The sequence below is a fragment of the Oryctolagus cuniculus genome, chromosome 5, assembly GCF_964237555.1.
Source record: "Oryctolagus cuniculus chromosome 5, mOryCun1.1, whole genome shotgun sequence".
In the NCBI taxonomy this organism is placed as follows: domain Eukaryota; kingdom Metazoa; phylum Chordata; class Mammalia; order Lagomorpha; family Leporidae; genus Oryctolagus; species Oryctolagus cuniculus.
The window spans coordinates 59302913-59591270 of record NC_091436.1 but is presented as its reverse complement, the minus strand read 5'-3'; the positions used below and the strand labels follow the sequence as shown (position 1 = coordinate 59591270).

At 42.9% G+C, this 288358-nt stretch overlaps 4 protein-coding genes, 2 long non-coding RNA genes and 1 pseudogene across 15 annotated transcripts; 3 read left to right on the top strand and 4 right to left on the bottom strand.

Moving 5' to 3' along the window:
• Positions 1-9500: 9500 nt before the first annotated feature.
• LOC127492990 (uncharacterized) lies at positions 9501-25973 on the bottom strand. Its single transcript, XR_007922868.2, has 3 exons — positions 25745-25973; positions 25352-25650; positions 9501-22889 (listed from the first exon to the last, which is right to left on the bottom strand). It is a non-coding gene; the product is annotated as an uncharacterized lncRNA (long non-coding RNA).
• A 30203-nt stretch (positions 25974-56176) lies between these two features.
• CCN6 (cellular communication network factor 6) lies at positions 56177-72554 on the top strand. The gene is made up of 5 exons (XM_008263390.4): positions 56177-56482; positions 62922-63219; positions 65933-66175; positions 70007-70200; positions 72146-72554. Exons 1-5 carry the CDS (start codon positions 56435-56437, stop codon positions 72425-72427), a joined length of 1065 nt encoding a protein of 354 aa, XP_008261612.2. The 5' UTR covers positions 56177-56434; the 3' UTR covers positions 72428-72554.
• Positions 72555-73310: 756 nt separating this feature from the next.
• TUBE1 (tubulin epsilon 1) lies at positions 73311-95090 on the bottom strand. 5 transcript variants are annotated; one of them, XM_008263388.4, is made up of 13 exons: positions 94777-94914; positions 94196-94248; positions 91817-91874; positions 90191-90236; positions 89578-89654; positions 88871-88986; positions 85411-85532; positions 81465-81652; positions 81068-81243; positions 79948-80088; positions 75685-75825; positions 74572-74746; positions 73311-74260 (listed from the first exon to the last, which is right to left on the bottom strand). In XM_008263388.4, the coding sequence occupies exons 6-13, from the start codon at positions 88969-88971 to the stop codon at positions 74102-74104; spliced, it is 1203 nt and encodes a 400-aa protein (XP_008261610.1). In that variant the 5' UTR covers positions 88972-88986; positions 89578-89654; positions 90191-90236; positions 91817-91874; positions 94196-94248; positions 94777-94914; the 3' UTR covers positions 73311-74101. The 5 variants fall into 5 exon arrangements, with proteins under 5 accessions (XP_008261610.1, XP_002714975.2, XP_069929794.1 ...); XM_002714929.5 differs by lacking the exons at positions 89578-89654; positions 90191-90236 and adding an exon at positions 94942-95089 and having other exon boundaries at positions 94777-94850; XM_070073693.1 differs by lacking the exon at positions 89578-89654.
• A 50-nt stretch (positions 95091-95140) lies between these two features.
• LOC138849614 (uncharacterized) lies at positions 95141-102543 on the top strand. Its single transcript, XR_011388580.1, has 2 exons — positions 95141-95259; positions 102506-102543. It is a non-coding gene; the product is annotated as an uncharacterized lncRNA (long non-coding RNA).
• Positions 102544-102563: 20 nt separating this feature from the next.
• On the top strand, positions 102564-106967 carry FAM229B (family with sequence similarity 229 member B). The gene is made up of 3 exons (XM_070073695.1): positions 102564-102702; positions 104594-104732; positions 106743-106967. Exons 2-3 carry the CDS (start codon positions 104608-104610, stop codon positions 106858-106860), a joined length of 243 nt encoding a protein of 80 aa, XP_069929796.1. The 5' UTR covers positions 102564-102702; positions 104594-104607; the 3' UTR covers positions 106861-106967.
• A 20346-nt stretch (positions 106968-127313) lies between these two features.
• Positions 127314-277757, bottom strand: LAMA4 (laminin subunit alpha 4). 6 transcript variants are annotated; one of them, XM_070073690.1, is made up of 39 exons: positions 277545-277757; positions 277041-277376; positions 236476-236577; positions 228475-228599; positions 222011-222091; positions 212371-212585; positions 209953-210027; positions 208210-208361; positions 206520-206630; positions 200853-200964; positions 197044-197211; positions 193182-193375; positions 183882-183998; positions 181963-182111; positions 178356-178497; positions 177658-177754; positions 172613-172729; positions 169887-170066; positions 166547-166686; positions 162665-162838; positions 161873-162018; positions 161281-161443; positions 158847-158980; positions 157922-158093; positions 155031-155162; positions 153440-153582; positions 151405-151543; positions 150800-150937; positions 148165-148298; positions 146454-146618; positions 145626-145779; positions 140168-140355; positions 138705-138894; positions 137607-137762; positions 135344-135503; positions 133471-133601; positions 132336-132429; positions 131750-131869; positions 127314-127761 (listed from the first exon to the last, which is right to left on the bottom strand). In XM_070073690.1, the coding sequence occupies exons 2-39, from the start codon at positions 277233-277235 to the stop codon at positions 127616-127618; spliced, it is 5451 nt and encodes a 1816-aa protein (XP_069929791.1). In that variant the 5' UTR covers positions 277236-277376; positions 277545-277757; the 3' UTR covers positions 127314-127615. The 6 variants fall into 6 exon arrangements, with proteins under 6 accessions (XP_069929791.1, XP_069929793.1, XP_069929788.1 ...); XM_070073692.1 differs by having other exon boundaries at positions 209920-210027; positions 277545-277687; XM_070073687.1 differs by having other exon boundaries at positions 209932-210027; positions 277545-277679.
• On the bottom strand, positions 139145-139238 carry LOC127493287 (U2 spliceosomal RNA; annotated as a pseudogene).
• Positions 277758-288358: the final 10601 nt, after the last annotated feature.

The following is a 288358-nucleotide window of genomic DNA, read 5'->3' as shown; positions in this document are numbered from 1 at the left end:
TTCTGAGCTGTTTTATATTCTGGGCGTAGGACCAGCGGCGAAAGTGGCAGTGGCCCAGCTGCAGGCGTGGGCGTGTCCGTGTTCAAGCCTTGGCTTTTATTCCAGTCCCTCTTGTTGTGCGTTCCTGAAATTGCTTCGTGGGTCACTTGAGAAGAAGGGATACAGTCGCAGAGGGGTAGGCACAGGAATGAGGTACAAAGGTCATAAATTATGCAGCATTTAAACAACGTTCTAAGCAATTGGAAGGACCATCGATGGATGATTTGCTTTCTCCTCCTTGTATGCCCCCGTGTAATGCAAAGCCCCGTCCTTGCACGCGGCCCGCACTGTACCTGGCCTGGGTGTGATTTCCTTCCACCCAAGCCTGCAGTGAAGAAGGGCGGCGGTCAGTTCTCCCTCGCGCTTCTGCAGAGGTGAGGTTTGCTTGTAATGAACAGCGACCTCTAGTGTATGAATCAGGATTTGCAGTTGGTGAAGAGCACAGAAGGAAAACTGCAGAGGTGGGAATTCTGTTCATTTCCCAAGAACAAAGGGGAGAGAGCCATTCCTCTTTGTTTTCGCTGGAAGAGAAGCTCAGCGTGGATGGCCCAAGATTTCCTGTCCTGTGCGCCACGGCCTCCCGTCAATGCTGCAGATATTATTCAAAACGTTCCCTTTCTTTTTTTTCCCTCCAGCTGACTTCATGCAAACCAGCCCCTGAGATTGGTTTTAGAAAAGACTTCTTGCTTGCTTTGGGGTGTTAAACCGGGAAGTTCCCCCAGATAGATCAACTACTCTTACTGCAGGGTGTGTGTGCCCGTGGCTATGTGAGGATGTGAGGATGCGAGAGGGGCACAGCCCACCCTGGGGGGCTTGGAGAAGGCCAGGGATTCCTGCGGCTCCTGAGAGGGGTCAGCTCCTCACTTCTGCAGGGGCTGCCTGCCTCCGAAGACTTCCTCCCCGGGACCCTGGTTCTCAGAGCAGTCATCAGCTCCAGAAAGTTCCGGACCATCTCTGTTTGCTTTCTGCCTTCAGTCCCTCCCACTCTGCTGGAGCCAGACTCCGAGCCTCAGGGGTGACGTGCAGGCCAAGTGAGCTCAGGCTGCTGGTGTTCGTTTCCAGAGAAGAGTGGGGCGAAAGGGTAACCCCTCTGCTCCATCACGAGCCAGAAGGAGATTCTTAGGAGAAAGGCTAAACTCACAGTTCCTGGCCCTTGACTTTGCTGTTTTGTGATGGGAATAGGGACTCGGGGATTGGGGAATGAGGGAATACATTTTCCTGTAACTTCAACCACGTTAGGGCAATGGAGTCACGGTGCATATTGGCTGTGTTAAAGGGTTCGGCTCGCTGCCGCCCTTAGGAGTGCTGCGTGTTTTGCTGCTGTCTTTCAGGCTGTGGGCACACAGTTGTGCTTGGGGCTTTCCCGATTTCCTCTGTGCTGCCTCCTCCCTACACTATTAGATCAAGGCCTTCACAGTCAGGGCCTGCCCCTCTTGCTCCATCAGTGAACAAAAGTACAGAGACAGTCTCAAAGAATTTTGAAAAGCTGCTTTCAGAAACAAACATATTACATGTGAATGCCTTTTGTCCAGTTTCTATTAGATTTGTCCTGGTTTCTCTTGGCAATAATCGTGGTCCTAACAAAGATTCTCTCCTGGGCCAAACTCTCTCCAGGCCCCTCTGAACCCTCTTGTATAGGCTTCAACCTTGACCTATGAAGACTTGAACAAATAACACGGTTTCCAACAGCTCAGGGATGGGGAAAGGGCAAGGATACTTAGGACAAGGTGGTGGACAGATGTGGGAATGCAGCCAACAATAAATAAATGCTCATGACTTGCCTTGAAATGACAGTGCCACTGGCTTTTATGTCAACTCTGGCATCTATGTCACCTTTAGAACTGGTCTGTGTTGCATCTCTCAGATGACCCTTAGCCCCTGCTGAAATTCCTTGTCGAGAATGTTCTAGGCTACTACCAAAATAATTTTCTGTTTGTTGCTGTCAACACCTGAAGACAGGACCCCTGTGGGTCTCTGTGGTTAGGTAGGCTTCATGTAGATCAGCTCTTTCCTGCTTTTTGTCATTTGTCACTTGCCTAGGGCTGGCATTGTAGGGTGCTAGTTTTACTAACATGCCATATGAGTGCTGATTTGAGGCCCAGCTGCTCTACTTCTGAATGAGCTTCCTGCCACTGCACCTGGGAAAGCAGTGGAAGATGGCCCATGTATCTAGCTCCCTGCCATCCATGTGGGACACCCAAGTGGAGTTCCAGGATCATGGCTTCAGCCTGGCCTGGCCCTAGCTGTAGTGGGCATTTGGGGAGTGAATCAGGAAATGGAAGATCTCTCTCTCTCTCTCATTCTCTTTCTCTCTTGGTCTCTCCCTCTCTTTATAACTATTCCTTTCACACACATGACATAAATCTTAAAAGGTTTTTTTTTTTTTTTCAATTTCCTGACCCTCCTGAGCTTCTGCTCATTTCCCCCTTCTACTCCCTCATTCTGCATTTAAAATTCCCAGTCACCTGTAGAAATCGAGTTTGATTCCAATTCATGCTGGATTCTTTCCCCTAGGGCAATAGCTATTAATGGTTAAAATATGATCTTACCACTGTAGTGTCCAGCTTTGTGTGCTTTTGGTAGTCCATTCAATAAATGGCCAACATTGGTTGGACACATTCTGGGTGCTGTTCACTACAATCAGTGCTGGAGGTAGAAAGGAGACATCCTCAAGGAGCCAGCTATAAACTCACCATCAGAAAACTTTAAGCTCCCAACATGGGTGCCCTATTGGGCCCCTGTGTATAGAAAATCATGACACAATTCTTATCCCATTTGTGGAACTGCCAGTGGTGGACAGAGCGCACTGCAAGAGCTGCCAAACCAAAAACGTAGACTTACACTGTGCTTAGCCACGAGCGCTCATCATGTTGCGTTTATATTCCCAAAGTGGGGACTGACTGGTGAGGGTGCTCTCACAAACAGTGGCAAGAGGCATGACTAGATAGCAACAGGGAGGCCTATAGTCCCTACTGGGTTCAGCAAGCTATCCCAGGTGACTTGGCTGAGCGTGGCACAGCTGGGGAACAGGTCAGGGGACACAGACAAGGGCAAGTTCAGCAGATTAATGGGCAAGATACAAGGAAGAGACTAATTGACAGAACTCCCTCATCTTTGAAAGCAAGAACTGACGTCTTAGGCTTAATCTTTAGTGATGTGGAAAGTTTTTAGACTCCAAGCCTAAAAAGGTTAAGAAAATTAAAACAAAAGTGATGGCTCAGGGGTGGCGGTGGGTACATTTGGTATAGTGGTTAAGACACTACTTGAGATGCTAGAATCCTCTATCTGAGTCCTGGATTCAAGTTGTGGCTCTGTTTCTGATTGAGCTTCCTGCTAATGTGCACCCCGGGAGGCAAGAGGCAATAGGTCAAGTAGGCTCCTGTCACCTGCGTGGGTGACCTGGATAGAATTCCCTGCTCCTGGTTTTGGCCTGGCCCAGCCCCAGCTGTCACTGGGCATTTGGGGAGATATCCAGTGGATGGAAGACCTCTGTGTCTGTCTGTCTCTCTGCCTTCCAAATAAAATAAATAAACATATTTTTATATGGCAGCTTTAAAAGAATACCAGCACGGGAAGACTTCTGCTGAGGAGGTAAGGTCAGGGGAGGAGGTCGTGTGGGATTGGAGGGAAGAAGTCTGAGCAGGAAGAAGGGTCCCCTGGGAAATACCAGTGTCTGTGAGGCTGTGACAGTAAAAGAAAAAGGCGAGTCTGAAAGGCGGATATGAGACAGGAAAGGGAATGCAGGACTGGCCCAGAATATACCAGAGTAAGAAAGACCAACAGTGAACTACCATCACCAGACATGATCTATATGGGTGTCGGCAAAGCGGTGGCTTTGACAAGTCACACACTGCAGGCAGGCAGCCTTCCCGGAGGCAGAGGGGACCCAGGGAGACTGTTTGCCAGGTCAGAGTCCCTGCTGGGGAAACACAGCTCACTGCTGCTTCCCGCTGCCCGTGCCCCCTCTCCAGCAGCTCCGCCGGCTCCGCCTGCCCATTCCTCGTCCCACACTCGCACCTGCTGTATCCTCGTTGTGAGTCTTCCCCTCCGCTCGCTCTACTCTCTCTCTATGGTTGTCCGCTCTTCCCCACTGCACCGCAACTCTGCAGGGACTCTACTGTTCCAGCCCAGTCAGCAGTGCTGGGCGCACAGTAGGTGGTCAGCGCACATTCGTGTGGTGAGTGACTGACGGATGTCCCTGGGTGGCACATTGCTGACCCCTCTGTTTGGAAATAGCGTCCTCTTCACGATTTTACTTCCTGTCTCTCATTCTCTGGCTGTAGTTTATTTGCTTTCTGCTGTAGGGTTCAAGTCTCAGGCTCCTCGTATGCATTTCTCTCTTTTCCACTTCTCTCTGGGGATCATTCTCCTCTGGGCTTTGTCTCTCACCCCCATATTCCCTTTCAGTGCCATATTTACAGCTGCCTGCTGGCCGATCCATTTTGATGTCTTGCTTTCTTTCACCCGAACGCACAAATCGCCATCAAACATCAGTGTCTTCAACGCTCTCAATGTCATGATATTTTTCTCCCACTCAGCTAAGCCTGAAACTGTTGAAGGGCTTTTTAGTCTTCTCTTAAAAAGCACTTACCTGGCTGAGAGCTGGTTAAGTCTCCAGTTAGGTTGCTCACATTTCAGCTCAGAGTGCCCGAGCGCGGGTCCTGGCTCTGCTCCTAACTCTAGCTTCCTGTTACCATGCACCCTGGGAGGCAGTAGGTTATGCTCAAGTAGTTGGGAGCGTCTGGGGAGTGAACCAGTGGATGGGAGCTCTGTCTGACTGGATCTGCTTCTCCCTCTCTCTCCCTCTCTGTCTCTCCCTCTGTCTCTTTTATCTCTCCTCTCTCTATATATATATGTGTGTGTGTGTGTGTGTGTCTCCCCCTCTGTCTCTCAAATAAGTAAAAATAATTTTTAAAAACAAACAATAAAACACTAGCCAAAATTATTTTCCCAATCTTTAGCAAGTCCTCCAGCTTCTTCCCTAAGGTCCTACCAATGAAGGAAATAGTTACTGTTACCTAACACATGTGTCACATGGCGCTAAGTGCTTCGCAGGGACAAGGATACAGATTCCTACTTCCTCAAGGGCTTGTAATCTAGCAAGTCATGAGTCACACATCGGGGTTTATGAGAATGCACAGGGGGAAAATTTACTTCCATTTTGATCAGCCACGCCTTTAAGGAAGAGGGGACGTTTGTGAATGGCCTTGGAAGGCAGGTGGTTGTTGGACTTGCACATGCTCAGGGAGCAGCCTGGTCAGAACATCAGAAGCAAGACAGCCATGGTGGGGAAAGGATGAGTCAGGAGTGGGTTTCGATGGAGCCCGGATCTGCACGAGGCAGCAGCGTGGGAAGCAAGGTGGAGAAGAGAGGCTGGGGAATGCTCACTGCACTTTGAAGGCACTGGAAAGAGACTCAAGAATCCTGAGCAGATCAATTACGGGTCAGGGCTGGGTTTCAGGAATGTTAATCTAGTCATGGCCTCTGATGCAGGTTGGAGATGAGAAACGCAAAGCAGGGGTGTAGCCTCTGGGCTCAGTGACATGGCGGCCCAAACGAGGGCAGTGGAAGCAGAAGTAGAAACGCAGGCACAGGGAGACAGAGATGTGGGCAGAACAGGATGGGGTCGATCAAGCCGGGAGAACAGAGTCAGTGTGAACAAATGGGGTGCTCAGGTGTTGGGCCCTGGCCCCTGTCCCTAAGGGAGAAATAGGGAAGAGCAGAGGATCAGATTTGGGGAGGAATCTAATGAGGCTAGCTTCAGTCCTAGTGAGTCAGAGGTGTCAGTGGGATATGCAGCCCAATTGTTAACAGCTCAGCTCCAGTAGATAGCCTGAAACTCATGGCCAAGGTCAGATCTAGATAGAGCAAGTTTGGGACCATTTATCTCAACCAAGGTGAGTATTTAAGGCCAGAAGGTCAATAGCAATTATCAGAATATTGTTAAAAAGAGAGAGAAGATTGTCAAAGATGGTTTCTTGGGGCAGGAATTAGGCATAGTGGCTAAGATGCCACCTGAGATGCCACATCCCCTACTGGAGTGTGTGTGTTCGAGTCCTGGCTCCAGCTTCCTGCTGATGCATACCTGGGAGGCAGCAAGTGACGCTTCAACTAGCTGGGTCCTTGCTACCCACATGGGAGACCTGGATCGAGCTCCTGGCTCCCAGCTTTAGCTGGCCCAGTTGTTGCAGGCATTTGGGGATTGAACCAGTGTACGGGAACTTGCTTGCTCTCTTCCTGTCTCGTTCTTTCTCTGCCCCTCAAATAATAATAGTTAATGGATTAAAATGATAATTCTTTGTGAAACACCTACACTGATGCAGCAGGAGGAGGCAGATCCAAAGAAGGGCTGTGTGTGTGTAGGGTGTGTGAGGGTGAGGTGAGGAGTCGTGTCAGAGAAGACGAGAACAATGGCCATTCAGCAAGCAGTTGCTGCCACTGTCAAGTGCTCCTAAGACCCAGAAAAGGGAGAAAGTAGAGAAGAAGCACTTGGACGTAGGTGCTGTCACGCCTTCCCTTCATCCTGCTCTCAGCTTTGTGGCGCTCACAGCGGTCCGTATTTCACAACCCTGGCTTCTTAATGGGACCAAATGCATCTTTATTTTCCTTTTCCTATTCGGACGAACAAAAGCAAACTACCGGAGCTGGGACTGACTAATATGTCTGTTCAAGTAGATGAATAATGCTTGCTTAAGGATTCCAGAAACTGGCCTTGAGAAAGCCTGCTGGAGTTACAAAGTAATCTGGCTCTCCCTGGACGGCTTGACTGGAGGTTTGAGTTTATCGTAAAGGAATGAAAGGGGAACAAACAATGAAGGGCACAGTAAGCCGAGCCCTAGGCTGAGTGGGCTTCATCCTGAATAATGAAACACTGAAGTCTCCCAACACCTTACTTTGCTTGTTACAGATTTCAGCCAAAGAATGTTGTATAGCTGCTTAGTTTTGGAGCACGTTTTGCTGCTCCCTCATCATGAGCAAGTCAGACCATCGAGCGAGCTGCTCAAGGAACTGCACTGATGAGATACTGTGTTATCAGGCTTGCAAGTGGCTTCCGCTTGACTCAGCAGCCCAGCCTCCTCTGCAGCCTCTTGGAGAGTCTCAGACCATCCTCATTAAGCGAGGCGGTAGTCCTGGAGATCCGGAAGTCTGCCACCCCTCATCTATCAATTGATTAAATTTGCTCCTAGAGTTCACCAGCAATCTGTCACTTCATTTTCATGATATCATCTCTGTTCTTTTTTTTTTTTTAAGACATTTATTTGAAAGGCAGAGAGAGAGAGAAAGAGAGGGAGAGAGAGCTCTTCCATTGGCTGGTTCACTCCCCAGATGGCTGCAACAGCTGGAGTTGTACCTATCCAAAGCCAGGAACTTCCTCTGGGTCTCCCATGTGGATGCCCAAGCATTTGGGCACTTGGGTCATCTTCTACTGCTTTCTCAGGCCATAGCAGAAAGCTGGATTGGAAACGGAGCAGCTAGGTCTAGAACCGGCGTCCCTATGTTATGCTGGCACTGCAAGCGGTGGCTTTACCTGCTACGCCACAGCACTGGCCCCATCATCTCTGTTCTATGCAGAGACTGTATCATGTCATGGGAACAAGGTTAGAGGAGGGTCAAGAAATCCGTTTCTCTAGGTGTGCCCTCAGCTTGCCATGGGTGCTTGAGCAAGGTACCTGAACGTCAGTCACCCCCCGTCTTCTCTTTCTCTTCAAAATCTAGGGTCTCTTTCTTTCTCTTTAAGCTCGAACAATCCTCCCAGTATTCCTTGGGGCTCTCCAATATCCATTCTCAGTCTGCCTCTCCAACCTGGCATTCTGGGGTCTCCAAATGTCCCATGCCCTAGTCAGACTGGTCGCCTCCCTGTCCTAGCCTGTGTCCATTCCCACTTTTGAGCTTCCATCTCTTTGCCTTTTCTTGCCTGCAGCCTTCTGAACTGTGCTGTGCATGTGCAGATCCACAAAAGATGAAAGGATCCGAGCCGGCGCCGTGGCTCAATAGGCTAATCCTCCACCTTGCGGCGCCGGCACACCGGGTTCTAGTCCCGGTCGGGGCGCCGGATTCTGTCCCGGTTGCCCCTCTTCCAGGCCAGCTCTCTGCTATGGCCAGGGAGTGCAGTGGAGGATGGCCCAGGTGCTTGGGCCCTGCACCCCATGGGAGACCAGGAAAAGCACCTGGATCCTGGCTCCTGCCATCGGATCAGCGCGGTGCGCCGGCTGCAGCGGCGGCCATTGGAGGGTGAACCAACGGCAAAGGAAGACCTTTCTCTCTCTGTCTGTCTCTCTCACTGTCCACTCTGCCTATCAAAAATTAAAAAAAAAAAAAAAGATGAAAGGATCCCTGACCCCTCGAGCCTTCGCTGATCTTTCTTTCTGTGAATCCCTGAGCATCAAAACCCCATTATTATTATTTTTAACAAGTTGTTATTTTGGGTACAGTTATTCTGGGTTCCTCCATAAGTCATAAGCTCTTTGGGGGAATGCACACATCATATGTGTCTTTGTATGATCCACGCCATACTGACATTGTGTTCAGTGTTTCATTGAACACGCAGGGTGTTTCTTACATGTGTGTGCCATTCAGAGTTTTGAGAAAAATGCCACACACACACACACACACACACAATTTATTGTAATGAATCAGCTGATGTGACTGTGGGAGTCATGCAGGTCCTAAGTATGTAGTGTACGTGATGAGCTGGAAATTCAGGTAGGAGCTGATGTCTCATTATTAAGGCATGGTTTCTTCTTTGGGGAATCTCAATTTTTGCTCTTTAGGCCTTCAAATAATTAAATGGGGCTCTTCTTTCACGTTTTGGCTAAATAGCTGGGTGCTGCATTCTCCCCATGTTAACACATCAATGTGACCAGTACAGTACACTTCCTGGTGGTATCAGCCTGAGGAGTAACTTATTGTACAGGATTCAGCAATGTGGACTAAGAGTGGAGAAGGATCACGGAGAGAACTTGGTAAGAGACGGTGAGTTTCCCTGGGTGCAGAGCTGAAGCTGCGTGGCACTCCTGGGTGAGGCAATGGCCAAGAAATTTATGAATCAACGGGAACTGGAAGATTCTGGAAATTTGAGTGTTAAAAGGCAGAGAACATTGGGAGAAGGTACTGGAAATATCTGTACCTAAATACAGGGGTGGGATGAGCGAGAGAAAAAAAACTTGAGTTTTAACATCCTAAGTTGTTTATTGTTAAACCAAACTGGGGTGAATTTAAGTGCCTTCAAAATTAGGAAAGTCTTTTGCTTTCTTCTCAGGCAATAGACAGAAGCTAATGAGACATTACTGGAAATATGAGAATAAAGTCAATAGGAATCTAAGTAAAGCAAAACAGATGCTTCTAGTGAGGAAAGGGGTTTTGACAGATTTTCAAATGACAGAAGCTTAATTTTTGTCTGGAAACTGATTTATTTCAAATACATTTGTGGAGATACAACCTTGAGGGAGTAAACACACATACACCAACACACATACAACTCAAACAGAAAAAAAAAAAGAACAAAACTGCCTACAACAGAAATCCATATATTTGCTGCAAAACCATTAGTATTAGCATTGCTAAAGCTTCCAGGAATAGATGAACTTCACCATTAGTCTTCTGTGAATTCAAGCAAGGAGGCATCATTACACAAATTACATGCCTGGAGAACGGGTTTTTGCACTGGGATGAACTTGTGAGAAGAGCATTTAAACCAAAAGCAATTTTGCCTGTCTGTAATTTGCTCTATTCCCTTCGCTATCATCGAAGATATTTATGCTTGAGCAGAATTCTCATTCCCAATCCGATTTCTCCTTCTTCTCAATCCAGCCATGAAGTCACGAAGTCCCCTGTTTGGGACAATATGATTTGCTGCCATGGAAACAATTATGATATCATAAATTTATCATAGCCCGTGAGATCAAAGAGGAAAAGCAATAATACTAATATCTGGCAGTTCAATAGTGCCATTCATCTAGCAGTCACTAACGAGTAAATATCATCGATTTGCACACAGGGAAAAGTGAAGCAGCAAGCTCCCAGGCCTTGGTCTAAAGCTCCTGAAATTTAGACCACGGCAAGAATGTCCAGATCCTTCTAACAGAGCCAGACTGTTGGTTTCCAGTGCTGTTTTGGGCCAAAGACAAGGAGTCAGATCCCCTCCCAGTGCCTGCATTTCACAAACTGTTCCTAATTACAAGAGTATTTGATAGAACCTAGTTTGATAAAATAACCAAACAAAAAAGCCTTTGGCAATTTCCACAGGGTGAAAACATTCATAGAGGAATAGAAAAGAGGTTCTGAATAGTGCAATATCACTTAAGTACTCCTGTCCAGCTCCTTCCCTGGTCCCATCTACATTCCTATTCTCTTGGCAGGCAGCCATGGGTGAATTGACCTAGAAACTTATGCTACTTAAGCCCCAGGGTCCCTCATTTGTACATATCTCTCCCAAGAACCGGGGAGGGGCCCTTGCAATGTGTTCATTTGGAGAGATTTTGAAAATAAGTTTGTACTCTAGCTCACTCTTGTATTGGATGGTGTTGGGGTCCTGGTGAGGGAAAGTGCATTGCGGATGCATTTGGGTTGGGTGCCTTGTGGCCATTCCTGCTTAGTATAAGCCATTTCTGAGTAGCAATGGTTCTCAGGAATATTCTTAATGCACCCACTTGACTATACCCACAGCCAATGAATCAACGTAGGTAGAGATACATCCAATATATGTTTTTGGGACTGTGAAAATGACCATAGCATGGTTCCATGGATTCAGTGGGCCTGCCTATGAGCCAGAAATAGGCCTGATCACCTCCATTTATCACTTGAGTACTTCAGCCTTCATTCTAACAGGACGTCATGATCAGATTTTGGGTCTCCTGGTGTCAATGTCAAGTATTCAACAGACTTCAAAATGTTTGGCTATCCCACCATTCCTCATTGTGCCTATGGCAAGTGGCCACACATCTCTGTGGCAGAGCTGGATGAATCATTACTGATTACATTTCTTATGATGTTGCAAGTCCTTCCTCCTAAGATTCCAACCTCTTTCAATAAATAGATTCCAGGTCCACAAACTGGCTCACCTCTGGAACTGGGCGAGGGATTGTGATTGACTTGGGAGGAGCCCTCTGTCTCTTGGGCTTCATTCTTGGTTTCTTTTGATTTTGTAGTGTGATGGTCCTGCAGTCTCAGAGGGTTCTGGACAATTTGTAAAATCAAGATTCTTGAAGGCATTAGTTCAGCTGGCTGTGTTCCAGGTATCACTTGGCTGGATGACCTCCAAGGTGCATTTTAACCCTGAGGAATCTTGGAAAGATTGGCCTGTTAGGTGTAATTCTAACCAAGCTTCCCTTGGGAGGCAGCAGGGCGCACTCTGGAGGTAGATCACAAGTGGTTGATTTGTAGCTCTGCTGCTTACTAGCTGTGAGACCTTGAGCAAGTTATTTAAAGTCTCTGAGCCTCAGTTCTTTTCTCTGTAAAATGGGGAAAAAACAGTGCCTTCCTCAGAGGATGAAAGGAGCCGATGCAGGTGAAGTGTTTATCACAAAGCCTGGTGCACATCAGTCACATTATGTGAGTGCTTGCTGTCCTGGCTCCGTTGCCCAAAGAACTCACACTTCTTTTCCAGTGTGAGTGGGGGTTGCTGATGTCTCTGGGTTCCCCCGCACGCTGGGTTTATCTCTAGCACAACCCTTAGCACGTTCACCAGGGAGCTGGCTGCCTGTTTCTATTACTTGAGTTTGAGCTCCTGCAGGGCTCAGGAACATGCTTGGTTATCCCTCAGCTTCTGACACAGCACAGCTCTTTAGTACATACCCGTTAGGAGGAATAAGTGAACTCACTGTCCTGACTGGTACTTTTAAACCCAGATTTTCTCAAGCAGCTGCAGCTGGGCCCTCTCTCAGGTGTGCACATCTGATCTCTTGGTTCGAGACTGCTTGTTGCCTGGCTCTTCCGCCCAATAAACCACCCTCCAGGCACCCACAAATGATGACAGTTATTGCTTTGAGCGTTCCCTACTTGGGTGCTGGACCCACGTGTGTTTGGGCTCTGCAGAACCATTGTTTGCTACCTCTTCTCTGGTTTCTAGATTATTGGTTAACTCCTGTAAAGCACTGTCTTGGATTCTCTCACCTCTGCTTTGGCCCTCAGGTTCCTAAGCTTCAGTTTTGCTCACCAGGTAGATGACATCATCTCTTTTGTTTCTATTGTAGATTCCTGGTTGTCAGATCTTGGCAGCCAGAGAAGTCCCATGATTCCTGTTTAACCCCCACACTGGTCCAGCTTGACCATCTCGCCACCCATGTATCAGCTTCCTGATGTCAGGAGCTACCAGGCTCCTGCTTTCTCAAGCTGCCTCCCTATTCAGCTAGAACTGACTCCATCCACAGTCTCTGGTCTGCCCATACTCCAACACAAGCCTAGGTCTTTGATTAGCACTGCCTGGCTTCCTAGGTCAAGGCTGGTCTCCGTGTCTGTGTCCCAACGTGTGCCTCACAAGGAGGCAGTGCTGATCGATCACAGCACTTTCTTCACTACCCATGAGGTGGCAGATTGGTCTCAGGATGATGCTCCCAGGAGCCTCTGTCAGCAAGAGCCGCTAAGTGGGTGGAACCCTGTTGGCCAGGCCTGCACTAGGTGGTGACCTCTGCCTGTGTGCCTCATGTTGCCATTCTCCCTTCCAGACTTGGCTTGTGTCCTGCCCGTTGGACAAATGTAAGCAGCGTACTGTGCCTCTTAGCTCCTGACAGCCCTGGGGGGCCTGCTGGACTTTAGCTACCGGGCTCCATGGGACCGCGCACCATCATGCGTGTTATGGCTCCAGGGTGGCTCCAGGGCCCACAGTCCTTCCACAGCACCATACTGCACCTGAGTCCCAAGAAGTCACGTCTTGGGGCCGGCGCTGTGGTGCAGCGGGTAAAGCCGCCACCTGCAGTGCCTGCGTCCCATATGGGCGCTGGTTTGAGTCCAGCTGCTCCACTTCCAATGCAGCTCTCTGCTATGGCCTGGGAAAGCAGTAGAGGGTGGCTCAAGCTCTTGGGCCCCTGCACCTGCGTGGGAGACCCAGAGGAAGCTCCTGGCTCCTGGCTTCAGATTGGCGTGGCTCTGGCCGTTGCTGCCAACTGGGGAGTGAACCAGTGGATGGAAGACCTCTCTCTCTCTCTCTCACTCTTCTCTCTCTCTCTCTGTCCTCTTTCTCTGTGTAACTCTTTCAAGTAAATAAATAAATCTTTAAAAAAAAAAGTCATGTCTTTTCTGAAATATGTATCTTTCTTTCAGTTCTCTTTATACGTATGTCTCTGTGATGGAGCAGGCCACATAGATTCTATGTGTTTTTTAGGGCATCACCCAGAACTGGGCTTTCCGACTAGACTATTCCTTGTACTGTCAGTACATCTCCGCCCCCTCCAAAGAAAACCTTGCTTCATCCTGTACCCCTGAGGATGGACAGTGCTGATGTGGGTCATTGACATTATTAGGGCTGGTGCTAGGGGGAAGAAAGGTGAAAACGTTTAAACATTCTGACTTTACATAGTGGTTTGTTCAGTCACCTTTTCCTCTTTAGGCTACTGATAACCTGGTGCCATCTCCTGCCCTGGGAAGGCCAACCAGGTTCAAGGAGGCCTGGGGCAGGATGCTGCATCCCAGAACCTAGGCTTTAGGGAGAAAGGTACTCTTTCCTTTGCTGTTGCTTCTTCAGGTTGGCCTTCCCTGGATCCTGCTCATCATGGAGGTCAAAGTCCACATGTTCCTGGGAGAAGGAGCCAGGAGGCTGGCCAGCCTGCCTTTGGGATCGACTGTCCAGACTGCCTGATCTCAGGACTCTCAAGTGGTCACCCTCACTGCAAGTTCAACTGGGAACCATATGTCCAATGGCAGAGACACGCACTAGCTGCCAAGTGTGTCTAACTGTAGCCCATGTGGTATTTTTTTTTTTTTTGGGAATTGATAATTTCTTTCTTTTTTTTTTTTTACAGAAGATCAGTTTAGTGTACATTAAGTAAAGATTTCAATCGTTCGCACCCCCATAGAAACACAAAGTGAAATATGCTGTTTGAGTACTCGTTATAGCATTAAGCCTCAGTGTACAGCACATTAAGGACAGAGATCCTACATGAGGAGTAAGTGCACAGTGACTCCTGTTGTTGACTTTACAAATTGACACTCCTGTTTATGGCATCAGTAATCTCCCTATGCACCAGTCATGAGTTTCCAAGGCTATGGAAGCCCCTTGAGTTCTCCGACTCTTATCTTGTTTAGACACGGTCATAGTCAAAGTGGAGGTTCTCTCAAAAGAGTCATTAGTTGGCCAAGTCAAAAAAAAAAAAAAAAAAATGGAGGCTGTCCTGTGAGGTTCCAGATTTCTGCTTTCTCCTGACAAAGAAGATGCTCTGTCAGCGCTGGGCTGGTGCACCCAGGCTCTTTCTGCAGGTGAGGTGGGGGCCTGAATTGTCTCCCCAAATCCAGCAGGCGAAGCCCTCACCCGCAGTCCTTCGGAGGGCGGCTGCCTTGTTTTTCTCTTCAAAGAGGTTAAAATGTTAAATGAGGTCCTGTAAGTGGGCTCCACCTAATCCAACTTGATTGGCACCTTGACAGGAAGAGGAGGCTAGAACACAGACACACATAGAGGGAAGACCCCATGAAGACACTAGAAGACAGACATTACACAGCCAGGAGAGGGATGCTCAGAAGGAAATTTAACTTCAGAGTTTGCATATGGCTGACACTGCTGGTCTGTGCTACATTGTTGTGGCAGTCCCAGCAAACTGAGACGGATGGGTGTGCTCTCCAGTTTGTCACAGTTCCCACCGCTCCTCCTCCAGGCCCACTTTGCCATTTCTGTCACCTGTCTCACTCCTGGAGTGACCTGTCACCTGTCTTCCCCTGCTTGTGCCCCTGCCTAATTCTCAGCTGTATTGTTTTCATCTTTCTTCACTGGGTCTCATTTTATATATTGGACCCCAGTCTCTATAGAATAAACTTCCTTAGGGTGAGAGAAGAGCTGGCCAGAGACGCCAAAGAAAAGCTGTCAGGTCTTTTGTAGAAGGTGTGCTCCTTTGTCCCGGGATGGGTGGAAGCAAGAAAAGGGTCAGGAGGAAGCCACGTTGCCCTGCATGCTTCTCACTCCCACTTACATAGGTTACAGACCTGCACTGGGGATGTGTGCATCAGTTACAGTGTACACAATTCATGGAGGACAGACACCCCCACTCACCCCAGCACCCCGAGACCTTGCCAATTCACAGGCACAGGAGTAACAGGGATCCGAGAGAGTGCTCACGGCTTACACCCCCACCTCACTCTAGTGCTTTGTCCTACAACCCATTATTTCTATTTTGATTCCTTCTGCGTGAGAGGTCAGGGTGCTGTTTCCTGTTTCCAAGGCTTCTGTGGGGGTAGTTCTTGTTTATTCTAGTAGGGGAAAAACAGGGTTTTTGAAAAACACCTTGAACAAAGGCCAGCCTTGGCCCAAAGTGGAGCAGAATCTGCCTGTGGTGGTCTTCCTTGCCTACTTTATGGATTTATCAGCACTCACAAAGCAATGTGGGCACCACGCCTTTATTATTTTAACTGTCCACTAGATGTGGAGGTAGTAAAACAATGTTGCTCTCTCTGCAGCACGACTTTGTACCCGTAAAGACGTATGGCTCCCTTTAGTCTCTTCCATTACAAAGAAAACATGGCCCAGCTCAGCCACATCTCCTCATAAGACTTAGTTTTCAAAAATTTAATCACTCATTTTTTTGCTCTGGAACTTCTTGATTAGTCTGTGTCGTGATTTTGAAATGCGGAACTTGGAAGGAGAATTTGCTTAGTGTTCCTACTAGCTCTGTACTTGGTGAAGTGCAAAGCAAGAGTAATAAACAGGCCTGTTTGACCTGCAAAGATCTCTGCATGCCCAGCCCGACTTAACCAGGACTGCTGCTGCTGGGGGCCTGCTCTGGATTTGCAAACAGCTGTGACTCCTCGTGCTCGGCCCGACCAACAGCCATCCTCAACGCGCTGCCTACGTGCTGGTGCTTCTTCACTGGTTCTCCTTTCATGACTGGAGCCTGTTCTCTACTGTTGACAACGCACGTATTTGGTTATCCTCCCTCACAGCATAGGCCACTGTTTGCAGCACCCTGATCCTTCATCATGGATGTTTAGGTCTAGCAAGAATCACAGGGTTTATTATTATTAGATATTAGTTTGGCTAATGAGAACTTTGCACCTGTTTATGTACACTGCCTGGAGAGACTGAGATACCATTATGTGCAAGGCTATGGGGAATGAAACACAGAGTGAGACATGAACCGCCTTGGCATCAAGGAGCAGCTTCCTCCTCTCAGTTGTCTGCAAATGGCAATAAGGACCAAGTCTGTTTTCATACTTTCTTGGGTATAGTTAAATTCAGAGCGAGTACTCAACAAAGGCTTATTCTGTAACGGAGCATAGGGGGCTGTTTCTAATAAATAACCCCTTCTCCAACCTCTCCCCTATGAAGAGTATTTCAAAAAGTTTGTGGGAAGGGCAGGCATTTGGCCCCTGGGTGAAGAAAGTGGTTAAGACACCTGTGCCCCCTCTCAGAGTGTCTAGGTTCAAGTCTTGACTCCAACATTCTTGCTAGTGCAGACCCTGGGAGGCAGCAAGTGATATCTCTAGTAATCGAGTCCCTGCCAACTTCATGAGAGACCTGGGTTGGATTCCCAGCTTCGGGCTCTGGCCCAGCCCAACTTGGGCTGCTGTGGACATTTGGAGGAATAAACCAGTAGAGGCAGCTCTGTTCGCCTGTCTCTTTCTCTCTGTTTCTCAAATAAATTTTGCCAAATTTTTTTAAAAGTTCATGGAGAAATAGAGTTAAAGATAAGTTTATTTTTAGTGCAAAAATTTTTGAAATACTTGCATAGTTTTTTCATAATACACATTTTCCACAAGCATTTTGAAGTTCCCTCGAACACACACCATTACGTTGTTTGTCTCTAATCCAATGCATGTGAAATTTTTTTTAAAGATCTATTTATTTATTTGGAAGTCAGAGTTACACACAGAGAGAAGGAAAGGCAGAGAGAGAGAGAGGTCTTCCATCCACTGGTTCACTCCCCAATCAGCTGCAACAGCTGGAGCTGCCTTGATCTGAAGCCAGGAGCCAGGAGCCAGGAGCTTCTTCCAGGCCTCACACATGGGTGCAGGGGCCCAAGGATTTGGGCCATCTTCTGTTTTCCCAGGCCAAAGCAGAGAGCTGGATCGGAAGTGGAGCAGCCAGGATTGGAAGCAGCGCCCATATGGGATGCTGGCACAGCAGGTGGCCACTTAACCTGCTACACCACAGTGCTGGGTCCCCCTTTTTTTTTCTTTAAAGATTTATTTATCTGCATGTGAATTTTTATTCTGTGACTGGGAGCAGGAAAAGAGGAAATAATGTTGTACCTGCCCCCCGCCAGCCACTAGGAACCTGTGAATCCTGTGGTTAGGGGTAGAGGATGTATGTCAGGAGGTACGTGATCTGAGTTCACACTGTGGATATGAACTCAGGCCACAAAGCATGGCCCAGAGTTGAGCGAGAAGGGCCGAGCTCCCAGCCACACGAGGAATCCCCCATTGTTCTGGAACCCCGAAGACTGAACATGTGGGGACACTAGAAGATAACACCTTCTTTGGGGAGGGGGTGGCTTTAATGTAACCATTTGGAGTGCTTGGCAGAGGCTGATTATTGCCAAGTCAACTCTCCTTCTGAGAATTTCTGGCAAATGCAAGAAATGGGGGTGTGGCAACCAGCTTGGAGGCTGAATGGGTAGTAGTAGAGCTCAATCATTGAAGAGCCTGGCTGTAGAGAGCAATGTGGATAGAGAGGAGAGGGGAATAGGAATAAAAAGGGAAATTAAGGTTGCATTGAATTATATTACATATCAGTGCTATATTGGCTACTTGGTATATTTTTTCCTTGCCTTATCCACCATAACCCTATGAAATAGTTATCCCTGTTTTTAGATAAGTGGGAAGTTAAGTAACTTGACCAAGCCAGGATTTGACTGGAAGTCAGCTTGGCTCAGAGACTATATACTTTCCGTGATATCACTGGATTGTTGACTATGAATGGGATTCCCTTTACACTCTCCTGTTGTCTTATCATATGACCCAATCATGGGAACGGGGTCTACTTTGGGGAGGAGGCCTCGTTCTCTTACTTTTAGGGTGAAAATAAGACTCACCGTTGCTCTCCCTTTATAGGACACCTTCAAGCGAATGGTGAGAGAGTGTCTAAGGCACCTCTCTCCTGTAATAGAAAAATTATCTCACATCTGGTATCTGACCGAATTTTTCTGTGTGATGAAAATCCATTACCTCCTTCTGAAAAGAAAAAAGGTGTTTATGCAAGTTCCCACTGAATTTTAATGAAATGAAGATTTGTTCTAGGAAATGAGTTACCCACTCAGTTGACTCTCAGCTGATCTTCAGAAAAGAGTTCAGGGGCTTCTAACCTGGCATTCCTTTCATTTTTGATTGAATATTCTCCCTCCTACAAAGTGTCTCTGAGTTGGCCTACTGGGGCCTTTTTCCCTGCATGCATGATTGTAAGAATGTGCTGATACTTGTTCACAACAAAATTGTCCGGATTTTTTTCTTTAACACTCACAGAACAACTAACAATCAATAGTTAACATTTATTGAGCTCCTATACTAGGCAAGGTTATAAACATATCAAATATAATATTTTATCCTGGTAACTGATAAAATAGACTCTCAGAGGTGAGGAAACTGAGACCTAGAGAAAAGAACTAGCCTGACCTCCTAGCTAGTTAAGTGGTGGAGCTGGACTATGAACCCAGATAGTCTTTATTCCAGCCGCACGCTAACCATTGTACCTTACTTCTTCTAGAATGTGCAAGCCTGCTCTCCTTTGTTTTTAAGGTTTGATTGCTTTTGCCTTCATGCTAATTTGAATGCTGATGTGTCTCTGTTGGGGTGTTCATTGGTCTTTCAAGTCAACGGAAGAGGCAGCGATGTTACTCCCTGAATCCGTTTCCCGTCTGGTTGAAGTGTCACAATCATTCCACGTTTTGTGTTCTGAGCCTCAGTCCCTGCCCATGGCTGGAGAGGACACGGTCACATCCAGACTGGTCAGTCGGGAAAACTCCGGGAAAGGCCAGAGGAAAGCAAAAGCACTTGAGCGGCTCTCTTGTGTCTAATAAAACACCGGGGAGGGGAGCAGCAATGACTGTTTTCAATCCAGGGGTTCAAAAGAATCAGATTTCCAGAACAAACGATGTGGATGGTTGGGCAGTCTAAAACGAGCAAGCCAAAGGCGAAATTCAAAACGCTGCTCATTTCTCCTGACTCAACTTCATACACCCATAGCTTTGGTCCAAGATCAGACCGAACAATAGGCAACTGCCTGTAAACAAGACTTTACAAAGCTTTTCAGTGATAATTAAGTTCAGGACAACTCCTGACCACTGAGGCATCGCACATGCAAAGGCGAGCTCTGGAGAGATTGAAAGACAACACCCTTGTTTGCTATGTGGTAGCATTTAAAAACATGTAGGAAACATTTATTTATGTGAGAGGCAGAGATAGCTAGCTAGCTGGAGAGACAGAGTGCCCCCATCTGCCAGGCATCTCCAGATGTCTCCAGTAGTCCCTGCCTGGGGCTGAAGCAGGGAACGGAGAACCCCAATCAGTTCAGTTCCAATTACTTGAGCCATGACCATGGCCTCACTGGTTCTGTACCAGCAGGCAGCTGAAGTCAGGAACAAGAGGTAGGTGCCAAATTGAGGCACTCCAATATGGGACATGGATATCTTTTTTTTAATAAAAGACTTATTTGTTTGAAAGGCAGACTTGCAGAGAGAAAAAGAGAGAAGAGACAGAGAGGAGGGTCTTCCATATACTGGTTCACTCCCCAAATGGCCACAACAGCCAGGCCTGGACTGTGCAGAAGCCAGGAACCAGGAGCTTCTTCTGGGTCTCCCACATGTGTGCAGGGGTCTAAGCACTTGGACCATATTCTACTGCTTTCCCTGGCATATTAGCAGGGAGCTGGATTGGAAGTGGAGTGGCAGGGGACTCGAACTGGTGCCCATATGGGATGGCAGCATTACAGGCTACACTGACCCGGTGACGTGGTTCATCTTAACCTCTAGGCTAAATGCTTACCCTTGGTAACATTTCTAAACACTAAGCAAATCATTCACTCAATTGTGTGTATTTTTCAGTACCTTCTATGAGTTAGGCACTAGCTAGGTGCTGAGTGCATAACAGTGAACAAACACAAAAATCCCTGCTTCATGGAGCTTGCCTTTATTAAAAATGAAGAAAGAAATAAGTAAAATATATGAGGAAAAGATAAAAGTATTCCTTACTTGGAAATAAATGTAAACAATGATTGCTTCCTTTTATGGACTATAGAGCATTTTATAATTAGCTGCCAGACTATTCTCTCTCAGGAATATATAACTAAATGTAACTAACAAGTTCGTATCCTGGCTGCTCCTCTTCTGATCCAGCTCTCTGCTATGGCCTGGGAAAACAGAACATGACTCAAGTGTTTGGGCCCCTGCACCCCTGTGGGAGACCTGGAGTAAGCTCCTGGCTCCCAGCTCCCAGCTTCCCATCAGCGCAGCTCTGGCCATTGCAGGCATTGGGGGAGTGAACCAACGGGTGGAAAACTGCTCTCTCTCTCTCTCTCTCTCTCTTCCTCTGCTTCTCTGTAACTCTGCCTTTCAAATAAATAAATCAATCTTTAAAAAAAAATCATTCTGCCTTTCAAATAAATAAATCTTTTTAAAAATACCATCTTCAAGTCAGTGTTGTGGGTAAAGCTGCTGCCTGCAATGCTGGCATCCCATATGGATGTTGGTTAGAGTTCCAGCTGCTCAATTTTCTGATCCAGCTCTCTGCTAATGCACTTAGGAAAGCAGCGGAGGGTGGCTGAAGTCCTTAGGCTCTGCAGCCATGTGGAAGACCTGAAGGAAGCTCCTGGCTTTGGATCAGCTCAGCTCTGGCCGGCTGTTGCGGTCATTTGGGAAGTGAACTAGCAGATGGAAGATCTCTCTCTCTCTCTCTCTCTCTCTCTCTGTCTTTCCCTCTCCTTCTCTGTAACTCTGCCTTTCAAATAAATAAATCTTTAAAAATTGCTATTATACTGAACATGTACAAACTTTTCCCCATGCCATTATTCCTTTAAAAAACACAGTGTATCAGCTGCTTATATTTTTGTTGTATTAAGTGCTGTAAGTAATCTAGAGATAACGTAAAGTATACAGAAAGTTGCGTGCGGGTTATATGCAAATACCATGCCATTGGGACTCAAGCATCCTCAGATTTTGGTATGTGTAGGGCATCTGAGAACCCACGCCCTGTGGATTTGGGATGGGGTAGTGGGGAATCTCTGTATGTAGTTTGAAGGTACAACCTAAAGGACTAGGTGGATTGGCTGAGGGGTAAGGAGTCAAAGACAGCCCGACTGGCGGCTGTGTTTGTGGACAGAAGTGGAGAGAGCGGCTCATCGACCAAGCGTGGTTCTGGGCCAGCTGCATGGAGATTGGAGCCACAGAGAAGCATTTCTGCAAGCCCTCACCTCCACCCTCTGGGAGTTCACGGTTCTCATGGGATTCTCACTTGTGTTTTCATGGGCGTCTTTACAATTGCCTTTCTGACCTTGTGGTAACCATCTTCTGAGGTTTCTTCGGGGCCATAAAAGTCTCTTTCTAGGAATCGTTTCTCCTATCTCGGGTGAGGCATGCCTGCCTGCCTGCCTGCCTTCCTTTCTTAAGATTTTTTCATATATTTGAAAGTCAGGGTGACAAAGAGAGGAGGAGAGACAGAAACAGAGATCTTCCATTCACTGATTCACTCTCCAAATGGCCCAGGCCAAAGCTAGGAGCCAAGAACTCCATCCTGGTCTCCCACATGGGTGTCAGGGACTCAGGCACCTGGGCCATCTTCCACTGCCTTTCCAAGTGGATCAGCAGGGAGCTGGATCAGAAGCAGAGCAGCTGGGACTTGAATAGGCACTCTGATGAGGGATGCCAGCATTGCAAGTGGTGGCTAACTTGCTGTGCCTCAACTCTGGCTCCGGCATTTTATTCTTTGTAGATAGTCTGTATAATCCTTAACAAATAATTATTGCCTAATTTATCAATTGATAAGACCTGGATTCCTCCTCCATAGGTTTTTGCCTGTGGTGGGATAAATCTTCTTTCTAATATCCATGGACGATTACCTTCCTATTAGTAACTGATTGGCACATAGGCACCCATGTGTATTTATGTATAGTACACGTCCTGATGCACATTTACCTGTTGAAGTTGTCCAGTAAATCTCTTAGGGTCTCCACATCCTCACTCCAGTCCCCTTGGGAACTTTATCCTCATAAGGTGAAGCTGGAATCACACCAGAGAGATGAGGCCCAGGTGCTTGGCCGTGGCCTCTGCTGGGCTGTCTGACACCCCTCCCCTTAGGTGCAAGGTGACAAGCTCCCCCTAGTCTCCCTTCATGAATCCTAAGTCAGGGCCAATTCCACTGCACAGTGACACCACCCTGGTATGTGAGTGGAGCCACAGGCCCGCCTTGCTGAGTGCTGACTGACAGAAAGTCCATTGAAACAGATTTAGGCATGGAGTGAATTCATTGGCTCTCGGAACCGAAATGTCCAGGGCAGTGCAGCTTCAGGGGCGGCTGAGTCCAGGAGCGCACACTACGTGGGTAGGAATCTGTGGCTCTCCCTTTCTCATCTCAGTTTTCCTGTGTCCTTGGCAGGCTCTCCCAAGACTCCTGAGCCATTGGTATTCCGTGTATTCTCCCGTTGGCTCCCAGCTTCCACAGAAGGAGCGCAGAGTCCAGCGAGCGACTCTTAGGACTTGGTTCCTAGTCCCAGTGCTCTCCCATGGCTGTGGAAGACAGGACAGTGGGACAGTTAGTGTAGCAATATAGAGCAAGGGTGTCAAGAGGACAGTGCCTCAGTAGAAGATCACCAGCAGAAGGGGAGAGATCGCCGGCTCCCTGTCCATCAGGCGTTCTTAGATTGAAGTTGGGTTTCTGCGGTCTATCCTCCATGGACAGGCGTCTCCCACTGGGGCCTGGGTTCCTAGTGCCCACTGCATTCCCAACTCCAGAGAGAAAGTGTCGTTTCTGAGAGGGAAACAATGAGGTTGTTTCTTATGAAGCTTTAAAATATACTTCCTCCCCCACTCCCTGCTTGAATTTAATCTTTTATATTTCCATCAGAAATAATTTCTAGTGTTCTTTCATCTGCAAATAAGTGCGGGTGTTGTCTTTGTCTGCATGTATTATTTATCATGCAATTCATGGTGAGGCTCTGTCGATCAGCCTGTGGGTGTATGTGCCTGAATGTAAATGAGAATGTATCTGCATGGTCAAAGAAGTCTTTAGGGAATCAGCTCCCAGGAGGAGGCTGGGAGGGTGGTGGCGTGGCCTTGTCCCTACGGGGAAGCAGGGAGTTTGCCTCGGAGCAGTTGGGTCCATGCAGTCGGGGGTATGAAGGCCCTGCCAGCTCTAAGATCCCCAGGGAAGTGGATCTGGGTGCACCGAGGGCATTTCACAAATCTCACGCAGCTCTCCCCCAGCTGCCATTCAACCCAGTGGAGAGTTTCTGGATTCCATGCTGGCAGTGATGCAGAGGAGATAAGTTGGCTTACATCTCGAACTGAGAACTCGCTTTCCTGATTTATAATTTCCCTCAAAAGGGAAAACTACAAAGGAAATTCTAAGGGAAAAGGAGCTGAAATGCAGCTCATTCATTCCTTTCTGCTCTTAAATGATTACAGATATTCAGAGTTTGTTGTTAGAAATTACAGTCGCGATTTGAGAAAAAGAATGCTTCCCGGCACCTTGTCAGTCATGCAGAACAATAGTTCTCTCCCTGGCAGGACTTCTGTCCCCATGGTAACAGGCAAGACTCACAAATATAAACTGGAGGGACAGGAACTCAGAGACCTTTGGCTCACGCCGTGGACCCTGGGTTTGGTTTTGTTCACCCTGGCTGGGGATGGGGGACCAGGTCAGCAGCTAATGGCCCCAGCCTTTGTTCTTGCATGCAGCCTGCACTTTATCTTGGTAAACCCCGGAGCGAGATCTCAGGGTTCACTGCCCTTCTGCTGCAGTTTACGGAGAGTTTATTAAGAGACCAGATGCTTTGTAAAAGAATCACACGTTGGGAAATTTTCTTTAAAGTTACTGAAATAAAACAAAACAAAACAAAAAAACAAACCAACAAAAACAAAACACTGGGCAAATCTCCACAAAGCATTGCCTCTTTCCTCCCCAAGTTTAAATGACTGAATTAAGTACAAGGCACAGTAGCTGTGAAGACTCACAAATGAATACATGCGGCTCATGGCTGTGGTCAAGGCTAGCGCAGCCCCACGCACAGTGACTCACACGTCATTGTGGCCTCAGGAACTCGAAGGAATGCCAAACGACAATAATTCCTTTTGTGAATCTCATTCAAGAAAACATTTCGACATCAAACAAATCCTTGGAGTATTGTGTATTGTGTATGTTTTCGGACAAGCTGTCTCTATAAACTTGGCCAGACCCTGGGCTGCATTATCCTATCCCCTTCTTCCTTTTCTTTGGGTTGGGGTAGAAAAAGCAAACTTTTCAGAGTGTCCTGCTTGTCTTATTGTTCCTCACTGGGGCCTGGGTAACTAATTCCCATTCAACAGTTACTAGATCTGTGAAGATGACTTATAAGTGGATTCCCTCCCCGAGTGCTTGGTTAGCACCCACTTGTCAGGGGGTCACTGGATCATACATAGACTGGAGGTACATGGGAGGGGCCCTGTCTGTGCAAGAGCCTGGTGGCTGAGATTACTTGAGAACAGCAGGCACCCGGGGTTGTCTGGGAATTCCCAGATGAAGAAGGTGTCAATAAAAAGAACCATAAGAAAGCCTTTACAACCTTGCTTTGCTCTGGCTGTGGACAGCCTATTAAGGTTCTGGAGAACTACAGCTCTTGCCTTCATATGCCAATCTTAGCCTCACACGAACCATTTCTTTGGAGTACTTAGTAGCAGCACCGTGTTAAATTTCAGCTCATTAAAAACACCACCATAAGAAAGAAATCCCACTGGGCACGTGGGCTGTGGGGACAGGGAGGTGCCCTTTGTTCTTCCTTCTCTAGCATGCATAGTCTAGCTGAGCTCAGAACCCAACCCAGCCTCCTTCAACAAGTGCACGGAACTGCTCTGTCCAGAAATGAATGTCTGTGTATTTACAAGGTTTCTTTTATTTAAAAAAAAGAAGAAGAAGAAGAAGAAGAAGAAGAAGAAGAAGAAGAAGAAGAAGAAGAAGAAGAAGAAAGAAAGAAAAACACCCCTTTGCCCCATACCTTCTATGCCTTTTGTGATTCTGGGTTTCATCCACGAAGCATTTCAGTTGCTTTTTTTCAGTTGAGAATTTTAAAGGGCACTGGCTGTTGCCAAGGCATTTTCAAATGCAGGGCCATGAAGCAGCCTGATTTCAGCCTGCCAGACCTCTTCCCAAGGCCCCGGATCCATTTCTCGTGTTGAGCTGCAGGCAGCTCTCCTCGATAGACACTGCTCTGTTGCCCGTGCCCCTGCCATTACGTACAATTCCCATGACAAAGGCATTAACCTTTGCAGCTTCACTGAGTCTCATTTTTCCCACCTGTAAAAAAAGGCTAATGGTAGCAAGCACTTCCCAGGATTCTTGAGAGGATTAAATAATAATGCACGCAAAGTGTCGGGGGCGCTCTACTTACCACAGAGTAAGCACTCGACCACCTCTGGGATCCTCGTCCCTCGTCCCTCATCCCTCCTGTCTGGTTGGAGGACCATCTGGTGTCCTAGTAAATGTCACCATTATGACAAGGTAAGTAGACTGCTCTATCCTCTAGAAATCCAGGAGAGAACCTTAGGATTCTCTTAAACTAACTCCTGGCAAGCTGGTGCTAATCCACTCATGCCTCTTCTCATTAGCATGAAAGTAATGCCTTGCACTTTCTCAACCCTGGAATTAAAATCAGAAGCTGCAGTCATCGCCCTGAGTTACGCTGAGCATAAATAAACCTTTCTGAAAGAATTGGAAACTTGCCTAGTTTGAGGTTAATTAGCTCTACATCTGCAGAGTATGTATATAAAAGCGCATTGACTCCCACCAGCTTAGCAGTCTTGCGATTTAAAGAACTTCCAGGGGAGGGGAGGGGCCTGTATGGGGCATTTGTGAGGGTCAAGCCATCCTCACTGGTATCAAGGGCTTGTGTGAGCGCGTGGTCCATCTGACTGTGGGGATTAAGGGTTTCGACTTCAGGGACAAGCCTTCTGTCGGGAGTTTTCAGAGTGTAGTCAGTGTTGGTGTTTGGAAGAAGGACTCACAAGGTAGACTTCAGGCAAAACAACCAAGGAGGCAAAATTTTGAATCCATCTTGTGTCTACTGGATCCTAGAAGTCCGGTTAGAGCAGTTCCAATGGCCGTTGTCTCTACGGCTCTAGAAGTTGGGGCAGGAAAAGGGATTCTGTTGAGTAATTATTGCCTTGAAAAATTGAGAGAGCTTTCTGTCTCCAGTTCCTGCTCTTATTCTCTCCCAAGAACCTCTGCAAACAGACTTTTGTCCCCATCTCTGCATTCCAACTGAGAGAAAAAGAGGTCTTCTATCCACTGGTTCACTCCCCAAATGGCTGTAATGGTCAGAGGTAGGCTAATCCGAAGCCAGGAGCCAGGAGCTTCTTCCAGGTCTCCCACACGGGTACAGGGGCCCAAAGACTTGACTTGGGCCATCTTCTACTGCTTTCCCAGGCCATTGCAGAGAGCTGGATCAGAAGTGGAGCAGCTGGGACTTGAACTGGCACCTATATGGGATGCCGGCACCGCAGGCGGCAGCTTTACCTGCTACACCACAGCACCGGCCCTTCCAACTGCTATTGTCAACATCAATAGTGACTTCTGTATTCCTCTATCTGGTGCTCAGATCTCTTTCTGCTTGACCCATTAGAAGCATTTGATGCAGTAGATCTCTCTCTGATGTGTCAGAAACGTTCTTAGCTCAGCTCTCAGAAACCTCCTGGTTTTCCTCCCACTCCTCCAGCTCTTCTCAGTTTTGTCTGCTGATTTCTCCAGATATTCCAGACCTTTGAACATTGCAGGACCCCAGACCTAATTTTGGGACATCTTCTTTTGTTCTTTCCTTTTTTTTAAACTGTTTAATGAGATATGATTGACATGCCAAAAGCTGTAGAGAATTAAATATATTCATGTGTTTGGCCATAAGTATGTCACTTGTGAAACCGCCAAACCCCATCATTACTATCAAGGCCCTACACTTATCCATCACCTCCAGAAGCTTCCTCCTACCCCTCTGGTTGTTATTGTTTTTTTTTTTTTTTTTTTTTTGAGATTTATTTATTTATTTTGAAAGTCAGAGTTACACAGAGTAAAGGTGAGCCAGAGAGAGAGAGAGAGGTTCTCCATCCAATAGTTCACTCCCCAATTGGCCGCAACAGCCGGAGGTATGCTGATGCAAAGCCAGGAGTCAGGAGCTTCTTCCAGGTCTCCCACATGGGTGCAGGGGCCCAAGCACTTGGGCCATCTTCTACTGCTTTCCCAGGCCGTAACAGAGAGCTGGATGAGAAGTGGAGCAGCCGGGTCTTGAACTGGAGCCCATATTAGATGCCAGCGCTTCAGGCCAGGGTGTTAACCTGCTGTGCCACAGCGCCAGCCCCTGTTATTGTTTTCTTTATGTTCTACATAAGATCTACCCTCTTAGCACGTTTTTAAGTACACAATATTGTTAGGAGTAGGCCCTTTGTTATATAATATATATCCAGAGCTTATTTTGCACAACTGAAATGTTGCATGCTTTCACCTACACCTCCATCTATCTCCGATACTGCCTGACCTCCAGCTTCTGCCAGAAGGTGGAAGAAACAAGCAGGAAATTCTTCCAGAGAGCCCCCTAGAGGGAGCATGGCCAAACCAGCGCCAGTGAAACAGCTGTGAGAATGTGAGAGAATAAGTTCTTGTTGTTTCACATAATTTGTTAGGGCACCCACAGAAAATGAGTATAATATCTGAGAGTTGGCTCAAGTCTTACAATTCCAGAAGTGAGCTCCCTGCAAACCTGTGCCTCTCATATTTCTTGTCTCAGAAAAATGAAAATTTGGGCCGGTGCCGCGGCTCACTAGGCTAATCCACCGCCTTGCGGCACCGGCACACCTGGTTCTAGTCCCGGTCGGGGCACCGAATTCTGTCCCGGTTGCCCCTCTTTCAGGCCAGCTCTCTGCTGTGGCCAGGGAGTGCAGTGGAGGATGGCCCAAGTGCTTGGGCCCTGCACCCCATGGGAGACCAGGAGAAGCACCTGGCTCCTGCCATCGGATCAGCGCAGTGCACCGGCCGCAGCGCGCTGGCCGCAGCGGCCATTGGAGGGTGAACCAACGGCAAAGGAAGACCTTTCTCTCTGTCTCTCTCTCTCACTGTCCACTCTGCCTGTCAAAAAATAAAAAAAAAAAATTAAAAAAAAAAGAAAAGTGAAAATTCTAAACCAGTTGCTCAGGCCAAACCCCTAGGTCACCTGTAATTCTTAGTATTTGCTTTACGTCCCACTTAGGGACTCCTGTTTGCTCTATCTTCAAAATACATCCAGATTCACCAGCGTCCTGGCCAGGACAGGGTCACCTCTTGTTTGAGCTACAGCGACAGCCCCCCAGTGTGTCCCTCTGCCTATTCCTTGGCCTCTGGCCAAGTCTGGAAGAGGCCACACATCTATCACAGGTCTTTCTTAGGGATCCTTGCTGGCCCCTCGGCAGAAGCCACAGTTCTTACTATGACTTCAAGGCCCCCTGTGACTCATCTGCTCCTGCCCTCCCTCCATTTCCACCTGTCCTCCCAATGCTCTCCCATGCACTCCACCCACAAGGACTGCTTCCTGTTCTTTGAGTGCTTGAGACACAGTCCTGCCTCCAGCCTTTACACTTGCTGTCCCCTCTGTCGGGAGCACTGCCCTTCCAGACACCTGGTGCCTCATTCTCTCAGCTCTTTCAGGTCTTTAGTCAAGTGTCACCTGTCCCTGAGGGATCCCTGGCTACACTATCTAAAATTGCATCCCCATCTATCCCTCCCAGCCCCAGACATCCCCGCTTTGATTGTTTTTTTTTTTTTTTTTTTTTTTACAATACAGCTTATCTGACTTGCTGTAGACTCCATTTATTCTATTGGTTATCTTCTTCACCAGAATATGAATTCTAAGATTGCATGGATTTTCATTAGTTTTATCTATTACCATAACCCCAAGACTTACAACACATAGTAGGAGCCCAATAAATATAGCTGAATGATTGAGTGAATGAATTCCCTAGTCTGTTTGGCCAGGAAAATAGAGATATTTAGACTCCTTTCCCCAAACACTTGTACATCCATATACACTGTAATTAATTAAGATTCACTTCTGGGGGCCGGCATTGTGGTACAGTGGGTTAAGCTGTCACCTGTAATGCCGGTGTCCCATATGAGCACTGGTTCAAGTCCCTGCTGCTCCTCTTCCAATCCAGCTCCCTGCTAATGCACTGGGAAAGGAGTGGGAGATGGCTGCCCCCTCTCAGTTACTCTGCCTTTGAAATTAAATAAGTAAATAAATCAATCTTTAATTTTCTTTTTAAAAATTCACTGCTGGAGTGTTTGTGGGTGGTTTTTTTTTTTTTTTTTTTTTTTTTTTTTTTTAAATTTCTTTACTGGGGGGCTGGTGTAGTGAGTAAAGCTGCTGCCTGCATTGTCAGTATCCATATGGGTGTTGATTCAAATCCCGGCTGCTCCTCTTCCAATCCAGTTCTCTGCTATGGCCTGGGGAAGCAGTAGAAGATGGACCAAGTGCTTGGGCCCCTGCACCCACGTGGCAGACCCAGAGGAAACTCCTGGCTCCTGGCTTTGGATCAGTGCAGCTTCAGCCATTGCAGCCATCTGGAGAGTGGACCAGCAGATGGAAGACCTCTCTCTCTCTCTCTCTCTCTCTCTCTGCCTCTCTCTCACTCTGCCTTTCAAATAAATAAATAAATCTTTTCAAAAAAATTTCTTTATTTTATTTATTTGGAAGGCAGAGTTTGAGAGAGAGAAATGGATATCTTCCATCCACTGGTTCACTCTCAAAATGGCCCCAACAGCCAGGGCTGGGCCAGGCTGAAGCCAGGGGCCTGGAACTCCATCAAGGTCTCCCACATGGATGGCAGGGTACAAATATTTGAGCCATCTTCTGCTGCTTTTCCCAAGGAGCATGAGCAGGGAGCTGGGTTGGAAGTGGAGCAGCCAAGACCTGTATCAGTGCTCATATGGGATGCCAGCGTCACATGCAGCTGCTTGACCCACTGCTTCACAATGCTGGCTTCTGGTATAGTGCTCAAGACACTGCTTGGGATGCCCATACACCATACTGGACTGCCTGGGTTCAAGTTTTGGCTCTGCTACCAATTTAAGCTTCCTGCTGATGCAGACTCTGGGAGGAAGCAGGTGATAGCTCAAGTAGTTGGGTTCCCACCCACATGAGAGACCAGGGTTGAGCCCTAGCTCCTGTCTTCAGCCAGATCCAGCACTGGTTGTTGTGGGCGCTTGAGGGGTGCAGCAGCAGATGGGAGATCTTGCTCTCTCTCCCTTTCACAAAAATAAATGAAAATCAATCAACTAATTTTTAATGTGAAAGCAAAACAAAGTTCACTGTTGACCTGCAATGAAGAGAGGACCATGCTGGTTATACAGAGAGTCCTTTGTTTTAAATGAATAAAGAATGATAATTCCTGAATTTTCTTTGGCCTGAGCCACTCCTCCCATTAGCTGTTTCAATCCTTCATTCAGATATATTTTTCTCTTAAATTTCTACTTTTTTGAGTTTCTGGGTTGTACAAATTATGAGGAAGCTAGATATACACAGATGAAATTGACAAAAATCGAGGGTCATTTTGTATTTAAAGTTTCAGTATTAAAAAACAATAAACTGTAAGACATTTTTCTGTGTGGGTCCCACCTGCTCTGTGCCATGCACAAGCAAATTGCTTAGTCAGCATCTGCAACTAAGAACACTGGTAGTTGCAAACAGCCCCATGCCCTTTGCTGTCTCACTGACCTCCTGAGTTTTTTCTGCATGCAGGCTCCATGCTGAAGCTAAATTATGAAATGTCCCAATGCAACAATGAGTCATAACTGTGCCATAATTTGTGACATCTTTTCCCATTACTGCACATGGAATAGAAGGGAATTTTGACCATCATAAGACCTCATTGGTCTTCTATGTCAGGTACCATTTTTTTTTTTTGACAGAGTTAGACAGTGAGAGAGAGAGACAGAGAGAAAAGTCTTCCTTCTGTTGGTTCACCTCCCAAATGGCCTCTACGGCTGGAGCTATGCTGATCCGAAGCCAGGAGCCAGGTGCTTCCTCCTGGTCTCCCATGGGGTGCAGGGCCCAACCACTTGGGCCATCCTCCACTGCCTTCCTGGGCCACAGCAGAACTGGACTGGAAGAGGAACAACTGGGACAGAATCCGGCATCCCAACCGGGACTAGAAACCGGTGTGCCAGGCCGCAGGCGGAGGATTAACCAAGTGAGCCATGGCACTGTTCCCAGGTACCATTCTAAGCACAAAGCAAATAGCAACTAACTTAATCTTGACAACTACTCTATGAGACAGGGATCACTTGTGACTTTTTTATTTTTTATTTTTTTTGACAGGCAGAGTGGACAGAGAGAGAGAGAGGTAGAAAGGTCTTCCTTTTCCGTTGGTTCACTCCTCAATGGCCGCTGTGTCTGGCGCGCTGCAGCTGGTGCACTGCACTGATCCGAAGCCAGGAGCCAGGTGCTTCCCCCTGGCCTCCCATGCGGGTGCAGGGCCCAAGCACTTGGGCCATCCTCCACTGCACTCCTGGGCCACAGCAGAGAGCTGGACTGGAAGAGGAGCAACTGGGACAGAATCCGGTGTCCCAACCGGGACTAGAACCTGGGGTGCTGGCGCCGCAGGCAAAGGATTAGCCTATTGAGCCATGGCACCGGCCTGTGACTTCATTTTTTAAAAAATAAAACTGAAGCCCAAATTTTAATTTGCTGAAAGTGACCGTGTTAGTTGCTAGGGCCGCTATGACAAAGTACTGCCAATTGAGTGGTTAAGAGACAGACCCCTCCTGTCCCACAGTTCTGAAGGCCTGAAGCCTGAAGTCAGGGTGTCAGCAGGGCCATGCTGCTTCCGAAGTTGCTGGGGAAAGATCCGTGCCAGGCCTCTCGCCCAGCTCTGGTACTTCTGCGGGCTGGGCGGCGTAACTCCAGTCTTCACAGGCATTGTGTCTGTTTGCAGATCTCTGTCCAGTGTTCTCAGGACATCAACCATATTGGATTAGGGGCCTACCCACTCCAGTATGAACTCATGTCAACAAATTACACTTGTAACAGCCTGATTTCCAAAAATGACACTTCCCAAGAGAAGACATTCCACTAGTAACAAACACCTACCAATAGTAAGTGGCAGAGTCAGGACTTGAACCCAGCGCTGTTCTGTCGACACACAATGTACCGTGTCCTAAGTATGGACAGACTATAATACAAAGGTGGCAGTGCAGGGTGGAGCGTGGCTATGGTAGCTGCAGATGGCACCATCATATGGTACACAGGACATTTATCTGCTTTCATTTTCTTTCTTCATAAGAAAAAAATATGAGTCATGTAGAACAGAACTGTGGCAGCTGTAACAGATTTTATGACAGCTGGAATAGGGTTTCCTCTTGGATTTTAGGATTGACACAGAGACACTATGGAGTAAAGTGATTGCCTCCACCCTGGGACTGACTGGAAAGCTAATGGTTTACCTTGCATTCATTAGTCAGTAAACAATTATGCAGCCCTCCCCATGCTGTCTGTCAGTGTGTTGGGTACGGAAATAGCCTGTGACCATGTCACACACAGGCCTGCCCTTGTGGAGCCCACAGTCTCACAGAAAATGGACAATTATGGCAGAGTGTGGCAGACACCCGCGGGGGCAGCACGGTAGCCCACTGGGGTCCACAATCAAAACTGCACAAGGGAGGAGGTGGTGAAGAATCGACTTTTAGTACCAGTGAGTATCAGTTGTAATGCATGAAAAGCTCTGAATATAACTTCACATCTTAAAAGTAACAGCACTGTGGAGTCATTTGCATGGCATTTAGATTACTTCTTAGTGCTGAGGATGAAAAGAATTGAAGGCAAGTAGAATGAGATGGAAACAAAATGGCCGCTTTCTGTGGGGAGCAACTTGGACTAGACTAAGTTACTGGAATTAAGACTTATTCTATGCATCTGCTCTCCCACAATATGGTGCTGGGAGAGGAGTAAACAACTTCTACACAGCTGCCTCCAGTTCGACCAGTAACCTGCAGGAGCTGATCCTGCTCCTGATTGGAGGAGAGCAGCGTACTCGGCGTGTGGGTAGCAGAGTTGGGATTGGTGGAAGAGGACTATAAAGGAGGAGAGAGACAACATGCACTAGGAACATCTAAGAGGAACATCTGAGCAGCCCCCGAGAGAGCCGGCCGGCAGTGTGCCGCTCCCCCGTGGAAGTGGGGAAAGTGGCAGGGGGAACCGCCCCTCCACGGAGGTGAAGGATCGGTAGCCAACCCGGGAAGAACCAGCAGTAAACCCGGGAAGGGCCGAGCAGACAAAAGAACAACGCAGGGTTTAGTGTCGTTCCTCCACGAAGAGGGGGAGCGACAGCTTTCCTGTGTCTCCTCGGTTGTGAATTTTCTTTCTTTTTTTTAAATTTTTTAAATTTATTTGAAAGAGTTACAGAGAGAGGTACACACACACACACACACACACAATTCCTCCATCCTCTGGTTCACTCCCCAAATGTCCACAATGACAGAGGTTGGGCCAGGCTGAAGCCAGGAGCCAGGAGTTTCCTCTGGGTCTCCTACATGAGTGCAAGGGCCCAAGCACTTGGGCCATCCTTCGCTGCTTTCCCAGGGAGCTGGATTGGAAGTGGGGCAGCTGGGACTCGAAATGGCACCCATATGGCATGCTGGTGCTGTAGGCTGGGGCTTTAACCCTCTGTATCACAGTGCTAGCCCGCTGTTGTGAATTTTCTATGGCATCCCTGGTTTTTTTTTTTAAAGATTTTATTTATTTACTTGAGAGGTAGAGTTACAGACAGTGAGAGGGAGAGACAGAGAAAGGTCTTCTGTTTGCTGGTTTACTCCCCAAATGGCAGCAACGCCCTGAGCTGCACTGAACCGAAGCCAGGAGTCAGGAGCTTCTTCCAGGTCTCCCATATGGGTGCAGGAGCCCAAGGACTTGGGCCATCTTCAACTGCTATCCCAGCCCACAGCAGAGAGCTGGATCGGAAGAGGAGTAGCTGGGACTTGAACTGGCACCCATATGGGATGCTGGCACTGCAGGCTGGGGATTTAACCCTCTGTGCCACAGCGCCAGCCCCCTGTTATGAATTTTCTATGTCATCCCTTTCATGCCTTGCCTTACTCAACCTATGTGATAGTTGGTGTCAAAGGTCAAGGGGGAAAACATTTCACAGTTCACATGGGGAGTACCTGGAGTGCGTTTCTTCTCAAGGCAGGATCAATTTTTCTCTCAGTCCCAACTACTGAACACGTCTTGTGTCACACTCCGCCCTTCCATCATTTTACTAAAGGCACAGAGGACTTGGAGCTCAGAACACCGTGGGCCAGGCAACGCACTCAGGACATTTCTCATTGGTGAGGGAAGTTGGGCCCCAGATGAGAGGGGGAGACCTGGGAGGCATCAGCATGGTGCAGTGTGGGGCAGGCAAAAGGCAGTCTCTCAGCCTGGAGAGAGACAAGAACAGGGCTGACAGTCAGAGGAGGGGCAGCCGGGCCTGGCCAACACGAGGAGACAAGACATCTGAACACATCATAACTCAAACCAGTAGGTCACGAACAGGTTTTCCCTGGTTCCTGAATGCCAAGGAAGTGGAATTACCTCTCAGGCCCCAGTGCACACCATCTGAAGTTGTGTGTTTTGGAATTTTGGCGTGAGCTGCTTGGTAACACACATGCAGTGCTCATTCCCATGTGTTGGTCCAGTCTTTTCCCAATGAATGCTTTGAGTACATTCTTGACATCCTTACTACAATAATTCTCCCAGGCATTACTTTACATGATCACCTGTGTGAAGTTGACCTTATCTAATAATTAAAATCCATTCAGTGGCCAGAGCAAGAAAATCATACTCTTCCAGAATGGAGACTAAGCTAGATTTATTTCAGTCTGAGTCTGTTATATATTGCACTTCCCATTTCAACCAGGGGACTGTGTCTTGATAAACTTTACTTGCCATAGCACTTGCATATGCCAGGCATTAAAGAAATACACGTTGAATTAAACTACCTGTTCTAACGCTGTCAACAAACCCTGCATGTTTTTGGTTGGTGTAGGCAGACAACACGTTATATCTTGCCCCAAAAGGCTATCAACATCTATGCAGTCTCTCTAGCCACATCCTGTTGTGCATAAGTACTGCAGCCAAGGGCTTGCAAAAGTGGTTGACTCTACCAAAGTCTAAAGTGATAAAAGATTACCCATGATGACGTTCCATAATTGCCTTCAGAGCATGAGAGCTGCCGCCGCAGAGTAGGGTAGGAGAGTGCTCAGAAAAAGGTTCAGCGTTCTGTGAACAAGACCTCTCATCTCGAAAGGAAAGATATTTGAAACAAGGAGTAAATACCCCCAGGTAAAGGGCACAGCCAGAGGGTGAGGAATAGATTTTAATTCTCTGTCAAAAGGTCGGAGAATTCCCACCCTCCTAGTGGGAGCTATTCATGCCACGCATCTGGGTCGTGAAATCTCAGGTGGAGGGAGTTTTTCTGCCCTCCAAGAGGCAAAACTGGGAGAACTTGACTTAGTCTGCATTTGGTCCCTCCCTCCTTCCTCTTCAACCCAACTTCCAGTCTGCCTGGCCTTCAGAACTCACTTGAAGAAAGTGTGAGCTTGTGAGACTGGTGGCCTCTGGGATGCGCACCTAGGCACAAAGTCAGCGAAACTTTTGGATTTTGGGGGGTCAGATTTATTTAGTTTTATTTGAAAGGCAGAGTTACAAAGAAGGGATGGGGGGAGAGACAGAGAGGTTCTCCATCTGCTGGTGTCCTCCCCAAATGGCCACATCTGCTGCGGCTGGGCCTGGCTGCCGCCAGGAGTCAAGAGCTTCATTTGATCTCCCACACGGCTGCAGGGGCCCAAGCATGTGCTCTCCCAGGCACATTACAGGGAGAATGGTGCTGCAGGCAGTGGCTTAACCTGCTGCATCACAGCACCGGCCCCATCATTTTTGGATTTTAGCAAGAATATTTGAAAGTATCTCCTAGTAACTTTCCTTTATATGAGCCAAAACAAAAAATGCAAAACTAACTGGTACAGGTAAGAAGTGTGGAATCCAGAGAAGCCCCAATATTAACCAGTGTTTCAATCAAGTGGCACAAAATGCAGATACAAGCACGGGGTCTTCATACAAAGCCCGACTTCCTCCTGCTGGACTCTCACAGTGTGGGAAAGGGGAGGACTATGGAAGAAATGCCCTACCATCCTTGACTGCTCTGGGGTTAAAAGCAATGCAGACAGATTTCATGGAAAGCAATGTAAAATCATCTAAAAACAATGATTCTACCCATTGTGTGCAGCCTGCTCCATTCACCACTTCCCTTTTGGACGGCTCCCCCTGCTGGTACTCATTGCACACTACCTGGACGTGAAGACAATGCCCTGGGCTCAAGTAAGATTTTTCTAGTTACTATGTTTGTGTGATTAAGGTTGGATTTATAACAAAGGGGCAACTGCTTTAGCATTAGTGTAAGGGTCCAGTAAATGTGTCATGGTCTGGTTACGGCCAGAGGCAGGAGGAGTAACAGGAGAGAGACACAAGATGCTGGCAGTTCTCCCCATGAAGGTTTCTCTAACAGACTTCCCAAGCCAGAGGCAGACAGTGTCCTCCAGGGACCAGTGGCAGCTGAAAGAACATACTATTTAGGATGCAGAAACCAGTGACTTCGCTGGTTACTGTGCACATGTTCTGCACAATACATCTTTGACAAAAACACAAGATACACTAGAAAGCACTTCTGGGTTAGTAAGGTGCAAGGAAGCTTGTTTTTTTAAGACTTAGAGGCTGGTCTCCATGGTCCTTTATGGGAGAAGCCCGCTAGCAGGGACTTGAGTGACGTCAGTGACTCTTTCCCCTTCTCTTATCATCCGCTCTTAAGCAGTTAGCATGGCACGTCCTTTATGTCCTCAGCTCTGTTCTCTTTCAGCTTCCTCTCCTTTGTCCAAGGGACCAGATGAATTTCAGGAGTCTAAAAGTCACTGTTGGGGCCAGCATTGGGGCGCAGCAGCTTAAGTCGCTGCCTGCGACACTGGCATCCCAGCTGGGTGCCAGTTCCAGTCCTGATTATTCTGCTTCCTATCCAGCTCCCTGCTAATGCACCCGGGAAAGCAGCGGAAGATGGTCCAAGTGCTTGGGGTTCTGCCACCCATGTGGGAGACTCAGATGAAGCTCCTGGCATTGGCCTGGTCTCATTGCAGCCTGTGTGGCCATCTGGGGAATGAATCACCAGGTGGAAGATCTCTCTCTGTCTCTGTAACTATGACTTTCAAATAAACAAATAAATCATTTTTTTAAAAAAGTCATTGTCCTCATGAAAAGAGTAGACCTCTATCTATGTGTAGTTTCAGAACAATTCCACATAGATGTGGTTGTCCTGGTGGTGTTTCGTCACGCTGTGACACCAGGACCTTGTGATTTAGAGAAGAAGGTGCATTCCTGGGTCTGGGGCTATCCTCTCCTTTTAAGTAATGCACTTATGTATGCTTTCAGCAAATAGTTTTTGGACACCTACTGTGTGCTGGGACTTACATGGAAGGCTTCTGACCTAACTTCCTCCCTCCTAGGGCTTTTCTTGTGATATGCCCCCTCCCCCATCCTGACCCAGCTACTCTCACCTCCCATAACTTGGTTTTCCTGGGTGTTGCCCAGGGGTGCATGGAAAATGTGCTGCTGCCCACCATCCCGCAGTGTTGTTGCCAGCCAGGCCTCCTGCTTGTGACGTCGTGGTCCCTCCGGTCACAGCAGTCCTCACAGTGGCGTGCAAACGTCACATCTCCAACAGATGCTTGGCTCGCTGGCAGGCTGACGCGTGAAGCCATCTTTGGACACCTGCAGGATCATCAGTCAGGAATATCTTGAGCTGCCTGGCGCAACAAAGGACAATGGGAGACACGGAGGAATCTGGGGCAATTTCTGCTTTCAATTTAGGGCTGAAGCTAATTTGAAAAGCTGCCAGAAATCTGGAAACATTTTGCTGGCTGGAAGTTGTTAGCGAAAGCATGAAGCAGCATGTTTCCTCTTCTGGAGGCCAGCTCAGAACATCCTGGAGCCTGCCCTTGGATCCTAAGCCCCTGTCATCTGCCCTCGGAGGCCTCCCTCTAACTCCTCCGCCTCCTCCCTGCTGGTCCGTCCTCTTGTCCAGACTCAAAAAAACCTCATTCCTTTCCTCTAAGTCTCTGGGCTTCTGCTTTCTCCTGCTTCCTGGAATTCATTATCATAGTTTCTCGCTTTCCTAGCGATGGTCTGAGTTCACAACATCAAAATGATCTCCATCCAAAGTATTTGCTAAGTGGCTCTCTGCATGCAGGCCTGGGGTGGGCACACACCAGTGAGTTTGCGGAACAAGGGCCCTGGCGTTCGGGCACGCCGTCTTCTGCACACACTGATGGGGAAGCGATGTTCTGGATTTCAGGAAGGAATCAAAAGCTTCATTCTCTTTCCCTCGCTCCCTCTTTTTCATTAGCCCCTCCCCCCTTTTTCTGGTCTATAAAGTGGAAATAAGATCACCTGCCTTGCACAGCTGTTTAGAGGAATCAATGAGGTAATTGACCCAAAAGCACGCCGACAACTCTGCAGTGCAGGCACGCGCCTTTGGTATTATTTCCATGATCTGGCACGGTGCCTGGAATCCTGGGCGCTTGGGAACTCTTTGTCGGGAGAATGAGTACATTAAACGAGAAAACGTAGTTTCTGCTCGCTGTGTGGAGTGAGGCTGGGCACACTCACGACAAGCCGTGAGAAGGGGGTACAGCAGCCCCATACTTGGGCTTTTTGGATAAGGGCAGTTGTCTGGAACACAGGTCCCCAGAGCAGTCAGCAGAAAATGACTCCAAACGCGTACGCCGAAGTGCTTGCCTTTTGTTCATTAAGAATTCATTACTAGAATCTATTCATCCTTAGGATTGTATTCATTCTTTTAACAAGTCTGCTGCTCAGGGCCCCCAGTCCCACAGCAACCCTGTGGAGCCAAATGGAAGGTGGACGTTAAAGGGAATTGGTGTGGGTCCCAGAGGTGTGGCGGCAATTCAGCCTTGTATACACATGGACGGTTGCAGATTTAGTATATTCTGACGTCACCTATGCTAGCTAATACATTTTTAAACATATATAAAAAAAATTTTTGCATGCTTTAAATGTTAACTCAAGAAGTAGACATCTAGCCTAGGGGTTAGAATGCCCATGTCCCACCTGGGCTCCATACCCAGTTCTCTCCTAACTCCAGCTTCCTGCCAATGCAGACCCAGGGAGCCTCAAGTAATTACATCCCTGGCCCCCACTTAGGAGACCTAGACTGAGATCTTGACTCCTGGCTTTGTCCTGGCCCTGGCCAGCCCTGGCCATTGCAGGTATATTAAGGGCAGTCACCAGCAGATGGGAGCTCTTGGTCTGTACATTTCTCACTCTGTCTCTCTTAAATAAATAAATGCCCCTGACAAGATGGTCCCCAGCTGGGAGAGGATGCTGTCCAGCTTCAATGGCCAAGTGTTGTGAACATCAGGCAGAGGGCTGTCCAGGGGGCCTCCTCCTGCAGGAGGAAGGAACTGGAGCAGCAGCAGCGATCATGCTAGCAGGTCCGTCCTCCATGCTGCGCAATGGTCTCCGTGCTTTATCTACATTAATACATTAAGTCCTCACAGCCACCCCATCCAGGATTCTTATTACCAACACCCATTTACAGATAAGGAAACTAAGGAAACTGACCCAGAGAGGCCAAGGAACTTATCCCAGCTCACACAGGTGGAGGTGAGTCTGTGCAGCTCAACCTTGTGCCAACTGCATCCACAGATTTTGCAAGACAAGAATAAAACGCTTGGGCTAAGGAGGATAGCGGGAGCAATGCATTGGAGGGGAAGGATGAAGGAAAAAGCAAGCAGTAAAGGTGCTTTGCGATGTTGTGAGATCAGAGAAAATTTGCCTGATCTTTCTGCTAGACCCAGAAAACTCCACAACAAAACATGTGGTTTAGAGAATTATCTGAATGATGAATTTGAAGAGACTGTCGTTTGAGAAGCAGGGGGATTATGATTGTGTGTGTGTGTGTGTGCATGTGCGTGACCGCATGGCAGGGGGTGTGATATAAAGTTTCTTCTCCCTGACAGCCCCCGTCACCAAGCTTTGAATCTCCTTGCCCTGTGGAGTTCAGCACCCCACCAGGGCAGAGCTGGGGAAGGGGCGGGGTTTGGTCTTTCATTCATCTGTGGTCTCCATCTGCTTCGGTGACATCTGCCGACCTCATAGGCCTGTGGCAATGCTCCTGTTTCCAAAAGGATGGACTCTGTGAGCCTTGCCTAGGACATGTCCAGGTGTGGATCTGTTCACAAATGCAACCTTGCCGCATGTCGGATCAATGCACACAAGACTGCTCACGCTGTAACCAAGCATTGCTGGGGGCCGGCTATGTTAGGGCCCTGTGTTGGGGATCTGGTGTTTGGAGTGTAACAGATATATGATATAAAACTTAAAAAATGGCAGCAAGAATTTGTCTGGAAAGGAGAGAAAGAGAAGTCCTTCCCTGTAAGCCTGCAGCTTGACAAGCTTCGGTTAAGGGTTGGCTCTCGCTCTGTTTTCATCTCCAGTGGGTATGCTTGGAGCTGGCACACAAACTCAATGTGTGAATGGTGTGGGAGTTGAAAAAGTTGCACTGCTATTTCTCTTCTTAAAATTAACAGTGGAATCCTTATGAGAGCAGTGTAGGCTCTGGAATGCGCCACACACAGTCCTCTAACTGCATAATTAGGGAGTTCTTCGCAATAAAATAGCCCTCATTCTTGCCAACATCCGTGCCCCTCCCCCACAGCCTCCTCGGAGAGGGAGCTGACTGGCAGCTGCTTTGCTGGCTTCCTCCACTCCTGTAATTTTGCTGTCAATGTAACATCCACACCTCTGGCCATAGGGCCTCTCAGGTGAAGCTTACACATCTTGTCTACCTGCTCTGAGGTCCATGTCGCCATCAGCTTCCAGGCTTTTCTGAATTCACGATGAATACATCTCCCTGATCTATATAATCTGTGCATCCACACTCCCTGGCAAGGTCGGTCCACTGGTACCCTTTATAGGGTAGCAGCATCAACACAGCGGGCGCTTACTACAAATGTGAATGCGGACTCTAAGGATCAGGATCTGCATGCTAACAAGATCCTCCAGGTGACTCCCGTGCACAATAAAGCCCGAGGAGCTCTGGAACGTGCACTTGACAGCGGCTCAGCAGGCAGCTTAGATTTCTTACATATTATTTTCTATTTTCACCTACTTGAAAGGCAGTATGAGAGTGAAAGAGTGAGAGACAAAAAGAAAAAGAGAGAGCTTTCTTTTCTTTCAGTCCCCAAATGCCCACAACAGCCAGGGCTTGGCCAGGACAAAGCCAGGGGCCCAGAACTCCACAGGTCTCCCATGCGGGTGGCAGGGGCCCAATCACGTGAGTCATCATCTGCTGCCTCCCAGGATGTACTAGCAGGAGGCTGCAGTAGCCAGCGTTTGAACCTGCCGGCCATAGTGCCTGCCCTGGCAGCCTAGGTTTCTATATTCAACTTCAGTCAGCCCAGCAACTAGCTAACCCTCCAGTCAAGACCTACAGCCCTGTGGAACACCTGCAAAGCACTACACGTGGAAATCAGAGTCATAGGAAGTGCCATCCTTGGGGTTCCCAGGTAAACCTTTTCTCATCAGGGTCGTGAGATCAAGGACAGTAATAAGGCCCAGACGGATAGTAGCATGATGGGCATCTGATCATTCTGTGGCTCCCGCAAGTACAGAGGTTGAAGGGCATTCAGGTGCCTGCAGTGTCTTACTGTGTATATATCACATTGAGCAGTCAGTGCTGACCATACAGAACCAAAATCTGATTTGGTTTCTGACAAAAAGCCACTATTGTGATGAGTGAGTGGCATGGAGTTAGGTACACTGGGTGTAGCTTTTTGCATTGGTGACTCAAATCCTAGTCAAGAAATCCATCAACTAGAAGTTCATAGTTAAATAAAATCTTTCCTACAATATCTTCCTCCTGGGATGAGTACAATGGCCTGGGAAAGGGTTTGAGAAATCCTCTAGTAGGCAAATCTCATTGACTGGTTTAACCCAAACTGTTTACACTTTTAAAGACAGTCTCATGTATTTCCCTTTTTCTGGTAGCATCTACATTCCCAGCCTTGTGGAATTTGTGCCATGCAGAACATGATCTGGGAGGTGTGCCCCAGCAGAGAGCAGAGTTGGCATCAGCTTGGAGTCACAGGTGGGTGTAGGTGCCCAAAGAGGGGGACAAACGGGTTCTCCACATCCAAGGGGGTGGGGCATGGCTGCAGCAGGCACAGGGGGCCAGGAGGAGCCCAGGCAGGTAGAGCTGGCAGGTGATACCATTGACCCAGGTGCAAAGGGTTGCTTGAGAACAGCCAGTCTCCGCCCTGGTGCCCTGGAATTGCCTAAGAGAACTGTGGAACCTCTTAAGCCCTGGGTCTCACCCTGAAGATGCTGATGTCTTGGCTGGAAGGGGGTCTAGGCACTGGGATGTTTAAAACTCATCACAGGATTCTCATTGCAGTGGAAGTTGAGAGCACTGCTTTAGAGGGGTGGGGAGGCTCATGTTTGGAGATGCGTTTCTTCTGCCTCCTAGGTTCCCTTTATTGAGTGGGTCTGCTGGACCAGCCATTGCTCTGGGAAGCTGTCCACCACACTTGGGTAAATAATCCCCTATGTTGGTGCCCCCCAAGGAGCCTGTGCTTCCTACTCCAAGTGGGGTCTGAGTTCCACCAGAACTGACACCGTGGAGAGTGGGTAGAGGTGCAGGATCTCTGATGCCCAGGTGTGCTATGGCAGGTGCAGAAGCACTGAGCTAGATGAGCCCTGCTTTGCAGAAAGCCAACCCACTCACCATCTGTGATCTGAGTACCTGCCTGTGTGGCTGCTCCTTAATTCATCTCCATACAAAAGGCACCTCTGTCCTGGCCAGCAGTCACCCTGGCCTCTCTATCCGACTTATGCCTCCCTGCAGGGTGGCCACCTGCCTCTTGAGGGAGCCTCCAGGATCCCCCAGATGGAATGTATTTTATTTTTATTTTTTAAAGAGTTATTTATTTTTATTTGAAAATAAAGAGGAGAGGCAGAGAGAGAGAGAGAGAGAGAGAGAGGAAGAAAGTCTTCCATCCACTGTTTCACTCCCCAAATGGCTGCAATGGCCAGAGATGGGTTGATCCAAAGCCAGGAGCCAGGAGCTTCTTCCGGGCCTCCCACACAGGTACAGGAGCCCGAGCACTTAGGCCATCCTTCACTGCTCTCCCAGGCCATTAGCTGAATCAGAAGTGGAGCAGCCGGGACTCAAACAGGCACCCATATGGGATGCCAGTGCTGCAGGCAGAAGCTTAACCTACTACACCACAGTGCCAACCTCCCAAATGGACTCTTTAAAAGACCAGTTAGTCAATCCTGAATGGGTGAAAATATGCCTTGCTCTGTCCTCCTGGTGCAGGAAGAAGTAGAAGAGAAAAAGCCCAACACGGGAACGTGATTTTATTTACATGGGTAACAAATGGTGTCAGAAATGCCTCTTGTCCCTCTTTTGGATTAAATCAACAACTGGGGGTGGGGAGACAGAAATGGAGGCTCTGGGAGATTAGCACTGTCGGCCAAGGTCTATGCACCAGGTATACATGCGTTTGCTAAGCCAGGTGTCCCTGAGGGCTGAGCTGGGTGACTGGGGACAGTCAGAGCCCAGCAAATGCGGGAGAAGGGGGATGCTCTTGTGGAGGCACCTGTTAGTGCCACCATCCGGCAGGACCACAGCCTGCCCGTTTGTATCCCAGGCTGTGTGCTTCTGACCTTAACAGAAGATTTCATCAGAAGTGTTCCTCGCCATGAGAAACAGAGCCCACAGCCTTGTGTTTCTGTGACGAGCGCATGGACTGGGTCAGCAGCTCTGCTCTTTCTGCAATGCCAAGCTCCTGGGAGGGCTGTGATTCCAGGGCAAACACCTGCCCTCTCACGGCAATTCATTGACCATTGCCTTGTTCATTTGCTCACATTTGGTATCTCCTGTTTTCCAGGAACAGAATGTATGTCACGGTCTTGTCTAGCTAAAATACAGACAAGGACACGGAGTGGGTAGATTGTTGAACAAAGAGTATCCGGGAGGAGCTTTGTATTTATAGATGAAACTGGGATCGAGTTTGGCCTAGTGGTTAAGTCAGGGAGACAGAGGCACAGAGAGAAAGAAAGAGAGAACTCCTAATTGTTGTTTTCAATCACAAATGCCTGCAACAACGTAGAGGTAGGCTAGGGCCGTAGCCAGGAAGTAGGGTTTGAGCTGGGCGCTGGGAAGTGAGTCCAGGTCTCCTGTGTGGGTGGCAGGAACCAAATCATTGTTGCTTCCGGGGTCTGCATTAGCGGGAAGGTGGAGTTGGGAGCTGGAGTTAGATGTAGAACCCAGGCATTCTGATATGGAATGTGGGCTTAAGCCACATCTTAACTGCTAGACCAAATGCCTACCCTATTTTTTGTCTCTTCACTACTCAAAGGAGTGAAAGAAAAAGGCAGGTTCTTGGTTGCAAACCAAAGATCCTGACTGGTTTATGGCAACATACTGAGAAGCTCATGGAATCAACAGGAAGGTTGCAGAACCAGGCACGGGAATGGGCAGGCAGGGCAGGGAAGGCTGGGAGTCCCACGTCACAGGAGCAATCGGCCATCGCATTGTACGGGTGCTGCCCTCCAGTGCCCACCAGCATCGCCACCACAAGTCATGTCCGTGTCACGCCTTCCAAAGTCCCTATCGGAGGATCCAATAAGCCCAGCCCCGATCCAATTTCCTGCCACAGCTGCCCAGGGGTGGAGAACACCATTGGATCCTGTAGCAGGAAACGGGGTCCTACCTTCCACCAGGACACATTTGCTGGAAGGTTTACTCCTAACTAAGAGGATGTGGGTGCAGCATAGCACATGTCCCAGGGACAGAGACCTTGAAAGATGTGTCTGTCTGGGGGGTCTCCTGTTCCACACCCCCTGCTGGTGACATGAGTCGGTGGCAGTTAGGTGTTTCTACAGCTTACACAGAGAAGACAAGTTGGCTACCACAGAAAATGATGTATAAGTTAGCACTCGGTTGGGTGCAATTAACAGAAACCCAGTGCAGGTTAATTTGAGAAAAACAGAAATCTTATATTATGAATATGGGAGATATCTGTCAATTATAGTCCAATAAAATTATAGTCCAGAGAAAAAGAATATGAGGGAGAAGTGTGTCTCATGGAATCCAATGGAATCCATGCTTAGATGCTGGGAATGATGTGAATCCAGAAACTTGAATGCTGTCAGGATTCTGCTTGTATTATTATTATAAGTAATAATATCCGTATCATTACTACAACCAATGATAATATTTGCAGAGCCCTTGTTAGATTCCAGTCTGTTTTTTTTTTTTTTGCTTGAGTCTACTTAACTTTTTTTTCCTACCACAACTCTATGAAATCTGAACTACAGTTATTCCATCTCTCAGAGGAGGGAGCCTGGAGGAGTTAAGGCACGTGGCAAAACATCACAAGCGAGGAAGGAAGGAGCAGGCGTGAGTCCCTGGGACCCTTGCCTGCTCGCGTTCTCACACCTTTCTCGGTCTCTGATCCCACAGCCCCCAAGTTTCACACCTGCCATTCACCAGCCAGGGAGAGCTCACACGTCTCTGTGTCCTGAGTCCAGCTTCTCAGAGAAAGGACTGTGGCTGGCCACCCAGAGTGGCTCTGCCATACCAAGCAGATGAGTGGCTGAGGGTTTGGGGCTTCAGGGGAGGACAACTGAGGGGTACTGGGCAAATAATTGTTAAGTATACTTTTCAACTTTGCCTTCATTGCTGCCTTACTTTCCAGTAATTCAGCAATAAATTAATTTCCAAAGGCTATGACTAATTCATTCCATGTGCCTGGGAGCATCTAATTCTTGGCTCTCTTTTCCAGAACTTTCTTCTTTGGCTATTTTTTTTAAAATCATTAGAAAAATCTTTCAATTTTCTTGTTCCCTGCTACGCTTAATTTTGTTCTGTCTTACAACATGGATTGCAGTCAGTAAAGTATAAATCATAGATTCAAAGGAAAAAAGAATGCAGATTTTAGCTGTCCAACATGGTAGTCATTAGCCATGTACGAATATTTATATTGAAATGAGTTAAAATTAAATGAACTTAAAAAATCAGTTTCTCATTCACGCTAGCTATATTTTAAGTGCTCCATATCCCAGTAGAGTTCTACATTATAGAATTTTTTCATCATTGCAGAAAATCCCCTTGGTCCATGCTGTTACAGAGGCTTCCCCCAACGCCATGGCCCGTCTCTGACATAATGAGCTCCCTAAGGGAAGCGGCTGATGGCCGGGGACGGCCCTCCGGCTCCCAGGCGCCGGGACGCCTGCCTTTCTGTCCCAGCACTGTGCTTCCTGTTGGTTTCTTCCTGATTTGCTTCCAAAGTCATTTTCTCAGAGCCACTACTTGCCTCCCGTAAATTTGAGTTCTTTCTTTTCTATGGTAGAACAGGTATACAACTGTCATAGAAACATCCTGGGTTTACAGGGCCATTCATGGCTGATACTGAAATTTTAATGCACTTGCTTAATTAGAGGTGGCACTGAAGGGGTGTGAGAACTGGAGGTTCTGGCTAGGGAGATGGAATGTTCAGATGTGGCAATGCTTCAAGGACCCGAAACCAGAGTTCTCATGGTCTCCATGGTGGGGAAGCGTCCATCCCTTCTCTTTCTAGAACTGTCCAGAAAAGATGGACTATTATTGTTCAAAGCTGCTTTGAATCTTTACTATGACTTTGTTCCCATTAGAACAGAAATATTCCCATACAGTGCCAATCCACAAATTTAGTTTCCGCAACTTCTTAGGTTCTGTTGGAGAGGGGAGGGATCATGTTTCTTTTTGAAAAGGTTTACAGCTGTTTCTGCTTACAGGAAATTCTGGTCCAGAGTGGGGCAGGAAAGAGGCATGCTTTCAGAGTGGAGAGGTGGTGAGGGCGATGGCTGTCCCTTCCTCCGTACTGGTTGGAGGTTTCGTGAGTAGGAGCTGCTCACCACTCTTCGGCAGTGAGTGGGGAGGTGGGGAGCTAGCCCAGGGGACAGCCTTAATCAAGGAGATTCGACCGGAGGTGAGGGCCCGTCTGCTTCACACCTCCAGATGGGGCACAACCAGCAGGGTCTTTAGATGGGAAAAAGCCCTGTGGGCTAGGATAATGTGGCCCAGGGGCTGCAGGAGCCTGGAACCCTGACTCAAACCAGGACAAAGGAGGTACTGGATACTGACAACCCCACTGCCCAACAGCTCAATGGAAGGGGGACTTGGACTCACTTCATTTACAGATTCTAAAAATGCACGGTATTTCCTAAGGCCCTGAGCATAAGGGCTGAAGTTCTGGCTTGCCACAGCTGGAGATACTAAGTCAGGCCAGCAAAGCTGAGGGGCAGGAGAGGGTCGTGTCCCTGTGAACGGTACAGGACAGGTGGCCAGAGAGCTGCTTTCCCACTCTGCAATTCTGTTGTGAGCCTCATTTCAGGAAGTATTTTTTTGCAGGAGCCTCATCAATGGACAATCTCACTGGGAATTAGGCTGAGCTGTTTTTGTTCCGTGAAGTCTTTCCTAAGCATTGCATTTGATTTAGCTATTGATTCAATGATATTGCATGTGGGTTTGGCAAAGTGGTATATATAAATATATATTTAAAGCAATGATAATTTTCTGAATTTGGGTAGAATCTCTTTTGATTGACTTCCACGTAACTGATGGAACTGAAAGACTCACTCTCCATTCCCTTTGTGAACCAGGTAGTAACAGACACCCAGAGCCCGCTGAGTCCATGGCAGGGCCGCTGGCCACTCTTCATAGCATTAAGCTGATATTACTTCTTTCCTAACCTGCTCATTCCATTTGATTACCTTCCAGTAACCACACATTTTGAGCAAGAAGCACTAAAAGCTGTGACAGACAAGCACACAAAGAAAAAGGGTTGTGATTCCAAGGAAAACAAACATCGTGCTTTGGAGGAACTTCACAAAGGAAAATCTTGGAGACGCGCAGCTGAGTTCGATTTGATGGCTGCAGGTGGAGCCGAGGACGCTCGTTTCACTAAGGTGATCCGAACCGGGTCAGCCCAAGAGGACTCACTGCGTGCACGGTTTGCCAAGACAGGAAACAAGGCAGCACTCGGTCCAGTAACTCCATTTGCAAAGACAAAGCCTCGGCGAATCAAAGGGCCGGGGTGCACACCCACTTCTGTTCTCTTTTGCCATCCGAGGCTGGCACGTGGGTCCTCGGTGGGCGAGATACCCGCGGACGGGGAGGACGCGCGCCCTCTGCTGGTCGCCGGGGAGCGGCGCCGCGGCGTGGGGCACGTGGAGGCCCCACCCATGGTTTCGTTTCACATCAGCTTATTTTTCACTTTGAACGTGCACATTTCGGGCTGAAAACATAAAGCCCACGTGCGGGGTACGCGCCTCTTTGTGAAAACGTTAAGTGAGAAACCCGAGGGAGGCCGTGAAACCCAGCCCGCCCACCCCCACCACCGGGCTGCCTTTCCGTTACGCTCCGGAGTATTTTAAAAACAAGTGCCGATGGAAAGGCGCTCGCTTTCCCGCAGCGCGGCTGCCATATTCCCAGTGACTGTGACAGAAAAGCGACACAGACGACGGAAAGCTCGGGTCTAGCCGTGAGCGAAGGCCCCACGGTGTGCCACAGAGCTTTCCTCTGACCCATCGAGGGCCGTGGGTGGCGGAACCGGCATCGGGAGGCGGGCGCCAGGCCCGGTGCCGCAGCGGCCCCGGCACCATGGCGCCCGGCGCCTCCCAGCTCTGCCGCAGCGTCGCCATCAACAATGCAGGGCGCTGCGGCACAGGAAGCGCCCGCTCGCTTCCGGCAGGGCGCGCGGCGCCGGGACCCGCGAGGCTGGGACGTGGGCGCGTCGCGCCACCCAGCGTCCGCCGGGCGTCAGTGCAGGCCGGAGCGCCGCCGATGCGGGCAAGGATGGCGACCCCTTCCAGAGGAGGCTCAGAGAAAAGCGAATGGCGCGTTTATTCTTGCCTGCCAGAGTAATCGTTTGCAGGCTTGAAACTCGCAGTTTCCATCTCCTAGAGTGAATCAGCGGCTCAGCATGCGTCTGCTCCGTGTCAGTCATTTTTGTGGGTGCCAGGGCTAGGAAGATGGGTGTCAGTCCAACCCTCACGTGACCCAGTCTAGGAAGAGAAATCCGAAGACGCACGTGCCCAGTTAAACTAGAATCGCAGGTTACCAAGGAGCCGTTTTTTAGTATCAGTGTGGTCCGGGCCACGTATTCAGGCATTCTGGGGTGACGGTGGTCATTTTTGTCAGCTAAATCCCGCATCCCTACATTTAAACGCAAGATTGCAAAATACAGGTTTTACCGGGGTCAGGATTAGGGCCCCAACTGCTTGAGGGACTTTGCTCTGGGTGCTGACGAGGCCCTCCCAGGAGCGGACAGGGCTGTCTTGGTGAGAGGGCTGACCCAGAGGCGAGAGAGGCTGGCCGCTGTGCTGCTGGAGCTCGCGGTGCGCGCGTGCGCAGGCTGCACCCTCCAGGCCTTCTGCTGTGCTGCGTGGGGGGCTGGACTTTTGCCATATGCCCGAGGGAGGAGGGGTGGAGAGAAGTTTTGAGGAAGAGAGTGGCAAGGACAACCACGTGGGCTGGAGCTGTGGCATAGCAGGTAAAGCCACTGCCTGCGACACTGGCATCCCATATGGGTGCCGGTTCAAGTCCCGGCTGCTCCACTTCGAGCCAGCTCCCTGCTAATGCACTTGAGAAAGCAGCAGCAGATGGCCCAAGTCCTTGGGCCCCTGCACCCACGTGGGAGACCTGGAAGAGGCTCCTGGCTCCTGGCTTCAGCCTGGCCCAGCCCAGGTGTTGCGGCCATTTGGGGAGTGAACCAGCAGATGGAAGCTCTGTCTCCCTCTCTCTGAAGCTCTGACTTTCAGATAAAGAAGGTGACTCAAGTACAGGACAAGTGCAGTGGTTGCCCTCTGCCAGGGGGCCTCCTGGTCTACCTGGGCTGGGACTCAGTGAGTCACACTGGTTCACACGTGCAAGCAGGTCGGCTGAGTGCGGCCGCCCGCCTTGTGCTTGCCCCTCTTGCCCTGGAAGGTTCGCTGCACCTGCACTCGGAAACACGTGGACTCTCTTTGCTCTCCTTGGCTGCTTCTGTGGCTATCCCTGGGGACTGCCTCTCACTAACTGAGCTCCCTTCCCCCCTCCGTGGTCTCCCTGTGAAACAGACTCACAGGGTCAAGTGATGAAGGGAACTGCATCCCTCTGTGGCATTTTCCTTGGGTCACACAGCCTGGCTTTTCTTCTGCCCTTGGAACTGAGGGTACCTGCACCGTTTCGGGGTGTGTCTGAATGTAGGTCCATGCAAACTGCAGGGCATGGCGTGCTGTGATGGTCAGAGACTGCTCATTCATGGACCACATTCACCAAAAGCTGGGTGGGAGGCAGAGCAGAGCCAGGCAGGGCTTTGCTCCTCCCCCCAGGTGGGAGCACTGGCGGCACCTTAGCGTGCACACCTGTCGGCAGCAGAGGAAGAAGCGAGACCACAGCTGCGGTCTCAGCAGTTTCACTAGAATCCGGGTGGGGGTGGGGCATCTTGAGGCTCCAGCTTTGTGAACAACTTGGGGTGCATTTGCAGGAGGAGCATATGGGAGAGAGGTCAGTGGGACGTGCAGCCTTGGGTGACAGTGAGGAAGCAGGTGCCCGAGGGTGCGGTGGGCGACTGTGTGCACGGTCCAGATGTGCTGAGCTGAGGGAGTTAGGTGGCCACTTAAAAAGGCATCCTTCAAATCACCAACACGTTTCTCTGCAGCAGCTGCTGCGTGAGTGTCCTGCAGCCCCACTGGACCTGCAGGTGCAACCTGGCTGGAAGAGGCGCTCCGTTAGCAGCGGCCTGCTGCCCTTCCCGGCGGGTGCACAGAGAGACAGAGGAGATGGTGCTGATGCTCCAGCACTGGTCCTTGTTCTGGGGCCTCTGCATTTCCAGGGCACAGGTACGCACTCACAGAGAGTGGTGACTTTGTGAGCCTTTGTTTTTTTTTAAAAAATAATTTATTTTAAAAACAGAGTGACAAAGAGAAAGAGAGAGAGAAGCTCTTCCATCCACTGGTTCACTCCACAAATGGCTGCAATGACAAGGGATGGACCAAACCAAAGCCCAGAGCTCCATCTGGGTCTCCCATGTGGGTGCAGGGGCCCAAGTACTCGGGCCATCCTCTGCTGCTTTCCCAGGCATACTGGCAGGGAGTTGGATCAGAAGTGGAGCAGCCAGGACTTGAGCCGCTGCCCTTATGGGAGGCTGGTGTTGCAGGTGGCAGCTTAAACTGCTGTGCCACAATGCAGGCCCTGCGTTTGTGAGTCTTAATGGTATTTGTTGCAGGTATACATATGACCTCACAAATTCATTTTCTTTAATTCAGATTAATCCGGCTCCAAACCCTCCTCTCCCACCTCCATGGGCCGATGGGTTTATTCTAAGTTATCATGGCTACATTCCTCCCTGCCTCCAGCAGCACAGGAGGGAGGCTGAGCGACAATCCAGGGGGCCCAGATAGTGCCTCCATAAGTTGCCAGGCCTCCCTCTGCCTGCAGTGCTGGCCTCCCATATGGGTGCTTGTTCGTGTCCCAGCTGTTCCACTTCGGATCCAGCTCCCAGCTCATGCGCCTGGGAAAGCAGTAGAGGATGGCCCAAGTGTTTGGGTCCCTGTACCCATGTGGGAGACCCGGATGAAGCTCCTATCTCCTGGCTTTGGCTTGGCCCAGCCTTGGCCGTTGCGGCCATGTGGGGAGTGAACCAGCAGATGGAAGACCTCTCTCTACCCTTCCCTGCTTCTTACTGTCTCTAACTTGGTCTTTCAAATACATAAATAAATCTTAAAAAAAAAAAAAAAAAAAAAAAAGATACCAGGCCTCCGACCTCCAGGCCAGTACCACCTGGCCCGCACCCACACAAACACTTGAACTTTTGCATTCTCCCCAGGTGCTTTTTGGAACTGTGTGGATGCCAAGACGATGGCACTGGGCCAGTCTCCTGGAACGTGTTCCTCTGTGTTCCAGCCACCCCCTGGGCTGCACAAGAGTGGGGCTGACTCCCTGGTTCTTACCCAGCCCACTGCTTTTGCTCCTCTACATTCCCTTCCTCTCTCCCAGCACCCGCTCATCACCAGGGTCAAGACAGGATCTCAAAAGGCAGGAGAGAGCTCCCGCGGCTCCCTCTTTTGGCCGGGAGGATGGACGGACGGAAGACAGCTCAGAGGGGAATATAAGGGGCTTGCCCAACTTCTTGCACTCTGGGAGGGAAGCTGGAGGAGGAAAAGAGTGACAACTCAGTGCCGGTTAGCAGCTCAATAAATCCCCGGTGACAGCTGGTTGTGTGATTTAGAGGCCAGGAGAGAGGCGGCAGAGCACAGCGGCGGGGCTTGGAGTCGCGCTTCTCCCTCTTGCTACCCACGTGACCCTGCCCCCAGGCTCTTTGTCAATGAAACAAAGCTGGTAATAACAGCACCGGGCACCGTCGCTGTGAGCACCGAGCCGGTGAATTGATAATAACACGGCCCGCGCTGCGGTGTTAAGACTGCGTGAGTACTCCTTACATGGGAGCTGTGGTTACCGTTCCAGCTCTCGCTTGTCCCGTGTCGCTGCACCAACAGCGGCTGGCTCTTCTCTCCGGGCTGATAAACACCTCCCTCTCCACAACCAATCAGATGCGAAGAGAAGGAAGAAGGGAGGATGTAGGGGAAGCCACGCACAGCGCTATACCAAAGTCACCAATCAGAGAAAGGAGATTTGACTGCGGCTGGTCCGGCCATCTGGTCTACCTGGGAGAAAGGCATAGTCTAGCTGTGATGGTGTTCCTACTGGGATGGTTTTAGGGGGCTGTGTCCTTTGCAAATGGAGCTTGCTACCATCCAAGGTATGCATCTTGCCGGAGGAATAGCACTGGACGAGGAGTCTGCTCAGGCTCTTCATCTGGCCTCGTCACCACCTCTTCAGATCTCATATCTTTGGAGATGTCCTGGCTGGCCACCGCCTAGATGAGCTCCCACCTGCCTCTCTCGCTCCAGGGTCCTGTTCTCTGTTGTTAGTCTTTGTGCGCCATCTCATGGCGGGCGTTTGCGTGTTGGTTGGCTACATGTCCTCTCTCCGGGTGGATTATACAGCTCTGGAGGGCGGGGATTCAGGACGTTTTATTGCCTTAGTTTTCACTTTTTAATCTGTTAAATGAGGACGGTATCTTTGCATTTGCCCATCTCACTGAGCTGTGAAATTGAAAAATGGTAATACACGGGAAGCTTCCTTGTAGATCATGCAGTGTGGTGCAAAGATGAGTTAGGATTAGCGCCATGCCATGCCTTTTTGAACGGACACCTCAAGCTGAACACTAGTGGGAGGAGCGTTTTGTGAAGTGAGCTCAGTGAGAGGGAGCTGTGATGGTGCTTAGCGTGCGGGGTCAAAGTCAGCAGCCCTGGATTCTAGAAAGATGCTCCCCGTGGAGTCCACCCTGGCTAAAGTTACCCAGGAGCACCTGGGGCTGGAGGTGTCCAAAGACGTGTGATGGGTCTGGTGCTGTGGCACAGAAGGTTAAACCTCTGTGTGCAATGCTGGCATCCCATACAGGTGCCGGTTTGAGTCCCGGCTGCTCCACTTCCCATCCAGCTCTCTGCTAATGCGCCTGGGAAATCAGTGAAAGGTGGCCCAAGTCCAAGAAGCTCCTGGCCCAGCCCTGGCAGTTATGGCCATTTGGGAAGTGAACCCACGGATGGAAGATCTCTCTGTCTCTCTCCTATTTCTGTGTCTCTGCCTTTCAAGTACATAAATAAATGTTTCTTAGAAAAAGCCAAAGATGTGTGATGCAGAATGTAGTAGTTAGGATGCTACAGAGCCAGAACCCATAGGAGATGTACATGGAGTTAGGAAGGGGAACCTCCCAGGGGAGGTGCTGATGGCAGTGTGCTGATGGCAGCGGAGATGTCCCATGGCAGGCTGGAGACCCTGAGATGCCCACAGCGTGGCTGGGTCCAAGCTCTAGGGCCTCAGAACCAAGGCATATGGAGGTCAACTCTCAGCTCAACACTGGAAGGCTGGGTGCCAGCAAGGGCCCTGGAGTCCAAATCAGGAGTCGAGCCTGTCCCAGTTCTCAGAGCCGGAGACATTTATCCTCCATTTTATCCTCTCCAGAGCGCCAACCAAATGGCAGCGCCACCTGACATGGAGTCCGTGCCTTCCCACAGGGTCCACCCAGACCTACGTGCTACTTGTGCTTGGAAACACGCTCACAGACACCCAGAACAACACTATTCCAGATTCCTAGGGATTCCTGAGTTGAGTCAAGTTCGCACTCACCATTCACCATCACAGTGAGTGACCCAGAGCGGGCTGATTCTGTACACTGGGCGAGCTGTTGCAGGTTAGTTCCCGGGCAAGATCCCCTTCCTGCCAGAGGCCATGGTTGTCAGCCTGGCCTCGGCTCTGTCCTGCAGCAGTGAGACTGCAGAAGGCAGGAATGCATTTCCAGGAGAACTGCTGCCGCCGGCATTCGGCAGAGCGCTGATGTGAGGAGCCTGGATGCGAGTGAGCTCTCTGATCACTGTGCTGCACGGACATGTGCAGCATCACATCAGGATCAGGATGAGCTGGGGCCAGAGGGACGCGGTGGATGAGGTCAGCAGTACTGGGGTGCCATGCATCTGCCTCTGCATGGCCAGTGTGGGACAGGAAACACTGGGGTTGGGAACCAATGGTGCCAAACCCAGAGAATAAAGAGAAAGGTCACGTTGGCTGACGCCAGACCCGTTTTTCTTCACTAAGTCCTATTTCTTACTAAGGCAGAGTAATGTGTTGACTCCACGTGGTATTCCTTCTTCCATAGGCAGACAACTTTGGTTTAACGGACTACTTAGTCAGCTTCCTAAAGTTCCTTTGGCGTGTGTTACGGCATCCCCGTCTCTCCAACGACACCAACGTCCCTGTGGTTGGAGAATATCACTTTCCCCAGGACTCAGCTCAGGCCTGAATGAGGCTTCACTTGCTGTCTTTATACAGCTGTGACTGCCTTGGACAGAAAGAAAGGAGAGCAGCGAGTCCAGGCTAGGTGACTGGTCGGAGGGAGCAGAACCAGGCTCTGGGATGGGGGCTGGAAGGTGGCCAGGCCACTGGCGGCCCAGGAACACAGAGCTCCACTGCAGACAGGAGTTAAAATAAATCAGCCAAGACCAAGGTCCAAACAGCGGGATAAGCAAAGGTCACACATGATTGGACACGGGAGAGGATGGTGGCTACACATCAGGGAGCTGAGAAAGAGAAAGAAAGGAGGTACAAACCTGTGGTCAGCTTGTTTTATTTAGTTATATTTATTTATTTTGAAATCTTAATTCCTTAACTGAATGACGGCTACCAGCATAAGGGTGTGGTCTTAGAAGATTGGGGCTAACTTTGATGTCACTTGGAATTGTGGCTGATCTCAGGCCAGGGCCTGGAGGAGTCCACTCAGGGTCCATGTGGATTTTGCCCACTCACAGCCCAGCTGGCCTGACACACGTGGGCACCGGGGAGCCTCAGAGAGTGTGGGAAGCTGGCCAGAGTCAGGGCACCCTATGGCTGCCTGTTGCTGAGAGGGGCAGGGAACCAGGGCCAGGCTGTGATGGGGGCTGTGGGGGGAGGACTGGCCAGCTCGCGGATCAATCGTTAAAGAGGGGGAAAAAAGGACCTGGAGCAGAGCCAACGGAGCAGAGGCGAAGGCCCGGGCCGGAGGTCCGCAGCTCCGCTGTCCTGGGACAGGCGCTGGCTGGAGGTGCCCTCTGGGTCCCTCGCGCACAGCCGGCACCTTCTGATGCACAACTCGCTCCTGGGAACATGAGGATTTCCAGAAGAGTCTCAGGAAAGTCAACAGGGTATTAAGACAGATCCACAGAAAACGAAAGCTCAGTGTGAAGGCTCGGGCTGCCGAGGTGGAGGCGTGTGTCCTGCGGGGGAGGAGGCGTGGGGGGTGGCCAGGAGACAGCGGCAGCTTTGTGCACCCGGGGCCCGGCGGGCACCGCTGCTGCTGCTGCTGCTACATCTCCAGGGGCTGCTCCAGGGTCCCGGCCACGATGCAGGGGCTGCTCTGCGCCTCTCTGCTCCTCTCTGGACTGGCACGGGTAAGTCCTGTCTCCTTACTCCGGAGACTTCAGCCGTTCTTAGCGCTTCTGGCTAAAAATGTAACCGAAGAGGATGGGGCAGGCGGCGGCGGGGGCGTTACTTGTGCAAACACTTGGTGAGAAGTATGGAGCCATTTTTCTCTCCAGATCAAATTCTGTTTGAGTTCACGAGCCTCAGGAAAGAAATGTGAGGCTGCGGTGCAGAGGCCGACTTGCCGTGTGTGTGAAGTCCCCGAACTTGGCTGTGTAGTTTTGTCATCGGAGTCTAACGCGCGGCGCGGTGCTGCGTGGTGTGGTGGCCAAGACAGCGGATCTCTCGCGCGGGGTCCAGGCTTCGTTATTTGCAGGGGCCCCGGGAGAAGTGGGCTTTGACACTTTGTGCAGTTGTGCCTGTCCTGCTGGGAAGGAAGTTTTCAGAACATTCACATTTCTTAAGCATTCTGTTATTGAACATTCTGGTTTGAGAGGTGGTGGGGGTGGGAGGGTGGAGAGAGAGAGAAAGAGAAAGAGAGCTCCCATCTCCTAGTTTATTCCCTTAACCCGTTGTCTCTTCTCAATCCATGCATCCCCCCCCCCCCAAAAAAAAAAAGGGAATCAGTCCTTGGGACCTTTGAATAGCTCATGCGGCAGACCAAAGGGAAGTTTGATTTCGTATGAGTGATTTATGGCTTCGTGTTTTCAATAAAAGATTACAACAGGGTGCCTTCTTTTTTATTTTTATTTATTTATTTTTAAAAGATTTATTTATTTATTTGAAAGGCAGAGTTACACAGAGAGGAGAGGCAGAGACAGAAAGAGAGAGAGGACTTCTGTCCACTGGGTCACTCCCCAAATGGCCGCAACGGCTGGAGCTGGGCCAATCTGAATCTATATGCCAGGAGCTTTTTCCAGGTCTCCTACATGGTGCACGGGTCCAAGGACTTGGGCCATCTTCTACTGCTTTCCCAGGCCATAGCAGAGAGCTGGATCGGAAGTGGAGCAACCGGGACTAGAACCAGCGCCCATGTGGGATGACAGCACTGCAGGCAGAGGCTTTACCCGCTTTGCCACAGCACCGTCCCTGCAGGGTGCCTTCTTTATTGATTTATTTACATGGTGGAGATGATGGCTGGCCTGGGAGACAGAACTTCTGAGGCCTTCCCAACATTTCAAGACTATGGAACCACCTCCGAGTTCCTAGCTGATTCAGGCAGTAAGCTGTGGCTGTATCTCAGGAAGCAAGGGACTGGAAACGCTACCCTGCGGGTAGATTTAATCTTTCAGAAGGATCAGAGGAAGTCAGGGGTCTGGGTCCTTCCTGTCGTGGCCAAGACTCCCCAGGGGAAGTGGAACTGGGCCTCGGCCCTGCTAGCCACCTTCCTGAGAAAAAGCCTGCCACTGATTGGGCTGCGTGTTCTTCGAACAGCCAGTGCTGCAAAGGAGAGAAGTGCTAAATGAAACAACACACAGACAGAGGTGCTCTGCGTGGAGCAGTGAGAAAGCACTGGTTTGGGCTTAGCTTCCTTTTGTGGCTGAGCTGAAGGAGACCTTCCATTTAGAACGCCCGCTGCGTGCCAAGCGCCTTAGTTGTCCTTTCAGCCCTCAGAGTAGCCTTACAAGGTGTGCATTACTCACCCCATTTGAAAATTTCTGTTTATTTATTTTCATTTTATTTGAAAGGGAAAGGGACAAAGAGAGACAGAGAGATCTTCCATCTGCTTAGTCACTCCCCAAATGTCTACAACAGCCAGTGTTGGACCAGGCCAAAGCTAGGAACCTAGAATTCTATCTCTGAAAGTATTTTGGTGAAAAAATTGTGAAATCCATGAGCTTTTTTTTTTCATAAAACACATTTTCCATGAACTTTTGGACAACCCTTTATATGTCTGAAGAAAGAACAGAGACTTCCTTGTTTTTACCCACACACCTGTTATTTCTGGGCCCTTCTGTCTTCCTGCACCCTGAGTTCCTGTCTGCAGTACTGTCCCTTCAGACAGATCTACCATAGTGTTGCATGTGAAACTGTCCACTGGCAATAAGTTTCTAAAGTTTTTGTTTGTCTAGAGAGCTATTTCACCTTCATTCTTAAAAGATCCTTTCACTGTTTATAGAATTCTAGATTGACGAGTTTTTGCTATTTTTTCTTTTCTTTTTTTTTCTTTTTTTTCTTTTTGACAGGCAGAGTGGACAGTGAGAGAGAGAGAGAGACAGAGAGAAAGGTCTTCCTTTTTTTGCTGTTGGTTCACCCTCCAATGGCCCCCGCGGCCGGCGCACCGCACTGATCCGATGGCAGGAGCCAGGTACTTATCCTGGTCTCCCATGGGGTGCAGGGCCCAAGGACTTGGGCCATCCTCCACTGCACTCCCTGGCCACAGCAGAGAGCTGGCCTGGAAGAGGGGCAACCGGGACAGAATCCGGTGCCCCGACCGGGACTAGAACCCGGTGTGCCAGCGCCGCAAGGCGGAGGATTAGCCTAGTGAGCTGCGACGCCGGCTGCTATTTTTTCTTTCTTTTAGCATTCTCTCAGGGCCTCTCTCCTCCCCTCCTCTCTTGCCTCCTCCTTTTAGCAGGAAGTCAGATCTCATTCCTATTCTCCTGTACCTAACACTTCCCTCCTCTCAGGCTGTTGCCCTGTTGCGTTTCAACAGTGTTGCCTTTTGACCTCAGAGATGCAAGACCAGGACACTCAGGTGTCGCCAGGGGGGCAGTCTGGGGAGTGGGCTCTTCCTCAGGAAATGATGATGAAGAAACCCAGCATGGGGTGTCCCACAAACGGCCAGGCGTGGAAGGAGCACCTGCAGGGAGGCAGCATGAGCCAGAACAGAGACAGCTTAAGGTACCACGCTCAGAAGTTCAGACAACACACTGCAGACAATAGGGGGCACTGATGGGCTTTAAGGAGAGGAGTAATACAATCAGATGAATTGTTTTATTATTTGGAAGTGATAATCATTTTATTTATTTGAATGTGAAAGGAGAGAGAGAGAGAGAGAGAGAGAGAGAATCTTCCATCTGCTAGTCCGTTCCCCAAATGCCCACAACAGTCAGGCTGAAGCCAGGAGCCTGGAACTTAAATCTGGTTCTCCCATGAGGGTGGTAGGAACCCAAGTACTTGTGCCATCATCTGTTGCTTCCCAGGGTTTGCATTAGCTGGAAGCTGGAATTGGAGGCAGCTCTAGGACTTGAATCCAGCTACTCCAATACAGGATGTGGGTGTCCCAAGCCATGTCTTAACTAGTGTGCCAAACGCCTGCCCCTGGCTGTGTTCTTTGAGACCCCAGCAGTGGCCATGTGGTAGAGGGAGTTGAGAAGTCATTCTCGAGAGGGGGAAGGCCAGGCAGGAAATCATCACAATTGTACTTAGCAGCAGTGCAATGGGGACGAGAGACTAGAGCTAGGGATAGGAGGATGGCAGAGTCGGCAGGATGAGTTACAGAGTGTGTGTGCAAGGAGAGGGAGAGGGAAGATGACCTGAGTGACTCCCAGCTTCCTGGCTCCAACCTTGGGACAAGCTGTTGGGGCTGAATGATGATGAGTTTTGGACCTGAGTTTTTCCTGTGAGACATTTGGGCGCAGAGGTACAGGAGGCAGGCAGCTCTAGGGGTCTAGGGCTCAGTGGAGAAGTCCCAGTTGGAAATTTAGTTTGAGATTACATAGCATAGAAACCGAAGGCAGAGTGGTTGTAGACATTGCCATGAGATGGTGTAGAGAGCAATTCACCAAGGTCGGGGAACACCGATAAGCCTAAATCTAAGTTGAATGCAGTGTTAACGGGAGTGTGCAGTGTGAGTATGTTGAGGGGTAGGAGGATTAGGAGGGTCAGGTGTAAACCAGGCCAGGACAGCGGAGAGGAGCCACAAGGGTCAAACGCCCTAGAGAGGTGGCAGACGACCAGGACTGATGAGACTCTGTGAACAGGAGACCGGCTCTGAGCCACAGAACCTGAGACTCAGCAGTTTGTTTGGTGTCAAAGCGGGTTTGCAGAGCACCTGTGCTAGGAGAAGGAGGAGAGGAAGGGTTGAGAGCTCAAGCTCTGGAATCTGCCAGCCTTACTTAAGCTTTGCCTCTACCACGTAAAGGTGGATGACCCAGGATGGTTTAAACAATCTGCACTTCAGGGTTCTTATTTCCAGAGTGGGCCAGTTTCCCATTGCTACTGTGACAAATCAATGCAAGACAATGCAAGTTCATTATCTTAGAGTTCTGGACATTTGAAGTCCAAACACGGAGCTGACACAGCTGACATCAGGCATCCCCAGGACTGCGTTCCTTCTGGGAGCTCCACAGAGAGACCTCATTCTTGACCTTTCCTGGCGTTTCAAGGCTCTCTGCCTTCTCTGGCCCATGATTCCCTTTCAGCAGTGGCATTGCTCCCACTTTGGGCATCATGTTTCCCATGATGCGCCTCCTCCTCCCAGGTGGACCCAATGTACTTGATCACCTGGATAGTCCAGGATGCTAATCTGCACATCCTTGACTTGACTGCATCTGCAGAGCCCCATGGAAGGCAACGTCTTAAGATGCTTGGGAAACAAGGCATGGACATCTTTGAGAGGACCACTATTCTGCCTGTGGGCTAACTCTTGCAGTAACTCTTGCAGTAGTGTTGCTATGAAGGTTAAATGACAAAGCCATGTAAAGTCCCTGGCACATAGGCAGCACCATGCTCTTGCATTTTATGAGTATTGCAGTGAGCAGGACACAAATCTTGTTCTCGATCTCACATACATGATGTGGGAATCATAAACAAGTCAATGAAATATATAAACAATAAGGTCTGTGGGGAAGGGGTTGGGTGAGGTCCTATTTTATAAAGTGCAAAGAAGGCTTTGCTGAAAAATGAGAGCACAGCTCTAAACAGGGTAGAGGAGTGAGCCGGGAAGGTATCTCAGGGCAGAGCAAATGTTGATTACTCAAAGAGCTGGGAGACAGGGGTGGCTGGAGTGAAGTGAGCAAGGGGGTGTGAGAGACAGTGTAAAGTTAGGAAGGGATGCACAGCCCTGGGGGCAGTTTGGATTTCCTACTGACATGGGAGTCACGAGGAAGCCCTCAGGAGCAAGGAGTGCCATGAACTGACATATTTTAAAAGACTCCTCTGGATGCTCAATGGACAAAGAGGAAGACATGAAGAATCTTCTGGAAACTATGGTAGTCATCGAGGTAAAAAACAATGGTGGCATGGATCACAATAGTAGCGAAGGGGGTATAAAGAATGATCAGGGTAAGTATAATGTGAAGATGCAACCAAGGGGCTGGTGCTGTAGTACAGCAGGTTAAGCCTCTGCCTGTGATGCCAGCATCCCATATGGGCACTGGTTCAAGTCCTGGCTGCTCCACTTCCTATCCAGCTGTCTGCTAATGGCCTAGGAAAGCAGCAGAGGATGGCCCAAGTTCTTGGGCCCCTGCACCCATGTGGGAGACCCAGAAGAAGCTCCTGGCTCCTAGCTTTGGCCAGGCCCAGCCCTGGCCACGGGGGCTATTTGGGAAGTGAACCAGCGGATGAAAGATCTCTCTCTGTCCCTCCCTCCCCCCCCCCCCGACACCGACCCCATCTTATAACTCTTTCAAATAAAGAAATAAATCTTTAAAAACAAAAAGTTTAATTCAAATAAAAAGGTGTAAGCAACAGGCATTACTAATGGGATTGGCTACAAAAAGTACAAAAGAATTGAGAATGATCTGATCCCAGGATATTTTGGAAAATGAAATTGCATTTGCTCAAACAGGGAAGTGCACAGGAGAGCAGGTTGGAGGGGGAGATTGGGAGTTTGATCTTGGTCATGCTACGTTTGCCTTGCCTGTTAAACCTCCAAGTGGGGATATGAAGTAGGAGAGGAATCTGGGTTTAGGGGAGTGGTCTGATTTGGAGTGGTGGAGATTTGAGATGTAGTGAGTGAGGGCTTAACCACAGGGGTCCAATATTTACAGTCAGGAGGGTGAGAAGAAAGTAATCCGTGGGGAAGAAGAGTGATGTTTTAGAAGACAAGTGAAGAAGCTGATGGCAGACTTGAGTTTTTTTAAAAAAATTATTTATTTGAAAGTCAGAGTTACACAGAGAGAGGGGAGGTAGAGACAGAGAGAGAGGTCTTCCATCTGCTGGTTCAGTACTCAGATGGCTGCAGTGGCTGGAGCTGCGCTGATCCGAAGCCAGGAGCCAGGAGCTCCTTCTGGATCTCCGATGTGGGTGCAGAGGCTTGGGGCCATCTTCTACTGCTTTCCCAGGCTATAGCAGAGAGCTGGATCAGAAGTGGAGCAGCTGGGACTTGAAACAGCGCCCACATGGGATGCCGGCACTGCAGGCAGTGGCTTTACCCGCTATGCCACAGTGCCGGCCCTGCTGAGAGATTTATTACAATTCACCACACAGTATTCTATCTAGTTAGGGGAATCCTCGTCTTATAAGACCTCTGAATTTCACATGAGGACCCTTTTCTAACCTTGCTTTTATCATCAAATGCAGTTCTGCTGCAGGGCACAGGGCGCTGGGCCAGCAGACACAGCGCCAGACGGCAGGCCTGGAAAAGCATCAGAGGAGTATCAGCGGAAAGAGTTCTGTCACTGGCCATGCAAATGTCCGTCTCAGAAGCCCAGCTGCCCTCTTGGAGTGAGCTTGGTGAGGGATGGCTGTGGGTGCTGCCACATCTGTGCCAAGCAGCCGGGGGCCCTCTGCAACGAAGCTGACCTGTGCGACCCGCACAAGGGGCTGTACTGTGACTACTCAGCAGACAGGCCTAGGTACGAGACCGGAGTGTGTGCATGTAAGTGTCTTCTTCTGGACCTGCTGGGAGGTTTTTCCCTGCAGTTGGGAGCTTGCAGGGGTTTAGCTTGGCTGAATAGGAAGCGGGTTGAACTCTCCTGCACCAGTGGGGATTGGCTCCCTCGTATTGGACCCCATGTGCAATCAGCAGACGTTCATCCTTGTTCAGAAACCCATCATTTTCATTGAAGTGATCTTGTAACGCTTTTAATGATAGGAAATAAATTATGTAAACAGAGTCCGACTTCTTAAAGTGCCACACCATGACAGCTTTTGTTAATCCTGTCAAAAGCAAAGTGAATTCAGCCTTTTGTGTAGTGAAGAAATAATCTTGCCTATAAGAGGTATATCCTATATTCAGACATAGTCTTTTAGCCTCAGCCTTCTAAACTATGCATTGAGCTCATGTGCTTTTTAATGCAGCAGATTTGTAAAAAGGAGGTGGGGGTCACCCAAACCACAACCTGACCCTAGGCTTCATGGGGTTCTAACTTCTGGTGATTGATTCAGATGTTTAAAGCTATGCAGTCGACAATAATTCAGGATGCAAAATTGTTTCAGATAAAAAGCAACATGTCTAAGGGAAAAGGAGTGCCTGTATTAGCTGGGCAATTTAACCACTCTATAGAAAAGTCTAGGTGGGAAGGCAATTTTCCGCTGGAAGTTTGCTGTGAGCATGGGACAGGAGCAAATATTTGTGGCAGGACTGCGTGTGGACATCTCTTCAAGTGTGGCAGCCTGCTCCCCTGTCAGCACCATACTGTCCTGGGCTCAGTTCCAAACCTGGTTGCTCAGCTGAGCAAACTTCATCAAGTTGTTTAATCCCTCTAAGCCTCAGTCACATCAAACGGACTTCCTAACTTAGAGAGTTGCTCCGATCAAGGAAAGTAATGACATAAAGATCTACAACATCTGGGATGCCCCAAGTCCTCAGAAGTGGTTACTACTTCGGGAATTCAATGGGGGAAATATGTCCTACCAATGACTTAACACCAGGACACCCTTTGCTCCCAAACTGGGCAGGTTATTTCATTAACTTAACAAATACTTGGCCAGGCACTGTGGCTGGCAATAGACGTACACAATGTATGTGTGTGTGGGTGGGGGGGGAGGTATTGGCCTTGCCCTCCCAACATCCAAGTTCACTGTGCCAGACAGACCTTTCCAGAAGTAACTTCACACAAATGCGATGAGACTTCGAATGGGACCTATGCACGAGGATGGGGACAGGGCTAATCTGTAACTGGGGTCATAAGCTGTGGCCTGGAGGCCAAATCTAGCTCACAGCCTTTTATAAATAATGATTTATTGGAGCACAACCCATTCGCTTACATAGCCCGTAGCTCCTTTTCAGGGGCAGTTATAGTTTCAGCAGACACCGAATGCCTGCAAAGGCGAAGATATTTTCTATTAGGCTCTTTACAGAAAAGTTGCTGATCCCTGAGCTAGAAAAATATATTTTCTTTCTTTTTTTAGATCTTCCATATGGGGGTTTACTCCTTAAACACCTGCCACAGACAGGGCTGGGTCAGGCTGACGCCAGGATCCAGGTAGATCACCCATGTGCGTGGCAGGGGCCCGTGAACTTGGGCCTCCTCCACTGCCTTTGCAGGCACACTAGCAGGAAACTGGATTGGAAGTAGAGAAGCACACGAGTTTCCCAGAACTCTTTTTTTTTTTTTCTTGCAAGCTTGAATTCTGTAATTGGTGACACATATTGTTGGTTGTTTTCTGTGAAGTGATGGTCTCACTTTGTGTCAGGAAAATGTCTTCCAAAGGTCCATATCTGAATAACCATAGTTTATCTTTTTTTTTTTTTTTAAAGTAAAATACACACTTACAGTGTGGCTAGTTTGGCTCACAGTTTGAATGACAGCACTGGTGCTTTTCCTCAAGGCAGCCTTTGTACTCAGAACGTTCTATGTCTACTTCCTGTTTTGTCATATAGAGTATTAAGAGGGCATGTTATTGATGTCTGATTTAATAAAATGATTTTTCTTGTGTCATCCAGGACAATTCTTAGGTAAAACTAGCTTTCAGAACTTTTCTTAAACGTACAACTGCATGGCAAGGAAAAATGCAACGACTACTTGTCCAGGTCGTTTCAGGCTAAGGCACCTGCAGTTTTGACCACTGTTGTTTTTGTGCTGCCAGTGCAAATATGTATGTAGTAGATATTTGTATTTTGAAAGGAATTCTGAGTGTGCAGATGCCTTGAAAGCATCTCAAGATACTGCCAAGCAGTGGATGGACCACCCTTGGAGACCCCAGATTTTCCCCTGGAGGAAGTGAAAGTCTCCTCTAAAGCCTCTTGGCAACAGTAACAAAAGAATTCCCTTACCTTGCAGGACTGTGGCTAAATAATTCATGGTTTCTTCAGACATTCACTTACCGCGTCTTCCTAACCTACTGCCAGACACCTCGGGAGACCTGTCTCATCAGCACCAACTCAGCTGTTAGATGTGTAATCGCCATCTCATGGCCACATTTATGGTGATTTAAAACAAAGGACTTTACTCCAGAACAGGGTCTTTATGTGATCTTAATTAGGAGTGACCACAGATGTTCACTGATTCCAAATGGGGTCTAAGGAATTGAGAACTGTATTTCATAAAAAAAGATTTAGCTATTTCTTCTATGGTTTATTATGGGAGGTGTAGACCATCATCCCAACTCATGAGCTCTTTGGTGATTGTGCTCTTTCTCCTTTTCAGACCTTGTAGCTGTGGGATGTGAGTTTAACAGGGTCCATTATCATAATGGCCAAGTGTTTCAGCCCAACCCCCTGTTTAGCTGCCTCTGTGTGAGCGGGGCCATCGGGTGTACACCGCTGTTCATCCCACGGCTGGCTGACCGTCTCTGCTCTGGAGCCACGGGTCGAAAGAAGTCTGATCAACTCAACTGTGGCCTGGGACCGTTACAACAGCAGCTGTCAGCAAGCTACAAAACCATGTCAGGTGCTCTAAGTGCATCTACTTTTTATGTATGACTTTTGGTGGTTTGCTTCCGTTTTTTGTTTTTTTTTTTTTTTTTTAAATACACCACAGCTACTCTGTAAGTACTTATTGATTGGTGCTCAGAGACTCAGAGTGTGTACCACTGTTTTCCGTCTGCTTCAGACACGCACAGTCTAAGTATCTGAAAAGGAAATTTAGATTTTTTCCAATACAATAATTCAGTTTTTCAAAACTTCAGTAGATCAGGAAACTCTGCTAGCATCGTATACCTCAGCTTATTCCCAATCTCTTCTTGGGAAAAATAAACTAAATATTGTTCATGTGTACCCTGGAAAAACTTTTATTTGTATTGTTCTATTATGGGCAAGAAATGTGGTCATCCAGTTCCCTGAATTTTCAAAGGCACATTATCTATATGGCACAAGCAGAAATGGAAGACTGTTGATGAAAAATATTTGAGGACTAACATGTTTTGAACTTGTATTAGTTCTGAAACTAGAAAACTGATGGACAGTACTTTCATTCACTGTAAAACTGAAGTTCAACATTTACCAATCCTGTTCTCTAACACACCATGCCATGTACACGAACAAACATACAGGCATTGGTAAGCAGGCTACTCATGTATGTGTGTAGTCAGCAAAATGAAACAGGATTCTTTATTTCTGATCTTGAGCACCTGGCCTCTCGCAGTTAGCTTAAATCTATTCATACGCCTTGTATTCTGGTCTGCTCTAAGCATCTTATTTCAGTGCCAGGGTATTCTGATGACATGGGTTTCAAAAACACCAGCAAGTGAAACATAGGAGAAGATGGACTCAGAAGGGACAATACATTGTTCCCATCTGTGGTCTAAAGCAGAAATCAGGAACGCCTTTTTTCTTGAAATTTACAGCTTAGTTAAAATGTCATGGAAATACAAAATATCTCTATGTGTTAAAAACTCCCAAGTTTACTTTCATTATGGGGATCTTTAATTAAAGCAACTATGAACAGAGACATGAGTTTTTACAGATCTAAAAACTCTAGGACAGAAACATTTTCAAGGCCTCCAGTACGCCACTTGATTTGAAAACAAATTTTTAACAGGATATGATGAATTTGCATTTATTATACATATTCAGCTAACAGCATGATATCCTTAATGCTCTGAAACCTCTGAAATTAGAAGCCAAATTGTTCCTTTTTCAAAACATAAAGGAACAATTGGTTTTCTGCACTGGATCTTAGGGACTCAATATAAGGCTCTTTTTGGAACCCATGTGTGACCTCTCTTGGAGAGACTGCCCAACAGCAACAGTTTTCCCTGGTAAAGCTCCTTGGATCAAGTTCAAGGGGAGGCATCTAATGGTCATTCTTCATGTTTTTTTTGCTTCAGTCAATCAATCATTCAATCAATCCTCCCAAGTGCTCTCCGGGACTTAAGACTTACACCTAGTTTTTTTTTTTTTTTTTTTTTGACAGGCAGAGTGGACAGTGAGAGAGAGAAACAGAGAGAAAGGTCTTCCTTTCACCCTCCAATGGCCGCCGCGGCTGGTGCACCGCGCTGATCCGAAGCCAGGAGCCAGGTGCTTCTCCTGGTCTCCCATGGGGTGCAGGGCCCAAGCACTTAGGCCATCCTCCACTGCACTCCCGGGCCATAGCAGAGAGCTGGCCTGGAAGAGGGGCAACTGGGACAGAACCCGGCGCCCCGACCGGGACTAGAACCCGGTGTGCCGGCGCCGCTAGGTGGAGGATTAGCCTAGTGAGCCGCGGCGCTGGTCCCTAGGTTTGTTTTAAAGGAAGTATATGCTCAGTCTAATGTCTCTTCTCTGTTTAACTGTGACACTGTATTTATGACCCATAAAGGAATTTGGCTTTTCAATGAACCACAATGACAAAAACACACACTTTTAAGATTTACTTGGGATAATAATTTATATGGTCTACGGCTGGGTCAGTATGAAGCACGCAATGACATAATGCCCTTATGCTCTTCCTAATGCTCACCAAACCCTAAGCTTTACTTTAAAATTCTCCTCTAGTTTTCTTGCTTTTTAATGAATATTGAACAAATTACACTGAACTGCAGCTCTTGGTTTAACTTTGAGGGTAGTTACTGGTAATGCGATAATCTAACCTACCTTTATTTATTGCAGATGTGTGCCAGGTTTCTAATCTGCTCCCTGCATTGAGATCTTTAAACTGTTGTCTGCCTTCCAGGTATCTTCATTGTTTCTGCTTCTTTTCTCTCAGTTCTCTGTGCAAGTGCAAGATCCTCCTGTAGGAACACTGAAAGTAGTATCAGACTATCATTTTCCTTCTAAGACAGCATATACTTCAAAAATGATTGATTTTTCCTGTCAAGAAGGTATTTTCCGGGTCTTTTGGAGTTTAAAATCAATACTTTGAAGTGATATAGCCAGAATTTTGTTATGCACAAGTGCAGATTCAAATTACCTTTCTCCTAACACATCAAGATTCACAAAAATTTTAGGGAATGCCTGGAGAAATAAACCAACATGTAGTTTGCTTAAAATGAACCCCAGGGCTTGATTTAGTCATGACTATAGCAGGAATCTCCCAATGGATTTACATGGAGCTGGAAGAATTATTTATTCTTTTCCTTTCCCATTTCTTCTAAGCAATAAATATGGGAGTGGCTCCATTTATCCACCCACTCACTGACCCATCTATAGATACATTCATTATTGCTGTGTCTTTCCATAATGATTTGAAATAGCTAGCCAATTAAGAGAATATTGTGGACTCAATTACATAGAGGACTGAATGAATGAGATTACACATTTGCAATGACTTACTATATAATGATTAGATATTTGAATTCAGTGTAACATTACTTCAATTTATTAGGAAATTTTCGAAGACTTTTTTTTTATATAAAGGAAAGCTGTTCATTGATAGCCTAATTCTCAAATACAATTTTTTGTGTTTTAGATTTTAACCAATCATAACATTTAATATTAAGATCACACTGTTCTGATATATATCTCAGATTTCCTAATCCTGTTAATGATGCTCATTTCACTGTCTGGTGGGAATATCAGGCATGAAACAGAACCAGAGAGAAGTCAGACATTAATCAGAAAATAAGATCAGGTTTAATACTGAGAGGATGGGATAAGCAGAAAGATGCAAATGGAGAAATCTACTCAGTTTTTCAAAGATAAGTTAGTTTTTAAAAAAATTATTTATTTGAAAGGCAGAGTTACAGAGAAGAGATGGGGTGGGCGGGAGGGAAGAAAGGGGGGAGAGAGGGAGAAAGGGGTTGGGGGGGGGAGAGGGAGAGGGGGAGGGGGGAGGGAGAGAGAGAGAGAGAGAGAGAGAGAGAGAGAGACACTTATTTGCTGGTTTTCCCAAATGGCTGCAATGGCCGGGGCTGGGCCAGGTAGAAGCCAGGAGTGAGAAGTTTCTTCCAGTTCTCCTATGTGGGTGCAGGGGCCCAGACACTTGGGCCACTTCTAGTGCCCTCCCAGGCCATCAGCAGGGAGCTGGGTCAGAAGAGGAGCAGCCAGGTCTTGAACTGGCACCCACATGGGATGCCAGCATCACAGGTGGTGGCTTAACTGACTACAACACAGCGCTAGCCCCCAAGACGATATTTTTATTCCTGCTAAGAAACTGGACTGTAACACTTGATTAAAAAGTAATTTAGGGACTGAATAAAGGGAGATAGAATGATGAATTAGACCACAAGGTTCTCTTATTTCAAGTTGCATTATATAAAAACGAAGACTCAGGTCTTTTAAAAATTAGCATAAAATGATTAAAAATTATCTATGTAAGTACATTTCTATGTATATACAAATATACTTTCCCCTTGCATTTTAGCTTATAGGAACCTCCCACTTATTTGGAAAAGAAAATGTCTTGTGCAAGCAACAAAGTGGACTCCTTGCTCCAGAACATGTGGGATGGGAATATCTAATAGAGTAACCAACGAAAACAGCAATTGTGAAATGAGAAAAGAGAGAAGATTGTGCTATATTCAGCCTTGTGACAGAAACATATCACAAACAGTAAAGGTAATGTAAGGTTTAATTATATTTCACTTAATTATAATTCATTGTTAAGAGACTCCTGAAGTGTGTGTGCACATGCTGTTTTGGAGGGAGGGATGATGTTTTGTTCTAGGAAAAAAATTACTTCCTTGGGGCTGGTGTTAGGGAGCAGGTAGACCTCTGCTGCCGGCTGCTCCCATTTCTGATCCAGCTTCCTGATAATGGCCTGGGAAAAGCAGTGGGAGATGGCCCAAGTGTTTGGGCTCCTGCATCTATGTGGGAGACCTGGATGAAGCTCCTGTAACCACTGTTGCCAAATGGGGAGTAAACCAGCAGATGGAAGATCCATCTCAAACAACAACAACAACAAAATCAACTCTCTTTTAACTCTGAAAGTTACACTATCTCAGAGGAAAATATTAACTTAACATTGTAGGGAAAATTCTACCAGAATTTTACCAGAGTGATAATGTTAACCTGCTGATTCTAAAGCATCTGCTTAATGTGGGTCTAGATCAGCCTGATTTGCTGTGCTCTTCCTCCACGTATATTAAGACTAGAACCTTGGCTGGCGCCTCGTCTCACTAGGCTAATCCTCTGCCTACAGCGCCGGCACCCTGGGTTCTAGTCCCGGTTGGGGTGCCGGATTCTGTCCCAGTTGCTCCTCTTCCAGTCCAGCTCTCTGCCGTGGCCCGGCAAGGCAGTGGAGGATGGCCCAAGTGCTTGGGCCCTGCACCCACATGGGAGACCAGGAGGAAGCACCTGGCTCCTGGTTTCGGATCGGCGCAGTGCACCTGCTGTAGCGGCCATTTGGGGGGTGAACCAATGGAAGGAAGACCTTTCTCTTTGTCTAACTCTGCCTGTCCAGAAAAAAGAAAAAAAAAAAAAAAAGAGTAGAACCTTTTCAGATTTTTTTCTCCTCCATTAATTGTATGAAGTGAAGCCAATGAATGAGGATTTGGGCTGCATTCCATAATTATGAAAACAGATACTTACATCAGAGTAGGTAAGTTCTGATCTTAGTTATGCATCTCCAACTTGGAGGGGGACCACATCATTTCCAAAACGCTGTCCTTGGAAAGTCCATCTGCCAAATGACCATGATAAAATATTTACCCTAAGATGACTTGATATTATGAGAGCTGATCTTTTTTTTTTTGGACAGGTAGAGTTATAGACAGTGAGAGAGAGAGAGAGAGAGAGAAAGGTCCTCTCTCTGTTGGTCCACTCCCCAAATGGCCGCTATGGCCGGTGCTATGCTGATCCGAAGCCAGGAGGCAGGTGCCTCTTCCTGGTCTCCCATGAGGGTACAGGGCCCAAGCACTTGGGCCATCCTCCACTGCCTTCCCGGGCCACAGCAGAGAGCTGGACTGGAAGAGGAGCAACTGGGACTAGAACCCAGCGCCCATAATGGCACCGCAGGTAGAGGATTAACCAAGTGAGCCATGGCACTGGCCCCCGAGAGCTGATACTTACACCAGGCAAAGTGACTGTCTCAAAGAAGTAACTTTTAGAAGTACGACAAAAATCCTCATTCCCACGTTATTCTGTATTGTATAAGCAATCTGACAGCTCAATTTTAAAGGGATAAAGATATGCATCTATCCATCCATCCAAAATTCTCTGAGCTGTGTTTGAGAATTTGCTCAGTCTTAGGTAAGTAATCAGTTACTAAGACATGGCCCTTGAAATTAAACAAAGTAGGGAAGCGTCCATTAATTATGGAATTGGGTAGAGGAGGGACAGCAAGAGCCCTGAGGAGCTGGTCCTCTGCTGTTGCAGCAGAAACAGGGAGGCCAGCTCTCTGGTGACATGGGATTTGAGAGGGCAATGCATGTCACTAAATAGCAACTATGATTAATGCCCAGAAAGTATTTCATCTGTATGTTTGTACTATAAAATGTTCTACTTCATTTTTCTAAACTATTGTAATCAAATGTAAAAAATCACTTCCTATGTATTCTTTCAGATTCCCAAAGGAAAAACATGTCAACCTACATTCCAACTCTCCAAAGCTGAAAAATTTGTTTTTTCTGGATGCTCTAGCACAAAGAGTTACAAACCTATTTTTTGTGGGATATGCGTGGATAAGAGGTGCTGTATCCCTAATAAGTCTAAAATGATTACAATTCAATTTGAGTGCCCAAATGAAGGGTCATTTAAGTGGAAGATGCTGTGGATTACATCTTGTGTGTGTCAGAGGAACTGCAGAGAACCTGGGGATGTATTTTCTGAGCTCAAGATTCTGTAGAAGTATAAAAGGAGGAAAACTTAGGCTAGTCAATCATGTCATACAGTAAAAGAATTAGAATTGTTATAAAAGGATAGCTGACCTATAGTATTGGTTTAAAACAGTAACAGTGCCCACCTATTGTCAGATCACTGTGCTTAAGGAACTAGAAGCTTTTAAGAAGGTTCTCCTAAAAATATATATAGAATTTGAAACTTAATATTTAAGCCTTATTTCTAAAATATATCCTATAATTATTTAATACAAAGACACTGGGTACCATTTAAGTACCCCTCATATAATGAAAAAAATTATATAATTTATGAGAACATTTTATAAGATAATCTAGAATACACTGTTATAAATAAAAAGCACGCTGAATTTTTAAAATTCTATCCATACTTGACAATGTAGTAAAGGCTCCCATCAGGTGACAATCATCATAGGGTAAGATGCTGGATTAATTCTTAAATAGAAATAAGATTCAACTGTAAATATTTACATTTCATTGCTCTATTCTGAATCAGTTAAGATTTCTTTTGAGAATGAGAAAATGGAACTTTTATAATTACAGTTAACAGTTGTAATCTAAAAGTTTTTATACCAAATACTGTAGAAAATTAAATTTCCAAGATAAACACAGTATCATTGCTTTGTGAAAGAAAAAACAAAACACTAACAAAAAACACAAAAATTACCTCCTTCAATGATAAATCAACCTATGGATCTGAAATATAAATTATTAAAAATAAGCTGATGACTACAACTAGAAATTATCATAACTGGAACAATGTCACTACGCTATTACAGCCATTTACTGTGAAATTTGGAAGAATACATCAAGCTTAGTACTGTTTTGTTCACTTGTATAGAGGGTGACATGCAAGACAATGAAACAAGCAGCACTGTTTAAAATATGGATATTTATTATAAACAAATTGATTAAAATATTAAAAAATTAATACAAATGTGTGTTAAATATAAATTATTCTTTTTTTGAGTGCAAGCATGTTTTTATCCAAAGAACAAAGCCTCCTTAAAAGCTGTAAGAATGCCTATCCCTGAGGTTAGTGGATACCACATGGAAATATTTACTTGTGTCCTTCCACCAGGGGTAGGGAACCTTTTTTCTGCCAAAAGCCATTGGATATTTATAACATCATTTGTGGGCTGCACAAAACTTAAAAATTAGCCTGCTATGGATTGACTGAACTTTGAGTCCCACCTCAGGTTGCCTTGGCAGGGCCAAGCCAAATGACTGCACGGCCTCACACGTCTCTCGCTGGACCTGCCCCACCCCTGTGTCCCAGCACTAAGTTCAAAGAACTAGGAGAATTTAAACAGAATAACAAAAAATTATACACAGAGAAATACAAATAAATACAAAGTCGTATCTTTACAAGATTTGTATTAAAGACATGATTATCAGTATATAAATGCCCAAATTTGAGCTATAAATAAGAGAACGTTGAAGAATTCTGCTCTGTTTCAGAAAGGGGGACTTTTCTGAAGACAGCTGTCTGAAGATAAGGTAACAGGACCTAATTCTACACACTGGTATCATTAGTCTTTTAAACAAAAACACTCTGATACTATGGAAAACAAACTGGGCTTTCTGAGTCACAAAAATGCTACAATAGAAAGGCAACAGACAACAATGTGAAATTCAGAAACAGTTGTTTTTCGGGTTCCTTTTCAGACAGCTATGCTAAGTCTAGGCAAATTTTGCACAGGCATGCCTTTTGTGGCATCCAGTCTGTCATACTCCTCTATGAGTGCTGATAAGGACGATACAGCCTCTGTGAAACAGCCTTCCTCCATCCCATCGACTTGTAGATAGTGATGAAGGTGAGCCTACAAATGAAAATGGGTATCATTTACCATTTCAGGAGCTTTAGGACACATAACTGTCTTATAAGGTAAATACATACGAGCCGAATAAAGCTTTACAGTGGAAAAGAGAACTTGTGTCAAATTGAATTTTTTGCCTAAATCCTACAAATCCATGAGATTTCTCATTTAGGGTCAAAATAACACAAGTAAACTTCTCCTCTCTAGTTATAATCAGTACAACAAATATAGTAGACAATGTCACCCTGATTTGTAATTATCTACATCTTAAATCGCCAAAATAAACACCTACCATTACAAAGGTAGATGATTACCTTTTTCTTGTAGAGCCTCGTGAACCTCTCTCTCAGTTCTAGGAAGGTAGGCTTCACACATGTGTTATTTGCTAAAGCTAATAATGAATGAGAATGGCCCACAGGAGGCACTGAACACAGGCTGGTCTTCCAACCTTCTTGATTCCAGGAGACAAACTGCAGAGAAGGCTTTAATCTGAAATACAAAAATGTAAAGGTAAGAATGAGGTAAGGTACTACCAACATTGACCTGATTATGGCAGAACACATTATAACTAAACTAGGATATTCCTGATGGTCTCATTCTAATTGCTTATTAGCAGTTATTATGGTATAAACTGATAGTGCAGAGATATTTGCTAAGAGGTCATTAAATTGGCTGAAAGCTAGAAACACATGTATTCTTACAGATTAGAAACTGAAGGGACCGGTGCTGTGGTAAAGCTGCTGCCTGCAGTGCTGGCATCCCACGTGGGCACCATTTTGAGTCCCGGCTGCTCCACTTCTGATCCAACTCTGCTATGGCCTGGGAAAGCAGTAGAAGATGGCCCAAGTCCTTGGGCCCCTGCACCCATGCGGGAGATCTGGAAGAAGCTCCTGGCTCCTGGCTTCAGATTGGCACAGCTCTGGCCATTGCGGCCAAATGGGGAGTGAACCAGCAGATGGAAGACCTCTCTCTCTGCCTCTCCTTCTCTCCCCGTGTAACTCTGACTTTCAAATAAATAAATCTTTGAAAAAAAATGAGGATACAAACTGACAGTATTATAATGGTTACTCTGTAATTCAACAGAGCATGTTTCCTAAAAATAGACTGTGGGTAAACAATACCAAGGGAAACACAGAAGCAGTGTAGCAATAGTAGTGGTTAAAAACACAGTAACAACATCAGCTACAATTTTCTGAACACTTTCAGAAAACAAAACATTCTATTTATTATTAAATAATAACAACTTCATAGTGTTATTTTTCTTATTTTATAACTGAAGAAAACAAGGCCCAGAAAGGCTAAGTGGCTTGCTCCAGATCACACTGTAGTAAGTGACACTGCTAGAATTGGAAGAGAAGCAGCTTTAACTACCATGCTACACTATTGCAAGCAGTATACATAAGTTGTCTTGAAAAAATACAGCAGACCTTTCAATATTTCTGCGAAGATCTGAAATCTGCACATCTCCTCTGACCATCAGTGCACAGGCGAGGTAGAGACTATGCCTAGGATTTGCCCGTATTAGTTGGTGATCTTTACTAAAGGCATCTGAAAACATCTGGTCCAATCTAGAACAATGAAAGAGTTACTATTAATAAAAATGTTACTTATTTCCTAGATACTATAAATTAAAAGGATAGTCATCCATAGGTAAATAGAATTTACACTAAATACACTAGTATTAGAATGAATATATTATATAATGTTTATAATATACAACATATAACATTTTTATTAAAAAAATAAACATACTGGGGCTGGCAATGTGGTGCAGCAGGTTAAAGCCCCGGCCTGCAGCACCGACATCCCATGTGGGCACCAGTTCGAGTCCCAGCTGCTCCACATCTGATCCAGCTCCCTGCTAATGTGCCTGGGAAGGCAATGGAGGATGGCCCAAGTCCTTGGGTCCTGCACCCACATGAGAGACTCAAAAAAAGCTCCTGGCTCCTGGTTTCAGATCGGATTCAGTTCTAGCTGTTGCGGCCATTTGGGGAGTGATTCAGTGATGGAAGACCTCTTTGTCTGTTGCTACCCCTCTCTGTAACTGTTTTTCAAGTAAATAAAATAAATCTGGAAAAAAAATACACATACTAAATAGTAACCTATCATTTTCTTGAAGCAATCTTGATAATAAATACAGGGGTAAATCATGAAATATCTGTTTTGGAAAAAAGCTACTACAGCATATTAGGGATTTCAGTGGTTACAAAATGTTGACAACAGCATTAGTAAGGTTTTATATAGTTCTGATTTCTGAAACTGGTATCTTTATTTCTTAGTTCAGTATGCTTACCTACTTCACAGAACTATCAAAACTTAATTAGGCCGGCGCCGTGGCTCAATAGGCTAATCCTCCGCCTGCGGCGCCGGCACACTGGGTTCTAGTCCCTGTCGGGGCACTGGATTCTGTCCCGATTGCCCCTCTTCCAGGCCAGCTCTCTGCTGTGGCCTGGGAGTGCAGTGGAGGGTGGCCCGGGAGTGCAGTGGAGGATGGCCCAAGTCCTTGGGCCCTGCACCCCATGGGAGACCAGGAGAAGCACCTGGCTCCTGCCTTTGGTGCGCCAGCCGCAGCGCGCAGGCCGCGGCGGCAATTGGAGGGTGAATCAATGGCAAAGGAAGACCTTTCTCTCTGTCTCTCTCTCTCACTGTCCACTCTGCCTGTCAAAAAAAAAAAAAAAAAAAAAAAAAAAAAAAAAAAAAACCCACTTAATTAGCAGGGCCGACGCTCTAGCAAAGTGGGAAAGGCTGCCACCTGCAGTGCCAGCATCCCATGTGGGTGCCGGTCTCAGTGTCAGCTGCTCTACTTCCAATCCAATTCTCTGCTATGGCCCGGGAAAGCAGTAGAAGATGGCCCAAGTCCTTGGGCCCCTGCACCCACGTGGGAGACCTGGAAGAAGCTCCTGGCTCCTGGCTTTGGATTGGTGCAGCTCTGGCCGTTGGGGCTAATTGGGGAGTGAACCAGCGGATGGAAGACCTCTCTTTCTCTCTGCCTCTCCTTGTCTCTGTAACTCTTTCAAATAAATAAATAAATCTTTTTAAAAAAAGCTCAATTAGTAAAACTCTGCATCATTAGGACTATTACATTATCTCCATAAAATGTGTAACAAATTGGGAATAATTAGGAGGAAACTTTTAGGCTCTCCTAATGGAAGATGAAAGTCTGTGGCAGTGTTCCTGAAAGGGGAGACTTTTAACAAAAGCTTTTAAACTGAAAGGCAAAAATCAGAAGATTATCCTTTCTCCTTCAAAGACAGGAAGATAAGGTGACTGATAAAGTTTATATCTAATAATACACAATCTCCTGGGTCCTTAGAGTGGCTCCAACTTTAGTTCTTAAATCTCACTTGACACAAAATATGATTATAGTTTCCTTAGACAATTCAAGCAAGAATTTTAGGAGCTGAGTCTGCAGAATGTCTGAGAAGAGAACAGAGATCGGTGCTATTTATTAGCAATTTATGACATTTCCACTAAGTGATTCGGCAGGGGAGCTGCTATCCTGACTGTCCTACAGACGGAGGACAGAGGACCTCCAGAAGGAAACATGCACTCGGGATGACTCAGGAGTCCTGCTGTTACCATTTTAAAAATTTGGGGGTTATGTGTTCCGGGTATTTTTATGGATTTAGGGTATAGACATTTCAAGATGGAAACCTAGAAAAGATTAAGAACCACTTGACAATCAGCAGGAACACTCATTATTGATTTAATCATTTTCTGGTCTCATAAAATATAAAAACTGGTAAAAGGAAACATATTATTGGAATACTTATTATTCAATATGTGCTTATTACCTACTTTCTTTTGATAAAGTGGACTTGGTATAGAACTGACGTTTATGAATATAATCTTCAACTGAAACCATTCTCATTTGTTTAGAAACTATAACAAATTAAAGCCTTAAAGCCATGCCTTTTAATATTACAATTTAAAAACAATTTATTTACTCAAGGACAAATGACTGTGTGCATCCAGATATGGCAAGCCTTTGAAATATCTATAATAGAGCATAAGCAAAAAACAAAACCACTGTTAAGACCATTTTGACAAACTCCTTAAGAGCCTTAACATTTTAAAGCTCCCAACAGATTTTTACTAATACATTCTAATTAAAAATAAAACTTCACCATAAATTAAGATGTTGATGTATACATTATTTTTATTAAAATAGACTAAGCAGGATTATATAATATTCAATTGACTTTGGCACATTCAAGTCAAAGGACCAAGTCAAAATAGTTTTTCTTATGCTGAACTTAATTAGAAATTCCATATCTTTATTTTTAAGAACTAGGTTAAAATATAAAAATGAATGACATTATCATGTCATAAATAATTTGGTGCCAATTTACATTTTATGTGTCCTCATTAAAGATATACATTCTATGTAAATACACTAAAATTTAATACGCTGGGCTGACACCACTGAACATTTAACAATCTCTGTGTTCCATACAGAGTGTATGTTGTTGGGGCCACTAGCTTGCATGCAGAAAAGGAGTCATATCTGCTAGTTGGCATAACTTGTCATTTGCCACTGGCTGAAATCAAAGTTTATCGGTCTCACTTGTGACATTCCTGAAGTATAAAACTGTTATCTTGCCAACACTTTAACTACAAAAAGCAATCTTTATGTTGCACTTCCTTATTTACATACTCTGCCCTTACAAAGTTTGGCAGAATCTTTTCCTGCAGCCAACTGTGAATGCTAGAGTGAACTTTCCAAGCTCTTCATCACTGATTATATGCTAAGAGTTTCTTTCAACATTACATCATTTAAGTAAATTGAAGTAAACTTTATGCTTCAAAATGACACCTAGACAGTTAAAAATAAGGTTTTCTGGAAATATACAATAGGGATCATATAGAGTAACTTGTAAGCCTTCTATGGTCAGGTTGTGTGTGATAAGAACTCTAAAACATTGAATGTGCCCAACAAGTATAGGAGTAGGTAGTCTTTTATTTTTACAGATGAGAAAAATGTAAATCCTGTTGCTAGTTAAGTGAAGGAATTAGGATTCAGCCTTAGCCTGTCAGACTTCAAAGTACTTAATCATTTTTTAATAAAATTACAACTGTATTAAGTTTCACAAGCCTAAAAATTTAATTCCTAGATTGAATTTCAAAAAGTTTAATAATGACATTTTTAAACAACTATTTCCTTTTTTTTTTCTTTCTTTTTTTTTTTTTTTTGACAGGCAGAGTGGACAGTGAGAGAGAGAGACAGAGAGAAAGGTCTTCCTTTGCCGTTGGTTCACCCTCCAATGGCCGCTGCGGCCGGCGCGCTGCGGCTGGCACACCGCGCTGATCCGATGGCAGGAGCCAGGAGCCAGGTGCTTTTCCTGGTCTCCCATGGGGTGCAGGGCCCAAGCACCTGGGCCATCCTCCACTGCACTCCCTGGCCACAGCAGAGGGCTGGCCTGGAAGAGGGGCAACCGGGACAGAATCCGGCGCCCCGACCGGGACTAGAACCCGGTGTGCCGGTGCCGCTAGGCGGAGGATTAGCCTAGTGAGCCGCGGTGCCGGCCTTAAACAACTATTTCCAGGAAGCCTTCACCTCATTGAAAGGAACTGTAGTTTACTGACTTCTCACAAGTAAAACAAATAACTAGAGTCATTGTAAGCATTCTCTCTTAATTTTTTTAGAATAATTCAAGTTCTCAAGAAATTGGAATTAAGTTATATCTTACCTTCGAGGGGGAATGTTAACATCTGCCAGTGTATACAGAGGCGTTAGGCTTGATACAAGATAATGAAGTTGAGGAAAAGGAACTAAGTTCATACTGATTTCATTAAGGTCCATATTAAGGGATCCTTCAAACCGTGCAGAGCTAAACATTACAATAATGAGAAAAATTTTAATCTTGAAATTACACACTTTGAATGCAGCTTAATTTTTTTCAGTAAGCATTTTCTCAAATTTTTTTGTACACTGTTCTTCAGTGCAGAATATATGCTTGCTCTTCTGCATTAGTGAAATTTAGTATAATAAACAATCATGCATAAAGATAATTAAAATACAACACAACATTTATAGCAACTAGTTCTGGTTATTTTAAGTATAACTAAACACTATTATGGTTGCTCATTACACACTTGCACATTATTCCACTTTTCTGATCCAGCTCCCTGCTAATGGCTTGGGAAAGCAGCAGGAGATGGTCCATGCACTTGGGGCCCTGCCACCCACGTGGGAGACCTGGAAGAAGCTCTTGGCTCCTGGCTGTGGCCTGGCCCAGCCCTGGCCATCGCAGAATGAACAAATGGATGGAAGATCTCTCTCTCTATCTCCCTTTCTCCGTGTAACTCTAACTTTCAAACACATAAATAATAAATCTTAAAAAAAAAAAACTGAATAAAGATTTTCTATTGATTTAAACACATATAAATGAGTAACTTTACTTATTCTAGGAGCTTTGCTGAATTTCCCAAGGATATCCTTAATACACTTTGAAATAGTCATGGATATATTTCAAAACAGCTAATGAGGAGATACAGTTTAGCTGGCTTAAAAGATGAAGAAAAAACATTTGTTTCATTTTCTGTAATCAAGTGTTTCTTAAGTGTGACTTTCTCAAGACTTGTTATCATTTAACACCCATTAATACTCCACAGAATGTACTTAGGGAAATGCTGCTTTGGAGTCATAGAAATCCAAATTCTAATTGATTACTACAAGAGGTAAAAATATAAGACAAACTAGAATACAAACAAAAGAAGCTCCCGCAACTTCCACCAACAAAAATGCTACTACAAAAATTCAAGTCATCAACAGAGTGAAGGTTTTCAAGTGTCCTGAGACAGGATTACCTTGTCAGGCTAAGCAGCACATTTGCCACAATGTTGTTCATTGCGTCAAAGGGCTTCTTGTGCCGTTTCCTTAAAGCCTCCGCACTTGCAGTAACCAGACTCCTTGGCTTCACAGCTGCACCCAACTTTCCAGAATTCACCATGAGGTCAATTTTGCTAATGATGTCAAATAAGGACTTTTGAAGGAAAAATATTGAGAGAGAAGCTATTAAGAAGAGTTGACACAGATGATATTCCATTTGGAAAAAAAGAGAGAAAATGATTTAAAAATTACTTTCTCTCTTAGGTGACAAGGCTGAAAAGTGAAGAGAACGTTTCATGTTGGATAAATACATAAACCTAACGCAGGATTGAATGTATGTAAAATTTGGCCATGAGATCCCATGTCATCTCGTACCTGATTGTCAATGGGCAACACACAATCTGCATGCTCGCTGAGCTCCTTCATTGCCAAGATGCTATTATAAGGTGAGGTTATGACATCATCCTCACTAGAAGGATAAACTGAAGTCACAAATCTGTATACTTCTGGGAACTCGTCTTCAAGCACCTTCAGAAGAAATGTGCCAAGTCCGGATCCTGTCCCTAAGGATTACAATTTATAAAAAACAAAAACAAAAAACTGTGAGGAACTTAGAATTTTATGTTTTGCATGTAGAACAGAACAATTTTCACCTTATTCTTATGATTATATATTAATTAATCTAACTTCAAATAAAGAAAGGAAGGCAACATTAGGCTTAAGGTCTTGAATTTCATAACTGGTTCTATGAGTTTAGGCAGGCTTTCTGTATTTCACTTTTTCTTTTTTTAAATATTTTTTATTTATTTGAAAGAGAGAGGGAGAGAGGGAGAGAGGGAGAAGGAGGGAGGGAGGGAGGGGGGGGAGAGAGGGAGGGAGGGAGGGAGAGAGAAATTTCTTCCATCTGCTGGTTCACTTCCCAAAAGGCTGCAATGGCTGGGGCTGGGGCAGGCCAAAGCCAGGAGCCCGGAGCTTCTTTCGGGTCTCCCATGTCGGTGTAGGGGCCCAAGCACTTGGGCCATCCTCCATTACTTTTCTAGGTGCATGAACAGGGAGCTAGATCAGAAGTGGAGCAGCTGGGTCTCAAACTGGCGACCATATGGGATGCTGCTGTTGCAGGCAGAGGCTTAACCTGCTAAGCCACAATACCAGCCCCAAGTCCTTTTTCACATTTAAGCTATCCCTACATGATGTTAAAATAATTGGTTGAATGGTGAAAAATCCAGCTAAGACAATATTCAATCTATAATTGATCTTAAGCAACTTTAAAAAAAACTATCCTGACAGATTTGGTGTAGTGTATATACCGTCTTAATGATGAAGAAAATTACCTTGTCATTAAGTAACTTAAATAATGAGTCAAAAATCTTAACATTAAGCATGCCAACTCTACATATTTAAAAAGTCACTACATATTTAAAAACAGAAAATCTAGGAATCTCATTAAAATTATTTTTTAGACATTTGAGAGAGTGCTCCCATCTGCTGGAACACTTTGCAAATGCCCACAGCTGCAGGGGCTGGGCTGAGACTGAAGCTGGGAGACAGGAACTCAATCCAGATCTCCCACACGGACGGCTGGAGCCTAATCACTAGAGTCGTCACTACTCCCTCCCAAGGTGTGCACTAGCCAGAAGCTGGAGTCAGGACTGAAGCCAAGTACTGCATTTAGGCATACAGTTAAGGCACACGGGTATCCTAACTGGTGTCCTAACTTCTAGGGCCAAATGCCTGCCACAACAATAACTTATTGGTGCACATTCATATCATCTATATAGATTTAAAACTTTTTAAGAACTTAGAAAGCTAGAATCCTTGAACTTGGTGTTTTCAAACTGGTTGTGAACTACGAGTAGGCTACAGAATTAATTATTAAATTACTAGCAGTATTTGCTTTCCTTCTATGAAACAGTAGAAAATATCAACATGTCTCATGTAGTATGGGTAAATGTTTTCCAAATCTTTATGTGTGTGTGTGTGTGTGTATGCATGCAGATGTACTGGGCTGTAACATAAAATATTTTCTCACTATTCTGGTTTAAAAATGGCTTAAAAACCAACATTTTAATCCATGTAAACATTAAAAGGATATATTGCTAAAAATACTAGATGAAAGTGGGAGTTTTTTGGGTAATCTTTAATGGGAAGAACTTTCTAAGCATTATAAAAAATCAGGGTCTTTATAAAAAGATTTGATTTCATGAAAAATAAGCAAAATTTATATATCTCTATAAAATATATATAGATATAAAAACCTCATAAAGACAAAGAAAAAAATCAACACATATGATGGAGTAAATTTCTGTATTAAAGGGTTGCCACTCTTAAAAGGGCTTATAAAAATGGTAATAATGAGACAATTTCACAAAATTTTAAGGTAAAAAGCTATTATGTACATGCATTGTAATATACCTACATCAAAAAATGGGGAAAGGATATAAGCAGGAAACTTACAATAAAAAAAGGAGAAACGGGAAACAGAAGTAAAGGTGCTGACCCTCTCTTTTAATTAAGGAAATAAAAATTAAAACTAAATATAATTTTGAACATATTAGACTCACATTTCATAATAGTATTGTTGATAGCAGAGGGAAATGGAAACCACTTCCATACTGTTGTTACTATGAATTGGTGCAATACTATAGGAAGGTATATTAATATTATACATATTGATATATTATATATGAATATTAATAAAATAATATCCACCAAAATGGAAAGTGTATGTTTTCTGGTTTCTATTCTTCCCTTCTAGGATTACTGCTTATAGTTACAGTGACACAAATGCACAAAAACACATGAGACTACTTCAAGAATTCATGGAAAACTAGACATAAATGTTCATCTTGGTGTAAAAAATCCACACATAATCTTTTAATCATATGCATTTTCCAAAAACTTTGTGAAGGCCTCCTTAATACCAGATGTTCACTGGGGATGGTGTGCAACAAGCAGACACCATAAATAATTTACCATCCATTAATAAGGAAGGAACTTCAGAAATTATTACATATTAAAATTTTTATTACTTATTAAATATTATATCAAATTGAATTATGTGGGATATAGTTGATATGGGAAGGTGCTCAAGAAAGATATAAAGTGGAAAAATTACAGAATAATATGTACTGTATGATCTTTTATATAAAAATATATAAACACATTATAACAGGCATATAAGGTATCTGAAAAGACAGGCACAAAAATCCCTTTGAACTTGGTTACTTGTGAGGAGAGGGAATAGAGATTAGATATGGGAAATGAGAAGTTTACTTTTAACCTTCAGTACTATTTAAATTATTGCCATATTCAGTGAATTATGAATGAAAATATTTTCTTTTGAAGTGTTGGATAATGGAGGAATTAAGAAAGGCACCATAATAAGTGTAAGTCAAAGCATTTTCTTTTTGAAAACTAGCTTAAACTTGTAGGTTATTTATACTAGCACAAAGACAATTTGTTTCTTAATTTAATGATTATGATGGTCTTCCCAAGGCATGGTTACACAGCAACTAAAGCTCTAATTTTAAAATACTATGATGGTGAATAGATCTATTAATTACAATGATAGTGAATGATATATGCATAAAATTCAATTGTATATAACTTAGTGAATACAGAATCGTAATCTGAGTTTAAAGAAGAAAACTGCAGGAATTTTTTCTTTTAAAATGTGCTAATCCTATTTTAAAATTAGTAAATTATATTGTTTGTACTTCATGCAACAAACGAGTTAAATATTTCAATCCAAAAGTGCAGGCTTCCCTAGGAAAAGTAAATAATGCAAGACATTTATTTCTAGTTCAAGTCAATTATCATGTTAGAAATAACTTAAAGAAACTGAAAGAATTTCTTCTACTCTTCTGTTTCCTTATTGGAGATGAGAAAGGACTGATGGTTAAAGAAAGGCTTCTGAGATTCTTTGGCAAGCACACATGTGATCATGCCAGGAATGCTTTCCTCTAGTTAGGATGAGGGACCACACAAGCCAACTCTGTGGAGAAAGTAAGCATTACTCAAAAGCTCATGTATGCCAAAATGCGGCTGAAAATTTTGTAAAGAAACCAAAGGTAGAAAAAAAAAATCCCAACATATTTTTTTGGACTCTTAAACAGGCTTAAATAAAAAATTTTAAAAAAGGTATGTGACCCTGTATCACAAAACTTTAAGATACAGCTGTTCTGTACATTATTTCAAATGCACATACACTGAACAATTCTATCTTTATCAAGCATAGGTCTGAAAGTAACACTTATGTTTGCCAAAAGGAATTCCCACTTGCACTCTGGCGTTGTTATAGGCAATGAATGAGGAACTTTACCTCCGCCCATGGAATGTATTATAAAGAAGCACTGTAAGCAATCACAGTGCTCTGCCGACTTTCTGAGTTTCTCTAAAATCTGTTCTTGGTAAGCACTGCCAAAAACTTTGTGACCCACAGCCCTGAAAATAAAATACAGATTAGAAAAATTCTTGCACTTGTTTTTGATTTAACTGAAAAAATTACAGAACAATTTAGTTAAATCTATGCTTGCTTCATGTAAACAAATCATAATATTCTAAAAATACTATAGAAAATTATACACACACACACACACATACACACAATGGTACTTCAAAAAGCTCATGGCAAAATGATGTAAAAATTTTTTGAAATATGATATTTTCCATGATTAGCATTTTCCAAGAATTTCCTGAAGACCCTTCATATTTATAAAACCTTCAGTTGTCCTGATAACTCATTAACAATGGGTATTATCCTACTTTTTTTCTTTTTTTTAGATTTAATTGAAAGCCAGAGTTACAGAGAGGAAGGGAGAGACAGAGACCTTCCATCCAATGGTTCACTCCCCAAATGACCACAATGGAATGGGTTGGGCCAGGCTGAAGCCAGGAGCCAGGAGCTTCTTTAGGGTCTCCAACGTGGGTGCAGGGGCCCAAGGATTGGGCCATCTTCCACTGTTTCCCAGGTGCATAAGCAGGGAGCTGGATGCAAAGTAGAGGCTGGTTCTTGAAAACTGGCACCCATATGGGATGTTGGCATCACAGGCGGCTGCTTTACCCACTATGCCAGCCCCTGAAACTATGTTTTTCTAAATTCATTTTTGCAATCTCTCAAAGGTGCAATTACAAAACAAGTTTTCAGTTACGCAGTTTTTTCTCATATCCATTTAAAGTTAACTCTGAACTAGAGTGGATTTTATGTATTAAAGAGCAGAATGTGGGGCAGGCATTTGGCCTGGTGGTTCAGCTGTTTCGGATGCCCACATGCCATTCCGAGTCCCAGCTCCAACCCAGCTCTGCTACTGACCGATTCTAGCCTCCAGCTAATCTGCACCTGTGGGAAGCAGCAGGTGATGGCTCAAGTAGTTCAGTCCCTGCGATCAACATGGGACACCTCAAGTGGGTTCCCATTTCCCAGTTTCAGCTTGGCCCAGCTCTGGCCATTGTGGGCATTTAGGGAGAGAACCAGTTCTTTGTCTCCGCCTCTCAAAAAGAAAAATAAAAAGCAGAATACTGTCAACTAGAAAGGCATTGAAATGGAAAAAAAAGAAACTAACATCGAAATTGTTTAAACTAAAAGAAAAGGGGTGGGGGAGGGCGCTGTGGTGCAGTGGATTAATGCCCTGGCCTGACGCACTGCCATCCCATATGGGTGCCGGTTCTAGTCCCGGCTGCTCCTCTTCTGATCCAGCTCTCTGCTATGGCCTGGGATAGCAGCAGCAGATGGCCCAAGTCCATGGGCCCCTGCACCCACATGGGAGACCGGGAAGAAGCTCCTGGCTCCTGGCTTCAGATCGGTGCAGCTCCGGCCGTTGCGGCCATCTGGGGAGTGAACCAGCGGATGGAAGACCTCTCTCTCTGTCTCTACCTCTCTCTGTAACTCTTTCAAATAAATAAAAATAATTCTTAAAAAAAAAGAAAAGGGGTGGGCATTCAGCCTAGTGGTTAAGATGCTGTTAGGACAAATCATGTCCTATATTGGAGTCTCTGGGTTCCATATACACTCTAATGCAGATCCCAGGAGGCAGTCATGAGAGCTCAAGTAACTAGGTTCCTACCACCCATGCAAGAGACTTGGACTGAGTTCCTCACTTCTGGCATTGACCCTAGCTGAGCCCTGGCTGTTGCAAGCATTTGCGGAAGTGAACCAGTAGATGAGAGCTGTCTCTCAAATAAGTAAACAAAAACTTAAAAACAAAATAAGGAAAAAAAAATGGTCGCAACATTATGAGATTGAAATGGCATGTGGTAGAAAACTGATATCCTTAGGCTCTGCAAGTCTTTTTTGGCTGTCTAAATTTGCAAGAATTATTATGATCAGTTAACAAATAAGAATGATTTTCCTATAACACTGTAGTCAGGCTTAACTCAAAAGTCATATAATAAGCTATCTAACAAGGCCAGAAAAGCAGCTGGGTAGTAAGGTGGCTAGGCTTACCTATTAACTCATTTAGTGTTCTCTCCAAATTAGTCTCCTTGAACACAAGATTAAAATTCATGCTCTAGTAAAATCATACATCACTTCTCATTAGGAACCTGAGGTATTGGCTGCAAATACTTAAAATAAATAAAGAGACTTGCAAATAAGGGAATACTTAATTTTTACAAAACAGGAAAAAACAGTGCCAATATGAAACAGTTTATAATTATAATTATATAATATTATATACAATATATATATTATAGTATTAATATTACTTTATAATTATAATTATGTAATGTAATTATATATAATACATATATAACATAATATAAAATCATATTATATATTCCATAATATATGATACATAATATAACCATATTATATAATATACATCATATAGCATATATCATATAATGCATACAATATACCATATATTATAATTATATAATTGTATATATAATATATTATAATACATAATATATAATTATATTATATATCATAACTATAAATATATAATAATCATATACATTATATAATGCAATTATATAATTGTTATAATCATTATATATCATACACTATAATTATGCATTACATATAATATATAATTATATATAGTATAATGCATAATTATATTATAATTATATAATATATACATATTATATAATATACATATTATATAATATGTATATATAATTATAATATATAATTATATATAACTATATATAGTACAATTATAAACTGTTTCATATAATTATAATATATAATATTATATGTAGTGTAATATATTATACTATTATATTATATTATACTATATATACTATATATATATATAAAGAGTCCCAGGTGCATAAGCAGGGAGCTGAATTCAAAGTAGAGGGCTGGTGTATATATATATATTTATATATATATATTATATATAATTATATATAAAAATATATATAATATTATATATATAATAATATATAATAATAATTATATATATTATATATAATTATATATAGTATATAATTATAAACTGTTTCATATAATTATAATTTGAACTGTTCATAAATGTACTTAAAACTTGTGTGATGCAAGAGTCAATTTACAAATAGGAGCTTAGCAAATAAACTTTCCGTGATTCATCTTTTTCTTAAAAAATATTGGAAGGAAACAGGAGTATGAGCAAATACAAGAACAGGTGGCTTCCAAGCACTGTGAAATACCACGTATTAAGGAATAGATGATGGGCTGAAAGGCCCAGCTTCTGGTGTGCAATCACATCTTGCTTTGAGGTCAGCAGGACCTATCAGAATGAAGGAGCTGGCTCACTGTTTCAGATGACATTTAACTCTCATGTTGAGCATATTCTCACCAGTTATTTCCTGAGCCAGATACATTAGTAATGAGCTGCTTGCTATCAAACACATCTCTCAAGGGTCCCTGCAGAATTTCATTCACTACTCCTTCTTCCATGTCTATCAAAATAGCCTGAGAAAGAAAAATAAAATTTAGTTATCATATTTTCCTTTAGAATTATTCACTCTGCAAATGAATTTGAGTCAAAAGTTGCATTGTTCTCTTATATTTAAGCCTAAAATCTTTATGTAGAATCTGTTGAGATAATTAAAAAACAATTTCATCCAGCTAGAAAGGCAGAACCCAATTAAACCACCTTTCATCTGACTATAAAATGCCAACTAAGGAAAAAAAGAAACTGACAAATCTCCCCAGCTGAATTTCTAAGGTCTCAGAAATCTAGACAGTAAACTTAACCTGAAAAAGTTCTCAATAAATGAAGGGTGAACTCGTGCACATGCTTACCAGGAACAACTACGCGGCTCTTTATTAATCCCACCCCCAATCTGTCCAATCCAAATGATTAACTTTTTACTCTGGGCAAAGTCAAGGCACTGGAGAGATGTCAGAGATGTCAACAGGGTCCTCTCTCCCAAGTAACCTACGATCTAATTCATTATATAAACTGATATGGGAATTAACCTATATTACTAAGAAAATGAGAATATAAAACATAAAATTAAGTATGGAAAAACCAGAAAAATATACTGGCAGAAAATATACCAAAATGTAAGCAGGCGACACTTAGTAGTAGGAACATTTCCTCCTTCCTCTTCTTCACACTTTACTCTCCATATACTCTACAGTGAGGAAGAAGAGGGCAAAATAGTAAAAAATAAACAGATAAATAAATTCTGTAACTGCCTTAGGGTACTGTTTGTTAATTCTCTGACTCAGAATCACAGAGGAAGTGCTTTATGTTTTGTTTGTTTAACGCACTTAATCTTCACAGCCTCTGCACAGGTCTCATTGAGGAAAGTAAGGTCTAGAAAAGTTGAATGACTTGGCTGTGGTCACCCAGCTAGTTAAGTGGCAGAGATTCAAACTCAGCTAGCCTGGCTGCACAAAGTCTATGCTGTATGAAGGGAGACCTGACTACAATGCAGTTACAACTTTCGGACATTCAAATTCTGTGAATTCAATTATTTGTGTAACTATGCTACTTATTATAACATAAACTGAATATATTAAAGCAATATATCACAATGACTATAAAAATGTTTTACAAAGGTGCTCATTTATATACAGCAATCATTATATTTACATATATTTTATGTTAACAGAACTGAAACTTTAGGGATTTTTCAATGATTTTTTGACAATATGCAATTTTTACCTTAAATGCTGACTTTAACATCTAACCAGCCACAAGGTGGACTTTGCTGTAAGGGAAAAATCACAATACTTCCAAGTTGTGTAAGATTATAAAACAAAAAAATCAGCTTATATTGGCCTTCTTCCAAAACAAATTTATTGAGTCAATTTGTGGATAGTTAACAGTATCTTAATTACCTTGTTGTTTGGGGAAAAGGAAGCAATATGCAGAATAGACTGACATTCAGGCACTTTTTGAAGAGAGTTTTTGATAGAATTCTCACTGTCCTACTCACTTAGCACTAAAGCTCTGACCTTAGTCATATCAGGCACTTGATTCGGTTTTCTTTGGAAAATTAAATTATCAGAGTGTATTCTTCAACATCCAAGGTCTGGAGTCACAACTGTTCCAGAATCTGGTGTTTATAACTCCTTCCAGAAGGCTTCTGGCTTCCCCCTAATACGGGACTTAGCAAAATTTTGAATATTTGCCTATTAACTTAAGATACTGGATACTGTGGAGGGAGCCAAGCTCCAAGCTATCTTGTAAAGTCTGGACTCTTTAATGACCATGTAGAACATAACACCAAGAGTTCTTATGGAGAAAATGGAAGGATGCCTCCTCAGGCAAAAAAATCAAAGTCTACAGAAACACATGATGATGTATTCTTTTCTAATAATGTTCCTCTGCTTCCTTACCTGCTCACTGATAGGCTGTTGGGAAACAGCTCAAATTGGGAGTAGTCTAGAAAATGTCTCTCTGTAAGGTTTGGAATGCAATGCTAGCTCTCTCTGCATCATGGAGTATGCTAAGTGCTAATCAGTTATTATCCTAATGCCCCAAAGCATATGGTCTCTGCCATAAATTTTCTAAGGACATCAAAGATAACAGGTACAACATGGTTCCCAGGTGTCACAACACGACTGCCTTCTAGTATTTCAGTCATTACTCCAGGTCTGATCCTTAGCATCTCAGTTCCTTCCATAGCATTGATAGGGCCTTTCTTGTTATAGTCAGAGGTCAACAGTAACAAAAAGGTTAACAGATCAACAATTACAAAAAACAGTTCACTGTAGACAATTACAGAGAAGAAATGTTGGGATGAGATTAAGACTGTAAGTGTGGGCTTCTGACTCGGAGCATTCTCGTTCAGATGGCTCTGGCATTATTCACTATAATGTGGCTGGATTCATGATGTGTATTGATTAGCAATCTGATGTAAATAAATCTTGCATTATTTTTCAATGAAAAATTAGCCTTAGTACAAGGGTCCTTCAAGAAGTTCAAAGAAAATTGGAATTAAAGATAAGCTTATTTTGGTGCAGAACATTTTTGAAAATCCAAGGACAGTTTTTTCATAATATGCATTTTCCCATTAACTTTTTGAAGACTGCTTGTATGTATTTCAGGTACTTAGAGTTAAGAGGGCTCCTTACCATTTACCTAGACACTAATTTCCCTTGAAACATTTAGGGAAAAAAGGCTCGTAGTGTTTCAGGTGAATCCAAATGTATGCTTAGTTATTTTATGTTAAATGTGGCTTAAATAGTTTTTTGAAAAGTTAAAATTTTTATTGAGTTATAGAAATACAAGTACAGTTATTTTTAAAACTCATGCAATATAAGAATCCAAGTGTATATATCTTACTCGTGCTTTTAAAGAACTTATTTTTCCCTTGGAAATACTGCCACCATCTCCAACCACTCTGAAAGATAAAAAAAAAAAAAAAAAAAAAAGAGAGAGAGAGAAAGAAAAAGTCATAAGATCTTTCATGGCCAATAGTACTATCAGGCAATAAAGTTAACTTCCATTGTATGACAAGGCCAGGTGAGGCAGAGTCACGCTATTCCTAACCTCCTCTTCCCTTGCCTATCTCCTACCAGGCTGAGAAAGTGAGGGAATTACCTCCCTTTCTTTGTAATTACGGCTGACCATGTAATGCAGTTCAAGCCAAGGAGATAAAGGGGAGGTATTCTGAAAATCTTTTATGATAAAAAGGACCACATGCTGTTGATTTCAATCTTTCTTTTTCCTGCCTCAAACATAAACATGGATGTGATTCCTGCAGTACAGGCTGCCAGTTTCTAGTAACAGAGTAATAAACATGAGAAAAAAATAGTCAGTACATGAAGGATAGGGGGACAAGATATAATGCCTTGGTCTTGAACACATTTCTCCAAACTTATAACTTCTGATTTCCAGATTTTTTGATCTGTGAGGTAGACGGGCACTTTCATTGATTAGCTAACATTTACGAGATTTCCTGTTGCAGCCAAAAATATGTGTAACTGGTATACCAGTTAAACATCATTGAGTATCTATCTGAAGCTGTTCCTAGAATTTCATGTTGAAAGAAAGTTATCAAATTAATGAAATTTGTGATCAGACATGGTATATGGGTCAATAAAGATAGTTCCCAAGAAGGTAAAACATATGGAAGGAATAGGAGATGACACGATGTTATAGGCTGGGGCTGACAACCTCACTCAGGCCAAAGTTACTGATTTTCCTAAATAAAGTCAACCACGTCTATCTTTATATTCATGCTACAAGGGTACACCTTATGGGTAATAAAATCTAAATTATATACTATCTGGTCTTTTACAGAAAAGATTTGTCAATCCCTGCTGTATAAGTACATTATTATTATACTTAAAAGGTATGACACTTTGATAAAGAAGTATTAGATAGTTTCAGTTTTGAAAAATATTTTTCACATTTACTTATGGAAAAGATGGCATACGTGTTGACAGTCCACAGAAAGAAGAGGAAGACGCCACTCTCCCTCTTCCCTCCTTCCTGAATGTTGCATCAGGAAAAGAAGAATGCTCTCAGGTTAAAGTATAAAATGTACAGAGCAGATGACAGTCCAGTTGTGTCAAGTCTCCTTACTAAGAAAGAAGAGATCTCAGGCTGAGTCTCACCTTACTCAGAGAAAGGGTGGGGGTAGGAACTGAGACAGCAAGGGAGGCACCTGAAAGGAAGGCTTACCCTAGAACTTTGAGAATCTCAATGGTATTTAGAGGGGACAGGACCAAGGCCACAGATTAGAGGGAGTCTGCCAGGAATTTAGGTAACTAACTCTTGATTTCCTTGGTCTGGGTCCACGGTCACCAAGCAACCTTGTGCTTATTATGCAGCTTTTCAGGTAGATTTGCTGCAAAAGAGAATGCTCCTAAGATGGTACATTGACTATCTGGTCTTTTTTAAGCTATGGTTTCTACTGTCAGTTGTTATACTGACTTTCTGTTTTTTTAATCTCCCATTTGAGTTTGGTTAATCTGACTGTATTGGACAGTACTGGATCCATTCTTAAAGTTCCAACAAGGTTTATGAATTTGCAAGCTTTAGCACTAAACTATGGAATCCATCAAGAAGCGAGGATTAACTAGGCTTCCTTCGAAAATAACTGCCTCAAATACCCAGCCATCTAATCCAAACTGGAAATGGATATTAAAGCCTGATATAAAGTATATATATATATAAAATTATATATATTTAGTTCAAGCCCATCAGATAGTTTATGAAGTATTTTGAAAATACATGAATTTAAAGAATTAACATTAAAGTTTGCAGATATACCCTAAATGTCAATTTGCTTTCAGATAAGAGAAACATGATACTTACATACACCCTTTATTAAATAAAAGTAATCTGACAACTGTTTCTCTTTTTTTTTTTAGCATATTTTATAATTATATCACAAATAGTATCAGGAAATACAAACACCCTCAGGGAAAATTTCATTTTTTTCTCTAGTGAAAGCTTATTTCAATCTTAAGTTCAAAGAAGTCCCATTATAGGTTCTTTTTGTACCTTAAAATAGACTGAAAGGGAAACCTGTTATACTCCTCTTAGAATAATGTTGAAAATATTCATGACAAAATGAGAATAAGGATGTTTCAATAAGAAAACCAAAAAGAAACAGAATAGAACTTTATAGCTATCAACTTTTTATTGTCCTTTGATGAATTCGCTCCCCTTGAAATGATGGGATCATCATGACAGGTTTTAATTCCATCTTACCTGGCATCCACGTTTCTAAAGAAGCTGCTTAGTGCCTCATCATAAATTCCTTTCTGAAAAGGAGAAAGAATCTATTTATAGCATTCAAGTTTTGCTTCTTTCTGAAAGTCCTGTCAATTTTAGTGAGCCCACAATCCTGTGACAACTACTGTGTGGCTAGGACAACAGAGTTTGTATTACAGAACACTTGGGCCGAGTCCTCCCTCAGGGGAGCTCCAGACCCAGTTCAAGCAGGGGTGCGGAATAAAGGATCCCCTAAGACTGTCAGAACAGGGGCAGCAAATGCGTTCGTATTCCTGGCGATCACTCTAACGGCTGGCACCTTCCATTAAGGACTGTAACGACCGCAGGTGTTACCTAATTTCCAAGGTGCTTGCACATGCACGCATTCTTGTTACCACGGCTCTACCCAAGAGCACTAACAGAGAGACCCTGAGAATCCGAACCACGGTTAAGACCAGAGTCTCTAACGCAGGTCCCACGCCAGCAACATCACACCAAGGCTGATACAGTAATTTCCTGTTTGTTTATGGGAAACGCACGGCGATGCGCGAGGGGGGCTCCCGGAGCGGGGCCGCTACCTGGTTGACCGCTGCGTGCTCCCTCAGCGCCAGGTCCCAGAAGCAGCAGCCGATCTGGTTTCCGCACTGGCCGACTGCCACCAGGGGAGGGGAAGAAAGAGAACGGACAGTAAGCAAGAAGCAAGGCCAATAGGCTCCGCGGCCCAGCAACCCGGCGCAGCTCACCCTGTATGACTACCGACTGGGTCATTCTGCCCGGCCCCCGGCCCCCGGCCCCGGGTAGCTGCGAGCCAGCGCCGGCCTTCGCATTCGCCCGCCCACCGGCGGTGCTGCGCCAGGTGACGACCGTAAGTCACGCTGCTGCCGTAAGTCGCTGCCGTCGCTAAGTACTCCTCTAGGTTCTGGCTAAGGTTTTTCGTCAGAAGGCCGCGCAAGTTCAGTGGCGGCTCACCGTTACCACAGCGACCGGCCTTCCGGACCGCAGATCTTAGCTGCCGAGTCAACATCTTTGAGCGTCGGCAGCTTCCGAGGCCAGGTTAACAGGCGGGTAACTAGGTTTTGGAGCGGAATGTAAAAACATGCGTCTTTAAATTGTTCTTGGCATTTCCAGTGTTTAATTCAGGGTCTCGACAGCCTGGGCTATGGGTCAAATTCCGTTTATTCGGGTCCCACGGGACTGCGTTAAGCATCTCTTGCCATCAAGCCCTTGGTGCTAGTAGGAAACGAACAGTGTCCCAAATAAATCCCAAATAGACATGTCAGGACACAGCCGACAGTAGATGGCTATACACTTCGACAAAGATGGCAAAGTGTTGTTGAACGTGGAAGACTCCCAACAATAACCTCTAGGCCATCTGTAGGATTCAAAAGAAATTGATGGATCCCGCTCCCAGAAGTTTACATGCTAATTGAATGCAGGCACGCACGCACACACAGAACACTGAGTTTGTCGTGTGGCACTGACTAAGTGAAACAGGATTTGGTGGATGAGGGTGTAGATGAGTAGTAGAAGTCTGGTGGAAGAGATGAGATTAAACCTGGCATTTAATGTAGGCGCAATAGTTAGAAGATAGAAAAATCAAGTGCTCCTGAAAATTACCAGCTCCTTAAGATTGTCAAACGTTAGAAAACCCTGTAAACTTTGATTCAACAAATTAGATCAGAGTGCAGTTAAGGATGGATGCACTTCTTTAATGAAATTAGTATTTTTGACAAAAATCAGAACTACAAAATTCTGAAGTCTTCTTTATTTAATAAGGTAAATTATATCTTATGTAGTAATATGAATCATGATACTTGTTGGATTAGAACACTTTATTACTTCACCAAGACAAGTAATAGCTGTTAGATTTCTATGATAGCAGCTAAATTTGAAATTGCAATGGGCTATGTTGCTCAGGCTGTCCCAAACTCCTATTTGAATGCTTTTTTAAAATTTTTATTTATTTATTTGAAAGTCATAATTACACAGAGAGAGGAGAGGCATAAAGAGAGAGAGAGAGAGAGAGAGGTAAAGGTCTTCCATCCGCACATTAGACATTGGAAAAGAAATGAGTAGTGAACTTAAAGACAACAATAAAAACTAACCAAAACAAAAGAATACAGGTATTTTTAAAAAAGAGAAGATCAGTGAGCTGTGGTACAACTTCCAACATCTCTATATATAGGTAACTGGAGTTTCAAAAGGAAACATCCAATTGGCCGCAACAGCGGGAGCTGCATCAATCTGAAGCCACGAGCCAGGAGCTTCTTCTGGATCTCCCATGTGGGCGAAGGGACCCAAGGACTTGGGCCATCTTTTACTGCTTTCCCAGGCCATAGCAGAGAGCTGGATTGGAAGAGGAGCAGCCGGGTCTCCAACCAGCACCAAGTCGAGCAGAACAAGTGAGACTCAAACTGGTGCTCATATGGGATGCTGGTGTTGCAGGCAGTGGCTTAACCAGCTGCGCCACATCACTGACCCCTAATAGGCAGCTTTTAATAAATAAAATATTTGCAATTTCTGGATTTACTCTTACCTGTTTATTGGTGAGAACGGAGTCCCTGGTAGACATGCAGCCATGGACTTCAGGTCTTGATGTTGAAATGTCTACAAGTCTGAAGTTTCCAAAATTTGCAAAGCTTGGTACAGTTTGTAAGCAGAGATGGGAGTGCATCTATAGTAACTGGACTATAGTGACAATTAGTCCAATAGTCTGACCTCTGTACAGCTCTACCCCTCATGCAGTCCTAGTCATTATTCCCAAAGTCATTCTTGGAGAAGAAGTTAAATTAAGGAAGCCCTAGCAAGTCTCATTAGAACTTCACTCTAAAGAGAATCAGACTGAAAGTTGATTGTCTGATTAAGAGTGAAGCAAGGTAGAAGTTTACATACTAGCCACTTGAGGGCCTCAGTATGTACAAACCCAGGTTAGCCAAGTAGCGATCAGCTAAATACTGTTCTATGTACAGTCTTATGAGGAAGAAAAATGTTTTTGGTTGAAGACACTGTGATTTTTGAGGGTGGAGTAGAGTGGTAGCTGACTAACAAAGAAAGCAAATGGATAGGACAGAATTTCACGTGTAAATATGAACAAGAGGAAAATCATTAAGAAAAATTAAAAATGGGAGTCTGATGGAGAAAAAATAATTAGGCTGCTTAGAATAATTTATAGCAATTAAATACTGTAGAATATTTTTAAAGTGCTACAAACTTTTGAGGGGAAATAATATATATCCCAAGAAAGTTATACTTGTAGCTTTCCAACTTGTCATTTAAGTGTAATTCAAATGTGTGGGCATTCTACCCCTTTTTATTCATGCTTACCCACTGCCAATTTTGCCTACCCACTGCTCATCTCTTTCTCTTATATAACTTGACAAAAACCATCCATAGCAACCAACAGGTACTGAACGTTTGTTCTAACATTAAAGTTCATTAGATAAATCATCTGCCTTCTGGGTTATCACAGAGTTTTCCAAAAAGTTTAGCACTGTATGACATAGGTCACTATCCTTTTAGCTCGCCACAACATTTTCTTTGTCTATTGTTGCATGACCATTAAGGTAGTGACTTATGTTTTAGTTTTTCTTTAAGTCCGGACCTAAGTCTGAATAAGTCAGGACAAACTGGCATCTAAATAAAAAAATTTCCAGACATTTCAGAATGAAATTCATAGTGAGGCAAAGATGAATCAGTTGAAAACAGATCAAGAAGGGGCTGGCATTGTGGTGTAGCAGGTTAAGCTGCCACCTGTGTTGCCCACATCCCATATGGACACTGGTTAGAGTCATAGTTCACTTCCAATTTAGCTCCCTGCTAATGTGCCTGGGAAAGCAGCAGAGGATGGCCCAAGTACTTGGGCTCCTGTACCCACATGGGTGACCCAGATGAAGCTCCTGACTACTGGCTTCAGCCTGGCCCAGTCCTGGCTTTTGTGGCCATTTGGGGAGTGAACCAACAAATGGATGATCTCTCTCTCTCTCTCACTCTGCTTTCAAGTAAATAAATAAACCTTTTAAAAACCAACCCCCCAAATAGATCAAGAAATGGTACAAATAAAAGAACTTGTAAATAAGGACATGAAAACAGCTGTGAATATATAATGTATATTAAAGAAGGCAGGAAGAAGCATGTGGAGATTAGAAAGAGACCAGGAAACAAAAAAGAGATACAGGAACAGGCATTTGGTCTAGTGGTTAAGATGCTGCCTGGGATGCTCCATTCCATTGTGGAGTGCCTGGGTTCAAGTTATTACTCTGCTCCCAATTTCAGCTTCCTGCTTCTGCAAACCTTTGGGAGCAGCAGATGATGGCTCAAGTAGTTGTTCCCTGAAACTCATGTGGGAGAGTTGAATTGAATTTTTGGCTGTTTGATTCATCCTAACCTAGAGTTGGATGTTAGGGGTATTTGGAGAGTGAAGCAGTGGATAGGATCTCTCTCTCTCTCTCTCTCTCTCCCTCTCCCTCTCCCTCTCCCTCCCTCCCTCCCTCCTTGTTTCTTCCCCTCAAATAAATAAATATAAATATAATTTTAAACAGAGATCCAAAGTAAACTTCTAGAGATGAAATACAGCATCTAAGATGAAAAATGAGTGGAATTAAGAGCACATTAGACACTGAAAAAGAAATGAGTAGTGAACTTAAAGACAACAATAAAAACTAACCAAAACAAAAGAATAAAGGTATTTTTAAAAAAGAGAAGATCAGTGAGCTGTGGTACAACTTCCAACATCTCTATATATAGGTAACTGGAGTTTCAGAAGGAAAGAACAAAACGTGCTTGAAAACACAACGAACAAAAAATTGCCAAATGTGGTAAACATTTCGAACCCAGGAAGTCAATGAAACTTAGGTACAAGTAACAGGAAGAAAACTAAGCATATTAATAAGCATATTATTATTGAATTGCTTACTATCCATGATAGTGAAAGTCTTAAAAGGAACGTAAGACAGAAAACACTACAAAGAGATAAAGATAAGAATAGCAGACTTCTTTTTTGAGACCATGCAAGCCAGAAAATAGTGAAACAAGAATTTAACAGTGCTTGAATAAAAACAAAACTGCCAAATTAGGATTCTATACCCACTGGAAATATGGTTCCAAAGTGAAGTCAAAATGAAGAGATACGGAAGCTGGATGAGTTATTGCCAGTAATCAGCAATGTTCAGTGAAAACCTTCAGGTGAAAGGAAAATGATGTTGGATGGAAATCTGGATCTAGCTGAGATAAAGCACCCTTAAAATGACAAATGGATAGGTAAATATAAAAGGCTGCTCTTGTTTTACAAATTAAAAATTGTTTTGTAATATAGGTAGAAGTAAGGTTTTATAATGTAGGTGGAAGTATGTTAAATGAAAATAGAAGCATGAAGGATGGGACAGAGCAGATGGTGCTCTTGTAAGTTTCTTCTAGCATATATGAAGTGATATGTTATTTGAGGAAAGACTGTGAAAAGTTAGATATAATGTGTATGCTACAAACCCTAAAGTAACTAAAAAACAACAAAATACAAGGATGTATAGCAATAAACCAATAATGGAGATAAATAGATTTATAAAATATATTCGGATGATCCAAAATGAGAGTAATGAGCTGATGGCACAAATCAAACACAAATAGCAAGATGGCAGATTGAAATGTTACTATATCTATCACATTAAATGTAAAAATTAGAAACACCTTAATTAAAAGAGATCATCAAAGTGGGTAAAATAAGCAAGACTCTACATGCTGTTTATAAGAAACCTACTTTGTAAAAACCAACTGGTTAAAAGTGAAGAAACAGGAAAATGAATAGAAAGTGGCTATACAAGTTTCAAGAAAAGTAGATTTCCAAGCAAAGAATGTTATCGGGGATAAAGATATATCCTAATGATAAAAGGTGACAATTCATCAAGAGGACAAGATGATATGAATATGCCCTTAATAACAAATATTCAAAACACATGAAGGAAAAATAGGTTCACAATTATAGTTGGAGATTTGCCTATCCTTATTTCAAGAATTGAGAAGCATGTTTACAGAAGGTAATTAATTGATAAGAATTTAGAAAATGAACAATTCTGTCAACCAACTAATTACCTACATAGAACAATTTGCCCTGAAACATCAAAATATATGATCTTTTGAAGTACATAGGGAACCTTTACCGTGATAGTCCACATTCTGACCATAAAACAAGTATCATAAATTTAAAAGGATTCAAATTATGCAAAGACTATTCTCTGAAAATTTGTACTCTAATTAGAAATCAGTAACAGAAAAGTAGAATATTTCCAAATATGCTAACTTAGCTGAACAACATAGTTGTAAATAACTAAAAGAAAGTAAAAATATGGAACTTCAAAATTTGTAGAATGCAGTTAAGCTGTCAGTGTGATAGCAATTTATATAACTAAAATGCTTACATTAGAAGAGAAGAAAGACCTCAAGTCAAGTCCTGTGCTTCCAGCTTTAAGAAACCAGAAGCAGAAAGGTGAATTAAGTCCAAAGTAAGGAGAAGAAAGGAAGTAGTAAAGATTGGAAATGAAGTAAATAGAAGACATAAAATTTATAGAGAAAAATTGATGAGGCCTAAATATATGTCCTGAGAAATTAAAATTCTTTGGTAGGCTCCCTTGCTCATAAGATAAAGTCTAAAATATTTACTTTCAGTTCCTGTTTCTGCATGGTTTGGCCTGCACTTCTTTCACAGACCATATTTCTTTTTTATTTTCTGTTATGTTTATTCTGGCCTTTTGGATCTCTATTGTCCTCTCTATTGGCACATTACCCTTGCACATGCTGTGTTCCCTATTTGCATGCTCCCCACCTGTCTCCATTTTCTTTGTCTCCTGCTGGTTTCCACTGAGTTGATGTCCACTTGTCCTTTAAATTTACGTTTGGTGTCCTAGTGTAGCATAAACTCTACCCTGATCTATAAACTCCACTAAAACTAGAGCCATATTTATTTTGTTCATGCTTTTATCTGTAGTACATTAAAAAAATGCCTGGCTCATAGTGGATTATCAAAATATTTGTTAAATGAATAAACAAATTTTAATAATTGATTTTCTTATGATGTGACCAATTCAAGTATCACTCCTCTTCTGCATCTCATGAATTAATATCCTGAGAGTTTTAAGATCATTACTCTTGGACTTATGGTAATTGAGAGACAGAATTTGGTGATTTCACTGTCTTCACTTATTTGATCCATTGCTTTGTGAAGATCTGCTGGAAAGTCCATTTTGTATTCTGATGTATGTTATTACATACATGTGTAAATGTGTAAATAAAAAATGGTGTAAAGTTTTATTTAAGGCTACCGTTGGGTTTGTTTCCTTGTATCACTCATATGAAAGAATCTTGACTCAATTTGTGTGGAATGGACTAGTTAAAAATAATGGTTTAAAAAAGATAAACCACAATAATCTAAAAATATCCCAATTACAGATATTTTACTCTGCAATTTTAAAGACATATCAAATGACTACAAAGTGAAATCAATGTCTCCACACTCTAATATCAAGAAATGCACAAAAAGTTAAGAAAACTAGTATTGGTTGAGTTATTGTATCCCAGATATTGTCTTTGAATATTCCATTTTTTAATTCTTTACAACTCTATAAATAAGAATTGTGACTATTTTAAAGACAAACATTTGATGATTTACTCAACATCACCGGGTTAACATGGCATCAGAATTCAAAACCTGTCGTATTTTCATTGTTGCCTTCTCCCAACTATTAAAAAAATTTGTCATCCTAAGGACCAAATGTTTCAATCCTAATACTACATTAGCTAACAATGGTTAGCAGTTATCAGTTTGTGTGACTATGACACAGTTGAATGATTTCTCTGAACTAAAATTGTGATCAACTTATTCACAGATAGAACCCTAGTAAGAAAAAGAAGGTAGAGGTAAGCTTTTATTTAACATCAACTTAATTCTTCTCTAAGATGCCAATTCTCTATAACATAAGTCCAATGAAAAACATAACAGTGGAAACTAAGAATAAAATTTAGGTAGTCAAATGATTTAAGTTAAAAATTGCTCACTAGCATCTAATTTGGGTTACTGTAGGAAAGTCTGGGAGATAAAGAGAATGAGGAAAATGGTATAACTGACGGTATTCAAAAAATCCATGGAAAACATTGTGGAGTGCTCTCATAAAGTGACAAGAATCACAAGTGTGATTTTGTGAGGGTTGATAAGAGTGAAGGTCTTTATTCACAGTTTAACATTTAATATTGGAAAGTAGGATCGCAAGAAAAAAACCTAAAAAAAAGCCCCTTTGAGACATGTAATTTTTAACTAAATTTCAGCTTGTTCCTGGAACTATGAACTGAAACATTTGATTCTTCAGCAGATAGGAAACTATGTCAAAGAATCTTCTGATGTCATAATTTCTGGGTGTCACTAGAACGTTTGGTCATCATCCCTTGGCGATTCCCTTCTATGGACAGTCAGTAGAAGCGGTTGATTTATTCACCTCTACAGGAATCAGACTTGGCTTATTTTGGTAAGTTTATGTCTCCTTGATCAAGTTAACTAAATACCTTTATAAATAGATAGTTATATTCAACCAGAGTTTACTTGGTTTTACCAAATCATTACTGAATAAAACACTTCTTCCTTGGTAATGGAAACAGTCTATAAAAAGTGTTACATAATATTAAAATTCTTAAATATTAAAAATATAGTTTTATTGTTACCACCAGCAGACATTTACTTATTAGGCACAGAATACTATACTAGGCATAGGAAAAACTTGTAAGACATTGTTCACTTTTCTATACTTTTATATTGAAGATATGCAGATTCCTTCAAGATAGTGTTATTAAATGCCCACTTGGTACTGACAGCTGCTCTAGATACTAAGGATTCAATAATGATAAAGACAGACATGGAGGGGTCTTAGGGCAGTATTTCTCAGCAGGAGGCGGTTTTGCCACCAGGGGACATTTGGCAATGTCTGGAGACATTTTTAAATGTTACAACTTTGGGGAGAGGCACTTTTGGGATCTGGTGGCTGGAGGCCTTAGATATTACAGACATCCTTGGATCCACAGGGCAGTCTCCTCATCCCCAGAGAAGAATTATCTGATCCCAAATGTTAATAGATGAGAATAATGATAACTGTATAAGACAGAAATAAAGGGTGATATGAAAACTTCCATGATAGGGGTTATGGAAGGATTCTCTGAGAAAGCAAAATGTAAATTCACACTTAATGGGTGAGTTGACCCTAGAAAGAAAGGGGGGCAGTGGGGTCAGCCAGAATTCCAAATACAGTAGGCAGTGAGGTGTTATTATGATTGTATATAACATACATGTTTCATATATATCAATATATATCATATATTCATGCATTCTATATGCCCAGTAGCATTTAAGTAATCATAGTTAACATTCAGTGAGCATTTACCACGTGTTCAGCACTGTACTGTCCACGTATTTTATTTCATCCTCACTGTTACCCTGGAAGTAGAAATATTATTATTCACAATCTACCCTTAAGAGATGATTTAAGTTCTTCTACTAAAATGTAGTTGGTGAGGGCCAGAACCAGGATTTGAAATCTTGTCAGTCCAGCTCTCCCAAGGCCACTTGCTTAAAACTGAAATGTAAATGTGCAGAGGTAGAGGAGGAATGAATGATCATAGGAACAGAAGGATTGGCTGCAGATATCTTGGTGGACGTGTAACTACTGAAAAGATGAGATGAGTGCAGATATGTGGAGAGGCGATGGGGGTTGAAGTAAAGACTCGAACTTGTTAACTGCAACAACCATTTAAAGATGAATTGATTCTTTTTTTCACAAAACAGAAATGGACTTCAGTTTTATTAAATGTATTTATTTGGAAGGTAGAGTGATAGGGAGAGAGGGAGAAAGGGAGAAAGGGAGAGAGAGATATTTCATCTACTGATTCACTCCTCAATGGCTGGAGTTGTTCCAGTTTGAAGCTAGGAGCCCTGAACTCCATTGGATCTTCATTGTGGGTGACAGATATCCAAGCACTTGGACCATCTTCTATTGCCTTCCCAGGTGCATTAGCAAGGAGCTAGATTAGAAGCAGAGCAGCCAGGACTTGAACTGGTGCTCTGATATGGGAAGCTAGCATTGCAAGTGACTGATTGCACCAAAATGCGGTGCCCTGGACTTGAATTATGTTAACCATAGAGCATGGTTTACTTTTATAACTTGGTGGCTGTTTTGTATTTGCTACAGACTTAAAATTGTATGTAAGGGATAATTATGTATTGTAATTTTTAACATTTTTATAGATTTTAAAAAATGTTATTTTCAAAATATTTCTGTATGCCTGTAACAAAACAGTAAATCAGAAGTTCTAAACAACTCTGAAGATATCCCTTCCCTTCCTCCTCATTGCTTTTACTTTATAACCCAGATTTTCAGTGAATTATGCCTTTTCGGTTTGGGACCCAGCCAAGGAGCTTTCCACTGGAAGGAGGAGATTCTTCAGTTGGGCTGGAATTGGGGCTGAGCTCCAGTGCTGCCTGTAACGGGAAAGAGATATCACCAACCAGGTAAAGTCTTCTGATTCTGACAACTGAGGAAACGTATATTGGTTATCATTGTTACATGCTCTAGCTGATATTTAATATTAGCAAGAAAAAAGGAATTCAAGCATTGCTGTTATTAAATCAATATTAAGAGTCCAGATTTTCTTGGCATAGAGTGTGTATTTTGTGTCTTTCCAAGCCTTTATGATAGACTAATTCTTTCTTTTTGGTGCATTTTTAGTTGGACTGTTGACAATTTCAAGATTAGATGACAGTCAATTTAACAAATAAGCCTTTAGTGCTAGTATGTGCTGAGCACTGTGATGGGCAGGCATATAGCTACAAATAGGAAAAAGACTCAGACTTATATTCAATATCATTTTGGCTTTGACTTGACCTTTGGCGGAAAGCAATAACAGAAAAAATTCTATTTCTTCAAAATTGAAGAAAACCAATGCCAAGTCAGTTTGTTCCACTTTTCTGCTGTTTGCCATACCTAAACAGCAAATATTACATTGTTAGATTTCACATGGCTTGTAAATATTTGAAACAGATTTAAGCTTGATAAAGTAGTGCTTTAAAAATCAGAGTTATCCAAGGATGAAATAGCCTACTTTTGGGAGTAATAAGCTCTTTCTCTTTAGAAAAATTTAAGCCTGGGTAACTGGTGGGGTTGTTGGAAAGGAAATAAATACACTAAATGTATTTTTGGACTAGGTGTCACTAACAGCCATTTCACATCTGACATCCTATCAACATTTGAACATTATGTAAACTAGTATTGCAGGGGCTGGTGCTGTGGTACAGTGGGTTAAAGCCCCAGTCTGCAGTGCCAGCAACCCAAATGGGTGCCAGTTTGAGTCCCGGCTGCTCCACTTCCAATCCAGCTCTCTGTTATGGCCTAGAAAAGCAGTGGAAGATGGCCCAAGTGCTTGGGAGACCTGGAAGAAGCTTCAGGATCCTAGCTTCAGATCGGCCCAGCTCTGGCCATTGAGGCCAGTTGGGGAGTGAACCAGTGAATGGAAGACCTTTCTCTCTCTTTCCTCTCTATTTGCGTCTGCCTCTCTGTAACTCTGCCTTTCAAATAAATAAATCTTTTAAAAAAAGAAGTAGTATTGCAGTTTTATATATACTTTCACAAATATTCTAGTTTCAAAATCACTCAACTGAAGTGAATTTTAAGGTACCCAGAAAAATAAATTGTCTTAGTATTATCACTTATATTTATAACTGTGTACTTTTTGCCAGTTAGCAATCACTGATTATCTTTCTTTCCTTTTTTTAAAGATTTATTTATTTGAAAAAGTTACACAGAGAGAGAAAGACAGAGAGCTCTTCCATCTGCTGGTTCATTCTCCAGATGACCACACTGGCCAGGGCTGGGCCAGGCTGAAATTAGGAGCCAGGAGCTTCCTCCTGGTCTCTCATGTGGGTGACAGGTGCCCAAGTACTTGAGCCACCTTTGGCTGTTTTCCTAGGCATTAGCAGGGAGCTGGATAAGAAGTGGAGCTGCCAGGACTCCAACTGGCATCCATATGTGATACCGGTGTTGTAGGTAGTGGCTTTACCCACCATACCACAATGATCCATATCTTTCAAACTGAATATCTAGAGCAGGGGTATGGAACATCTGGCTCATGGGTTGTATAAGGCCTATGAGATTATTTGGTCTAGCCCTATCAAGGCAACTGCAAGCAGGTCAATAAATCTGTAGCAGGCTAATTTTTAAGTTGATAATTTTATATGGCCCTTGAATGATGTTATAAATATCCAAATGTCCCTTGGCAGAAAAAATGTTTCCCATCCTTGATCTAGAGGATTATCTTTGTATTTATAAATTTCCTGTAATTAAATATATGGTAACAGCCACAGTTTCTTTGCACACAAGATGTCTACATTGTATTGATGCTACTTATTTTGTGATAGTCAAAGTTTTCAAAGTTATTTAGAACAGTTGAGTACATACTCAAATTTTGGTGCTCTAAAAATATTTCCTATTTAGCACATAACTACATCATTTGTTCTTTTATTCAGGCAACTTCGAAGATGCCCTGGAAGTCATTGCCTGACAATAACCGATGTTCCCATCACTGTCTATGCAACAATGAGAAAGCCACCTGCACAAAGCAGCAAGGAAATGCATCCTAAATAGCATCATGAAGTCTTTTGTAGAGGGTTGACTAGGTCAAGGGTAATGGGCAAGGATCATCTTATAATCTGGTAAACAAATAAAGTGGTGGCACCGTTGGATGATGACAATAGTTGAGCAATCTCATTTTAGTATAAGAGAACTGTAGTCAACAAAACACATGTAGCAATCAGTTATATCTGATAGATAAAACAGTAATATTTCACAATTTGAAAGTGCTTTTGAGGTCATCTTGCTCACAGAAGATTATTAATATTAATAACTCAGGATGAAATTTAACCTATTATGGGCAGCCCCCCATTCCTGTGGGGACTATCTTGTGTGATTTTTAGAAATTATTTCAGTATGTCTCAAAAATTTTCTCTGACAAATTTATGGAATTTTTCCCCCTGTATTTTCTTGAAATTTGATAAGCTTCCTTATTATGAATTCTTTTTATTTTATTTTATTTAAAAAATGATTTATTTATTCGAAAGGCAGTTACAGAGATGCAAAAGCAGAGAGAGAGAGAGAAGTCCTCTATATTTGCTAGTTCAATTCCCAAATCACCGCAACTGCCAGAGCTGCGCCTATCTGAAGCCAGGAGCCGGGAGCCTCTTCTGGGTCTCCCACGTGGGTGCAGGGGCGCAAGGACTTGGACCATCTTCCACTGCTTTCCAAGGTCACAATAGAGAGCCAGATCAGAAGTGGAGTAGCTGGGACTCAAGCTGGTGTCCATATGGGATGCCGGCACTGTAGGTGGCAGCTTCATGCACTACGCCACAGCACCAGCCCTGTTATGAATTCTTTATCAGGCAGCCTTTCTACCTCCAAATTTTTTAGGGTCAGCCACTGGCTGCCTACTTTGTTTGATGAGATCAAATTTCCCTGATTGATTTTGATGTTTCTGGCTGTGTGTTGATATCTGTGCATTGATATAGGTAAATAACCTATATTTCCAGTCTGGCTTTATTTGGGAGCTTCCTTTGGCAGTAAGTCTTTCCAGAGATCCAGGGTAGGTTGACTGATGAGATCCTTAATCCCATGAACACTTAAGCTGTTGCAGCATCTAAGTCCTAAGCCCAGGACCACAGGCAGTGGAATCCTTTTGGCCACACGGTCCTGGGCTGCACCCAAAGCCCATGGCCAGACCAGTGCAGCACCAGGAATGCCCAAGTTTGCAGCTGCTATGGCCTACCTGATGCTGAGGTTTATTCAGGGCTTAATGCCACGGTAGTTGGTTGGCAATGATGTGGCCAGAACTCAGCCTATCCTGCTGGGGCTTTGGGTTCCTGTCTGGTACTGGGGTAGGGTTAGAGCCTCCTTTGTTGCAGGATGATGAAGGAAATCTTGGTTCTTATATCATGTTGAAGAAGAATTTCCATGTGGACAGTGACAGTGAGCAACGTGAAATTTAAAGTGAGAAACCTACAGCAGACAGAAGGGGATTCCAAGGGAGGAGTTGCCAGAGAAGTGCTGGCTATTTTATACACAAAGTGGCTTTCTGAGATTGGCCCCTTTCTTAGAAATGAGTACAGATTTAACCAATCAGAGGAGGAGCAAAATAACAACCAATCAGAAGGCAGGGATAGCAACCAATCAGGGAACTGAAAGTGTATGCTAATGAGGTATACCATGTGAACCAGTCAGGGAACTGATTTTGGATGAGCCTGTTTTGCATAGAAGTGTGCAGAGTTCTCAGGTCTGTTAGGCAGACTCAACAACATCTGACAAGTATATCAAGATTACATTTTAGGGGCCAGTTGGCACAGTAGGTTAATCCTCTGCCTTCAGTGCCAGCATCCCATATGGATGCCGGTTCTAGTTCCGGCTGCTATTCTTCCAATCCAGCTCTCTGCTATGGCCTGGGAAAGCAGTGGCTGATGACCCAAAGTGCTTGGGCCTCTGCACCCTCATGGGAGACCTGGAGGAGGCTCCTGGCTCCTGGCTTCAGATTGACCCAGCTTTGGCCACTGGGGCTATTTAGGGAGTGAACCAGCAGTTGGAAGACCTTTCTCTCTGTCTCTTCCTGTTACTGTCTGTAACTCTGTTTCTCAAATAAATAAATAAAATATATTTTTTAAAAGATTACATTGTATATGTTTCCCTGTCTCCAGTCTCCCCCTCCCTTCGGGCTCCCAGGGAGTTATATCAAGTTATATCATGTGTTTTTTCTTTGCTATTTTTCTTTCCTATCCAGGGTCTGCTGGAATTCCTATCACCTTCAGGAGTACTGTCTTGGTGACAGGGGCCTAGGGGCCTGTCTGGTGCTGGGTTTTACTGTGGTGAGGCCCAGTACTAGGTTCCAAAGCAAAGTCCTATACTTCCTTCTCCATCCCCAGTGGACAGTGTCTTTTTTTCATGCTGCAGAAATATCTGGGCCTGGAGGAGTGATGCTTCCTTTCCTCTTCAATGTCTCTTTTCTTGTTATTTTGCAAAAACCAGGTACTTTGATCTCTTGTCTGGTTTCTTTAGCTCTTGTGAGGATATTTTGTGGGCACATAATTATTCAAATTGAGGTTTCTATGGCACAGACGGGAGGAACTGGAGAGTCCTACCCTGCCATCTTGCTCCCCACTTGGGCCTGTTCTAAATGCTTAGTATGTTTCAAGCTGATTTCCTTTGCTGATATTTGGGTTGCTGTGTGATTGGATCCTTTCACCTGAATACCCAAGGCAGTTTCTCACTTAGAATCTTTTTGACAATGCTCTGCCAAGGAATAATTACACTGTGTGAGAAATGGAGCCCTGGGGTTGTGCATTTCAAAATACCTCCAATTAAAGAAAATTCTTAGTTCATGGTTAATATGCAAAGTGTTTAAATTATTTCCATGTGGGTTCTCATAATATTGGTTAAACTGATTGATAATAAGGTCAAGGTCAGAATTCTAGCTCTTAATTCTTTAGGAAAAATGGCATCCCCATATCACATTGTACCTCAAGTCCCACATGGTCATTTTGAAATTGTCTGCACTGGGTATTGAGAAACCTCATATGGATCTTTTTATTTGGTTAAACTTTGAGGATACTTATGAGGTTTTGCTAAACTCTAGGTATTTTCTTTTTCTTCTTAGAAAGTCCTGAAAGGACTGCTTTTCTTTCCTCTTTAAATTTTTTTTAACATTTATTTTAGAGGCAGTGGCAGGGAGGTGGGGGAGATATCTCATCCACTGATTCATTTCCCAAATGCCTGCGACAGCTAGGGCTGGATAAGGATAATGTGAGAACTGGGAAGTCCCACTGAGCCATTACCTGCTGCCTCCCAGGTGTACACAGTAGGAAGCTGGAATGGAGAGCAGATCTGGGACTGGACCCTAGGCACTTGGATATGGGGTGCAGTCATCCCAAGTCACAGCTTAACCTCATGCCCTTCCTTTTCTTTTGATGACTGCCACTGTCTATCCAATGGAATTCTCTTCTTCAAAAGACTGAGGGTCAGATACAATTCACCCACCCACTTTGCCACTGCTGAAGATACACAAAAAGACTTTTAAAATGAAAATTGTAGGGGCTGTAGTTTAACACCCTGGCCTGAAGCGCCGGCATCCCGTATGGTCACCGGTTCAAGACCCGGTTGCTCTACTTCCCATCCAGCTCTCTGCTATGGCCTGGGAAAGCAGTAGAAGATGGCCCAAGTCCTTGGGCCCCTGCACCCACATGGGAGACCTGGAAGAAGCTCCTGGCTCCTGGCTTTGGATCGGCACAGCTCCTGCCATTGTGGCCATCTGGGGAGTGAACCATCAGATGGAAGACTCTCTCTGTCTCTGTCTCTCTCTCTCTCTCTGCCATCTCCTCTCTCTGTGTAACTCTAACTTTCAAATAAATAAATCTTTAAAAAAATGAAAATTGTATTAGCTTATAATTACATGTGCTTAGATTCATGTATATTATGTTAGATGAAAAAGAAAAACTGCATATGAGTTATCAGATGAAAAACTCGGAGCAGTCCCACAGAGCTGGGAGATGTCTGAATTCCCACCAGTCAAAATGAAAAGACCATGTTGAACATGTGGGGCGTTGAGCAGAGACTCAGAAAGGTCATGCCTTCTTGTGTAGTGAAAAGCAGCACTAGGCTCAAGGCTAATACTAAGAGTCTTCCGAAAAGTTCATGGAAATGCATAATATGAAAAAAACTACGTGTGGATTAAAAATTGTTTTTGCCACACAAACATCTTTGAATTCCATTTTCCGTAAGCTTTTTAAAGTGCCCTCATATATGCCAACTTTATCAAGAGAAGTAACCTAGGTGTCTGCCAAATACAAACACCACACTCCTAAGAGGAGCAAGCAAAATCCGGACAGGAAATTGCCCAAGACCGGGGAAAGAAGGGAGCAATGAAAAATTCCTCAGAGCCCATTCAAGGCTGGGAATAATTTGTATTTTAACTGTAGTGAAAATGTTTTTCACTAAATGGGTTATGGAGTCCTTAGCAAGGTATTATCAAAGTGGGAGATGGGAATATCCTTAGGTTGAAGGCCGCTCTGAACCTACCCTAACATAGCTGAAGAGGGCAAGACTTGAAAGGAACAAATCAATTTTAAGCAAATTAACTACATTCAAAGGGGTAGAGGTGTGGGAGCTCAACATTTAGAGAACTCTGATAAAATCCAGTACCAAAAAATGTGGAATGTACAACAATCAGTGTCTAATAAAAAATTACTAGGCGTGCAAAACGAGAAGGAAAATACAGGGGCCAATGTTGTGGTGTAGCAGGTATATCTGCCTCCTGTAGTGCTGGCATCCCATATGGGTGCCGGTTTGAGTCCCGGCTGCTCCACTTCCAATCCAGCTGTCTTCTATGGCCTGGGAAAGCAATGGAAAATGGCCCGAGTCCTTGGGCCCCTGTACTCATGTAGGAGACCTGGAGGAAGCTCCTGGCTCCTGACTTTGGATTGGCGCAGCTCCACCCATTGTAGCCATTTGGGAAGTGAACCAGAGATGGAAGACCTCTCTCTCTCTGCCTCTGCCTCTCTGCCTCTCTCTGCCTCTGCGTTTCAAATAAAAACATCTTTAAAAAAAATAAATCAAAAATCAATAACAAAATATTTGGAGAATCTTCAAATGTTCAGATACTAAATGAAATATGTCTAAATAATCCACAAATAAGTAAATAATAGGAAAAGTTAGAAAGTATTTGAATTGAATGAAAATGAATATGTCACAGGAATTTGGAGTGAGTTTTTTGTCTCACAGCAGTGAAGAATTACAGTGCAGACAATGAGAATGGGCAAAAGTCAAAGTTTTATTGAGAGAGATTTTGTGAAGAATTGTAGAGAATTGCGACTCAAGACTCCTGAGAGCCAGGAGGAATCCCCAAGGGAAGGGAAGGAACATCTGGGTCTTGGTATTGGCAGCTTTTATAGGGAATGCATATTAATTGATCAATTCTTCCACATAGTTTGATATGGCAGGGGTCTGCTTTCTTATTTCTATGTATCTCGGGTAGCAGTCACTTCCTGACCAGTTAACAAATGTTACCTTGCCAACCACTTGAGAAATGTGACAGTTGAGAACATGCTGCTTTGCTGTGTGTTCTGGTCAATTACCTTGTGTTTCCTAACTCAGTCTTTTCATCTTTGGGGCATTGTCTTTTGTCTATTCAGCAGAGGGTAGCTTTCATACAAACACCTGGTTCCTTATTCTAGAAAGGACCTTTTCCAACTGCCTGTTAGTCCTTCTAACTCCTCACAAAAACATGTCCAAATCCATGGAGTGTCACTATAGTAGTACCTAGAGAGAATGTGTTATATTCTATATTAGAAAATAAGAAATGAGGGTGGATATTTGTCTTAGTGGTTAAATGCTAATTACGATGCCCATGTCCCACATCAATTCTATTCCTGGCTGTGGCTACTGATTCCAGTGCTATACGATGTGGACCCTGGGACACAGTGGTGATGGCTCACGTGGTTGAATTCCTGACGATAATGTGGGAAACCTGGATTGGATTTACTGATCCTGGCTTTGGTTCCCTGACCTTGAGGGCACTTGCACAGTGAGCCTACAGATAGAAATTCTCTTTCCCTGTCTGTCATTCTGCCTTTCAAATAAATAAAAGCCCCCAAAAGAAAAGAAATATCTCAGGCCGTGATCCAAGCTCCCACTTTAAGAAAATAAAAGATGAGTAAACTAAGCCCAAAATGAGTGGGAAGATTAATGATAAGAGCAGAAATCAATGAAATTAAGGGCACAGAAATAATAGAGAAAATCACTTAACCAAAGCAGATTGTTCAAAAAGATCAATAAAACTGATAAACCTCCAAGCAGAATTATCAGGAGAAAAAAGGGAAAACAAATGACTGATATCAGGAATGATAGAGAATCAGTAGGATCTTTTTTTTTTTTTTTTTTTTTTTTGTATTTATTTGACAGGTAGGGTTATGGACAGAGAAAGAGACAGAGAGAAAGGTCTTCCTTCTGTTGGTTCACCCCCCAAATGGCCGCTATGGCCGGAACTGCGCTGATCCAAAGCCAGGAGCCAGGTGCTTCCTCCTGGTCTCCCATGTGGGTGCAGACGCCCAAGGACTTGGGCCATCCTCCATTGTCTTCCCAGGCCACAGCAGAGAGCTGGACTGGAAGAGGAGCATCTGGTACTAGAACCGGTGCCCATATGGGATGCTGGCACCGCAGGTGGAGGATTAACAAGTGAGCCACGGCACCGGCCCCAATCAGTAGGGTCTTATGGACATTAAAAGGATAAACAGTTTTTTGGGCAATATGGATCCTTTAGTCTTTTAAAACCTCTACCTTGAATAATTGTCTCCCCACATTTCTGACATTCTTATGAATAAGCTTTCTGCAAGGCAAGATTATAAACAGGTCTTGGGGCAACTCTGGGGTCACACTTACATAACCTTCTTCCAGGTTGACATTAGCTCATGAATCAGCAGTGTTTAGCTATGATCATTTGAAAGCATGTTCTGCTGGGGGAGCTCCTGCTAAACTCACTGTGGGCTGGTTGGGCAGGTGAGGGCCTCAGTCCTCCCTCCTCTGTTGGAGTTCCTTGAGAGGTTCGATGTGTCATGCTGCATTTCTCTGATGTGTCTACATCTCGTGCCATCCCTTGGCAGTTCATCAGGGTTCATCCCTCAATCTCATCTACCCATCCTGTCCTCTGGCACTGCCCCTTTATAAAGTAAGTGATCTTTTCCACGTGAGTCAACCTTCTTCATTCCTTTTCAACACTTGAAAGACTACCAAAGACTTGAGGGAGTGCTTCTTATCTCTCATGGGCTACCGTGACTCCCCCAAGTCTTCTCCCCACACTTTCAGACAGTTCAGAGATCTCTGGGGCTCAGTGGAACCCAAATGAAGAAATATATATCAGCTTTTCCTTTCCCCGATTCCTAGGAACTTTGTAGTGTTGACCTTGGCAGATGAAGTGAGGGGAAGAATCTTTATGGAAACTTCCACTGAAGTTCACTCGATAAATATTGAGCACATACCTGTATGCTGGGCACTGGTGGGTAACACAGACAAAAATTCATGGAGCTTGCATTCTGGACAGGCCCTAAGTTTGCCTTTCTAGGATCTTTACGTAGACTCTGTGTGTGTGTGTGTGTGTGTGTGTGTGTGGTGTTGGAATCGTGTTATTGCACTGCTGCTTGTGCTGAAATGGCTTCTCTGAACCCCTCCTAAAGATGAAGGGATCAGCTCCTTGCTTCAAAATTTGATGAACCTGAAATGTGATATATTTACTGTTCATGGTCCCAGCGATAGTCTGTAGTTATGAATTTTGGGAAATAGGAAAGGTCATCTTGACACCTATGCTATCATGTTTAATACAAGGAAATGGGAGACCAGAGAAGAAATATACTCCAATGTCTTCTGGGATACCTCTCTATAAATTCAAGGCCAGGGTCTGAGGTGGTTATTACTGGGAAAAGGGCAGATGAATGTATCATCTCAGGCCTTCAGAATAGAAAATGCCAAATTTCTTCTATTTTTTTTTTGGTGTGTCTGTAAGTGTGTGTGCTAAACACTTGAAAAATAAAACATTATTTCAGATAAGATACTTTTGGCTTCAGCTTCAATGGCTGAGTGCTCAATTTTCTTCCCATTTTCCAATTCAAAATTTTAAGAGAAAATGTCCAATTGTTTGAATTCATCTTTTCACACCAGGCAATGGGATATTGCTTCACTGGGAAGCTATGGCATGGTGTTTTCCTTGTCTAATAACCTATGGCCATGAAAGGAGGAAGCAAGACAGAGGCCCAAATATGAGTGGGGCTGTCCCTTCAAACCAGGTCTATGCAAGGGCCTTATTATGAAGGAGACTTGAATCAGCAGGATGACAAACAGTGACTGGGTCAAAAGCTATGAGCACCACTCATCTTTCTCTGGATGAAGTGGTGCTATGCTCTGCTTAACTAAGAGAAAAAACAATTCTAGTTTTTCCCTCTAGACAGAAGCTAGGAGGATGTCGTCCTGTTGAAATCGGAGAAGAACCCCTAAAATCTGCACTAATAATGTGGCCCTTAAAGTTCCCTAGAAATGCTATCTGGGGTGCCACATGTGCTACCGGAATTTGGGGTGCCTTATGATTTCACCATGGGCTTATTACTAAATCTCTGATATTAATAAGCTCAAGAGGGTTCTTGCCTAATATTTAGAGAAGAATTCTAAATACCAGCACAAACAAGGCAGCATGGTATGTTTTAGGCTTTTATTTAGTGAGAAAGGTGCATAGGAGAGTGAGAGCTTTATTTAAGAGAGAGAGGTAAGTAGGGGTTCATACCGAGCACCAGGAACCAGCCACGTGGAAGAGCATCTAGGCCTGTATCTGGGCCAGGAAGCCTAGAGCACATGGCCCAAAGGCCATGTGCCCTGGAGGCACAGGGCTACAGCAAGCCCCCTCCTGTCAAGAGGCCAGGGAAGAGGGCGGAGCCAAGATGGCGGAATAGTGAGGGCGCGCACCGATAGTCCGGGAAAATTTAGTTTAATAAAAGGGGAGTTACGGTAGCCGCAGAAAAAAGAACCAGGAAAAAATTGCACGGGAATCGTGAATCGGAGGACCTACTGGGAGAACAAGGTCGCCCACCGCGCGGAAGCCAAGTCGCGGGACGGAGCCACAGAAGCCCCAGTGCTCCAAGGGGAGTGCATGCCACACAGACAACAGCGGGGAGACTTGGGACGCTCCACACATCGGCGCTGGAAGGGGAGGTGAGCTCAATAACCCGAGACATTGGTGGGGAAACGGGGGTCAGAATCTAAAGGGGGGCCGGAAAGTGCAGCAAACTCACTACCGGAAAGAAGGAAAAAAAAAAGCTTCGGGGTTTCTCTTCCCCCTAACCTTGCAAAGGTTACAAGGCTGCAAGGCTAGAATTCCCAAGAGACAAAGAGCAGGCCTGCGCTCTGGATTTACATATCAATGGGGGAGAGCTAAGGAACTGAGTCACTACAATTCAGTAGCCTAGGCAACCCAGTGGGAGTCCAGAGGAGCCAAAGACTGGAAGCTAAATACCATCAATTCTGCACAGCCGTGCCCTGCCATGTTACTTACCCCCTGAATAAATAAAATAAATAAATAAATAAAAAGAGAGAGATTTACCACGCATAACCTGAGGGTGTCACCTTTGCACACCCTTAACCTGGAAGAACCAGGCAGAGCTCTCAGGCCGCACCCATCTCAAGCCTCCAAGGCTCCTCCAACAGCAGGCAGTCCACTTAACACGGACACAGTATAAATAAAAAAAAAAAAAAAAAAAAAAAAGAAAAAAAAAAACGCACAGTGACGCAAGAAGAATTAACTATGCCGAGTAACAAACACAGAAATAGAGGGAGCAAGATCAACGATGACACTATGATGCCTCCAAATAAGCAAAACACCCCAAGCCAAGAGTATGAAGATGATGAGATAGAAGAAATGCAAGATACGGATTTCAAAAAATTTATGATAAGAACATTTAGAAGTTTTCAAAAGCAAATCCTTGAACTACAGAAATCCTTAATGGACAAGATTGAAAATCTCTCTCGTGAAAACGAAATTTTAAGGAAGAGTCAAAATGAAACTCAGAAACTAGTAGAACAGGAAAGTGTTATAGTGAAGAGAAATCAAAATGAAATGAAGAGCTCAATAGATCAAATGACAAACACATTAGAAAGCCTTAAAAACAGAATGGGTGAAGCAGAAGAGAGAATATCGGACTTAGAAGATAGAGCACAGGAAAACATACAGTCAAACCAAAGAAAAGAAGAGGAAATTAGAAACCTAAAAAATATTGTTGGGAATCTACAGGATACTATCAAAAAAACCAACATTCGAGTTCTAGGAGTTCCTGAAGGCATGGAGAGAGAGAAAGGATTGGAAGGCCTTTTTAGTGAGATACTAGCAGAGAACTTTCCAGGTTTGGAGAAGGACAGAGATATCCTAGTACAGGAAGCTCATAGAACCCCCAATAAACATGACCAAAAGAGATCCTCACCACGACACCTGGTAATTAAACTTACCACAGTGAAACATAAAGAAAAGATCCTAAAATGTGCAAGAGAGAAACGTCAGATTACTCTCAGAGGATCTCCAATCAGACTCACAGCTGACTTCTCATCAGAAACCCTACAAGCTAGGAGGGAATGGCGAGACATAGCACAGGTGCTAAGAGAGAAAAATTGCCAGCCCAGAATATTATATCCTGCCAAGCTCTCATTTGTGAATGAAGGTGAAATAAAGACCTTTCATAGCAAACAGAAATTGAAAGACTTTGTGGCCACTCGTCCGGCCCTGCAAAAGATACTTAAAGATGTGCTACACTCAGAAACACAGAAACACGGCCATCAATATGAAAGAAGGGAAAGGAAGAACACCTACCAGTAAAAGAGCATGGGAAGCTCAAAGCATATACTAGAAAATATTTCCGGGAAAATGGCAGGGCAAAGTCACTACGTATCAATAGTCACATTGAACATTAATGGTCTGAATTCTTCAGTTAAAAGACACCGTTTAGCTGACTGGCTCACAGAACACAACCCAACTATTTGTTGCCTACAAGAAACACATCTCTCTAACAAAGAGGCATGCAGACTGAAAGTGAAAGGTTGGAAAAAGATATTCCATGCCAACAGAAACCAAAAAAAAGCAGGTGTAGCCATATTAATATCAGACAAAATAAACTTTAATACAAAAACTGTTAAGAGAGACAAAGAGGGACACTATATAATGATTAAGGGTTCAATTCAACAGGAAGATGTAACTATTATAAATGTATATGCACCTAATTACAGGGCACCGGTCTATTTAAAAGATATGTTAAGGGACTTAAAGGGAGATTTAGATTCCAATACAATAGTACTGGGGGACTTCAATACTCCACTCTCAGAAATAGACAGATCATCCGGACAGAAGATCAACAAGGAAACAGCAGATTTAAATGACACTATAGCCCAAATGGATCTAACAGATATCTACAGAACTTTCAACCCTACATCTACAGACTTCACATTCTTCTCAGCAGCGCATGGAACCTTCTCTAGGATTGACCACATACTAGGCCATAAAGCAAGTCTCAGCAAATTTAAAAGAATTAGAATCATACCATGCAGCTTCTCAGACCACAGCGGGATGAAGCTGGAAATTAGCAACTCAGGAAACCCCAGAAAGTATGCAAACACATGGAGACTGAACAACATGCTCCTGAATGAACACTGGGTCATTCAAGAAATCAAAAGAGAAATCAAAAACTTTCTGGAAGTAAATGAAGACAACAACACAACATATCAAAACTTATGGGATACAGCAAAAGCAGTATTGAGAGGCAAATTTATAGCAATAGGTGCCTATACCAAGAAATTGGAAAGGTACCAAATAAATGAGCTTTCAGCGCACCTCAAGGACCTAGAAAAACTGCAGCAAACCAAACCCAAATCTAGTAGGAGAAGAGAAATAATTAAAACCAGAGAAGAAATTAATAGGATTGAATCCAAAAAAACATTACAAAAAATCAGCCAAGCAAGAAGCTGGTTTTTTGAAAAAATAAACAAAATTGACACCCCATTGGCCCAACTAACTAAAAAAAGAAGAGAAAAGACCCAAATCAATAAAATCAGAGATGAAAAAGGAAACGTAACAACAGACACCACAGAAATAAAAAGAATCATCAGAAATTACTACAAGGACCTGTACGCCAGCAAACAGGAAAACCTATCAGAAATGGATAGATTCCTGGACACATGCAACCTACCTAAATTGAACCATGAAGACATCGAAAACCTAAATAGACCCATAACTGAAACAGAAATTGAAACAGTAATAAAGGCCCTCCCAACAAAGAAAAGCCCAGGACCAGATGGATTCACCGCTGAATTCTACCAGACATTTAAAGAAGAACTAATCCCATTTCTTCTCAAACTATTCAGAACAATCGAAAAAGAGGGAATCCTCCCAAATTCTTTCTATGAAGCCAGCATCACCTTAATCCCTAAGCCAGAGAAAGATGCAGCACTGAAAGAAAATTACAGACCAATATCCCTGATGAACATAGACGCAAAAATCCTCAATAAAATTCTGGCCAATAGAATACAACAACACATCAGGAAAATCATCCACCCAGACCAAGTGGGATTCATCCCTGGTATGCAGGGATGGTTCAACATTCGCAAATCAATCAATGTGATTCACCACATTAACAGACTGCAGAAGAAAAACCATATGATTATCTCAATTGATGCCGAGAAAGCATTTGATAAAATTCAACACCCTTTCATGATGAAAACTCTAAGCAAATTGGGTATAGAAGGAACATTCCTCAATATAATCAAAGCAATTTATAAAAAACCCACAGCCAGCATCCTATTGAATGGGGAAAAGTTGGAAGCATTTCCACTGAAATCTGGCACCAGGCAGGGATGCCCACTCTCACCACTGCTATTTAACATAGTTCTGGAAGTTTTAGCCAGAGCCATCAGACAAGAAAAAGAAATCAAAGGAATACAAATCAAGAAGGAAGAAGTCAAACTATCCCTCTTTGCAGACGATATGATTCTGTACTTAGAGGATCCAAAGAACTCTACTAAGAGACTATTGGAACTCATAGAGGAGTTTGGCAAAGTGGCAGGATATAAAATCAATGCACAAAAATCAACAGCCTTTGTATACACAAGCAATGCCATGACTGAGAAAGAGCTGCTAAGGTCAATCCCATTCACAATAGCTACAAAAACAATCAAATACCTTGGAATAAACTTAACCAAGGACGTTAAAGATCTCTACGATGAAAATTACAAAACCTTAAAGAAAGAAATAGAAGAGGATACCAAAAAATGGAAAAATCTTCCATGCTCATGGATTGGAAGAATCAACATCATCAAAATGTCCATTCTCCCAAAAGCAATTTATAGATTCAATGCAATCCCAATCAAGATACCAAAGACATTCTTCGCAGATCTAGAAAAAATGATGCTGAAATTCATATGGAGGCACAAGAGACCTCGAATAGCTAAAGCAATCTTGTACAACAAAAACAAAGCCGGAGGCATCACAATACCAGACTTCAGGACATACTACAGGGCAGTTGTAATCAAAACAGCATGGTACTGGTACAGAAACAGATGGATAGACCAATGGAACAGAATTGAAACACCAGAAATCAACCCAAACATCTACAGCCAACTTATATTTGATCAAGGATCTAAAACTAATTCCTGGAGCAAGGACAGTCTATTCAATAAATGGTGCTGGGAAAACTGGATTTCCACGTGCAGAATCATGAAGCAAGACCCCTACCTTACACCTTACACAAAAATCCACTCAACGTGGATTAAAGACCTAAATCTTCGTCCTGACACCATTAAGTTATTAGAGAACATTGGAGAAACCCTTCAAGATATTGGCACAGGCAAAGAATTTCTGGAAAAGACCCGGGAGGCACAGACAGTCAAAGCCAAAATCAACTATTGGGATTGCATCAAATTGAGAAGTTTCTGTACTGCAAAAGAAACAGTCAGGAGAGTGAAGAGACAACCGACAGAATGGGAAAAAATATTTGCAAACTATGCAACAGATAAAGGGTTAATAACCAGAATCTACAAAGAGATCAAGAAACTCCACAAAAACAAAACCAACAACCCACTTAAGAGATGGGCCAAGGACTTCAATAGACATTTTTCAAAAGAGGAAATCCAAATGGCCAACAGGCACATGAAAAAATGTTCAAGGTCACTAGCAATCAGGGAAATGCAAATCAAAACCACAATGAGGTTTCACCTCACCCCGGTTAGAATGGCTCACATACAGAAATCTACCAACAACAGATGCTGGCGAGGATGTGGGGAAAAAGGGACACTAACCCACTGTTGGTGGGAATGCAAACTGGTCAAGCCACTATGGAAATCAGTCTGGAGATTCCTCAGAAACCTGAATATAACCCTACCATTCGACCCAGCCATCCCACTCCTTGGAATTTACCCAAAGGAGTTTAAATTGATAAACAAAAAAGCGGTCTGCACCCTAATGTTTATTGCAGCACAATTCACAATAGCCAAGACCTGGAACCAACCTAAATGCCCATCAACGGTAGACTGGATAAAGAAATTATGGGATATGTATTCTTTAGAGTACTATACCGCAGTAAGAAACAACAAAATCCAGTCATTTGCAACAAAATGGAGGAATCTGGAACACATCATGCTGAGTGAAGTAAGCCAGTCCCAAAGGGACAAATACCATATGTTCTCCCTGATCGGTGACAACTGACTCAACACCAAAAAGGAAACCTCCTGAAGTGAAATGGACACTATGAGAAATGGTGACTTGATCAGCATAGCTCTGACTGCTAATGGACAACTTAATACATTATCCCTCATAGTATTTTTTTTTGTCTGTTCTACTTAATATGACTGGTTTAATTCTGTAATTATCACACAGTTATTCTTAAGTGTTGAAAATTAACTGAAATGTGATCCCTGTTAAACATAAGAGTGGGAATAAGAGAGGGAAGAGATGTATAATTTGGGACATGCTCGGGCTGACTTGCCCCAATTGGTAGAGTTGGAAACATGCCAGGGGATTCCAATTCAATCCCATCAAGGTGGCATGTGCCAATGCCATCTCACTACTCCAAGTGATCAATTTCAGTTCACAATTGATCATAATGAAAGGTCTAAGAGTCAAAGGGAGCACATAAACAAGTCTAGTATCTGCTAACACCAACCGATAGAATAAATAAAGGGGAGAGTGATCCAACATGGGAAGTGAGATACTCAGCAGACTCATAGAATGGCGGATGTCCTAAATAGCACTCTGGCCTCAGAATCAGCCCTAAAGGCACTCGGATCTGGCTGAAAAGCCCATGAGAGTATTTCAGGCATGGAAAGCCAAGACACTCTGGCAAAAAGATCTCTGTGAGTGAGATCCCAGTGGAAAGAACAGGTCTTCAAAGAGGGAGGTGCCTTTCTCTGAAGGGAGGAGAGAACCTCCACTTTGACTATGACCATGTCTAAACAAGATAAGAGTCGGAGAACTCAAGGGGCTTCCATAGCCTTGGAAACTCATAACTGGTGCATAGGGAGATTACTGATGCCATAAACAGGAGTGTCAATTGGTAAAGTCAACAACAGGAGTCACTGTGCACTTACTCCTCATGTAGGATCTCGGTCCTTAACGTGCTGTACACTGAGGCTTAATGCTATAACGAGTACTCAAACAGTATATTTCACTTTGTGTTTCTATGGGGGTGCAAACGACTGAAATCTTTACTTAATGTACACTAAACTGATCTTCTGTAAAAAAAAAAAAAAAAAAAAAAAAAGAATGAAATTTTCAATTCCCAACTTGACTCTCACTGGGATTAAACATGACAATAGGTCTGATCTGATTTCATCATCATTTAAAAAAATCATCTATTATTTTTCACTTTATGTTTCTGTGTGGGAGCAAACTGTTGAAATACTTACTTAAGGTATACTAAGCTGATCTTCTGTATATTAAGATAATCGAAAATGAATCTTGATGTGAATGGAAGGGGAGAGGGAGTGGGAAAGGGGAGGGTTGTTGGTGGGAGGGACGGTATGGGAGGGGAAGCCATTGTAACCCATGAGTCGTACTTTGGAAATTTATATTCATTAAATAAAAGATAAAAAAAAAAAAAAAAAAAAAGAGGAGGCCCGGCCCACACCGTGTCCTGGTTTTTAACCTACTTCCAAAGGGGAGTGGTTAATTAACCTGATTGGCTGGTGTGTCCCCAGGTATGACCAGGTAGGGGCATGAGGCCACATGGGGTGTGTTGAAGGCGGGGTCAGACATCTAAGGAATGAGTGAGTCAGAACTGGGCCAGGGGCTGGCGCTGTGGCACAACAGGTTAATGCCCTGGTCTGAAGCGCCAGCATCCCATATGGGCACTGGTTCGAGACCCAGCTGCTCCACTTCCAATCCAGCTCTCTGCTGTGGCCTGGAAAAGCAGTACAAGATGGCTCAAGTCCTTGGGCCCTTGCACCCACGTGGGAGACCTGGGAGAAGCTCCTGGCTCCTGGCTTCGGATCAGCACAGCTCCGGCCATTGTGGCCATCTGGGGAGTGAACCATCAGATGGAAGACCCCTCTCTCTCTCTCTAACTCTTTCAAATAAATAAATTAATTAAAACAAACAAACAAAAAGAACTGGGCCAGCTCTGCTAGTGTTAGACAAGCCATGTAACCCCTCTGAGCCTTCACACTCCCTCCAGTTCTAAAATTGTCCATCCTACTTATGGAAGTGAGGTGAAAATAGCCCACTCTTGGCTAGCAGAAGGCAAATAGCAATGGCCAAAGCCAAATACAAATGAGTAATAACTCACATCAGACCATAACAAACACCTCTTTTAGATGGAGTTTTTTTTTTTTTTTTTTTTTTTTTTTTTTTTTTTTTTTTTTGACAGGCAGAGTGGACAGTGAGAGAGAGAGATGGAGAGAAAGGTCTTCCTTTTGCCGTTGGTTCACTCCCCAATGGCTGCTGCGGCCGGCGCGCTGCAGCTGGCGTATCGCACTGATCCGAAGCCAGGAGCCAGGTGCTTCTCCCAGTCTCCCATGCAGGTGCAGGGCCCAAGGACTTGGGCCATCCTCCACTGCACTCCCGGGCCACAGCAGAGAGCTGGCCTGCAAGAGGGGCAACCAGGATAGAATCCGGTGCCCTGACCGGGACTAGAACCCAGTGTGCTGGCGCCGCTAGGCGGAGGATTAGCCTACTGAGCCGTGGCACCGGCTCCTAAGGTTTCTGATTGGCTTATAGGAACAGTCAGGCATGTCTTTCGCATTCACCTGTGAAGACTTAAGAGGTAGAAGTTTAATCCAAATTTCACAGAGGTAGTTGTGTTCAATAGTACCTGGTAAGGTCCCTTTTATTTAAGCTGACACTGATCTGAAGAGGAAGAGGATCTTATGAATGGCTTGCTCAGGAATTTCTAATGTTGGAGTTTTTGTTAAAAACTCCTTAATTCCTTGGAACACCTTTGCAGCTCCCCTGTCCAGCAAAGTGTCTGTTTCAGAGGCTTTTAAGCAAACACAAGGCTTAGAATCCAAATCCTGGAATCCATAACTCTTGTAGCTACCCTTTTCAGTACAGAGTCTACATCAGGGCCTCTTTAAAGCTATATACAAAAAAAAAAAAAAAAAAGCTATATACAAAAGTGTGGAATCCAAATCTTGGAATTCACATTCCATAGAATCCTGTCATCAGTAATTCCCAATACCGGAGCTTTTATTTAGAAGTTCCTTAGTTCTCTGGAACAACATTTGCAGCTACCCTTTTTAGTACGGAGACTGCTTTAGGGCGTCTTTAAAGCTATACACAAAAGCTTGGACTCCAAATCTTGGAATCCAAAGTCCATAGAACTTTGCCATTCCAGAAATCTCCTCGGCTGCCTTTAAATATCTGACCCTATGTTAAAACATCACAAGATAGGAATTTTACAGTGAGCCATGTATCCAAGATTTCACATTTGAGGCACTTAGTAGACCTTAAATAAATACCTAGAAACACAGGCAATGGAGTTTGACACTTAGACATAATTAGAACTTCCGATGCATAATATCACATGATAGAGCAAAGCAAATCTTTGGGATTAAGTTTTGCCATTAAAGTTAATACTGCAGTTCTTTTGAGAAGAGTCCACACAGGGGCGTGTTGAAGGCGTGGTCTTCCAGTTCACAAATCTAATCAATTTTAGCCTGTATGCCTGCCTACTTCAATGTCAAAGAACTAATTCATGCTCTTGCAAATGGTTAACCCTCAGTTTTAAAGGCCGTCGTGTGGATTTTCAGAGGTATATGGGTCAGTAGATTCTTATTGGCTGAACATAAGAATGTGAAGTACTAACTCTGCAAAGAGGTGGCCTTGTGAGTTACACAGAAGGTAGAAGGTTCTGCTTTTGTGCTTTTGGTCTGTATATTCATGAGCATGGGCATGCCTGCTGGGGCTACTGAAGACGCCAGACAGGCTCTGCACCTTGGCTGGCTTAGATTACATTGTGCTACTGCTCAGACTGAAGGGTCCTTGAGGAGGCAGCAGGAAAACCTTTGGAAAAGAAAATGGTAGGTTATTTCAGAGCAACTTCTATTTGCTTGTGTCTGATGGAGGGAATAGTGTGAGGGTTCAGTGTATTCTGTGCACAGGTTCAGTTAAGGCCCCAGACGCTTGGATGTAGCATCTTTAGCCTAAAAAGACACTGAGCGCTTAGAAGATTTTGCTTGGTTTGTATTTTTCCTTTGTGGTTGTTTTTGCTTTGGTTACCAACTAAAAAAGCAGGTCATTTCAAACCCTGAAAATTTCATATTTCCAGCCTCTCTCTTTGGGAAATTCCATTCTGGATTTGTGTTCTTTTCTGGTGACAGTTGGGTGAGCTGAGAAACTGGTGCCCTGTTAGACAAGCCGCAGCAAGTGCTCTCCTGATGTTCACTCAGATTAAACCCCCACCCCCAATCTTGCTTTATTCCTTTATGGCAACTGTCTGGATCTACTGGCATTTGGGCTTGTGAGTCCTGCTTTAGAGATCATCTGAGAGGTGACTTGAGGTCAGATCATTTTGGGGCAGGGAAGGAAGGGGACAATTATGCTGTCCCTGGTCACAGGTATCCTTGTTTTGAATCTTGGCTCCTCAATTTAGCTGAATGACAGCAAACAGTTTTCCTGAGCTGTTAGAGTTTCCTCATAGGATTAGTGTGATGAACAAATGAAATAATCAACTGTAGCTGATCATGTGACTGGCAATTAGTAAAGTCCTCTGTGGACATCTGCTATAATAGTTGCCTTCACTGCTAACTTCAACATTATTTTTGTTTACATACCTTAGACTGGTGGGTAACAAGGGAATATAAGTAGATATATGTATATGTATATACATGTGTATATACATATATGTGAATATATATGTATATATATATAAACTTTTACATATGTAATCTTTTCAGGGCAAGAGATTGTTTTATTCTACTTGGTGATTCCTCAAAATAATTTATGCTTATGAAAAATCATTCCTTTTGTATCATGTAAGTCCTCCTGATATCAACACCTATTTTCTTTTATTCTATCTTTAGAGTTGATTATCTTTCCATGTGTAATTATGTATAATTTTATTTCAGGTTCTGTATTTTAATACTCTGCCAGTGGTTAAACTCTATTTTTCTTTTTCTGGACTTCATTAATATAGATAGTTGGAAAAAAGATTATAAAATTTTAGAAATAAGATCAGCTATATTTTAGGTATATGGGGACAATTGTAGGTATTGGAAAACTTAATAAAAGGAGTTTAATGCTTTTAAACTGAATTCTATTATTTTGTCCTTTACTGTAATGTGGTTCCTATAGAACATACAATGCCTCTCATTACCATCTTATTTTTATTTCAAGGAGATAAAGAATGGAAGAAGTAGTGTAATTCATTTTATTTCTTACCTAGAAAAAATTAGTTCCATAACCATGTTAGGTGGATCCCTAACAGCCCTCTCCTGGGGGCAGCTTAGGAGAATAGCGCCCACCCTACACCAAGGGGACCATGAGGTCCATTATGAAGTCCTAGGAAGAATTTCAGGAAGCCCTCCACCATCTAGACATCCCAGACAGGGAGCAGGGGGGAGAAACAGAGGGCCCATACCCATATCCATGAAAACTCCAGTCTGAATATAGACTGGGCTTGGTCCTTTCCTAAAATGCTCACCTGGTCTGTCAGGTGTACGCTCTTCATTAAACTTGGCTAGCACGCTTACTGTTAAAAACAAAACTAAACAAAAAACCAAAAAAAGAAAATTAAATTATACTACCATTTTTCTAGTAATATGTTAGAAATTTACTTTATTAAACCTTGCTAATGGCTGCTATAAACCTAAAAAATTCTTGTTATACGGATAGATCAAAAACAAACTTATCACCTAATTTTAGGCTATATGTAAATTAGTAAATCTTTTTCAAGATAAAGGTAGCTTAAGACAAAGAAATTTTGGGTTACACTGAAAGGTATCTTCCCTGAAAGAAAGATGAATCTGAGAATCTAGCCACACTTCAAAAAGGCATGCCAGTGTTTATTTAGAATCCCTTCTATTTTATTAGAAACAGGCACAGTAATTTCACCAGCAGGAAACAAGTGTGCTCTCAATGCAGGGAAGTTTACCACTCCTTCATCGCAGCCCACTGCAGACACTTTTGGATCCAAGGTAAGACTCCAAATGAGAAATACGAAGCATCCAGTCCCTGATGATTCATGTAAGTTCTGTTCAACCAAATGAAAGCTTCCAGCGAAGAGCTGCTGTTCCTCTCGGCTGGCTTTGTGTTTATCTCAGTGCTCTGAAGAACTCTGTACTTGGGCAGCTGTGCTCGGTCACGTCAGGCGACTGGGCAGGAGTTGACGCTCACGGCGCCGCTGACCAGGGCCGCCTTACTGAAGCTCACGGGGCGCCCATCAATCACAAAGTGGCGGATGCAGCCTGTGAAGGGCTTGCCAGGGGCCAAGCGTGGTGTCAGCAGAGACTCTGGAAAGAGAAAGAAGGAAAACCAAACGTTGCAATGGAGGCATTCCAAACCTGTGCATTATGATACGAGTTGAAACAGTAATTGCTCATATCCTCAAAATAATTTGCATGTCAAAAATGGAATTGACTCAGTTCTCAGGAACATCCTCTGCTTTTGAAGTCATACAAACGTGGTAATTTTCAATGTTTTATCATGTTTCGATGATCAAAGTTCTGTATATACTCTCATTGTCACTTCCAAGGCTGAAATTGACCACTTATACAAGAATATAAAGCCTTAACAGTGAATTTTCATTATCTACCTATACTTTGTAGAGTTAACTTCACCTGAGCCTCACTTATTTTGTGTGTGTTGCTGAGAGTGGGGAAGGGCATTTTAACTTCCAGACTATTTTGGGACATGGTTAATGTTTCTCTGTCTAATTCCTATCATTATCCTTTACCCTTAAGCCCCCACGTTTTTGCCAAGCTCAGAAAGCTTAATGAGAAAATAATGAATTCAAATAAACTAAAATTTAATCTTTCTGAGCTCAGGGCCTCAGAACTATGAGTAGGGTGATGATCATTAGGCTAGCCTTTGTGTGGGCCCAGGTGCCCTGTTGTTTATCAGAGTCACTTTCTCCCCTTATCTTAATTAGAGATCTAAAAGAAGCCTGATGCTTATTAATTGTACATACACAATTAAATGTGTTGAGGTGATAGAAATAATGTAATTTAAAGTAATTTAGAAAGCTTAGAAATATGAAATTAAAATCCATTTAGTCAATGCTTATCATGTACAGACACCTACGTGAGTGGTAGGAGATAAAACAGGATAGCAAATTGAACATCATCAAGCAGCTGTAATAAGTTTTCTAAGCAATGGAGACTAAGATCTTGCATCATACTAAGGACAATAATCATAAAGTTTAGATTTGTAAGGGGTCTGAAAGATCATTCCCTTTGTCTCTCTCTCTCTCTTTTTTTTTTTTTTTTTTTTTTGACAGGCAGAGTGGACAGTGAAAGAGAGAGACAGAGAGAAAGGTCTTCCTTTTGCCATTGGTTCACCCTCCAGTGGCCGCTGCGGCTGGTGCACCGCGCTGATCTGAAGGCAGGAGCCAGTTGCTTCTCCTGGTCTCCCATGGGGTGCAGGGCCTAAGCATTTGGGCCATCCTCCACTGCACTCCCTGGCCATGGCAGAGAGCTGGCCTGGAAGAGGGGCAATAGTGACAGAATCCCGCGCCCCGACCGGGATTAGAACCTGGTGTGCCGGTGCCGCAGGCGGAGGATTAGCCTATTGAGCCGCGGCGCCAGCCTCCCTTTGTCTCTTGATTAGTACAACTGTATATGTTTCTCACACCTGCTCGGTGTACTTCACCATCAGAATAAAATATAAGGGAACTGGGAAGGTTACAAGGGGTTCAGACATCTAAGCCTCTGCCCATTTTGGAGATCAGATTTAACATGGGTTTTGCTTCTGCTCAAGCTTGCCACCCCTTGCTTCATGGAGAAAACTCTTTGGAGGAAATAATTCATATAGCAATTACGGTCTGCATAACTCATCACAAAATTTATTACAGGTAATGACAGAGAAGTGCCTCAGGACCCTAGATAACTGATTAATAAAATCAATACATGATTTTAAGAGAGAATGTTTGAAGGTTTGACTATATATATGTATGTATATAAAATAACACAGGATAGTCAGTAAAGGAATGAATGGTTAGATTGGTTATACCTGTGTGTGGGCTGCATTAACTTAAAAAAATTCTTTAACTTCTAATTTTGATTTTTAAATTCTCATTTATTAAGATAGACTCTTTTGGTGCATAGTTCTATGAATTTTTTTTGCATCACTAAATTTTATTGGTATAAGTAATGAACACCTAGGATTCTGAGTGGTATTAGACAACTGGTTGGGATTCAACGAGTACTCAGTGCAGTAGGGGTTTATTTATGAATACTTTCTTTAGCTATCCTTCTTAATGCTCTGGTTTCTGATGTGATTTTCATGGAAATAATCTTTTGAGCTCAAAATGATACCGTTAATTACATTTAGTTTGAATTATAATTGCTTTTGTTACAGGCTTGCTGCATGATTCCTAGTTGGAATTAAAAGCTGCAGTGGTACAGTGGGCTAGTGGCTAGGCCCCCCTGGCCTTCTAGTTCTTGTGTACTGGCTCATTAGCTAAAATTTGCTATTCATCTTTGGAAGGCTGAATCATGCTTTAGATACATTTTGCCCACCCGGCCTGTAGAGTTTATCCACTGTTGTAGAAAGAGATGATGGCAGTGTATGATGCTGGAATCAGACTACAACAAAGAAACATCTGCATGATGAATAAACAGCCTGGGTACAAAGGAAGAACAAGTATTGAAGCTGGGCCATTCTTGTCTTGTCCATCTCCTGAGGCCTGGCACAGGGCTCAGTAGGCACTCAATAAATGTTTGCTGTGTGTTGAATAGTACCATGTTCCCTGTCTGTAAGGAATGTACTATTTAGCATCAACAATATTCTGTGATAAGCACTACAGCAGTGGTAGCATACCTGTGCTAGGGAGAAGGAGCATATATATGTGTGTGTAAGTATGAGTCCGTGCTTAGTCCCAAAGGCTGGAATTAGGTTAGGGGAGGAGTGGGGGCAGTTGTTCCTTGAAATGGCACTAGGGGACGATAGGAGCAACAACATTTCCCAGAAATTGAGGCCCTGTGTACAGGTGCAAATCCCTGGAGTCAAGAGAGCATCTTTGCATATTTAGGGAGCTACAAATCCCAGAAGGTGTGGGAAGAGCCCCGGAGGCAGGGACAAAGAGGGGAGAGATGATCAAGGATGCTGTGCTGAATTTGATCCTGTCAACAGGTTTTTGGATACCAGAGAAATATTTTAAACTCTGTTGTGGTTTCTAGGAAGGCAGCAGTGTGCAGAAATAAAAGAACTGATGTGTCACATTACTCACACTGCACCTGCATGAAGTGCCCTGGTAATCTTTGCCAGAATTCCTTCCAGAACAATAACCAGGAGCCAGAGGATGGAATTGGGGAATGGTGATGGCAATGAATGGGGGAAGAAAAGAAGGGTCTCAAATAGGTCTTTAGGTACTGAGTTATTATCATTGTTAATGTAGGTGTTTGAAAAATTCACATTATAAAGGTCAGGAATACTTAGTTCCTATTATTTTTGGAGTCCCCAAGGTCAGATGCTTAATTTTATCTGTGTTGTCTCATTCTTTAATTACTTTCTGCCTTCACAGGGGTCAGTCTAAAATGATGTAGTTAGGAGACTTTCAAAATTCCCACCAAATCCCAGGTGTGAAAATTTGGCTATCTTTTTATATCCCACTCCCCATGTTAATGAAAGGTATACCAACAATTGCATCCCCCCAAAGAACAAAGTCCCTGCTTCTGATGTTTAAAACAATCATGGGGGATCTGTACGTGTCTGTCACTATCCTGGACTGTGCACTATTCTTAGCAGGTGACAGCAGCAATGTTATTGATGTTACACAACTGCAGCTGGAAACTTCTCTCAGGAATTGTCACTACATAAGAATAGTAGAACTTACAGTCCACAGCTATAGTTCTGACACAACTGTGCCTTTTTTCTCACCAAGCTAACTTTTAATCTCTCAGATTCTCAGATTCTAGAGCTGTATCAGTGAATGAATCCTGTGTGAGAGTTAAAGTGGAGTAAGTGTTTCACTGTGCATATGGTGGAACATACTTAAAAGAGGAGAAAGAGAAAAAAATAAGCAAATATGGCAAGACAGGTATAATATTTACTGGTTAGACTGCTGGATTTAGTTCTTACATGTCATTTTGTTCTGGTCATTAGATAAGGAGCCCTAATTTTCAAGGTGCATTTCCTATTGAAGGGCATTGTATATAAAATCCTTTGGGTTATTAGGTGAAGTAGGAAAGCACATGGCTCAATTCTTAATACTATAAAAATAATATGAAAACTTACTGTGTTTTCAGATTTGGAAATTTATCCCCTTTAAGCAACACTCACCTGGAACACCTCCAACAAACACAGGCTCCCTATGATCAACTGGCTTTGGATTCAAGGGTCCAACCACATGGTTCACCTCCGAGTCTACATCCAACTGAACCACATTTGAATCTCTAATAACTGAAATGCAGGGAAAGACAGGATGTAAGTGGCACTGGTTCTGTTAATTTTCAAATGGAAAAGACTGCCTAACCATAACTTTCTTTTATGTACTCCAGAATAAGGTCCTACTGTTTTCTATATGACTGAAAACTACAATGTCTAAGCAAGCAATCATTGTAATATTTTCATTGGAAAAGGGAGAATACTTAGGGCACTCTTGGTGCTACCTTTTTGCTCCATAGGTTAGGTGTGATTTAGACAGCCCCTCCAACACCATTTGGCAGCATTCTTATTTTCAAATCACATATGAATTTAATATACAATTTTAGTTTAATAACATCTGATTTTCTTTCTGGCTACTGTTAGACTGTCAGCCATTGCCTATCATGCAAGCTGAAGTATACACTCTGCCAGGCCATCATCCCCAGGCAGGTGTGCAGGCTCACGTGTGTGAAGGAAACCTACAGCACTGGGCTTTTCTCACCTGTAATTCTGTGCCACCTGCCGTCACAGAGACTTTGCTTGGGTGTCACTGAGGTGGAGAAGTCTCTGATGCCATTGTTGACCTTCACTATGACCTGCAGAACACAAGGTGCATTAGACAATTTAGTTTCATTTCTGTTCATCATGATAAAACAGTTTCTTAAATTATCTACCATGGGAAGCAATATTTAGGGAAATATCCAAAAATGTTTGGCTTTGCAATTTGAACACAAGGGGTCACTCTTTGGTAGGTGATTGAAATAGTTTAACTGTAGTTCTCCACGGAGACAGAACAAAATAATTACACTGGAGAGAAGATAGGGAGAGAGAAAATGGAGTGTACTGTACAAAGCACGTTTAAAGCAAGGACTGGGAAGTCAGATGGCTTGTCTTCCATTTATCTTACTTTCTGCCTCAGTTTTCTCATTTGTAAAAATCAGAATGATCATAATATTAACATCATAGATGGAGTGGATTGAATGAGTTGATCCATACAAAGCTTTTAGAATGGTAACTGACCCATGGTGAGCACCACATTAAGGATATGTTTTATGGCTTGTTTAATGTATTTGAACTCAAATAAAATCAGTTTTATTAAATTAGAGGTTTCAATGAAATATGCCTTTTCTGTAAGATTTATTTTAATGTTTTCATGAATATTCTTTAGTAATATTTTAAGATGAAAGTAGTATTTAATTATAACATAATTTTGTATTTCTAGCAATTGAGAATAATATACATATGTATAGATACCTGTGTATCTGAGATACGTATGAAATATATACATTTTAGATACTTAGAAAGGTTTTTGTGTTTGTTGATTCTGATATATTTTTGGATATATCTGTTGCTTTCACTTGATAAAAACTTCTCAATTCTTTTGATAAAACTCTTTATGTTTTTACTGGTTATGTTTTGTTCTGTAACTTTCTCATATTTTCATGACTGTTCTAATCAAATCAACTTCCAACATATGAATTTAAATCAAATATTGCCCACAGTTAAGCATCATGTTACAGCCTCCCTGTTTTTTCTCAGTTATGGAAGATTGATAACTTTATGAAATAAAAATGTTTTAGATATAAAATCCAAGGGCAGATGAGACATTCTGTTAAATTATTTTTTTAAGATATTACCTGTCCATTTTTCATGTGAACATTTAGGTACTCCCCATTGACACTGTGGCCATGAACAAGGGTTCCAGAACTGCTTCTGGGACGGACTTCAAATGCAATTTCAAACTTCAATCCAATATTGAAAGATTCATCTGTGGAGAGAAATACTGTAAGCTCTCAAGAATATCCAAATACATTTTATTTTAGCCATGGTGTGACTTTGTTGCTATTCATTTTTGTATCTACCTTTGAAAGTTTGGTGCATTTTTCAACAGGTAAGTAGAAAGTGACATTTTCCATGTCTAACTCAAAGTGGAAAGCTCTAGGGGACAAAGATAACATATCACAATTGTCATGGGGCCCAGGCGTGGGGACAGCACACTAAAAATACGCATCATGGGAATTGAGGGGAGGAGAAATTAATTCCAACTGGCAGGACCATTTATTACTTTAAAAGTGAGAAGGACAGGGCAATGTGGGCACAGGAAGGAGTATGAACACAGGCAGAGGTGGGAGTCCTTAGAGACCCTGGTGAAGGTCAGTGTGGTTGGACTGCCATTGCAAGGGGAGGAGGTGTGGAGTAGGGAGCCACACCTAGAAGGGCTCCAACGCTCAAGTATAGAGGTTAGACTTGAGTTTGCAGTCACTGGCCAAATGAGCCAACTTGATCAAACCTGTGTTTTAAAACGATTCTTAACAAAAAACTAAAATTGTGCCAGTGCTGCAGAGCGCTTCAGGGGAGAGAAAAGTGAGAGCAGCAAAAGTATTTAGGAGCTGTTGCTGTAGTGATCCAGAAAATCCTTACTAGGAGTAGCTGTGTTCACTCCAAAGGGCTCACTGCCAACCCCGGCAGCTTGATAATATTCACTCGACATGTTTCCTTATAAATAATTTAAAAAATTTCCCTGCTATTAGTTAATGCTGTGGAGTGGCACATAAATTGTGAAGTTGGCTATGCATCTCAAGCCCTCCAAACCTTTAGAGTTCTTATAACTGAAATTCAACTAAACACTAAAATAAATGAGTATAGATGCTTCAACTAGGAGTAAAAGGGGGATGGGACAGGGGAGGAAAAATAAAATCATGAGTTAAATGAAAAGAAGAACTATTACCTCTGGTTATTCTGTTGGACATGGAGGTGGCTAAAGAAAGTATACTTGGTGAAATTGTCATTTATTTATTCAGGCAATGTATTAGTACTTAAGTGCCCTGAGGGTAGAGAACATATGGTTGCATACCGCTTTCCTATGCATCTCTCCAGCACCTGTTCTAGTACCTTCCTCACACGTAATGGTTGTTCTGTGGAATGTTTGTTGGAATGGATTGTATGGTGATTGTGTATAGTCTGCTAGGATTTCATTAATTTTTAGAATTATTATGTTCCATCATCTGGCACAGGGACTGCCATACAGGAGGCATACAATAATAACTGCTTCATCAGCAATGGTTGAGGAGAGTAAATATCCAAAAATAAATTTTCTGGAGGATAATGTTGTTTGCTGGTATTGGAGGGCAGGAGGAGCACCTGCCACCTCTTTTAGAAGGGGCTAAGCAGGGGCAGAGGAAACACCCAGATAAGCAAGATGGCCATGTGCTGACACAGATCATGCCACGGAGCAGCATAGGAAATTCTAAAGGAGTCACGATGGTCTGCATCCAGAAATTGTGGCATCCAGAGCTTGTGGCAGCTCTGGTCAGGAAGAACAAGCAGATGGGTACTGCACATATGTCTGGAGAGGTATGAGGGGAGAAAGGTGGTTCAGAGGAGAGCAGGCCATCTTATATGGCTGAGTTTGTCATTCTTAAATTTTAACTCTGGATCCAATATTCCCTGTTAGTCATCACCAGGAAAAACACATTTCATGATTGGTGTTTTCAACATAAGCCCTGTTACCTAGCACCACGTATCCTCCTTCTGTTGAAAAGTAAGTTCCTGTTTCCATCGGACCTTCAAAACAAGGGGTCACACTAAACGTCTGAGAAGCAGAGGGGATGGAGGCTCCATTGAGCTGGAGGTTGCTGAGACAGCCACTGAAACTGTAGACTGAATTAATCTGAAAGAAGAAGACATTTCTTAAAGTCTGTTTTCTCAACTGTGAGAAATAACCCCGTGGTATATTTTCATAAGAGACAGCCTTGGTGCGGGTACAGATGATGTCAGGCCACAGTAGCACATAGGACAAAAATCCCAAAGTAGGTCACTGCCGAGCTTGCTTTGTACTCTTTGTAACTTTCAGCACTTCTGTAAGCTGTAACCACACGATGCCTATCACACATTCTGGCATCTTGGTTCCTGGAGCCTTGCTGGCACAATGTTACTCCCCTTCCCCTGTCCTAGATGTGCCCAGCAACTCCCACTCCATTACCCCTCCCTCATTCTGCCTTAGGTGCCATTAAGGTTTAGATGACACCTCCCAAGTTTCTCAACCAGTGAGAAACTGGGGAAGGGACTTCTGCATGGTAGGGATAAAAGGAACGGAATTTCTGAGGTTAGTGTCAGCTTCCACCTGCTGGCCACTTCTCTTGAGACCAGGTAGCAATAAACACCTCACTTTCTGCTTCCTTCATGTTTCTGAGTCCATCCTTTGGTGGAAAAGTGGTCTCAGGTGGGCTTATTTCTCACATCAGCTCTTACCAATGCACTGAGGAGAAGCAAAATGATTTGAATCATAGGAGAAAAGTAATCTCTTGTGTTATTTTAGCTATATGAGTAAGCAATACTTTTCCAGATAGTTACTTTTAAAAAATTCATTTGAAAGGCAGAGAGAGAGATATTCCATCTCCTGGTTCACTTTGCAAATGCCCACAAAAGCTGGGGTTGGACCAGCCAAAGTCAGTAGCCTGGAACTCAATCTGGGTCTCTCACATAGGTGGCAGGGGCCCAACAACTTGAGCCATCACTTGCTGCTCCCAGGGTATGCAATAGCAGGAATCTGGAACCTGGAATCAGGAGTGGATCCAGGACTTGAACCCATATGCTCCAATCAATATGGGATGTAGGTACCCAGAGTGCAGTCTAACCACTGTTGCCAAATTCCTGCTCCCAGGTAGTTGCTTTTTAACTAGTCCTTTGAAACTGGAATTTCTTATTTGAGAATGTAGCCTGCCATAGTTAAGCTATGGAAATTCTTACTATGACCAAATAATTTGCAGCCATGGTTTTCAAATTGCATAGTGGAAGTATCTTAATTTGTTTTCTCTTAACAATGACAGTTATGTCCAACATCACCTGATTCTGATGAGGGCTAGCAAAGTTCTTAAATCTTCCATAGCTAAAGAAACAGCAGAAATCTTACATTTCTGGCTTCATTAATTGTTTTGGTGGTTGCAAATTCTTCATAGCACAGGATATGAAACTTGGGCCACTTTAGACAACTAATTTCTCTGTGTTTGGAAAGCTTTTACAGAGTTTGTCAGGGCATTGGAACTACTTATCTAAAGTCTTATTACAATTTGAACCATCAGCTTTTGCTTCATCTGTATATATTAGGGCTAAAATCAAACCTTATTCCTGTCATAATGACTATTATTCAAAAGACAGAGAGCAACAAATGTTGGCAAGGATGTGGAGAAGGGGGAACTCTGATACTTTGCTGGTGGGAATGTAAATTAGTGCAGAAAACAGTATGGAGACTTTTTTCAAGAACTAGCAATAAATTTACCATATGATCCAGCAATCCCACTACTAGGTGTACACCCAAAAGACATGAATTTCTTCTATCAACGAGATACCTGCACCACCATGTTTAACAACACTGTTCACAATAGCGAAAATAAAGAATTGATGAAGGTGTATATAATCTGTGATTATATACATATAAAATGCAATAATATTCAGCTATAAAAAATGAAATTCCATCATTTGCAGCAAAATGATTGCAAATAGAGGGCATTATGTTGAGTGAAATAAGACAGGCACAGAAAGACAAATACTACATGTTCTACCTTATATGTGAGACCCAAAAGTTAAAAAAAATTTCAAAAAATAAAATAAAAATGAAATGCCTGTGTGTGTCAGGTTTGCTGCAAATACTCTGTTTTGTCAAACTTTGTTTTAAACCTTTGTTAAGCAAACTGCTATGAATCCTATGAAATGAGGACCTGGATTCAATGATTATCTAGCTCTCAATGGCTCTATCTTGTCATGCCTGGCATACCTGAACATTCTTCACAGCCCTTCCAGGAGCCACACCTCCCAAGTATATGGGACCCTTGATTTTCCAGGCTGCTCCAGTAGGAGGAAGACTTTCTTCCAGGACTCGAAGACCATCAATTATCAGCCGGCCACTGCTCTTTTCCCGAATAAATATCACCTGGACAGAGAGAAGGAAAACAGCGCATTTCAGGTCCCTTCCACGACTGGGGAAATGGCTATGTGGCCGCTGGCTCAACTCCATGGGAAATTGGCAGGAAACTCATTTAAAAAGTGATTTCTGCTCTGAATGTCTGGGGGTTGTCTCTTCCTTTGCTTGGCAGGCATCTGGCTATCTGGTGTTTGGAGTGACAGAAACTTAGTCCCTTATTTGGTTTTGTTTTATAGCCCAGCATTTGACTTTCTTGTGAGCTGTCACCTCATTTTACACGTGCAAGGGTCTTTCTCTAGCACACATTGAGATTACCACTTCGTGTACTGGAGGAAATGATCCATATACTTTCTGACCTCTACAGAACAATGTAAAGCCATAGGCTGACTTTCTGAACATCACTTATATTTAGCAGAGTTCTCTTTGAAGCTCTTCCCAGTTGTCTAGCCCACATGTTCTCTACTTCTTCAAGCTACTTGTAATTAATCATCATGCATCTTGTATTGCTAATTCTTGTGGTTATATACCCACTATTTCTCCCAATATTTGTCTCCCCTGTGATGTCCTGTCTTCCTAAGTGATTTACCCTTAGCTTTGTGTCTTCCACACCTTAGTCTGTAAAAGAGACGCTCAATATTAATTATTGAAAATTAAGAACCGATGGGTGGTGGGAAAAGGTCAGGTGGAAACATCATTAGAAACTAAGCTTCGGTTTATGTTGGCCTCCTGTTCTGTTTCCAAAACCACTACAATCAGCCTGTGGCTCCTTTAAACTGTATGTGTCAAGCTGTTTATTAGGAATTAATAAGTTTTTGAGACTGAACTCTGAGTTCACAGTAGCAAAATTTTAAAATCAGTATTTCTAGTGAAGCCAATGGTGGGGCATTAGTGTCAGTCCTTTAGACTCTGGTGGGTATTTGCTGACAGTGCTATTCTCTGCCTTCAACTTACATCATGCCACAATCCATCACTGTATTTCTCCTGGCTTCTAATCTTCAGTTTCTTGTGGCCCACGTTAAACATGAAAACCAAGCGACCATGTGCTAAGAATAGAGTCATGAAGTCATTCTCTTCTTGATCTGAGACATAGAAAATCATCCCGTGGGAGGAACGAGTTTTCAGACGAATGGAAAACTGAGCTCTGATAAATGAAAAGAGAAAGCTTACATGTAACACAGGACTGAGGATAATCTTTAACTCCTCAAAGCAATTCAGTATAAGGAAGGAGAAATAAGTGGCTATTCTATTTAATCCCAAGCACTATGACTACAAATTATCTCTTAGCATTATTAATGAATATTGGATAATATGGCCAGTTCAAAATTGTAAATTCTTGTCTACTTCCTTACAAACAAGATACATTCCACATTTATGGAAGTTTCATTTCAGTTAAAGAGTTTATCGTATCTGGCTTTGCAAATATGCTTGCAATTTAGTGAAAAATTTATACTACACTTGATCTTAGCCAAAAGGCTGAGAAGCGATGTATGAAAAATTTATATACTAATAGAGTCTTTTTTATGTGCACAAAATACTAGTGCACACTTACCCTTGCAGAACAAAATCCTGCATATACTAATTTGCAAGCAAGTAATATTATTTGTGTACTATATAAAATACTGAATATATTTTCCAAGTAAAAATTAACTGACAGATATCACATGTCAAAGGCAGCTACCTGAATATGTAGAAATTGAACAAAACTTTCTAGAAACTTAGCTCCAGGCTATGGCCAAGATATATTTATTAGGTTTACTTCTGGTTTGATTAATTCTAAATTCTTCCTTAAGAGTATAAAATGCATTCTGCCTGTTAGCTAAACAGCAAACTAGAAGGCATAAGAGGTTCCTTACTGAATGCATTGCCTGAATGAATGTTTGAAAGAGCTATATAAGACCTTTATAAGAATATGTGCATACTAAAACTATAACTCTTCTGTAATATTAAATAGCCTGGAGGTTTGTGAAGCACTAGGAAGAGGAGATGGGTTTGAGACAGCTGGATGGCCATTGACATACAAGCACATCTGTATTTCCAATGTCTTACTAAACTTGCAACAGTTTGGAAGCCCTCTCATTTATAGTCAGAAAGCAATTTGGATGGGGATAGGAAAGTGCTATCAAGGATAGATGAGGATGCATTTGAAACTTGCCCCATCATCTTTTGCCTTGATTGTCTTTTACTTTTCATCAAACAGCAAATTGCTGGGAGAATGCTGTTTTATTTGGGGGTGAGGTCACAGAGATGATCATTTCTTGGAAAGCACAAATCATGTGCTAGTTGTTATTGATTCTGAAGGTAATGAAATAGGATTCAGGTGTCACAGAAAGGAATTATAGGAAAAAAGATGTGGCAAACAAGGATGGAGGCCAGCCATGACAGTGAGTTCCTGGAGGCAGAGTGTGTTACTTTACTTTTCACCAAAATCTCCTTTCAAGTGTTCAAACTCTTGGCGGCTGTTGGCTGTCCCTCCGTACTGATAGGCATGCTCTATCGCTCTAGGGCTGCTGGAAAGGTGGCAGTGGGAGTCTCTTGGAGTGTTCCGCTCTAGGAATTTCAGGCCAGCAGGATCCCATGAAGGTGCATCTTTACTTTTCTCTCCCTATAAAAATAGGAAATAATCAAAGTAAAGGATAAAAGTGACATACTAGCAACAAAAATTAATTTATGATGTCCTTACCATTAGTAATAAAAATGAAAAATAACAAAGTCTATATTATTTGTGCATTTCTATTCACTGAGTGTTAGATGCCTCTCTTTTCTTCCCCTACCACCATATACAAATGACAGCAGTAGCTTCAGCAGTAATATAGCAATGTAGGAAATTAGTAAACACAAACTCTAGCTTGTGATAGTAAGCAGATTTAAAGTGAATCTAAAGAGACAAAAAAAAAGACAATTGCTCTATAATTTACATTAAGCTTACATTTTAAATACAAGTGAATAATGAAAAAGTTGACAATAAAATAAGCCTAGAGAATCAATCAATAAAACTTTCCTCTAGACAACAATATCACTGTAACACAGAGATTATGATTTATACATATTATGTAAAATGTTAACATCATCAGCAACATCTTCAAATATGTAAGAATATGTTCAGTGATAGGATATGTAACCAAATTTTCTGTGACATGATACAGAAGAATTTAAAAATATATCATGCTCTTCAAAATGTAAAATTTAAAGCTGTGAAGTTACAGGCTAACATTAATGATCATTTTGTCTTAACTTCTTAAGCAAAATAAAAGTAAGTGCAAATAAGTCAGCATTTAGTAGTTTACAATAAAGTAAGTGTTTATTGAGTATTGAATGGTTAGAAGAAAATCATGGTTCCGCAGCCTCCCATGGGTGATATGTGGTGGGGAACAGGAAGATGAGTGAGAAATGATTCCTGTTTTTTTTTTTTTTTTTTTTAAGGAATTGAAAGTCCATTTGGAGAAACAACATTTAAATACCCAACCAGAAAACAGGTTGGTGCCAATTAGAAAGGACCTTAGATGACTTGCTATAGGTTGAGCCATACTGGTTTTAAAAGTGGGCAGTGGCCTTCACTTCAGAAGACTGTAAAGAGGGAAGGGGAGATGCCTGGCAGCAGGCAGGACTGGGCAGCATAGCCCGAAAGAGAGCACAGCAGATGTGGAAGACAGTTTCTGGTTCAGGATTTCTGAATGAACACACATAGTTTCCTAACTCCCACTGAAATGTTGGAAGAACTATACACATAAAAATAAATCTATAGCAGTCCCAGAAATCTAGAGGAATTTCTACTAGTAGAACAAAGCAATGTGGATTTTACAATGCAGATTGGAACAGATTGATAATAAAGCCCTTAGTCTCACATAAGCAAAACACAAGACCTCCAACATAAACAAACAAAACAAATAAAAAAAAAAAACCCAAAGCATATTGTTTTGGCCAAATACCAGAATTATCCTTAAAATCCAGAGGTGGTAGGCAGAAGACTGGGTAAAAACGGCAAACTGAGCTGTGCCAGTGCCAGTGCCCTGCTCTTGGGCAGCAGCCCTTACCATAGGGTTCTGGCAGTGGAGACTGTCACAGTATTGGTGTGGTTGGAGATTTAAGGGAGCCCATCGACTCACATAAACTAAAGGAAAGCCCACCTAGTTCCCAAGTCTCTTCTTCCTTTCCTTACATGGTCATAAGGACCCAGAATCTGATTCAGTACTAAAAAAGCAAGGCTTCCGTCTTGGGTGAACGACATTACTCAATTCCATAATTACTTTTTGGACCAGGATCTCATCTACAATTACTGGCTGTAGCTTCAAGTCATGGGTGGGAAGAATGGGCTGGAGCAGGGCTGCAAGGAGACTCTTTTCCTCTGTTGTGTCCTGGGAAAGTTCCCCCACACCCAAGCAGTACTCCAGTCTTGAACACACCTTATAATGGAAGCCACTACCATCTTCCTTTCACAGAGGAGCCCAGCTGGAAATGCACTGTGCACAGCTTGGAGAATGGGAAGGGAGAGTGCTGGGGAAGATCCCCAGCTGTGGTTGCCCCTGTTCTCTCCATTTTGAGGAAGAGGTTCTTACTCTTCTCATCAGCGCATCCACTTAACCAGAGGTTAAGTCATTGTGAGAAGCAATGACTTAGGCTCCAGGGGCTCAGCAAAGCATGGGGTTATTTGGAACACGATAGTCTCAATTTAGCAGGCTTGCCTTCTGCTTCAATGTGGGAACACATGGCTAGATAGGATCTGAACCTTATCTGTCACAAAATGAATAAACTCTGATCTCTGTTTACACACACACATGTATTTCAACCAAATACTCTGTTAATAATGTTAATGTTAATAATGATAAACAAAAGTTTTAGCTTAGTTACTTCACGATCATACAGTTAGAGACTCAGTTTTCTATACTAAAATGGGTTTGTGTATGGGCATTCTCAATGAATTCTACTTGACTTCTACAAGTGTAATTTTTTTTCTCTATTGGGCCCATTATTGCAATCCCACTGACGGTGCCAATTTCATTTTATAGGTTCTTTTGTGTTAGATAACAGCCAAGCTAGTTAAGCTACTAAAGAAAAAGAGCATAATTTGTTATAAGGATATAGAGATACCTTACACAACCAAGAGAAGATAGTATTGTGAGATCCCACCAGGAGCCAGTATCAGGAATCTAAGAGCTAGAAAGAATCAGGGTACACCCTTTAGAGAAGCTACTGGTACCATGGCTTTATTTTTCCGAGTGTCTGCTTTTGTTCTTTGTTTGCACACATCTTTCTGCCTTTTACTCTTTCTACAAAGCAGCTTGCTTTCTCTGAATATGATTAACATAGAGATCATAGGTTTACATGTTTCCTAGTCAATTGCCAGCTCAGGATTCTGGGTTCTGTGTCCAAGGAAGAGAATTTGGTGGCCCTGGTTAGTTCACATGATCTATCCTGATCCAGCGATCTGTATCCAGGGAGGTGAGATCACACACCTAAAAGACAGGGTCTGCCTAGTGTTTTAAAACACAGACCTGTCCAATGGTGCAGTTCTCAGAGAAGAGAGTATATGGCCCGATACTCCACAGTGATGTATATTAGACTACATAAAGTGTTCATTATGACATTAAACAACCAATGAGAAACTATATTCCCAATTGAACTTGAAACATAAAAACTATGAAAAATTTTAAGGCTGGAACATAGGTGATAAGGTAGGCATTTTCAAATACTCCTTGGGAAATATAAATCCTTGTTACTTTTTTTGGAAAGTAATTTGCCTTGATTCAGAGATTCTACCTTTAAGAATCAATCCTGAAAATTTATTAGCAGTATACTCAAAGGTTTATGTACAAGATTCTTCACGCATAAAAGGGAAAGACTGGAAACAACTGAAGGTCTATTAATGGTTTAGTAACTTATAATGAATGCATGAAATGGAGTACTAGGAAGCAATTATGAAAATAAATTATTATAATTCCAATTACTTTGATGTAGCCTTGATAAAAATTTAAACCTGAGGCCACAAGCATTTCTTGGCAACTATTTAAGCAATTGAAATAGGATAACTAGATTAGAAAACCACTGGCTATCTAGTTACCATAAAATATAAGTGAAATATATAGTGCTTATATATCTTGTTATTACTCAGTTGGGAAGTTTCCTTTATTTTCATAAAATAACAAAGCTTATGCTGATATCAAAAAATTTATGTTAATAGGCTTGTTGATTGTAACTTGAGGAATGAAATGTTAGAAATGACACTTGAAAGCTTCATTTAGAAAACTGTATTCATGTAGAGGGGTAAAGTGTGTTGGCTTAAAAGGGTGATCTTCCTCTTCAGCCTGTCATGTTAACCTGCTGCCTATGTCCCACCCACCACTGTTCAAGTGTCAGCTAAATAATCCTAAGGACAAATCTTTTAGTATCAATCTATATAGGTGAGTGATTTCATCTGAATTTTATAGTATTCTCTCAAAAATCCTTTTAGGAATTAGTCCTCCAGAAACATAGTGCTTTATAGAATATAGCAGGCAATATGCACTGGATGTTTACCATATGCCTTATACTGTACTAAAGTGCATTTCATGCATTAACTCATTTAATCCTCATTACAACACAATGATACAGATAGTTAAATAGTTAGTGAGCATCTATTGTTTGCAATATTCTAGTGTTTTAGGGAACATCAGTGAACAAAATGAATGAGCTTGTGTTCCAGCAGAGGTGACAGAGAATAATAAATAAATAAATAAATAAAGCCGAATAATAAAATATGGTGTTATAGAAAAGGAACAAATAGGAAAAGGAAAGGGAGACCAGTAGTATTGGTGGGAGGCAGGCTTTGGTATGAAACTGAGGTTCAAAGCAATTCTCATTGATCAGATGAGGGTTGAGTGATCCTAGAGGTAGGAGACATTATCTGTGAAGATATTTGAGGAAGAGTGGTTCAGGCAGAAGCAATGCTCAAATAGAGCCCCCAAAGAAGGAGTGTGCATGGTCTGTTCTAGTAATAGTCAGAAGTCTGGGGAGAAGAGTGAGTGCATTGAGCATTTGGGAAGAGATGAACTCAGAGGGGGAAAGGAGCCTCTCTTGAGTTGTAGGGTTGGGATTTTACTCTGAGTGCAGTGGGGAGCTGTATTGAGTAGAAGAGTGACATATGATTCACATGTATTAGGATCTTGCTGTTGGATTGAGGATAGGCTGTCAGGGAGCAAGGTAGAAGCAAGAAGACCTGTTTGGAGAAATTATTGCAGTAATTCAGATGAGAGATGGGCATGGATGGGATCCCTGGCACCTGGGTGCATTGTTAAATCACACCATGAAAATTGTGGGAGGTTTTGAAAAGGGATTACGTGTTTCATTTGTAATGAAGACAAATAATATGCATGCTGGGAATAAACAAATGGGAAAGGATACATAGCAGTCAGAGAAGGGAATTTTAAAACCCAAGATTTTGTTGATGGAGTGCCTCTTGATGTCACGTGTCACCTGTGCACGTGAGTGGATGAAGAGAAGTATAAGGAAGGAGTGGAAAAGGAAGGTAAGGTCACAAACTTTCATAACATCTATGATGGTGACAAACGCCTGAGATCATTACATGGAAGCAAATGATGGGAGAGATTTATAGTACTAAGTATTTCATAGTATATGCTTAAATTGCTAGGCACACAGCAGTTAAGACAACTGTAATGAGAAGTAGTTGGAAGTAGGAGTGAACAGCTTGTTCCAATGGTTTCTTTGAGAACAAGAATGGATGCAACAAAACTGATAAACTGTAATACTGAGGCTGCAAGAATCCTATCTTTCACATGTACACAGCTGCAAACTAGAATCAATTCTACAAAGCAACAGTGTCTAGAGGTGTGTGCAAGAAATATGAAGGCATCAAGCAGATGGCACAGCGCTGTCCTTTACCTTTTTGTTCTGACTGGCTTTAGGCTTCGAGGAATTTTTTCCTTTTTTGTGAAGGAGAAACAATGGTGAAGGTTCAATGGGACACTCATAAAGAGAAGTGTGGACCTTTTCAGAGTACCGCTGGAAATCTTCCACCTCCACATCCCTGTCCGGCCTGTGTTTGTAACAGAGGAAAATACGCTTCAAAAATACTGTTCAGAACTACATTCTGAAAACTATACAGTTCAAAGAACTCTGTCCATTAAAGTGTACGTGTCTTTACCTGTCAACCACCATCGTAACTAGAACTCTTTAAGTTATCATTTAACCAATTGATTCATAACCACCACAAATTGACTATGGAACATCTTTTCCTTTACCGTATTCTGTTTCCTAATGGCATCAGTTAAAGCTGTGCCTTAAACTAAAGAAGCGTTTCTCAAACCTCTAACAAGGTGTTTTTTTTTTTTAATACTCACTATTCCATTAATTTAATATTTTTATCTCACTGTATGCCAGGCACTGTGCAAGTTCCTTTTATGTGCCTTTTCTTATTCATCCTTTATAACAAGCTACCAAACAGGCACTATTATTATCTGCATTTTTCAGGTGAAGAAATGAAGACTTACCTAGCCATGGCTATGCAGAAATTAAAGGACAAAAACCCAACACACAAACCCAATTATGTCACTTGCTCAAGCATATAGAAGCTTTTAATTACTACCCTCTAATGCCTTGGATAAATTTCATTGTTGTCAGTTTTAATAATGTAAATATTTTCACAATTGTCTGGATCTTCTTTATGAATCATGTAGGTTTGTTAGTGACAAAAAATACAAACCAACATACCTGGTAAAGTAGGCATTACTTATGCAGCCAGTGAAATTTGCATACTGGGGACTGATGGGTGAGCCACCGAAGTAGAACTTCTTTTCCCCTGTTTGTGTGTGTTCTGCTTTCCCTTTGGTAGGATTCTTACTCCCAAGTCTGCTTTTGTCTACTATCAGTTCATATCTGCAAGAGAAACAGTTTCTTTAAGTACTACACAGCTAACCTCCGACCTCGAGTTCCACTCCAGGTTGGGCAAGGGGGTTCTCTCACAGAGTTCATGTGAAACTTCTGGTGAATGAAAACACACTGACCTCCAGACTCCTCATGAGGCACAGCAGGAAATGGTCCAGTGTTTCTATAGACAAAGGCCCTCCAGACCAGAGGGGAGTTTAAACCCATACAGCAAGATGTTCAGATGAGCAGTTATCAGCATGTATATATTTGAGTGTGTAACATGGCCTGGTGATCATCTGATCATCAATCATGTGTGTGAGAGGTGAATTTCATAGCAAACACATTGGGTAGTTTTGTCCTGGTTGGAAGTGGAGTCTAGAAACAGTCTACTAACATTATCTTTTGGTGAGTGGGCTCCACAGTGGGAACATAGAATGGCTGTGGTCTCTAACAGTAGTTTATTTTTTTTTATTTCAAAATCTTTCTTGTGATGAGAAAGAAATTTAGTATTATATATCTGAAAGATAAAGTCAGTGGGTTTTTTTTCTCTTTTGTTTATATCAGAGGACGAGAGAGAGAGAGAGCGTGAGAGCAATATCTAGAGAAAATGAGAGGGCTCCTATTCACTGGCTCATTCTTCAAATGTCCACGATGGCCCCAGGGGCTGGGAAATCAATTTAGGTCCCCTATAAAGGTAGTAGGAACCCAGTTACTTGAGTTGTCACCACCGACTCACAAGGGTCTGCTTTAGCAGGAAGCCGAAGTTGAGAGCCAGAGTCAGATATTGAATCCAGGCACTCCAAAATGGATGTGGCACTGGGCCAAACAGCTGTCTTGCAAGAGCTTTTAAAATGTGGCTATCAATGCAGCATCCTCAATTGTTTAGTTCAAAATCTAATCAAGACCAACATTTGCTGAACTCTGTGTGCGCAACACACTGCAGTCCACCTAGTAAGCAGTGTGAATAGGCACTGACTCAGGGATATGGCTTATTGTTTTATATAAAAAAAGAAAATAGACTTTATATGGTCATTTATTTGGCTTGTCTTGAAAATTAATATCTTAAAAAAAATCTAGTATGAGGCTGGTGCCATGGTGTAGCAGGCTAAGCTGCAGCCTGCAGTGCTGGCATCCCATGTGGGTGCTGGTTGGGGTCTTGGCTGCTCCACTTCCAATCCAGCTCCCTGATAATGTGCCTGAGAAAACAGTAGAAGATGGCCCAAGTGTTTGGGCCTCTGTGTTCACATGAGAGGCCCTTGGGAAGCTCCTGGCTCCTGGCTTTGGACAGGCCCAGCTCCAGCCATTGTGGCCATTTGGGGGAGTGAACCAGTGGTTGGAAGATCTCTCTCTCTCTCTCTCTCTATGTAATTCTGTCTTTCAAATAAGTAAAATACATTTTTTATTAAAAAAAAAAACACCCAGTGTACTGTCCTTTCCATCACTTTTTTTTTTTTTTTGACACTAGAAAAGTGACAGACAGCTGCATTTGATAGAATTGTGCCCTGCAGGCTGAGAGGTGTGGTGGGAAGGACGCAGAGTGGGGCACTGGGCTTACCTTGTTGGGGAGACAGAGGTGACGATGAAGTGGGAGAGCCCGTCGTTGTACTGCTTATCTGCTGACTGAACCTTGGTGCCCTTTACGTCCATGACGACTGTGCCATTATCCAGCGAAACGGAAAACACGTCGGACTGGAATGCAAGCACAGCTTTCATGTAGGAACCCCAGGGATCCCCAAGAGGGACACAGTTGCAATATTTACTCAATGATGTTACTTAAGGGAACAGACTTTGCTTGTAAAGTAAGTTATGAATAACAGTAACAACATAAAAAATGCTGCAATTGTAATGGTTTCACTTATAAAATCAGAGGTATTTCTGTAGAAAACGAGAGTCCCCTATATTTAGAACTGAAAATTTTTGGTGATTCTGTCATACTCAGAGTTGTCCAGTTTCAGTTAGTTTGCTAACTTGGCATGTCTATTCCATCATCCCCTTGAATACTTTTTTTTTTTTTTTTTTTGGACAGGCAGAGTGGACAGTGAGAGAGAAAGACAGAGAGAAAGGTCTTCCTTTGCCGTTGGTTCACCCTACAATGGCCGCCGCGGCCAGCGCGCTGTGGCCGGCGCACCGCGCTGATCCGATGGCAGGAGCCAGGTACTTATCCTGGTCTCCCATGGGGTGCAGGGCCCAAGCACTTGGGCCATCCTCCACTGCACTCCCTGGCCACAGCAGAGAGCTGGCCTGGAAGAGGGGCAACCGGGACAGAATCCGGCTCCCCGACCGGGACTAGAACCCGGTGTGCCAGCGCCGCAAGGCAGAGGATTAGCCTAGTGAGCCGCGGCGCCGGCCCCCTTGAATACTTTTTAAAAAAATTTTTCCCCAAAGAAACCTTTGATTTAAGGAATACAAATTTCATAAGTACAACTTTAGGAATATAGTGATTCTTCTCACCATACCTGCCCTCCTACCCCTACTCTTACCCCCCTCCCATTCTCAGTCCCATTCTCCACTAAGATTCATTTTCAATTAACTTTATACAAGGAGACCAACTCTACCCTAAGTAAAGATTTCAACAATTTGCACACACATACACACACGCACGCACACACACACACATAGTGTGGGGAGCAACCCGGACTGGACTGAGTTACTGGAATTAAGACTTATTCTATGCATCTGCTCTCCCACAATATGGCGCTGGGAGAGAAGAAAGCAGCTTCTATGCAGCTGCCTCTTGCCAACTTGAGTGATGACCTCCAGGAGCTGATCTTGCTCCTGATTGGAGGAGAGCAGCATACTCGGCGTGTGGGCAGCCGAGTTAGGATTGGCGGAGGAGGACTATAAAGGAGGAGAGAGACGGCATGCACCAGGAACATCTAAGGGGAACATCTATCTGAAGGAACACCTGTCCAGCCCCCGAGAGAGCCGGCTGGCGGTGTGCCGCTCCCCTGCGGAAGTGGGGAAAGTGGCCAGGGGGAACCGCCCTTCCACGGAGGTGGAAGGGACAGTAGCCAACCCGGGAAGAACCAGCAGCAAACCCGGGGAGGGCCGAGCAGACGAAAGAACAGCGCAGGGTCCTGTGTCGTTCCTCCACGAAGACGGGGAGCGACAACATAGTTGGAGAACAAGTTTCACAGTTAATTCTCATAATACAACTCATTGAGGACAGAGGTCCTGCATGGGGAGATAGTGCACAGTGACTCCTGCATTGATTTAACAATTAACACTCTTATGTATGACATCAGTGATCACTATAAGTACTATGTATGACATAAATATGTCAATGATCACCCAAGGATGACCATAAGTAGAGTGTATTTTTCTCTGAAGGATAAGAGAACTTCCATGTTTCTTATGGCCTTGTCTAAATACTGACAGTGTTTGTGGACTCAGAAGGCTTCCATAGCCTTGGCAGCTTACATCAAGAGCCTTAGGTGATCTTTGATGTCATTGAAATAACATCTTATAGCTGAGCTTGTGTTCATTAGGAAATCCAAAAACAGAGAAATATATCTGTTCTTTTTACTCTTTTATAAATTAAATCACAAGTGTATTTGTTCTTAGTATGCAAAAAAGGGTTCTTAACGTTTTTGTGCCATAGATGCCTTGGCAGGTTGGTATTACAATGGGTGTGATATGCTATGATATAGTGATTCATATTAAAGCAACAAATAAGGTCTAGGAGCAGATCTAATAACTAGTGAAATTTAGAAGCAGCAAGGAGCAAAATGGACATTTTGAGATATATGTGAGAACTGTAATGTGAATCAAAAAAATCTGTTTCTACACATGACAAGGTCACAAGTACTGCTAATACTGCTGTAGTCTGTTGCCGACATTCATATTGGAAGAGAATGATAAATTTAAGTAGAGAAAACAAAGGTGTAATTTTTTTCCCATTCAAGTACACAGATCCCTTGAATCCTATCCAGATAGATAGACAGGGATGAGTTGATGAATCTCAGGCTAAGAACTCCTCATGTACTATATACATTATTCATACATTACACACACACACACACACACACACACACACTTTACAGAATATCTGAAATGAGGCTTACTGTATATCTACATGTGAGTCAAAATTAATCTTCATAGAAAGTCACTGTTAACACACATAAAAATTATTTTTAATAGACAAAACAATTATCGCTAAGACATTTCTTTGGGAAAAATCAAATACTTACCCCTGAAGAATAATAGAATAGTAACCCATTTGGCTGTAATGTGCGGAAATTGAAACCTCCTTCAAAGCCATCAAAGAAAGATATTTTCTGAGTTGAAGCAATGAAACTCTGTCCATTGAAATATGCTCTGCGAGATATCTGTGTGATAAAAGTGAATATAGGGTATTTGTTAATTTTCAAATGCTTATAATGTCAATTTCTCATATACAAAAAAGCCTTGCCTGTTAGTGTCTATATAAACGGTTTATGGTTCGACCTTACAGTTTTTGCTAGAATTCAGACATGCTAGCCTTTCTTCTGTGTTCCTCTAACAGAATGGGTTTCGGCTTCTCCAACCTCCTCTAAGCTGAGCACGCAATGATGCTCACTTGAGCAACCTCTCTAGGCTCTGCAGGGTTCATCATAGAAAACTGAAGCAACTGGACAAGTCATGGAGGAGCCCTACATACCTTCCTAGCTTAACGATTCTTCTTTCTGTTGGTGGCAGAAAGTAGCTCAAGGTGTTACCAAGGATCACAGCAAAGCTGAAAAGAGCTTTGCCAGCTTTAGAGAGTGAGAAGTGTTGTGTCTATTTATTAAAAAGGGTTCCACTGAGTTGTACTTACAAGAGAGTCCTCTGGGCATCCATATCCAACCCCCAGAGTTTCTGTCTGCTCCAGTAAATTGAAATCTTTCTTTTGGAACTGGAAACCTTTCATGCATCCTCTGAAGTTAATATCTAGAGGCAGGTGTGCTCTTAGGGTCCTGGAAAAGCAAATCAGTCTTCACTAATACAGTTGTGATGATGGTACTAAGGATACGGTTACCCTGGAAATGTAGGCTATGGAATTTGAGTTTCTATAGTCACTTGTAATGGCTTTACATTGGTTCATCTTTCATGCTACTTTTGATAAGCATGTGGTAATACCTGATCTTTGTCTATAGCAGAGTTTTGTTCTGAGTTAAGCCAATTTGTATATTTCCTAAAAGCCTTTTGAATTTCATTACCTTATTTGATCATTTTAAAATTCCAGTGCAGTGAGATAGATGGAGAAGCTATTATTTCCCTTTTACAGATGATTATAAGGGTGAATCTCAGGGAATTGACATTGTGGGTCAAAAATAATCAACTCTAGGCAATTTCACTTGGTTTAACATGAAACTAAGTAGTAAATTATTCTATAATGTCACAGTGGTAAATTAGAATTTGAATCCAAGTCTCTAGACTCCTGGTAATTCACTTAGGTAATGAACCCATCTTTTTGTCTTTATTGGCAACACACTGCATTTAACCAAGGCTGGAGGAAAGTCTCAGCAACTGTTGGACTTTTGGATCAATAAAAAAGTATTCTTAAGATTAGGGATGGTTTTATGCTCAATGCTGAAATCCTGTGCCTGTCATGCCTGATATATAGGAGATGTGCAAGAACATGTTATTGGATATTGAATGAGTGTAGAGTTAGTTCTGATCCAAGTACCGGGGTCTCAATGAATTTTGAGATGAACACCAGTCAAACTAAAGAATAACAGCCCCACTGTATTCTGCTCTGACAATATTACATCCAGAGGCCCGTGCTGATTGACAAGTTGGATGCATACAATGGTAACCATAGTGGTGAAAGGTCCGGATGTGGCATCCTGGGAGGAAGAAAAGAGAGTGCTGGGACAGGGAGCTTAAGGAGTCTTCTTTAAAAATGAAGCATTATAATTTATAAATAGGATGCATTGGTTTTGGCTCAAGATAAGGAACAGCTTTATAATAATTGAAATAGTTAAATGATTATGTTTTCCCTCTGAGGTAATCATATGTATGTATCATTTATTTAAAAAGAGGTATGAGTGCTAAGGAACACTGGCATTTCTATATTGGATGAGGGATTGGACTCTATCAGCAATTCTTAACTCTGGATGCATAGTAGAATCAACCTTGGGGAGGTTCTCCTTTGTGTGTGTGTGTGTGTATGTGTGTGTGTGTGTGTGTGTGTGTGTATATATATATATATAAATTTTTTAAATAGTACGTTGGAGCCTTATCCTCAGGCCAATTAGAATTTCTAGAAAGTGTTTATGAGCAATGACTTTTCTAAAGCTTTCTAGATTATTTCAATGAGAACCATAGTTGGGAACCACTGAATTGGATTATTCTGAAGTTGCCTCTCAATTTTAAGGTCTCTAACGCTGTTAATTAATTCACTGGAATATGAGATGGTGGAATTTTTGAGTATTTTAGGATAATGTCTCATTATATATATATCCACAACCATTATATATATAATCTACAACCTTTTGGATAACCTTGAAAATTTTTTGTAACCTCAGATGCTATTGGAGAATTCAAAATATGTTTAAGGCAAAAACAAAGATAAAGGGACATAATGCTGCTTTGTCTTCACATAATACACGCACTCTGTCCTTCCTCTTGTTGATGACAAATAGCACATCAGACCTTACTGTAAGAGTAATACAATAATAATAATGGAGGTTTCGAGTACTGACTGCAGAGGCCAGGGGATACTTGAATGTGTGTGTTTGCACATGTGCATGTGTGTAAGTAGCAAGTAGCAAGCAGGTACTTGAACCAGTTCCTCTACCTCACCTGGATATTAAATATTCAGCCCACACAACATTAGGAACAAATAGCTAGTTAGCAAGGAACCTTACCTGGATTGCAGTATCTCTGGGGGAGCTCCTCCAATGTATATATCTGTAAAAGGTATTTTCATCTTTTCATTATCCATGCTCTTGACATGTCGTCTGTCAACTACTAAGATCATTTTCTTATCATTGTGGTAAATGATTGAGATCTGTGAGAAGTCATATACAGTAATACACTGTTTAATAATAACCAATAATATACTGTTTAATAATAATCAGTGTTTTGAATATTTTTATATATTTTAATTATTCTGGATATAAAAGCAGGTCCTCCATGTCTTTATGCTTTCTTCCTCCACAAAACAAGGAATAGATTTTTCCTTTCTTTTCATAGATACGAAAACTCTTACTTTCTACCATAAGCAGTGAACACTTTTTTATGGAGCAAGAACTAGCACAAGAAAAATTTTGCCATGAGATCTACTTTTCCCTCCAGTCTTTTGGGAAGGAATTACACACGTCTTCTTTTTTAAAAGCAGTTTTTTGAGGTACAACTGATATATAAAGAATTACACATATTAAATGTATACAACTTGATGAGTTTGAACATGCAAACACCTGTGAACATGACAGACATATCCAGCATCTGCCAGAGTGTTCTTGTGGCCCTCACCTTTTTGTGCGTGTATTAAGAATGCATAACATGAGACCTACCCTCTTAGCAAATGTTGAAGTGAACAATACCATATTGTTAACTATGGGCACTATATTGTATAGCAGATGTCTAGAACTTATTTATCTAGCATAACTGAAACTTTGTACCCATGAAACAACATCTTTTCATATCCCCTAACCCACCAGCCTGTGGCCACCACTATTGTAATTTCAGGCAGGTGCCTTCTGGATGGCAGACTGCATATTACTAGCTATTATCCTTAGTGACATAATGAGCAGCTCTAATGAATCTGAGGAAATGCTAGTCATAGAAACATTCAAAATATTCTCCTTTTATTGTAAAATGTCCTCATGAAGGCCATGGACTTAGAACTCAAAAGGGAAATATAACCTATCTACTGTATCTTAAATGATACTATGCTTTATTAAATTGTAGATTTGAAAGGAGCTGCTAATGAAAGCAGTTGAAGAATATTATCAGTTTAGTTCACCCTTTGGGGTTATCTGTGTAAAGAAAAGTGGGTTAGCATTTTCTAAATCTTGGCTATACAGTTTAAAAGAAAATTTTGTTTACTTATATGTTCTTTTTTTACATTTAGAGGGGATCAAAAGATAAATATAAAATGACTGCGTATCTTATTACTCTAGTATTTTCAACAAATGAATTGTAGGTAGGATTCCATAGCAGTGCCACTGTCATCGAGCTATTTAGCACTCACAGGAGGCTTTTGGTCAATGAAACAATTAAAAGGAATCTTTCAGTGACTGTTTTATTAGACCCGTCAGTATGACAAAAATGTCCATTCTTATAAAGCAGGTGTTTTCCTGGGGTCTCTGAGCAGATGAGGGTCCTCCAGGTGCTCTGATGTGAAAGTGTTCAGTTTAATCACATCTTGCCTACTTCACCTGACCGCCTGATTAGATCAATAGGGTTGAGAATAAAGAACAAAAACAAAACCACCCAAACTAGAGTAATTCGTACCTCGTGGTATTTTGCATCATTAATTAGAGCTTTCTTCAACGTGTCTTCAAGATGTACAGGGCCACTGCTAAATCCAAAGTCATAGAACACATGTAGGTAACCATTGCGCATTTCTAGGCTGAAAAACATACTCTGTAGAGAGAAAGAAATGATAAGATGGGAACATCTGTTATCATGAACGTGGAGTTGGATTAAGCTGAATGTGAGAAATAACACTGTATTCTCTATTACTCAAATTATTTTAAGACTAAGAGGGTCTCATCAAATTTTTACTATGAAATAAAAATGACAATTACTTCCATATCAGCCACTATGTCTTACAAGACTATACAAAAGTATTACCATCACACAGTTTAAAATAACCATCTTCATGTTCTTATTCTATTTTATAAATAAGTTTTCAGTCTATATTACAGACATTTTAAAGGCTTTAAAATATTATAATATATCATATTTGAGGTCATTTAAAAATTATATCAGATTAATAGATGCAATTTCATTCATTTTAAGATAAAAATTGGCAATATTGAAAATCGACCTCAAGGTATACTGAAAAGAATCCTTCCAAATTATCAGCAAATATGGATTTAAGAAGAATGCCATTTCTGTATTATTTTAAAGCATTGGGTTTATGTAAATAAATATGAAATTATTATGCACTTGGACTACATGATGTTTGAAACCAACAACACAATTCTGTAACATTCGAGTAATTTACTAGTCAACTTTTCTTGTTTCAGAAAATATTTCAAAGAGAACAGAATCCAATAGATTTGAAAGTAAAGTATTGTAGTAAAGTCCCTATTGTACAGAAAACAATCTCCTGCATCATTTGTTTGCCCTGGGAGTGTGGCACACGATCCATTGAGTTTAAGGAAGAAAATATTTCAGCTTCTATTTATACTCATTTAAAAAATTTAGGGTCGAGCAAGACACCAATCTTTAGTGCTTAACACGTGGATTACTGACTCAGGCCTTACTTCATTCCTTTTGTCAGACTTTTCCAGGATTCACATGATAGGTGAGGCTTTCTGAGTGCAGTTGCACACGTTACTCCTTGCCCATGTTTTTGCTTTTAGCTTATTGCAATTTACCTGCAGCTTTGATTGCCTAATTCCATGGATCTATGGGGGACGTGACTTCATAATGGGGGATTTTTGCAATGATTTTGCGCTGATATGCAGAGTGCAATGACAGTATTTTAGGACCGATGACAGTATTTTAGGACACATACTGTTTGCTGATTACTTCCTGCAAATTACTAATAGTGCTCTCAAGTGTAAAGAGGGTTACACCTTTTTTAAGAACTTTATTGGTGATGAGAAATGTCTTTCAGTAATACAAGATCTATTTATTACTTTAAAAAATCTGAAATATCAAATTAAGGGTATTATAACAATAGCTAAGAAAGTAGCTTATTCCTTTTCTTTAAGAAGGTCATACTGAGGAGAGACTGTTTTTTAAAAGATATTTGGAGCTGGCGCCGCGGCTCACTAGGCTAATCCTCTGCCTTGCGGCGCCGGCACACTGGGTTCTAGTCCCGGTCGGGGTGCTGGATTCTGTCCCGGTTGCCCCTCTTCCAGGCCAGCTCTCTGCTGTGGCCAGGGAGTGCAGTGGAGGATGGCCCAAGTCCTTGGGCCCTGCACCCCATGGGAGACCAGGAGAAGCACCTGGCTCCTGGCTCCTGCCATCGGATCAGCGCGGTGCGCCGGCTGCAGCGCGCTGGCCGCGGCGGCCATTGGAGGGTGAACCAACGGCAAAGGAAGACCTTTCTCTCTGTCTCTCTCTCACTGTCCACTCTGCCTGTCAAAAAAAAGAAAAAAAAAGATATTTGGAAAATTTTCGATTGTTATATGAGTTTATTGAAAACTATGTTAGTATGTGTTAGTATGTTATCTATAAAAACTTTCAAATCTGCCTTTAAAAAAAAAGCATTTGTGGGAAGAAATTTCTAACTTGTTTAAAAATCTTTCAAGGGAAGATTTTCAATGGCTCTGAACCCTTTTATTAAAGTTTACAAAATGATACAATATCTGATTAACTTGTAAGAACTGACATCAGATGAAATGTACCAGCCAAGTTTCTAACACAAACTTTTAGAGAATGAAAATGATGTGCAGTGTAGTAGGCACAGCCAATGATATACTTTTCACTTTTTTTTTATTTTTGTAAGGTATCTTATTCAGTCATGAGAGCCAATAAAACTTAGTGTGGAAATAAACTGGACTTAGGACAAGATTTTAGAATCATTGTAATCACAAAGAGTTTAACAAGACTGTAAAGATATTTAATATATTTAATTACATTGTTATCACTAACACTGCTATTAAAAATAATTTTAATGGGAGCAAAAGGGTTTGTATCATTAACAAATAAAACTAATTTAATTTATTTCAACTTTATTTTAAATATTTAATATTTTATTTCCTTTTATAGTTTGCCTTTTATTGCTAGTTTTTATTGTTTTATACCATAATTATATCTATGTATCATTTTTAAAGATTACATATAGCTATATCTGTCTATTTAAAATGTAAGCCCTTTTTATTTTGATTAGGGCATGTGACATAGAAAGGTTAGGAGACCAATGTTAAGTTTCTTTAGGCACAGGGTTCACTTAGATCCTGGTACAGATTTTTCTCAAGTTTCCCTTAGGTTACTACAGGGCATATTTGATATACATCTAAAATGTGTCGTGAGGAGCAATGCATTTCAGGGCTGCTTTTATTTATTGCTGTCATCACTTTTCCCCAAAGGAAAAAAAAATCCAATTTTGCTTTTTAAACTATAAATTCAATGTGATGGCATGACACACTCAACCCGGGTAGGTTCCTGGAAACAACAGAAAGCAAGGGAAATAAAAGAGAAGTAGGACTTTTATTTTCACTCACTCCATTGACCATCAGGAGCACAAGGCCATTGTCAGCTGGGGTTCGGACTTCTATGTCAAAGCGAGTCACCTGACCAAATTTCCCTCTCCTGGTGATATCCCTCACCACGGCGTAACTCGAGCCATCGAAGAAGTAGCTGGCAGCCCGGCTCTGAGTGAAGGCCAGTTTATCCCTGGAATGGAAACACGAGGGGCACATGCACAACAGCTTCTATTACACTTCTCGAAGGAGGCCCTTTGCACCCACCCTCAGAACGTCTTCCATGGCATTTTATGAGGTCCAATTGTGTGCATGGAAGAGAGACAAAGTACTCAGAGGCAAGTTAAATGAACTGTTTGTAATGGATTTCTTCCATACCCTATATGCTGAGACAGTTGAAATCTCTGAGGAAACCCCAGCCTGGAATCCTAAGTCAAAGCTGCAAACAAGTTAACACTTAGCATTTGTGTGTGCTCATCCATGATAGAGAAAATCTGAAGTTTTTTGCAGGTGTGACTCTTGTGCAGTTTCAAAGCTGGTTTCCCCCAAGAAAAATCTGTGAACCTGACTTTTTAAGGAAATTATTTTATCTATTACAAAGGCAGAGTGACAGAGAGGGAGATACACAGATTTTTCCAAATGTTGGTTTATTCTCAAAACGCCCACAACAGCTGGGCTTCGGCCAGTAACACCAGCTGGGTTTCTGAGGCGGATGGCAGAAACCCAAGTATTACGCCTCCCAGGCATGTCTGTAGGAAGCTGGGTCAGCATCGGAGGTGGGCCTTGACACTAGGCACTTTGATAAAGAATGTGGGCATCCCAAGCGGTAGCTTAACCCACTGCAGCGTAACACCCACTCCCGAGAACCTGCATGTTGGCTACACGTGTCCTGTCTGATGCTCTTGCATGAATATAAGTCTTTATAGTGTCCATAAATGGCTCTTACCTGGCACAGGGCACTGACTTGGAGGGATCCATGTTGTAGATGTGCTTAAAGTTGTATAAGCTGATCACATCATTATTCAAAGTGGCCAATTCCAGGCAGCCAGAGAAGCCAGGCAGGTTTAAGCTGGCAGGAAGCTGTGCAACAGACAAAGTCAAGTCATCTGCTCCATGTAATACTTCACCCAAAACAGACAAAGAAGCTAATAGCATGTCAAGGCAACCTACCCACTGAGGTAGTGTTTTCTGGGACCCGAGTTTGTGTCTATTTTATTCCAGATCATTTAGAAAAACAGTGAGAGTTGTGCATATCTCAGTAGAGAGGGTAGATTTATGGAGCATGGGCTATGTGCCAGTCATATGCTGGGCAGTGACTTCGTGATAAAAATCACTCCTCACACCAGCTCTGTGAGGCAGGCATTCCTGTTCTCACATAGAGAGAGGGAAACTAATTCTCAGAGAGGTTTAGTCATGTGTCTGCAATAAGGAAGTAACAGCCCTGGAATGGAAACCCAAGGTCTACTTCCCGTATCCCTGGGCCTGGCCTTTGTCTACCCTTCATCAGGTTTCATATTCTCCTCTAGGTCCCATGCCCTCTTTCATCTTGCATGCTTTTTTTCACGCATCTATAAGTTGAGAAAAATGAGTTTTAAAACTGTTATCTGCAAAGCTGAAAGCTAGATTTCACTGCGTTGGCTCTACAATGTACAGACATTTCTGAAGCAGGTAGAGACAGCATTAACTGCATAAGCATGTATCAGAATGAAATTAATTGATCTTAAAGTTTTAGCTGTATGAGTGAAATAAGCCAGTCCCAAAGGGACAAATACCATATGTTCTCCCTGATTGGTGACAACTGACTGAACACCAAAAAGGAAACCTGTTGAAGTGGAATGGACACTATGGGAAACGGTGACTTGATCAGCATAGCCCTGACTGTTAATGAACAACTTAATACATTATCCCTCTTAGTAGTTTTTTTGTCTGTTCTACTTAATATGACTGGTTTAATTCTGTAATTAATACACAGTTATTCTTAAGTGTTGAAATTTAACTGAAATGTGATCCCTGTTAAACACAAGAGTAGGAATAAGAGAGGGAAGAGATGTATAATTTGGGACATGCTCTCAAGCTGACTTGCCCCAAATGGTAGAGTTAGAAACATACCAGGGTACTCCAATTTAATCCCATCAAGGTGGCATGTACCAATGCCATCTCACTAGTCCAAGTGATCAATTTCAGTTCACAATTGATCATAATGAAAGGACTAAGAGTCAAAGGGAGCACATAAGCAAGTCTAGTACCTGCTAACACTAACCGATGGAATAAATAAAGGGGAGAGTGATCCAACATGGGAAGTGAGATACTCAGCAGACTCATAGAATGGCAGATGTCCTAAATAGCACTCTGGCCTCAGAATAAGCCCTAAAGGCATTCGGATCTGGCTGAAAAGCCCATGAGAGTATTTCAGGCATGGAAAGCCAAGACACTCTGGCAAAAGATCTCTGTGAGTGAGATCTCAGTGGAAAGAACAGGTCTTCAAAGAAGGAGGTACCTTTCTCTGAAGGGAGGAGAGAACCTCCACTTTGACTATGACCTTGTCGAAACAAGATAAGAATCGGAGAACTCAGAGGGCTTCCATAGCCTTGGAAACTCATGACTGGAGCATAGGGAGATTACTGATGCCATAGACAGGAGTGTCAATTGGTAAAGTCAACAACAGGAGTCACTGTGCACTTACTCCTCATGTAGGATCTCTGTCCTTAATGTGCTGTGCATTGAAATTTAATGCTATAACGAGTACTCAAACAGTATATTTCACTTTGTGTTTCTATGGGGGTGCAAACTGTTGAAATCTTTACTTAATGCATACTAAACTGATCCTCTGTAAAAAAAAAAAAAAAAAAAAAGAAAAGAAAAGAAACTATCAACTCCCAACTTGACTCTCACTGGGATTAAACATGACAATAGGTCTGATCTGATTTCATCATCATTAAAAAAAAATCATCTATTATTTTTCACTTTATGTTTCTGTGTGGGAGCAAACTGTTGAAATCCTTACTTAATGTATACTAAGCTGATCTTCTGTATATTAAGATAATCGAAAATGAATCTTGATGTGAATGGAAGGGGAGAGGGAGTGGGAAAGGGGAGGGTTGTGGGTGGGAGGGACGGTATGGGGGGGAAGCCATTGTAATCCATTATTCGTACTTTGGAAACTTATATTCATTAAATAAATTAAAAAAAAAAGTTTTAGCTGTAGCTTGAGAGCATCTGACGCTATGAAAATACGGGTTGCATAGACCAGATTTATAGAGTCTGGTTCAGAATTCTGCTACCCACTGAGCTAAGCTCTTAAAATGATCATTATGGGTTCTACAGATTTATAAAAAGATCAGTGAGATTTAGAATAAGTCAAAGATAGCTGGCGAGCTTACCTTGAAGTTGGAAGGCACCCCGCCGACATAAAACACAGTGTCCTCAGGGTCCAGATCCAGCAAGGAGTCATCCCCTGCAAACTCTCCCTTTTTAATAAATTTCTCCTCCGCTGTGCTACTTAAACTTGGGACTGTTAAAAACACCTTTCCATGTTTTCCTACCCTGTGGAAATAAAGCTTGTTCATCCTTTATGAGCCAGATAATTTGTACAAAACACTATTTTTTATGTCAAATGTTAATGTTCCCTTATCACACATTTGATGATATGATTTAGTCACATTAACTCATTCATAGAATATCAACAATCCAGGAGACAGGGATAGAAGCCATTAATCACCTCGGAGTTATTCATGGGTTGGCCAGGTAAAAAGATCCAATGATGACATTACTATTCAGAAGTGCTGATATTTTTTCTAATCTTTTCTTTTTCACTAAGGCATTTGGGAAGGAATACAGGAATAATAGAAGCAGAGGAACAAGAATAAAAAATACTACTTATACCACCCTCAGGAAGAGTATATGAACGTTTGTGCATTTGATAGGTTTCTCACAAAATGTGCATAGAAGCTGGAAGCCTTGGGTTCAGGTTACCTCTCAATCTTGACAATGCTGAAGTAAGCTGGCCAGGAGCTGACAGGCTTGGAGTCGAGTGGAATCTCCACATCCTTGGTTCCCAAATTATAAACGTATACCAGGTTATCATTTTTGATCGCAAGACCCATATATTCTTTTTTGGCCTGAAATGTCAAGAAGTTATTTGAGCGAAATTCATATGAATGAATATTGCCTTTTATTTTCATTTAAAGGACAATCTGCAATCCAACTGCTTGGCTGTGTATAAGTGACTTCTGATCTGATTTTTTTTTTTTTTTACCCATTACTCCAGTTAGATTGAACAGTGGCTCTGCTCCCCACGTCCCCTGCAGCCGCACTATAGCCTGCTGCCCCTGGACCTGCTCAGAGACCATCCTAGACAAGGAGGTGAGTAACTGCGGGCTGCAGGGAATCTGACGGCTGCCAGGAGTGTGTGAACATTGTCAGGCTCACTCAGGGACATAATGCCTCCTGACAACACGGATTGCTCCACCTCTTCAAACAGAATTCAGCATCAACATAATAAGCCGTGTTATGGAAAGGCTTTGAAACACTCTTTGGACTCACCAAAGTCAGTCGTGTGATGCTGATATGAAGCAATCCCAGCAGTATCCCACCCAGACTTGTCCTTCAATCATTACTTGATTCTTGCCATTAAGAGGATGCATGTTAGCAGGGTTGGCAAAGTGGGAATTTTGTTCGTTTGCCTAGGTGGCTTTGCTGTAGGCAAGAGGAAAGGTAGCTTTCCTTTTTAATATCATCTCCTTTTTTATAGGCTCATGCACTTACATTCTTGCTTCCGAGGTATAGGACAAACTGATCTGCAGTCCCAGGCTCTTCTTGCTGCTTCATGGGGGGCTTCATGTACAGGCTGAGGGAGGTGAAGGCCTTTAGGTCATCCATACTGGCTTTGGGGTGCACTTCAACGGCTGACTGTCCATCGAACATCATGGAGACTTGGATCTGCAGTTATAAATTTGTTTCACTAAAAGTACTCTGTGGAAATGGGCAGGTGCTTTTCCCTGATTCTCAAATGGTCTCACCTACTCCTGACAGGGCCCTCTGAGCTCTATTTTCACCCACACTTTCATTTATTTATATCCTCATCTTGTTGGAGGAAGGATTTCAGTAAGACTATGATATAACAATTTAAATTGAAATGAAAACAAAATTGGTGATAAACTAGATGCAAGAATGAGGAAAAATATGAAATCTACAATGCACTATACATTTGGACTGAGTGGACTTAACAACTTGAAGGGATATTTGGTCAAACAGTTAACTCACAAAATCCAGGACTGAATTTTTGGAACAGCATTTAACATGCCACTTGGGATGCCTGAATCACACATCAGACTTCCTGGGTTCAAGTTCTGTCTCTGCTTCTGATCCCAGCTCTCTGCTAATGTAGACCCTGGGAGGCAGCAGGTGATGATTATTCAAGACTTGGGTCCCTGTCACCCACATGGGAGACATGAATTGAGTTCCTGGCTCCTGGCTTTGTCCTGGTCCATCCTTGGCTGTTGTGGACATTTGGGGAGTAACAGATAGAAGATCTCTCTCTCTCTCTCTCTCTCTCTCTCTCTCTCTCTCTGTTTCTGTCTGCCTCTCTGTCTTTTAAATAAAAGATAAAAATAAAAAAAACTCCATAAGATTTATATAAAAACTATTGGATGAAGTATGAGAGGTTTTCAAAAAGTTCCTAGAAAATAGGTTTTATGAAAAAAACTATGCATTGATTTGAAAAAAATTTTAATTCTATTTTCCATGGATTTTTTAAAGTATGGGTGTCTAGCTAATCTTGGGTACTAATATAAGGACTTGTTCCCAAGGGTGCTCATACAAACAGGAAGGGGGTGAGGCTGAGAGTCACATCCTTTACTACATCTGTGCAGTTGGGATGGGGGTGTAGACACAGTTTTTTATAGTCTTAGATCAGGTTTTGAAACCTGGCTCTGCTACTTATTAGCTATATAACCATGAGTAAGTCACTTAACTTTTTAAATTTGTGTGAGAATGAAAGACAGTAACTACAAAGTCCTTTCTAGTGCTTAGCTCTTTGATTATAATAATTGTAACGGACAGTTCATTAGATGCTTGTTTTTCAAAATTTTTACTTATTTATTTTCATTTTATTTGAAAGGCAGGAAGAGACAGAAAAAGCTTCCACCTTTTGGTTTACTTCCAAAATGAGAGTGAGAGAGAAGACATGGAGGGAAGGAGATGGAGGGAGAGAGAGAGAGAGAAAGTCTTCCATCTGCTGGTTCATGCCCCCAGATGCCTGAAACAGTCATGGATGGGCCAGGCTGGGACTCAGGAAGTCAGACTAGGTCTACCATGTGGGTTGCTAGGACCCAAGTACTTGAGTCATCATTTGTTGCCTCTCACGGTGTAAGTTAGCAGGATGCTAGAATCAGAAGTGGAGCTACGATTTGAATCCAAGCACTTTGAAATGAGGAGTGGGTAACCCAAGTAACATCTTAACCACTGTGGCAAACACTCAACCCTAAGGTGTTTCTTTAGTGATTATCAGAAAGGCACCACAGCAAAGCACAATTTTAGCACATTTCTAAGAGATCCAACTTGACATGTCACACTGGCCGGATTCATGGATGAATTTTTATACAGAAATGGGTGACTTTGTATACTCATGCTGTTTGTGCATATCTTTCTGAAAGACTCAATTAATGTTGATTTGGCCAATGTTGCCTGGCATACAGCTGTCCTATGTTTCTGGTTGAGTAAAGATCCAATATGTCTTAATAAACAATCAAACAGTGTGGTCGTGAGGTATTTTTGTAAAGATTGAGAGTCTGAGAAGGATGTATGACTACATGGAAAGCATCTCGTTTTGGGGAACTGAGTCCCAAAGGTGGGGCCAAGACTCCCTTTGGAAAATAGTTTTAGGGGTGGGCATTTGGCCAAGTGGTTAGGATGCCAGTTGGGATGCTATGCCTGTGGCATACATGCAAGTGCCTGAGTTTGATGCTTGGCTCCAGCTACTGATTTCAGCTTCCCAACAATGCAGACCTGGGAGACAGCAGTGATGGATCAAATAACGGGGTTCCTGCCACCCATGTGGGAGACCTGGATTGAGTTCCCACTTCCTACTCTTGCTAATCATTGCAGGCATTTGGGAAGTGAGCCAAAGACGGGAGCTCTTCCTGTCTGTCGGTGTCTTTGTTTCTTTGCCTCACAAATAAAAAGACAAAAGTTACAAAAAATATGCTCATGTGATTAAGGATTCCAAGTTATACTTTATAAAAACGACATTACAAGAATGTACTTACAGAAACCTGGCTTCAAGAAAGCTATTTCTTGATGTTCCTTTAAGATAAATCTTTATTGAAAATGTTGGCTGGGTTGTCTAGATAAGCAATTTGTGGTATAGGACTATTTATCATTGCCATTTAAAAACTGGGTGTATTTATCAAGAATAATCTCCTTCCTTATAAAAAGAGTGATTTTTTTTCTTTTTACTCTTCTTTCTGTTTAGTAATTGGGGCCAACAGTCTGTTCAGGGAAATTCTTAATTGAGAAAATCAAACCATATAATTTGGCAGTGAAAAATGAGGGTGGTCTATAAATCAATAGAGGACAAATTACAAAGAGGTCTAAAAGCAAGCCCCACTTTGCCATAGTGAAGATTGTCATTTCTAGCAATACTGGCTCCAGCCATGGTGCTGCTAGGTTGCCCCTGTGTAAGTGTCTTTAGGTCAAGGTCTTTGTTGAATTTATTCAGCTTGGCTGGTCCCTGCATTCTCCGTCAAGCCTGCAGAGCATTCAATGAGAGTTTTACACAATCGGTATTGACCAGAGAATTTCTTAAAGAGGTAGTAGAAACTTATTCCACATGATAGTTGTACTAACAGAGCTGTTATATTGTTAATAATAATAATGCACCAAATAATTTTGGGGGTTACTTGGTTTCTTTTCCATATTAGCTTTGTTGATTAAATTAATTTGGTGGTTTTTTTTTTTAATTTTTGAGGACAGTATTTATTTATTTGAAAGGTAGAACAAAAGTGAGAGCAAGAGAAAGAGAGAGAGAAAGAGGAAGAGGGAGAGAAAGAGAGAGTAAAAAAGAGAGAGAGAGGAAGAGAGAGAAATATCTTCCATATGCTAGTTCACTCCCCCAGATGGCTGCAACAGTCAGGGATGGGCCAGGCCAATGCCAGGAGCCTAGAACTCCATCCTGGTCTCCTACTTGGGTGTAGGGGCCCAAGAACTTAGGGCATCCTCCGCTGCTTTCCCAGGTGCATTAGCAGGGAACTGGATGACAAGTGGAACAGTCAGGAGTACCAGCACTCATGTAGGATGCTGGTGTCACAGGCGGTAGCTTAAACCACTGTGCCACAACACTGGCCCCAGTTTGGTGGTTCTTAGTCCTGGCTACACATTAGAACAACCTGGGAGCAGAAAAACAGTATAAGTGTGGAGACCTTTCTGCAGAGGTCCTGATACACTGCTTTGAGCCTGGGACCAGGAACTGATGCATTTTTCAAAACTCCTCAGGATCTTCTAATGAATCAGTGGGGCCGGGAACTTCCAAGTTGGATAACTCAGTAGGACCTTTCTACCCCGAGACCTGCCTGAGGAGTTTCGGCTTCGTGTTCTTGCTTACGTTCTCGCTGCCGCCGAGGGACTGGTGACTCCTTGTGCGTTACCCACCTTGCTAGCAACACTTCTGGTCTGTGCAATGAGTTCTCGAATTCTCTGAATGCTGGCGGAAACATTGCTCGCAGGCCGTTTCTGCTCCACGGTGCGAAGCTGATCCAGGAGCTGAGGGACAACCTCTGACAGATTTCTCACTGCAGTTTAGGAAAATTAATCATTTGAGTCAACATCTCAATAGTAAGTAAATCTCAGGGAGAGACAACAAAGACACGGTTAATTCTGCTAGAACCATAAGGAATGATTTTTAACCCTGCAAAGTGCAAAGTAAAGCCCAAAGCATAATCAATTTCTATTTTGTGACATGTATAGTACATTTTGATTTATGAATTGCACTTGGAACGTGGTGATGTTCATTACTGAGTATTAGTCAAGGGCAGGATCCATGACAAATATGCAGATGCCCCTTTAACCACGTAGTACTGGTTCTGCTTGCATTTCTAACAATAACTGATATACCAAGTCAAGAGAACGTTGCGCAAAAAGAGGTAGCAAAGTCATTTTTCAGGACGCCCATGGACAATCCCACAGGTGCTGCTGCTGTCCCAGTAGAGGCTGAGCCAGACGGAGGAAATCCCGCAGTATCCAGGCATGTAGCCACTGTGCCAAGGTGTAGGTGGGCAGCCATGGTCTACGGGCCTAGCCAGGAGTGATGCTACAAGTAGAACTTACTGAACTTTTTCAGATTTTAGTTCTGGACCTCCTGCTGGAGGACAAAACAACCTCTGGGTGTGGAGGGTCAAAGCAGACAGCAAGAGAGGCAGTGACCAGGCCAAAGCACAAGGTGGCCTCAACCTCGCCTATGCAGCTGTGCACCTCTTCACTCCCCAGGTGTGCGATTGATCTATTTCTTAGGTCTCTTTTGTTTGTTTTGAATTCGCAATGTATGCATAGAAAAGAGCCTAAGTAATAAAGACACAGGTTGATGAGAGAAACCCAAAGCATAGAGAATGGTATAACTTTTTCTGAAGCTTCATTAGCCGAACAGTGGCTCTGCGAGTTTTGTCCCTAAACCAGTAGCATCAGTATTACCAGGAAACTTGTTAGAAAAGCAGGTTCTTTGGCTCATCTCAAATCTGCTGAGTTGGAAATTCTGGGAGTGGAGGGTAGCAGTCTGTTTAACAAGCCTTCCATGTGATTCTGATGCCCAACAGTATGCTTGAGAACCAGTGGACTACAGAATGAACATGTTGGGGGTATCCTGCTACATAAAGATAGGACCACCATCACTGAGCATTAGCTGCTGGGCCAAGCTGAATCCAGATTCAGGAGGTTACATCAACGCAGGATCAGAAAAGCATCTTTTCTCTGACTGGGAACAAGATATTTTTTCCAGCTCAAGGAATAGAATAAAGTGAAATAATGGCAACTCCTAGTTTGTTGCACTGATTAAAACAGAAGTAAATACTTGTTGTTTGGATCATTGATTATAGGACCATTTTATATTATAATAGTCTTTAAAAATCAAGGGTAGGGCCAGCGCCGCGGCTCACTAGGCTAATCCTCCGCCTTGCGGTGCCGGCACACCGGGTTCTAGTCCTGGTCGGGGCGCCGGATTCTGTCCCGGTTGCCCCTCTTCCAGGCCAGCTCTCTGCTGTGGCCAGAGAGTGCAGTGGAGGATGGCCCAAGTACTTGGGCTCTGCACCCCATGGGAGACCAGGATAAGTACCTGGCTCCTGCCATCGGATCAGCGTGATGCGCCGGCCGCAGCGCGCCAGCCACGGTGGCCATTGTAGGGTGAACCAATGGCAAAGGAAGACCTTTCTCTCTGTCTCTCTCTCTCTCACTGTCCATTCTGCCTGTCAAAAACAAAACAACAACAACAAAAAACAACAAAAAAACAAGGGTAACGAAGTATATTTAAAGCATTACTTGTGATTTCAGAAATGTAGCTTATGTATAAGACAGGGTCATCCCTCAGTTCCGATTCTCTCAGAAAAAGGGAGCCATCATATTACAGTCTTTTTAAATTTCTATATCATGTCACTCTCTCATTTACTTTGTTTTGAACCACAAAATGCTATTTGAGGAAAACACTGTAGCCAGAATCCATTTCCATAGGTGCTAGGTAGTTCTGGATGTATGCCATTTTGAAAGTAATTAAGTGAGTAGTTACAGAAAAGAATTCATGAAAAAAATTCATGAATACAAAAGAACGACTTTACTGTTATGGGAATAAATATTTGTAAATTAGAGTAAAATTTCTCCTGACAGATAGATAATATATGGATTCATCAACTTGTTTCTTAACTCAGATACAGGTAACGAAGGTCTATAAAACCACACTGGAGAGCCAGGTGTTTTAATCATGATTTGTCATGATAGTGGAAGATGTTATGAAGAGATGAAATAAAAATGTTAAGAATGGACACAGGGGCCGGCGCCGCGGCTCACTAGGCTAATCCTCCGCCTTGCGGCACCGGCACACTGGGTTCTAGTCCCGGTCGGGGTGCCGGATTCTGTCCCGGTTGCCCCTCTTCCAGGCCAGCTCTCTGCTGTGGCCAGGGAGTGCAGTGGAGGATGGCCCAAGTCCTTGGGCCCTGCACCCCATGGGAGACCAGGAGAAGTACTTGGCTCCTGCCATTGGATCAGTGCGGTGCACCAACCGCAGCGCACCGGCTGCGGCAGCCATTGTAGGGTGAACCAATGGCAAAGGAAGACCTTTCTCTCTGTCTCTCTCTCTCACTGTCCACTCTGCCTGTCAAAAAAAAAAAAAAAAAAAAAGAATGGATACAGGCAAATTTTCAAGTAGTGTGTAATTTTAATTCCAGTAAACAAGGTAGACATTAAAACACTTCCTTTTCATTGCTGTAAAATGGTATATTCAAGTTGGCCACTGTTCTTATTGGAAAGCTAAAGCTATACTTTATTGTATTCAGTTCTTGATACCTGCTTTACTCAGATAAGAGAAAAGCAATGCTGTTTAATAAAAGCAAGGCCATTTAGTAACTTTTTTTTCCTAACAACTAAACAGAGTTTTTTAAAAGTTTACTTACTTTAATATTTGATTAATCTTCTTCCCTAAAGGGGAAAAACAATTGCTAAACTGATAGAAACAATTGCTATCATTATTTCACATAGAAAAAGTATGATTCTATACCAATCTACCTAGTATTTATTTATGTGAAATAAATATATATATATATATATAAAATATGTATATCCATATAAGTACGTAGATTGGTGAGCTGGGCACATTTTCCCTTTTTTTTTCCAAGCTTATACAATTTTCTAATCCAAAACCTGATGAAGAAAACTGGCTCCTAATAAAAGGGACATAGAGTTTCATGGACAATTCCTCCACAGGAATGCAAAATGGGAAGCTTGTAAGTGATACCTGCGTCTCTAGCAGAATCCACTGCAGTGTTGTAAGCGGAAGAGTCAAAGTTTTGGAGATTCTGTGACCAGTTGGATAGGTTGCCAGCCATGGGGGTGGTGGCCTGTTGGACCTCCATTGTGGTCTTATTAGCCTCGGCGATGATCAGCCTGGACTGACCCAGGAGCTGCTGGGTATCGCCTGCACACAGAACACAGGGCCGTTCACACAGCAGAGGAACAGACATTGGTCAGGGATCATCAACATCCATTAATCACGGCAGTGAAACAGACCTCAAACCCAGGGCTTTCAAGCCAAGATCTTTCAGTATTAGCTATGGTGTAAGTTAGGTGCACAAGAATGGTGTAAACAGTGTTGGTATGTGAGTCTGAAAGATTTTAAATAATGGGACTCACTTAAAACATTTTCAAATAAGAAGTAAACTTAAAAGAAGAGTAGTAGTAGTTCCTCAGAGTACTGGTGAGAAAGCCATAGAAAATGTCTATGAGATTTTAACTCATAAGATGCTTGGGTCTGAAACTCATTGTAAATATTTTCTTTTACAAAAGAGTATTCTTGGGGCTGGTGCTGTGGCACAGGGGGTTAAAGCCCCAGCCTGCAGTGCCGGTATCCCATATGGGCAACAGTTTGAGTCCCACTTGTTCCACTTCTGATCCAGCTCCCTGCTAATGCTCCTGGGAAAGCAGTGGAAGATAGCCCAAGTCCTTGGGCTCCTGCACTCATGTGGGAGACCCAGAGTGATCTTGGGTACCTGGCTTTGGCCTGCATTACTTCGACCATTGCAGCCATTTGGAGATTGAACCAGCAGATGGAAAATCCTCTCTGTCTCTACCTCTCTCTGTAACTCTGTCTTTCAAATAAATAAAATAAATCTTAAGAAAAAGGTATTCTTGTAGAATACTTTTGCTATAAAAATGATGCTATCGTACAGAAGAAAATCAACAAGAAAAGGTATTCTTGAATCAGAAGGTAAGTTTCAAAACAGTGACAATGATGAAATCCCATTTTTGTTAAAATTATATATTTAGGCCTGCACTCACTTGGTTAATCCTCCGCCTGCTGCACCGGCATCCCATACGGGCGCCAGGTTCTAGTCCTGGCTGCTCCTCTTCCAGTCCAGCTCTCTGCTGTGGCCTGGGAGGGCAGTGGAGGATGGCCCAAGTGCTTGGGCCCCAGCACCTGCATGAGAAACCAGGAGAAGCACCTGGCTTCTGGTTTTGGATTGGTGCAGCACCGGCCATGGTGGCCATTTGGGGAGTGAACCAGCGAAGGGAAGACCTTTCTCCCTGTCTCTCTCTGTCTATAACTCTATCTATCAAATAAATAAAAAAATTATATATTTAAAGTAAAACTAATACAAGTTTACAACAAAATATTTTGTTTGGGCAATGGGATCATGGGAGATTTTTCTTTGCTGTTTTCCTTTTCTGTATTTTCTATTTTTTTTTTTAAAGATTTATTTGAAAGGCGGGGGTGAGGGAGAGACAGAGAGATCTTCCATTCACTCCCCAAATGGCCAAAACAGCCTAGGTTGGGCCAGGCTGAAGCCAGGAGCCTGGAGTTTCATCTGGGTCTCTCTCATAGCCGCAGGGGCCCAAGCACTTGGACCATCTCTCACTGCTTTCCCAGGTACATTAACAGGGAGCTGGATCAGAAGTGGAGCTGCTGGGACTTGAATTGATGCCCATATGGGATGCCAGTGTTGCAGGCACAACATTGGGGCTTTGCCACCATGCCGAACCCTGCATTTTCTAATTTTTCTACAAGGGTTAGGGATTACATCCCTAATTAAAATAATTTGCTATCACTTATAGGTGATGTTGTAAATTTGAATTATCGTAGTAAGAAAATATTTAATTCAACCTCATAGGCTCTGGTTTTTGAAGAATGTTGGTTTCACTGTTGAATCTGCTTCTTACTAGCTGTGCCTGTTGGAGCAAGTTCCCTCACTTGACAACCCTCAGGGTTCTTATCAGTGCAAAGGCAATGGGGACACTTATCAACCAAGAGAGAAGGCTCATTGAACACAGCACAGCCCACACCCAGTAAGCATCGGTAAACACTCATTCTGATGATGCTGGTCTGAGGCTTCCCAGCGGCTGCCCAGACCAGTCTGCTAGCCAGAGCTCCCGTGTGACACAGCGCTGAAGCTAGGGTTTGCTCTCAGTAAAACACTCACACCCAGAAGTGGAGTTTTAACTTTCACTGTGTGTGGAAAGCACATCTGCTTCCATTTACATCTTTCCAAGACACCACTCCAGTTCCAGTTTAGGCTTTTTTTCTCGATTGGCTCATTAGTCTCCCTGCTTATATGATAAGAATGACTTGACATATAACAGACAGAAAATGTTGATAGTCAGGGCCAAAAACCAAGAAATCCAATAACAAAGTAGGGTCTATTGTAATTGAGAAAGGACATCCACAAGAAAGCAGGTTGTTAAACAGTGTAAATAGCATGACTGCACGAACACACACACACACACACACACACACACACACACAGGGAGAAAATGCTCTCCAATTTAAAGGTCTCCCCTAGGTGGTATGATTACAGTTTTAGCACTTATTTTCTAGGATAATTTTTGAGTGATAATTCTAGTTTCTTTTGTAACTGGAAAAATATTATAAAGATTGGCAGGTAAGGAGTCACCTACTCCTTCCCCAAAGATTTGTTGTACAGTCCCGTGAACAGACAAGGCGCAATGTCGGTTCTTGGTCTCCCTTACCTCTCTCTGTTGCTTGCAGTCTCTTGATGGCATCATTGAGCCTGTTTCGAAGGGCACTCTTCCTGGCCAAGGCTCCACCCACACGCCTGCTGGTGTCAGCCACTGCTTCCTCATTGCCTATGGGAAGAAGCAGACAAAAGTACCAGTGGAGCCAAGACACCTTGAAGAGGTCTTCATTTCAATAAGCAAAATTCAGATTTGTACCCTGGAGCCTGAAAGTGGCATTTAGAACAAGAGGTACAAGATTGCAGGTATCTTAGAACACTGCTTGGGGGTGATCAGTATGCCATAATAGCTCAGGTCTTTGAAAATGACAGCATTGCTGTGACTCATTATATCTAGCAACACAACAGATAAGGAGCTGAAAAGAAGAGAAAATCTTCCATATATATGATGATGGTTGGATATTTATGTAAGAATAGTTGTTTTTTTATTTTTAATAAAATTTGAATTGATAGCTTACATCTAGGAAAGGGTACATGTCATAAATACATGGCTTGATGATTTTCACAGAGTGAACATCAAATAGAACTAGCATCCACCAAGATCATAAAATTGAATGCTATGAGCACCTGGGAAACTCCCTGGGGTCCCTTTCATTACCCTATGATGTCCACTATTCTGAATTCTATATCAGTTTGTTAATAGTTCCTGTTTTTAAACTTTATTCAAAGACATGATACAGTTCTGAAATTTTTGTATCGTTTCTTTTTTTGGACAGTTATAATTAAATTTTTATACCTTGTAGTTTATATCTTCTAGCTTTGTTTCTACTCTACAAGCTTATTTTGACTATTTCCCTCCTATTTCTATAGAAATTCCAGAATCATTCTGCACACACACATACACACACGCAAATACAGATTTATGGTATTTTAATTGGCGGCATATTGGATCTATAAATTTGAGAGAATTATCTTTTTTTTATAAATTTGAGTCTTCTCAATGATTACAGTATGTATTTATTCTTCATTAGTTCTAAATTCTTATTTAGACCTTATTTAATATTTTCAATACTGTATGGCAGTTTTATGAATAGAGATCTTAGCTTCCTTCATCAAATTTATTTCTAGGTTTTTGCTGCTATTGCAAATGATGTAATTTTTAAGGATTCATTTATTTGAAAAGCAGAGTTAAAGAGAGAGAAAGAGAGAGAGAGAGAGAGTGAGAGAGAGTGAGAGAAAGCGAGCGAGCGATAGAGCCTATCCAACGGTTTACTCTGCAAAAGCCAACAACATTGGTCTGAGGCTTGGCTGGGGCTGAAGTCAGGAGCCAGGAACTCAATCCAGGTCTCCCATGTGGGTGGCAGGTACCCAACTACTTAAGCCATCACCTGCTATCTTCCTAAGGTTTTTATTGGCAGGAAGCTGGAATTGAGAGCCAGAGCTTGTCCTGGAACCCAGGCACTCTGAGATGGGCCGTGGGTGTCTTAACCGCTAGACCAAATGCCAGCTTCTGATTTGCTAATACTTCAAGATTTTTTGCACCTTTGTTTGTAAGAGAAATTGACTAATACTTGCACTTTTTTATATGTCCTTATTTAAGTTTTGCTGGCTTCACAGACTAAGTTGGAGAATATCACCTTTTTTTCTATTTTCTGTAGAATTTTATATAAAAGTGATGTTGTTTCTCCTTTTAATGTTTAAAAGAAATCACTGGGATGTTGAGATTTCTTTGTGGGAAGGGTTTAATTAATTGAATTTATGATATATCTTATCTGTACTTATATGTATGTACAGTTCTAGCAGATTTTCTATTCTTTGCATGTCAGTTTGGATAGTCTTTTTCTTACAAAATATTGTTGAAGTGTGTTTATGGCACAGTCCCTAAACTGGGGTTATCTTTGAGTGAATCCCAAAATGTCACAGTGTCATATGCCATGATCTAAAGAAGCAACTAACTTTTCTTTATTTCTTTTTGTGTTTTGTTTACCTGCAAAACATCTGGAAATCTGTGAACTCCTGTCAGTTAGAACTGAGGGTGAAGCTGGATTATCTGGGGTCTGGCACTATGGTGCAGCAGGTTAAGCTGCCTGCAGTCTGGCATCTGGTTTGAATCCTGGCTTCTCCACTTCCAATTCGGCTCTCTGCTAAGGCCTGGAAAAGGCAGCAGAAGATGGCCCAGATGCTTGGGCCTCTGCCACCCACGTGGGAGACCTGGAAGGAGCTCCTGGCTCCTGGCTTTGGGCCTGTGTTGCAGCCATTTGGAGAGTGAACTTAAGATTGACTCTTCATTTTTAGAGAGTAACTGAAGATCTTTCTCTCTCTATCTCTCCCTCTCTCTGTAACTCTGCCTTTCAGATAAATAAATAATTTTTTTAAAAAAATGATGGGCTATCTGACCTTGTCTGCCCTCTTGGGTTGTATGAACAGGTGCACATTTGTGCTTCTAGACAAAGAGCAGCACAGCTTCCTAATCTCTTATCATGCTCTTGACTTGCTTTCCAATAGGTTGTGAACAATACACTCCTATGTCCCACTTCCTCTTTTCCACCATGTAGTCTTGTGCTTGGTTTATCATTTAGAGATTATTTTCCCCTCCCATACATGGGTAGCATGGATGTAAAATAGGTAGTGTTTAGTTGATACAGTCACCAAGTACACTGTAACCGAGTATGACCTCTTCTTTTTTTTTTTTTTTTTTTTTTATCTTTTATTTAATGAATATAAATTTCCAAAGTACGTCTCATGGGTTACAATGGCTTTCCCCCCCATACCGTCCCTCCCACCCACCACCCTCCCCTTTCCCACTCCCTCTCCCCTTCCATTCACATCAAGATTCATTTTCGATTATCTTAGTATACAGAAGATCAGCTTAGTATACCTTAAGTAAGGATTTCAACAGTTTGTTCCCACACAGAAACATAAAGTGAAAAATAATAGATGATTTTTTTTTTAAATGATGATGAAATCAGATCAGACCTATTGTCATGTTTAATCCCAGTGAGAGTCAAGTTGGGAATTGATAGTTTCTTTTCTTTTTTTTTTTTTTTTAACAGAAGATCAGTTTAGTGTACATTAAGTAAAGATTTTATTTCCTCTGGGTAGTGCAGAGAATTTCTCAGAATTCAAAGTGGACTAAACATACTTTTCAGTTCTAGTGTTCTATTGCATATTCTCTCTTTTTAGTTTCAATTTACAAATATTGTGATATAAAAAATTTTTCAGTTCTTCCTTTTGGGTCTTGTGAATGCAAAAGTATAGCCTAATACGCTGAGAAAGAATATATTTAACTCTCTAAATATATTTGGAGCTGTTGATGAAAATAGAAAGAAAATTTATTTGGGACTGGATGTTTCTAAGAAGAAATTTTTCATAAAAAGTGAGTTTATTGTCTTATCTAAGCAGTTTTAATTTTACAAATTAATTCAGAAGAAGATCCTCTTAAATAGCAGCTTCCTGAGTTTATTATGGATTGTTAATTATTCAACATTAATAATGAAAGGCAGGAGTGCTGGGAAATAAAGATTATGGATCATTGAAAGTCTTTTGAGAATGAAGGAACAATAATCTGAAATTACAATGTAACTCAGTAGATGATAATGGTTCGAGCCGAAAACCTGAACATTTACCACAAACCTGTATTATCAACTGGCCACAGTCCTATAAAGTTCTGAGCCACATAGTCTCAGCTCTCCATTGTGCCTTTTGTAAACAAATACAGGAAGAGATCTAACAAAAAAAAAAAGGCTCTGAAATAGGTGACCAGGTCTGCAAAATATTCAAAAAGGCTAATGAAAGAGATTTATTGGTCATAAAATATGGAACTTTGAATATATGTCATTCTCAGAATAGAAAAGTTGCTTTCATGAGGTTCCATAACTCAATGCTGACAGGACTGAGAAAATACATGACAAATCTTCAAGGAAAATAAAATATTTAAGTCACTGCCTTATGAAGACTCATATATTTTGGTCTTCAACACAAGAAATGAATGCCATATGTGCATATGGCAGTGTTTATTTAAACATACTTTACTGCTAATATTCTAATTCTTTACTGCTAATTATTTTCCAAAAAGTATGTTCAGGACTAGATTTATATAATAAATTAATTAGAGTAGAGAAACTAAGCATTTTTATTGCCTTTATTTATCTAGAAAACATAAAATAACAGCTGCTTTGTGGTAATTAAATATTTCATATATGAACAAAGTGCTTTTATTTTCTCCATGTAGCGGCTCTTTGCCAAAGAACAGACAAAAATGCATGGTTGGATTGAGATTAATTGCTTTGATAAAATGAAGAGAAGTGTTCAGTTTCAAACTTGGCTTTTGTTTTTAATTTTTAGTTAGAAATTAGCCAGATAATGAATTTCCAACCTCATTAGTCATTGCTCCAGTATTCTTAGGAATGAGCTCAGTAATGTTTGCTGACATTCTTAGTCCACTGAAATGTGTTTAAAAGAAACACAGGGGATTTAAAATGGACTAAAGTCCACTTTTAGTTTTCCTTCCTTCTACTCTCAGATGTGCATGCCTTAGCAGATAAAAGCACTGGCATTTGGAAGTGATTCTTTCCATGTAGTTATGAGGTTTGTTCTAAATGCAGTTGGTTGGAGACCACAAAATACAACGAAGTGCACATAACAGATAGTATTGCAGTCTCCTGTTATCCTAAGCGATTTTTACAGTGATTTCCTAACCTAAATTGTAGAGGGCCTTCTGAATTGTTCAAGATTAAATTATGTGCCATGTAGTTTTAATGTTAAGTGCATGTTATGGCATGTGTCCTTGAAAATTGGTATTTATGGTATGTTTCTACTAATTAGCCCATTTTATTAGCAAGCATATCCATCATATGTTGGATAATTATGTTTCCACATAATTGTATTACATGGGAAGTTAAATTTGTAATCACAATTTATCTTAAAAGATTAAGTCTTTGCTATTTTATTACTTGGTCCTGAGAAGGAAATTCTGATGTACCGTTCAGTTGTAATATTGTTTCTTCTTTCACCCCGGAATTTAAAAATCTCTGTCTGTATGTATGAAAGGAGAGAAACAGCTATAAATCAGAAGGAAGTTAGGAAAGTGAAAATATTTACTTGAATCTGCTCTTGCTTGTAGTTCTCTGGCTTGACTGAGAAGGTTATCACTTTCATCTTTATGGTAAATTATTTGAGTATCAATCCCATTCACAGCCTGCAAAGGAATTGGGTAGAAAGCAAAAGAATGACAGAAGAAATCAGTTTTGTATGGCTTTAGGATTTAAATGCACAGTTTATCTGCTAAATGCAAAGCAAAATTCATACAACTTCATTTTTATAGTTCAAAACCAAGGTCAAATGTGAACCTATGAAAAGAACGCCCTTGGTATTTTCAAGATAAATGTTAGTTCAGGAAAATTCAGTGAACCTGAAACAGTTGCCTTGCTAAGGCCCCCCAGAAGTGGCACTCAGTAAATCATTCTTGGTTGACAAAATCTGAATGCATGCATGAAGCATCTTCCTTAGCAGCAGGATCTAGTTTTAAATCTGTTTTCTCCAGGGACTTTGGCTTAAAAATCTGTCAAAGGAACTGGCATTTCTGACTTGAGCCCAGCATATCATGAAGACCTTGCAAACAGGAAAGCTTCACAGCATTAGTAAAATGATCTTTCTTAGTTCCCCTGTCCTTTCTGCTATTTTCGCCATTTGAATTTTACACTGGAAAGTCAAGAGATGATATAAAAAACAGAAAAGTCATCAAGTGGGAAGAGGCAGCATGCAGATATGAATGAACTTTAAAACAAGGAGGTACTTACATCATAAATTCGATCAGTGATGTTCAAAGCCAATTCTGCCGTTTCATTGGCTTCACTAACATAATTAGCAATGTTTTCATAGACATTTGATGCATCCAATGCTTTCTGTACCAGTCCATTCATATCTGAACTGTGCAAATTCCTGTTAATAAACAAACTTGCCTTTATTTTTCCATTTTACCTCCTTGGGAAATGGGGCATTTTTACAGCTTGATTTTTCTTTTAATTTGAAAGAGAGGGAGGAGAGAGAGAAAGACAGAGAGAGATGGGATTGGAGGAAGCTTGTTTCCATCCATTTGTCAACTCCCTAAATGTCCATAATGGCTGGGGTTGGACTGGGGCTGGAGCCAGTAGCTGAGAATTTAATCCAGGTCTCTTACATAGGTGGCAGGGACCCAACTACTTGAGCCATCACCTGCTGCCTCCTAGGGTGCACATTATCAGGATTGTAGCCAGGACTCAAACCCAGGTACTCAGTTATGGGATCTGGACATCTTAACCACTAGGCCAAATACCCATCTCAGAGCTTGATTTAAATACTTCCTGGATCAGAGATACTTCGTGCCTGTTATTCAAGGTCACCTGGATTGGCAAGGTTTTCCTGTGCTGCCTGTCCTAGGGACACATCTCTGCATTCCTCTGCCTTTGCCTACCCCAAGACTCCACCCCATGTTGACTCCATGGCAGGAATCAACAGAAGCCACAGGAAAAGGGAATAATGATTTAAAGCAGCCTTCTGTGCCTCTATGAGCAAGAATGTTTATATGGTGGAGGTCAGGCAGAGGAATGGACTTGTAGTTACTGCCACCTACTGCATACCTACATCAGCCTCATTATGCCCCCTCCATAAAAGAAGCTGAGGTTCAGAGAAAGGGTGCATGGTTTGCTGGGCACACATTATTCCTGACTGTCTTACTCTAGAGGCCTGGCTGTACCACTGAAGTCTACTGTCCTGGCTCAGTCCTCCCTCACCCCTGTCCTTACACATCAGGGTCTCTGACTTTGCCTTTCTGGCCTGCATAAGGTTCATTGAACATTTCCTGAAAACCCTCATGCAACTGGGCACTCTCACATGCAGAGGCTGCTAATAGCATGTGCCTATGAGGACTGATGTGCCATATAACCGGGATAAATATGTGGAATGCTTGGTTTACTACAATTGGCATCCAGTAAGCATCAGGGCTCAAAGGCAAGCCTTGTGGTGCTGCAGTTGGCTAAACCCCTGCTTGGGCTGCTTGCATCCATACTGGTGAGCTGATTTGAGTCCTGGCTACCCTGCTTCCAATCCAGCTTCCTGCTATTGTGCCTAGGAAGGCAGTGGATGATGGCCCAAGTGCTTGGGTCTTTGCCACCTTTGTTGGACACCTGGATGGAATCCCAGGATCTTGGCTTTGGACTTGTCCAGCTCTGACTACTGTGGGCATTTGGAGAGTGAGCCAGCAGATGGAGGATCTTTCTCTCTGTTTCTCTGTCTTCTTCTTCACTCTGCCTTTCAAATAAACAAACAAACAAAAATCTTTTTTTTTTAAATCAGGACTTAATTTTATACCTAAACACTTTCCTGAATTGGAATTTCAATTTGTACTAGTGTTCAGATAATTTTTATTAACAAATACATCTTCTGTGATATAAACTCTATCCCCACTTCTGCAGTTCATCCTAAACCCTGTGTTTTTATTTTATTAAATCTTAAATCCACCAGTTCCTTATTTATATCTCAGTCCCTAACACTGAAGGCTAGAATTGCTTTATCCATAAGTCATATCTGGAAGGTTCTCTGTGACCCAGCACATGACACTGCAGAGGCCAGGCTGGCTGCTCTCTTCAAAGTACACGACCTATTGAGTCTGCTTACTTGTTTCTCAGCCTCCTCCATCCTTCCAGTCCCTGTATACTGTCTTAGGCTCTGAGCAACTTCCTCTGTATTTCCTCAGCTACTTTCCTCCCTTTTGTCCAAGTCCATTAACCTTCCATCTCTTCTACAATAGGCTTGACTTTTCCATTATGCACAGTGGGGGGTCCGCAAAAAATATTTTCATTTTCACCTTTCTTAACCGGAAGAAAAAAATGAGGATAATAATAGTGATTACATCAGGGAAAATTAGATAAGAAAAAATTCTAAAAAATGGGAACAAGGAAACAAATCACTACAAATATTTTTTAATGTTTTTAAATTTTGCCAACTAGAGTACTGAGATATAACAAAGACCTGAAACAAAATCCTGTATTTGCTTGTTTTTGTTACCAGGCACCAAACAGGTCTGACAGCAAGAAAAATGTGCTTTTGAAATGGAAACTTCTAGATGAATTATGTCTGTCTGTAAGCACAACATGCAAATGATTGTGCTCAGCAGGGAGATGCTAAAGAATATTTACATTTTGAAGGGAAAATGGAAACCAATTTGAATGCGCCCATGAATATGTTCAGCCAGAGGTATTCTAGACACACAGGTGACTTCAGGGCGGGTGATATTCCTGATCATGTGTCCTGTAAAGCACACAGAAACCTCCACAGACCAGGCTAGAACTCAGTCTATCGCAGAGCAGCATTTAGAGGATTGTTTTGGAACCCCCATCAAGGCGGGGGGGGGGGATAGTTATTAAAAATGGAAAAAGCAAAAATAAAGAGCCATAGGAGGGATCTCAAAAGCAATATTCTACCAATTCAGCATTTCATCAAAGTGCCATTGTCCTGCCTCCATCAATGCACATTTCCTGGGTGTGACACTGAACTAAATAGAACACTACCTCACACATCAAGTTTTCATGTGTTATCTCCCCCTCCATCTCATCTCAGGAGATTTGGAAGGGTGTTTGAACATTTTGGTAATAAGGAATAGAAATGCAATTTATGCTTTGTAGATGAGATGATTTGTTCTTATTTTATTCTTGATCTTTACTGGTCCTTGTTTCTAACTGCCAAATCAGCAGTCTGTCTCTACAATGATCTCATTATTTGCCTGTTATTTCAGGGTCATGGATTCAATTCCAATCTTTCAGTACATTTCAATTAACATTAATTGAGTGACCAAAGGGTGCATGACTCCTCCAGATGCTGCGAGGAAAATTGTCAATTGATTTTCTCTTAACAGGTGTTGAAATCAAATAGTTCCTGCTGGGCACTGTGGAATGACTGGAGTATTTATCAGAAGTCAACTGTATTACTCCCAATCATTAAGCTTCCCTTAAGAAACCTGGGTGCAGAAAGCTAATGCTATCTGTGGAATAAATAGGTGGTGATACAATTAAACCTTATAAGAGTATCTGATTTATACAATATTTTAGGCAGCAATTGTGCTCCAAACCAAATTGCCTTAGGTCACCCTATTAATAACTGTGAAATAGAGCTTCCCTTTCCAGCTAGAACACAGACCCCTCTAATCTTAGATTTTTTTTTTAATTGAAAACTATCCTCTCCAAACAATTGCAATAAACAATGATTGACTCTTACAGGAAGCAACCAACAACCAAATCAAAACATAAACAAATAAGTCATAACCAAAGTGCTAATCCTTTATTTCAGAAACTCTGGAGAGGGGAATCGAATTACATACAATGTCTTATTCAGCCCATGCAGACATTTGCATTTTGAGCATTGTTATATTACCTGCTCAACTCATCAGCTTCTTGTTGCAGGTTCCGGGCATGATCAATAGCTTCTTGCACTAAGTCATAACTGAGGTTACTTAGGTTGGATAGTTTTCTTTGTAGCTCGGTTTTGGCTCCATCTATTTCTGCATAAATCCCTGATGCATTCTAAGGAAAAATATTTAAAGAATTAAAGGGGGCAGCATTGTAGTATAACGGGTAAAGCTGCTGCCTGTGATGTAGGCTTTGCATATGGGCACTGATTTGAGGTTTGAGTCCTGGCTGCTCCATTTCTGACCCAGATCCCTGCTAATGGCCTGGGAAAAGCAGCAGAGGATGTCCCAAGTGCTTGGGCCCCTGCCACCCAGCAGGAGACCAAGATGAAGCTCCTGGTTCCTGGCCTGACCACAATGACCACCTGGGGAGTGAACCAGAGGATGGAAAATTCTCTCTCTCTCTCTATGCTTCTCCCTCTTTTCCTGTAACTCTGATTTTCAAAAATATATACATACATAAATAAATATTCTTTAAAAAGAATTAAATAAATTGAATTTAGAAGAACTTAAAAATATTTTTCCCTGAGAGCAGCAGTAAATTTCAGGCCAGGTCCACATAGGTTTAAAACACTATAAACAGACATTTATTTGTTCATCCCACATCCTCCATGCCTTCTTATCTACTGATAGCTTCCCTAACATTCAGACATGCTGTGACATTTCTGATCTAAAACCAAAATGAAACACTGTCCCCCCTCCCCCGCAGTGATCCGCACATGTCCCTGTTACTGTACAACTTTTCTATTCCCTTCCTAACAAAATCTCTTGGGGAGGAAAGCTGAAGGAAGTTCTCTCATTCGTTTCTAATCTTGCAGGGAAGCATGAGCAAAGCCACCATCTAGAAATGATGGCAGGAGAGGCAGGCTTCCCATCAGCTGTGTTTCACATCTTGGGTACAGCCGTGATGCTGAGGATACTTGTGCTTGTGGGCAGAGAGGGAGAGAATCCTCAGGTGGGCACAAGGAACAGGTGGGTATGGAAGTTGAAGGATATTTTCAAAGAATTATTATACTGATAACTTCCATGGCTTAAGGAGGGAAGAGAAGCTGTGAGCGGGGTAAAATACATGAGGTGGAAGAGGTCTTGATGTGGCCAGACTGCTGAAGTGGGCATTCCAGTGTGAGTGAGATGGGAGTTGGTGCTTGGGGAGGGAAATGCTGGGAGCTGGGCTATGGAGGAGGCAGCCATTGATGACAAGATCTGAGTGTGGCAACAGGTGGACTAACAGACGGAGGCTGAAGGAAACACTTGGAAAGAGAAGCTCAGGAGCTGGGGGACAGGGATTGGTGAGCTCAGCCAAAAGGCTTTTAGCATCACCAAGGACAACAATGGAAGTTCCAGTGGAGAGGAAAAAAGGCAGCTTGCTGCTGAAACAGTTAAAGAATGAGGTGGCGATCAGATGACCTTAAACGGTGTCCTTTTAGAGGAAATAAAAATGGGTTGAGTAATTTCATGAGCAGTTTGGGTCACTGCATTTTACTGGAAAGCTTTTACTTGGACATGTGTGGATTTTGCATGCCAGCTTTATTAAACACACAACATTACATGTAAGGAGTGAGTAGGATAGATATGGCTCCAGATCAGCACTTTCAATGGAACTTTCTGCAGTGTTGTCTGTGCTGTTGACCACAGTAGCCCTGCACCATATGTGGCTACTGAGGACTTGGAGTGTGGCTAATGCAACTGAAGAATGAAAATGTTAACCTTCTCTAATTGTAAGCAGCCATATGCAGCTATGAGCCACCGTGCGGTGCAAGAAGCTGAAAAATACAGTCCCCTGATCTTATTTTCATGATGTCTGTTAGCTTCTTTCTTTTGTGACACTGAGCAGCTGTTCAAACCTGCTATAAATACAAACCCAAGCGAGTCATATGTGTCCTACCTTTATTATATCATCGAGCTCCAAAAGAGTCAGACGAGGCGTCCTCAGAGAGTCCACAGATGCACTGAGAGACGTGTTCACCACCTCCACTTGTTCCCGCACTTTCTCATGCTGTTTCTGCAGGAAGGAAGAGCCAGAGGAAGAGGAAGAGAAAGCGTCTTCAGAGGAAGCAGCAGGGAGAGTGGTAAATGTCAACTTGCTGTCTTTGAGTTCCTATGGCAGTCCCATCACTTAATTGCTGTGTACCCTTGGAGAGCACCACCTGCCCGATGCATGGTCTTCTCATTAAATGTGGAGATTACAAATGCAAGCACCATAGGAGATCTGAAGCACTTATGATTGTTATCTTATTATGGTTGTTTTTTATTAACATCAGTGTCTCAAAGGCAGCACTCTATTTTTTTTCTCCCAGAAACCTTTTATTTAAGGTATACAAGCATCACTTGTTTCATAAATACAACTTCAGGAACATGGTGATGATAGGTAGCACTTTAGAGAGGGCATTTGACCCTTTCCCCAGTAATGTATAGAGAGTCTATGGAGACAGGATTGAACCTGGGCTCTATATTTGCAGTAAGTGGGAATACATTAATTAAAGAGCATTTATCATGTGCGAACTTTGGGATCACTTGGACAAGAACAAACTATACACAAAATAATCTTACTGTCCTTTTAGGAATTAAAATTGAGATCTTGTTTCATACTACTCTGAGCTCTTTATGTCAGAAGCTCTGACTTTCTGAAGTGTTCATACACTTTTTGATGAATGCCCCAATTTCTACCTTCACGTTAGGTCTAGAGGCAGGGATATTGTGCTGCTGAAGAAATATTGTAGGGCTTCAAATGAGTCCAGAATTTGAAAGTGATGCAGAATGAAATTTTAGGGGGAAAAGTCAAAGACTCATTTCACAATGTGAGTAAAAAATGAGTTCAAATTCCTTTAGAAACAGTAATTCAAGATAGAGTTTAGATATATGTTACAGTAAAACCTGTGATTTCATAGAAATAATTACGGAAGTCTAGATGTAGGAGGAAGTACTTTAAAACATTCCAAGTTCATCTTAGTGTCCTTTTTCACTCCCTGCAATCTTCCTGATTCAATGGAAAGTAAAAATGGAACCCATCTTCTCCAAACACATTGCCACAGGCTGCAGACAGAAAAGAATGGCATTTGAATATCCACTTTTTAAAAAAAATATTTTCTTTATTTGAAAGACAGAGTTGCAGAGAGAGAGAGAGAGAGAGAGGAGAGAGACAGAGACAGAGAGACACAGACAGAGAGATATTCCATCTGCTGTTTCATTCCCCAGATGGCCACAACGGCCAGGGCTAGGCCAGGCCAAAGCCAGAAGCCTGGAACTTCACCCAAATCTCCCACAGAGGTACAGGAGTACAGGGGCCCAAGTACTTGGACCATTTTCTGCTCCTTTGTCAGGCACAAAAGCAGGGAGCTGGATCAGAAGTGGAGCAGCCGAGACTGGAGCCAGTGCTCGTATGGGATGCTGGCCTCACAGAAGCAGCTCTATCTGATGCGCCACAACACCAGCCCAGATAAAATACTCTTTAAAAAGCACTGCTTAGGATTCTCATAGCCAAAACTCTGCATTCTCAAGACTGTTTCTAAGATTTTTAGGGTAAGAAAACTTTTTATGTTTTTTGCATATGCAAAAGGAATTTTGAAACATACTGAAATAGTGCTCATCATATCATTTTCATAATTGTTAGCTTTTAAAACTTTCTTTTATCCAATCTGTCCATCTTTCTGTTGGAATATCTTGATGTGTTTTAAAGCTAATTGTATTTATTTCTGTCTAGAGCTGTATATGGTAAGTGGGGGAAACTAAATTGAAGCAATTAATTTCCCAACTACTACAGATAAACTTGCCATGCAGAGCTGTTAGCACGCAGCTTTGAAGCTGGGCTCCGACTGCAGGCAGAGTATGTGCAGTGTTCTTTTACAGCTACCCAAATACAAGAGCTTACAGAGGAGGACATTACTCAGACTCTGTAGAAGGGAAACAGCCCTGGAGAGTTAAATCATGGTAACCTTTTTTTTTTTTTTTTTTAACCTCCTTCCCTTTGCTTGCTTTAAGACACATACTTGGAGTGCCGTGGTGTAGCAGGCAAAAGCTGCCACCTGCAGTGCTGGCATCCCATATGGGCATTGGTTCAAGTCCCAGCTGTTCCACTTCCGATCCAGCTCTCTGCTATGGCCTGGGAAAGCAGTAGAAGATGGCCCAAGTCCTTGGGCCCCTGCACCCATGTAGGAGACCTGGAGGAAACTCCTGGCTCCTGGCTTTGGACTGGTGTAGCTCCAGCCATTGTGGCCATTTGGGGAGTGAACCAGCAGATGAATGAAAGACCTCTCTCTCTCTCTGCCTCTCCTTCTCTCACTGTAAGTCTGACTTTCAAATAAATCTTAAAAAAAAAAAAAAAAAAAAGACAAGAGGCCAGTGCCGCGGCTCACTAGGCTAATCCCCCGCCTTGTGGCGTCAGCACACCGGGTTCTAGTCCCGGTCGGGGCGCCGGCTTCTGTCCCGGTCGCCCCTCTTCCAGGCCAGCTCTCTGCTGTGGCCAGGGAGTGCAGTGGAGGATGGCCCAAGTACTTGGGCCCTGCACCCCATGGGAGACCAGGAGAAGTACCTGACTCCTGCCATCAGATCAGCGTGGTGCGCCGGCTGCAGCGCGCCGGCCGCGGCGGCCACTGGAGGGTGAACCAATGGCAAAGGAAGACCTTTCTCTGTCTCTCTCTCTCACTGTCCACTCTGCCTGTCAAAAAAAAAAAAAAAAAAAAAAAAGACAAGAAAGTTTGTCACAAAATAAATAAAAAGATTTCATTAAAAAAATACAAATACTTTATACTATTGCTTTTCTATAGAGCTGTATAACCACCTGTCTTTGTGTAGAAAAGAATAATTGGCCCCAGAAAGTTTCAATATATTAGGCTTAATGTCCTTGCATCAGGAGGATGTTTAAGGGGCCAGTGTTGTGTCCTAGCAGGTTAAACTGCTGCCTGCAGCACCAGCATCTCATTTGGATGCTGGTTTGAGTTCCAGATGCTTCACTTCCCATCCAGTTCCCTGATAATGTACCTGGAAAATCAGCAGAAGATGGCCCAAATCCTTGGGCCCCTGCATTCATGTAGGAGACCTGGAAGAAACTCCTGGCTCCCGGCTTTGGCCTGACCCAGCCCTGGCCGTTGTGGCCATCTGGGGAGTGAACCAGTAGATGGAAGATCTCTCTTTCTCTGTATCTGCCTTTCGAAATAAATAACTAGATCTTTTAAAAGAGTATTTTATATGCTTTTAAAATAAATATATTCATCTGATAAATATTTTTATCATTACATTACTCTTTGGAATTAGGAGTAAGATGACAAAATAAATAATGTAATTATTAATTGTGTAGCTACTGTTTGAACATCACTTGATCTTAGCCAAAAGGTTGAGAAGTGATTAAATGCTTAATCTTTGTGTATAATTTGGGTTATGCATTAAGACTGAAATGTGGACCAATGCCGCGGCTCAATAGGCTAATCCTCCGCCTGTGGCGCCAGCACACCGGGTTCTAGTCCTGGTCGGGGCGCCAGATTCTGTCCCGGTTGCCCCTCTTCCAGGCCAGCTCTCTGCTATGCTCCGGGAGTGCAGTGGAGGATGGCCCAAGGCTTGGGCCCTGCACCCCATGGGAGACCAGGAGAAGCACCTGGCTCCTGGCTTTGGATAAGTGCGATGCGCCAGCCGCAGTGCGCTGGCCGCGGTGGCCATTGGAGGGTGAACCAACGGCAAAAGGAAGCCCTTTCTCTCTGTCTCTCTCTCTCACTGTCCACTCTGCCTCTCAAAAAATAAAAAAATAAAAATAAAAAAAAGACTGAAATGTGGGTGTTATTCTTTTCTAACCCATGCTGTAGGTCTAGTGGTGAAACATGAAATTGAAGCCCTCAAGTTTTCTTTCTAAACAGAGTTAAACTGCAATAAAGTCAGATCCACTCAAAACCACTTTGTTGTAGAAAAAACTACTACTTCTAGGAGTGGGATTTGTCCAGCCCACAGGCAATATAAGGCTTGCATAATCATTTGGTCTGGCCCTGCCAAGGCAACTGCAGGTAGGACTTGAAATTCAACACATCTACAGCAGGCTAATTTTTAAGTTGGCAATTTTGTGTGACCTGCAAATAATCTTATAAATATCCAAATGGCCCTTTTCAGAAAACAGTTTTCCCTACCCCTGGAAAGGAAGGGTTGGATTTGAAATTTCTTTGAAGAATCTCAAGCTCCATGACATGGAAATATGCAAAAGTACACAAAAGAATGCCTACAGTAGTGCTTCATAATTCAGAGGTCCAAGTTAATATAAAAATAATATAACCAAGAATATCCAACATACACAATCACTTCCATGGAACTTGAGGGTTCTCTTTGCTTTTGTCTTTGCATCTGTTCATCATCAAGTGTAACAAACATAAGGCATTATGTTAGGTGCTAGGAAAATATAATTTGTGCAGGGCTTGAGTGCTGCCCTTTGGTTGCTTACAGTTAAGTAAATGCTTAGCATACACACATAGGATGCACAGTTTATTATTCAGGAATTAGTAATCCCTTATAGTTGGGAACACAGAACATATGATGAGGGGATGAGGGTGATGAAGCCAGATGGTCATTCCAGAGGTCCAGCTGATGGCTGTCCCAGTAAAAGAAGGAGAGACTCTTCCTGGTAGTCATGACTCTGAGCTTGGGGTTAAGATGGACTATCCGACCTTGGCTATGAACTTGATATGTATCAACAACTGTGTGTTCCGTACTTTAAACTGAAGTTTCAAAAGAGTATGATACTACAAAGGATCTCTGTGAATGAGATCCCAGTGGAAAGAAGGAGCCATCAAAGAAGGATGTACTTTTCTCTGAAGAGGGGAGAAAACTTCCACTTTGCTTATGGCTCTAAATACTGATGGAGTCTGTGGACTCAAGAGGCTTCCATAGCCTTGGCAGCTCATGACAAGAGCCTCGGGTGATCACTGCTGTCATAAATAAGGGTGTCAATTGTTAAATTAACAACAGGAGTCACTACACTTGCTCCCTATTTAGGACCTCTGTCCTGAATGAGTTGTACTATGAGGATTAACGGTAAAATTAGTCTTCAAACAGTACTTTATACTTTGTGTGTCTGTGTGGGTGCAAATTGTTGAAATCTTTATTTAGTAGATAGTTGATCTTCTGTATATAAAGATAATTAAGAGGCCGGTGCTGCGGCTCAATAGGCTAATCCTCCGCCTAGTGGCGCTGGCACACTGGGTTCTAGTCCCAGTCAGGGTGCCAGATTCTGTCCCGGTTGCCCCTCTTCCAGGCCAGCTCTCAGCTGTGGCCAGGGAGTGCAGTGGAGGATGGCCCAAGTGCTTGGGCCCTGCACCCCATGGGAGACCAGGAGAAGTACCTGGCTCCTGCCTTTGGATCAGCGCAGTGCGCCATTGGAGGGTGAACCAACGGCAAAGGAAGACCTTTCTCTCTGTCTCTCTCTCTCACTGTCCACTCTGCCTGTCCAAAAAAAAAAAAAAGATAATTAAGAATGAATCTTAATGAAGAATGGTATGAGAGAGGGAGTAGGAGGTGGGATGGTTTGGGGGTAGGAGGGCGAGCATTGGGAGAAGAACTGCTATATTCCAAAAGCTGTACCTATGAAATTTATATTTATTAAATAAAAGCTTTCTAAAAAATAAAGAGTATGATACTGTGGCAATGTAAGAATGATTGGCCTTCAGTAGGGGAGGAATTCTGCTGAGGGAGACACTTGGCTTACTGACTAGCCAGAATGAAACACAGATTACAGGGAAGAGCCAGGACACGCGATGAGCAGAGGAAACAGGCAGAAAACCTGTGGCCTTGGGAGGGATAAAAGCAGCCTGGACAGGAATGGAAATATGTAGGAAGGAGAGCTGGAGGAAATGAGTTGATTTTTAGCAGAGAGTAGCAGGCCACAGTCACGTGTCCATTCCTGCAGACAGATGCTAGCATGAATGTTGCACCATGGGCTCAGTTAGGGATCAGGGTGAAGACCCATAAATCAAGAGCTGATGTGGAGAGACAGAGTGAAGTCACCGAGGGAGGAGAGGAAGACAAAAGGGGCAGAGCTTTGGCTGATGCCAACTGCAAAGGTTGGGAAGGGAAGGAGAATGCAGACTGAGAGGGACTTTAAAACTCCTCAACTCTGTGCTGTTCTCTAGGATCTTGTTCTCCCATTGGAAATAGTGGAAGAGTCAGTTAAGCTAAAATGAGACCCACCATATATTGGAATCACCAAAATGCCAAATTCCTGGTATCCACATGCATGAAGTTTTAAAATTGTGCATAAGAAAAGTTTAATTACCAGGTTAGCATTGTGGCTCAGCAGGTTAAACTGCCATCTGCAATGCTGCCATCCCATACGAGAATGATGGTTCCAGGCCTGGTTGCTTGGTTCCAATCCAGCTTCCTGCTAATGGGCCTAGGAAAGCAGCATAGGATGGCCCACCCTGCCGCCCATATGGGAGATCAGGATGGAGTGTCTGGCTCCTGGCTTCAGCTTGGCCCGGACCTGGCTATTGTGGCCATTTGTGTGAGTGAACCAGCAAATTAAAGATATTCTCTCTCTCTCTCTCTCTCTCTCTCTCTCTCTTTGCCCCCCATCTGCCTTTCAAATAGTCTCATAAAATGATAAAACTTTAATTTAAAGCTATTTAGGCATTTATTCACTTTTAGAACTCAAGTCTTTTTATGTGGGTGACACTGTCCACTCACTCACTGCTTTTTGCATTTACAAAGTTCACTGTGCTTTGACTCAGACTCCGACATTTACCAACCATTAGCAAAGCTGCTGGTCTCTGTCTATGTAGATTGTTTGTTTTTTGATTGTGCATTTCCCTTCCTTTTTGCAGACTTGTCAAAGCACTTATAACTAAAGATCCAGTCCTAAAAATCCATCATTAAAGAAGCCAACATGTTAACATGCAATATACTGCGAGTGTTCCTAACACAGGTCTAAGTGGAAGACAAAGCACTTTGTTAAGACTCACAACTCACAGGCTCAAATGAGAGCCACGAGTTTGCTACAACTGGTACTCATTTTTCTCTGCAGTGAAATCTTATTGCTTGAGGCTAGGGGGACAGCTCTGGTTGGGCTGGGGTTGCCCCTGAGCCATAGCTAGCCCTCGTCCTATTGGAATTGCTCTGGGTTGATAGGTTTTCTTCTCCATTGAGGGTCCTCAGTACTGAAGATGGCCCTGGGTCTTCACTTGTGAACCCCTAGAATTGTAGAAGGTTGCAGTGTTGTTTCTCTCTTACTTAAATGTTCTGAATCCTCTCTTGGGAATAGAACAGTGTCACCCTACAAACAGTGTGGTTTTCAATATCTCATGATGGGAAGAATCACTTCCTGCTTGGAGTTGAAAATAGATCTTCCATAACTTTGGGTGCAGCCTGCAAAGCTACAGGGTCTCATAACTGGAAGATCCTTGAAGACGTTCAGTAAATCAACAAATGTTCACGGAATCGCTCCTTTGTGCCAGACACTGAACTAAATGCTTGTGAACTCGATGAAGAACACCTGATTCCCTGACATCTTGGAGCCCCTGCTGTAGGGGAGAAGACAAATGCATTAGCAGGTGGTTCCAATATAGAACCAGAGCTGTGCACGAAGCATTATGGGGTGGAGGATTGCAGGTAGTGTGATGTTGTCTGAACTGAATGTGTGACTCAAGGAAAGGCAAGAGGTGAGGCTGAGGGGCCTGGCAGGTGCAGATCAACAGGGCCCCATGTGCCACATGAAAGATTGTCTTATAGGACACTGTTTCTCAAGTGTTGTTAACCATGACTCACAAGACATGTGTTATATGTTGCAACCCATGACACATACATGACAGAAAGATGATGAGACCATACCTTACTAGCACTCTGACAGTTCTATTCTATTTCATTTTATTTTTAAAGGAACACTGGCACAAACCATTCAAACTTATTTCATAATCCCCTGTTATAAAATGGTTCACAAGCCATAGTGTTAAAACCACTGCTATAAGTGGTAAAGAGGAAATGAGGGTTTGGGGAAGGCAAGCCATCCTTGTGATGTAGATGAGGGCTGCAAGGACTGGAAGAGAGCAGGAATGGAGGAGAGAGCAGCAGGATGCTTTGGTTGAGAAATGATGAAGGTCAGAGCCAGAGAATTTGAGGAATGTAAAAGATGAGAGAGAGCCAAAAACAACACTAAGATGATAAACTTGTGATGATCCTGCAGTTCGCTGGATGTGTGGAAAGGGAAGGATTCAAGTGCAAGGTGAGTCCCAGTGACTTCTGAAACAAGATTTGGTGTTATACCTCTACTGCGTAAGATAATCAAGCATCGGGTCGACAAAGACTGCTCTCTTGATCAGTGGAATTCTAAAGAGTATCACCTAAGCGTTTACTCCTACTCGAAATGCATGGTGCTAAGTATAACTCATTTTTATGTAAGAAATTTTATGATGACTCTTACTGAGGGGCAATGATGACTGAAAATCAGGGCAGGGAGCCTAGTGAAAGTTGATTTTTTCTTTCCAACAATAAAAACACACAGCTGATTTAGGCATTTTCTCATTATAATTCTGTTTGTTCACATGCTTTTTCATGCTAATCTTTCTAAGAGTGTCCAAACATGCACACATCATCTCATCAGAAGGCTACTCCTCTTGAGGGTGGTGGTTTTGAGTACAGGTGGTGCTTGGTGGGGGGTGGGAGTGGGGGTGAGGGTGGTTGGGTGGGTGGGGAGGGGACGGGTTACCACCACAGTCCTCAGCTCTCTATCTGTGGGTGTCCCGCTGGATGCCACGTCTTGGACTTTTCCTCACCTCTTGGTATTTGCATTTGAGTCGATTTCCCTAGGCTGAGAGATCTGCTAATCACGCTTTTCCAAAACTGACACATGCCATGGGTAATGTGCCTTTCCAAAAATCACACATTCCTGGAACATACGACTGATCTGCTTTGCTCTTCTAGGGCCCTCAGCATAAAATATTTTCATGCATAAGAATACACCCTGCTCACCCACCCACCTATGGGCACAAGCACTCTAACAATTGCATTCTTATCAAAGCAGGAACCAATGATCATCATTTTAGCTTAATCTTTGAAACACACACTCACATTAGTAATTCACTGTAGCAGAAAGTATGCCATTATTTTTTGAAAATGTGAATACTGAAATACACCAAAATTTAAAAAATAAATATACCAAATGTCCCTTATTGGTATAATTTTAAGTTTTCTTTTCCTAAAATGCATTTAGTTAGGGTCACTCTACCTCCTGGTCCCGCTGCCTGGCTGCTGTGGCCCTGTTCATGTCTTCGGCATCCCTGACATGGTCCAGGGCCTGGTCCAGCGATTCCTGGAGTTCTGACAACTTAGCATTGTAGTCATCCAGCTGCTCCAAGACGACAGGAAACAGGGAGCGGGTGTCATTGTGCAGCCGCTGCCAGCTCTCAGCCTGGCTCAACACTGTGAAGAAATGGAAATAGAAACTCAGTCTGGGCTGCTTCTGTCTCTTCACTTCCTTCTAGCAGTTAGCAAAGCACAACACTGTCAGGTTATGCCTTCTGCAGCAACTGATGTCGAAGCTATTGTTCACAAAGATAGTCTGGCTTTCTTGGGTAGTGTTTCTTTTTAAAGAAATTTTTTTCTTTTTTTCTGAGACAGAGACAAAGAGAGCCTCCATTCACTGGTTCCCTTCCCAAATGTCTGCAATGAGCAGATCTGGGCTGGAGCTGAAGCCAGGGGTCAGGAACAGGGAACTCAATTGAGGTCTCGCACGTAAGTGGCAGAACTCAAGTACATGAGCCATCACTACTGCCTCCCAGAGTCTGCATTAGTAGGAAGCTGAAGTCGGGAGCTGGAGCCAGATATTGAACCTAGTTATTCTGATGTGGAGACAGGTGCCCCGAGCGGAATCTCAACAACTAGGCCAAATGTTCTCCCCTAGCCCCACATTTTATATTTGAAGTAAAAAAACCCTGTTTTATAGGGGCTAGGACAACAGTCAATTAAAAGAAGGATTTGGTTTTACCATACAGATTCTGTTTTATGTGGAAAACATGTCATTATACTATGTTTATTTTTACCGAGATTATTAATAATTTTACCATTTAAAATGGATTTGGATATTTTGTCATTTTTACTATGAAAACTTCCCCAAATTATCTTGTTAGTATTAAGGTAAAATGATGTTCATGGCCACTCACTATATTCTCTCCAAACAACTGTGTCTAGTTAACTCTTCTAGGTTAAATCCTAACCATGATTTTGGATGAAATAAAGATTAAATGCAATGATATGATATTCTTAAACTTTATTCTCTTCTCAAAGGTACCTGGGCTGTCTGTGTATCTTAATTCTGTTTTTCTCCAGAGAATATCAGTCTGTCTAGTTGAGGTTTTGTATTTTTTTTTTCATTGCAGTGAGCAGAAGATACAAGTTAATGGTTGCATAAACAAAATGGCTAAAGATGTGTTCACTGCTGGAAGGAGGCTCAGTGGGAGATGTGATTGGTTCCATTCTCTCAGAGCAATCTTACCAGACTCCAAAGTAGGCAAAGAGCCTGGAAGCATCTGGCTATTTGTTAGAGCACCAGCTTTCCTTACTATGGACCTCATCGTGACTCAGACTGAGACTTTTGGTTCTTACTGTTTCTAAGACATTACACATTTGCTACCACAATAAACCTTTATGTCAAGAATGGTCTTCTCACTCTGGAAAAAAAAAAAAGACCTAAATGAAAGATCTCTGTGAGTGAGATCCCAGCGGAAAGAACGGGCCATCAAAGAAGGAGGTACCTTTCTCTGAAGGGAGGAGGGAACTTCCACTTTGACTATGACCTTGTCTAAATAAGGTTGGAGTTGGCGAGCTCAAAAGGCTTCCATAGCCTTGGCAACTTATGACAAGAGCCTCGGGTGATTACTGATGCCATAAACAAGAGTGTCAATTGTTAAATCAACAACAGGAGTCACTGTGTACTTACTCCCCATGTAGAATCTCTGTCCTTAATGTGTTGTACTTTGTGAATTAATGCTATAACTAGTACTCAAACAGTACTTTTTTTTCCTTTTTTTAAAACTTTTATTTAATGAATATAAATTTCCAAAGTACAGCTTATGGATTACAATGGCTTCCCCCCCATAACGTCCCTCCCACCCGCAACCCTCCCCTTTCCCACTCCCTCTCCCCTTCCATTCACATCAAGATTCATTTTCGTTTCTCTTTATATACAGAAGATCTGTTTAGCATACATTAAGTAAAGATTTCAACAGTCAAACAGTACTTTACACTTTGTGTTTCTATGTGGGTGCAAACTGTTGAAATCTTTACTTAATATATACTAAATTGATCTTCTGTATATAAAGAGAATTGAAAATGAATCTTGATGTGAATGGGATGGGAGAGGGAGTGGGAGATGGGATGGTTGCGGGTGGGAGGGAAGTTATGGGGGGAAAAGGCCATTGTAATCCAAAAGCTGTACTTTGGAAATTTTGTATTTATTAAATAAAAGTTTAAAAAAGAATGAGAATGGTCTTCTTCCCTGGATATTCACAATAATCGTTAGCAGAAGCTGATAGTGAAAATTATCAGAGAACAAATTAGTGCCTTTTAGGTGTCTTCATGCTAGTGATCCTTTTACAATCTACAGAAATCTTCAGATTCCTTCTGATAATTTAAAAATGGATGAATAAAATACATAGGAAAAGAAAATACATTTAGAAAAGAGACCAATATATTTTAAAATCAAATTGGTAATATAATATATGTATTTCTTTATTAATGCATTCAATAACAAGATCCAGAGGTGGATCTAATGACTGCCATAATTTTGAGTTATTGCTGAATTTAAACAGTGCTGTAAGATGTCAGCAACACTTAAAATATTTCATGCAAACCTGTAACTTCCTCTGTTTACTATATACATTACAATGAACACAACTTCTTTGCAATTTTTCCCATCAAGAACAGAGTTATCTCCCCTACTCCCTGAATCTAGGCTGGTCTTGACCAATAGAATGGATGCAAAGCTGTTGAGTTCCAAGTCTACACCTCCAGAGACCTTGCCCTCTCCATTCTTGCCCTCCTGAAAGGCCACCACCATGTGAACAAGTCTGTGCTAGCCTCCTTAAAAGGAAGACGCTGCATGGAGGGAGAGGCCTAGCCTTCCCAGCTAGCCTCAGTAGGCTCAGCCCATGTGCATGGAGCAGAGGTGGGCTGTTCAGGTTGAATTCAGCCAGAATTGGTAACTCATGAAATCATGAGTGAATAAGTGGCTATTGTTTTAAATAAGTGTGTTTAGAGTAGATTTTTAAGTAGTAACTGATAAATGATACAGTGGCCAGGTCATACATTCAAGCATCTCACTGTGGTTTCATTAGAAGAAATATTAAATTTCTATTGAGTTAAAAGTTTTTTTTTTTTAATTTATTTGACAGAGTTAGACAGTGAGAGAGAGAGAGACAGAGAGAAAGGTCTTCCTTCCGTTGGTTCACTCCCCAAATGGCCACTACGGTTAGAGCTACGCCAATCTGAAGCCAGGAGCCAGGTGCTTCCTCCTGGTCTCCCATGTGGGTGCAGGGGCCCAAGCACTTGGGCCATCCTCCACTGCCCTCCTGGGCCACAGCAGAGAGCTGGACTGGAAGAGGAGCAACCGGGACAGAACCCGGCACTCATATGGGATGCCGGCGCCGCAGGTGGAGGATTAACCAAGTGAGCCACGGCGTTAAAAGTTATTAAAAGCCAATCATGCCCCTCAGAACAGGAATATTCTAGCATTTCTGCCTTCTCAATGAAATTTTACTTATTGAAGTCTGGGAATTGGCTCCCCTTAGTCTTTCCCTGTTTTACACATTGTCATCCACTACTAAGTCCCTGCCTCCTCCCCATGGGAGAAAAAGTTCTACAGATTCCTTCTGGGATCCCAGCTGCTTCTCAGGGATTCAGAGTTGGTCATGGATCTAATATTTTTGGCCACAGAGTTGAGTTGTCCTGGATGACTCCACAGAGCCATGCGTACATTCCAAGCAGCCTTGAATGTTGAGAATGGATTGCTTTGTCCTGCAGCTTTGTGTCCCCTCTGGAACCCACAAAGAAAGCAGACACGTGCTGGGTTGGAAGTGAGTTGAGACACTTACGTTCGTGGGCCTCATCCACTTCCTCATTCACAAGGTCCTGCTGGGTGAAGAATGGCTGGCGGCGTCTGATCTCATCCAGCATCTTCTGGGCCAACACCAACTTCTCAGAGATTTCCTCAGGGCCAAGTTCCTGCTCTTCTCCATAATACAGCATCTTGCTGTTGATCTCTGGAAGGAAGAGCGCAGTGAAGTAAGACAGTGGGGGAAATGATCTCACTAAACACAAAAGAGTGAGGGCTGGAGGGCACAGGTTAGGGCTGATCCTGAAATGGAAAGAGAGGCCCCTTCAAAGACAGCTTACTGGTGGTGTCTGCATCACATGCAGACATCAGCATCAAGGTCATTACATACTCCAAGGAAAAAAACCAAGGGAGCTCTACTTCAAAGTGAGAGTAGATAGTCCAAATGAGACTTTCACATTGTTTTTAAAGACTCCATCTAGGCCGGTGCCATGGCTCAATAGGCTAGTCCTCCGCCTTGCGGCGCCAGCACACCGGGTTCTAGTCCCAGTTGGGGCGCCGGCTTCTGTCCCGGTTGCCCCTCTTCCAGGCCAGCTCTCTGCTATGGCCTGGGAGTACAGTGGAGGATTGCCCAAGTCCTTGGGCCCTGCACCCGCATGGGAGACTGGGAGAAGCACCTGGCTCTTGGCTTCAGATCAGTGTGATGCGCTGGCCGCAGCGCGCCAGCCGTGGTGGCCATTGGGGGGTGAACCAATGGCAAAAGGAAGACCTTTCTCTTTCTCTCTGTCTCTCTGTCTCTCTCTCTCTCCCTGTCCACTCTGCCTGTCAAAAAACAAACAAACAAACAAACAAACAAAAAAAACCAAAAAAAAAAACAAAAAAAAGCTCCATCTAAAAGAGGTGTTTGTTATGGTCTGATGTGAGTTATTACTCATTTGTATTTGGCTTTGGCCATTGCTATTTGCCTTCTGCAGTATGCTAGTCAAGAGTGGGCTATTTTCACCTCACTTCCATAAGTAGGATGGAGAATTTTAGAACTGGAGGGAGTGTGAAGGCTCAGAGGGGTTAGATGGCTTGTCTAACACTAGCAGAGCTGGCCCAGTTCTTTTTTTTTTTTTTTTAATTAATTTATTTGAAAGTCAGAGTTACACAGAGAGAGGAGAGAGAGAGAGAAAGAGAGAGAGAGAGAGAGAAAGAGAGAGAGGTCTTCCATCTTATGGTTCACTACCCAGATGGCCACAATGGCCGGAGCTGTGCTGATCCGAAGCCAGGAGCCAGGAGCTTCTCCCAGGTCTCCCACATGGGTGCAAGGGCCCAAGGACTTGGGCCATCTTGTACTGCTTTCCCAGGCCACAGCAGAGAGCTGGATCGGAAGTGGAGCAGCTGGGTCTCGAACCAGTGCCCATATGGGATGCTGGCACTTCAGACCAGGGCATTAACCTGCTGTGCCACAGCGCCAGCCCCTGGCCCAGTTTTGACTCACTCATTCCTTCTCCATATGATCTGCAGAAAGGTATGTAATTGCCACCCTGTCTTATAGCAGCTCCAAGAGGAGGTGTTTTATCTTCTTGGCATAAATGAAATTGTATGCCTGTGGTTTACCGTGATCTATGTGGTTGACCAGACAAGATGGGTAAACAAACACTGGTGTGACATAAATCACACCAAGATAAAGGGTTGTATTTTATGTGGATAATAGCTTGAAAGTCACCAGGAGCTATTTGAGAGGTAGTTGGGAATGAGGAATGACATGGTATTGGTGTTGTGTCGCATTCCTGGATTCTCAAGGAAGGAAAAGAAATGAACTGAGAAGTCTTAAATGACATAATATTACTGGGAAGGTTATAGGGAAATCAAGGTATTCTTTAAAAACTGTGAACAAATTAAACAATCTGTCTTCACGTCAAGTCTAAAACACTAACCTCTGAAATTAAATTTGATATTTTCCCCTTAGCTCCAGCACTTACAATGCTGAATTATTTGGCATTTAGGGGTAAATATTATGTTTATAATTTTGACCTGTTTTTATTCATGTCTGGAATAGATTACAAAAAAGGAAATTTATCATATAGACAATAATACTTTTCCATGGGCTTTTGGAGACTACTGATAAATTATTTTAAAAAGGTAAAAACTGGTGGAAGTTATTATTCCCTATTTACACTTTTTTTTATCTTTTTCTATGCCTAAAATGTCAACTAAAAGGGTTCATATTCTTCCCAAATGAAACACCTTGGAGACAAAATTTGGGTTAGCACAGCAAAGGTGAAGAGTTAGTTTCCTTTGAATGACTTGCCAGGTTTTTAGTTTTATTTGGCGACTAAAGGGGCATGTATTTCTTAATTGGATGAAGTCATCCGATTGTCTAGGATCAATCTTACTTTTTGAATACATAAATAAAAACTCTAAAATGGTAAAGGAAAAGAATACTTTGTAGGTAAATGCAAAAACAGGTGAAAATAAGCATAGGAGTAGGGAACGTTTGAAATCCTTGTCATTTGTGTTTACTGTGTATTATAGGCAACACAAGAAATGAGGCAAATGACTAATTTTGGTCCTATGGATCCCCTTTCTTGGAATATTCTCAATACCTCAAGAAAGGGGAATCCCTTACTGTGGGTCTCTTTACTATCATTGCACCCTGAGGCAGACTTGGTATTGTCATCCAGTCCTTAATATACAGTATAATAAGGACTATGGAAACACACAAATACTGGGTCTTAGCAGACTCTAAGTGAAAGAAATTCTCTTTATTCTAGAGCAAATGAAATCTCTTGTTTTCTGTTGGTAAATGGAAGGCTGGCTTTCAGTACACTATTTAGATAGTGTTCAATTTGCAGCCTGTACTTATCAGAAGTTACTCTCATCCAGAATCTGCCTCCCTTTTCTTCTAGGATGAGGAGCTGAGCAAGTTGTCACCCTGATGCCTGGGAGACAGCATCAAGGAGAAATTTAGGATGTGTTTGATCAGTTTATTGCCATTCTATATTGCCCTATAGGAAAAATGTGTGACTTCTATTGAGTTCTTGCATTTTAGGGACACCATAGCATGACATTTCCTCTGCCCGATAGGTGTTCTGGCATTATACTTCTGTGAAATGTGTGAAAAGAGAAAATTTTGGAAATCTAGTCTTTTTGTTCTAAGTGATTTTTACACTTGATCTTAGCCAAAAAGCCGAGAAGCGATATTTGTTCTAAGTGATTTTTTTAAAAGACAGTTTTCATTTTTGATTTGAAAGAGAAAGGAGAGAGAGGGAGAGGGAGAGGGAGAGGGAGAGGGAGAGGGAGAGGGAGAGGGAGAGGGAGAGGGAGAGGGAGAGGGAGAGGGAGAGGGAGAGGGAGAGGGAGAGGGAGAGGGAGAGGAAGAGGGAGAGGGAATCATTTGCTGGACTCCCCGAGTGCCTGAAACAGCTGGGGCTGGGCAGGCCAAATCCAGAGCATGGAACTCAATCTGGGCCTCCCATGTGAGTAGCAGGGACCCAAGTCCTCGAGCCATCACCTGCTGCCTCCTATGGTACACATTAACAGGAAGTTGGACCAGAAACAGAGGCGGGACTCAAACTCAGGCACTCCGATACGGGATATAAGCATCACGAGCTGCATCTTAAATGCTGCACCAAATGCCGCCCTGATACATTTATTCTTTAAGAGCAACAGTTAGTAAGGAGGAATGAGAGCTCAGAAATCTCGGAGGAACTTGAGATGAAGACTTTTCATAAGGGTAAACTTCTAACACTCTAACAGGTTCCTGGCACGTGGCAAGCGCTAACAGTAGTCATTGTTTTTATTGTTGCTAGGAACACGCACGTTTCCTTGGCATCAGGCTGCAGCAGAAGAGGGCATGTTTACCTTGGATTTTGTCCCTCATGTCGTGGGCTTGTTTTACAAGCTTAGTCGCGTGGTCGACGGTCTCCATGCTTTCCTTCTCAACCAGATGCCCCTTCCGTGAGGCTTGACTTCCCTACAGATAATCCAAATGCGTGCTAGATTAAATTTATGAGAAAGGCATGTTGTGTTTGTGCACGTGGGGATGGGAGGGCATAATATATTGCATAAACGTAAATTTTCCAGGCACATGAAAGATCTATAACTTATCAAACTGTTGCAGGAATTATGCATGAAGGCTGATGTGATAGCCAGTTTGAGAATCTCAGAATGCTATAAAGTCCAATGCCTTCCCATGTCATCAATCATAATTCAATCCAAACCAAACCAGCTTTCATATGTAATTTATCCTTTGACTTTTTATTCTATCTCAAGATGCAGACTAGAGAATTACCCACGTCTGCTGATCAGTTTGATCTTGTGCTGAACGAAGAGTTTAAGGCTTCAAAGAGAAAACTGTTGAGAAAGTAGGCAGACCTTGAAACAAACCATGTAGTCAGTGGCTCCCAGGTGGCCCAAGCAATGCTGAAACTGAATGACCAGGTAAATTTAAAGGATTATGCTCCCTGGGCCCAGTGGTGTTCTGGGGGCTTCATTGCACATTCCTTCAACACTAATGACACTTGTGTACAAATAAGTGCTCCAAAGGACTTGGCATAGGGGATTGGAGCTCTTCTCTTGGAAGCTGAAAGCACAGTGTTGAAGACTAGAACACTGCCTTGTATCTTCAGCATGAGGAATTCATACTTCTTTTGGGATTAGGAAGACTGATTCATGGGTTATATTTAAGAGGAGAAGGAGTTCTTCAGTCCAGCATTTAGCAAATGCCCAGTTGCCTTGTCTGGTGCTGTTTTGACTCAGCTCTTTAACAAAGTGCAGCAATGCCTCAATGAACTGCAGGGTAAATATGACACACAGAGTGCTGGTGGACCCGTGGTACAGAGTGCACTAGGATAGGCAAGAGATAGCTGCAAACTTCTCTCCTTCCATACAGTGATCTGTGCCAGGGATTGCACTATGATTTTACCTGGGACAGGTTCACACTTTTCAGATGTAACCTAAGCATGTGGTGCTGCAAGATGGCGAAGGAAAGGAATGTAGAAATGGTATCACAGCAAGCTCTGCCCAGAGGTTCCTTAACGGGCAAGTCAGGAATTCCCTCTGACCAAAGCCAAGCCTTTGGGGTGCTGGAGGTCCCTGTGCAGGGGTAATGTGGCCATCACCCCCTTCATGAACAGACACTGCCTTCTGAGTCACTGTGCTCTTTCCCGTCGTCCTCTTGGCTTGTTCTAATGCTTTCCAGAGAAACAAAAATTATGATGATTTGAATATTAGATTGTGCAGAAAATAAATGAAATCTTATTCTTGATGTCATCCCTCACTGCTTTAAAAAAATGCGATCACAAATAGAAAACATTTGAAAATTCTAACAAGTTGATTTTTGATACAGTATAAATGAAGTTAGATTCGCAAAGCACAAGAAATCGTATTTTTTTTTGCCAGAGCTTCATTCTTTGAGGGGAAAAGCCTCCTGTTATTTCTGTATCAGTAAACTTATCTTTTGCTATGGAAACCCTGACTGTAGTGATAAAAGACAGCTGGAAGCAGTCATACCTGTAGGAGATCGTACCTTCTTTATAACAAACGCCAGGGGGCGCTGCAAGATATACATATAGAATGATAAAGCCCCAACTAGCGGTAAAAAAGGGGAGATTTGTATTAAATATGTATATTAAGTATGTAAGTTGCAACATTACTGAATATAATGCATGTTGCAATGAGATCTTGTTTGAAATTTTATTTTCTCTGTAATTTTGCTATGAAAGGAAAAGAGCGGCAGGATCACATGGTTAAATAGGCGTACCTGCTTAAAGAAAAGCTGAAATAAAAAAGATTACTCACAACTATAAACTGGCTGGTGGTTTATATTACACATGGATTGACCATTTACTCACTGCTCATGGTGAATTATACTTGTACGTATTTGATTTTAAAAGTGGCAAGAGTTTTTGATAATATAGGGCATAAAGGGTAGTCTATCTAGATCACTAATTAGAAAAAAATAAACCAGATTCAGTTAGGATGATGGGCAATATCTAGGGCATTTAAACCAGGACAAAAGGGAGAAACTGCAGATTACTCAAGGATGCAAGTAGGAATGGAGTGGTCCTGGACATAGCAATAGTAGGAACACCAGCGTGCTACCTCAGAATCTGTACAGCGATAGTCATTTCTGTGGCCTACCTACCTCTTAAATGTTAATGACTTCCAAATACCTTTCTGGCCCTGAGCTGTAGACTCAAATCTCTCCCTGTTTTCTGGAGTTTCCATGGGTAGCTCCCTCTAAAGATATCCAGAGTAGACCATCCTGCATTTTCAGGCCTGGTCATCCATTTCCCCAAGACATTGCTTCCTTCCTTGCTACTCTTCCAACTGGTCACCAGGAATTTTTTTTATTCCATTTGCTATGCTGGCCTCTTTTTTTTTTTTTTTCTCTTCTCTCCTGCCACAGTCTCAGTTCATCCCTGTCTACTGCACATCCTTTTCTAATTAAGTCAAGAGAGCAAACAATGACTCCTTAGTCTGAACTCTTGCTCAGTCTCCTAGCCCAGGTCCCTAACCGCATCAGTCTTCCCTGCTAGTCTATCATTCACAGGCAGAGGAATGTGTCTGGGGCACAACTCTGAGAGCTCAGTGCTCTACACAGCACCTTCAGTGAGTTCCAAGCCCATGGGATGAAATTTGTGTGTTCTCCATCATGATGGGCAGGATTCCTCATGACCCGGCCTCCAATAACTTCAGCATTATCTCCTGTTCTTTGCCTTACGATTACTCTTCTGCATGGCCAAGGCCAAAGTTCTTCTAGTCCCAGAACACATAATTTTGTTTTACATCTCCCTGCCTTTGTAGTACTTTCCCCTTGCTTGTACATACTTAATAAATTCCCAGTCATTCTCAATTCCCAAGTCCATATTGTCCTCTCTGAGAAGCCTTCCCTAAGGTACCCCCTGCTAAAAGAGTTCACCAGTTCTTCCTTAGAGTTACCTTAGCCTGTGCCATGCTTCTGTTACTACATTCTATGCCACATGTTTTTTTTTTTTAACGTATGTTTCCCCACTAGATTGCGAGTACCTTGAGAGAAGAGCCTTATATTCATTTCAGTATTCCTAACATTTAGCACAAAAACTGTTGTATATGAGGTGTTCAGTAATGCTTCTGGAATAGAAATCTATACTGATTTTCCTCCTGCCTTTTTAGCAGGACCAGTAATGAAGTTCATATGCTTTTGACACATGGAGGGGACCTACTTTCTAAGGACCTCTTTATATGCAGGAAACTTGCCATGGCTGATGGAGTATGGAGGAGAGCAGAGATGGAGAAGGAGAGGTGGAGTGGATGTTGCAGTGCCTGCTGAGCCATGGTTGGAGACTGAGTTCTGAGAATCAGAGCTCTGCAGTGGATGGTCAGGAACCAGATGGTGAGACAGCACTGAAATTGGAAGTGGGCCCCCATCTCTACTTCTGCTTACAGCCCAGCTCCACTATGACCTTGAACATGGTGGCTCCAGGAACAAGTAGAGTGAAATCCTGGCCTGGTGCTTGTTAACTGCATGACCGACATGGTCAGCAGTGGCATCTGGGAGGCCCTTCTGGGCACCGGCTGTTTGTGAACACAGATGCATGGGAATCCTCTGGGGGGTTTCTGGAAATAGGGAACCAGAAAGGGCTGTGGAACTTTCTAAAAGGGGGCTGCATAGGAAAGTTGGCTCAAAATCAGAGACTTTAGGTCAATGTAGTTTGTGAAACTTGGGTCACATGAGATCCATGTGATGCTAGTTTGCAAACAGAGATATTATTTGTTGAATTCAAGAAGTGACATGACTCTGATTTTTATCACTATGGGAGCAAATAATGAAATCCTTTATTCCACTTGAAGTCGCAAATATTAACTACTCTATTGATTTCTAAGGTAAAGCTTTCCTTAAATTCTTTTAAGAATCAGTCACAGACTTCTCTGGTCTAAGGGCTTGAAGGATATTTGAGAAGTCATTAAAACCAGTGTGGGCATTTATTTTGAAATGTTTCCTTAGGTTCTTGCACCATCAGAGCTGTTGTTATGGCCAGCAGAATGTTCTTTTCAATAAGAACTGATGGAAACAGCTGGGAGAAAATTGCTAGCGCCTTTAATACCCAGTTCCCGCTTTGGTGGTCTGTTCTCATCACCCAGGAGTTTCTTCTACTGGATGTCATTTGCAAGCTTGCATTGTTTCCTCCCCCAAAAAGCTTGCATTTAACTTGGGTTAGAAGTGGGAAAACTGTACAAGCAAAGGATGAGTAAGCTGTCTGAGCTGCGGGCAGAGCTAATCTTGGTGAAAACATTCCCTCCAGAATGGAGACACTGGTGACAAGTTCCCACCAAGACACCAAAATGAAGTAACAATGAGTTTGCATGAAGATTTCTTTCTTTGGACTTTGCTTTGAAACTTAGATGTTCCGGCTCCATGAAAATGTACCACTGCAAGGGAATTAGGGACACAATTTTCATATGCATTTTAAAGGATGTGAACCTTCCAAGGATACCATGAGAGTAATTTACATTTTTAGAAGCATACTCTCTTAAAAGTTTAGGGGAGGTCAAGTCAAAGAACTAATATCAGAGTTATTTTAGCCTTAATTTTTTGTAGGAAACGAGAAAGGTTTTGAATAGAAGTTTGTCAATTAATGTCAAACAATGATGCAGCAATTCCAGAGTACTCTGGTCAGCACTGGGGAGCAAACTCAGGGGAAAAAAGTGGTAAACATTGCAATATGTTAAATATGAATTTTTAATAGTATGGAGGATAGATAGATACTTTTCCATTAGGCTTTTGGGGAGTATAGTAAATGGTCTCTCACATTGAATCTGCGCATATTTTGATGTTTTGCTCATTTGTGAGGGTTTTTACAAGTTGTATTTCCCTCAGTGATTTTTATCAGGCTATTTAAATTTTCTATTTATTTAACTGCTTTATCAGCTGTTTGAAATTTCATCCTGTCAAATCTATTGTCTCTTTTTAAATGTAATTCTTCATATTGTATTCAAGTATATTGTTATTTCCTTTTGAGATATAATAATTATTTAGTTTTATTTTCTTGTGGATTTGAGATTTGTTCTCAACTCTTTGTCTAGAATTTATTTTAGTTTATGGCATAAAGTGACCACCAAAAGTGTTTTGGCAAACAGTTAAATTTTGTATTCTATGTAATAGAGTATACTTCTACGTGCTCTATAGCTCTTAGTCATAAAATGCTAAGGTAAACAGCTGAATGACAATCCTAATGGAAACTTACATCAACTATATTAACCAGAAGTAAATAAATAGAAAATTTCCCATAAACATAGTTTTTTTTTTTTTTTTTTTTTTTTTTTTTTTTTTTTTTTTTTTTTTTTTTAGCAAACCAATCAAAATGGGAAGTGAGTGGAGACCGAGTATGTTAACTTTCTCCACGGGTCTGTTTTTGTTTTATTTTAAGGCACATGGGTCACTGAATTTTTTCTGAGCTGTGTTAAGCCTCAGTCATTTGTGACTAGCCAAGCCCACACCAGCTAAATCCTTCTCTTTGAAGGCTGTCCCAGAAACTGAATACATACCTTTTCAGCTAATTCCTCTATGTCAGACATAAGGCTCTTCATTGTGTTCTCTGCATTGTTGATTTGTATCTTTCTTAGGACATACTGGTTTTCTCTCTCTGACAATCTTGCCTGTGGAAAAATGTGTTTTGAAAATAATTAGTCGGCATGTACAACAGGTTTTAAAAATACCCATATACTCAGTGTAAGAGGACTGAGCGCAGGGTGGGCCTCTGTTGTCAAGCTGCTTCAGGCTGGCACGAGGGGCAGGGTCCCAACTCTACTCACTGGGTCAGAGACTCTGGCCTGGGGCTGGGCTGGCAGTGAGGAAGGGGCATCTTTTTCTAATTTGTGCAAAGATCCAATGTAGGCTAGTGACTGAGCTTTACCATTCCAATTTGGTCTGGCCTTGAACAGACGGATCAACTCACCAGGATCAATGCAGATGGAGTTCAGAAATGCATTTTCCTCTTTTTGGTGTAAAGGGAGCAATTTGCTTTACTTTACTCCACTTGCCCCTCCTCCATTTTTTTTTTTTTTTTTTTACATTTTTGAGGCGTTTGATCTAAATGTAGCAATTCTTGAATCAATTTGGGGTAAACCCTTCAACCTTGGCACTGACTTCCTGTCAGCTATCTGATACCCACTTTGAAATTGTGCTTTTGAGGAAAGACGATTTGAAGGGTATCAAGAGACCTGAGTGCCCACCTCCGAGACTCAGTACCTTCCTATGTCTAAACAGGTAAGCCTGGATAAGAATGATTCCTAAGTTCGGATTAGACATTTGCTAAAATTCCAGCCAGCTCACAATTTTATGATTTTAAGTTTTGAGTTGCACATTGTGCATTTGGTCAATTGCTGTGCGATAAGAACTGACCATGCCAGGTACTATTCTAAGTGTTTGACATATATCAACTCATTGAATTCTCCCAGCAACCCATGATTATCTTCCTTTCCAGATGAAGAACCTGAAGAGTAAAGAGGTTAAATAACGAATCGAGGTTACACAGCGAGTGTCAGAGCTGAGAACTCAGCACAGGCAATCTGGTTTCAAAGCGTATGCTCTTAATCACTACACTAAGCCAACTGACCAGTAAAATAATGTGCTGGTATTAAACCATTGTCCTTTAGCTAATTAAGATTGCTTAAAAAATAACCTTTGGTTTTGACAGAAGTCCAAGTCCATGATTTAAGGAGAATAAAAGGCTTAAAACTTAGAGCTAAAAGGACCTTTGTAGTCTAGTTTTTTTTTTTTTTACCATTAGCTGTTTTGAATTTATTAATCAGTGGACCCATAAGGAGAAGAGGACATGAGTGTATGTTTGTGTATTTGAGTGTGTGTGTGTGTGTGTGTGTGAGAGAGAGAGAGAGAGAGAAGTGTGTTTGAGAAGAAAAGATCAAGTAAGAGTGGGGAAGGGGGAAGGATGGAGGGAGTGAGGGAAAGGTGGGAAGAGAGAGAGATACTTTTAGAGAAACTCCCCAAAACCTTGCAAATTGAGGCTAAAGTAATAAAAGCTTTGTGGTACCATTTCTAGTCATGAATGAACAACTCATGTGCAGCTTCACCAAGGAAGTAACTGTAAAAACAGTAATTTCACACGTAGGTACTAGTCTTATTCATTCTCTAGGTAACCTCGGTTACAGGTGGGGCTCAGAGGGTCCAGAGGGAGTTGTTAGTAGGAGCACAGTGGAGGTGCAGCATCCCGCGTACTTTGAGGAGGTAGATGGTGGAGTTCATTTCATTCACGTGCCTATGAGCAGCAGCCCCGGAAGACACGCTCAGCAGCCCGGATTTGCTTTCCTCCATGGAGAGTGCTGCCAGCCGCAGGTCATCTGTCAGGTCCCAGATGCACTTATCACAGCCTGGAGGTGAAAGGGGCAGAGTCGAAGGCAATGTGGAAACATGTCACTTGAAGTAGATCCCCAGTGCGAATTTCCTTGTGCATCACCATGTCTATTTTTGTGTCCTGGGCCACAGAATGAGTCCTAACACTCAGAGGGGCACAGAACCTGATGAGGCAAACTACATCGGGTACTCTCCCCGCTTAAAACCCAAGGAAAATGAAACACCTACGGCGGGGCAAGTAGGCTGAAGCAAACACTGCTGCGGGAAAGAGGAAGCGCAGAAGCCCTGCCCACCTTTCCTTAGTGAAGGGAATGCCTGCGTATTGGACTCTTTCCTGGTGCTCCAGAGGAGCTGGGATTTGCTGGGCACCCCTCTTCTCCTATTTGCTCTTCTCTGTGTTCTGGTGCTGGCACCTGGCTTGGCCCTGCCCCTGGGAGGGCTCTACTTCTCCCCACCACCCTGCTTTCTGTTTGGATGAGCACTTCTGCAGTGGTGCCCCCAAGTTCATGCTGAACCATGGCAGGGCAGAGGCAGAGGCAGAGGCAGGTTCCAGCTTCTCACTGCTCCTTGCCTTTCACACTTGGCTTCCTCTAACCCCTGGCATCAGCCGCTGGGGTCTAGCACAGCCTTGTTAGGCACTCAAGGGAATGGTGTGGCATGCTTTGAGACCTGTCTTGGCCACCCCTCAGACTGTGCTCCCTACTAGAAAGCTGATAACCAAAGACTAAAGTGTTAATCCTTGTTAATATGTTAATTTGTTATTTGAAGTTTGATATGGTCTTGCTTACAAACTCTCTCAAGGGAAAAAGTTCCCGGCTGGCACATCAGGCTGGTGGGGGAGAGGTGTAGGTTAGGCTGGCATCCTGATGTCCTTGCAGCGACATTGCCTGGGGAACACCTATTCCATTTCTGTGTAAACTTCACCTCAATTGTGCCTCCCATCTTGCACCACTGATGAATCTCTTCTACTCAGAGGAACTAGGAAATCAAGATACTTTTGTCTTGGTCTTTAAACCAAAACTTTGGTTTCCAGTATCATTTCTCTTGATTAACAGAGGTGACAGTGAAATCCAGGGGAAAAAGACAGCAGCTCTGTTTTCTAAGGATTGAGTATTTTTGTATTGGGTATTGAAGTACCCACTTCAGAGTTGGAGTGACTTAGGCAGAGCCATGTAAGTCTCTTGGTATCTCTGCACCCCCAAATGTTGTAAAGCATTGTCTGCATATTATTTTATCTGAGGTTCTCAAGAGACAATCTAGGAAAGGGAACTAAAATGAGGCTCTGTCACTGGGAGTTGTGTTTCTCACATTGCCTTTAGGAAAGATGCTAACCATAAAGCCTTGATAGAATCAGTTTTCTAAACCAGAGCTATGTAAGTGGAAGCTGCCTCTGTGCCAGCTGGAATCAAATGCACCATCAAGTAGCTTGGTGCTTGGATCATTTGGTTGTGGTGCACACAGGGTTAAATCCAGCGGTGGAGGTGAAGCAGTCTGTAGGGAGAGTGATACTGCATAGCTTTTTGTAATCCCACACCTGCAGCACATTAGAGAAAGTGGGGTTAGTCAATCATATACTGTTATTTTTACTGATGGTTGGGCAGTCCATGCCTGTAGGGAGTTCAGAACCTTCTTCCAAGCATTCTCCGGTTACGCTGTCACAGGGGCCTCCCCCGCAATTGCACACTGTGGGAAACAAAAACAAAAGACCAGGGATTTGTTCCTTAGTGCTTCAAAGATGGCAAAATGTCCACGGTTTCTAGAAATACTGGTTAGCAGGCTACAGTTCTTCCATGAGGATTAGTTCTCAAGAGGGTGTGGAATCCATGACATAGAGATTTTGTCCCTCGCCCCACTCAGTCCAGGCCAATATGATTTTCGAAGGTGACTCTGGAGAGAACTTGAAGCTGAAATTTCCAAGATCCCTCTCCTAGTTCACTGGGATTCCGATCTGACTCTCTGACTGCTTTAGTCCAAATAGGTCCTGGTAAATGTCACAAGGTACTCAATGGCCACAGAGCCCGGTGCTCAGCTTGAAATGGAAAGTTCCCTTCTCACTGCGGAGGGAGTCTCTAGTTGAATCCAGCTCCAGGGTGGGTCACTGCCAGGTGTGAGCGGGGAGTAGTCCCGAGAGCAGCGAGTGAGGCGGCCCAAGAGCCATCCTTGGCTCCCGCACGCTCGACCCTTGGCAAGACAGACTCCAGGCTTCCAAAGGATAGCTAACATTGGGATGGCCAGGGAGAATGCCATGGAAAGAATTAGGAATATATTTACATGAATTTCAAAGACCTGAGAGCCCATTACTCATGTACTGATGATTTATACTAATGCCTTTTAGAGAAAACAAAAACCCCATCTTATCAGACTGTTCATGTTCCATTTAGTTTAGTGTGCAAATGAATTTTTAATACTTGAACACAAATTCCTTAAGTTATCTACAGTAGCAACAAACTGGAATAGAAGCATTAATGTTCTCTCCATCTCTCAACATTCTTTACAGAATAATCAAGAAAAAATTAACTTTAATAAGGATGTCCGTTTAATACATTTCAGCTGTTTAATGTTTCACAAAATGCAGATTTATTGAACCATTCAGAAAGATTCTACTTTATTAGTTTCTATTCTAAGGGTGATCTCTATCTTCATAGTTTAAATGTAAGCTTGGTAAATACTTAGATCGATCTTTTTGTCTTTGATATTGCCTAAACTCTGATGATCTCTCTCTCTCTGTGTCTCCCTCTTTCTCTGTCTCTCTCTCTCTCTCTCTCTTTCTCTCTCCCATGTCACTCTGATTGGGCACGTGTTCCTTCCTTCCTTCCCACTGTCACCCTTGGTGTTATGGCTCTGTGCACATTGCACATTCACTTTGTGACTTCTGCAGATCATCTGTGTTCCCTTCTCAATTTTAAACTCTCTGCTTATCAAACCTTCTCAAGGGGAATCTCTTTCAGCGAGAGGATTTCCTGTAGAAGTTAGGCCACAAGACTGCAATATCTCTTTTCTTCCTTTGCTCCCTTCAAAGTCACATAAAAATAAGAAATAATCTTTGCTGGCCCTTGACTTCAAAGGAAAGCAACGTAACTTCACTTATAAAGAGCTTCCCTCTATGTGGCAAATGGATTGGCGAAATCATGGATAAAATGTGTACATTTCAGTCTAACTGAAGTTTAACCAGGGAGGTTTCTTATACTACCCCTAAAATATTTACTTTGATACCATCAGGAAATGGGGCAAGGAGTGATTAAATTGTACCTTTGGCTTACTAATCCATTTCACTGAAGTCAGTTTTACCAAATGTAACTGGAAGTTGTGAATTACAAAAATGATTTGAACCATGAAATATTTCATTCAGTCTTCTGGTCACTAATTGATAACTCTGGAAGTTTAATTTGTTTCTTTGATTAATATTGGATAGAGGGTGGCATTGTGCTGCAGTGGGTTAAGCTGCCTCATTTCAGATTGCAGGCTTGAGTCTTGGCTGCTCTGCTTTCAACCCAGCTTCCTGCTAATGTACCTAGGAAGGTATTGGAAGATGGCCACTGCCACCCATATGAGAGACCAGGATGGAGTTCCTGGCTCCTGGCTTCAGACTAGCCCAGACCTGGTTGTTACAGCCATTTGGGGGGAGTGAACCAGGAGATGGAAGTGCTCTCTCGCTTTCTCTGTCTCATCCTCTTTCTTTGTTTCTGCCTTCCAAATCAATGAATGAGTGAATAAATGAATGAATGAATGAAAGTTCATGGAAAATGCAATTAGAAGTTTTTAAATAGCTTGGAAAAATTTAAGATGATAAGACAAAAATTCATTTGTGTGTATCCTAGCTCATTCTACCCATGAGTTACATTATAATAGGGAGCCTTGATAAAACTTTCTGTCCCTGGTGAGTTTGGGATGCACATTTTTGAGAATGTACCTTGTCCTGGAAAAGTGATGACAAGGGGGCACTTGCAATACTTCCCAAAGGTAAATTCTTTATCTAAACACAGAGTTGACAGAGGGCCCTGCTGGCCAGGATTTATAGTACTGTACCTGCACAGTTCTTGGCTCTCCTTGCATCCCCATAGTAGCCAGGAGCACAGCGTTCACACTTGAATCCCGTGGTGTTACGCAAGCAATTCCTACACTGGCCAGTGACTTCATCACAGTCTTCAAAGATCAAGTTGGGATCTGAATTTCCACTGCAGTCACATTTCTTACAGGTGCTCCCAACGAGTAAGGGGTTTCCATAGTAACCAGGAGCACATCTGAAGGGAAATACCACATGTTAAACATTTAGCATTCATAGTTTTTCCTTTGTTTTTGTCTTTTTTCCTAGATAGAAGAAAGATGCAGAGGATGGTTGTAGCTTCTCATCCCAGAATTCATCCCTACTCTCTCATCAGGCTTTTTAAAGAACCATCCCTCTCTCTTGTATTACAGGTAGTTCAGTTTAGCCAGGTCCCAAGATGTAGGAGTGTCTGGATTGAACTAGTATATGGGGCATTTTTGGCCATGGCAGAGATTGGTATGCATGGCTTGCATACGATGGGTGGGGCCAGATGTGTTAACTGTACTGCAGTGAGAAGAATCAGCAGAGCACAGCTACAAAGTGTGCTGGCCAAAATGTTAATAACACCTTCATTGAGAAACACTGGTCTAAATCACCAGCTGTCTTGCTTTAATGAATTATCCAAGTTACTAAGCCTAAGCCAGTAAGTGCTGAGCATTATCTTAGCCGGAAGGGATCGGCTTAGGAGTGATTCAGTTAGAGAAGAGCTCAGAATCTCATTCCAGGGTTGAGAAAGGCATTGCTTCCATCTTCTGGTGGATGAGACAGCGAGTAGAACTCTTTGCTCCTGGCAGCCATCCTGTGGCTGAGCAAAGGTAACAAAGCGCAGGTGGCAGAGCTGAGAGTACCACAGATAAAAAGAACTGGGGCCAGATGGCCATCATTTTGGCTGTGTTAGATATGAGTCTAGAGGGGCCAGGTGCCGACCTGCATTAGAGTGGGGGCAGAGCCAGTGCTTCTGGTCATGCTATTTGGCCATAAGGAGGGAGCTCGGCCAAGTTGGAGAGTGGAGAGGGAAATCCATCCAGTCTTTGCTTGCCTTGCCAAGTTGTGCTTTGGGTGGGGTTGCTTTTGCTCGGAGGAGGAGACACCCTTCTCTGCTTTTTGCAAAGGTGCCCTTTGGGCCAGCAGAGGCTCTGCTTTGAGTGGTAGGACCCTGTGCCCCACCGAATGGAGTGACTGCCGCCAGACTCTAGTCATTGGTTGCTAGACTGTGGCCTTGAGGGAAAGAAAGACTTACATTGCCAGATCTTTCTGTTTTTGAAGAAGAAAGTGGAAATTTGGATTTTTATGTGAAATCACAATTTTAAAAGGTTGGCTCAAAGTTTGTAAGTAAGGGCATTATACAGGTCAAACTCCACATGTGGCTGGTTGATTGTGTGTGGCCTCTCCTTTGCTGTGGCCCCTTAACCAGTGTGGAAGATGGGCTAACTGGAGCTGAAGAACCCGGGAGTGGCTGGAAAGAACGTGTGGTCACACCACCTGGGATCTAAGGCCAGGCTGAGGAGTTCATGTTGGCTCAGGAGAGCAAAGGAAAGAGAATCAGTGAAGGTTTTTGAACGCGATGCAAGTGAAGGAAGCCAGTGTTGGCTTCGGATTGCAGGATGGGCTGCAGGCTGGCACGGGGTGTTTGGGGTGGGGTGGAGGGCCTGAGCTGGGGACTTGGCCTTGGGGGTGGAAAGGAAGGGAGGATTTTCCAAGAAAATCAGAGAGCGCTGGCCAGTAATAATAAGACACTGCATTTTTTAAAAGGCTTCCCTTTAAATAAGTAAGAGAACCGTGATTCTGAAAATTTGAAAAATAGGAAAATGAAAAAATTCACACCTGTCACTCCAGGACCCTAACAAAATCGCTGTTCTCCATGTTGTCTGTGTTCTCCCAGCCTTTGCTCCTGTGTCTCAGTTTTCTGGTGTAGTTTTAACAATGGAGCATGTTCAAACTACAATGCAAGCTCTGTGTTTGCATTGTATCTGACAGCTTCACCTATATGAGCTTCTTTAGTTACCACAGACACCTGGGAGGGAGGCCACACAGGCCTGGCATTCTGAAGATGAGACGTGATTTTGGTTTTCATCACAGAATGAGGCCCAGACCTTCTGACCTGATGTTCTTTCCTTCGCTCCACCCTGGACCACACTGAGGCTGCTATAAATGAATGGGTAGATCCAGCCAACAGAGAGATAATTCATGTCCACTCTGTGTAAGGCATAGGAGACAGAAACAGGAAAAGCAGGAAGACAGGAAGGAAAACACACAGGGGGCTGGAAGAGGGAAAAGCCCATGTTCTGAAAAAAACAGGAAATGAATAAAACATAATTCCACACAATGTCATGGGTTCTAGAAATCAAGATCTATGATGAAGACGAAGATGAATTGAAGTTCCATGGAAGCCACAAAGAGACATTTCAGGGAGTTTTGCTAGTCATACTTTCTCACGTCTCTAGCCTTCAGATTTATAGGTCTTCTGGCCCCCAAGCCAACATGCATTTTTACTCTGTGGAACATGTGGCTGGCTGGAATTACTACCGTTTGCTGAAGTTCACCAAACAGAATACTAAACTCAGCCCACTGAAATGGATCTCAGATCTGCCAGCTCAGTTGTGGAGCTGGAGATTTGAAGTGTGAGGGTGATGGGATTGTTTTGGTTCACAGAGGCCAGATGCAAGTTTCTTTCTTTTCTCCATTTAATTCCACAGCATTTGATATCCATAGATTGTTTCCTGGTTTCCCACAAAACACATTTTTCTATTCTGTAATTTGGAATCTCAGTTATTGTAGAAATATACTTAGAGTTGCTTGGAGTGTTGAGAAAGATTCAGAGGCAACTCTGAAGTTGTAGTCCAAACAGAACAAGCATAAAAGCTTTACCTCTTGATAGCCACTATAAGCCCCTGCATTTTTCGATAAGAGGTCTAGTGTGCAGAGAAGCTAAATGACTTATTCTCTGCTGTAGGGCTCAAACCTCTTGTGGCACATGAGGTTTAATGCTTTTTCCACTCCACAAGTCCGGTATTAATGAACTAACTAATTAATAAAAGAATGAGTAAAACAGTTGAATAATCAAATGCTATCTACGTGTCTAACCCTGCCCTTAAAGAGCTAATAACAAAGATACAAAACAACAGTAGTTGGATTTCCAGTCAGCAGTGGGGCCCTCGTTATGCTAACCCTATTTTTTTTTCCACAATCTCCTTTTTTTTTTTTTTTTTTTGACAGGCAGGGTGGACAGTGAGAGAGAGAGAGACAGAGAGAAAGGTCTTCCTTTTGCCGTTGATTCACCCTCCAATGGCCGCCGTGGCCGGCGCACCACGCTGATCCGAAGGCAGGAGCCAGGTGCTTCTCCTGGTCTCCCATGCAGCACTTGGGCCATCCTCCACTGTACTCCCAGGCCACAGCAGAGAGCTGGCCTGGAAGAGGGGCAACCGGGACAGAATCCGGCGCCCCGACCGGGACTAGAACCCGGTGTGCCGGCGCCGCAAGGGGGAGGATTAGCCTATTGAGCTGCTGCGCTGGCTCCACAATCTCCTTTCAAGGTCTCTCAATGACTTGATCCATCTTGGGAAACAGAACTGATAAACTGACAGCACAAGTGACAGCACTGTGCCATCTGAACTCTCATTTCAGTTAGTGATCCTTCTATTCTGGCAAAGTAGAAAATCAAAAGATACGTTGTTTGGAAAAAAGTAAATTTTGATGGAAAACGATTATTTTGGAAATTTGGGGAGCTCTTGCCTCTTCCTCTGCTTCTTCTCCACCTAGGGGTGTGCAGTCATCATTGAATGCCTTTATCAACGGTGCCTAAACTTCTGGCATGGGGAACACAGAGACTTATGGGAGGAATGTCACTCTAAAGCTGCCATTGTCACTTAAAATCATCTTATTTAGTTAAGCAAAGAAGGAAAACATCTGTTATGAAGTAGGTGTCATAAGAATGCTCTCTATTTCTTTATGAAAGACTGGGAAATAGGATAGGAAAATGTAAAAAACCTATTTAAGATCAGAGAGCAGGAATCCAGTGAGGGCATGGTATAGGACAGCAAATCACAAGAAGCACTCAGTGCAAACAACAGAACAGCTTAAGTTAAAAAACTTGATGCCTTCAGGGAGAATTAGACTAAATCTGCATCATATTTAGCCTCACTAAGTGTTAACTTTCTCTTTTTCCTCTTCCTTATCCTTTTTTCCCCTCATTAAGGCCAACATCAAAATAGGTATCATTGGTATCACTATCATCATCTCTAATGGTGCTCTATTTTGCCTTTCTTGTTTGAATTTTAAGGTCGCTTTGAGTTAGCTCTAATTTGCCCCCATTCTTCTCTCTTGCTCCTTAAGCAACAGGATCCATGTGAAAAAGCATCATGAAGTCTTTGCACATTTTTCATTCTACCACAAAACTCAATAGATGAAAGTATACTATTAGAACTGCTGTGGCAGGTAATATGGAACAAAGGCATTGAGACCATATGTTTGTCAACTGAAACCCGGATTTAACACTCAGGGTCCTGAGCTTTGGTTTTGGAAATATCACTCACCAATTGTATGGCTTGAGATCAAGTCTCCTCATGGCTCTGAGATTCAGAGTCCTCATGCTTAAGGTTTGCTACTTAGTTGCAGAGTGAAAGGCACACTGAGATGAGAATGAGAATGGCCAAAATCTGACTATAAGACCTATGCACTGACTCAAGTCTCCTCTGGGCCACAGGTTTCCATTTTGCTGAGATGAGAATGACTATAGAGAAGAAACAGGCAGGGGCCAGGGCAGATTAAGAAGCATGGACCTTAGTGTTATGGGGGACAGAAAGGGAAATAAAAGCCTGGCTCTCATCACTACGTATGTCTTTTATTTTTAATTTCAAAGGGAGAAAAAGAGAGCGCCCATCTACCGATTCATTTCTCAGCTCTCCACAATGGCCCTGGGCCTGGGCCCAGGGATTGAAGTTGGGAGCTAGGAATTCAATCCAGGTTTCCTATGTGGGTGGCCAGAACCCAGTCATTTCTGGTATCACAGCTGCTTCTCAGGGTCCGAACTAGCAGGAAGTTGGAGTCAGGAGCTAGAGCCAGGATTCACACCAAGGCAATAATCAAATCCAAATTTCCAACATTAATTTAGGACAATGAATGGTGTCTTGTTGCCACTGATGGCCACTTGCAGCATGATGTGATAAAGATCTACATGCATGCATATCCTGTTGTGTGCTGATGACTCATTCTTCTCACCAATTCACAATGCCTTGACGTCATGTCATGCGACCTCCAACTGCCTCTAATGTGTCATTGACACGTGTCATCCTTATTATTTTCTCCATAGCACTGAGGCAGATCTTTTCTTGTTATAAAATCCCAAACACATTTTTGTGAACATTCCCTCAAGATTATCATGGAAATTCAACATAGAACTAAGAAAATATTCTCCGAGAACCCATGAGCCTCCCCTCTCCCCCACCGAATATTTCTGAGAACACCAGAGGCTCTTAGGCTACAATGTGATAAATATTTCCTACCAGTGGGTGTGGTATTGAAGGTTGAGGAATCACAAATCAGCTTTTCACAAAACAGGGAGCGCCCTGGCTCATGAGAACCCAATGAGCAGCCAAAAGATGGTTCCCTGGCCTTCCCCCTAGATGTTCTTTGTCAGCGGGTGCTGGAGGGGAGCTTGGGGAAGGTTCAGGAATCCAAAGATCTCAAGAGATCCTTACACACACATTTAAAAACCACCAGTTGATGACATGATGTCTAAGTTCAGGAAGACCTAGAGTCTTTTAGTTTAGACTACTTTTTACTTTTGTTTGAAATAGATAGCCATACAAATCAGTCGCATATTTTGCAAAGCTCTGGGGGAGAGGTCCAAGTTCACAAACACACTGAAAACATGGATTAGGGGAAGCTTAATTCAGACAACTTGAGAACTTGACTGAGACATTCCCAAGAGAAACCCTCCCCTCTCGGCCCCAGGGTCAAATGCAAATCAAAGCAACCCAGGTAACCTCCTGCTAGAGGAACCAGGCCCTCCATGGGAAAGAAATCCTAGTCTCTTGAGTAGACTTTGCTTGTCTTTCTGTTTACATTTCCTTTTTTTCCCCCAGCCTTGCAAAGGATGATTTTCAGTCTCCTCCTCTAGCTTGAAGTTCCCTAAGGACAAAGCCTGTGTCTTAGATAGATCTGCATTCTGACCTGCTCCACCCTGGATTGTGAAAGACCTCAGTACATTCCTGTCAAAGGGGGTAGGGAGTGAGAAAGAGTGGACAGCACGGGGAAGAAGTGGCAGAGAAAGTTGTTCAACGGTCCCTTGCCATACAGAGGAAGTCTTAGAAAGGATGTTTACTTCCAGCCCTTTTGTATATGCTGCCTCCTGTCAAGACTCTTTTTATAGATCAGCCATTGTTTCCTGCACAGCAGAGCCTCATCTCACTGATTAACTTTAATAGACTCTTTACCATAGAAGATCCTTAAGAAGACCACTGAGAAAAGCAGGATTGAGACAAGGAAATGAAATGGAACCCCTATTATGTGAAAGCAAGACCCAGCCTCTTGTCTGTCTCCCTTAGCCCAAGATGTTCTTGTCTGTCTGTTTTCAAAAGGAATTCACTGACTTGAGGGAGTGATCCAGCTAGCCTTACACGCTTCTTATCACTGGACTCAAGGAGTCATTTGCTTCTCCCTAGATAAGAACCTCTGGTCTTTTTGTCCAGAAGGGTTTGTTTAAGGGAGTTCCAGGTTCAGGCAGAAAGCAACTGTCACCTTCATGTAACCCCATGACCAACAGGAGCCCACTTGGCCACCACAAATTCCCCAAAGAGCTCAGCATCACTGGCCAATCAAAGGAAGGTCCCGAGCACACTGACCAACCAGGAACTTGGACGAGCTGATTATGTACTTCTCAGGCCCAATTTCAACCTGTGAGAAGCTTCACCCCTAACTTCTTGAGGAGCCCAGGAATTAAGCAATAGCTGACTGGCTCCTTGGTCTGTGGTTTGCCCATAAACATCTACTTTCTTCCACTACCCTGATGTCAGTGATTGGCTTTCTGTGTATTGGGTGAGTGGACCCAGTTTGGGGGTTCTACAGCAACTCCTCCAACTAGTTTGGGGGGTTGTTGGACAACAGAAAGAATCCAGGCTTTGAAGCCAAACTTCCAATCCTGCTTCCCCCATCTTTAGACAAGTCCCATCACCACCATCACCTGCCAAAAGACAAGACACAACCTTGCCTCACTGTGGTTGTGGGGCTGACATAGGAAGATCCCAGAGATATGAAATGGCACTGTTTAGTTTGAAGCCACACTGTCTAGCTAAATAAACTGAGATTTAGGGAAATGGGCCAGCTTTTCCCAGTGGCAGAACTTGGACAGTGATGACAATGACTTGTGTTGTCATCAGTTAATTTTTATTGAGCACTGATTAAATGCCAGGTGGCAGCCTAAAAGCATTACAGTGTTCTCTCACAAAAGATCTATGAGGTGGGTGTTCTCATTTGCTCCTTTCTGTAGAAATGGAAACTGGCACTTAGATCACTAACTTGTCTAGGAGGATGACAAACTGGTGATTAGCCAGGCCAATGCCAAAGCTTTTTTTTTTTTAAGCACCACTGCTGCTTTCCAAACGAGTGTTCTTTTCTAGATCCTACCATTCCAGGACCACGATAAGGACCAGGGCTAACCCAGTCTTACTGGAGAATGGCAGATCCCATGAGCCTCTGATGTGGGTGGAGGGGTTCATTCTGTCCAATCCCATGTCCAGCCTGGGCATGGTATCCTGTGCCAGGGATGGGGTCACTGTTGCCCACAGAGCCCTCCCCTGGGCCCCTGTGCTATTTTGCAGAACGGCATCCTTAGGGCCCAGGCTTTTTCACCTCTGGGAGGCCACGCATTTGGTCAGCAGGGTTCTACCAAAGGCCACTAACTCCCTCATGGGAGCCACTGAACATCCATTAGCAGTGCCACTCTGCTGTTATCAAGCTGAACTGAGTTTATCCTCAGACTCTCAGGAGAAAAAAGCTCCATCTCTGGCCCATTAACAATCTGCTCAGACCCCCACTGAGCCAGAAAATGAGCACATCACGTGCCTCCTATTCCTGCCTTCCGAAGTAAAGAGAGAGAGAACTGCTTGTCACAAACATCAATCATCAACCCGATGTAATCTGATCATCTCTGTCAGTCCCTCCTAATGGATGAAATTCAGGTGGCTCTCAACTTTCCCTTTCCCTCTTATGAAAAACAACAACAATGGAAAAATTCCATAACCTTTTGGTGAGAATTATGCACATTTAATAGTCATCGTAACCATGCAGAGGTTTTCTCTGTAGCACAGACACTGACTTCTACAAAAAGTGCCCAAACTACTCTGGGAGACGTGGAAGGTGGTTTCTTTGGAAACAGGAGTGCTTGTAATGTAAGGCTTAGGTCCTGGGGCCCAGGTTGAATTTGTGAGCCCTATGCAGGGCCCGCAATTGGTGTGCTGTGACTGAGGAGGCCACCAGCAGCTGTGTGGGTAGGTGCTGACAAGGGCCTCCTCACCCTTCTTCCCTCCCTGTCTTCATGCTTCCTTCTGCTTAAACACAACGATGAGGCCACCATCACAGGCATCTCTGTTAGAAGTAGGAAGATCGGTTTGTGAGTCTCCTTCAGGGAGAGCCATTTTAGAAAACTGAGCAGCTAGCAGGTGGGGTGAATGGGAAACTTCCTGAATTGGCCAAGCCTGTCTTGCGTGAGCAAAGCCCAGAGCAATTTCGAAAAGAGGCCTGTGTAAATACCAAAGAGGGATTCAGAACGTCCTCCCCCTGGTGGACTCTGCTTTTCAGGAGATGGGGGTGAGAATGGGCTAAATAATAAATTAGTGCTTTTTTCAATTTATTGCTCCACCAGTGGTTGAGAGTTTCCTTTTTGTTTACCCAGGAAGCTCCACTCTTTTTTTTTCCAGATCATTAACTGTAGTACTGGTTTTCAACAATGGAGAGAGAGGAGTGTTGCCAAATTTCTAGCAAATTTTCTCAAAATACACATACACATACTCCCATTTTCCTTTCCTGCCTCATTTATCCTGAATGTGAGGATAGCCAGGATCCCGGGGGAGAAAAATGCTACAGCAATGTCTGGGGCATGTTTGGAGAAGGTTCCCCCAAGGAGCTCTGAAATGTGGCCCCCCAGTGCCCTCCTCTTAAACATCTACTTCAGGACCCACTGACTAGGAACAAGGCACGCCTGCGGCACCAGCACACCTGGTTCTAGTCCCAGTCGGGGCGTCGGATTCTGTCCCGGTTGCCCCTCTTCCAGGCCAGCTCTCTGCTATGGCCTGGGAGTGCAGTGGAGGATGGCCCAAGTCCTTGGGCCCTGCACCCCATGGGAGACCAGGAGAAGCACCTGGCTCCTGCCTTCGGATCAGCGCAATGCGCCGACCGCAGTGTGCTAGCTGCAGCAGCCATTGAGGGGTGAACCAATGGAAAAAGAGGAAGCCCTTTCTCTCTGTCTCTCTCTCTCACTGTCCACTCTGCCTGTCAAAAAAAAAAAAAAAAAAAAAAAAAAAAGAAAAAAGAAAAAAAGAATAGGAACAAGGCAGAGCTGATGTGTGTGAGAGACGGAAAGCTTCCTTTGATACACCTGGAAAATAGAGGATTTTATCAGCCTACCTTTCACAGTTAGGTCCAGCGTAGTTTTCGTGACAGATACACCGAACAGCTCCGTTTTTCCTGTAGCAGGATTCTGCAAAACTGCAATTGTAGGTGAATGTTAGAAGCCAGCTGCACACATCGCTGAAGAGACTGGCTTAACTGTTGCTCAGATCATCACTACCTAGATGACCTTTAAGTTCCAACAGCTGTGATCATTTTCCCTCTACATTTCGATTCAATCCTTCCCTTACCAGAAAGCTTGGACCAGCAGGCCCAGACAGAAATGAGCAGGGCCATTTCCCAGCTCCTTCTAGCTTGTTTCTCCCCAGAGGGGCTCCATTATTTTTGTTTGAAGCAGTGGGAATTTGTGGCATATCAGAATATATACAAATATGTGTAGTATTTCTCATACAAGTCTAAAATACAAATTCCAAAGTCAGAAATAAAATAAACAAAAGCAACCTGCAATTTTAGATTTATATGTGAATTTCCTGATTATTATTTCTATGTTTGAAAATTTCTCTGTGGCCAGAGTTGTGGCGTAGTGGGTAAAGCAACTTCCTGAAATGTCGGCATCCCATATGGGTGCTGGTTCGAGTCCTGTCTGCTCCACTTCCAATCCAGCTCTCTGTTAATGCACCTGGGAAAGCAGCTGAAGATGGGCCAAGTGCTTCAGCCCCTACACCCAGGTGGGAGACCCGGATGAAGCTCCTGCATCCTAGCTTCAGCCTGGCCTAGGCCAAGCCATTGCAGCCATCTGGGGAGTGAACCAGTAGGTGGAAGATCTTTTTATCTCTGTGTGTCTCTTTGCTTTCTCTGGGTAACTATGACTCTCAAATAAATAAATAAATCTTAAAAAAACTTTCCCATATTTTCCCAATATTCTCTCTTCTTTTAAAGGTCAGGAATCTGTCTTAAGCCGTACTGCATAACCTCAACAGAACCTTGATTTCTTCCAGGTACGCCTTAAAGGTTGGGGATGAGGGTGCAGGGGCTGTTTGGAGTTGTTCAAAGTCACAAAGCAAGGCTCAGTCAGTGAAAGTCCATGGGGTCGCGCCCTTTCATTTCCTTCTTTTTCTTTTTCTTTTTAATGATAATACAATTAGAACACAGGAAAGAAAAAATAGTGTGAGTGTGTGTGTGTGTGTGTGTGTGACAGAGAGACAGAGGGAGAGGAGAGAGAGCAAGATATTTTAAAGACTTTGAAATTAGCTTTGGCTCAGGTACTCTATAATCAATGGAGTGTGACCTGCCGCTCTCACATTCCTGCGTGTATCAGCAATTTTACCCTAATGTTCTTTGGAGGAATGCAAATGGATGTGTTTGCTTTGTCTGCAGATGTTTATAAAATCAGTCAGAAAACAATATGTGCTTCCCAGTGAAAGGCAATAACCACAATTTATTTTCTCTAACAGTATGGTAAAAACACTCCAGTGAAATTGCATTCATCTGGCTCTTTATTTTACATCTCCCTCCTCAGCCTGCTTAGAGAAACACTGTCAGGGGAAGTGCGTGAAGCGTGAGCTAACCCCTTCCCATGCATTTTGGCTGGAGGTGTCCCAGCCTGCAGCCTGCCCACACCTTGAGGGTTGGCATATCTTCTGGGGACGTCAGCCATTGTCTGCCTTTAGCTGATGCCCTACTGTTTCAAGGAGAAGACATTTTCCTTAACTGGAGCACTTGGCATAGCTACAGGGAGACATGGAGGTTGTCTGGCCAACCTCAATATAAGTAAATGAACTCAATGCTTACAGATCTTGGGGAAACTAAACAGCCATTGGTCGCTACAGCGGCCATTGAGGTTTCATTTTTGTTCGTCATCGGCATTAACTGTTAATGTTTTCTTGGCTTATCTATTTTTGACTAGGAAAATTGAAACTCTGCACCTTTCTCAGCCCACTCCAACCACTGTGGTGCCCCCTTCAAGTTGAGGGATGTGTTTTGCACTTGGAAAACCCTTAGGGAACATAAAAAAAAAGGTTCCACCCTTAGCTTGCTTTATTCCTTCAAGCATTATTTCCTTGCTTACTGATGTGGCTACTGGAACTGGAAATCCAAATTCTGGGTCTGTGGCCTCAATTCATGGACTTTTCAGGTCTAATTCTGATTCCATGCTGGGTGTCTTTCTTTAATTTAGCGATTGCTTTTAAAGGCAGAGCAAAACACAAACACACATGGATTTTCTATGTTCTGGTTCACTCCCCAGTTGCCCACAAAAGTCAGGTATAGACAGGCTGAAGCCAGGAGTATAGATCTCCATCCGGGTCTCCTACTTGGGTGACAGGATCCTAACCACTGAACCATCACCTACTATATCCCAGGGTGTGTACCAGCAGGGCACTAGAGGGGAAGCAGGGCAGGGACTTGAACCCTGGCACTCCATGGCATCTTAACATCTGTGCCACACCATATCCATCCCATACTAGGAGTCCTTCTGAAAAGTCCTGTCACTTCATTTTTATAGAAAGCAAGTAATATGAGTATTAGAAAGAAGCTGAAAGAGGCAATGGGGCATTTGAATTTTGATAAGATATCAGACTAGTATTTAGGATTTGTCAACTTAATAACAGGCCAGATCAAAGGTTAGCACTTCCTAGGATTTAAGCAAATTTATTCAGTCCAATGACCACAGATTTTAACCCTAGAGACTGAGGAAGTACAGCTTTTGCTATTGCAGAGAAAAATCTGTAAAATCTCAAGAGAAGGTCTCTCAAACCGTTCCCAATTTCTCCCTATTTCCACCCAATGTTTCCTTAGACACGGCATATTTGTGTCTTTGTTTTAATTTTCAGCACATTTTAAAACCTGGAACCTGTGTTATAGAGACTTCAGTTTCCATATCTACCATGATGTGCCCACCTTTGGAGCACATTCCCAAGTCCCTCAACTGCTGCTTTGAACTCTGGATCTCCTCTCTCTCTCTCTCTCTCCCTCCCTCTCTCTCTCTCTCTCTCTCTCTCTCACACACACACACACACACACACACAACCACAGATAGCGATGTTGATACTTTTCCCCCCTAAACATGTATTTATTCATTTGAAAGGCAAAGTGACAGAGAGAGAGAGAGAGAGAGAGAGAGAAAGAATCTTCCATCCATTAGTTCACTTCTCAAAAGCCCACAACAGGGTTGAGCCAGGCCAAAGCTAGGGGTCTGGAACTCCATCCGTGTCTCCCAGATGATTGACAGGAGCCTGAGGACTTCACCTATCACCTGCTGCCTTCCCACGCGTGATAGCAGGAAACTAAATTGGAAGTGGAGGAGCCAGGACTTGAACCTGCCTTCTGATACAAGATGAGGGAGTCCCATGTGACAGCTTAACCTGCAGAGCCACAACACTGGTCCTGAAATGGTGTCCTGGGAGCATTTGAACCTGTTTCCTCTCCCAGGACAGGAGACTCTCCCAGTGGCAAGTTTCTGGTTTGTAATGGGAGAATGAGTGAGACCCTTTATAATAGGAAGTTGGGGGTAGATATATTTAACAAAATATCCATACCATGGCAAAAGCAGAGATGCTAAACATCTCATCAGATGCAGTTAATGTTTAAGAGCAGAATATTAACGGACAATTAAAGATTATACCTAGATGAGGCAAAGGGAGCCCATAAATCAGAGCAGCCTTGAGTGAAAATAACAGAACATTTAATTTGCATTTTCTGCTCTTGCCATCAGTGCCATCCATTTTGCACACATTATTAATACTATCAGACATGAAAAATCACCCAGCAAGTTCTGAGGCAGCTTAATGGTTTCTAAAGGAACAGAGGGCTGTGAAACGCCTGAGTTCTTTGTTGTCAAAATGGTCACAGGATCTGAACATCTCACAAGCCATTAGGGGAAATGTTAGTTAATATTGGTTTAAAAGATAGGAAAAAATTAGGGGGACATCTGGTTGTCACCTCCTCTTTTACAAGTGAGTATGTGAGTACAGATGTGTGTGATAGAGAGTCAGGCTTTTAAAAAGTCACTTTACGTGCCTTACTTAATGTGATCCTTATATTAGCTGTCAGTTAACATAGATATTACAGCCAAACACTTGAAACAGTGCCTGGAAAAGATGAAATACAAGTGTTAGAAAAAATACAATGTTATGTGTTCAGCAAAGCCAACATCTGCTACACCTTCCACATACAAGGCACTGACAGAGATCCCTACACCCAGATTGGATTACCAAGGAAAGCACTGAGATCCAAAGCAGGTACAGGAATCAAGATACAGAGCTAAAATCTGACCCTCATCTCCTTAACCTCACACCCCATGGAAAGTGAGGCAGAGGGAGAGAGGAACCTGACCAGGGTCAAAATAGCAATTGTCCAAATAGCAATACGAACCTAGGTTGCTTCCTCTTTCCACCTGTGGTGTGCTTACTTGTATCTGCTCTTTGTCCCTGGTTCTTAGCACAGGGCTTCTGTCACCCTTGCAATTTCCCAAGTGATAAGGCTGCCTTCTGTTGTTTGTAACAAGCTTCTTCTGATCATCCCTGAGTTGATGCTAATGAGGTGATGTTGGAGATGGACCCCCAGATAGCTTCAGAGTGGAAGCTGGTCCCAGAGGGCCTGACAATGTGATTAGAAGGTTGGAACTTTCAACATCACCCTCCCAACCTCCAGGCAGGGGAGAGGAACTGGAGATTGAGTTCAGTCGCCAGTGACCAAACTGACCAAGGACTTAAGAAATCATGCCAATGGAAGGAGTCTTCATTTTTTAGAAAAGATTTATTTATATATTTGAAAGTCAGAGTTACAGAGAGAAAGAGGAGGGACACACACACACACACACACACAGAAAGAGAAAGAGAGATCTTTTATCTACTAGTTCACTCCCCAAATGGCTGCGATAGCTGGGGCTAGGCCATATGGAAAGCCAGGAGCCAGGAGCATCTCCTGTGTCTCCCACGCGGGTGCAGGGGCCCAAGCACTTGGGACATCCTCTGCTATTTTCCCAGATCATTAGCAGTGAGTTGGATAGAAAGTGGAGCAGCTGGGACTCAAACCAGCACCCACATGGGATGCTGACACTGCACTTGGCAGCTTAACTCACTGCACCAGAGAGTAAAAACTCTAGAACCCCAGAGACCAATGTTTAGCATAGCAGTTAAGACACTGGTTGGGATTCCAATGTGGGACCTGGTTTGAGTCCGAGTTCTGCCTTCAATCCAGCTTCCTGCTAATCTTCACTTTATGAGGAGTAAGTGATGTCTCAAGTACTTGGATTCTTGCCACTGTGTGGGAGGCTTGGATTGAATTCCTGGCTCCTAGCTTTGGCCTTTCCCAGCCTCCAAACCGGGCTTTTGCAGGCATTTCAGGAGTGAATCTGCAGATAGAAGATCACTCTGTCTCTTTGCCTCTCAAGTAAATGCATAAAACAAACAAACAAACAAACAAAAAACCTCTTGAACAACACAGTCTGGGACTTCTGAGTTGTTCAGGCACAGATGATTTGAGAGAGTGGTGCTCCTGCAAGGAACGAGAGCTCTGCACCCTCTCCCCATCCCCACGCCTCCTTGTTTTGCTCTGTGCATTGCTTCTGTTTGGCTCTTTCTGGATTGTATGCATTATAATAAATCTATAATCATAAGAATAGCAACTTCTTAGTTCTGTGAGTCATTCTAGGGAACTTGAACCCTAGGGATGGGTTAAAAGGGAATCTACAACTTTGTAGTTTTCTGGGCAGAAGTTTGGGTAGCCTGTGGATCCCAGGACACCTGAAGTGAAGAAAGTCTGATGCAACTGAACCCCTAACCTTGTGCCGTCTGCATTGACCCTGGGAACTTAGTGCTAGGATTGAATTGATTGTAGGTCAGCTATTCATGTCAGAAAATCGGTTGATATTTGAAAAACCAAATGCCACTATACAATTTAAATTCTGCATATTGTCATTTTTAAGTCAATAAAATGGCCACTCATGACTTGGCAAGATACTATATGTCTGAAAAGAATTCTATTAAGTGGTATACCTGTTCTGTTTAAGTTCTCAACTGGGTCAAAAGAGCCAGAAGCAAGAATTAGTTTTCTCAGAAAAATTCTATGAGTTGATTTTCCTAAAGTATGCATCTGTTTGTGTTCTAATTCTGATTAGAAAACATATTTTCCCGCCACTTGTATGGAAATGACTATTCTGTGAAAGGCAAGGAGAACCAATACTGTTGCAAATATTTCATTATAATGACTCTGTTGGCATTACCAGTAGTGATTTCTTTAGGTCAAAGGATAGCCAAGAAAAGATGAAGTAGCTTTGCTTATAAAACTTGGGAGAATTCATTGATACTATGATGCATTCCAATATTCTGTGAATAGACTTATCACTTATACTGCAAATGCTCATGGTTCCCCAAAAGCTTATTTAGAAACCTTTCCTTCATCTTTCCAGTCTCACTCCAGTATGAGGTATTCAATCTTACTGTGGATGAACCTCGGAATCCTGGCTAGGACATCACAGGGGGATAAACATTAGAAGAACATTGTCTTCCTTTAGGACTTACTTGGCCAAGTGAGGAAGGGGACAGGGACATGGCTGGCAGAACTGAGGTGGTCCCCTGATGGAATCGCTGATGTAACCATCTAGACATTTTTCACAATGTTCTCCTGTTGTGTTCCTCAGGCAGTGCTGTGAGACAAAAGATAGGAAAACTGACAAGGATGCAAAGAAATTTTACAGATAGAAAATCTAGGAATCAAACAACACTTCAGGCAAAGGAGACATCAGGCCTGACAGAATAGATGATACATGGCTGTACTGGCCAGCACAAAGGAGTTCTGTTGATGCCAGGCAAGCTAAGAACATGGACAAGTGGTGGATGGATTCAACCTGAACTTCTTTTGGAAAAATATATTTATTTATTTCATTTGTTTCAAAGGTGGGGGGGGGTGGATAACAGAGAACTCATTTCTGCTGGTTCAATTCCCAAATGCCCACAATAGCTGGAGCTGAGCCAGGTTGAAACTGGGAGCCTGGAACTCAATATGGATTTCTCATGTAGGTGACAGGGACCCAAGTACTTGAGCTGTTCCCTGCTGCCTCTCAGGGTGCATTTGTAGGAAGTGGGATTTGGGTACAGAGCTGGGGACATGAACCCGGACACTCCGATATGGAACACAGGTGTCCCAAATGATATCTTAACTGGTAGGCATAGCAGCCGCCTCTTTTCTAGTCTTTTATATCTATACTAGCAGCCTGATACTCTCAGAGTTTGTGTGCTGAAAGGATTACTAACTAGTTACTCATTTCAGTTATTGTTTTAAAGATATATTTATTTATTTGAAAGGCAGAGTTACAGAGAGAGAGGGAGAGACAGAGAGAGATCTCCCATCTGCTGGTTCTCTCCACAAATGGCTGCAATGGACTCATAGAATGGCGGATGTCCTAAACAGCACTGTGGCCTCAGAATCAGCCCTAAAGGCATTTGGATCCGGCTGAAAAGCCCATGAGAGTATTTAGGCATGGAAAGCCAAGACACTCTGGCAAAAAAAAAAAAAAAAAAAAAAAAAAAAAAAAAAAAAACCCCTAAATGAAAGATCTCCATGAGTGAGATCCCAGTGGAAAGAACAGGTCATCAAAGAAGGAGGTACCTTTCTCTGAAGGGAGGAGAGAACTTCCATTTTGACTATGACCTTGTCTAAATATGATAAGAGTTGGTGAACTCAAAAGGCTTCCATAGCCTTGGAAACTCATGACTGAGCATAGGGAGATTACTGATGCCATAAACAGGAGTGTCAGTTTGTAAAGTCAACAAGAGGAGTCACTGTGCACTTACTCCTCATGTAGGATCTCTGTCCTTAATGTGCTGTACATTGTGATTTAATGCTATAATGAGTACTCAAACAGTATTTTTCACTTTGTGTTTCTATGTGGGTGCAAACTGTTGAAATCTTTACTTAATGTATACTAAACTGATCTTCTGTATATAAAGAGAATTGAAAATGAATCTTGATATGAATGGAAGGGGAGAGAGAGCGGGAAAGGGGAGGGTTGCGGGTGGGAGGGAAGTCATTGGGGTGGGGGGAAGCCATTGTAATCCATAAGCTGTACTTTGGAAATTTATATTCATTAAATAAAAGTTAAAAACAATGGCTGCAATGGTCAGAGCTGGGCTGATCTGAAGCCAGAAGCCAGGAGATTCTTCAGGGTTTCCCACATGCGTGGAGGGGCTCAAGTAGTTGGGCCATCTTCTGCAGCTTTCCCAAGTGCATTAGCAGGGAGCTGGATCAGAAGTGGAACACTACCTCTTTTAAAGGTAGTCATGCTAATGCACAGGTAGCTTTCTCCTATCAGATTGTATTGGGTGGTACAAGGCAACACCATTAGCACTATGGTATTTTCATCTTTACATTCAATAGATTATAAAAATTTCAAATCATGTTTTCGGTGAAAAACTGTACTGTACAAATTAAAATTCTGTTAAAGAGGTACCCTCCTGTTTGAGCAGGTACCTTAGTAATATGGAGGTAGCAGAGTTTCAACAACAACTTTTCCCAACAGTACTCTGTGCCTTAGTGAAGGCAACAACCAGGGATTGAACTCTGAGCTCTTTATTCTTGTCTTACTCTGAGGCTCAGAAAAAAATAATAGCTTAGTCTTTCTCCAAGCATTTCACATAGATGAATTAATTAAACTCTCACCAAAATCCTAAGGTAGGTTTCCATTTTTTTGCCCATTTTCCATATGAAAAGAGGGAGGCACAGAGTGGTCAAATTGCCCAATGTCACACAAGTAGTCAGCAAATTTGAGATTCAAATTCAGGCAATCTGGCTCCAGAGGAATAATTGTTAACTTCCATATTATACTACTTCTCTAATATTGTTAGAGAAAAGGTACTTTTTCCAAACAGGTATCAAGTGACTGCATTTAAAGCTATCAGGTTATTTTACCAACAGTTTGAGCTTCAAATGAAGCATAGCACATTAGTTAACAGGGCAGAATCTAAATGTGGGACAACAATGTGGGTAATCCTAATGTGGATGAACACTCTTCAGGTATCTGATGAGCCATTAGTTGTGGACAATCTTTGGCCCTTGATTAGAATTACATTAGCAGAATAAAATTTGTGGATTAGTTGATATTGCCTGACGGATCAATGAGAAATTGCACAATAAAGTATGATATGCAGAGAGCAGAATGCTAACATATTTCCTTCACAATTTTTAATACTGGGTCTTGCTCTAAGTCAACCTTCAAGAAATGTTTGCTGGGAAAATAGTGAAGGAAATGGCAAATTAATAAATTGGTGTCTAGAGCAAGCACTCATAAAGGAAATGAAATGCACTTCAAGCTAACTCAAAATTGGTGGCAATTTCTCAACAGGGAAAACCAATGAGCCTTACTCAACGACCTTATGGTTCAAACCTAAGTTATAAGCAATCTGGCAGGGCTGCTCATGGACTGGAGTCAAATTTGTCTGAGGTTAGACAGATGAAGCCCATCTGTGCAGAAGAAAACAGGCTCATTGTATGTTCTTAGACCACTCTTTGTGTTAAATATAAAGTGAATATAAAGCTGAAAAAAAAATAGCTAATTAACTCTGTCCATTTATGACTTGTAGGATGCTTTGGATTCTTCATTCTTCAGGGCTTTAGTTCTGCCATGGCAGCCACAGGAAGCAGCTACCATCAAAAGCCAAATCCTTCCTGACCCCTAAATACTCAGAGTACAAATATTGACTTTCTTTATCTGCCTTCATTTAAAGGGCTTCCTATGAAATTCCTTAAAAAGGCATTGATGCACAGTTTGGGAGATCGGCAGAGGAGTGCTGGCGGCAGGGAGAAAAGGTCCGTAGGGCTTCTGTTTTCCAGAGTCTCTGTCCCCTTATCTGTAAAATGAAGATTTAGATTGGACCTCTCATCAGGTCTCCTCCCTCTGAAAATCTTTTGTTCTGAGAATGCAGAATTCCCCTTTATCTTCAATGCTCTGCCACTTAAAACACAGAAAACCAAAACTGACAACACTAAACAAATATTGTTTGAGGGGAAAATTTAGTTTATTAAAAAAAATTGACCCCATTTAAAATGGAGTAAGCATTTTTAATCTTTATCTGGTGGTTAAGACAGCTACATCTAGACATGACTGCAGGTACGTGTTAAGAATGACATTAGGGCACCTGTTGTGTCTCTTCCCCACGAGAAACATGTCTTTCATCCACTTGGTCACAGGAACAGTAGACTACAGGAGGAAGGCCTGGAAGGATCAAGCTAGCCTTGTGTCGGGTGTCAGTGTACTTTAAGCAAGAATACATCCATGAGTTGCAAAGTGTCCAGGGAGGTTAAAACTATTTTCAAAATAATACTAAAATTTTATTTACATTTTATGATCTTGCTTTCTCATGTAATATAAGGTGATTTTTTTCCTAAAGATTCCATGACACAAGACACGATCACAGATTGGTGAAGAAGCAGATGGGAGAAGCTAGTTGTCTTCTACAAAGCCAGACATTAAATGTGTCTTTAATTTGTAAAATATGTGCATGTTGTATAAAAAATACTTCTGCTAACATGCAACAAGTTTATTATTTCTATTTTCAAGTGAATTGATGAAGAAGTAATATAACAAATGTTTCAGTTTGAATTTCAAGTGCAATAAATACCCATAGATATAGTCTATGTAAACACAACTCTTTGGTAGTGTCAGTAATTCACAAGTGTGTAAAGGGCTTATGAGACCACAAAGTTTGAGAATTGCTCTTGCCTCAGTCAGTACTTCTTGAACTTCAATGTGCACATGAATGTACTTGGGGATCTGATGAAAATGCAGATTTCTGATCACAGCATCTGGGATGGGGCCTTACAGTCTGCATTTCTAACAAGCTGCCAATATTACCAGCACTGCTGGTGTAGACTACAACCTGAGAAGCAAGGGTTTGGAGAGAAACATCTAGTATGGGCAGCAGTGTTTATTAGTTACTCAGGGTGAGGCTGGAGGCTGATTCTCTAGCATAACATAGCACATCTTCCTGAATAAAGGAGTGACCCAAGAATCTCAGAGATTATCAAATTAAAGGGCCTTCTATTTATGTTAGCTTATTTTACTAACCAATGCATTCATTCACTTAACAAACCTAGAGTGTGTTGATATCCTGATAGACAATGAGTTTGTGACTATTATTAGATTGAGGAACACCTAGTTCTTGCCTTGGAATACCCCATGGCCCCATGAAGGAAACAGAGTGGTAAATAAAGAGTACCATCGTGTGCTCAAGGCTATGATTGAGGTACATATAAGGTATGTTTTACTACTGAACACAGGGACAGGAAGCATCAGTGTCTTCCTGAGAAAGTGGGAGAAGGCTTAATGAAGGTGATGGCACTGGACAGAGGCCTTGAAGTCAGACTTCCAGAAATCCTGGGTGGAGTCTAAGGGAGTAGCTTCAGACACAGAGTGTGACAGAGAGACCGAATCCGGGAGGCTGTGTGCTCAGTGTACCTGAAGCAGAAACTCCCGCAGGATGTCAGCAAGAAGGTTGCCTTCAGTAGGCTGTTTTTGAAAGACATTGCCACCATCAGGCAGGGAACAGATGAGAGGAAGGAGAGTCTGCAGTAGTGATGATGGAGCCAGGGGAACAGTCGGGGGAGGCTGGGGTTGTGAATTAAGGAAGAGCAGGGTGTAGCGAGAGGAAGCTCTATTGCAGATTGCATTGACAGGACTCAGTGTCCAACTGAATGTTGAAGAAGAAGAAAAGAGGTTGATGCAGCATCTCTGGCCTGTAAGCAGGAGGGAGCCACAAGAAGGTGTTGTGGGGCTGGCACTGTGGAGTAGTGGGTAAAGCCACCGCCTGCAGTGCTGGCATCCCATGTGGGCTCTGGTTCGAGTCTTGGCTGCTCCTCTTCCGATCTAGCTCTCTGCTATGGCCTGGGAAAGCAGTGGAAGATGACCCATGTGGGAGACCTAGAAGAAACTCCTGGCTCCTGCCTTCAGATTTGCGCAGCTCCGGCCCGTTGAGGCCATCTAGGGAGTGAACCAGTGGATGGATCTCCCCCTGCCCCTGCCTCTGCCTCTCTGTAACTCTGCCTTTCAAATAAATAAATAAATCTAAAATAAATAAATAAATAAATAAAAGAGGCAGTTGTCATTAACTGAAGTGGGGAATATTAGAGGAATGAGTGCCAGTTGGGAGAGGAAGGAAGAGTGGACAGTGGCATTCAGTTCCTCTTACATTCTCATGCTGATGAGTACAAAGCAGTAGGTGACTCCAGTGAGCTATATAGCCGTAGACTTTGGATGTGAAGTATTCTGACACTGATGACCACAGCAAGCTACAAAGAAGTGATCATGTTGGAGCCTCTGTTTCTGGGGCTCTCTGATGAATGAGAATGAGCCGGGACAGGTCTGCTCCATGAGTAGACTAGGGAATGACCCAACAACCTTATGAATTACCAAATTAAAGGGCCTAGCATTGGGTTGGCTTATTTTGGTAATCAATGCATTCATTTACTTAGTAAGGTGATACCATATAGTTACTATCTGTGCCAACTAGGTGACAAAGTAGCCTTCTTAATTCCTTCATTTACATTTAATTAAATACAAAGTATGTCCTTTTTTATTTTAAAATTAAATTTATAAAAATACAAGTATATCTATATGTATAGTTCTCGGGGATAGGATTGTGGTTGATTCTTTTACTTTGTATTTTAGACATCATATTATTCTATATTGGTTCTTGTTTGCTTTATTTGCTTATGCTGAACATATATTATTTAAATGAGGGGGAAAAGGATATTTCCCTCTGCATAGGATATGATGGGGGAACCACCAGTAAGAATAGTAGAATGGCTATTTCTTTTAGTTTTAATTTTCTGTCTCAGAACAAAGAAGTTGCAGGAAGATTGGCAACTTCTCTGAGTGTGCATGCAAATGTTCCATCCTCGCCCATCCCAAACATTTATAGAAGCTGGTCTACCCCTGCGATTGAGACACAATTGGTCAAAGACCGTCCCTCTCAGCAGCTCACGACTTCGTGAGAGATAAAGCCAGGCGTGTTCTCATTCTGACAATGTGGTTGTAAAGAGGAGTGGCGTAGTCAGTGCTCTGTGGGTGCTGGCAGGAGGGACATTTGTCTTCTTTATTTCAGTCTTCTTTCTCTTATGGACTGACCTTATTAACAGCAGCCGATGGGCTCCGCAGTCCTTACTGTCTTATATTTTTAAAAAAGCAGATAACAAAGGGTCTTTAATTGGCCATATTATCAGAGATGTACATTATCACTTCAAGTGTATCCACGGGATTTTCCCCCTGAAATGTCACAGGGATTAAAATAACAGGAAACCGGAGATGGAAGCATTAGAAAGGGGGTAGACTTTGGCAGCTGCATTTGCCTACACGGCCACAAAGGACATCCTGGATGTTATGGTTATTTAAGAGGATGGGGGAAGGGAAAATAGAAATAACAGGAGTATACAAAGACTATAAAGAGACAGCAGGGTTTAACGTTTTGCCATTTAATTCTCTGTCCCCAGAAAAATGGAGCCTTTTAGAGTTAAGATAAATAAAAATGTTCTAATTGTCATCTCAACGTAATGTGTAAAATAAAAGCACCTTCATGCACACTCCTCAGAGGCTACTTATCAAAATAATCTGTTTGATAGGGGAACTAATGCTAATTTTGAGTGCATTTCACTAAGTTTCCTTGTAGTTTATGCAAAACTACTCTGGTGGTTCTGGAAAGCCTCTTTCGCTAGAAAAGGAACTTGAAGAATTAAATTTTTCTTCTGTTTCAAATAGCTCTTGAAGGAGGACATGAGATTAGGATAGAAATCCTTGAAAGCATCCCCTGTGGTTTCTAGCAAAGGCACCGCTGGTAAGTACTCCAATACCCATTTCCACGTGGTTGTCACCAGAGTCAGGGAAAATGGAAACCATGGAGCCAGCACTTTCCTACGTGAAGACTTCTCGGTCTCCTTCCTCAGTGCCGTGTTTCACTGAAGAACACGCTATTGGGGAATTCACTCCAGTTAAAGAATAAAACTCTCTTGTGGGCTTCAACACAGAATTACAAAGACCACAGGGCCAAAGCTTTCACGTTCATTGGTTGTTTGGTTCAAATTTAAAATTTTCTTTTAAGCTAATTTTGACCTAGAGACCTGATTACCTTGTGTTCTAAAATAGGCTGCGAACACCTGCTTTGTTCTGGTTTACGTGGAGGGAAGCCAAACATATGACTAAAGACACTATTACTGAGGAATTTGGACGGATGGTTTCCTCCTCTGTGTATTAGTTTCAATCCCACGGCCAGGAGCCTACAGCACGAAAGCAGCTGCCGAGAGTGGCGGGGCAGGAACCTCCAGGGCACGTGCGCTTCATGCACACGTCTGGGTGGCCCTTAGAACCGAAGGTACTTTACCGCGTGTGTGTTACAGAAAAAGTCGACAGGTGCAGCACGAGCTGAATCAGCAGTTTGCCCCTACATAGCTGAAACCTCCAGGAAGAGAGTGCCAATCCCACCCAAGATGCAAAGACCCGCGAAGTATGTGAAGGGTGACGGGTGCCCCCGACGTACCACGCAGACTCCAGAGCCGTCGGCGCACTCGTTGGAGTTGCCGTTGCAGTCGCAGGGCAAGCATTCCCCTGACCCAGCTCGGAAGAATCCAGCATCGCATTTCTGCAACAGACACAGCAAAAGCATTTTAATTGTCAAAAGATCCATTTGGGTCAGCATTTTCTGAGCATAAGAAGAGGGTAAGATCACTAGTTTATCTACACAATTCGTTATAAAAACATCCTAAAATGAGCTCTTTATGATGCCATTCATTAACAGACCACATATATACTATCTCCTGTTTTACAAAATTATTTTCCCTCTTTTTCCACTTTTCAGAAGAACAGGAATATCCTTAACACGGTCCTATCATTGTAAGGAAGAATAAGTCTCTAGGTTAACAGTAAGGGGAAATTTTTTTTCTAATGTTTTCTCCCATTCCCAACTAACAGCAGAGCCTAACTATTGGAGTGAGAACTTGCATTATGTTTCCTACAAATGAAGACTTCTGGTTCCAGAATTATTGGTTATGGTCTGATAACTTCGAGCAGTGTCCTTCATCAGCTTGCATTACTAAAAAACGTGTACTTCAGATCCCAACATTTTCAAGTGAGGGATAAGTGAGGGATAAGGATGCTGATGTGCATGAGTTCTTCTACCTGCCGGCCCGGCTGGGTGCTGTTCGTATATTTCATGTACTTCCTCACTTTGATAGGCGTCGTCTTCCCTCCTCCTCGTTGTGCGAGAACAGCACCCAGACGTGCTAAGCGGTTTGTGGGGATGTCATCCTGCACGAGAGGCCCTCGCCAAAGGCAGAGGTGCCCCGGTAGGAGCGCCCTCGTGAGATTGCTCGTGGCTTGTGCTGCTGGGTCTCTAGATATATGTGTTTGGTGTTTCTCTGGAATGTCTCACGGATGCAGGGCAGCAATGCCTTCATGGCCTGGAAGTCCACTCCCTGCCCGCCAGCCAGGCTTACCTCTAAAGAATTCCAGACAGATAAGCATCTGAATTGTTTCCACAGACTTACAGAGTAGGAGATTTCACATCACACCCCTCATTGACCCATTGTATTTTGTACTGTCTTGGCTACCAGGAAATTTTTCATTACATGTGGCTGAAGTCCTTCTGACTGCTATGCAAACCTATTTCCTCTCTCTCTCTCTCTCTTTTTTTTTTTCCTCTGTAATGAAAAGAAAGACTAGGCACCATTCACAGTATAATACTACCACCAGTTTGGGCCCTAAAACTCAAACTTAATGTATTAATTTAAAGGCAGTTCGATAGAGAATAATGACATTTGTTTAAAAATAAAAGGCAAGGAAATTCCATCCTTCAAAGCGAGAGAAATTAAGCCCAAGAGGGAGCCAATTTGAGACTTAACGGCAGGGAATTTGTGGTTGATGGTAAGCCTTTTTCTTGGGGAACTAAAGTTGTAATAGGATGTGTTCAGTTTAGATCACTTAATTTCATGTTTGAAGCTTTTGCCCCAAAATGAAACATACATGCTTTCACTGGGATGAAGATCACAGATAGGCATCTGTATCTATATGCAGATATTTGTATCTACATTTCTATTGGTATAAATATTGATATGGATGCAGATGTAAGTATATCTATATACACACATGTATGTGCTGCAGAAGATTCATAAAGCAATAGTTAATTTTATAATGCATGATAAACCTAAAACATTCCCTTATTTTATTTAAAATCTATCCTAGTCATGATCCAAGAAATTGATTTGATGGCCTCTGAAGTTTGACACTACTGCAGGGCTTTAGTTATAAGAGGAATGGATATGAGCAGGGAGAGTCTTAATATTAATTATCTTGGTAGCCTCTGCAACTCTGGTTTCTGAGCCCTCTGACCATATTACAGTTATCAGGGGGACTTCTGAACAACTAGTTCTGATGATGAAGTCAAGGGATCTGTATTCTTTAAAATAAATACACTATATAGTTTAGAATAACTTTCGAATTGCAGAAAAATTGTGAAGGATCTGCATCTTTCAAAAGCTCCCCAAAGGTTTTGATATTCAACTAGGTTTGGAAAGCATCTCACGGTGCCTTGTATATTTTAAAAGCTCAAAGAAAACTTGGTGATGTGAAGGGTTTGGTCCAGGGTAGCATACCCGAGGCCTATGTGCTTTTGGAAGCCAGTAGTGTCCACTGCTAATGCACCCACTACCCTTTGCTAGGGCTGGATTTGGTCTCCAGTCATTCTCAAAAGTCCAGTCATCACTTCATAAATGGACTGCACACAACATGAAATCTTCATACTGTGCCAAGTTGAGGAGGAGACTGTGGGGAGCAATCCGGACTAGACTAAGTTACTCGAATTAGGGCTTATTCTATGCATCTGCTCTCCCACAATATGGCGCTGGGAGAGAAGTAAACAGTTTCCGCACAGCTGCCTCCAGTTCAACCAATTAACTGTAGGACTTGCTCCTGATTGGAGAGCAGCGTACTCAGCCGAGTTGGGATTGGCGGAGGAGGACTATAAAGGAGGAGAGAGACGGCATGCACCAGGAACATCTATGGGGAACATCTAAAGGGAACCCGTGCAGCCCCCGAGAGAACCGGCCGGCGGTGTGCCGCTCCCCTGCGGAAGTGGGGAATGCGGCCAGGGGGAACTGCCCTTCCACGGAGGTGGAAGGGATAGTAGCCAACCCGGGAAGAACCAGCAGCAAACCCGGGGAGGGCCGAGCAGACGAAAGAACAGCGCAGGGTCCTGTGTTGCTCCTCCACGAAGAGGGGGAGCGACATAATGGTGCCGTGACTCGGATAGCAAACTTAGGAGGGAAGAAACGGGAAGAATTGGGAAAATATCGGAGAGAGAGACTAGCAAACAGCCTAGGGAAAATATCGGAGAGAGAGACTAACAAACAGCCTAGGGAAAAGCCGGACGAAAAGGGTGCCGGAAGAAGCTATTGAAAGCCTAGGCATAGACTCGGATACGGACTACGGGGGGAAGCTGGGAGGAATCTCTAAGGTCGAAAGCGAAAGTGAAAGCTAGAACAAACAGACTCGGACGCGGACTGTGGGGAGAGGCCAGGAGAAATGAGGGAGGAATATTGTTGGAAGAAAGCTTGGGGAAACATACCGGGTAGAGAAAAATGTTAGGGAAATTGAAGCCGCGGGGGGCAGGCCAAGGCGGAAACGAAAGCCACTTTGGGATTCTCAAGTTAGCCCGGGAATAGGGGGCGAAAAGTTAAAACCAGAAGCTGAGACGCAAGCCAGATTGGGATCCGTCTGATTAGCCCGGGGAGCAAAGGACGGGAAGCCAAATCGTGGGGCGGAGACGTACGCTGGGTTGATTTCGCCAGGCTAGCCCGGGGAACTTAGATTGAATCCTAGTGGCGGAGACGCAAGCTACGCTGTGTTACTCGCGGAAGCCGCCGCGTGCAGAGAGAGCACGGGGCGTGAATAGATAGGGAACGCTGGCGTAGGCCGTGGTTCAGACGCGAAAGGGTTAAGCGTGGAGACCGCGGAGCGCGCAAAGCCGAGCCGCGCAAAGCCGGGAAGCTGCGCAGATGAGAGAGGCGCGCGGGCTGAAGCGGCGCAGAGCCGGGAACCCGCCGGCGGGGCGAGGTGCCGGGAAGCTGCGGGGATAAGAGAAACAGAAGTTTTAGAAGTAAAGTGAGAGAAATAGGAATGCTGGAAGATAGAAGTAAAATGGGAGAAATAGGAATGCCCGGAGATAGAGAAATAGAGAGAAATAAGGCCTCCCCTCAACATGCCAATTAGAAGGCTTGGATTCGGTCTGCCCGATTAGTGAGGCGATGAGCACCTGGGCGGCTAGCCGCAGGTCACCGAAGACAGGCACGAATTAACATCAGTAAAGCTTCCCCACAATGCAACAATTAGGAGGCTTGGATTCGGTCTGCCTGATTTAAGGCGGTAAGCGCCAGCAAAGCTCGACCAGAGTATGAGCTGCAGGTCACCGAAGATAGGCACGAACCAACACTAATAAGTCTCCCCCACAATAAGGCAATGAGAAGGCTTGGATTCGGTTTGCCTGATAGGTTTTGTAAACACCTGCAGGCAGTTCTAGCAGAGCAGAGCATGCGCTGCAGGGCACCGAACACAGGCACGCATCAGCGCCTAAAAACCTCCTCACAATGGCGAAGAGAGGACCCGGATTCGGTTTTCCTGATTGATAGGACTTGTAAGAGCCTGTGGCAACTCTAGCAAGTAGAGCAGAGTGTGTGCCGCGGGACACCGAAGACAGGCGCGTATCAACGCTAAAAAATAAAAAGAAAGGGGGATCTGTGGGGAGCAATCCGGACTAGACTAAGTTACTCGAATTAGGGCTTATTCTATGCATCTGCTCTCCCACAATATGGCGCTGGGAGAGAAGTAAACAGTTTCCGCACAGCTGCCTCCAGTTCAACCAATTAACTGTAGGACTTGCTCCTGATTGGAGAGCAGCGTACTCAGCCGAGTTGGGATTGGCGGAGGAGGACTATAAAGGAGGAGAGAGACGGCATGCACCAGGAACATCTATGGGGAACATCTAAAGGGAACCCGTGCAGCCCCCGAGAGAACCGGCCGGCGGTGTGCCGCTCCCCTGCGGAAGTGGGGAATGCGGCCAGGGGGAACTGCCCTTCCACGGAGGTGGAAGGGATAGTAGCCAACCCGGGAAGAACCAGCAGCAAACCCGGGGAGGGCCGAGCAGACGAAAGAACAGCGCAGGGTCCTGTGTTGCTCCTCCACGAAGAGGGGGAGCGACAGAGACTTCATGGATAGCCTGTCATTATTCAGTGTGCACTCCCCAGATTAAGGCCATGACCTTGGAGGAAGGATGCTTTGGCTCTGGTTTCATTCTGTGGGAGATGGGGAGAAAAGGGAGGCAGGACAGGGCTGTGTCAAGCAGTGATCTGGCCCTGTCCCAGGAAGGCAGGAGTTGCAGGAGTAGAAATCTGGCAAGCTGCTTTCCTGTTGGGCTTTGCCCACCTGAAAGAAATATATTTTCCTGTCCAGCTATCCATTTAACATTCACATAAAGACACCATAAAGGTTAAAGGATAAGGGTCCTGGGCAAGAGGGGCTTCTGATGACAGGGCTAAAGCCCAGGAACCAGGTAACTTGTACCTTGTGGTGTAGAACTGTAGGGGCTTCCCTGCAATGGCATTTTTATTTGGCTCAAGAGAAGTTTAAGTATTGTGAGAGAAAAGCTGTTAAGATTGTTTCTTTTGTGTGGAAATATTTCATCCTGGCTACAGAGAGTGCTGCGATTTCCTTTTAACTGAATCTTTGAAACTTCATAGGGGTACATGTAATATGAATAGGTATATGTTTCCAAGAATGGAAGCAGAGTGATATTTTCCAGTTTTGTTCTTGGTTGATAATCATCATCCTTAGCCATTGTAACACCTGTGAGAGTTGAGTGGTTGTCCCACAAACTAGTGTCTGTGTTCTTTTGGAGGAGTCCCTGGAGTTTACTAACCAGAAATTGAATTTGTGTATCTGTATGTGTATGTGCAGATGCCTATGTGTGCGTATACGGTATTAAGTTTTAGATGCCACATCAAACCTCCTTTCCTGCATGCAAAGACTGTCCTGAAACGGCATCAAAATTGCATGGGTGGAAGATGTTAGAGAGCATGTGGAGGATCCGTACCATCTGGGATGCTTCCATAGCCTTAATTAAAAAATCAATACTAACAACAAGGATAATATTTATGAAGATGATAATTATAATATAGGAAGAGATTTCAAAAAGTTTCTGGAAAGATGGAATTCAGATATGTTTATTATTTTGGTGCATTTTTTAAAAAACTCATGCATGGTTTTTTCATAATACTCAAATTTCTGTGAACTTTTTGAAGTGTGGTCATTATTACCATCAGTGGCATACAACTTTGACAGAGTTTCAGACAGCTCTAGATCTTGTTCTTTCTCCCCTACACATGCTGCCCCTCATATACAAACAAACAGATCGAATTTATTTATTTCAGCATTTAATGAACTGAATGTGAATATCATGTTGAAGTAGCTCTGATGGCCATGTTCTGTGATCCTCTCAGTTTACTCCATGAACTGAATCTGGAGGTGGAGTCTGTTATACTGATTTCATGGATGGAGGCTTTAAGGCTTACATGGATTTAGATCCCTTGCTTTTCTCTCAGGTTTGAGCTCCTAACCATCTGCTATATCCTTAATATATTTAGCCAAACCTTTCTTATTGAACATTTAGGTAATTTTCAAATTTTGTGCTGCTATTCCAAAGCAGGCTGAAATTGATTAAAAATGATTGTAAAATATCTTCTTTAAATCTCAGCAAAAAAACTTTCAAAATAGGCTCAGAAAAAACTTTCAAAATCAGCACATCATTTAAAATATAGTTATTAATATAAAATCCATTGAGAATATTTACTTTTTAAATAATTTATTTAGCCAAATTGCTTTTTGCTCAATTACTTTGTTTTAAATCATTTGTAGCTTTTCATTATTAACTGGTTCTGTTATTACAGCTTCCTCCTGCTTTGCTATTAAGATTGGATTCATCTTATGCTTTTGAAGGATAAGAATGAAAATTCCCATTTGCTTACTTTGTTATGATGAATCTGAGGTCTGGCTTGGAGTAAAAGTTGATGTATGTGTTCCTGCCTGTATTAGTCAGCTTTTTATTACTACAATTAAATACCTTAGGCAAGCTACTTATGTAGGAAAGAGAAGTTTATTTGGTTCATAGTTTTGGAGGCTGAAAGGCCAAACAGAATAACGCAGGCTTGGCAAAGGCCTCAGTGGTGCACGGTGGAGTGCATGCAGAGGATCCCGTACATGGTGAGCCAGGGAGAGAGCGAAGTTCTGCTCAAATTCAGGCTTTTCTAACAGCATTCTTGGGATGCCCCCAGTGCCTAAGATCCTCTTGCCAGGCCCCACCTCCTAAAGTTTCTACTACCTCCCAAGAGTGCCACCCTGGGGAACAAGCCTTTACCAAATAGAACTTTGGGGGACATTCAACATCCAAGTTAATATCCAAACCACAGCATTGCCTAATTTTACATTTATACAAATTATTAGTAGGCGAATTTTAGGAGGCAAGTAGTATGGTATTGGGTGCCACTTGCACTTGTGGGAGTTAGGGATGGTAGTACGTTATTATCATTGCAGGAGGTATTATTTACACAGGTCTATTATGGATCATAATATTATTTCATAAGATATAATGAATTAAGATTGTTTTTCAACAGAGGATAACATTTATGCAACTATAACAATTCTAGTCCTCATTCAAAGAAGTCCCTTTGAGAATTGCAGACTCACAATAACAACATTGTCTCTGTACAGAACATCTTTTTGAATTTTATTAAAAATTTTAAATCATGTTCTTTGAAGGATAGCTCAATCTGTATCATAAAAGTCATTTAGGGGCCAGTGTTGTGGTGTGGTGGGTTAAGCCCCGCCTGCAGTGCTGGCATCCCTTATGGGTGTCAGTTCCTGTCCAGGCTGCTCCACTTCTGATCCATTTCCCTGCTAATGGCCTGGGAAAGCAGCGGAAGATGGTCCAAGTGCTTGGCCCATGTTGGGAACCCAGAAGAAGTTCCTGGCTTCTGGCTTCAGATTGGCTTAGCTCCTATTGTTGTGGCCATTTAGGGAGTGAACCAGCGGATGGAAGACCTCTCTCTCTCTCTGTCTCTCTCCCCGCCTCACCCCGTGTCTGTGACTCTGCCTATCAAAATAAATAAAATATGGCATAGTGGATAAAGTCGCTGCCTGCAGTGCCGACATTCCATATGGGCACTGGTTCTAGTTCCTGTTGCTCCATTTCCAATCCAGCTCTCTGCTATGACCTGGGAAAACAGTAGAAGATGGCCCAAGTCCTTGGGCCCCTGCACTCATGTGGGAGACCCAGAAGAGGCTCCTGGCTCCTGGCTTCGGATCGGCGTAGCTCAGGCCATTGTGGCCAAGTGGGGAGTGAACCATTGGATGGAACACCTCTCTTTCTGCCTCTCCTTCTCTCTCTGTGTAACTCTGACTTTCAAAATAAATAAATAAATCTTTAAAAATAAATAAAACAAATCTTTAAAAAAAGTCATTTAGAATTATCAAATAAAGTGAATACCAACCTAAGTAATACAATTTTAGGTTAAAATCTTTTCAAAAATCTTCCTCTGTTCCCCAAACGCCATCACAAAAGGAGCTGATTAATTGACTGGAAGTCACTGTTTGCACAGACACCAAATCTCTGAGAACTTCAAAATTTCTTTCAAAAAGACTTATTGAGAAAATAATTTAAATTCTATAATAGAATTCTCAAGGAATTCAAGATCCTTGATGACCCATTAAAATAAACCAACAATGGTAAAAATTGATGAGCTTTAGAAAGAACCTAAAGTTGCTATCTAAAGGTATGAGACAACTTTTGAGGTCTCTGAATAGGTACTTATGTCCCATAGAGAGTTCAGACCCTAATTTCTAAGTCCAACAAATGAGAATGAATTAATGATGATAAAATTCTATTATAATGAGTCTGATGTATAGCCCTTGTGCCTATTCTAAGAAGACCTGCACTATAATTGAACAAGATATGAGGGTACTTCAAAAGTTCATGGAAAATGCATATTATGAAAAAAGCTAGGTATGGATTTCATTTTTTGCACCAAAATAGACATTGATAAATTCTGTTTCTATGAACACATATTTGCATTGTGTCTTCAACAAGGCTGTACAAACATTTTATGAATATTGACTCAACTCATTTTACTTCCTAGATTAGACTTCCAGAATGTTAGTTTACCTGCTTTTGCTTCAATTTACCAAGGCTCAAAGTAGAAAGCTAACTATATTTATATATCTGTATTTTAAATTCATTCCGTGCTGTCTAGAATCACTTCTACCTTCCAAATTAGTATTCATCAATTTTGACAGTTGGCATTAAAGCATCTTTCTGCTTTGGTTTTTGTATGTATATAACAAACCTACTTGCTTTTCTAGTTTCCAAGCAACAATGAGGTCAGCTCTAGGCTTAGTTCTAGCGAGTTTCATTTTTCATTTTAGTAAATGATGGAAGTCACTTTAACATAGAGGATGCTCACTTAGGAGCTAAGCTTTGTGCTCTTACTCAGAGTCAGTGGGTCCTGAACAATGCTGATCTCTATCTGCTTAAAACTTGGGCAGACGTAAGAATCAGATAGTATTCAAATATCTTCTAGTGGGGAGCAACACAATTTAATCTATTGAAAAATATCAATCTAGCCTTTGCTTGGGAATAATGACTTCTGAGAACATACAAATTTATTAAATGAGTAGGCATCCCAAGGGCCATTTTTCTGCATCTACTAAAAAAAAATAAAGGTAAAATATCTGAAATGGAAAGAAATTCCAAATTAAACTATTGATATCATTTTTGGCTCTATATTTTCTCAGGTAAAGGCTAACATGTCCTGAATTTTTAAATGTAAGCCTATATGCCGAGTTCCAAAATGAGTTAAATGCATTATGCAATGTGCTGCACTTAGCAAGAAGTTAGCTTCCTGATTTCGTGATTGATTTTACTTGAATCTGGAGAGAATTGCGCATGGACTCTCCCTTGAGTGTTTCTAAGCTCTTGTTTACGTAATTGAAATTCCCCACATTTTAATAAGAAAAGCTAATTTTTAGTTTTTGACAGTGATTTCACCATAGCTTGATTGGGAAAGTGGTTTCAACAGTTCTGGGAGATTCAGCCAGTTGAATGGCATCTCTTCCTACGTTTGGCATAATAAAATGAGGACAAAAGGTGAAACCAGACTGTGATGATGGTTTCTCCTAGCTAGCTCTTTAGAGCTCCCTTTGGGCTCAGACTTAGCACCCATCTCTGCCATGTCTTGTCCAAAACATTCTCTTAATTTAATCCCCAATGAAATAGAGACAATGACTCAGGTCTTGAGGAATTCCAATGAGAACAGGGATGTCTTGACCTCTCTTAAGCCAGGCCCTCACAATTTGTAAAGAGTGGGGAGATACTTATCAAATGAGTAGACATCCCACAGGCTTCTTGTTGGCTAATCCTTAGCATTCTTTATGGGCTTCATGGGTATTCTCATGGGTGGAAACCAGTGTTCCACCCACAGATCTCAAATAGCTATCTCTAAACCCTGTCAATCAAATATTTGTTTGGACTGTAGCATATTGAAATACTTCTAACTCTTGCTAATAAATAGCCCTCTTTATGTGTATAATTAGAAAGATCAAAGGAGGAAGTTCAAGGCCCCTAAAGCCATACAGATTTTCCTTTTGAAATGCTGGATTTGGGAATGATTATGTACATTAATATTGATGAACCTTAATTTTCTCCCTGAAAAGTTATTTAAAACAGTTTTTAAGCACTAATTTTCACTCATTTATAGTAGTGATTATCACTTTTATAACATAATAGGGCTTCAGTGGTGCCTTTTTTCCTTTGGTTTTTCTTGAAATAAACCTCCTGCTAACATCTGGCTTCTTTCTGCTCTGGATTCTCCTCACATTGCACCCTGTAACTGGCTTTTTCTTTTCACTCCTCGCCTTTTGAGCTATGGTTGCACAACATAGCTTCTGCCAGATTTTTTTTTTATCTGAAAACTGACTCAGTTTTATTTAATTTACTGGAGCAAATGCCATGGACACATTTCCAAGAAAGGAAGAGATGCGTACCACAGGGCTAGCTATAAGAGCAAATAGAAAGAAATGACTTCAGAGTTATAGGCATTTGGATTTAAAAGCAATTATTTATTTGAGAAAACAGGGTAGGGAAGAGAGAACAGAGATAGAGCTGATAGAGATAAATATTTCCATCTGCTGGTTCACTCCCCAAATGCTCACAACAGCTAAACTGGGCAGGACTAAAGCTGAAAACTGGAAACCCAATCTGAGTCTCCCACAGGAACAACAGAGACCCAAGTGCCACTGCCTTCCAGGGTGCACATGAGCAGGAAGCTGGAATTGGGAGCTGGGTATCAAACCCAGGCATTCTGATATGGGGATATAAGACGAAGGTCCGTTAACCACTAGACCAGATGCCCACTACCACTTTGGCAATTTTGATGTGATTTCTTGACCATTTAGAAGGACTCAGCATTGTGAGATTATGGACATTTCATCTCCATTTGGGTTTTTATTGACAGTCATCAAGGACTGAGCTAGGTGCTTTTGGATGATCCAATATTTTGTTTTCATTTTATATGAAAGAGTGGGGGGTGGTGGTGGAAAAAGACAGAGACAAAGAGAGAGAGACAGAGAAAGAGAGAGATCTCTTCCATCCACTGGTTCACTCCCCAAATGCCCACAAAAACCAGGGGTGGATCAATCTGAAGCCAGGAACCTGGAATTTAATCCAGGTTTGCCACATGGGTGGCAGGGACTCAAGTACGTGAGCCATCACCTGCTGCCTCCCAGGGTAAGAATCAGCAGGAAAGTGGAATCAGACGCAGAGCTTGGAGTTGAACCCATGAACTTCAATATGGGATGCAGGTGTCCCTAGCCCATTTGAACTGCTGTCCTGAACAGATGCCCCAGTTGAGACAATTTGATAATTACCAATTTCCCACTATCTTGCACATATCTGCCTAAGATACCTTTTTCTTTTACAAGAGGTTTAAAGGTTGACTTATCTGTAAATGACAATGACTCCTCTTCCTGTACTAAAGGAAAGCAGCAAAGCTTTTCAATGGTTGTGATAGTTAATTAATTTTCATTGAAAATAGATGACCCTTTTTCTATTTTGAGGTACCCTGCACTATCCTCACTCTGAATCACTCAAGAGACTCCAGAAAAAGTGACCCACAGCACATGTCTGTTTTCTCATCTGCTCTTCCTTATAGGTTTATCTCATTCTCTCTTTCTCTTCAAAATTCTCCTTCGACTGGACTCATCTGTATATCCTCTGCTCACCTTAGAAGTGATACTACTCCTCATTACAGGGAAGATGAGCCCCCTATCTGTGCTCTGGGTTCCACATCTGTGGCCTTCAGACTCTGCTCCATCTCCTAGCCTCCTTCTCTTACTTATCATCCATCTCTGCACACCTACAGGGGTGAGGAGAGGCAAAGAATACCTTTAGGGTCTGGATCTTCTGTTGGATAAGAATTGACTTTTTACACTATTTATAATATGTTTCAAAAGGAAACATATTAGCGGGGCAGGCACCGTGGCTCACTTGGTTAATCCTCTGCCCATGGCGCCGGCACCCTTGGTTCTAGTCCCAGTTGGGGCGCCGGATTCTGGCCTGGTTGCTCCTCTTCCAGTCCAGCTCTCTGTTGTGGCCCGGGAAGGCAGTGGAGGGTGGCACAGGTCCTTGGGCCCTGCACCTGCATGGGAGACCAGGAGGAAGCACCTGGCTCCTGGCTTGGGATTGGCATAGCTCCGGCCATAGTGGCCATTTGGGGAGTGAACCAATGGAAGGAAAACCTTTCTCTCTGTCTCTCTCTCTGTCTAACTCTGTCAAATAAATTTTAAAAAAAGGAAACATATTATAAAAGTCTTTCCCTATTTGTATAGGCATCGGATGCATGTCCACCTTATAGCCTCTTTCATGTCTATTTGTATCCTTATACCTAAATAATTGATCAAGATTACAGAACTTGAAAAGAAAAGATAATGAGTAAATAATTTAAATTATATTAATATATTTTGCAATAATTTGTTGAAATGTTTCCAAAACAGTAAACTCTAGAAGGATCAGAGGATAGTTTGCAGATAGAATGATACAACGAAAGTACTCAAGTTCTGTCTCTTTGTTTTCACAATGACCGTGCTACCATTGTTTATTCAAATCTTCATATGTGGTCTTTCGCATTCCTCTCTGAAGCTGCATAATATTATTCTGAACTGTTATAACCTTACACAATTATGAACTGTTATAAACTTAAACTCTCCAAGCCAGTAACTCCTACCTGTGTTGGGATGAATTGTAGAACTAGAAGTTCTCAAATAATTTCTAAACAGAAATATATAGTTTATTAAAAGCTTAGTAATTGTAATTTGAAGCTTACATGTTTGTTCCATTATCAAAACAATAGTAACCACAGCAACTTCTTGAACTTAAATTACAAAAGATTTTTCAGGGAGAATTTTGTCATTGACATTGTATTGCTGACACATGGTGATAATAAAAAGCAGACTAGGTTTTGTTACATTTTGTTACTGCTTTTAAGTTCTCTAAACGCAATGTACACTCTGATTGCCTCCACCTGGGCTACACTGTTCCCACTTCCAACCACCGTTTGTAACCATGGCCTCATGGAGTTTACAGTCTACCTCTGAATATTACTAGAATGAGTCTTCCTCTCTTCCAAACTCTACAACTTACCAAGATTTGGGTGTTTGTTTCTTCTACATTATGACAATTATCCCCCACTCTACTGCACCCCACTACTGCAAGATTTTTCTCCCACCAACTTGTTCTTTATTACCAGAATTAATTTTTTAAAACCTTACCATATAACTTCTCTGCTCCCAACCTCCCAATGGCTCTTTGTATTAGTAAAGGCAATTCCTTAGTATGACTTTCAAGTCTCCTCTTTTACAATCTAATCCTAACTAACACTTTTAGGTCACCTTTGGTGCCCTCCACTCTATTTAAAACACATATCAACTGCCCCGCCCCCTATTTGTACTACACTCTTACCTACACTGTCTTTGCACGTAGTGTCATAGTGTCTCTCCCCTGCATCATCTGCAAACTCCTTCCCTCACTTTGCACATGCCTCATTACAGCACGTGGTATAGCAATATCACAATTTTTAATTTATGCCCTTGCCTCCCTGAAATCATTGTGGGTTCCTTGAGAATAGAGGTCGTGTCTTATTCATCTTTATAGCCTCATCACTTATCACAGTGATTAGCAGAGAGATGCTGACAATGTCAGTGGGAAATCACTTATTTGACTTTGTAAAGAATGAATTAAAGGAGGGCAAATTGTGTAAACATTTTGGAGTGCAATTTGGCAAAACTTACAAGTGAAGGTCCCTCCAATTATGAATGCATCTTTTAAATAAGATATTAAGGAAAAAAATCCACCTACAAAAGGAGTCAGTGTGATATGTGTATATATATCATATATCGATATATAATTTTAAAAATGTAGAAATAATACTGCCTAATGCATAATGTAGGAATACATAAACATAAAGAAAAGTGTGAATAGGTGAATAAGAATCTAAAAGATCAGTCCAATTAAGGGTAAAGGAAAGAAATGAGCTTGAGGGAAGGTGTACAGTCTTTAACTCTATCAGAAGTATTATATTTCTTAAGCTATATGGTGGGTATACAAATTTTCAGAAAAGACTGAGAGAAAGAAGGAAAGGGTGCAGTGAAGAGATAAAGAAAGGAAAACAAAAATCCTACTTAGGTTGTCTGGATATTGGATTTCCTCATTTAGACCTGGTAAAGTCTCTAAAATATCATCTCTAGGAAGTGACTAATAGAGTCTTGACAATAGATTCAGATGTTGCGTATAATTTTCCTAACTTCCTGGTTATTCACTTTGTGTGCCATTATCATTAAACACAGTTAAAACAATAGGCATAAGAACATGCCTTACCTAATTCCTTCTTCCTTTGTTTTTCATCTTGCAGCAAGAAGCTATCTCATTCCATGTGGCTGCCTTGCAAGTAGTTTTGTGTCTATATCAGTTAAAGCATGCATTAGCTTTTAAATTCCTCTAAAGTGCTCTGGTCATTTTTAATTTGATTTCTACTAATTATTTCACTGTAGCAATAAAACTACATGTCTACCTGTGCAAACTGGAGTGCTTAGTTATTCTAGTTGGTTGTTACTAATTTAATGCAGAGGTAAAAGATTCTCAAAATTCTGCACAACACTTTCACTTTTCAACTCACCGAGAAAGCACCATATTAGAATCCATGTAAGAGGATTTACAGGTCTGATTTCTGGCCTAAGAAAGTAGTTGGGGCCTAAACTTAGAGAATTCTGCTTCCTCAGGGACCAAACACAGCTAATAATGGGAACCCCAATTGTCTCTGGCCTTAGATTCACAAGAGTATAACAAGTGTGACTCACAAGAGAGGTCAAAGGTTGCCTTCTCCAGATGGTCTAGAGCTGAAAGGAGAATCAGGAAAAGATTGTGCAATAATCAGATCAAATAAAGATAAATTGGGGAATTTAAGATTAAGTCCTTATGCTAATTTTTGGAATATAATCTTTTTTATGAAGGTAAAGTAATTTGTATATTAAAACAGTTGATTAAGTAGGTACTTTTGGAAAGGATTTCTCTGGATGAAAGGAAATGGAAAAAGCTATAGATATCAGAACAGAGGTTGTCATTGAGGCAGTGGAGCAGCCAATCATAAGCCCAGCAGGAAACAGAAGTTACTGCAGAGGATTCAAGTGAAGAGAATGAAGAGAACTCAAGGGACTGGTGGTTTACAGAAGAGTGGGCAGGTTAATGGAGCAAGGAATAGAAAGGCTTTGGGAGTCTTCAAACCGGAATTTGTAAAGATCTTCCATCTCTGAGGCCCAAGGGGTAAAGAAAGTTTGAGACACTAACCCAGGGAAAGCCAGAGCTGTGGAGGAGGAGAGACTGCTGGTGGGAGCTACAGTCTTGAGGGCCACAGCTTCTGCCCCAAAGCAGGAAACTTTCCCTTCTACTACTTTCCTGCTACCAAAGGGAGGTTGACATTGTAGTCTTTGAGGTCAGCCTCCAGGCACAGAGCAAAGCAGGAGGGGCAGATCTTGGATCTGCAGGCTGCAGGTACAGAGTAAGCAGCACCCTCATTCTCAGGCCTGCAGCAGGAGAAGGCTCTCAAGTAGAGCTGGGAAAGAATCAACCTACCAGCTCTTCACCCAAGGACCCTCCATTGGTCCAGTAGATGTGTGAAAGGACATCTGACTTTCTCAGACACCTGAAGGTCAAGGACTCTTTCAAAAAATCAAGGTGCCTTCACCAAATTTCTAAAAGTTGATTTAAAAGATGTTGACTTACCACTTAGGATGCATTTAAACCCTAAAACAAACGAAGCAAGGTTATCTATTACTTTATATATATAAATATATATATATAAAGTATATATATATATTATATATATATAATATATATATTATATAATATATATATATTATATATATATTATATATATATAAAATGTGGCACCAGAAATCATGGTGACTGGGGCTGGTGCTATGGCATAGTGGGTAAAGCCACCACCTGTAGTGCAGGCATCCCATATGGGCGCCGGTTCAAGTCCCAGATGCTCCACTTCCAATCCAGCTCTCTGCTCTGGCCTGAGAAAGCAGTAGAAGATGGCCGAAGTGCTTGAGCCCTTGCGCCCATGTGGGAGACCTGAAGAAGTTCCTGGCTCCTGGCTTTGGATCTGCACAGCTCTGGCCATTGCGGCCAGTTGGGGAGTGAACCAGCAGATGGAAGACCTCTCTCTCTCTCTGCCTCTCCTCTCTCTGTATAACTCTGCCTTTCAAATAAATAAATAAATCTTAGAAAAAAAAATCATGGTTACTCTGTGGACAAAACAGGATATAGATCAAAGGTTTGGGATTATTTATATTTGACTTCTTTTCAATTACTTCTTGTTCATGGTCCCACTCCTTACTCTTTGTTGGTGGGGAACAGTGCATCATTCATGTTTTCTGTCTCCTTAGCTGGCCCTACCCCTCAGCCTTGCTCAGGTCTGATCTCTGAAAACAGCCAAAACCATAGCAACACCCGTGATCTCCTACAACATCCTCCTGCAACTTCACATTTCATAAAACTTTAATCAGTTCTTGAGAGATAATTGTTCTCTGTTGAAGTGGAAAATTCTCTTAAACTGTAATTATTCTAAACATTAATTTGGTGGTGACAAAAGAATTTTAAGTGGTCTCATTCAAGTCCATAGTTAGGAAACAACAAGGCTACAAGCGCTCCTTACAAGGCATATTTCTGAAATAATGAGTGAGGGACAGAAAGAGCTAACAAATTGAATTCTATCCATCTGGGGATTGAACCTGCACTAATGAACAACAGATTGCACTTCATACATTTGGACACTTCTATCATAATTTATAACTATCTGAGAAAGTCACATTTTCCCCTTGTCCAGCTGATCTTTCAGGGCATCAGAGTAGATCAGGGTTGGTATCAAAGATGGAATCCATTTCAATGTATCAATTTTGACAGGTTTTTCTGTAAAATTAAACCTTAAACTGAATGAATTAAGGGCAATTCACATGTAGTGCAAAGTTCTTTTCAACTATTTTCTTTCTTTCTTCCTTTCTTCCTCTCTCTCTCTCTCTCTCTCTCTCTCTCTCTCTCTCTCCCTCTCTCATGATTCTACAAATCCCCTCCACCTGAACCAGGAACAGGCACTTTTAGGTGCTACTTCTTTAGCACTAACTACCCGAATTGCCAGGATTTGATGACAACCCATGTTCGGCATTTTAAGAAATGTTCATGTGTGTATCCAGGCTCAAGTCCCCATTTGTCCACCATGTACTCGGTGGCTCTTCAGTAAATACCTGCTGACTGAATGAATGCATTCATCCTCCCATTGGGCTTGCATTTGGGATGCTTCCAGGTTCTACACCTCATTGGTTTATCTTCCAAAGGCACTGATGTGATACACTGCAGTCTATTCATTCAGTATATATACTTCCCTGTGGTTGTATCTTTTGGAGACAACCTGGAATAGGAAACCCTGAGATCATCTAGAATTCAGTTTTAACTCTACCACTGGGGGTCCTTGCCCAGGTGATTCAAATCTAGGTCCCAGTTTCCAGTTCTGAAAAAATATGGGAAAGATCACTGTGTAGTCTTCTAGACTGGCTATGAGGATCAACTAATAATGTCCATTTAAACCCCAATATGAGGGCAGAGAAAGAGTTGAGTAGCTATTAGTTTCTTGTCTTGCTTTCGGACTTGTCTGTGCCAATGGGCACCTCTTCAGTAAGCTGCAGCTCTTTCTCTTTTTATGGCACAAGGCTCAGCAGTGACACTTGAAGTTCCTGATTTATTGTCTTTATGCCTCAGAAGATTTAATTCCCTGAGAAGACAAACTGAACTCATCTGATTTGCCATTGAATCTTCAAACAATAGGTGCTTAGTAAATATGTATTGAATGTGTCTTGGAATTACAGAATCATAAGATACTGGACATGGCAAGGACCTTACGTTTTACTTAACCCCTAATTCTAAGTTTAGGAAACTTCAGACCTAGCAAAGTAAGGGGCTTATCCACAGCTATCTACACAGAGCAGGTCAGTGGAACTTTCAGTGTGCTCTTTCTGTTTTTCACTATACCACATTCTTCGAAGATGATGATGAAGAGCATGATGATGAAGACTGCAGGATATCTCTTCTGCAGCTGTAAACAATTCTACGCTGTCCATCTCTGTCTTTCCCCAGGATGTAGGGATAAGAATCGACTTTGCTCAAGTTTATAAAAAAAGCTCACTGAAGATACTCTGTGTACTCCCCGCCCCTTTAATTCACTGGGGAGTGCAGTTATCATAAAAATATCTTAACACCACCCCCAGGCATTTAAGAGTGGGAAAGAGGAGGAGGAGGAGTTGGAGTGGGGCAAACACTTGAGCTAACCCAGGTTGTTGCTTGCTCCATAGATGTTTGACTGAATTGAGATAGGAAACACTGCCCATGAGCCCTCTGCTTACTTGTCTTGGCATATGGCAATCTAATTTGAATACAATAATTTATAGCTTCTATTTTAGTTCTTAACAGTTTTTTGTAGTGCAGGTAGAAATAGCTGTGAAGCAAATAGTGTAGATTACAGATTGGAGAAGTCAGCTCCCATTAGAAGCTGGTTCTATGACATCCAGCTGTGTTCCTGACACCTCCCTTGTTCCATCTGAGGGATCTGACAATGGGCCCTGGAAAAGGATGCCCTTGGTGTAATATGCACCAGGGTGTGCAGGTGCTTCCCCTCCTGTATCAGGAGCAGATGTTTAATCAGGCAAAATGCATGGCAGCTTGACATTCATGTGGTTGCACCTAATAGGAACACTAAGGGCCATAAATTGTACTAATAAAATACCAATATTACACATTTGACTGAGCTATGAAACCAACACCTTTTCCTTAAAACAGTAAGGGAGGATAGATTTCACAGAGGGACTGTGGCTGACTCCAAATTTAGGATGTGTGTTCAGCTTCTACTCTGCCATTAATGTGTTTTATAATAGAAATAACAATGAAACTCTACCCCTCACGTTCTTATTGGTGAAATGTGGGGCTAGGATTAACTTAACAGTTATCTGTTCATCTACCATGTGTCAAGCACCTAATGTACTGAGAAAGGATCTTCAAACCAAGGATCGAGTATTTCAGAAGGGCAGTCTGGTTCAGGGACTCTGGTGATAGGGACAGTTTCCAATAGTTCATAAATAAGCAAATATACTAAGCACCAGCTGCTTAAAGAGAGCAAGACAAATGTGTTATCATTCTGAACACCCCCTGATTATAATCTTGGAAGCTAATTTAAAACAAAATGAAACAAAAATCTTCTCAAGAAGTGGCAAATATTTATTTAAAACTTTTAATGATAATATCATGTTGTAATATGTAATTTATTCCATTTTTAGAACATGAATGAGATTCAAAACTGCTATAGCACTTCTATCCTTTTCATGTTATTTGAGAATATTTCCTATGAATTTTCTCCTTTACTTCTCTCCCCTAAGATTTCATCTTGGGATTTTTGCAAAATACTATTTAGTTAACATGTTTATTTCATTCATAAGTGGCATAATTCATAAGTGGCATAAATAATCTGCACATTTCTTATTAGTAAAAACTCTGGAGGATAGTTCAGATGCATTTTACAATCTGTCATCTGTTTACTGCTTTGAAATTTTGCCCCAAAACAGCTGTTGTGATCCAGATAGCTGTTCTGCTTTGGTATGCGCATAAAAGGGAAGAAGAAGTACACAGACCGAAGTGAAAAGAAAATGTCTACAGGCGAGATGACAAGGCCTGATATGCTGCAAATCCAGTCCTTGCACTGCCATTTTAATGACAACAAAATGATGCACATTTATGAAAGGAAATGGATCGGGAAGGCTGAGAATGTTTGATTTAAAGCAATTCTGTTATCTGTCACTTGAGGGGGGAAAATTCTGCTGATTTTAAAACAATACTTCAGTTACAGATGTTTCCAGACCCCTTCCCTGATCCAAGGAAACAAAATACCATTCAGTAACAAGCCCAGATTTAGAGATGGGGCTTGTTCCAATATAAACATTTCTAAGCTAGACCTTCTCCATGAAAGTGCATAGTCAATTTTTCCATATACAGTGGGAAAGACAAAGCTTTTAGCTTAAAAGGCATTCTCGCCTGCAGTGCAGAGCTCCTGGAATGAGCAGCCAAGGGGCGCCATGGTTCACTGTTGATGTCCAGCCCAATACTGACTGAGGCATTAGAGTTATATCAGAATGTCCACATGCCACAAACAGAAAACCAGGCACCACGCTGGCTTTCAGTCTTGGCTATGGTCATTTAGTCAGTTCATCATACTAGTGTTTATGGGGGCCCAGTGTGGGGTCTGGCACAAAGCAGGCATTTAACAAATGACTGAAGAATGTACAAGCAATTCTTTTTTCGTGAGTACCAATTATACTAAAGATACTTGCACAGGTAATTTGGGGAATCAGAAGGTGAATCATGGACCCTGTTGGCCTGCAGTTTGGTGTGAGCTCATCAAGTGTGTTTGTAACTTACTGTGATATACAGAAGAAAGAGCAAAGATTCAAAATAAAATGAGAGGTGCAGAGAAATGCTCAGAAAATAAAGGAGGGAGAGATTACTTATAACCTGGAGTTGGGAGGGATCAAGCATGGGTCCTTGAGGGAGGTGGCATTTGTGCAGAGTTTGTAGAGGGTAAGTTGAAGCTGGAAGGCTGGAAATCATAGAGCAGTTTATAGTTACTGCCCGTAAGGTACAAAGGCTCAAAGTTGTAATGGGTCTGTTATTTCATTGCTCAACGTAGGCATTCTCCACTATTGGTAATCTTTCTTAATAATACCAAATGGATTTACTTTTTTCTACTTGCTGGGACTTTCTTTGGAAGGATTAGTTTAATACTAGCCATTAAACTTGTGCAACATCCCCAACAACCATCTAGCTTACTACTCACTCGGACATCCCACTGTGTCTCCACACATTTGAGATAACATTGGAGGCGTGCCCTAATCCCTGAAATAAGTATGAGGCATAGCTGGAAATCTTGTTAATTCTTTGTGGGCATCAAGATCCCATGAGTTACTCTTCTGCGGTTTGAAAGTTAAGAATTTTGGAAGGAGAATGTCACTCAACTGTGAAAAAAGAGTATTTTAATTTTATTATTTTTATTATTTTATTTTATTTTATTTTTTGACAGGCAGAGTGGACAGTGAGAGAGAGAGACAGAGAGAAAGGTCTTCCTTTGCCGTTGGTTCACCCTCCAATGGCCGCCGCAGCCAGCGCGCTGCGGCCGGCGCACCGCACTGATCTGATGGCAGGAGCCAGGTACTTCTCCTGGTCTCCCATGGGGTGCAGGGCCCAAGGACTTGGGCCATCCTCCACTACACTCCTGGGCCACAGCAGAGAGCTGGCCTGGAAGAGGGGCAACCGGGACAGAATCCGGCACCCTGACCGGGACTAGAACCCGGTGTGGCAGCGCCGCAAGGTGGAGGATTAGCCTAGTGAGCTGCGGCGCTGGCCAATTTTATCCTTTTTCATTCTGCCATCTGGTGCATTTTATCCAGTGTGAGCTGGAGCAAGACAATGGTGGAAACACTTGGTTTGGTAGCTCTTTGAGTATAAGTTTGATTTAATTGATTTAGTGCCTATCAAGAGGTAAAGAAAAAAACCACTTGGTTTACAACATTCTACTCTTGGGGACCAGTGCTGTGGCACAGCGGGAGCATTCCATATGGGCACTGGTTTGAGTCTGGCTGCTCCACTTCCAATCCAGTTCTCTGCTAATGTGCCTGGGAAAGCAGCAGAAGATGGCCCAAGTTCTTGGGCCCCTGCACCCCTGTGGGAGACCCGGAGGAGGCTCCTGGCTCCTGGCTTTGGATCAGCTCAGCTCCAGCTCTTGAGGCCATTTTGGGAATGAAACAGTAGGTGGAAGACCTCTCTCTCTCTCTACCTCTCTCTGTAACCCTGTTTTTCAAATAAATAAAATAATTATTTAAAAAAACTCACTCTACTCTTAGTAGCCTAGTTACTGAGTAGCTGAAATACAGCAAACAATTGTTCTCATTTAAAGCTTTGACTATATTTTAGTTTAGTTTTATAAATTTCTTGGAAGATTTGAACCCCAAAGGAAATTCATGCTGATTCATAGCTTCAAGGACAAAGCACTTTTTTCTAGATGAATATGACCTTATATTAGCAGATTAAAAAACAGATTATAATCAAATGAAAATAAAAATAGTTTAGATAATCTGAGATGAAGATATAATGTCTAACAGCTAAAATAAAGGTCCACGGTTTTTAAGATAATAGAGTGGAAGAGCAGGAAAAAAATGTTCCACAGAAAAAAAATACCAAAATGCTTGCTACTGCATGTTCAAAAACACAAGCCAGAGGAAAATGTTCTTCATCTACATGAACACTGTTTGCGATTAGGGAGATTACTCTGATTTTGTAAGGTTTCAGTATGAGGATCCTTCTCACATTCAAAGACTGGGAAGAGAGGGAAGCATGACAACACCCGCTATGTTGAAAATGAACCATGGAAAGAGTAGCAGGTTGGAGCCGTCCTGCCTTCCAAAGACCTTCAGATTTTGCTGAGTACCTCCTTCCTCCACCTAATTCTTTGTCCTCTAGTAGGTTCAGGGCACGTTGGAGAAGCTATTCACAGAAAAGTCTCTGTAATATACCACAGTGCTCTACAGTTCTGCCAAGATTTTCTTTGAGGAATAGGTATTCTATACAACCTTGCTGTTGAAGACTGGGGTGACTAGGCTTTGAAATCAGCAGTGGCAAAGCTCTCCATGTAAAACCAGAGATGCTGAAACTCAGGCTTGTTATAAAGCAGATCAGGAAAATCACAGTGGGGTACAACTGCCAGATAGACCCGTTTGGTGTGAGCACATATTTTATTTTCTTGATTAATTCCTCATGTTTCATTGTTTGTTTTGCTACATGATAGAAAAATTCCTGAAAGTCATGTGGCAAACCTTATTCTGTGAAGGAGGTCACCAGACATGATGTGGTCTGGGAATTTTAAAAATTAGCTCTTCAATTGTTTTCAAATAAAAGGATTATTGCTATTTTTTAAATAGATCTTTCTCTCTTCCTTTTAAAATCAAAGATGTGTTGTTTATTTTTATGCGACCACTGGAAAACTCTAACCAGAAATTCTGATATCTTATTGCAATTGAATTCTTACTTTTTTAGTGCAGGTGCTGAGCTCATGGTTCAAGAGATTGATAGTCATATAGTAAAAATTTCTGAAATGATAGAAAAGGGATGAATGATATAGTTATAAATTCAATTTAAAATTGAGATTAATAAAATGTCCAAAGACCAAGAGAACTTCCAATGTTTCGTGATTTAATTACTTAGTTTCAAGACCCAAATGGCCACATAAGACACAACCAGAAGATAAAGACGGACATGCTGCCATCTGATACAGCTCACTGAATGTGCCAACACAGATTTCCAGGTGCTCCCTACCACCATTATATATTCCTTTGATGGCATCCATGCTCTGTGATGCAGTAGGGAAAGAGGGCTGTTCTCAAAGCCAGGAGACTTGGTTGTGTTCCAGTTCTAGACATTCTCTGTGGGACACTGAGGAAGTAACTCAATTTCTGGCTCTAGTTTCCTCCTCTTCAATGAATTAGCAGCACAATTATTTCTAGGCTCTTCCTAGATGGATTTTACCAAACTTCCTCCTTTCCCAGTAAGGTTACTTGCTAGGAGACTTCAGCTAATCATTTAGTATCCCAATGCCTTTTATAAATTAGATTACTAACCATTGGTCTGCCTAATTTATTCTATATTTGGGGATATTAAAGGTGTAAATATGTAGGAAAACACTTGGTAAGCCATAAAGCTTTGTAAATATTAATATTGTTTTCCAACTGAGTTAGTAGTCATTGGATTTTCCAATAGTTGGCAGTTGTGAATAACATTTGTCCAAAATCAGTATCAATAGTTTTTTTAAAAGCCAAACTCTTCAAACTGTGGATTGAGAAATTTACAGGAGGCCTTCCCAAATCATTAAAGATCAGTTCTTCCTAGGTATACTGCACATTTTATAAAGCAAAATAATGCTTGCCTTACTGACACTTCAAAATGCTTATGGTGCCATTTTTTATTCAAATAAAGAAAAGCCTTTTTGTTTATTATCTCCATTTCCATAGACATAACATTCATAACAGAAGCCATTTGGCCTTTGGAGGCCATGAAAATGGCTTCAGCACAGATAGAATGTGATGGGGAGAGCAGAGTAAGACAGAGAGCTGTCTTTTGTGCTCAGGATACAGGTAAGAAACTGTGGTTTGCCTCTTAAGGTAATAAAATACTCATTGTGATAGAGTAATTGCTTTAGAAAAATGAATTCTGATCGTCTGGCTGATCCTATAAGGATCAGAAGATAGACAGTGGTTATCTGGTCTGTGCACTACTACCTTAACCTCTCCCCAAAACTCCTTCGTTGTTTCCCTTAGCACTCCCAGGTGATGACCAAGACAAAAGTGCAATTTCCTAAATTCCTAGGATATGGCCAAAAATATCATCAGACAGGGAACAGGAAGCATAAAAATATCTTTCAGGAGAGCACCAATTGTTTAAATATTTCTAGCTCGTGTTTGGAGCTGTTGCAGAGGTGCTCAGGGCATCAGTATCTCTGTGCAATCAGTAACGTGTGCTGGCCCAAGGCAAGTGTGTATATGGCTGGGAAACTTCCTCCGAGACACTGATTTGAATAAGATTTAGGGTAATATTTTGGAGACTTGTCTTGATTTCGAATAATAATTTGAGAAGCTCCAGCATAGTGATTCCCAAATATTTTAGAGCAGGGAAATTTTTTAAAAAAATCTGAAATTTCATGTGAGTTCATCCATAAAACAAATAAAAATGAAGATGCCCCGGTTGAAGGAAGTAAGGTCACAGCCCCTTGCTGCTCACCCTCCCCTCTCCATCCCACATCGAATCCAAAGCATGTCCACAGAGTCCCAGCCTGAAAGTCTCTAATTTAGTAGGTCTGAAGTTAAAAGGTCCCTGCAGAGACTTTTCCCATGATTTAACAAATCTCTATAAACATCAGCAGCATCTTTGATTTCTCCCTTATCCTTGTCAGCTTGGTAGAACCTTGGCAATGATCCCAACATTTGTTCTCTCTTTTCTAGGCTACTGGCCATCAACCAAATGCAGGTCCTTCTTGCTCTCTCCTGGACAGTCACCAATGCATGACATAGGTTATCCTCATTCAGGCTCTCTGTTGCCTACCGACCAATTCAGTAGCCTGTTTCCAGATTCATGTTGACAAAGCACAATTCTCATTGTGTTTCCCATCTGCTCTGAAATCTTCATTTCTTCCTTGTTGTCCAGTACCAACTGGGACTATTTCTCTCTTAAAAGAAATCCTGTCTCTTTGCCCTCACTCATTCTATTCCCCAAGTTTGCTTTCTTTTCCTCGAAGATTCAACTGAAATCCCACCTTTCGGCCAGTGCCGCTGCTCACTTAGCTAATCCTCTGCCGGCGGTGCCATCACCCTGGGTTCTAGTCCCAGTTGGGGCACCAGATTCTGTCCCGGTTGCTCCTCTTCCAGTCCAGCTCTCTGCTGTGGCCCGGGAAGGCAGGGGAGGATGGCCCAAGTGCTTGGGCCCTGCACCCGCATGGGAGACCAGGAGGAAGCACCTGGCTCCTGGCTTCAGACCGGTGCAGAGCTGGCCATAGTGGCCATTTGGGGAGTGAACCAACGGAAGGAAGACCTTTCTCTCTGTCTCTCTCTTTCACTGTCTAACTCTGCCTGTCAAAAAAACAAAAAAAACAAAAACAAAAACAAAACAAAAAAAAAAAACCACCTTTTCTATGAAGTCACCAGGGCGTTTCCCACCAAGAGTAAACGTTCCTTCTAAAGTCTTCAATAATTTTTATAACAATTTAGTTGTATAACATCACCAGTGTACATGTCTTATCTCTTTTGATGAATTTTATTCATCTTTGTAGGATACTGGCAGTTGCTGAGAGAACAGGTACCTTTTTGCTAAATAAGAGAGAAAAAAATGTTGGTGTGGGTCAATCAGATGTACCTGGACACCTAAGGAATACAATAAGGTGGTAATATAAGACCTGACATACTATTTTCTATATTTCAAAAATATAGGATTAAATATAATAGTGACATATCCATAAAAATGTATAACTAAAAGTAAATGATAGGCCGGTGCCACGGCTCAATAGGCTAATCCTCCACCTGCGGTGCCGGCACCCCGAGTTCTAGTCCCGGTCGGGGCGCCGGTTCTGTCCTGGTCGCTCCTCTTCCTGTCCAGCTCTCTGCAGTGGCCTGGGAGTGCAGTGGAGCATGACCCAAGTCCTTGGGCCCTGCACCCGCCTGGGAGACCAGGAGAAGTACCCGGCTCCTGGCTTCCGATCAGTGCAGTGCGCCGGCCGCAGCGCGCCGGCCGCAGCAGCCATTGAGGGGTGAACCAATGGAAAAAGGAAGACCTTTCTCTCTGTCTGTCTCTCTCTCACTGTCCACTCTGCCTGTCCAAAAAAAAAAAAAAAAAAAGTAAATGATAAATTTTTCTTTTGGTCTTATTTAAAATAGAGTGATATCACTGATTAAGTTATTTATCAGAAGTTTTACTTTGCAGTTATGCATTACTTTGCTTGATTAAAAATGAGTTACTATTCAATATATTTCATTTGATAGATGCTATAGACTGAATATGCTTCCTCACGTTTCATATGTTGAAGCTGTAACCCCCAATATGACTATATTTGTAGGTAGGACCTCTGAGGAGATAATACAGGTTAAATGAGAGCATAGGAAAGGATTTCAATGCAATAAAACTGTTTTCTTTATAGGAAGAGGAAGAGTTATCAGAGTCCTAACTCTCCACGTGTTTACAGAAGAAAGGTCATGTAAGGACACAGCAAGAAGGTGGCCATTTGCAAGCCGGGAAGGGAGTCCTCACCAGCTGACCCTGCCAGCACCTTGCTCTTGGACTTCTGGTCTCCAGAACTGAGAGAAAACAAATTTGTGTCTGTTGCTAATACCGCACCCAGTCTAGGGTATTAGCAGCCTTATCTGGCTAAAACAGCAGATGAAATGTTTCAAAATGCAAGGCTGGAGGAAGAAGAGAAATAGTAAAATGTGTGAATTTAAAGCACTTTGATACACCCCTCACCACCACCACCCCTGCGTTCCAGTTTACAATGGATTTCACAGCCGACCAATGTCACAGGCATTCTCCTAGTCCAGGAGGGCACAGACTGCTTGAGTCCATCCCGGTTAGAATCACTGATGTCTTGAATGGTACCTCTGAGAATTGGGCTCTTCCTCTCTTGTGCTGAATGAGTTAACTCATTTTTTTCAGACATGTTCTATATAGTGCTTGGTAATAGCTAGAAAAGGAGCTAGAAGGCTAAGTTTCTGTTAGGTCTGACTTGAATCCTCTCTGTTGCTCAACTTCCTTTCTTTTTCTATTGTAATTTGTAGAGAAACAGTTTAAAAGGCACACTGTTTCTAAACCTTCACTAGGTTTTCCTGTGATTGACATACTTTGTCTAATCACTTCCCCTGCAGTCTTGTTTTTACTGTAGTTCAAGCTCTTTCCTCATCCTTTTTGAATTCTTTTAAGTTGTAGGTCCACAAAATAGACTTGGAACTCTACTAAAAAATTAATGAGCAGCATAGCTGGAGACCCACAATTATACACACATCTAGAACTTGTGTCAAGTTTTATTCCTCTCATGTCTAAGGAAGAACTTCCCAGTGTGACTGAGATGGTAGATGCAGTTTACTCTATAACTTTAAAATTTAAAGGAAAGTCAAAGCTTCAACATACCACTAATTTAAATGTTATTTACAGGCTCATTATCTGTTAAGAGCTCTCTTGCCTTCCTGGTTGGAACTGAGAAACTTTGGTAGCTGAGCTATTGCTGAGGCACTCTGAATTTTGAAACAGATGGTATGGGGGTCATTGCAACCCAGAGGTTAAGAGTGTGAAGCCAGATTTCCCAGCCATGGGTTTAAGTTACTCAACTGCTATATGACCCAATTTCCTCATCTGGGTTATATTACTGCCTTTCTCACAGGGTTATGATGAAAAATAAAATAATTACTAGTACTCATAAAATGCTTAGAACAGTATGGACACAGAAAGTGCTAATCAAGAGTTCAGTTATTCAAGTTAAAAGGATCTTGGGAATCAACCAGTACACTGACACCAATGGGTTAGAGCACAGGGGTACTTTAAGGCTGTTATATAGTAGTAGTCTCAGGGTTGAGGCTGTGTCAGTGTGGCCTGGAGCCTGCCATGAGTACAGGATGCCTGCTCTGATACAGAAGGAAGCACACATTATGATGTGAAAGCACATTCCTGCAGATATCAGACCCTCTAGAAAAGTGCCCATTGCAGGAACACTGTTTCCGTTCCCATTTTGGGAAATTGGCCCTTCCGTCTCTCATTATCTTCTCAGTTCACACTACATTCTACACACTACATCCTGCACTCCCTGGAGACACATTACCTGATCAGGATGATTCCCTTGCTAGCAACCAAAATATCACTGTCCCACCCTTTTCAGAAGAGTCTGAGCAACATCCTATTTTCAAGCAAATTCCGTAGTATGCTCTTCCCCTGCCTCTCCTCCCTCAAGGATACAGAGTCTCCAGGGGTCTCATTTCCTGTCTCAGTGTGTAGGCTACCAATGCTGGGAAGGGTTAAGTGGCAGCTGAAAATCTTTTATGTCATTCCATGTCTTTTCTCAAAACATCTTAATCTGTGCATGTCATAGGCTGTGTATTCAGGAAGTGATATTACCTTCTCAGCTCCTTCTGGGGCCTGGAACAACAGCTGGCTTTGGGGCTTTTTTATTCTTTTTTAAATTTTTAGTGCTAGTGTCTTATACCTGGGTGAGCTGTGAGCCCACTCACCACCAAACCTCACCATGGTTTGCTTGGCTTTACTTTTTTGCCCCTACTCTCCATAATTACGTAAAAAATACCTTCCTTTTCCTGGGTTTACAATTTTCTCTATATCCAATTCAAGCTGTAGATGCTGACTACAGAGAGGATCCTGAAATTCTGTAGCCCTAACACATGCCCAGGTGAGGCTCATGCTGTCATCTTTGCACCTCACTATAAGTAGCAAAGTTTTAAAGCCCTCTTCCCTGTAGCCAACAACAATTAGGGCATTCACACACCTTGGCAGGTTCCCTCACACACTGACAGTTTTGGCTTCCAGTTCACCGAAGATATTTGCTTCCAAATGATGTGTCCTGCCCAATCTAGAGCCAGATTCCAAGTTTGGCTTTTTCTTTGCAGTATCATTATGATTTGGTGGACAATGGTGTTCTGTGTGATATAATGTGATGATTTCAGTTGGTGCTTATAATGAATCAATGTCTGTCTCCCAGTCTCCTCCCTGGACCCTATGCCACTTGGCACTTAACTATTATGAACTGACTTGTGTCTCCCCTTAGTAGTGTGTCTCTTCCATTGTCATATTTTATTATCTTTCTGTAGTGGAGTTTCCTGTTTAGGGTCATCCTGAAGAGTCTAGAAAAGTAGGTGGCAGGAACATTTATAGGTCACACCTTAGACACACTTAGGTGTTTGTTGCTAATGCTTTCTCAGAAACCCCCTTGCTGTGTCACCTTGGATAGGCTCATTTCCATGGCCGGGCTGGTGCCCTGACCTGCAGGTTATCATCAGCCCCATATCTGGAGTTAGGAACAGGGAAAATTACCCCTATTAAAATGCTTCCCCCTCCACTCTCCCCAGCAGTTCAAGAACCTGTTTTCCTCAGGCTCTAGACTCCATTAGCTTAAGGTTTTTGATGAGGATGACAACTATTACTATATGATTCTGTTCCTTAACTTAGGTCCCCTTTAACTTGTATACACTTGGTTTATTAGACAATGGTAGACTTTTGTCCCTAGAAGTAACCATGTTTTGGTTGCTGTGGTTGTTTTTCATATAGAGAAACTGAGGCGCCAGGAAGTGAGGGACTTGACCTGACAAACATCATCTGGTGGTTAGTGACAAAGACAAGGACCATTGTAGTCAATTCCAAATGCAGTCTAGCTCTATTTAATTCTGTGAGAATCTCCTACAGATAATTCATCTTAGTGATAAATAAAAACAATAAAGCATAAAGTGGATAATCATATATTAGAAGTAAACAATTTCCCATTAAAAGCTATCTAGACACATTCATGTCGTGACCTGTGGTTCCGATGCTAAGGATGATTAAGTCCACTGAAACAATCAGAAAGAACATAAGGCCAAAAGTCAGAAGATCCAGTCCCTAATAAGCTTTGTGTCCTTGGGAGGAAGCACCCCAACCTCCACTCTCTCTCAGCTAAGTCTCCTCAACTACAAATCAAGAGGGCTGAATCTCTAAACTTCCTTTCTAGATCTAACACTCTCCGACTTCCTTGATTTGTTGTTTCATCCTGCAAGGTATACATCTAATGATAACCTCCCATTGGCTCTGCATCCAAATGTGTCTCCTCTGTGCTGAATTCTGTGCTGCACCAGAGGCTCAAGGCTTGTCTCTGAGGAATGGAATTTCAGGTGTCTACTGGCATTGACCAGGAAAGGGCAATTGCAGGGAACAACGTAGAATGAGGTGATTATTCATGCAATATGCTGACACAGCAGCCTGTCTCCAAACATCCACACTTTGTCCAGCCTGCAAATAACCAGCATTTAGCACCTCATCTGGGACATGGGGATTGAGACAGCCAATCTGCTGCTCCCAGGACTCATGGCAGATCAGCAGGAAGAGAGCACGCTTAGCTTGTCCAGTTGTATCACTGTCTATTAAGAGGAAACACACAACACCATGACCGTGAAGCTTGAAAGTCACTGTGGACTAATGCTGCTGTGGAAGAGGCAGCTTACCACGATTTTAAGCCTTGAATTTGTGCTGTGATTCTAGATGATTCTAGAGTCTCAGCATTCCAAGATCTGAGGCTCATTAGAAAGGTCTCTTGCCTCTAGCTGGTTGTCTATATTATTCATTCATTTGGGCTGACATTTGGCTTCCAGAGCTGCTTAGTTCAGTATGACATACTGCAGTGCACTTTGTACACAGACAACAGTATTCCATGTAGCAGTCACATCCTCAATGCCAGCTTTACTGAAGACCTCTTTGATCCCTAGAGTCTCTGATTTCCTTTAACACAATCATGTCGCTCCAGCTAAGGGAGGGGATAGTTTAATCCGTACCACGCTCAAGGGCCCTGTTAGCTGATGAGTGCATGGATTCCTGTCCCAGTCTCTAAGAGATTTGTGCTAGTGCACAGGCTGTTAATGTAATGAGATTTCGCTAACTCACCAATTCTCATGGAGTCATAACTGTAGATACTTCACTCCATTTAGGAAACACAGCATTTCTAGCTTCAGCCAAAACACAACATAAAAGTCCTGGGAGCGAAAAGACATCATTTTGCATTTTATACCGAGTACATCTGCTCACCACTCCCCTAGATTTTTTTTTTAATAACAGAACTTGTTTCTTTATGTGTTTTTTCTTTATGCAGAGGACTTGGGCTTGAATATGGAAATTTTCCCACTACCATTCATCCTTGGAATGTTGTTTCCCCCAAGTTTCTCATGATAAAAAGACTCAGATTCAGGGCTGAACTGCTGGCAGCTGAATTTCATTAAGGCTTTTGATGGGAAACTTAAGTTGGAATTACAAACATCTGTGGTTAAACTTCCCTTTAGTAAACCATTTCCCAGAATTTAACTTTACCACACTAGGACAAAAAAGAAAAAACAGTTGAAAAAAAGAATGCTGCTCTTTTGGAAATACAGGAGTAGAAATTTAAATATTCTTCTGGATGGTCACTATATTTCAAGGACCTAGACCTAGGCGATTTATTTGTTTTAGAAAACAAATAGTTATTTATAGATGCTGTTTTTGAGCTCAAAGCATGCACTGGCAATCTGATTTTAATGGTTTATAACCAATCAAATGTCTCAATTATTCCTGACCATTATTATATAAAATATGGTTACTATGAACAAAGAAACATCCTAAATGAGGGGAATATTTCTGACATTTATTTCAAGAAACTGTGATAAATCTGATTAGAAGATTTGTGAAAAAAAGAGATCATTGTCTTTGTCATGTCAAAAGTGATGGGGTTTTGTTTACTTTTTCTAGAGATTTAAAAAAACTCTTCATTTCTTTTAACTGTTCAGATCAGTCAATTGTTAAGGAAAGGTTGTTTAATGAACATTAAAGAGAAGAATTATAAAACTAAACTACAGCCTCCTTCTGCAATGTTGGATAATCAGTAATTTTGTAAGCAAAAGTTGAAAGTCAGGGTGGGCACTTGACCTAGCCATTAAGCTGCCAGTTAGAATGCCCATGTCCATGGGGCCGGCACTGTGGCTCAGTTGGTTAATCCTCCACTTGTGGTGCCAGCATCCCATATGGGTGCTGGGTTCTAGTCCTGGCTGCTCCTCTTCCAGTCCAGCTCTCTACTGTGGCCTGGGAGTGCAGTGGAGGATGGCCCAGGTCCTTGGGCCCTGCACCCGCATGGGAGACCAGGAAGAAGCACCTGGTCCTGGCTTTGGATCGGCGCAGCGCTGGCCTTTGTGGCCATCTGGGGAGTGAACTGATGGAAGGAAGACCTTTCTCTCTGTCTCTCTCTCACTGTCTATAACTCTACCTGTCAAAAAAAAAAAAAAAAAAAAAAAAAAAGGAATGCTCATGTCCTGCATTGGAGTGCCTGGTTTGGACACCCACCTCCAGCATCTGGATGCTAGATGCTTGTTAATGTGGACCCTGGCAGGCAGAGATGACAGCCAATGTAGTTAGGTCCCTGCACTCAAGTGGGAGACCTGGACTGAGTGCCCATCTTTCACCTCTTGACTCAAGTTGGCAGTTGGCAGCATTTGGGGAGTGAACCAATGGACGAGAGTTCTGTATTTCTGTATCTCTCTCTCTTTTTTTAAAGATTTATTTATTTATTTGACAGGTAGAGTTACAAAGAGTGAGAGAGAGAGAGAGAGAAAGGTCTTCCTTCCATGGTTCACCCCCCAAATGGCCGCTACGGCCGGCACTGTGCCAATCCGAAGCCAGGAGCCAGGTGCTTCCTCCTGGTCTCCCATGCGGGTGCAGGGCCCAGGCACTTGGGTCATCCTCCACTGCACTCCCAGGCCACAGCAGAGAGCTGGACTGGAAGAGGAGCAACCGGGACTAGAACCCGGTGCCCATATGGGATGCCGGTGCTGCAAGCAGAGGATTAGCCAAGTGAGCCACGGCGCCGGGCCCCTCTGTATCTCTCTTTTTCTCAAATAAATTTTAAAAATTGAAAGTCATCAAATTCACAGAACAAAAAGATTTCGATAATAAAATACTTTAAACAAGATTCTATAATTCTTTACTGACACACAGATGTAGATAATAGAAGAGAAGGAAATGGGGACAGAATGAGACAACTGAGGGCTAATTTTGTTTTAGGTAGCTGTACTTTTTCATTTAAATTTTCACAACAATCTTGTGAAGCAAAATAATTTCTATTATTTATAATCAAAGGAACTGAGCCTCAAAAGATTAATTTGTCCAAAGTTAAAGAGCTGAAGTGGAACTCACATCACGTCTATATGCCCATAAGCTCATATCCTGCTTCTGAGGAAAGGTTAATTTCAAATACTGTAAGGTAGAGGCTGCAAATAAATATCCCTTGGGCTGAATCTGGCCCTTAGATATACTTAGCCTACAGGGAATTAAAAAAAATGAGTCAGCAATTTCACTTAAGAATTCAGATTCTCTTTTCCTTTGAAAAAAGTCAAACAAGAAAAAAAAGGGGTGGGGGAGAGTAAGCATTGTGGTGCAATGGGGTAAGCCACTGCTCAGGACACCCATATCCCACATCAGAGAGACTGGGGTCCAGTCCAGTCTTGGATTCTAATCTAGCTTCGTGCTAATGTACCTGAGAGGCAGCAGATGATGGTTCTGTCCGTACTACTCATGTGGGAGACCCTGTTAGAGTTCCTCATTCCTGGCTTCAGTTTGGTTCAGCTCTGGTTGTTGCAGGTGTTTGGGTAGTAAATCAGTACATGGAAGAACTCTCTCTCTCTCTCTCTCTCTTCTCTCTCTCCTCTATGCATCTGTGTCTTTATCTCTGTTGCTCTGCCTTTCAAATAAATACCAATAAATCAACTTAACAAAAAACAAGCAAAATAAAACATCCAAAGACCTGGCAATGCATCCAAAGTGATAGCTGGCCTTTGGGAAGAGGCATCCCTTTCCTTCTTCTCCTGTTATTTAGGTCCCCAGAACTCATACGATGCATTCCTTTGACTGTACTATAAGAATATACATTTTAAAACTTTCTCTGAACCATACCACCCAGCAATTTCCTTTCTGGGTATATGCTTCAAAGAACTGAAAGCAGAGACTCAAATACTTGTACATCAATGTTCATAGCAGCAATATTCACAATAGCCAAAAGGTAGATAAACCCGATGACTCATGTCTATTGATAGATGAATGGATAAACAAAATGTGATACATTTGTTCCTAAAATAATTTTTATTTTTATTTTATTTATTTGAAAGTCAGCAAGACACAGGAGAGACAGAAACAGAGATCTCTCATTCCCTAGTTCACTCCTCCAATGCCCACAAGGACCAATGCTGGGCCTGGATGAAGGCAGGACCTGGGAACTCAATCTAGGTCTTCTACATGAGTGTAAGGTCCCAGGTAAACTGTGTATTAGCAGGAAGTTGGAATGGGAGTAGAGCTGGAACTTGAACCCAGGTACTCTGATGCAGAATGTAGGCATCTCAAGTGGCATTTTAACTGCTACACCAAATGACTGCCCCATCACAGAATAGTATTCAGTCTTAAAAAGGAGTGCAATTCTGAATACACGCTACAACAGGGCTAAAGTCTGAAGATGTTACGCTAAAACTGAAATAAGCCAGACACACCATGATAAATACTGTATGACTGTGCTTATGTGAGATACCTAGAGTAGTCAAATTCATAGAGACAGAAAGCAGAAGGTAGATTGTTGGTTGCCAAGGCTGGGAGGGGGTATTAATAGGAAATTCTTGTTTAATGGATTTCCATGTGGAAGATGAGAAAGTTATGAAGATGGATGGTGGTGATGATTGTATAAAAATGTGAATGGACTTAATGTCATTGAACACCTGAAAAAGGTTAAATTGATAACATTTATGGTGATTATATTTTATCACATTAAAAAACACTTCCCACTTCCTCTGAGTGAACTGGAAAACTCTTGTGCTCTAAGGAATGGGATTCTATATTTTCCAGAAATTTTATAACAAATTCTATACAGTAAAGCCTGCACTCTTTAGATGTACTCTTTGAATTCTCTGCTAATGGAAATCAGCATTCTAATGTAGGCTGTAGCCTCGTCTGCAGGAAACATGCTGGATTATAAAGGAAAATAGGATACAAGAAAATTCCACAGTTAAAAAAATGACTGCCTATCAGGAGAGCCTTTGGTAAACTGGGAAAATAGAATGGAATCTGGAAACCTGGACAAAGTTTACCATCATCAACATCAATTTATTCATCTTTAAAAGGAGTATAATTTTCACTATTGAGTACTAATTTAGATAATACATGTAGTTTCATGGGACATAGTAGAAATCAACAAAGTGTTACTTTTTTCCTTTTATACATGAATAGTTTAAAAAGCAGTTATTAGAAAAGGAAAGAGGAAAGGGAAAAGGAAATTATCTCACTTCATTGATATTCCTAAGATTTTACACAATGTGTGCTACTCATGTAGCAAGTGCTGCATAAAAGATTTTGAATGGCATGTTTTATTTCTTCACTTTAAGAAATCCCCAAACTGACTGAAATTTTCCCTGGGTAAACTTCTATTTGACCAGTCATTTCTTTCTAGACACTCTTATACAGCTGCACTGCTTTTATGTACTCCTTCCTAGCTGTGCCACTGAGCAGGTAGGCAGCCTGTGCTTCAGTTTCCATGTTTGTGAAGTAAATTAATAATGATATCAGTCCCATTCACTTATAATAAAGGTTAAAGGAAACAATTCATGGGCAATGCTTCCATCACTGTCCAGCAGGTGGTAACTACTCAAGGAGTGACAGCGACAAGCCACTGCCATGACTGTTTTCCAATCCTTCTAAAATACATATTTAAAACACTTCTTTGGTGTTTGTTGATCACTCCAGATCTTTATCTGGAGTCAACCTTTACCAACATTACCTCCATGGTACCTAGTTTGTAGCCACTCTTACAGAACGGTAATTCACTCTGCTTTATATGATGGCTATGTATATTTTTTCTTTCTAAGATTGCTTATCTCTTAGGGTAGGTGTGGGACTACACCTTCTTTTAATCCCTCCTAGTGCTTATTTTATTGCTCTATTCAAGGTAAAGCTTCCAACTTGCTCATTGAATGAAAAGTGAATAAAATAATATCTGCATACAGGAAAGTCAAATTTCCTAGTCAAATAGTTGGACTAGAAGTATAGAACGACAGGCCAGGCCAGTAACTGGAGGTCCTTATGGTAGCCTCCCTTCTCAAAGTAGGAGACCAAGAAAAATAAAGAGAAAGCAGATATTGAAATAGACCTAAACAGTGTCTGAATAACCGTTCCTCAATCCCTCCACAGCAGGGACTCTAGCAATGTGTTGGGGAGTGAGATTGCATATCAACAGGGAAGTCAGCAGAGCTAGTGATCTTCTTAGTGCCTGGTTTAAAATAGCAGGTCAGTCAGGTTTCCTTGGAGGGAAGTTAACACAACAGTAATGACAATAGCAGCAAAATGTATTGTTAGGAAATAAAGTCCTGTTTTCTTTTCTCACATGAATTTGTTCAGTATGGTCAATAATTTCCCTTATTTTCTCATCTGTCTATCAAAGCAGTGACAGCACTGCTGTCCCCCTCCATCACCTCCCAGTTGGCCCTTTCAGCAGGATCCTTATCCCATCTAATCCTCAGAGTCTGTGTGTGGCTCCTTCCTAACCACCACTGTCAATCTCTAATCTAGTGCTCTTGACCTTGTTTAACTCCTACTTATTTTCAATGAGCAAGAGTCTTTCTTCCCAAGGACATAGTGGTACTGGCTCCATGGAGGGGAGGTAGTTCTTCCTCTCCATTGCTGCACACATCCTCAGTGATTCTGCCAATTTTAATTGGTCAAGAAGAGATAGACTCCTGGCTGCTCCGCTTCCATTCCAGCTCCCTGCTAATGTGCCTGGGAAAGCAGCGGAAGATGGCCCAAGTGCCTGGGCCCTTTACCTATGTGGGAGACCCAGATGAAGCCCCTGGCTTCTGGCGCCTGTCTTCTGACTGGCCCAGCTCTGGCAGTTGTGGCCATCTGGGGAGTGAACCAGCAGATCCAAGTCGTCTCTGTCTCTCTTTGTCTCTGTCTCCGTCTCTCTCACTCTGTGTTTCTCTGTCTCTCTCCTTCTCTCTGTAATTCTGCCTTTCAAATAAAATAAACAAATGTTTTTTTAAAAAAGAGACAGAGATCTGCCTAGCTTTACTTGCTGTAGTGTGTGTGATAAAATGAGCATACATCCCTTTCTTAAATGTGAAATATTAGACTAATGAGGATGCTTACTGAAACAACCTAGACGCCCCAGTGCCCACACTCACCTATGGAGAATCACTATTCTCCCCATAAACCCAGCAATAATGGTCTCAGTAAATCGCTTGTCAAAAAGTACAAAGAAATTGGGAAAATTCTCCTCATAACCAGCTGAGAGCTACCCTTGGGTGTTTCTCTTTTCAAATTCTTTGCCTCCTGGGGAGGCTTGGGCTTGTTTCACCAGGAAAGGAGGGGCTTCCTTCTTGGGCAGCCAGTGATCTCCACGCTTTTCCTCTGCGTATGCCATACTTCTGTAGCTCAGCTTTCCCCAAGCACCACAGCAGGCCAGAGTCCATGTTTCTAGCTGAGGGCCCAGAGGTGCGGAGGACAAAAGCCTGCTATCAGGGAGTTTGGGAGAACCACAGGCAGGCGCTTAGCCAAATACCTCCCACTGCCCCATGCTTGCCTTAGTATTTGTCTTCCTTCCCTTTGAAGGAGAATTGAGGAATAATCATTCATATCAATCCAATGCAAATAAAGCCAGTCTATTTTTAGAACATCCTCCCATCCACAGTTTGGACCTCTCCCATAAATAAGAAGTCTGTGGTCTCTCTCTCTCTCTTTCTCTCTCTCTCTCTCTCTCACACACACACACACACACACAATCTCCTGGACCAATCCAGTGAAGTAGTTGTACCATGTTATTAAATTTCACAAATATATTTGAGCCAAGGTCTGCTTACTGGCAATAAAAGGCATGGGAAACCTGCTGGTGTGGTGTTGGGATTGCTATGGGACCACAGGCTAACTGGAGGCATTATGTGAAAATATGCAGTGGGAACATAATTACATCAATCCCACCCTTTCAAAACCATATACTTTGGCCTTCCTGGAACAACTAGTATCTTCTTTCTTTTTCCCTGAACCAAAGGCCTCAAGTGACATTTTGAACCTATTAGACTATGACAATTCTACAAATTTAACTCTTTACAGGACATTGTTGCTGGCTGGAAGAAAACAGACGAACAGAGCTAGAGCAGTAATGAGTAAAATAACACCATTGAAAACATAAAGTAATAAGGGTGTCTTTTAGACCTACAATCCACATATTTTTACAGTCATAACCCTGAGCATATGAAAACACTCACACTATCGCACTATATCAGGCACCCTCTATGTTTTATCTCATTTTACTATCACAACTGTATGAGGTATGAAGTAGACAACAATAGCTTCTTTAATCCTCAGTTTCTTTATCTGTAATTTAGGCAACTATAGGTCAAGGAGTCTGAAATTTAACTTGGGACCATCTGGCTGAAAGCCTGCCATCTAAACACTCTGCTATGACATCTGCCTATTTTTCCACTGAATACACAAGCATAGAAGAAATTGCTAATTTTAAGGTATCCTAAAACGCAAACAATTATTTTCTTAATTTGTGTTATAGGATGGAGTTAACAAGAACAACAACAAAACCAGTTGTGTATGTGTTTGTCTCTTTAGATTAAACAAAAATAAAAATGCCTGGATAAATTTGAATTTTTACTACGGATATATTCTATGCAATATTTGAGACATGGCCAAAATTCATTGTTTATCTGAAATTCAGATTTATTTGTGCCTTCTGTACTTTATCTGCCAATCTTAGTCATAAGTGAAGCATGTCACTCAGGGGCTTCCCAAGCTCAAAGCAACAGGTGGGGATGACGTTTTCCTGCAGTTCATTCCAAGACTGCAGAGAAGGCAGCCTTCCATTGTGCGGTGTCTCCCTGGTCTGGCCTCTCCCCAGTGCCTGGGTGGGAGGTTGATCCATAGCCATGCCCCCTTTTTCTCATGGAGGTTACATTTTGCACCACAGTGAGAACTTGGGAAACTCTGGCCTCCTCATCCTCCCAGTTTAGGGAGCAGGGTAGGCCTCACTCTGAAGAAGGACCATGTCCATGTGCCTTGTTTTTAATCATTAATAATCAACAATTGAAGCTATATCAACAATAAGTAGAGTTAATAGCAATAGTCCAGAGCTGGGTGGTTTTGGAAATAGTGTCGATTTGCGTAACTGTTTCAGTTGTGCGGTTGCTGTACCCATAGCATGTGTGTGTGTGTGTGTGTGTGTGTGTGTGTGTGTATGCGTGCGCTGTCAGATCAATTCCTCCTTCCTTTCCCATGAACTTAGGTGACTTCATTTTCCTCCTGCTTAGCATCTCCCACGCACTGGCCTTGCTGGTGTCTCTCTAGGCTCAGGGAGCTCTTAAATCACTCTGGGTTCACCTACCCTGGCCAAGTTTCTACGCTTTGGCTATGTTTGCATCTTAAACCCTCCTGAGAGGTTCAAGCAGAAGAAGTCGTTGGGATGAACGTATCATCAACCGCACATCGCACATCCTGATCCTTCTTATTTGGGGGTGATGACTGATTCACTCTGCTTCTGGAATAATGGCAGGTTTCTGCTCTGTCTGCTGGGTAGTTTCCTAACAGCGTCCCTCACCCCCTCAAGCCTGCCCTGGGGCTGTAGACCTTGTGTCTATTTCAAGACAAAGGGTCGGTTCTGCCCTCCATCCCTACGAGGAGCAGGAAGCCAGTGACCGGGCAGACAGAGCAAGTGCTGTGGCCCCTGCCCAAATGCCTCCAGTGGGACACACAATAGTCACAGGCGCTGACAGCTGCTGCAGTCCAGGTGAGAGCCCAGCAGGAGACTCAGAGAGGACGCATGCATTGAGCCACTCTGAGTTGCAAAGACTCAACTTTGCAACACACCACGTCCAAATCAACTCAGTAAAACTCTTTCCAGTTTCTGAACTGCCCTAGTCAGTCCAGCCGAAGCCCTCACGGCAGAGGGGAGGGGAGAGAGAAAGGGGCGAGTGCGGCAGGGGTGGCGGGGCGCAGGTGCCCCAGCAGGGGTGTTAGTGGCAGGGACACTGTACCTCGACAGCAGGCGGCAGGCGTCCCGGAACCACGCGGGACTCGCTCGTCTCGGGCGGGTCTTGCCTGCCCACGGCTGAGCTCCCTTCAATGTCAAAAGGAAAAGCTCCGTCGTCCCCCGACGCCGCGCTGGAGCAGGCAGCGCCCCAGACGAGCCACAGAGGCAGGAGAGCGCGCCAGGCAGAGCCCCGAGCCATCCCTCCGCGGACCGCAGCGGGGCTCCTTGCAGGGAGGCGCTCGGGCTGCGGTTCTTCGGCGGCCCCCGGAGTGCGGCGCAGCCTGGCGTGGGTCACCGTCCCTGCGTCCGCGGTGTCCGGATGAGAGGAGCCCGGCAGCGACTTCGTCAAAAAAGGGAGAGTGAGAGTAAGCGTGTCTCTCTCTCTCTCTCTCTCTCTCTCTCTCTCTCTCTCTCCCTCCCTCCCTCCCTCCCTCCCTCCCTCCCCTCTATCTTCTCTCTCTCCCTCTCTTCCCTCCCCCACCCCGGAGGCTCTGGCTCCAGAACCTACAGAGAGACGGAGCCTGAAGTCAGCATTCAAAGGAGGTAGCGGGGAACGGAGGAGCCCCGCGAGCTCCAGCCGCCTCCTCCCGGGCAGGGTCAGGACTGCGGGCCGCGCGGCTCCGGCTCCCTTCCCACGCCCATCCTCGCCACTCCCTTTTCACCTTCCACCGCCAGGCCCTCCCACTCCAAGCTGCTTTTCTGACACCCAGGTCGGCCTTTCCCTGGCTGCCTCCCCTCCGGGCCCGGTTTCCAGTGATCCCCTCCCATACCCCCCAGGACTGCCAGATGAATATTCAGCTTTTGCGGTGGCTTCCTCCCAGGTCTTATTTATTTAGTCAAGGTGCCGGATGTTTCATTTATAGTTATCTAAATCTTTTATGTGGGCCCGCTGGTTTGCAGGAAAGTGGGTGGAAAAGGGGATCCGGGCCAGAGCCCCAGGCAGGCAGAGGAGCTCTGAGGACGCAGGAGGGGCAGGGTGCCCGCTTTCTAGAGCAAACTTTCTCGTGTGCTGGGGAGGGACTGCTGCCTCTTTGTGCTCCCATCTCGTCTGGAGAGAGCGGCTGGACACCCCTCTTCCTGCCCACAGTCCACACCCAGGGGGCTTGGGAGAAGAATATCTTTCACTACAGAGCTGGAAAATGACTTCATTACTCAAATGCATGAACTTTTATTTACAAAGAACATCTTGTTTTCAGCCTAAAGAGGTGCATTGTGAGGGACCTGAAACAAGGCTTGCAGTGTAAGAGCCTGTCAAATATACTGCCCACAGCCCCGACCTCTTCCTCTTGGCCTGCAGTCTCAAGCCTACAGCATCTGTCTGAATCCTGAAAGCTTTCCAAGGCTTTGGGAGTAAGTAGCTGGGCTACAGTTGGACCAGGGGCACTTCAGCAGACTGGCTGTGGCCGCCAAGGCTGAGAGGTACCTGTGTTGACATTGGCTGCCTGCTGGGGCTTTAAGCATTTCCCTGAGACCCATGCATAGTGGAAACATGCAGTGAGACACCAGACAATGACACCCAGGGAAGTTCCTAGGTGTCTGAAATCACAATCATGCAAGAAAGGGTTTTCCTACAACCTAAGCGTTATCCATTTCCTAAGTCATGTTATCCAAGCCACGATTATTTTGCACTTTTGTGCCTATCATGTGCTAGATACTTGGCCAATGTTATTGTGAATCTCGCAGTATCCCTGCTGGGGGCATGGGGGTGGGGCTATTATTTTTTCTTTATATAATAGAAGAAAGAGAGGTTCTGAGAGAGTAGGATATTTGCCCAAGGTCGCACACCTAGTAGAAAGCTGAGGTGAGGTTTGAATCTGGGCCTCACCGATTCCAAACTTTCTTAACATCTATACCACGTTGAGACTCGCAAAATAAAGATGCACAAATTCAGAGGCAGGAGAGAGAGAGAGAGGCACTCCTGTTTGTTGAGTGCCTCCTGTGTGGCAAAAATTTTGCATGGACTACTCATTCAATCTTGTCTTTGTGATAATCCTGCAAAGTGGGTATTGGAAGACACCCTTGGCAATGGGGAAATAACAGAAGTATTAGCACAGCTCAGGTAAAAGTGATGGGAAGGTCCTTGAGATTGAATGAGAAAATGTGTTTTGAAAATGCCAAAGCTGGAAGAAGCGAAGAGAGTTCTTTGGGATTCCATGCTGTTTGTGGTATTTTCACTTGAAGATATAAATATAGTCTGTAAGGAACCATTAAGCTACATTGTGTTCATCTTCTTCCACATACATTCTTCTACATGGTAGGCTTACCTACTTAATTAAGCCAAGGAACTTAAAAATGTATGGTTTGGTTGGTATTTTTAGTGACTTATATTGGGTAAGAAGATCACTAGATCCTGAGAACAATAATGCTCAACTCTCCTGTCCCATACTCCCTGTAAAAAGAACATCAAAAATACTGTTAAATAGGGCTGGTGTTGGGGCTGGCGCCGTGGCTCACTTGGTTAATTCTCCGCCTGCGGCACCGGCATCCCATATGGGTGCAGGTTCTAGTCCTGGTTGCTCCTCTTCCAGTCCAGCTCTCTGCTGTGGCCCGGGAGGGCAGTGGAGGATGGCCCAAGTGCTTGGGCCCCTGCACTTGCATGGGAGACCAGGAAGAAGCACCTGGCTCCTGGCTTTGGATCGGCATAGCCAGCCCTGGCGGCCAATTGGGGAGCTGGGGAGTGGTGAACCAAAGGAAGACCTTTCTCTCTCTGTCTCTCTCTCTCTCACTGTGTATAACTCTACCTGTCAAATAAAAAAAAAAAAAATGACCACATGGTGTGTGCCATGTCCTAAGACCTAATCATGATTAAAAAAAAATAGGGCTGGTGTTGTGGCACAGCAGGTAAAGCCACCTGCAATGCAAGCATCCTGTATGGGAGCCAGTTTGTGTCCCAGCTGTTGCTGCTAATGGCCTGGGAAAGGCAGCAGCAGATGGCCCAAGTGTTCCTCATGTGGGAGACCGAGATGAAGCTCTTTACTCCTGGCTTTGGCCTGGCTCAGCCCTGACCTTTGGGGCCATTTAGGGAGCGAACCAGCAGATGGAAGATCTCTCTGTCTTTCTCTCTTTCTCTGCAACCCCTTCAAATAAATAAATAAATAAATAAATAAATCTGTAAGAAATACCATGAAATATATTTATTATTCTGACTTCAGGTACAGAATGCTTCGGCACACTCATACTTATTGTATTTGTTTTCTGAAGGATTATATCCTGTTTTTTAGCTGTCAATCAGATGCTGTTTACTGAACTGGTACCTCTTCTCCCTGCCAGCAGGTCAGGTTCTGTAAGAATGCCTGAGCAAAGAGGGTGTTTGTTTAAGATCTGAGAACGTTTAATTTTTGATTAAGCATATGCTTAATTTTTCCCCTTCATCTTCCTCCTGCAGGTACAATTGCTAGTTTTGAGGCAATAGGGCACGATCCACAGGAGCTTGGGTTTTTGTATGAAATAAGACAGGGTTCAAATCCTGGCCCTGTTTACAGCAGTTCTGGGGGATGGACACACAATTTCTTCTCTCTGAACGTCAGTTTCCTCATCATAAAATGGGGATGATGCTTCCTCTGTCACTGTTCCTATGAATAGTAAATGAAATCATGTAAACAAAGCACTCCCACAGTGCTCAATGAATGCTGTTGAATTTTGCTATTTCCAAGTCCTTACTGGGAACAGAATGGTTCTTTAAAGAGGAAAAGCAGCCGTGTTTATTTATCCTGTGACTCAGGTAACCTCCCGTATGCTGAGAATAGCCACTCCTGTTTCTGACAGCCCCTGGGCCTGTCCCTGAATTAACCGTGAACACAGCAGTCATGGATCATAGAACAACAAGGCAGGCAGGCGAGGAGAGGCCAGTGATGACTATCTTAGAGCAAATTAGAAGGCAGTAGAACAAAGAGAATCATCTCTCACCGAAGGGCTACTCCCAGAACATCAAAGGCCTGAGTTAGGAGGATTTTATTTCTGTTAAAAGTACAGTTGGGAAAAAAAAAAAAGTACAGTTGGGGAGCATTTTCAGCGTGGCTGCTTTCTGATAATACCCCTCCCTTTTTCTCTCCCCTGGGATTGAGGACAGGGGGTCACCAAGGACCTTCCTGGCTGTTATCTCCTTTGGGACTTAGACCTACTTGTGGATCAAGAGAGTCCTGCTGGTCACATGGACGAAAGCATGGGTGTTCAGAGAGGTGGCTTGGCTGAGGACACAAAGCCAATGGATACAAAATGAGGGCCCCACACCTTCCAACCTCCACACCGATGGTTTCCCAACTCGACCGAGCTATTTTTGGTTTTGGCAGCAGCAGATCTGGTGGTTTTGAGGCTTTATCAAAAGAAGGTTCTGGAATTCCCTTGTGAGTCCCCCAGTGCAGTTATCAGCAGATAACCATCAGGGCCACCGACTAACTTCAGCACTTGGCTGTTGGGCCTGTCCTCAGCATCCATGGATCTAGCGCGGGTGTTGTTAACACATCCCATGTGCCCTTCTGGAAATAGAAAGTGGCGTCAGATGTTATTTTGGAATCGTAGGCGCTAATCTTGACATAACTAGACAGAGGATTGTTGTGGGGACTGTGTACTAGTGACAAAAATTTTATAATGAGATTGGTCAGAGAAACAAGCTCAAGCTGACATCTCCCCTACTTTGAAGTCTCTAACTGGTACTCCAGTGACAGAATAGAAAGCGGGAGATGGTGTCTGGCTTCCTGCTGATGCTGCTCTTCTCGAAGACTGAGAGAGTGCTTTTGGAGCCACCCTGCGGGTGGTCCGGGCTGTCTGAGGAGCAGCAGCAAGAGTGCTGGGAAGTGGAGAGAGGCCTTTTACGACTTGTTCTGCCTCGTGTTCATTTTCTCGGGATTTTGTTCAGGATGTGTATGGTATGTGCTGTCTACTATGCTGCTGCTTCGTCACAGACTCATTTAGATCTGACCACATGCTGACTACAGTTTTTTCCCATCCATCCATTCATCCACTTATCCATCCACCTATCCATCCTTCCATCGTTTGATCTCTCTGCGCTTCCAGTCATCCATCCATCCATTCATTTATCTAATCATCATTTATTGAACACTTCAGTATGCCAAGTTTAGATGATGAGAACAAAAAGACAAGAGTATGATCCTAACTGCCAAGAAGATAAGTCTGGTGGGACAGATATAAGCAGGAATGCAAAATGGTTAGCAGACGTTCAAAGGGGGAAATTCAGACAGGCACTAACATATAGAGCAGATGTGGCTGGGCGTGTCAGGGAAAGCTCTAGAAGAAGAGGGCAACTGTGTTGAGTCTTGCCTGATGGGAGGAGGGGAGGAGGTGTGCTCCAGGACTGGAGAACTCCACCTGCAACAGATACTGCCTCAGAGATTGTGATGCCGAAGGAGGATGAGGAAGCCATGTGGTTACCGGGTGCCCTCTGGGCTCCCTGCTCACAGCATGCAGTCCCTCTCTTCAGAGCCCGTGTGAGAAGAAATGGCTTTTCCAGCCTCCTGCTGACCTCTCAGCAATGCCCTTTAGCTGAAACCCTCTCTTGATGCAAATATGAACACTGGCGAGCTAATCAGAAATATTTACTGTTGAACCCAACCTTGCAAAAGCGAATAGGGGTGGGAGAACAACTTTTAAAAATAATTTATTTGCATTTTTAATTGAAAGGCAGAGAGAGAGAGAGAGAGACAGAGACAGAGACAGAGACAGAGACACAGAGAAAGATCTTCCACCTGCTGATTCACTCCCCAAATGCCTGCAATAGTCATGATTGGACCAGGCTGGAGCCAGAAACTCAATCCAGGTTTCCCACATGTTTAGCAAGGACTCACGTACTTGATCCATCACATGCTACCTCCTAGGGTGTGCCTTAGCAGGAACCTGGATCAGAAGCCCAAGGGCAGGGACTTGAACCAGGCACTTTGATATGGGATGCAGAGATCCCAAGTGGGGACCTAATAGCTGCCCCAAATGCCCATCTAGGAAAAAAGCAATTCTTAAAGGCCTCCATCCACTTCTTCACACCGCCGTTGCTCTTCATATGGAGTGACTGTTTGCTGTGGTCATTTGTAAAGCACACTCTTGGTCTTTGAGGAGACAGTGACAGCTGGACAGACACGGTCTTCATTTGCTGCTCTGTCACTTGAGTATCAGAGACGTCCTGGGAGAGGACAGCTTTATTACTTGCTGCTCTGATTAAACTCATTGTAAAATTTTCACTTTTTTTTTTTGAAAGGCAGAGTTAGACAGTGAGAGAGAGAGCAATGAGAGAAAGGTCTTCCTTTTTCCGTTGGTTCACCCCCAAAGTGGGGCCAGTGCATTACGGCTAGAGTGCTGCGCCGATCTGAAGCCAGGAGCCAGGTGCTTCCTCCTGGTCTCCCATGCGGGTGCAGGGCCCAAGGACTTGGGCCATCATCCGCTGCACTCCCAGGCCACAGCAGAGAGCTGGACAGGAAGAGGAGCAACCAGGACAGAATCTGGTGCCCCGACTGGGACTAGAACCCGGGGTGCTGGCACCGCAGGCGGAGGATTAGCCTAGTGAGCCACGGTGCTGGCAAATTTTCACTTTTTTTAGGTGAAGAAATTTAAGCCTAGAAGTGACATGCTCTATTTGCAATTAAAGAATTTAAATAATTATACTGACATTGGAAATTGTAGATACCAAAAGGAAGGAAGTCAGTCACCAGAATCATACTACTCTGGGGGAAAACAATATTGAAAATGTTTTGGTGCAAATATCATCTTCAGACTTCAGTTACATCTGTATCAAGATATTCTGCCATGGTCATATTTTACACATTCTTTTGCATGTATATCCTATGCATGTTCACGTTCCAGCTTTTTAAAAGACAAAATAAAGTAAACTTTACATAATACATTAAACTTTTCTCCATGTCAGTGTTACTCTAATGTGTTACTGTGAATTGCTTGCAGGGTTCGGATTTGCACCTGGGGAGGGTCACCTTGTGTGGATGGGGCTTCAGTGGAGGGCAGTGGGGAGACATCAGTTAGGAGGCTGAGGAATTCTCACACAATCTCCATATTCCTCCAGGGCAGGGAGAGTGTCCAGGAACACGGGGCCCAGAAAGCACTTGAGAATGATAACAGCAATCCTGATATGCATGGTTCCACCAGATGGATGAAACCAGCACATGAGAGAGAATGGTCTCAACAAGGATGATTGACCTGCCTCTGCTGTGGCCAGCTCTTCTCGTGGAGCAAGATAATTGCTTCATCAGTGTTCAGGGGCAGTGACGGGTGCTCCTGGTAATGTAGTCCATGGAGACTGGCAGGTGTCAATACCAGTGAACTCAGTGAAGAGATCAATATGAAGCAGGAGCTCCAGGGACTTGATACTGAAATGACATAATTAAGAAGAAGAGGGCAGGGTGATAAAGGGAGTTCTTACAAACTGACTCTTTGTGTCCACGCCCACCTCATTCCTAGGCCCACAAAGGGACTGTCCATCAGGGAGACTGCTGTCACTGTGGTGGGTGCATAGGTATGAAGGAGAGTTAAAATCTGTTCTGTCCTGTCTTCTGTGAGCAGCCGCAGGAGCCAGTCTATAAGATCTTATCTCAAAAGCCTTATAACATACCTCTGCATCCTTGAGTTATTTGCCAAAGAATGCATGCTGGACATGCTCTGTTTAGGAAATCGATTGATTTGAGAAGAAACTCAGAAAAGGCAAAATTATAATAATGTCTCAAATTTTCACAGTGCTCTGCAGTTTGAAATTATTGCTCCTCTGATAAGTGAGAAACTGAGTTGGTTCTAAAAGACCAAATGTACAGGTTCAGACATTTAGGATAAAAATTCTCAAGTCATTGTCCACCACATTCCTTATCCTCTGAATATTTAAAACTCTGAATAAGGTTTATTCATACTCCATTCATTCTCCTTCACAAGCTCTATTTTTCTGGACTGTCTAGTAAGGAGGGAATCGGACAAAAATTTGTGCCTTTGTGGTGTTTACATTCTAGTTGAGCAAGGGTAGGAGAGAGATAGGGAATAAATGGTCAGACAAGAGAAATGCAGAGTATGTCAAATGGTAAGTGCTCTGGAGAGGAATCACACAGAGGAAGAAGGATAGAGTGTGTTAGCCTGTGACTGTGGGTTGGGGCTGCTTCAAATCGCGCCAGCAGGGAGAGCGCACTGACAAGAGAGTATTTGAGCAGAGACTGGAAAGTGAGGGGGCAAGCCAGGCAGCTGTCAGTGTCCAAGAGCAGGCCAGAGGGAAAGGGCAGAAACCAGGCCGGGCAAAGGAGGAAGCTGCTTGCTTTGTTGAGGAAGAGGCTGGAGGGAAGCGATAGGAGGTGAGGAGTAGTTGGAGATAAAGTCAACAAAGGTAAAGGGACTGTGGGGTGATTCTGCAGAACTCCTGAGTGAGATGGGAAGCACTTGGAGTGTTCTGTGCATAGGAATGACAGGATCTGGCATGATCTGTCTGTGGACAACAGACAGTAGGAAAAGAGGTAACAGAGGACATAGGAGTAATTTGTAGGCTATTGTAAATACACAGGTGAGGATGATGGCAGCTTGCTACAAGATATTAGCAATTCTAGTTTTAGTTTTTAAAAATATTTTATTTTTACCTAGTTGAAAGGGAGGGAGTGAGGGAGAATGGGAGAGAGAGAGAGAGAGAGAGAGAGAGAGAGAGAGATGGAGAGAGATTGATTTCATTTCCATTTGCTTGTTTACTCTCTAAGTGCTTGCAACAGCCAGTGCTGGGCCAGGCTGAAACCAGGATCTTGGAACTCCATGTAGGTTTTCTACATGGGTGGCAGGGACCCCACACTCGAGCCATCATCAGCTGCTCCCGAGGATGCATTAGCAGGAAGCTGGATGGGAAGTAGAGTAGCAGGGACTTGAATCTGAACTGACATTTTGATAGAGGCTGCAGGCAGCCCATGCATTGGACCCAGCGTGTGGCAATGCATGACCCTCTGGATGTGTTTTGAATGCAGGGGCAGCGGGATTTTCTGGATACAGGAGATGAGAGCAAGAAAGACTCAGGATGCTTTATGTGTTTTTGGTCTAAGTATGTTTGTATGATGGATTTGCCATTACCTGAATGGGAAGGACGATCCAGTTGGAGATAATTGAGATGATGAAGAATTTAGTTTTGGACAAGTTTTTATTTGAGATGCTTGTTAGATCAGATACTTATACCGCATTCCTTACTTTAAAGAAATATCTATCTTTAAATCATCATAGGGGTCAGCACTGTGGCTCAGTAGATTAAAGCTACTGTCTGCAGTGCTGGCATCCCATATGGGTGCCGGTTCAAGTCCTGGCTGCTCCACTTCCAATCCAGCTCTCTTCTATGGCCTGGGAAAGCAGTAGAAGATGACCCCAGTGCTTGAGCCCCTGCACCCATGTGGGAGACCCAGAAGAAGCTCCCGGATCCTGGCTTCGGATCCGCGCAGCTCTGGCCATTGCAGACACTTGGGGAGTGAACCAACAGTTGGAAGACTTTCTCTCTCTCTCTCTGCCTCTGCTTTTCAAATAAATAAATCTTTTTAAAAAACATCATTTATATCCATAATATGAGTACAATGCATACATGCTTCTATTTTGTACTGAGATTATAATGTGTAGGACACTGTAGATAATGGTATAGAACATCCTTATAGTCCAGTCATGGAGATTTATAACACAATTCTTGTGCTTACAATTCAAGTAACTAAAAGCCCAAGATAAGCCTAAGTTCATAACAATGGAGAATTAACAGAGGAATCCCCTTGAGATCAATGAGAACATAATGTATCTCCATGCGTGTACAGGAGCAAAATGTGGGAAGATAGACTCAGGAGATGTTTGGGGAAAGGAATTTCCAGCAAATGGAATAGCACAGGCATCATCATAGGAATAGGAAAACATACTCACATCCAGGCAAAGACAAATTGTCATATTTGGTAAGCTTTGCACAGAGTTGGTTGGGTGACAATGGGAGATAAGATAGTGCAGATGGGTATGGCCTGACTGTTTTTTAATTTACTTGGGGGGAGAGAAAGGGAGGTGAGAATGAATCATAGAGAAGTTAGGAAAGATCATCAGATAACAATGAGGATGCAGTGGTGTGGAGAGAGGCTGGAGGCTAGTGGGCCAACTGGGGGGATTGCTGCATTAATCATCTAGACCTCAAGTGACGAAAACAGAATAATGTTAGGAACTGTCACCCTGTCATCCAAACACAACTCTCCATCCCAGGGAGTAATCCAGGTGTAGCACAGATATCTCAGTTTGTAACATCACTGTTTCCTTGAAACAGATGAATTTAAGCTTGAATGGAGCCAGCCAATGGGAGGATAGGCCAGGAAAGAGAGTGTTCAGTAGGTTTTTTTTTTTTTTTTTAAGATTTATTTGAAAAACAGAGTTTACAGAGAGGGGTAGAGACAGAAAGAGAGGTCTTTCACCCACTGGTTCATTCCTCAATGGCTGCAGTAACTGGTGCTGGGCCAAGCTGAAGCAAAGAGCCAAGAGCTTCCTCCAGGTCTCCCATATGGGTGCAGGGGCCCAAGCACTTGGGCCATCCTCCACTGCACTCCCGGGCCACAGCAGAGAGCTGGCCTGGAAGAGGGGCAACCGGGACAGAATCTGGCGCCCTGACTGGGACTAGAACCCGGTGTGCTGGCACCGCTAGGCAGAGGATTAGCCTGTTGAGCCGTGGTGCTGGCTTCTTCCTTTCTTTCTGACATTTGCTTTCTTCTTCTTGGTCACTTGTGTTCCTAAAAATCTCACATTGATTTTAATTATATTTACCTCAAGCTAATTGCTTAAAATATTTCATTTATTTAATAAAAAGATAACAATTTCCATTAAACCAGCTCCCAAGGCCACTTTTCTTTTGAGTAGTTATTAAACAATGTGTGTGTATAAAAATGAGTAATTGTGATGATATATGGCATTGTACTGTGTGCAGTTTCTTACTAGGAGAGCAAGCCATAGAACATGGGTTATTCCCTTTAAGCCAGCCAATTTTTTTCCATGGCAATTGCTAGTCTTGTACCTATGCTGACATTACTAGCATTACCGACCCTGGTGATGCTGATGACTCTAATAGACAAATAGGAGACAGATTTTAGTAACTACTTATATTTCCCTTGGATTTATTATTCTTCTTCCATGTGGTCTCTGTGCTAACACCTCATTGCTTTGGTTTGGGAAATTTAGATCAAGCCTAATCAATGTAATCCCATCCCATCCTGAAACATAATTATTGGTTTAGCAATACTATCCAATCAACTGGAAGAAGAGATTTGGTAGGGTCTTCTGGAAAATGTGATTCTCATACTTTGGAGAGAGCTTCCAGAGATAAACAACTTTTCACCTTTGTATGTGGAAGAAAGA

Coding starts and splice junctions, on each gene's coding strand:
- TUBE1 (XM_002714929.5), bottom strand. CDS start 94,966: ATGACCCAGTCGGTAGTCATACAGG. Junction 94,249..94,776: donor AGCACGCAGCGGTCAACCAG/GTAGCGGCCCCG, acceptor TCTCCTTTTCAG/AAAGGAATTTATGATGAGGC. Junction 74,747..75,684: donor CTTCGCAGAAATATTGAAAG/GTCTGCTGTATT, acceptor TTTGTATTTCAG/ATTAAAGCCTTCTCTGCAGT.
- FAM229B (XM_070073695.1), top strand. CDS start 104,608: ATGCCTTTTCGGTTTGGGACCCAGCCAAGGAGCTTTCCACTGGAAGGA. Junction 104,733..106,742: donor AAAGAGATATCACCAACCAG/GTAAAGTCTTCT, acceptor TCTTTTATTCAG/GCAACTTCGAAGATGCCCTG.
- LAMA4 (XM_070073692.1), bottom strand. CDS start 277,235: ATGGCTCGGGGCTCTGCCTGGCGCGCTCTCCTGCCTCTGTGGCTCGTC. Junction 133,602..135,343: donor AGGAGGATACGTGGTGCTAG/GTAACAGGGCTT, acceptor TTCTCTCCACAG/ATGAATCTTTCAATATTGGA. Junction 132,430..133,470: donor TTCACATGAAAAATGGACAG/GTAATATCTTAA, acceptor TGTGTTCTGCAG/GTCATAGTGAAGGTCAACAA.
- CCN6 (XM_008263390.4), top strand. CDS start 56,435: ATGCAGGGGCTGCTCTGCGCCTCTCTGCTCCTCTCTGGACTGGCACGG. Junction 56,483..62,921: donor TCCTCTCTGGACTGGCACGG/GTAAGTCCTGTC, acceptor CATCAAATGCAG/TTCTGCTGCAGGGCACAGGG. Junction 66,176..70,006: donor AAGCTACAAAACCATGTCAG/GTGCTCTAAGTG, acceptor CTTGCATTTTAG/CTTATAGGAACCTCCCACTT.